Genomic DNA, 288,358 nt, shown 5'->3' with positions numbered 1-288,358 from the left:
GTCCATCCCTGTCATGTGGCATGGCTCTGGTGTACAAAGACTGAGGAAATATTGGGAGAGAGGGAATGGTCCTGGGAATATGTAATGTTTGGGAGTAATCCCGTTACTGTCTCTTTTAAGGCACAGAAACAAGAGCCTTGCAGAGTGGACAGGGCAAGCCACCCCTCTGCCAATTGAGATGAGCTACAGGAAGGGGACCAGGATATATGCTGCCTCCTCCCTCATAGCAAGGTGGGTATCTGCAAGAGAAGACTGGTCTATTGAGCCCTCTGGATAGGGACTAGTTGGGGGGGGGGGCAACTGAAGGAGAAGCTGGTTAAGGCCTACAGTTGGCCCAAGTTAAAAGTTCAGCTCCAAGGAGAAGAGCTGGGTGAATCCTGCCTGAAGGAGAGAGTTAGAGACTGTCTTTGAAATACAACCCTGGCTCCAAAAGGAGGACTGGAGGAGGTGCCTGTCTGGAGGAGGGAGATACTGACAGCTTGAAACCATAAGGATGATTTGACATATAACCCAATGAGTACCAGACAGGCTGAGGAGCCACTGTCGCTAACATTCCTTCCCAGATGTAACTCATTCTTTGCCTTGGCTTTCCTAATTTTGTCCCTACACACTTGTGCTATTCCCATATATATATTGCTTTAATTCTTTTGATACAGTGAAACATACCATCTTTTTTGACTTCATATGATGTTGTGTCAAAATAGCTTAAGCCATATTAAGCTGCATTCACTTTTATGTAACCAACAGAACTTTTCTGTTAAACAGGAAATGTGGTGTTCTTGATCTTGACATCCATCTTCTAATGATGTAGCTGGTGTCACTTCTGGAGCCTCTTATTTACTAGTTTTGGAAGGTACACTGTAGTTCTTGTAGGAACTGGAATGAAAACTAGGTTAAGAGGGAGTTCCACCTCCTAATATTACCCATCTTCTTTCTCAGTTGCCCAATTTTCTCAAATCCCCTTGGGCTGAAATTTTTTTTGGTCTCTGCCCAGTGGTGACTTTGTTCATTTGGTGTGTTTCAACTAAATCCATTCATCCATTTTTGAGTTCTGTATGCATGAAAAAGATATTTTCCCCTTTTATGCTCTGATGAAAACCACACTCCCCCTTCCTCATAGAAAAGGGGAGGCATGAGTGACCTGGCTCTTTTACCCAAGGTTAAGGGTTTGGTTTGGTGATTTTTATGGCAATGCCTATCAGGAGCACATGTTAAAATGGATGGCAGAAAGCCAGTGGCAGCAGCAGCCCATTCAGCAGCAGCTCCTACAACAGATGGTGACCAAACAGCCACGAGGAACTAAACACATAGCTACAAGAACAGCAACAATGGCTGGTCCAGCAAGTGGTGACTCTGATACAGCTTCTGGAGCCTGCTGGTTTTCTGTCTGTGGGCCTGGGACTAGTGACAGCAGCAGTGAGTGAGTCTCATGTGTGCCCCAGAATAGGATGACCAAACAGCAAATGTGAAAAATCCGGACAGGGGGTGGAGGGGGGGGGGAGGGTAATAGATCCCTATATAAGAAAAAGACCCCAAAATCAGGACTGTCCCTATAAAATCGGGACATCTGGTCACCCTACCCCAGAGTCCTGTCTCATGGTGTTTGAGCAGGTGGCAGTGGTGGGAGAATATCCCGTTGGCCCCTTACTTAAAGGAAGCAGCACAGGCTGTGTACTGGGGGCTCAACTCAATGGCTGAACACAACCATGCCCACGTGAAAATGGCCATGCTGGACTGCCTTGATATAATAGAAGAGATCTACTGACAATTCTGTGAGGAGAAATATGCTCAGGGAGCACAGCCCCACATAGTGGCCCAAAAACTGAAATCCCTCTGCTGATGGTGGCTGGAGCCAAAGTCCTGAAACAGGGTTCAAATCACTGAGCTAGCGTTGGTGGAGGAGTTTGCCCAGATACTCATGTCCAGTGGCAGAGACTGGGTGCTAGAACTCCAGGCAGACAGTAGCCAAGATACTCCAGCTAACAGAAGTATAGGGCTGCTGAGATGCCTCAGCAATACTATAAGAGAAGCCACTCAAGGTGATTGTGGGAGGTCTACTCAGACAGAGGGAAGGTCCATCTGGAATGAGAAACTGCTTTTGGGGTCCAATTTTGGGCCTCAAAAGGCCCCATCAAGTTGTGGGGGCCTTGGCCAATTTTGACAGGGAAAACTGGACACCCTAGGCCTGAACACAGACAAGAAACCAAGGCCACCAGCACTCCACTACTCCCCCCTCCCCCCAACAGGGAGAGCCAGAGCGTGGGATTGGCATTGCCTCATGGTGAGGAATCTACCCAAACACTAGGTCCAGGGTCTGATCTTTATGTGGGAAACCAGGGCAAATGTACTGCAAATCCACCTACCTGGAGTGCAGCTATGGATAATTATGGACGCCAGACAGTGGGTCCTGCATGCTAACCCCAATCAAGCTAAGTGTCCCCTTTCAGATCAAATCAAATGGGGGTGCCAGGCCCAGACTAGAGGGACTAAGGCCCTTTGAATTTGATTGGAGTGAGTGAAGAAATTGATATGAGACATTACAAACAGGAGGCTCCATGTAGAAGGATAAGCCACCATTGTGCACCTCCTTGTGGCCAGGTATGGTACTGCAGATACACTGCACCCTACTTTATCCTGACTGGGTGTCAACTGTGCTTGCTCAGATCAGGGCCATGAGAAACCAAATACACTAATTAACATAAGTATGTCTCCCTTTAATGAAGCCCCATTGAAACATGCCCTTACCTTGGGACATAGGTTTAGAACTGCCAAAACTTAAAGTCCAAAGCAAAAGTCTCTGGGTCAGGGAGCTGGCAAGAAATCATCACCCCCTTGCCAGTTGCGCAGCTTTTATTCCCTTTCCCTTTCCCTTTTCCTTTTCCCTTACCTTTCCTTATTCAGTTTCCTCTTCCTGTTTAAATAGGGTAGTCCTAGGACTGAACAGGGAGCCTCCTTGATTATATGCAGGTGGTTCTGAGTGTGGCTCCTGGATGGCCCTTAAAGAGGTAGTATGCTTCCTCACAAACTTCCCCTTCCCGTCCCCCTCACTTGAGTGGGCCTGTTGGTGCAGTCTCTGAATGTCCCAATGTTTTCATCTCTTCTTGAGAAGAAATCCGTATTCTGATAGTCCTTTCCTGGATGTGTTCTACTCGGAACCAAACAGGTTGCAATGCAAAGTACCATTGGGTTATCTGGGCATTTGAGTCCTATGTTGCGGGGAGCCAGAGCAGCACCACATGAGCAGTGACCAGGACAAATGGTGTCCCAAATAGCTAGTACCTCAGCACCTTCATGGACCAGTGTATGGGCTAAACATTCTCTTTTGAGGACTGTATAGATTATACCAATTTTGTACCATGACTTTTTGTCTACACAGAGTGCTCCCAATCTTTCAGCATTGATGGACCAAGTCCTCCAGCCACATGGCCCATATGCCACTGCTTATCTGGACAATGTGATCATCTGTAGCCAGGATTGGTAGACCACTATAGGTAGCTGCAGTCCTTCTCTTCCTAGCAAAGGCTGAACTAACATAGAACCTGGCAAAATGTAAAATCAGGAAGGAGAAAACTACTTACCTAGGGTACATGCTGGGGAAGGACCAGGTCTGGCTGTTCATAGACAAGGTGCAGGCTGACCAAACCCAGGTGTGAGGATTCCTGGGGATTGCAGGATATTGCTACAGGTTTTTAGCCAGGGTTTTCCACTATGGAAGTATCCTTCCTAGAGCTGATTAATGATTGCATCCCTAGGAAAGTGAGTGCCCTAACCCCCAACCTATTAAGTATTTCAATGTGGGTCTCTCTCCATCTCTCCTGTTGAAGCTGTTCTACTTTGGATAAATAATTAAATAGGAAAAGTGGAACGACTTCCAGGAGCAACTGAGAGGCAACAAATGGGGGTTAGGACACCACTCACCTGGGGGGATGTAGGTGACCTGTGTTCAATGTCCTGCTCCAGACTGAATGCCTGAACCTATGGGATATAAGAGGGATATCTCCTCCCTCCTCTGGGGTTGTGTGACTCTAGCCCTTTTATTACAAAACAAAAGTTTAAAATGCCCCAAAACACTTCACTTGACCCTAAAAGATCTTTCTCTGACTTTTCAATTTGTCAAAAAAAAGGGGGTGGGCAGAGGGAGTTGGGTTGACTTGAAACTTTTTTTTTTTTTTTTTATTTCTGGAACTGCCAACAAACTGAAAAATCAGCTATTCTCCCTGTTGTATTCTTCACTCCATAGGCCAATCAATGACTGAGTTGGGCACAAAGACCGTGCCTTTACCCATCACATTTCACAAGGGTACCCATTTTTTGTTTGTTTGTTCACATTTTTAAGGATACTTATTGTTCCTCTCTCCCTTTTCAGCACAGGGAGAATGCCATAATCTTGGTCCTATGCAGGATGATATGGGGACTGAGCTCAAGTAGAGGACTGCTTGGCAGGAGACAGGGAACTATTTGCATGCTCTTGCTCAACCAGGCTGAACTCCAGGGATTTCTTACCACCCAGTCCTGATCTTCCCAGATCTGTGAAGACCCCAGCTAGTTTGGATAAAGTGCTCCTTACTCCTGGATCCCATAGGGTCAGTAATAGGCCCTCAACAGCGCTTTAAACATAAGTGAATGACAAGATTGAAAATTCACCTTTTTTTTTTTTAATTCAACCTTATTTATGTATTTGGAGGAAACAGAACAACCAGCTGTTGGCCCAGAACGGCCACTGACATTTTTTTTGTCCATTGTCTGGTATGATTGGCAGTTGATGGATTCCCTGTTATTAGCTGTGGATGTTTGTGCCAAGCACACACCTTCATTTGGTATTGTTACCATCTCCTGTCCATCTACTTAGGTTCTTGTATGGCGCCACACCCATATTATTACAGAACTGGAGCACCTCCCATGAATAAAAACAACAATCTCTCTCCCTTCTTCGCCCATAAAAACAGAGCTCACTTTCTTGATTTATACTATAAAAGTGAGGGCACTGTTGTGGGAAAGCAGATGAGAAAAGGTGGGGTTTGAATTTAGCTCTGACAGGAACAAGAGAAATATTCATAAAAAATCTATTAGGATTTCTAACAACTTAAAATCATGTCAGCAACAGCTGCTCCTGACAGAAAAAGAAGACAAAATAAATCCCCCCCTTCACTGTTGACATCCATTGCAAGTAATTTAAAAAAGATTAAGGCTTTTTAAAATTACCCAGACACATTAGCCTAAGCTATCTGTCAACAAGGGGAAAACACACAGTACTTTTAACAGGAACAAAAGCCTTCCTTCCTTTCCATAAGTACTGCTACAGTCTGGCAATATTAAATCAACATAAACAGTGTTTTCTTTTGTGATCGTTAAAATGACTTTGATCCTGATGGCTGATATCCTTGTCTGGAAGAACTAACCGCTTGTTTATTGTGCAGAGGATTATGGCATCTATACTGTTGTCTTTCTTGTATAAAATGTATAGGCAACTGTACCTTGTCTCCCACCTCAATAATCCCCTTCATCAGTACTGTTTTTTTAAAGGCTCAAAATGTTTTTGATTCCAAAGTCCAATTTAAAAATGAAGATGGAATGAGCCTGTTCTGTAGAATCTTGTAGCAACAAAATGAACTGCCATGCAGAAGGACAGGGTTTTTTCTAAATATATGTGCTTTTAAAAAAAACTACTTTTCCTCTTTATCTGGACACATAATATCAATGTCTGCCAGCTTTCCTCATAAAGCCCTTTTCATTCTCTTAGGAGTTTGCTTTGTGAGCTGGGTAAAAGGAGGGGCACTCTGTCCTCCACCTGAAACTCCCTTTCCTGCCCAGACTTTTGCAGAACACATCAGACAAAAAGAAGAGTTTTGTCATTTTCCTCTCTGTGGCTGAGCCCAGCTCAGCCCCTGGTATAGGTCCTCCTGATTTTCCAATGGGTAGCATATTCGGTCACAGTGGCCATAAATTTGACTTCAAATTTGCTGTTAAATTATGGCTTAGATCTTCAAGGTGCTAAGCATTCTCATTTCCCATTAAAATCAGCAGGAATTAAGAATGCTCTGCTCTATGCAAGAGCAAAACATAAGCAGATCACTTCATCAGCTCCTTTATATTTGCTAGAGGTGAACAGGACACAGAGCTTAATGAGCTTTTTTTTTTTGTAATGAGTGTGTGAGATTATAGCCCTGGACCAATAGTGCATATTTTTGATTTCTTCTTAAATTACTGTCAAATTCTGTGTTTCTTGGATGCCTTATTAATATACTCACCTTGGTCATCTCATTAGTAATAAGCACATATTATGATAAACCACAACTAGTACTGGTTAAAATCTAGATCAAAGAGCTGATCCAAGCAGTCAGCAATTTGGAAGTGACAAAATTAGCCTATGAGCTATTAGAAAAACAGTTTGAATTCTTGTCTTTCTGATTGAATATGACATCCATTTGCATAATTATCCTCATATTAGCTCACTTGACATATCTTCTGATTGACACATCAGTTGGGATAAACTAAAATAAGAAGTTTGCCCTTGGCATGATTTAGAATACTCTAGAAAACAGCTCAACAGAAGCACAGACCAAAGCCCTGATCCTGCAAACAGTTCCACACAGCAGGCCCCTGCATTGAAGGCAATGTGGCTCTACACAAGTATAAGGGTTTACCCACGCAGAGTAGTATGCAGGAACAGAAACTAAGGGCTAGAGCCATAGAGAGAGTTAGGCCATGTCTACACTACACAGTTTTGTTGACAAAAGTCAGCTTTCATTGACAAAACAGTGGCGGTATACACACTGCAATGCTCCTCCTGCCAATTTAACTCTCCTGCTATGCTGACATAATAAAACCACCTCAATGAGAGGCATAGAGCTTTTTGTGGCATAGTTAGAGTGACGCAGAGTCAATGTAGACACTGCATTGCTTATGTTGCTCTAACAGGCCTCTGGGAGGTGTCTCCACAATGCTCATCATGACTACTCTGGTCACCAGTTTGAACTCTGCTGCTCTGCAGCCAGGCACACTGTCATGTGCCCCTCCCCCTTTAAAAGTCCAGGAATTTTTGAAATTCCACCTCCTCTTTGCTTGACATGGACAGCTCACATCGTGTCATCGCAGCTGACCAGGCCAACTCCCAGCTGACCAGACCAGCTCCCCGCAGCAAATGTGCTCCCGCATGGAGTACATGTTGGATCTGCTGACTCTGTGGGTTTTTGTCTCCTGCCCCTGTCAAACCTAGTTTAAAGCCCACCTCCCTAGGTTTGCTAGTCTGTATCTGAAGATACTTTTCCCCTTCCTTGATTGGTGGATCCCATCTCTGCTCAGCAGTCCTTCATCTTGGAACGGCATCCCATGGTCAAGAAAACTGAAGCCCTCCTGAAAACATCACTCATGGAGCAATGTGTTCACCTCCAGGATGTCTCTACAAATGTGATGTATAAAACCTAAAAAAACTGTCTACCTCTCATAAACAAGGGATATATACATGAGCAAAACTGAGCTCTTAATTTGGAACAGAGTGAAGATGTAACTGCTGAAAGATTCTTCTCCAGAGTGGTAATGTATTGACCATTCTGTATTATGCTGACTTCTACTTTTGATCAATAAATTGATTTGAACCTGTCTTTTTACTTTACACTCCTGAGCTGATTTTTCTGCACAGTGTTACTACTTTTTACTTCTGTTTTTTCTATTTTAGATGTATTAATTTTATTACTGACTTTTTTTCTGGTAATCCTTTTCTGGCAGTATATTGACTAGAGATCCTTTATCAGGTTTAATTACAAGAAGGTATCCATTGACTTCCAAACTGCACTTGCTGTTTTATTTTGCTCACTACTGAGATGGGACAGTGTTCCAGTCAATCGGTGTAGTGTTGCATAAGCCTCAGGTTTCTGTGACATGTATGTATTTTATTTCATTTGCACAATATTGCAAAAGGGTTATTTCTGATACAATTCCTGCAGATTATCCTATATGAAAGATATTTAATTCTCAGATATTCGATACCTCACCTCACTTAGCCTCACTCTTACCGTAGTTTGAAATGCTTCTTTTCTAGGTCCTACTTTTTGTTTTTTAACTACCATTCATTGCAGTGATTCAAAGTGTTTTCTCTCTAGTTTTACTTCTGGAGCTTGGCAAGTATCTACTGCTTTGGTGAATGTTAAGTTTCATATTAGCCATAGTCTTGCCACAATCAACCCTTTCCCAGGCACATGGTTAGCTCTTTGAACTCATACATATTACTTTCATATTTAAACTGTTCTGCATAATCCATTGTTTTTGGAAAAACTAATTCCTTTATGCTGTATACTGCCCGATTAGGCCTGATCCTATGTGAGAAGTGGTATGTGGTAATTTGGCAGCTTTTGAGACTAGCGCAGTAGATTCATTATTTATTATTACAGTAGAACCCACCATGTGCTAGATACTGTACAAGCTTATAGGAAGATACACTGCTCCTGCTCCGGAAAGCTTGCAATCCTATTTAACTGCCATTCTGGAAAGGGCAGGTTGGATGATGCATAGTTTTCCCTTTCTTAAACCAATATAATGACGCTATAGTATTGTGAGTGCTTTGTGTTATAAGATGAGGATTGACTGTTGTTTGGTCTGGGAGAAGGGAGGGCCCAGGTCTTTAAAATAAATTCCAGTAACAGAGGTTTCACCAAAATCCGTCACCTAAATGCCCTGCCCTTTAATGCTGGCTTTATATTTTCGAGCAAACTGTCTTACTTACATCTAGTGTAATCTGAACTGATGCTGATTGTTCTGTCCCTTGACAGTTTTCAGTGCCTTACTTCTATAGCATTTTTGAACTACAATTTTCAACCGTAAAGATTTTTTTTTTTAAATAACACCACCCAGTCTCATTTCCAAATGTTGTTTGATAAATTGTTGAATGTGTAGAAGCAATGTAAAGTTCCTGTCACTGATGTGTAACGTTTGAAAGTGTGACAAGCACTAGAATGTGTTGATAGTGATTTACATACATAACCTGTTATCATTTTGTTCCCACACTGAGCTGCCACATTGAGCTTAGAAATGCAACAACATTAATATTTAAAGGCAGGAGAATCCTCCTTTGATTTTTCTCCTTCCTTGCCTCAGGGAGATGTGGGTTGGTGTCCTCTGCATCCCTTATGAAGTCTCACTAAGCCAACTTCAAACTCTGTCCCCCTCCTTTAGTTCGGAGACTTTCAAGGCCCAGTTTCATGGCCAGCTTCCTTCCATCTGATGACTGGAGGGGACTTACTTCTGTATGCATCATCAGCATTTCTTAAGCAATGGTAAAAACAATGATGAATTAATGCACAGGTCCACTAAGATAAGGTAGCAACTATAAGGGACCAGAGACAGGCAGCAAAAATAAGAACTATAGAAAGATTTCCATCTGAGGAGATTGAAAAGATTAGATTGTTCTACTTTGGAGAAGAGTGTCAGGAATCAGGGCCTTCAGCACAGTCAGTCCCAGGCACCCTGCTGACCACAGCAGGCCTGCAGTAGGTTGCCTAATTGGCTCCACTTCTGATTGGTTGGAAGAGTCAGCAGACCAGCTGTTAAGCCCAGCAGCAGTTCAGTGGCTGCTTAGAGTATTTGCCTGTGGATGTGATAGTGCCTGCTATCACCTCACCTCACTCCAGGTAACCTAGTTCTGACCCTCAGCTCTGATCTCTGGCTTTTGAATCCTGGCTGCTGATGCCTGCCCTTATCACTAGGTGTGACCACCCACATGCCTGACACTAACAATGAGATTAATAAGTGAGGATTTACCTGAATTGTACAAAATAGGTACCTACATGGGAAACAAATATCTGATAATGGACTCTTCAATCTAGCAGGCAAAGGCATAACAAGAACCAGTGGCTGGAAGATGAGGTTAGACAAATTCAGACTGGAAATAAGAAACAAATTTTTAACAATGAGGGTAATTAACTATTGGAACGGCTTACCTGGGGCTGTAGTGGATTCTCTATCAGCAGCAACTTTTAAATCAAGCTCTAGCTCAAGCAGGAATTAAGTTAGGGAAGCTCCGTGGCCTGTGCTAGGCAGGAGCTCAGACTATATGATCACAGCAATCCCTTCAGGCCTTGGAATATATGAAAATAATGATTGGTAAGGAGATAATACATCAGCTACTCCTATTTACCCATTTTTCATAATACAAGACCAAAAAGGCATCCACTGATATTGAAAGGCAACAAACTTAAATTTGATCATGTGCTGTGTATTTCCTTGTATCCATCTGTGGAAGCTGTTGCCACAAAATACCACCAAGGTGAAGAATTCTGCAGGATGCATAAAAGGATTAGACACTTACACTAGACAAGGTAAAACTATAGGGATATAAATTCTCATGAATCAGAGTATGAGCCAATCTCTAACTGATGAGATTTAAAAAGAAACCTCTCCATATAGGCAGGTTATTGCTTAATCTTCCTTAAAGGTTTTTTTGCATCTTCCTTTTGAAGCAGCTGGTACTGGCCTCTATCAGACAAGATACTGGGCACTGGACTGGTCTGACATAGGAATTGCTATGCTGTCCCTCTGTAATGAGGTGCCCATAAAGGTGCACAGTATGCTTGTGTAAACCACACACCTCCTAGGTGTGGTGTTCTGTCCCATCTAGTGGCACTGAGACCACTTAGAGAGCGTTATATGAGTCTGCTCTACAGCCTTAGCTAAGAGGCTCATGCCCCAAGGTCCCAGGTTCAATCTTGCCTGCTGATGACCGGGGTCTGTCAGCATTACACTTGCACAAGAGCTGTATAGACAAGGACTGTTTTTCTGCCTTGATCTGTGATGTGGTGCCTCTCTGTATATACTGCTTCTGATTTCATACACATCATCTTAAAGCTGTTTTTTTGCAATTTCTCTACAAGATCATTACAGTATAAAGCTGGTTATCTATGGTTAACCAGATTTCTAACTGAAAGTCGTGTTACAAGACAATAATGATATTTGATATTCACTATGCCATCAAGTATTCCAAACGCCAGTTTTCCAAACTCTTTTGATGTCTCCAATACCATGTGGATGTTTGAGATGGTACTGTATAGCAAGTCTAACAACTAATAGACTTGATCTTTAGTATTAATGAACGTATATCATTGTGCTGCCATCTTTTGGACATAGTTAAAAGTACAGTATGTGAAAATCGACTAGTACATGAATGCATAGGTAACTTAGCTATGGGCATTGTGTGAAATGTGGAAAAGGTGCTTTATTTTTAAACAATATATTTATTTAAAAGAGAATAGTGTGGGTTTTGAAGATAGTATATATTACCAGTGAATTTTTACGTGAGCATTTCTCTGTGTAGTTGTACACTTATGGTTCTTTATTTATATTTTAGTACTGTAGGACCAAGAGGGATGAGGCCCCGTTGTGCTAGGTGCTGCACATACATAAAGCAGGGAAAAGTCTTGCCATAAAGATATTACAGTACAAAACTAGTGTGCAATGTATGCTATTTAAAGGTTATTCTTTTGTATTTGTAACTGCACGTTCTCGGTATTTAGTCACACATTCCTCATATAAAACCCACTTAGAATATGTAAACACTCCCTTTCTATATGGTGATTTTTGGATGTGTTTGCCATTAGTGCATGTAAGGTAATGACTTGGGTGTAGTCAACCAAAAATCTATTGAGCTCTTCTGGAGAGTGAAAGTTACCTAGGCAAACTGCCTGTGCATCAGGCCAGCCTTACCAAGAGACAAACCAATCAGCTGCACGTACGTGTGTGTGGTGGTGGTGGTGGTGGTGGCGGGGGGAGGGGAGGAAAGGCCCCACAGAAGAGCTTCAGAGGTGTGCATGGAGTGGAACGCTCAATTATGAGTTCCAGTTACTAGTGTACTGCAACTCAACTCTCTCTGTCCTAAGTCCAGCCTTCCCCTGGTTCCAGGATTTGTGCACCACATGGGAATTACTCCATCTTAGGGTATGTCTACATTGCAATTAAAAACCCACAGCTGGCCTGTGCCAACTGACTCCGGCTTAGGGCCTGGTTAATTACAGTGTAGATGTTCAGGCTTGGGCTGGAGCTTAGGGTCCAGGACCCTGCGAGGTGAGAGAGTCCCAGAGCTAGGGCTGCAAATGTCTACACAACAATTAAACAGCCCCTTAGCCTGAGCTCGTGAGCCTGAACCATGGGTTTAGTAGCCATGTAGCCAGCCATACCCTAAGTGTACTCCTCAATATCATTCCTACGAGCCTGGCTCTCCGTCTCTGGGAAGTGAGAAGTTTAGGGATCCTCCCCTTGCAGTGGTTAGTGGCTATTCTGTGAAAGAAAATCAGTGAAGTGTCTTTTGTTTGTTTGTTTGAATTTCATTTAGTTGTCGTGCTACATTAGAAAATATGTTTTGGTTGCAGACTAACTAAAAAATAATAAAAATCCACAATATTTGAATACTACTTTACACAATGTCCAAACACTAACTGATAAGCATTTGACACTAATTTTTATACTGACATTATTTGCAAAACTACAACCACCAATTCCAGCTGATAGGAGCAGCTGCAGAAGCAGCCAATGCTGCACTAAGGGGAAAGGAGTAAACTAGGCCCCAGCTGGGGCCACTCTTGCCCCCACACCCCACTGGATCCAGAATTGTGCAAGGGAGACCACTCTGGTCACAGTTGATGGCTCACCTCCCACCTGCCGTGTGGCCTTGGGCAGGAGGAGGGGAGACTGCTGAGAGGAACAAGCCAGAGACTCCAGCTAGTATCAATATCTGCAGAAGCAGCCAAAGCGGAGACCTTTGGACATCCAGAGAACTTAGATAATTTTTTCACATCTTAGCTCATGGAGCCGAGAAGTTCTGCCCTGTGCTGATTGGCTGTTTGTGCCTCCCTCCTCCATCCCCCTCTCTTGTAGTGTCTTCATCTGAGTTTCACTTCACACTTCCCCCTTACCCTCTTCTCCCCTGCCCTCTCACTCCCATTTTCCCTTCATTATCCCCTCTCCCTTCGCTTTTCTTTCCTAGTCCATCCTCTCCTACCTCCCCCCGCCCTCAAAGAAACAAAAACTGTGGAACTAACATGACGTTTGCTGCTGCCCATAGTTTACTCTGTTTGTGTGTTATCCTCCTTCCCCCACCCTCTTTCTGTCTGGTCTATTTAGCTCCTCCAGGGCAGGGACTGTCTTCATGTCTGGTTGTACAGCTAGCACAATAGGGCCCTATTTTTGATTGGTCCTTAGGCACCACTCTAATAAATGATTGATGATAATTATAACCCAAATCCAGTTCATTTCTAAACCCAGTTTGGTAGGTGGTTAGTCTAACATGTATTTTGAGGAGAGAGTTTTCTACTTTTTGGGACGCTAGTCATTTTCTTTTCCCCAAAGGCAAGACATGTGAAAGTAATCTGACAGTGGCATGAAGAACTGTCTCTGGGAGCATGTGCCTGACTCATTATAGGGTTAGATAGGAGCAGGGGTTCATGGAGTTTGTGCAAAAAAGAAGACACCTGCGAGAGTTAGATCATATCCAGCTCCCTGAAATGACCTCTGGCAACACAAGGACTACCTTCCAGCCTCCACAGGCCTTGTTCTCTCTGTACAGGTTAGTGCCCGGCACATGCCAACCCCTCAGTCCTCTGAGTGTCCCTCTGGAGTGCTCAGCCCCTGTTCCACTCATGGACTTTTAAGGCCAGAAGGGACCATTGTGCTCATCTAGTTTACCTCCTTCACATTGCAAGCCCCAGAACCTCACCCAGCCACTCTTGTAGTAGGCCCATAATCCCTGGTTGTATTACTGAAGTCCTCAAATTAAAAACGTCAAGTTAGAGAGAATCCACCATTTACTCTAGTTCAAACCATCAAGTGACCTGTACCCTGCATTGCAGAAGAAAGTGGAACCCCCACCATGTCCAGGGTCTCTGCCAATATGACCTGGTGGAAAATTCCTTCCTGACCCCAAATATGGTGATCAGTTAGGCCCTGAGCAGGAGGGTGAGACACACCAGACAGATAACCGGGAAAGAATTCTCCTTAGTAACTCAGAGCCCTCCACCTCTAGTGTCCCATCTCCAGTCATTGGAGATCTATGATAATAGCAGTCATGGATGGGTCATATGCCATTGTAGGCAATTTCATCATAGCTTCCCTTCCATAAACTTATCAAGCTCAGTTTTAAAACAAGTTAGGTTTTTTGCCCCAACTATTCCCCTTGGAAGGCTGTTCCAGAACTTCACTCCTCTGATAGTTCCACTGAACACTCCCAGAAGTCTTATATCTGCTTTTCTCAAAGAAATAATACACACCAACTTGTAAAATTCAGCTCAGGATCCCCACTTTGCTTATCACACAGCACATATACACCTCTACCCCGATATAACGCGACCTGATATAACATGAATTCGGATATAACGTGGTAAAGCAGTGCTCTGGGGTGGGGGGCGGGGCTGTGCACTCCAGCGGATCAAAGCAAGTTTGATATAACACGGTTTCACCTATAACGCAGTAAGAGTTTTTGGCTCCTGAGGACAGTGTTATATCGGGGTATAGGTGTATATAGTGGAAACAAAAGAATCCGTTTATTATCAAAACAAATATCCAAGTGACAGTGAGTAAAAATAGTGGAAACAAATGGTTACATATAAAACAAAATCATAACTTTAGTCTCTAGAAAGCATGTTAATTAACAAGGCCTTTCCCCATCTCTTGCAAGATAGCTTATCCCAGGTTTTCTCCCCCCAGTATTTTCAGCCAATTTGATTGAGACCCCTTCTGGTAAAAAAACAAGCCTGCTGGCAGCCTGTCCTCAGAAACTGAAGGAATACTCAAGCTTTATCTGTACCCCAGATACAGTTTCAAAAGTTCATTGTCTCACCTTTAAACAGAGTAACTCCTGCTGATTTTATTTTTTCCTCCAGTCCCTGCAATCTATTGACCAGCATCCTTCTCAGACTGTAAATGGGCATTAATTGTGAATGATACAATACTCAATTTGCATATGACCAGCCAGCATGAGATAAGTGTCTATTTCCCTCCCACCTGCTAGGAGTATGTGGATTACTTTTGAGTGACCTGCCTTAACTCACAGATCTAGATAACATATTTTTAGTATATATACATAACTCCTCACATTTTCTATCCATACATCTTGCAATGACTTTGATGACCAGTGTGACACAGGCTGTTATTAGAGACCTTGCATGATAGTCTTTTGGTGAACCTTTTGGGGATCCCGTATCCCTATGTACCTCTGTGCCCTCTGGCAGTTGCCATAAAGCAATCACAACCATATATACATATATTATCTCCAATATTGCCAACCCAAAATGTTCAAAAATCATAAGTCAAGCCCCCACTCCAAACTATCAGGATTTTTTTTTAAATAAATTTTGGGTTCTTTTTATTTCTCTTCTGGTTTCAGAGCCTTTAGAGTGGCCTCATGGCGGGTTTCCAGGCTTTTTTCTGCACCCATAAAGATTTGAAACCGGTTGTGAGATGAGAGCTCAGATTCTCCTGTAATCACTTGCCTATGGGAGTTGGGGCTTTAAGAAAAACACCAAATAATGTGAGACTCTTGATAAATCATGAGTTGGCAACATTGTAATATCTTTTAGTAAGTATTCAATCCCTGTGGCAGTGCAGTATGACATAGTGTTTTATAGATGCTGAGATGCAAAACTATGGCAGTAGATTATTTGGTTTCAATTAGATTAATAGATTTTTAAAGGATAGAAGGGACAATTATGATCATCTACTCTGACCTCCTGCATGACAGAACTGCCTCTTGATCTTTTCAACTTCTTGCCTTGTTCTGTCTTTTATGTCTTAGAGTATAATAAGGTATTTAAAAAGTCAACTGCTTTCATTTGCCCATGGCAAAAAGAGACAGTTGCCACATCAGGCACATTCCAGCAGTTCATATGGACGTTTTTCCAGTCGTACTCTGTAGATCAAAAAATGTTTTTACAATGTGTTATTTATCCAATGTACGTGTGCTGTAGAGCATTGTATTTGCAGAAGTAAGAGCTCCAGAATTTCACTTTGCAACTTCAGTATGTATGTGATTTGTACAGCCTGTACTGGCAGCATATTGATAAGGGCTGAAGAGGTTGCTGTGGTAACTCGTTTGCACTATACTAAAATAAAATAGCAGATCAGACAGACTGCATGTTAGAGCTTGTCTGAAGGTCATTTTTAGTTTACATGACTTGATTTTTGGGGGAAGAGGATGAGAAGGGGAGATTTGTTTTTTTTTAAAGTGAGGTTTAAGGTTTCATAGTGCATTGACAGTCCTATGTCAAACATGCTATATAAATTGAACAAAAACTGTCATGCATATAAAAAGACTACATATAAAAATAATTACAAAGGTTTCACTATAATGCATACTTCAGTAAGTACAGTATAATTCATGGAAACCCAGTAATAGCTTTTGTAATGCATTTGTCTTTTTTTCCAATTATCCTTTTAAAAATGGACTTTTCAGAACCATATTGGATCACTTAAAGAACAGTTCTGAACAGTAATTGTAAATGTGGTATTGTCAGGTTTCACAGTCATTGCCATGTTGCATTTTAAAGTAAAAAGATTTTTTTTTAAAAATAACTTTTAGCCCTGCAAACCCAATGTGGGATCTGAGAATCGAGCTGGCTTCTTTTGTGGTTGCAAATCAGCACCAGTAATATAAGAACGGCCATACCGGGTCAGACCAAAGGTCCATCTAGCCCCGTATCCTGTCTTCGAACAGTGGCCAAAGTCTCTCATACCAAAGAACTCCCTCAGTTACACCTGTGCCATTCCTACTGAAGAGTTTATGGTTTCAGTGACATCCGTGCAAGCCCATTAGCTTTGCTTTGTTTGTGCAGGCTTAAATTAATGGAATTTAGTAAGCAATTCTTTTGATGATGCAGAAAAAATATAATTATTTTCACTCTTAGATATATTGGATCTGCATTGCCAGCAAGAGTATAAAGCCGATAAAAACGACTTTGTCAATAGTCAGTAGATATTACTCCAAATACACAGAGAGCAAATGAGTAGGAAGATACCATTTTTATAGTCATTAAGACCGGAGCTTTCACAAAAGTGATGATAAGCTAATTCGTAACAATGAAAATTATAGATGCAATATGAACGTCACTGTTCTACTCTCAAACATAGTGAAAATTCCAAACGTCCTCTGAACAAAAACAATAACACAACCCTACAATAATAACTGTTACAGAATCCAAGACAATTAAAAAGGAGAAATGTGTAGGACTGGTAAAACTAGTTCAGATAAAAATAGTCCTCACCCTCTTCAGTCTGAACCTTTGTCCGAAACACAGATAAACTTGTTGCAAACATTTGAGATTTGCAAACATTTATTGGTTACTTTTTCCATATTTCTTTTCATTATTACATGTTTCTGTTCCCCAAAATAGAATGGGGTGGGATCTAGTACACAGGATTGGGATCTTGTAACTCCTGTCGTACATGGATTTGACATCAACTTTCTCTGCATTAGGGAAAATCAGTCTTGCTTGTCTCAGTTTCCTCAGAAGTTCTTCAGCTGCTTAGACACCATGTTGGCAGGGAACATATAAATACCTTCACCGAGATATAGAGGTAACCTCCTACACCCAGTACTTGCCATGTGTGTTGCCAGAGTTCAGCCTATGGCAGAATCTTCATTATTAACTCTCACCTCTCTGTCTACTCAGCTGGTGGGCGCAGTATATATAAGCAGAAATGCTTTTATTTTTATTTTTATTTTTTTTTAAAGAATTTTTATTTAAGGATCTGTCTCCCCTCGTTATAAAATATCAGAAGGGACATTTATAATCTAACTAAAAGTAGACATCTTAATTTAATATATTTAACTTTTGAATGGATTTTGTAATATGAATTTAATTTTTGTGATGTCAGATTGAACATAAGAACAGTCATACTGGGTCAGACCAATGGACCATCTAGCCCAGTATCCTGTCTTCCAACAGTGGCCAATGCCAGGTGCTTCAGAGGGATTGAAAAGAACAGGGCAATTTATCAAGTGGTCAGTCCCACATTGTCCAGTCCCAGTTTCTGACAGTCAGAGGTTTAGGGACACCCAGAGCATGGGGTTGTGTCCCTGACCATCTTGACTAATAGCCATTGTTGGACCTATCCTCCATGAACTTATCTAATTCGTATTTGAACCCAGGTATACTTTTGGCCTTCACACCAGCCCTAGGCAATCAGATCCACAGGTTGACTGTGAGTTGTGTACAGAAGTATTTCCTTATGTTTGTTTTAAACCTGCTGCCTATTAATTTCATCGCATGACCCGTGGTTCTTGTGTTATATGTATGGGTAAACAAGACTTCCTTATTCACTGTCTCCACTCCATTCATGATTTTACAGACCTCTCTCATATTCCCCCCTTAGTCATCTCTTTTCTAAGATGACACCTAAGGTGTCATCCCTCGCTAGTGTACTCAATGGACTAATTACTATTGACTTTAATAGGAGTGGAATCAAGCCCTTAGAGTCCCATAAATATGTTTATTGGGAGATAATTATCTGGGTTGTAATTATCTGGGTTGAAAATCAGATCAGGTCACAGTTTTCAACCATGTCATTTTGTGAATGGGTATGCTATGTAGCCAAAGAACACCTTCCTCCCCCAGTCCCCAGCCTCAGAGGTGGGGAGACTGTCTGGGCCAGCAGGGGAAAGAAAACCTTCGGCCCCTTTAAGGATTGCTCCCTCTCTCCCCTCTTTGCAGGCACTCAGCCTTCTTGTGGGTCAGAGTGGGGCCCTGTAGCTGATTCTTTGGACTAAAGGGTGCAGGATAAACCTGCATACCAAAACAAGATCTTCCCCTACCTGGAGACACCATTCTGCACTGGGAAGAAAAGCTCCACCCCTTCCCACTCCCTTGAGATTTTGGTGGACATCATGCTAGTCACCTTTTTAAGTGTGGCAAGCAATCTTTCCTGCACTGCCAGATAGGTGTGGGCAATGTGGTGTTTTTTTGTTTTTTGTTTTTTTTTTAAATTCCTCTCAGCAGCCCAGGGTCCCAATGGGTAGATTTGACAGTAAAATGCATTTGTTGCATTAGCAGGTGCCCAGTGCAGACATTCATTTGACTGGAGGAAGCTTCCTGATAAAGCACAGTTGGAAACAGATTAGGACGAGGCATCTCCCAGAGAAGAGAAGAGAAGAGAAGAGAAGAGGGTGATGGGGGTCCCAGCAACAGTGATGGCACCTGTTTAATGCTGTGGAGGGGTGGCATAATTCCCAACATTTTCAGCGGCTGAAGTGGGATGGGACCTGTCCCCAAGGGAGTCGGGGACCAAGGTGGGGTTCAAGTACTACCCTCAGTGGGGAAGGGGGTGGGCCAAACCTGAGCAGCACTGTGTTCCCATGCAGCAGGAGCCAGGTCACAATGCCTGGAGGGGAGAGTTGAGCCCAGCCAGCCCCACAGGAGCCACTTCAACTGGGACGGGGGGTTTCAGGGGTCAAAGTAGGACAGTTCCACAAATTTGGGACTGTTGGGAGGTATGGTGTGGTATGGGGCTGATACCAGCCCTCCACCAGGTGTTACAGATTGCAAGGGAAGGATGGCCTGCCCTGGAATAGTTACTGCTGGATAGTTCCCAGATATGTTACTTAATAAAGTTGCAGCCTAGTTAAACCACATTCTTGGTGTCTTGTCTGTCTTCCCTCTGTCTGAGACAATCATTCCCAGATATCTATGTCCTGCAAGACAGAACATTGCCACTAGTTGTAAGTCTAAATAATATATGTGGGCTGATTGTAGTTTGTTGTCTTCCTCTGAGAATAGCAGTCTTGAAAATGGAGCGAATACTGTTACTGAGACATTATAGTCAATTGATTTCTTAGTGATATAATAATTAGAAAGCAGACAATTTTTAGTTTACCTAAAAAACTTTATTAACAATGTAAAATGCCTAATATTTTACAGTCTGAGCTAATTCTGGCATGCCCTATAAGAGTTAACACTAAGTTGATGTGCAGACACCATGCTTCAACTTTTAATGGAAACAAAGTATTTTCTGCTTTATGTTAAAGGGTAATTGTATATTGTACTACACCGTCTTTTAACTCCATTGCCCCTTTCTTCCAAAAGTTGAAACAGACACTACTGATTTAAAAGGAAATGTGCTGTACAGTATGTAGATATTATGATTACTTTGTATTTACAAATATGAATATTTTTCATATGATTTTGAGTATGATAAATTAAGAGATTTTACTGTGAAGTTCTTTGCTAAATTGAGATATAGTGGAAGACTAAATATGAATGAGAGCACAAAAAGCAATAGGAGAGTTTGTGCATGTTCTATTACAATAGTTTGTTTTTAATATTAGAAGTTTAACACGTTTTGATGTTTGAAAGAGTTTTCTATGTTTAAAGATTGTTTACAATGTTTGATCATATTCTATTAATGTGATCCTAGTAAGAGCTATAGTCCTAGTTTTGTACTGTACACAAAATTTCTTTTGTAGTTTGTATAATAAAAAAGCTTTAGGATGAGCTAGTAACCATAATTCCTGCATCTAGTCACTGAATGGTTTAAAGTAGACATGTGGAATGTCATTACAAAATCTTCAAAAAAAAAAAATCACCATAATGTTAAATCTATTCTCTTTCTGGTACTTGAGAGCAACAACTTTGAACTGTAAAACTCCTTTTTGAAAAGGGCGGTAGGAGAAGGAATAGGGCAGTGTAGAAAACGCTATATAATCAAGAGCAGTAAGGCTTATCCTTTCAAAGGTCAAATACTATTGGTTTCATGAAAGTTATGGTTTTCTTGGTGTTTCTGTACTGAATTTTTTTAGCTTGAGACAAGGCAGCACAGTCCAAAGAATCGTCGCTTCGGTCTTCTCACTAATGGATAAGGAGTCAGGTTTAGGAGGCTGCTATCATCTGTAATGAAAGAAGTACAAAATGTAATACAATTAGGCGTATAAAAAAGAAACCGCTTACTTATTTGTATATCAGTAGCACCTGGGAGCCTCAGTAGTGGACCAGGGCCCCATTGTACTAGGCACGGTACAAACTCAGGCTAAAAAGATGGTCTTTTCCCCAAAGAGTTTACAATCTAAATGTATCTAAGTTCAGACCTTTTTCTAAAGAGCATGTCCGTACACTATGAATTATGATTAAGGCTAAGATTATGTCACGATGGTTGCGGAAGTCAAGGAATCTAGGACTTCTAGCGATCTCCATGACATTGGGGGCCCCGGCAGCTGACCAGCTGCTGCCAGCAACAGGGGACCAAGCCGCAGCTCAGCCTCCCCGGAGAAGCAGGGGACCCTCTCACAGCTGCCCAGCAGCTGGGGGTGGCGGGACCCCTGCAACTGACCAGCTGCTGCCACTGGCGGCAACCCCTGAGCTGCCCAGCGGCTCTGCTGCTGCGAGCAGCCGCCCCCGGCTCCCACAGCTCCCAGCTGGCAGCGGCAGAAGGACCCCGGAGCTACTCAGTGGCCACAGGAGGGGGGGCCTCCACTGCTTCCAGCTGCTGGTGGCAGCAGCAAAGGGACCCCAGAGCTGCTCAGTGGCCAGGGGCCCCCCACAACTCCACAGCTGCCACCCCCTCGCAGTTCCCAGCCCCACAGGGTGGTAGGGGGACCCCTCCCAGCCATTTTGTCCCCATTTTGTCAGGGATGTTTTTAGTAAAAAAGTCAAGGACAGATCACGGCTTCCATGATTGTTTATATATTGCCCGTGACCTGTCCATGACTTTTACTAAAAATATCCTTGACAAAATCATAGCTTTAATTATGATGATGCAGCTCTGTAGTAACTCTGTCCTATGCCAATTTTATTCCAATAATGTAGTTTTGTTTTATATATTGAGTCTTAAAATGCAAATTACAGAGTTATGGCCATTGCTCCATAACATATAGTGTTTCAGAATATCAGTTCTGATAACTAAAAAAGGTAGAGGAAGAAAGACAGAAATCCTGGCAGGTGGCATAGTGCTTCAATCACTGAACTTTAGATCAGAGGGGTAGCCTTGTTAGTCTGTATCTATAAAAACAACAAGGAGTCTGGTGGCACCTTAAAGACTAGCAGATTTATTTGGGCGTAAGCTTTTGTGGGTAAAAAACCCACTTCTTAAGATGCAACTTGAAAGGAATTACCCTTTCATCTCTGGAGACAGGACAACATTTTCAAACTTGGTTGCCTAAAGTTAGGCTCCTAAATCCATATTTAGGAACCTAAATGAAAGCTATTTTTATATGGATTCAAGATCCGAACTTTAGGCAACATTCCTTGATAATCCAAGCTTTTCCTTGATAAGATAAAAGACCTATTCCCCCATCCACCCAGCATTTTTATATTTGTTTGTAAAAAATAACAGTTTCACAGCTCCAAGAAAAACATGAATAATAAATGCTTGCTAACTATGAAAAGGGTTTTAAGAAGAGTGTTTCCAAAATTGGAAAAACATAATGCTACATTTAGACACCTGGTTTCAGGACTGACTTTGACCAGAATGATACAGAGTGATGCCCTGAGCCACATAAGGACTTAAGTGTCCAACTCCGATTTCAGTTGCCTAAGTCCAAAATTTAGGTGCCACTGAGATTCTCAAAACTCCTACCACATTGCTGCCTAAACCTGGAGGCATCTTAACATCCCTCAGAGCTTAAATTTCTGCCATTAAAGTGCCCTATGTTTCTACTTCTGGGCCCTTGCACTACCGCGTCAGTCCTGACAGCTGGTGTCGGGCTTGCTCCTAAGCCCTACTCCTCAAACCAGGTGAGATAAGTGGGGGAATGGCTAGTCAATGGCTATTAACCAGGATGGGCAGGGATGGTGTCCCTAGCCTCTGTTTGCCAGAAGCTGGGAATGGGCGACAGGGGATGCATCACTGGATGATTACCTGTTCTGTTCATTCCCTCTGGGGCAACTGGCATTGGCCACTGTCAGAAGACAGGATACTGGGCTAGATGGATCTTTGGTCTGACCCAGTATGGCTCTTCTTATGAATGTCTATCTGCCCTGTGGGGGCTGGTGTGATATGAGCACACCTAACTCCACACAAAATAGTCTGGTGGAATGGAGAGAAGCAGCAGCAGCAGCCTTCCTTATAACCTTTCACCCGTTGGTTAGGGTACTCACTCAGAACATGGGAAACCCCAGTTCAATTCCCCTCTCTGCATGATGTGGAGAAGGGATTTGAACCTGAGTGTCCCACTTCACAGATGAGGGTGCCAGCCACTGCACTATGGGATACCCTGATATGGTGCGCTCCTGTTGAAAGCTGTTCCATGGTGTATAAATAAATACGCATTGGACCAGAGAGAAAGAATGACTCTATGGTCCAGTGTTTAGGGCATTCACCTGTCTTCTCCACATCAGGCACATGGGAGAATTGAACTAGGGCTCCCCACCTCCTGGGTGAATTCCCTAACTACTGGGCTAAAGGTTACAAGAAAGGTCACTCCTGCTGCCCTCTCCTTTCTACCCCCTCTCCTGGCTGTTTTGTGTGGAGCTAGGTGTGTGCCACTGTTCTTGTAAGAGCTCAGGTTTTTTTGCATTTTGTCTACTTTTGCTTTGCTTTTTGCTACTGACAGGGGGTGCCACGTGAAGGCAGTAGACTTGCTCCCCAAGCTGGACAATCAGCACCAGAAGGGAGCTGAAAATGACTATCTTTCCCATTGATGCCTCCACTCTACAAGAGAATCTAACACGTTAAGTAAATTGAGGAGCCTGTTGCTGCATCTGCACCCTTGTCCACTTGATTGTAGATCCTGGACCAGGCTTAACTGGCTACTCTCAGGATCGTACAGAGTTGCTATCATTGGGCACCAGCGGGGCCTGGTTTCCTCTCCAGATTGTGATGGTTGGGCAGTGTTGCAGACAATAACTCATCTATTGAAAGAGTGCCCATCTCGACATCTGGAGGGCTGCTTACCATGCCTCACCTCCCTGGATACAGAGTCTATCCCCTGGTTACCGTACCTGGACATCGAGCTCTGATGTCTGCATATGAGAGGATTCTTGCAGAAACTCCTTAGGCACCTGTCTCCAGGAGAAGTTTCACAGCTTTGAATCCCAAGTGGAGATAGGTGCCTCCCTCCATCACATACTTAGGGGTCTACCTCACTGAATGGGGTGAAGCTTAAGACACAGCTCTTCTTTGGCATCTTCAATTGGCTAGCTTAGGTGGCTCCCCACCTAGCATGCTGGCTTTTATGGCCCCCTCTCTTAGGAGTCTAACTCTCCCCAGGCATTGCATAGGGAGCCTGGTTGCCTACCTCGGGGATTGTGGATTCTCCTGGGTGGCAAGGCACCTAAAAGTTAGGCTAGGTGTTGCAGTGCCTAAGCCCCTATGGGGCCTAAGTGCATAATGGAGGTGTCCTGGCAGGGAAGGGGATAGGTTGCTGTCCAAAATATTTCTGGATCGCCTGGTAGGTGATCCAAAGGGCAGCATTGATATTCACCTCAGACGAGAATGATCATATTACACATGCCAGTTGCAGGGCGAGTGCTGCATATGCAGCTGTAATAACAAGGGTAAGAAACGGACTTTGTCTTGCATGTATGATTCCTTTGAGAGAACACATTCTCTTTCTTCTTAAATTTCACCCACTGCACATGCAGAGTAAATTTGGGTATCTGAACACTTCTTAAATGAGTCTGCAAGCAAAGCTGCAAGTTTAGTAGCCTTATACTAAGCTTGAAAAGACTAGTGATTGTGAGCCCACTCTGATTTCAGTGAATTCAGCGGCAAAACTCTCATTGATTTCACTGAGAGCAGGCTCAGGTCCTGTAAGGATTCATTCATTCAACACTATCAAATAATCTCACAACTGTTTTTTACAACCATGCTCTTAATTTCACATCTAATCATTAAAGTTATTAGCTCGTACCCTGTTAATTAACTAAATCTCCTCCTTTTGGGTCTTCTTCTCTCCCTTATTTTTCCTCTTTGATGAATTCAAAATGCAGTTTTAATTAAAGATCTTAGAATACTTTGAAGATGTAAAGTTCTATATCAGTACTATCGTCCCCTCTTGAAACCTCAGTTCCCAGAAGTGGGCAGTAAGCTCTGAACACAGATGGTGTATATTTGTGGGAGCAGCAAAAGAGCCGTTTGTACCTCCTTGATCTTGGAGCTGGCCCCCAGCATAGTTTAGAGCAGCCTCTGGGCTACTTAAAAGTATGTCTGCCTGATGCACAGCCCTAAAAGCCTCTGGTGCATTTACCAAAGATCTTCAGGCCATCTATGCAGAGTGTAAGGAGAATCTGAATGAGCTCTCCCCTGTGATGAGTTGGGGGAAACGACTTCAGGAGCAGACCATATTTGCAGACATGCCTACTCTGCCTACGTGTGCAGCAGATGGAGCTGCTTTGCCAAAATGATCAATTTGGGTTGGTTTGGGGTTACAAATCACTCGAGGATTTGAATGCAGGGGTAATGAAGAGGAAGTGTTAACCTTATTGTATGAGTAAAAGGCAGCAGAACTGTGCTTAACATGTGACCCCCCCCGATTGAGGGGGTCACCCTAAACTGAACCTCACTTGCTAAGCATGGGGTAGGGATGCCACATCCCCATGAAGATGAGAGAGTGGAGATAGGTGTTTCTATGTAGTAGTGTGGATGCTGCCAAGAATCTAGCATTTAACGATAGAGCTGATTGGTCTCAATTGAGAGTCCTTGTTTCTGGCTGGTAATTCCTAGAGATGATGATGTTGCTGAACAGGTCTAGGGGCTAAGCCCTAGACATTGTTGTGGACAGAGAAAGACAATACAAAGACTGAATTGGCTGTGAGGTTCCCCATTACCTGCTGAAATCATTAAGAGATAGGTTAAGTGGCAGAACCTCAGAACGTGACATTGTGGGTGCAGCAGCGGTGGCCAGTGGCAGAGAGAGCGACAGCTATGAGCCAGTTGCAAGCAGCAGCAGAGACATTGCTCGATGTCTCCTGCCCCCAGGGGTGGGAGATGAACCATGTGAACGTACCGCTGAACTCTGGGTCTTCGCTAACCAAGGACAGCCAACGGTGAGTAGGGTACAGTGGCAGGTGAGGGCAGTGGTGTGTTAAGGGACATTTGTTTGTTGGATTTTCACACCGCAAAGTGAGAAACTGAGGCCAAGGACACTGCCCAACACACTGTGGGTGGATGTTTGCCTATGGTCGCATGCTTTTGATTTGTGGTTCTGATGTTTTCCCAAATTAACGTTGGGTCCCTTTTAATAAAAGTTTTATTTTGTTTTACACATACTCAGTGCTTGCACGTGGGGAAGGACTGACTTTGAGGTGGTGGTGTTGAGTTTTCCCAGATTACTAGGTGGGGACTTGAGACGGTTTTATTTTGTGGTGGTAAGAGAAATCCCTAGACATTGAACCTGGCCCTTGTTGCTCCCGACTCCACCTGTCAGAAGGATTACTAGAGCAATATAAAAGGGCCAGAATGCAGAGGAAGGATTCACCCCCTGGAACTCTGAACTGTCTTCCTCTATTCTGCACTGAGTTCAAGTTTCTCCTCTTCCGCAGCCTAGGTCTTTCCTTTGCCATGTTCCCCTTCTTCTTTCTCTTTGTGCCCCATTCCAGACTTTGTACCTTTTTACCATCTGTCCTGTTTACCTGGAATGACCTTCTATATAATACACAAAGAGATTTCTTCCTCCCCTCCTTCCAAATCCTTTGCAATCCCCTCCATTCCATGAAACTTCAGGAGTGCAATGTATTCTCCCCATTCTGTGTTTCTCTCACAACTGCTGTCCTTTAGACTGTTAGCTCCTTGGGACAAGGACCTGTTATGCTTAGCATATTTTATTTGTGTATGCTGCCATGTACACTGACAGCATTATAGAAATACTAATATAATATATGATAAAGAATACGCCTAGCTTTTAATTTTTTAGGGCAAATTGGAGAGAGTCTAGAGACCATCCCCTGACAGGTATTCGTCCAGCCCATTTTTAAAAACCTCCAAAGATGGGGATTCCACAACCTCTGTTAGAAGCCTATTCCAAAGCTCAACTACCCTTATTGTTATAAAGTTCTTCCTAATATCTAACCTAAATCTCCTTTGCTACAGATTAAGTCCATTACTTCTTGTTCTGTCTTCAGTGGTTATGGCGCAAATGATCACAGTCCTCTTTATAGCAGCCCTTAACATATTTAAAGACTGTTACCAGGTCCCCCCTCAGTCTTTTTTTCCTCAAAACTAATCATGCCCAGTTTTTTTTAACCTTTCCCCACAGGTCAGGTTTTATAAACCTTTTTTCATTTTTGTTGCTCTCCTTTTGGACTCTCTCCGGTTTATCTTCATCTTTCCTGAAGTATCGCTCCCAGAATTGGACACAGAACTCCAGCTGAGGCCTCACCAGTGCTGAGTAGAGCAGGTCAATTACCATGTCTTACATACAACACTCCTGTTAATACACCTAGAATGCTATTAAACTTTTTCATAGCTGCATCACATTGTTGACCAGTATTCAATTTGTGATTCATTATTACCCCAGATCCTTTTTCAGAAGGACTACCAATAGCCATTTACTCCCCATTTTTGTAGCTGTGCATTTTCCTTCCTAAGTGAAGAACTTTGTATTTGTCTATACTGAATTTCATCTTGTTGAATTTAGACCAGTTCTCCAATTTGTCAGTCATTTTGAATTCTAATCCTTCCCTCCTAAGCGCTTGCAACCCCTCTGAGCTTCTTGTCATTTGCAAATTTTATAATAAAATTTTATTATGCCACTTCCCTTCCTCCAGTACAGCTCTGCTCAGCAGAGACATAACTTAGCTTTTAATTCCCAAAATATACTAGCGTTGGAGGATGCTCGACTAACCCTATTGAGTGAAATCCTCCCCCTATGGATGTCATTGGGAGTTCTGTCATTGACATCAGTGGGGCCAGGACTTACCCAGAATATTTTTTTAATAATATCTTGAAAAAATGTAGATTTTTCTGATATAAACTGAGCCAAAACACTTGAATGCCTTAATTTACATTAGATACAGAAAAAGCAAGACTCACCTTGATTTTTCAATGGTAAAGGCATAGTCTCCCTGAGTTTGCTTAAAAGGTTTTTCATTTCTCTCATGTCTCTGTGGAAATTAAAAGTAAAATAGATAGAATGGAGACTTCAAATAACCTATTTTCTGCTTTTGGGGGTTGTAGGAATAGTACAATACACTGAAATAATGAAAGATAATAAACTCAAAATGGGATGAACAAGCTCTTTTGGATTTATCTAATGGACAGGTAGTTGGCTCCAATATAAAAGCCAGTCTAATTCTTTATTTTTGTTACAAGAGGAATATGCCCTTAGATTTAATGAGGAACTGGAGGGTTGATTTGATTGTAATTGGCAGCTTTCTGGTTCAAATTTATCCTAGGATGGTGACATCATTCAACATCCAGGAAGTGGTAATTGTCTTTGAAAAATGAGTTGGTGGGCTCAGTCCAATTCCTAGTGGAGAGATGCACCATATGTAGCACAACTGGCATTTATCAGCACCAGTGTTGGCTGCACTACCCCTTTGCCCCTAGATGGCGAACACTTAGACTGTAAGTTCTTTGGGACAGTGACTGTGTTTTGTATCTTGGACAGTACCAAGCACAAAGGCAGTGTTTAAAAAGTAATAAATAAATGACTGTAGGGACCACGCGTACTGTATCAGTTCCCATTTTGTGGATGAAGAGAACATTTCATCCAGCCTGTCAACCTGACCCCTCTCAAGTGCATGGGATTTGCCCAAAATGTTAAAGGGGAGAAAACAGACTAAATAATTCCCACTGATATTATAATGGGTTTCCTCTCTCCCATAGCAAGGTTACAGGTGTGTGTTTTGAAAGTGGCTCACGGTTTGTAAAGTGAAAGAAAAACTGTGTGAGGGCTCAGGCTGCACTGAAGGGTTTTTGGTTTGAAAGACAGTGTGATCTTGCCTCATTCATTTGGATACCCCTGATACTACAATATGGTTCCTAAACAGAGCAGTGCAACTGTCTTTCCTATTGTTCAGTTTTATTCAGCTCCTCTTTTAATAGAACAGAATTTGGTTATATACAAGGAAATATGGTAGCCCTCAGGCTCTCAGTGGTAACTCACACAAAGCCTTAGAAAATAGATCAGTTTTAGTAAGAATGGAAATGGCCACCAAGGTTATCTCTTACTTTTTTTTTTTTAAAAGGGCCATAAAAGCTTCAACTTGCACCTGCATAGCCAGAGGATTAAAGGAGTTCAGTTTGGTATATACTTGTTTATTTCCACACATTCAGAATTATTGGCAGGCACACAACTGATGTCAATTGGATGTCTAAATACCTGACTTGCAGGTGCAAAAATGGAGACCAGGTAATTTGGAATACAAAAGCAGAGGCCTGGTTAAAATTAGAATGAAAATCAGTCTTATTATCTCTGTTCTGCAAATTTATCTCTGTAGTTTCTTCGTGCTTTGACAGTGGCATCCAGTGGTACTCAGCTAAATCAAATATTTCATTCCTGGCCCACCACTGTACCCACTGATTTAGAAGTTACTGTCATGTATATTGTCCTGAAGAAATGTTAAAATGCCTTTTTAATGTACTGATACAAGTAACAATGTTGATTGCCTATGTGGAAAAGGCTGAATAAAGCATTAGGCCTAAATTCCAGTATTTAGGAATAAAGGCTACACATACCTTTCAGTGTTTTCAATATAGGTGGAAACCTGCCATGAATGCTGTTGAATATCTATTGGTGAAGATGATGTGTCTTCTAAAATAGGTACTTCTGAACTCTCCTCCATTTTATTGTCTAGGATCTTGGGTGTTGCACACGGCTCTTTTCCTTTAAAATGTTAAGACAAAACAAAACATATCCCTGTTATTTAAACACAGCTTATACAAAGACTGAAATGTGGTGTTTTGGACCTGATCATGCACAGCACCAGTGCAGAGAATTATGAACCCAAACTCCACGTGAAAAGCGAGCAGGACAGGGAATGGATGGCAACTTGTCCATCTGCTAATGAGAGCTCTGCTGCTTGGCCACTGCATTACTTATGCCAAGCAGCAACAGCAGGAGTGAGGTCAAAGAGAGGAGTGTGGAGCTAAACATTTTGCTTAATTGTATAAAATCTGTGTCAGGGGCCAAAGGGCAACATGGAACAAAAACCAGTGAACTGTAGTGCATCTACTGAAAATGACTTCAAAAACTCTCACATCAATGGACAGCACAATGCATATATCCTAGTTAGTAGTAGAATGCTGTGCTGAAAAAGTAGGACAAAATGTGAAGTTCTGTGCTTGTCAAGTTTTAATAGCACTACACACCTGCCAACATTCACAACCCAAAATGCAGCAGATTCCAAATCTGCACCACGTTTGTGATTCATACGTACTATAATGAAATAAAAGGAGGTGTTAGAGCTGAGTGGTTGAGGGCTGATAGCCAGGTCCTAAGGGCATTTGTGTGGGAGAGAAGGAGATGTTGGGCCTGGACCATGGTGATGGTGACTGTAAAGGAATTAGAGTTGATGGGATTAGCTGGTGCCCTGACAAGGTTCTAGTCCATGGCCCTTGGGCGATTCTTCTGTGGTAGGGTGACTAGATGTCCCAATTTTATAGGGACAGTCCCGATATTTGGGGCTTTGTTTTATATAGGTGCCTATTCCTCCCCCCCCCCCCCCGTCCTGATTTTTCACACTTACTATCTGGTCACTCTACTCTGTGGTAACCAGTGTAGCCCTGGCACTAGGCATCTGATGGGATGGATTTCTTTTGTGTGTGCCATCTGAACTGAGAAATTTCAGAGTGGGGTTCCAGACACCTTCCTTAGTCTCTAAGGTGCCACAAGTACTCCTGTTCTTTTTGCTTCCTTAGAGGTTCAAGTTTGTTTACCTTTCTAGATGGACCTCATGAATTTGCCCAAACAATCTATGACCAAAAAGCTCTTATTAAGCAAGGTTTATTACAAATAGAGAGAAATTAATATTAAAAACAAAATCTGTGGTCTGAATGCCTATCTAATCTTTAAACTTGGCCAGAAATCACCTAGCTAAACCTGATCTGTGTAATTACAGTATAGAAGAAACTGCTTGTTTATTTCCATCATCCAGCCTCTCAGGTCATCAGAGCTGTTTGCATGTTCTCAGCCTGGCAGTTTGCTAGAGATCCTGGGAATCAAACTTCCATATATATATATATTTTTTTTTTAAAACCTCTCACTCACCTCAGGTATCCTTGACCACAGGGAACAGCTCCACTTTTCATCTCTCATGGAGTCTCCTTTTGAACTCCAGACTAAAGTGCTGCTCCATCTCTGTCTCCCCTCCTCACCCGCCGCTTAACAAAGAGTCAATCAAACCCTCCTCCTGGGTGATCTCCTTCTGTGCTTTAGCTTTAGTATCACCTCCTCCCAATTATACATCACAGTTAGAACATAAGAACGGCCACACTGGTCAGACCAATGGTCCATCTAGCCCAGTATCCTGTCTTTGACAGTGGCCAATGCCAGGTGCTTCAGAGGGAATGACAAGAACAGGGTAGTTATCAAGTGATCCATCTCTTGTCATCCACTCCCAGCTTTTGGCAGTCAGAGGCTTTAGGACACCCAGAGCATGGGGTTGCATCCTTGACCATCTTGGCTAATAGCTGTTGATGGACCTATCCTCCTTGAATTTTTTTAATTCGTTTTTTAAACCCTGTTATAGTTTTAACTTTCACAACATCCCTGGCAACAAGCCCCACAGGTTGGCTGTGTGAAGTACTTCCTTTGGTTTGTTTTTAAACCTGCTGCCTATTAATTTCATTGGGTGACCCATGGTTCTTGTGTTAATGAAGGGGTAAATAAGACTTTCTTATTCACTTTTTCCACACTAGTCATGATTTTATAGACCTCTCTCATATACCCCCTTAGTTGTTTCTTTCCAAGCTGAAAAGTCCCTGTCTTTTTAATCTCTCCTCATATGGAAACTTCCATACCCTAAATCATTTTTGTTGCCCTTCTCTGTACCTTTTCCATTTCTAAATGTATCTTTTTTGAGATGGGGTGGCTAGAACTGCACACAATATTCAAAGTGTGGGCATACCAGGGATTTATATAATGGCATTATGATATTTACTTATCTATCCTTTTCCTATTGGTTCCTAACATTATTAGCCTTTTTTTTTAAACTGCCGCTGCACATTGAGCGGATGTTTTCAGAGAACTGTCCACAATGCCTCCAAGATCTTTCTTGAGTGGTAACAGTTAATTTAGACCCCATTATTTGTATGTATAGTTACCCAATATGCATTACTTTGCATTGATCAGTCTTGAATTTCCTCTGCCATTTTGTTACCCAGTTTTGTGAGATCCTGTTGTAACACTTCACAGTCTGCTTTGGACTTAACTGTCTTGAGTAATTTTATATCATCAGCAAACTTTGCCATCTTGCTGTTTACCCATTTTTCCAGATCATTTGTCATTGTCTTATCAGAGACCTCAGTGTGGAACCTTAATTGCTTATCTGTCTCGTCCTCTTGGCTATTTTACTTGCTGTACTGGAAAGAGCAGTGAGTTATACCAGCTCATTACACAATACACAGCTTTCATGTTACACACTTATCACCTTTCTATGAAATAGGATTGCTCTTGAAAGCGATCCAACTTGTCACTGGTGCTATAGAAATACAAAGTAGTGTAATAATTTGGTGCTGATTAATTTTACCATTACTTTAAAGTGCTATGGTTTTAAAACAGGGATTATTATTTCCTCTTCCAAAGGACAGACGTGCAGTGCCTGTAATTTTTTTTTTTTTTGTCAGCACAAAGGCAGTCTTGTAGAGTTTTGGCAGTATGAATGGTACGTACCAAGCTCTCTTTGGCTGGAAGGATCTGTTCACTAGTAATATTGTTGGATCGTAATTGATTCATGAAGACCTCCTTGAAATTCAGGGTGCCTGCTGAATCACTTGAAAAATAACTGGGAGTCTGTTAATAATAAAGCCTCTGAAAAACGTCTTGGTCATAGGCTTAAACCTGTGAGTTACGCCCTGGGGTCTACCCCCAAATCCAGCATAGCCTTGGAATATGGTGGAGCCTCTGTGCTGGCCTACCACTCCTTCCAAACTCCTGTTCCCTGGTACCATGACACTATGATGCAATGTCAGGGACTCCCTTGGCTGTGGCTGCCCCTGGGATCTCTGAAGAATGAGTGGATGTCTCAATGGAAACAATAATTAGGAAAAAAACAGTAAAAACGGTTGTTTTCTAGGGAATTTCCATAGGGCTAGAGTGGGGATCATATGCTCCCCTTCCAAACTTGCCTTTGACCCGTTCTCTCTTCTTTCCCAAGGAGAGTTCAGTGTATTAAAGTGCTTATTTCTCCTCACATGTATTGTACTTCTCTTTTCTCTCACAGTTTGTCCTTGTTTCTCATACCAGTTTTCAAATAGAGCAGTGGTTTTCAACCTTTTTTCATTTGCGGACCACTAAAAATTTTCAAATAGAGGTGCGGACCCATTTAGAAATCTTAGACATAGTCTGCAGACCCCTCGGGGTCCGTGGACCACAGGTTGAAAACCACTGAAATAGAGTAATGGCAATGAGATCATAGCACATCAGTTAAGTAATCTATTCTTGCAATGCTCCTAAAACTTGAAGTGAAATACAGTTTACACAGAAAGACGCCATGATTTCAGTGAGGTTTTTTTAATCTAAATTATAAGCTATCAAAGGCTTTTATGTACTATTTTAAGATATTTGTTATTAATACAAAATGCATGATGGAAAAACAATTATGCCAGGATTGTTCAATGTGTAAGGCTCTTGTACCGTGCATGGTACACACTTACCTGTAATTTAGAGATGCACATACAATACAGTAACTAGATCACTCTGAATTTACATCACTTTAGCTTTGTGGTGTATTTGCTCCATGATGCATGCACACAATTCTTGCACTAGGTTCAATTCTTTCCTTTTTAATCCAAATATCTATTCTATGGTATTTCTTGAAGTGCCTAGCAGACTAGTATCATAAGACCATGTCTACACCTCTTCAGACCCCTTACCAATATAGCTGGCAGAAGTCTGTAGTACAGACATGGAGTGCTGATTCTACCCTTGCTTTGCCTGTACTATTCCACTGGGACACATTGCAATCTTAATTAGAGAGGTAACTCTGTGAATCTAATTCACTCTTTCCTTAGGTCATGGCAATAGACTTTTGTTAAGGATACATTTTGAAATAATGACAAGCTGTAAAATATTCCCATTTCATTTTAAGAAATTGCAAATTGAATAAAATTTCACTTTGGAAGGGGAAAAAACAAAAATGAAAGACTCCCCTTCGACTCCCAACTTGAATTGAACCCTTTTGTATGTATATGTATTTTGCAAGACAGCATAGTGCACCTTGAAACAGGCCAAATATTAACCTCTGATACTCATACAGAATTCCTATTGAAATCAAGGGGGAGCTGTGTGTGAGTATCTGAGGGCAGAGTTTAACCCTGCATGATTATACTTTTTTTTTGAAAAGTTGGACAAATCCAATGTACAAGTCCCATGCCCAGTCTGACCGTATTAACTGCAGTAACTATTAAAGACAAAGCACTTCATGAAAGAAAACCCGTGAAGGCACATAATGTCTGAGTTAGGATGGCCACAGCCCCTTTACTCAACCTCTTGCACTGTAGTGCATGCGGTATGATGTGTTCTTTTGTCCAGGGGGTCCCACTAACTCTAAGTTTACATGTTACCTAATCTTTACAAATCAAGTGGAATGCTGTAATGGAAGAGATGCACAGAATGTTTACCTGTCAACATGCTGCAGTTTGTCTGATCCACAGCCCACTGACTTCAATGGGCTATGGATATGATATTTTCCTACCATTAACAGTGACATTTTAGTTTAGTTTCAGTATAAATGTATGACAACTGAAAAGGGAGCTTTTAACTCCTTGACACAGTGGCTTTCAATGTAGTGTGTATTAGACTATGGGGAAAAACCCTTCCCTCTGTTTTGCCCTCCAAAACTCCTGCCTCATTTCCTCTTTGATTTCCTGCATGCATCTTTACCCAACACTTGTATAAGAAGAGCTAGCTTGCTCCAGTGATGCACAGTATACAAGCATGACAACATTCTGTGATGTAAAACACATTCCTATCATTCCTCCCATGTGTCCAGAAGCTAATAGTTTACTAATATAAGTAACAAGGTTAGCAAACTGGCTATTAAGATCTGCAGATGGTACCATGGAATTATTTGTTTCTGTGTAGATTATGTATTTGGGCATTTAAACTTTGGTGATCCATCTATAAACTTCCACAGTTCAGAATCTGTCAATTCAATAGTTATAACACTTTTTTCACAGTTGCTTGGTGCAAGAGGATCCTCACTTATTTAGAGCAATTTGATTCTGAACAAGATTAAGCTAAAATACATGGGAAGAACGTTTTATTAGCAGAACATTTATTATTATATGTTCCGGTGGCAAAATGTGAACATCTATGGACAAAGTGATGAAAGAATGAGAGTTTGCTTTCTATGAATTGCCATAAAAAGGGCAAATATTTCTTGTTATAAATGTAGCTGATTTCATAAAATGTCACACCAATCTGAAACTCCAGTGTAAAATAATGACTCTCGTGCTCGGTGACTAAAAATGATCTAATTGAGATTGCAGAGACTAAAAATTATTTCATTCATTAACATGATTTCCAAATAACCCCATCACTGTGCAACTAGTATTTAAATGTAATAAAATCACCTAGCATCCTTACTTGTCATTGGACTTATTACTATGAAAATGTGAGTCAGCAGAGCTATTTTATTTTATCAGTCACTATTATAGTCCCAAATCAAGTTAAAAATTATTTGCTGAAAACCTACAGGATTTCAGTGTATTTGTTCATACTCTGGGATGCTAACAAATATTTGTGAGACAATGTGGGTGAGATCTTTTATTGGACCAACTTCTGTAGGTGAAAGAGACAAGCTTTTAAGCTTACACAGAGCTCTTCTTCAGGTCTGGGAAAGGCACTCAGTGTTACAGCTAAATACAAGATAGAACAGATTGTATAAATCTACTAACCCTCCTTTGTCCTATGACTGCAGGTGTGTTAACTCCCCATTTCACCACAAATGATCTCTTGAAACATGTTTCAACTCCTTATGCTAAGCAATCTGTTCCACCTTGTATTTAGCTGTGACACTCTGGGCAGGTCTACACTTAAGACAGTACAGCAAGCAGCTGTGCCACTGTAGCGCTTCACTGAAGAGGCTATCTATGCAGATGAGAGGGCTTCTCTGTCAGCGTAGCTACCGCCTCTCAAGGAGGTGGAGTACCTACGCCAATGGGAGAATTCTCCCATCAATCTAGGTTGGTTTAACTGCGTTGCTCAGGGGTGTGGATTTTTCACACCACTGAGCGACGTAGTTATACCGATTCAATTTCCTAGTGTAGAACTGGCCTCGGACTACCTTTCCCAGATCTGAAGACTAGCTCAGTGTAGCTCGAAAGCTTGTCTCTCTCATTAACAGAAGTTGGTCCAGTAAAAGATATTACTTCATACACCTTGTCTCTCTAATATCCTGGGAGCAACAACATTGCAAACAACAAATATTTGTGACAGAATTCACTGACATTTGACAAAGTGTTATAATTTAATGATAATGATTGGTTTAATTACTGGTGGATTTGGATACAGTCAATATTCATTTACAAACAGCCATCACTCCAAATGATCTGTCTGGAGTGTCTCAGAAGCAAACTATTTCTACAGCACCTTCAAGTGGTTAATTGACTAACTCGAGGTCTGCTCACACTTGGCAGAAATTATTACAAAGCATCATTTGCGGGGTCAATAAAACATGCAGAGAGATTAGTAAAACGAGGCCTTTTTTGTTTACAGGACGCTGATGTGAATTTTGTAAATGCTGCAGAGCGGTTCCTAACTAGCCCTGAGTATCTCCACATTACTTAGCTTCCCACTAAACTATCATTAAGACATGTTCTCGTGCCTGATGCCTGGGTTTGACAGTATTCCCTGAGGTCTTTAGAGATGATCTTTATAAGAGGCATACAATGTTTGTTCCTGTGTTTCTTACTAAATCAGCTTGCAAAGAAATTTCAGTTCACTGCTTTAGGGTTATTATTTATATCAGAGCAGTAGCTAGAGATTCCGACCGAGAGCAGGCCCTACATTGTGGTATAGTTCTACACGTTTGCCCCAAAGAGCTTGCAGTCTAAATAGACAAAGATATGGTTGATCCAACAGAAATGAAGTGACTTGACCAAAGTTACACAGCAAGTCCATGAGAGAGGTAGGAATAGGACCCAGGACTCTTGACCAGGTCCAGTGCTTTATTTGCTAGATGGTGCTGCCTTCAAAGGCATTAACCTGTTTAACTTAGTGAGTTATGTGGCTAAATTCGTGCACTCTTAAGTGATTTTTTTAAAAATTAATTTTCATAAAGAAATCAAGAATCTAAAATACAAAAAGGTCTTAGAGCTTATATATGTTACCAAAATCCATGCATTTCACAGGATCGCCAATAAAATCATGCATCTTTACGACTTGTCAAAGCTGCAAGACTGGACAATACAAAACCAGACAATATTACACAGACATAACATGTTGGGTTGGGAGCAACAACAATAATAAAAAAAGACAGACACAAGTAGCCTCCCCCCAAAAAAGGGAAGGAGGAGCCTAGGGGAGGGAAGTGGGAGGGGAAAAAGCAGAACGAACAGTTAGAATGGAAGTCTGGCATTATTTGAGCTATCTCAGCATTCCTTATCCAAATGTATCAAGAAACAGAGTTCAAATTTCTTTGAATTCATATAATTTTTCTCTATGTTGATAAGCTATTTTTTCTTTTGCTGCCAACTCAGACAGATCTGAACACCCCTGCTCTATTCTGGGTATAAGCCTACTCTTCCATTTTTGTAAAATCATGTAATCACTGAGGCCCTCAAGAACCAGCATGGTAGATACATAACCTAAGATATCATTTTCAGCTGAGGTTGAGTTGCTGAAGCCAAGCATTGTTTTCATTCATGTTCATCTCTTTCAACAGCTGCCTGTTGAATAGTCCCATAACACGTGTATCAGGGGAGTTTTTTCTTTATTACAGCGGCAACAAACATCAGAGGACAGGACCCCCCTCTTGTACAACCTGTGTGGTGTCCAATATATATTAAATAGAATCTTTTGCTGTATCAGGCATAGCCTCAGATCCACAGAAGCATTTTTAACATTCTGTAACGTGTGCTGCCATTGGGGTTCCTTTAATGGCTGTGTGAAGTCTCCTTTCCACACTTTATGAAGCATTCCCAAGGTTACCAGTAGTTCTAGGGGTATGTTTACACTGTCAGTGGCAGTGAGCCTCCCAGCCAGGTGGACAAACTCAGGGTCACAGGGCTCAGATCACCACGCTAAACCTAGCTGTGTAGCTAACACTTCGGGCTTCAAAGCCTGAGCTGCAACTTCAGTCACTTCCTTAGTCTTCAGAGCCCAAGCTCTAGGCCAAGCCATAACGTCTACCCCCATATGTGTGTAGATGTACTCTGGCAGTCCTACAGCATCTGGACCAAATTGATATATTAGTAAGTGTTTTAGTTGTAAGTACTGCCACTCCGCTGAGATTAGGTCACCATGTTGCTTTAGTGTTAGAAATAAGACAAAGCCCTCATCCTTGACTAATTAGGAAATCCATATGATGCCCTTGCTCAGTCAATTCTTATAAATTACAGTTTCCCCCCTGCCCCCAGTTTGACAGTCTGGGCTACCCTAGAGAGGTCCTTTTGCATGACACTGAGGATGAAATTGGCACCTCTTAGCTATGATAGTCACCACCAAATATTGTTTTGAATTAGTAATAGGAAGGCTGGAATAGTGGTTTCTGGCTTGGATATATACAAAAGGGCCTTGTCTGTTTATAACATCAATTTATACTCCATGGAACCAACTTGAATGCCTCAGATAACTGGATGAGCCCATATACCTACTGCTGGGGCTCAAGAGCCAAATCAAAAAGTAATGGCAACAGTGGGCACCCTTGCTGAGTAACCTGGAAGAGGCTGATGATATCTGAGGTCACGTTGTTGGTTGTGATGTGAGAGGTTGGGTGAGAATATAACCATTGAATCCAGGAAATAAAGATATGCCCAAATACAAATTTTTGTAAGGTATAAAACATACCTCCATCCACTCTACCAAAAGCCTTTTCTGCATCTAAGGCTTATATGGCTTACGGTTCGGGGTCATCATATTTCACTACTATTACATCAATAAGTTGTCAAAGGTTATCAGAGCCATGATAGCTTCTGACAAATCCCACTTGATTTGGTGTACGATAGATTCCCAAACCTTCTCCAATCTCATTGCCAGAACTTTTACCAATATGTTGACATCACTATTAATAAGTGAAATTGGCTTATAATTGGAACAAAGTGTAGTGTCTCTTCCTGGTTTAGTAATAACTGATATTAGGGCTTCCCACAGCGTAGGGGGAAGGGAGCACTCTGGGAGTGACTCATGAAACATCTTAAGCATTTTGTCAGACAGGAGGTCAAGGAAGTGTCTATAGAATTTGGCAGAGAAGCCATCTGGCCTGGGAGCTTTCCTTGCTTTCTTATTCTTAATGGCCTCAGTTAACTCATCCTCTGTTAGTGGTGTGTCAAGGTTTCTACACTGAGCTGCAGTAATGTAGTATTTTAAAATAATTGATCCAAAGCACGTGTGGGGGACTTTGTGTCCAATTTGTACAGATCTTCATAGAAATTAATGATATTAATAAAGAGTTCTTTAGGTGATGTACATAATTTACCATGGTTATCATGGAAGACCATGATTCTACATGCAGAGTTATTTTATCTTGGGTGGTACACCAGCAGCTTGTCAAGTTTTCTACCCAATTCACAGAAGTCCTGCCTGAGTAGAAATAGGGCAAATTGAGCCCGCGCTGAGTACATCTTACTGAGTTCAGATCTACAATTAATCAGGGATTTAAGCAAATCTGGAAATGGGGCTATGGCTTAAGACAAATCAAGCTCTTTTACTTTTTTTTCATATTTTCGGTCTCTTCTTGGTTGATGCAAAACTTATAATTCTACCTCTCAAATAGGCCTTGAGTATCTCCCACATTAACCTGCTAGAAAATGTTGAAGGTTGGTTTGTCTCCAGGAACAGGCCAACTTCCCCTTTTCAATAAATATTTTGAAATGAGGATCTAATGAATGTGAAGAATTAAATCTCCATTTACCTGGCTGTTTCTCACCCGGGTCTGTTGCTATTTGAAGAATTACAGGGGCATGAACAAAGTCAGCAATTGTATTAATGGAGGAGTCAGTTACAGAATTAACCATGTCACTGGAGAGCAAAACAATCTATAGGAGGATAGGACCCATGTATTGGAGAAAAGTATGAATAGTTCCTACTCATTGGAAGTATAAGTCTCCAGACATCACATGGTCCCAGATCTTTAAAGTGCAACTCCAGAGCCATTCTAGTTTTGCTGGCTTATGCCAAGATTTGTCCGTAAAAGGATAATTAAAATCCCCAGCAATCACAGTAGGAATATGGGGTTCTCCATATAACTTAGTAAAAAACCTATGAAAGGTTTCAGGATCATCAAGCTTAGGCCCATTAATATAAGCAATGACTAGGTGACTTTAAGGATTAAAAATCTGCCCTGAACGTCTGAAATTCACTCAGAAATTGTTATTGCTAGTGCTTTATGGAAGAGGTTGGCTCCGCCTCTGGATCTGGATGAGAAAGCACAAGACGCTGCTTTTCCTACCCAGTCATGCTCTAATTTAGCAGCCTCGTTTGTGGTCAAGTGTGTCTCCTTCAAAAGCAGTGTCTTCCTTTGCTTTCATTAAAAATTAGTACACTTTTGTTCTTTTTCATTGGAGTGTTGAGACCCTTCACATTCTAGGAAATAGAATTAAGAATTCAGGGCCATTTGGCTGTGTTAAGAATTGTTTTTGTATAAGTACTCTTACAAATGGAGGTGATGGAATGTTTGTATTATTTGCTCTATTACATCCCATCCTACTCCCCATTCAGAAACCCATGAGGGGGGAAGTCTATGGATGAAATGTCTCAGATGCTTATTCTAGATATTTTGGATTACCTTGCCAGATGCTTGCCACTTGCCAGACTTCCAGGGAATAGGGAGGAGAGGGCTCCGGGAAGGGGGAGGGAAGAGCACAAAAAGACAAGTTAAAGCAAAAACATAAAAACACAAAACATACATATTACCACTATTACTTATTACCAAGCATAATAGAGCACAATGTATTTGCAACAATTATCCAACATACACAGTTGGGCCCCATTGCACAGAGAAATGCACAGTGCTCAGCAATATGAGTAAACCTCTCCACCCCAAAATAAACACTATAAACAAAATGAAACCAATTCAGTAGAGGCGGGCTGGGAAGACGCACCATCCAGGCAAGAGGCTCCACCAATATCCACTACTTAAATTATTATTTTTAACAGGCATCCTATTATTCCCATCCCACAAATTAATACCTATATTATAAGGCATTAGAAAGGGAGCGAACATTTCACAAATGTAATATATTATCCCCTAATTTGTAATCTTTTCAGTTTGCTGAACCAAACACTAGAGTATGAGTAATAGAGCTTGCTGCACTGAATGAGACACAGAATATTTTGAGGATCACTTTCTCATGGCCACATAGCCCTTCCCACTTTTAGTTTACAACCAAACATGCAGTTTCCCTTCCCCACATTAAGTAAACATACAGCTAACAGAGGAGAAATCTAACTACTCCCTCAAACTGTAAAGAACTGCACCAAAGAATACAACAAATACTCCAACTGAACAAGTGACTCATCTATATTAATTTTATACTTTACGTTCATGTACATGGAGTTGAGCTTATAGAAGGTGGGGGAAGTGGCAACAAGGGGAAAGAGACTGGGGAAGTAGGGGGGGTGGAGGGAGGACATCGGGGAGAGAAAGTTAGCAGACTGGGGAAAAGGGGTGAGCAGGGTGAGAGGGAGGAAGTAGCAGGTGATAGGGAGGGCAGAAATCACTGTCCATGTAGCTCAGCAACCTGCAATGGTCTTCTCCTTTGCTCCATTGTTCCATAGGGGGTACAACTACATTGCTCAGCCCTGTGCAGCTTTCCATGACGTCTTGCAGGGAGGAGAGCTGTCTCTCAGATTTCCAGCCCAAGCTGCTGGGCTTTGAGGACCCCCAGCAGTAAGGATACAGCAGGGTCTCCCACTGGCACCAATTTTAAAAAGTGACATTGGCGCCCTCAAATTTGCCCCCTAGTGATCTCTTTGGTGTACATCAGTGCTCAGCTAACACATAGGCCTTGAATGATCAGAAACAAATAGTTCATTCATGTTGATGTTCATTTAGGGATGTTGTCAAATGTTTCATTGATTCCCCAGCACAAATGCAGAAGCAAAGGTAATTAATATTGTTAATACGCAATTTAAATCCACCCTTTCCTCAGTCAGCTCATTCCCATAAGATCAATTTGGGATGAGGTGTTTTAACTCCCCTGTTCCTTAACTCCCCTGCTTCACATTTAGCCATTTGATGAGAATTGTTACACATGTCCCAAAAATTGTTAAAGTATCAGCTTGAAGCAGGAGATAGAACCCAAATAAGTGAATGAGTCATGGTAACTGGATAAGCTCATAAGTGCAGGTAGGGCAGACATAACAACTGGAAAGTAAACTTGGTATAAAACAGAACAGGTACTCAATTCACTGCAGGCTATTTAAGAAACTTTCTGCTGCTCGTGGCTTTTGGAACAGATGTACTTCCTTACTAGCCTTGACATGAAACTGAGCTGGAAACTTTATAAAATATTTGTGCACCCAGTGCTTGGCAAATTCCCTTGCTCTTCTAAAGCTGATCTCTGTTTAACCGTGTCTTTTTGCAAAGTCTTGAATAATCATTCTCATTTTGTGGCATCCCCCAAAATAGTTTTTTTCCACAAGCTAGCAGCATTATGTCTTCTTTTACAGTAAATCTGATAAATTTGACAATCAGTGCACGAGGTTTGGCATCTGAGGCCAACTTAGGAGCCAGGGATCTATGTGCTCTCTCTAAATCAAATTTAAAATAAGATGGCAGACTGAGCACTTCTGAAAGAAGCCAGGAAACAAATTCTAGGGGGTTGCCTTTCTCTGCTCAGTCAGGTACTCCTATAATTCTTAAATTATTGCATTAAGACCCTCCCTCAATATCTGCCACTTTAGATTTAAGAGAAGATAACTTGGTTAGGCTTCTCTGCACCTGGACTGAGCTCCCTTGTACCTGATCTTCCATTTTCTCCCTTCTGCTTCCTTCACCTGTCCTGTCAACACTTGCAGGGAAGAGTTAATTGAGGTGTTGTGACCTGGATATCTATTGTGTCTGCAGCAACTTTCTTCACCACAGCCATCATACACTCAGTGCCCTCAGCAGCAGCTATCCTGTCCAGGGGCTGGGAGACCTGCATTCTCCTTGTTTTTCAGCTACTTATAGAGCTTCCAGTAGACAAATCTTTGCCTGCTGACATTCCAGAGATTTTTCGGGTACCTGTTCTTTTACTGGGGGGGGAGGGGGCAATAGTGGTGCTGTACTCCAGATGGAAATGGATATTAGTGGCTGGCTCTGGAGTTCAAGGAATCTGCTCCCCCACACTACAGAGAACCCTCCGAAGTCATGCATTTTTTTTTCTAATTGATACTTAATAGTTCCAGCTTTGCCTTCCCTCCAGGACAAAGCATTTGCATTGGAAAGGCCTATTGCAGGCAAAAGGGAAGATAACTAGACACTGCTAAGATGGTACAAATGGCACAGACCACCTTAATTCTGGTATTTCCTAATTTCTGAGTTCTTGACTTTGGCACCTTAATAATGGTCTTTTGACATAGCTTTTTGTGTGTACTATAGAAATAAACTGACAAAGAACCCCTTCCCTCAGCATACTTGCTACATAGCAAAACTGGACATATTTTTGGCTGTTAGCCTCGCTGTGACTGTGTGTGTTATAGCTATACAAAGAAGTAATGGATATTGGCGTTTGTCTTTTCTAACAGAGGCTGTATGGCAGCAGTGAAGTTGTCTTGAAGATTGTAAGTGTGCAGGAAATCACTCTACAGGAAGCCTTGTATTCTGTACTGTCAATGTAGGAATGTTTATTCAACAATAGAGAGAGATGGGAAAGTTTGGGGATGGAAGGAAAAAAAGTACTTGAATCCTGGCACTTCAACTTGTGGTCTGATGTTCCATTAATCTCCAGAAAAGCATCTATCTCCTGCTAGGCCCTCTATGAAAGAGCTGGCTGGGGTCCCCTGGGGAAAGAGCATCATAAGAAGCAGACAGCCTCAGCTTTCATGCTCTTGTCAAATCTGCAGCTTGCTTGGCTATGTCTGGTCAATGTACAAGAACCCGGATTATTATTTATTAGCCGCAGGTTGGTGTGAACAGTCTGCATGTTATTCTACTTGAAGCTGCTGGCTCCAAAATAAGAACAGAAATTGTTGAAGTCTCAAGAGAGATTTTTAAAACTTCCCTGACAGGTTAGAGGAACAGAAAATGGAAAATATATTATTGCAATTCAAAAATGAACCACAAGACCTGCCAAGTAATTATATACCTGCTAGCAGTGGGGAAAAGGTCAGACATATACATACATTTTAACAATATTAGTAAATACTGGAATCATTTACTATTTCTATGGGTATTACACCTAGTAGATAAGAAAAATTAATTGGATGTGTATTCTAAACATTACTACTTAGATGTTGTTGAAAAGCTTAAAAAAGCTAGATATAGGAAACAACACAAAGCACTCTGTAATGATCGAAGGGTCTATTTGTCCCCAGATACAAGTATTATAATGCAGGCCCAAGTGTATAAACCTTTTCCTTAAGGAATGAATTTAAAGAAGTGGGCACAAAAGTTTAATTCTGTTAGATGGAAAAGTTGGTATGATGAGAAACAATACGTTTTAGGATTCAACATGCGCTAAAAGATTGTTGGTTAAAATACGGCAGCCACAGTAATGACTCCAGCAAGGCAGACCTCAGTGTCTAAGAGACTAAAATAGAGACATAACAGAAAAATGAACTATTTTCTTTGCCTTTTCTATGAAGAGTGAATACACATATCTTGATTATCTCTTCTGTCCCACAACAGTGTTAAAGTTAAGTCTCTTACTGCGGTCATTCATAATGCTAGTTACACTGCTGGTCTAGTGGTCAGGTATAAATAGATTTTTAAGATGTCAAACAACTGACAAGTTGTGCTAAGCCCCCTGGAAACAAGAAGCTATTTCTGAAAAATAGTGACGAAAATTGTCTGATCCACTTGCACAATGTTAAAGAAGTACTGTGTAGGATGGGTCATCTTAGTTTGTGTTTTTAAGATTTCTGGTAAATTATGGAATCCCTGCTGGCTGCCCAGATCACATTTGGAAACTTTCAGCAGGTGTGACAGGATTTAAACATTTAAGCAAATGAGGGAATAAGGCTGCAATGACAGAAAACTCTCTCCTCTGTGTAGTGTTGTCTACTGGGGAGTGGGAACTGGGAAACTCAGGTTCTATTCTGAGTTCAGCCATTGACTTCATGTGTGATCTTGTGCAAGTTATTAAACCTGTTGTTTCTCTATCTGTAAAACTGAGATGATACTTATCTACCTCTTTATATTGCCTTAGAATCTAGGATGCAAGGTAAGTATTCTCTATATAAGAACAACATATTTTATTGGTTAATACCAAACATCTCACTCTTCACCTCCCCCAGACATAATTATAAGAAACAATTTATTTATTAAAGTTTCTTCCAATACTTGCTCTAGATGCTTGGAGACAAATGATTGTGGTCACTGTTAAGTCAGTACATGACAAAACTTACGGCCTATGGCAATGACACTTGAAATATTATTTTCCCTATGCTTAGATTAGGACATAACTGCACTAACTCAAATACTACTATGTAGTAACTTGGTAAATGCTGACTTTAAAATGATAACCACTACAGTGAAAAAAATGGCTGAATTCAACAGCTGACTATCTCTCTAGGCTGGTAAGTCCCCTGAATAAACTATTAATGACCGCTATTGGGAAGTACAGTGCAATCTGTCAGGTAGCTTTAAGAAAAACATGTTTTAGTAGCTATCGTACACTATGACTCTATTAATCCTGTAACTCGGACTGTTCATGCTGCTTCTTTTGGGGTGGGAATAGGTATCTTTCAGTTTGAGAAGCTCCCCCATTGCTTACTCCTAAATATCAGTGGTGCAAAAGTACAGTAACTCCTCACTTAACATTGCAGTTATGTTCCTGAAAAATGCAACTTTAAGTAAAACGATGATAAACAAATCCAATTTTCCCATAAGATTTAATGTAAATGCGGGAGGTTAGGTTCCAAGGAAATTTTTTGGGGGCAGACAAAAGGCATTATATACTGTACTGAACTGTGGTGGGGAGGTGCCCCTGGCTTACCCCTGGGGCTCATGGCTAGGGGTGCAGGGTCTGGGAGGGAGTTAGGGTGCAGGAGGGTGCTCAGGGTGGGGGTGCGGGGTCTGTGAGGGTGCTCAGAGTGGGGGTGCGGGGTCTGGGAGGGAGTTAGGGTGCAGGAGGGTGCTCAGAGTGAAGGTGCGGGGTCTGGGAGGGAGTTAGGGTGCAGGAGGGTGCTCAGGGTGAGGGTGCGGGAGGAGGCTCAGGGCTGGGGCAGGCAGGAGGTGCAGAGCACTTACCTGGGACAGCTCCTGTTTGGTGCAGGGGGTGTGCAGGTGGCTCTGCGCAGCACAGCACCGCCCCCATGGCCGCGATTCTGGGAGCTGCCCCCTGCCCCGGCAGGCAGGGCCACCTGGAATGCAGGGGCTTTAGGGGCTGCAGGGCCCTGGGCTAAGAGGGCCCCGGGGCCCTGGCCTGCAGCTCTAAAGCCCCGTTCGGAATGCGGCCCTGTGAGCACAGGCCGGAGGACTCAGGAGGAGCAGGGGCAGCCGTGCAGCAGCCAGCGGCCGGAGAGAAGTGGCGCTTTCCCCTTCAAAGTGGGGTCCCCTTAGCCCTGGGCCTTCCCCGCTCCCTCCCTCCCTCCCTCTGTCCCTCCCAGAAAGTCCTAAGCGCTGCCAAACCGCTGTTTGGTGCTGGGGGGGGGGAGTGCTGGGAGGGAGGGAGGAAGGGAGGGGGAGGAGGCGGAGAAGAGGAACTTGTGCAATACTCCCTTGTAAAGTTAGCCAAACGACGTTATAAGGGAGCATTGCACAACTTTAAACGAGTATGTTTCCTAATGGAGCAGCGATGTAACTTTGAAACAACGTTAAGCAGGAGGACATTAAGTGAGGAGTTACTGTATGTACAAACTACAGAAGAGGCTTTAGTTATTTCTAGACTGCAATATTTTATGAATATCCATATATCTAAAAATAAGCTATTCACCAATCACAAATCTTACTCTGATTGTGAGTGAATAAAAAGGATTTCCACTTTAGCTACCTCCTGTAATTAGACATGGACAAATCCTTTTGATGCAAATATCTAGCATTAAAATGCCAATAATGATGGAATTTCTATCTTGCCTTGAAAAGAATGTTAGTATATTTTGAGGAGAGGTTGTGGCTTCTTTTTTTCCAGGATAGCTAGCACAAATATGGTCCAAACCAACCAGCCGCCTGTGACCATCGAGCAAATCTGAACATATACATGAACATATAAAGTATTATTTATAGTTACATTACATTCAGTGGATGGTTAAACAAATATGAAATTATTCAGGAAATCAGACCTAACTTTTACAGGAAAGATGAACTTTCACTAGAAGAACAACATCTCTGAGGGGTATAAGAACCTTCATTCCTGGAAAAATCTCAGCCTGTAGTTTAAAAAGCTTAATAAACCCATCCAGGAGCACTTACTATAACAATCTTAGCTACAAAGCATGTGGCTTAATATAAACAGGGATAGTGAAAAATCAATGTATTACTAAACTTTGTCAGTTTGCACAACCCACATTGGGCAAAACCAACAAATCCCTTGATGTGGTCTTTGCGATCAGGGTGATAAGTTCGTATTTACTTTGGTGGGTCTCTCGTAGGTAAAAACTTTCCGATACCAGCGGATCCAGCTATCAAAGTAGTCAAAATTTAAATTAAATTAATGGAGATATCCTATTTCCTAGAACTGATCTTGAAAGGTCATCAAGTCCAGCCCTCTGCCTTCACTAGCAGGACCAAGTACTGATTTTTGCCTCAGATCCCCAAGTGGCTCCCTCAAGGATTGAACTCACAACCCTGGGTTTAGCAGGCCAATGCTCAAACCACTGAGCTGTCCCTCCCCCAATTAACACTTGTACTAAAGGAGTAACTGGGGTATCTCAATACATTGTTATACTCTGTGGCTCAACAGAAACATAGGGACAGAATGCATGTGCTTTGCCAGTGGTTTACACAACTGTTTTCATAGATTCCAAGGCCAAAAGTGACCACTGTGATCACCCAGCCTGACACAACTTCCCAAAATAATTCCTGAAGCATAGTTTTAGAAAAAATCCAGTCTTGGTCAGTGATGGAAAATCCACCTTGACCCTGGGTAAATTTGTCCTAATAGTAAATCACCCTCACTGTTAAAAAACAATGCCCTATTTTCATTCTGAATTTGTCTAGCTTCAACTTCCAGACATTTACTAGACAGCAGTAGAAAGGCGAGAATCAGGATTACTGGCTTCTATTCCTGGGTCTGGAGGGGGGTGGCATTTAGTAATTAAAGACAGCACAGCCAAGCATCTAGATCTTCTACGTGCAGCCTGAGGGGTGGTTTAGCTTACGTGGATGATATGTGGATCTGCCATAGTGGAGACAGGTTGCCACAGCTATCTCTGCCAGCAATCACCTTGTACAAACTGCCAGCCCATTTGTGAGACTGGGCAATGACTCTTGACTGTCTCCTGTAGTAAGAGATGTAAGGCCTTGCTCAGTAATAAGGGCTGTGAAGTAAACCTTATTAACACTAGGCAGTGGAAGGTCTTCTGCTGGCTTCCAGCCTAGCACACCCTCCTTAGGACAAAGTGGACGGGGTACTGCTGTGTCTGGAGCTATAGGTCTGTACTTCTTGTGAAGGAGTTTGAATGAGACTTTGGAACATGCTCAATGTTGTTGGCATGTCGGAGTTGTGTGGGGCTGGAGTATGTTCGGTGCAGATGGAATGTGTGGTGATTCGAGCAGAAAGCCTCTTACAAAGTTCTGCTGAGTACGTGCAAATAATGATTTTCAGAGGCTTATAACTTGGCCATATTTGCGTGGATTTTCCTGGTGAAAGTAAAAGGCTCTGATCTGATCCCAGCACAGTCCCCCTACCAAAGTCATATCAGTGCTCCAAAGCAATGGAGGGACTAGAGCTCTTCAAAGAAACGTCTGGGAAAATATTTAACGTAGGAAAAATTAGCTTTCTTGGAAATGACAAAACTGATTTTATTGAAACTTTTTTTTTAAAACAAATCAAAGAGCAAACATGGAAAATTAGCTTGAATGATGGATGTTTGACAAAGTTATAAGTGCCTGAAAATAGGGACTGGTAATGGGAAGTGTTAGGTGTTAACTATAGGTCTTAGAGATTTAAAGTTCTCCTTTAGTTTTGTGACTGTGCAACTATTGTTCACAACTGTGAACATTCATTCATGCCTTTCAAGTTAATAGGCCTATTTGCATGAGTAAGTGCTCATCAGTGTGTAGGAAATACACAGTTGGGCCCCATTGCACAGAGAAATGCAGTGCTCAGCAATATGAGTAAACCTCTCCACCCCAAAATAAATCAGCACTCTGGTTGAACAGCTGTGGTGCATCATGGGAGTCTCATGACCATGATGGGAGATGAAGTCCAGCCTATGGAGGCGACTGGGGGAATAAAGCACCTGAACTACAACTCCCACGAGGCATCATGGCAGCTCAGGCTGTCGCAATTTAATGTCAAGGTAGCCTGAAATGAAATGTTTTGATACTTTTGAATCAAAAATTTTCAGAACCCAACATTCTGCCTTATTTATTCCAGCAAATGTACAGCATATCTTGTTCAGTGGAATCTGAATAACTGGTACTGGAAGCTAAAACTTCCCATTTTGGGTCAAACATTATTCCAATTCCAGGCTCTTAAATCACAATAATACATTAGATAGGCACACCTGATGTGACACACTTTTATAAGCATGGTGACATCATCGTAGAACCACCGCTTATGTGAATCCTTCTACTGTACAGACCATTCAGGAATTTATTGCTATACATACTATATGTCTACTCAAGAAAAACTAAAAAAAGGTCAATTTTGAAGGTTAGTGTCTGTGATGTGTTTGTGTAATTCAATACCTTTCCGATGAAACTGGAGGGATCCTAGCAGACATATGGATTTGAGCATCTCTGTTGTGTACATTTCTAAGCAACATTGCAACTGAATGTATAGTCTACAGATTTCAGGATGAATCTCTCCATCTTCTGGGCTGCAACAAAAGAGAGGAAGACTGTACTTAAAATATACTTGTTTAATACAGCCGTCAACTAACTGTCTGTAAAACATATGGAAAACTTGTTATTTCTAGAGAATGTTATTTAAAATAAGTCTTTAGTCATATAAACGTTAGACATATTATACAAAACATTCAATTTAACTTCTCCCCCTCCTGTCATTCATGAAGTGTTTAAATATTTAAAACAATTTAAGTGATAACAAATTCTGTATTTCCCTCTAATATCAAGATCCAGGAGGTGTTTTATTCTTTATTACTTTGTAAGTTTTACTCATTCTCTCACAAGCTTTCTCTGAACTGTGGGAAGTCTCTTCTAGCGTGTATTGTCCTTACTTCCCCCTGCACATTTTTTTTTGACAAAAGCAGAAAAATTAATTTGTAACCTGCAAAGTCTGAGCATTTGTTCCTTCTCCATGTGCGCTGGGGGAGTATAACTTTGGTGGCGGTGGTAGACTCATGTAGTCCTAGTGTAATTGTACTATGTAGAGGCATAAATTCAGGGTCAGGCACACGATTTCTGTAATCTAGTAGGGTCTTTGGTTATAACTTCTTGTTTTGTATTGCTTAGATGTTATTGTTACAGCATTAATACATGAAACCTAATAATGAATATGATCCACCAGTGTGTTAAGTACTTCACAGAAAAGTAGGAAGACAAAGTCCCTGCCCTAACAATATACAATCTAAAAACACAGCACTCAAACCAAGCCTGGGGATAGGATAGGCTGGAGTGGTTGAATGATGAAGTTGAGGGTACAATTTTTTAGTTTCATGACTTCTGTATGAATTTCTTTATCAATTGTTATTCTCTGTGTTTAAAATGTTAGTCATCTGATTAGCCAACACTACAGTGTGGGGAAGTCTGGGGCTTATAGGACTTTTGGAAGAGGTTCTTTTTGAGCAGCATCTTTGTCATAATAATTGTAGAAAGAAGGACAAGGACTAAAAAAATCCATTCACTAATTTTCAGACTGAGCGTAATCTCTAATTGACTGTTTAGAACACAGATAAAATAATTTTGCCACATACAGGGTCCATTTTTCAAACCTGGGTGCCAAATTGGACATCTAAATCCCACATTTGTAGGCTCAAAATAGCACTTAGGCATAAAAATGTTTATTTTACAAGCCTAGCTGTTCATTTGAGTATCCAAAGAAAAGATTTGTCCAGCCAAGTTTAAAAGGTGGGCTCACAATTACCTTTGCCAGTAACATTTTTAATTATACAGTTGTTCAATTCAAGGATTTAGGATTTCAGCAAAAGAAAGACAAATAAAATAGAAAACTGGATTATAAAACAGATATAAACACTTGCTTTACTGAATAAATGTTGAACCTAAAGGCATCTTGAGCAGCAGCAATATGGGGCTGGATAAATTTCATAGCATGTCTCTAGATTTCTAGAGCAGGGATATTATAAATGAAGTTTTACCAACAAAAAGATTTGCCAGCATTGTTTAAAGATGTGTGATTTCCTGCAGCTAAATTGATAATTCTACAGAGCCTCTTATGTTGAAATAAAATTAGACTTGTGGGCTTTCTCAAGGGAACTGAAGCAACTAACTTGATAAATGATTTGCAACAACTCTACTCTGTTACTTCTGGTATTAGGCTCAAATAATTTCTTAACATCAATCAAGATTGAAGTGTTTTGAGACCTACAGCAAACAACGCTCATTTAACCCAGTCAAATGGGTACTCTATGGCAAGAGGCTAAGCTGTCACTGATGCTTGTCTAACTGTGGGATGGGTGAAAGGTTAACTTCATTTTTTTGCTGTCAGCAGAAAGGCTTAAAACTTCTAAGCAAAATCCCAGCAGTTTGCACTGATTTCGTACCAACAAGTTCAGTTCAAATTAACATTGATTTATAGATTAGTAGACAAGATCATCTAGTCTGACCTGCTGTATAACACAGGCCATAAGAATTCTTTGAATTAATTACTGCTTGAACTAGAGCATGACTTTTAGAATAACATCCATTCTTGATTTAATAATTGCCAATGATGGAAAATCCACCACCGCCCTAAGTAAGTTGTTACAATGGCTAATTATTCTCACTGTTTAAAAAAATCACCTTATTTCCAGTCTGAATTTGTCTAGCCTCAACTTTCAGACACTGGATCTTGTTATACCTTTGTACGCTACAATGAAGAGCCCATTATCAAAGTTTTGTTCCCCATAGAGGTACTTGTAGACTACAACCAAGTCATCCCTTAACCTTTTCTTTGTTAACCTAAATAGACAGACTCAAGGAGTTCAGTCACCAAGGCATGTTTCCCAATCCTTTAATCATTCTCATAACTCTTCTCTGAATAGTCTCCAATTTATCAACCTCCTTCCTGAAGGGGGAAAAATAACCTTTCACTCTCTTAGCCAGAGTTTCTGTGAGATTTGAACCTTGAAATCCTCTAGCGCTACGAGTAACAGCCATTCCCCCAGGCCACTGTACATGCATGTTACAGCTTTTCAGTGAACTCCCTAATTGCAATTTGGGATTTCCTGTCAGTTCTAACAAGTCAAAAGCAAATTCCATGTGCTTTTCTCCCATTGACTTCATTGATGTCAATGGGACTTATGCACACATGCATTCTGGGCCAAAGATAGAGGGCCAGACTGTGACTGGCCATGATCCGTACGCATATATTCATTGGAGGAATGTCTCAAGGGAATACCCTGTGCAAGGACGAGGCAACTGGAGTTCCTGCCCTGAGGAAGCACAGGGAATGCTCTCTCCATGGCCCATCAAAACTTCATATCACAACCCTGGAGCACCCAGAGTCTGCACCTATGATTATAAGGCAATCCAGCTCCCAAAGCAGGCTTGTGAATACATAATGCACGTTGTTGTGTTTAGTCTTAATATTTTCATTCCTCCTTCAAAATTTCTTTTAGAAATGGAAGTTTGAAATATCTTGCACTGAGTACTGCTTGAGTCAAGTGTTTTCCCGCCTGGTGGACAGGCCTGGCTATAGAGGCCTCAAACTAGTTTAGGGGAGGCACAGGCAAAGGAAAAGAACAAAGGGGGAAGACACTGCATGGCTCTGGATCTGTCCCAGTTCCACAGGAAGGGTACACTTGATGCTGTGGGGAAAATAGCAAGTGACTTCTTGAAAGACATGCACCATCCATTCTTGCTCCTATAGTTGATACATACAGGGCTGCAGGCTTAGGCCCCGGCTGCCAGCTGAATCCTCTCCTCTCTGCTCCGACAGCACTCAGTTCAATTGCAACAGCACATGTGTCCCAGGCCCATGGAACCACCAATTGATGCTCCTGCCTCAAGGAGCATTAGCCGTCTGGTGAGTGTGGAACAAGGAGTAGGAGCCACAACACAACAGAACAAAGAAGGGGGGATGGGAGAACCCACAAAGGAAACAGGACAAAGGAAGAAAAATGTAAAAAAGGACCTAAGTATTGGACAGAGAACCTGTCCTGAAATATGGAGAAAGAGGACACAGGAAGATGCCTCCCATTTGCCAGTCCATTGCAAGGCAGGGCCCATCAGAAAATTTCTGGGAACTGCTGGCATAATTAATAAAATTATTGTGGTTTGTCCTCTTCTCAGGACCAATTTCATCTCATATTCAGGGAAATAGTCTTGATTATTCCAGGTACCTTCTTATCCCTCTGGTACAGTACAGTATCTGCATTTCTGCTCACTCACTTCTGCCTTTTATATGTTATGGTTTCTGCTTTCAATGTGAAGGGTACATTTCCTCAGAAATCATGTTATATACGTACTGTATTTACTGCATCTTGGCATTGACTCTGAGTAAGGCTATGCTGACACAATCGTCTCCCACTTCCCCATCCTCAGTATCTTAAAGACCAAATATCTTTTCTTTTCAGTCACTGGCCATAACTTCTAAATTACTATGCATTCTGAAAGTATTTATGAAGGGCTTAAATCCACATGCTTCCCAAACAATTCACTGTTTGACCTCAGATTCAATTCTTAGTCAATTCCCTTAAAAAAATTCTGTGACTATGAATGACAACATATATTTGTTCTTGTTCTAGCTTCGCTGTCTTTTCAAACAATAGGGCCTTGTGCAGAAGGTTTAAGTAATTCTCAGTCAGGAGGATAGCTTAATACCGAGCGCTAATTAGAGCTGAAGGCACGGCTTAGAAGTAGTCTCACAGCACTATGGGAACATAAACGAAAAAATATGGTGCAAGAACCACTAAGTTTTAATTTTAAAAAATGCACTTAATAATGGCTCTTCTGGCAATGTTTGAGTCTACTACATATATTACAGTCTTTTATAATCTATCTAATGCACTCATCACAATAGTATCCAGCACTGCATTATCCTAAGAACATCTAAGCCTAAAGTCCTTGGCAGTTATGCATGTTCACAATTTCTTCCATTTTTAAACAATCTAAATATTAGTGACCTGCAACCATATGTCCCATGAACCCTTAGTAATCTGAAATGTACTCTTCTCTTTCCCCAGTATAACAATTGCCATACTGTTGTTAAATTTAACAATATTACCCTTTTTAGTTGGCAGATGCTGGGAAGGATTACTGATGTAATCATACTTGAGTTGCCCAAAGTAGACTTGATAAAACATAGAGGCCAGATGCTGATCTTCATTACTCTGGTGCAAATGAGGAACAGCTCCACTGAAGTAAATGGTTACTCCTGATTTATACCAGTGGAAATGAGATCAGCATCAACTGTAAATTTGTAGCTGCTCTGAATGTAAAACTCTCAGCGATTTAAAAGTTGTGTGCAAGGTGCAGTTACAGGAGTGGATTCAAAGTGACAATGGGGAACTAAGTATGATCCAAGAGCAGCATTTGATTCTTATATGCTTTACTGAAGAATACAGTCTAGGTAGGCTGAATGGAAAGGACCTCCTGGGTCATTTAATCCAATTTACTTAATTCTGAAATGTAGCACTGCAGAGTTTCTGACTTTGCAACATTTTTTTTATTCCTGTACCTTGGGTCATTCTCACACAATTGTTTTTTCCCTTTGATAAATATGTTTAATAATAGTCAATTGGTATTTGTTTAGATTTTCCATAGGCCTTCACTGTCCTAATTTGTTCCGACTTTTAGTTTAGACATTAGTGCTCTCATTTTCTTTTATGCCATCTACATTCTCATGTGTAATACTGCATGGAATGTTGATGATGCAACACTGTGGGAAGGACTGTGCCTAGCCTTTGCATGAATTTGCAAAGATAGGATGGAGAAGAGGGGTGCTGGAACAATTTTTATAGTGGTGGTGCTGATGATGGAAATCATGTATTTGGTGTTTATTATTGCTACTTCAAGACAGGGGGTTCGGCAGCACCCCCAGTTCCAGCACCACTGGATGGGGCACTAGGCGATTTTCCCTCATTTCACCTCCCACAATTGCAGTCCCTGTACTTTCCTGACTGCACACAGGCTGCTCCCTGTTAATATCCTTTGAGCCACCTTGTGATAGGATTAATATACCCCACAGAGATGAGGAAGGTGCCAGAGACACAGGCGCCAACTTTCCAAAGTGCTGGGGGGTGCTCGACCCCGAGCTCTGCCCTAGGCCCCACCCCCACTCCACCCCTTCCCCCATGGCCCCACCCCTGCTCTGCCTCTTCCTGCCCCCTCTCCACCCCTGCCCCTCTTCCCACCCCTCTCCCAAGTGCACCGCGTCCTCGCTCCTCTCCCCTCCCTTCCAGCTTCCTGCACGCCACGAAACAGCTGATTGCGGTGGGCAGAAGGCGTGGGAAGGGAGAGGAAGGTGCTGATCGGTGGGGCCCGCCAGTGGAGGGAGGCGCTGGGGGGGAGCTGACAGGGGGGCTTCCCCGTGGGTGCTCCAGCTCCGGAGCACCCACGGAGTTGGTGCCTATGGCCAGAGAGGCTCTGTGTGTGGGGCTAGCCCCACCTCTCCAGCCCTGTCAATCATGTATAGTGTGGAGGAGGCCTTTAAAAAGGAGGAAACTACAGTCAGCTAGGGGGAGAAATCACCCTGTGCAGAAAAGGGCTGGAGTGACACCTGAAGCCACAAGGGGAACTGCCATCCAGGAGACCTCCACACTCAATCCTATGGGGAGTGCAGGGAACTCCCAGGGTAAGCCTGACAGAGCGAGCCTGATTCAGCTACCCAGCCAGAAGGACTCCTAGAAAACCACTATGGAGACAGCCCCGAAGTAAGCAGGTACTGCTGGTCTTGCCTTTTTCCCCCTTGAGTTGGCTGCATGAAGAAGTTATTCCTGGGTGCGTTGGAATATTTGTTTTCCTTTTGATTCCCCACTGGAAGAGACCTAAAAAGGCCTGCAAAGGATGGGGTCCCTCTTGCAAGGACTGAGAAGCTCGGGCTTGAACATAAGCCAGCCAGTGTAGATAACTGGGCTTGGTCAGGGTCTCCCACTGTCCGGGAGAAAAACCTAAGGGGACTCTTTTACACACCCCACAAGAGACCAGTCCATGGCCCTATGCGTCTGGAAGAGATCAGGTTGTATTCTCCTTAGGTGTGGTGCAGCTTGCAAGCTCCTCCAGCTGTCCATGTGGAAGAAAAATGTCATGGTGCCTCAAAGCCCATTGAAATCAACTGAAAGACTCATATCAACTTCAATGGGTTTTGGGTCGAGTCCCCAATGTCAGCATATGCCTTAATAGCACAATTTATCCATATATGTTGTTGCAAAGTCACATCTGCACTCTGCAGGGTCAGTGATGACTTTCCAAACTGAACAAAATCATAAGATGGCAGGAGTACCAGAATAATCACTCTTGAGAGATGATCATCTATTTTATCTAAAATCGCTGCAATAAAAATGATTACCATCCAGTGCATCTGTTTCTTTCAAGTGTTAGAGAGTGTAAATGAGAAAGAGGAGTACTGTACCTAACTTTTTTTGGGTCATAGTTGCTATGGAAACTATACTTACAATAATCAGTGTCTCTCACTTTCTTCATGGCTGTCACTAAAAAAAAAAAAGTGAGGAACTGAAGATTGGATGAGAAAATGGTACATTTCTCATAGAGTGTCTGGTTTCTGATCTTACTTACTTACAATTCTGATAAGGGTAGAAGTTTAAAATTGTGCATATTACAATTTAAATAATTATTGACAAGAAAGGACACTTTTCAGCTAACTGAAGTACCACATCTAAATGGCTTTCTGTACATCCACAAGCTACAACAGAAATAAGAAAAAGCAGTTACAGAAGTCTTAACTGACACTTTTTGCTCTTATAAATGCTTAAGTGCCTGAGGAGTGCAAAAAAATATTATTTCGAAAAGAGCCACCGTATATAGAAAAATGATTGAATGGTCCTTTCTGACCGAAAACTGTCCTTTGAACAATATTATTCATGTATTGTTAGATCAAAGGCCAAATTCTGCTCTTATTTACACCCATACAAGTCCAGAGTACTAGCAGTGACATCCAAGACCATAATTTGGCCCCGTTTCTACAGTAACATCTAATTATCTCCACACTATGACCCCTGTTGACTCAGTCTTACACTGTTCTGTTGATCAATTACTGTAATGCTCTATTATACAGTGTCTCTGAAAGGATTCCACTTATTTTCAGCCACAATCTGCTCTCAAATGCATGTATGTAGCTCCCATTTACTTCAATGGAAGCCACAGACCCAAGGGCCGAATTTGACCCTCAGATTCCAACTTGTAAAAAAGGTTCTTTGCTATCCCTGATTGTTTCACTGTAATCCAGCTTCATGATTCATCCTTTGTATTGTACTTAAAAACCCTCTTCATTGTAGTCAGCTCAGTTTGGTTTCTCACAGCAATCTTCTTTGGCATTGCCATGAGGTCAAGGGACACAAGCCTTTGGTTTTCCCCTTACACTCACTATAAAAGCGTATGCTGTAAGAGAAGATCAGTGCATAGTGTAACTTACACATACTGATCATTTAAGAGATGTTTAACAACTAAGAATAGCTGTAAAATCCATTATTCAATTGTATCAATGAATAAATATATAGTAATCTGGTCTTTGTTTAAATGGTAGTAATAATCTTATTAATTTAAACTATCACCACATAAATGTTAGCCACCAACTTTTCAGCTTCCCGTTTGGCTATTTTCTCCTTGAAGGCCATTTTAATAACCAAGGGAGCTCTCTTATAATTCAATGGATATTACTATCAGAAAGCTTGTTGTTAGTGGAGTTACGCGGTAAGAGAAGCCAACCTTAGTATCTTTTTGCTGTAGGAACACTGGCAGGATTTCTTTCCCAATGAGACAAAAAAACAGCTCCTCTTTGCTCCTTGCTGTGATCTACTGCAACACAGGTGGGAGCCAGGAATAGTTATTAACTCCTGCCCCCATGGGCAGTGGCAATTTCTTTACTCACCCAAAGCAGATGAGGAGAGGGTACAGATAATCTCATGGGAACACAGCACTTAAAAACATATCTGGTAGGTGATCATTGCTCCAGTCCAAGGGACTAGTGCTGTGCAATGTACACCTAGAGGACTGGAGGGAGTAATTTGTGGAATTCCCTTAGTCTGTTGATGTTCAGGACAAACTCGAGGCCTATCTGTTCTCTCAGGTTTTTGAGAAGGGATGAGTTGAGAGGGTAAATATGCTAGAGGAGATGGTAAAGGTCAGTCCAAACCGGGAGGTGAAATTCACCAAGAGGATCAGCACAAGGCATGTGCACAACTTAATACCTGTTTAGACTTATTTAGAATACTTAATTGTGGTTTAAGTAATATACAGGCCTTGTGCTGGCCCTCTGCACAGGGGAGAGCTTTGTCTGAGCCTCGTCTTCATGAGGAAATTTAAACTTGGATTTTCAAAGGAGCTTAAGGGAATTGAACCTAAATTGTATTGAATTTCAATTGGAGTCGGGCACCATCTTTCTTAGATTTCCTTTGAAAAATCCCAGCCTTAATCATGTTTAAGCCTTATTTTAACAATTCAGTTAGCTGCCATGTTGGTGACTCGGCAATATAGTCAAGGACAAGTCATGTCAGCAAGGACTGGGCCCAGGATTTACCCATGATTAACAGACCTGATGCTGAGCATGACTTGTTTCTTGACTATACTGACTAGACAGTCATGGTCAAACTGCCACCTAACTTGATTTTTTAATATGTTTAAATGCAATTCAAATTCCTTAAGAGGATCATCCCCCAAGATAAATTGGTGGGCGAGTTTATAACTTATATTGATTTAGGTATCTCTGATATCTTCAGATTAAAAAAAAAATAAATATCTCATTTTTGTCTAGTTTTGTACATATGTCTAAAAATAGGTGCAAGCATTTATGTATGTATCTATATAATATGTAGAGTGAAATTCCATTTGAGACACAAGGAAAAAATTCAGGACTTTAACTCTGCTCTGACTCCACTGTGAATGGAGTTTCACTATACCTGTGGTAACCGTTAGTGGCTTCAACTATACTAAGGCTTATTGCACGATAAATAATAGAGCAGTATGAACTCTTGCTGGTGATCCTTGGAGCTGGTCATGTAGCTTTACATTTCCTCATGTTCCCTCTGCTAAATCACATTGAAAGTTAGCAAAAAATGCGTTAAACACTTTCATAATTTCCCCTGCACACCGATGCTGTGCTTGTCATAGGGATGTTATATAGTCATGAACAGGAAGAGAGTTGGTCCATAGACACTTTTAAGATGTGGTATGCCCTATGCAGAGTTTGAGAACCCCAACATTTAGGAGTGCTAAAATGTGGTTGCAAAAGAGGAAAAAAATCTGACATGCTACATTTCACAATTCTTGTGTTAAAAACTTGAATTAATTGCAAAAGTTTCATGCTTCTGTCCATATGGAGATCTCTTTGTCTTACTGTTTATTTACTATCTCAGAAACTAATACTTTGACATGTTAGCAGACAAATTTAGTGTGTTTTTGATATTGCCTATTAAGAACAATTTCACAGTAAAGTTAAACATTCTGTAGTTTACGCTACATAAAACATATTTCTATCAGTGTTTTATTCATATGATACCAGTAGTTCAAATTCTGTATTTTTCAGGTTATTCTTTGAATCATATTTATAATTTTAAGAGTAATCAGCAACACTGTGTAGCTTTTATACTTTGGGCACTGAGTACTTCAGTAATTTTCTTTTCTTAGGGCTTCTTTAAAAAAATACACCTGTTAACATTAGTTGAACTAAATAGATTTATGGAGCACTGATAATACATAGAATATGCCTGTCTTTGTGAATAACTGACTGCTAAGACATTTAATATATTGCCCATAGAGGGAGCTCTTATACCATTATCTTTTCTGTACAGCAGAAACGAGAACTCTGTGTCCAGCATCCAGATAATCAGTTTAAAACCGAGAAGAATATGCCGGGATCCTTAGAAATCAAAAATAATATTAGATATGAAAATGGCTATTGCTTTTTAACTCAAAACAAACTTCTTAAGCTGCAAATATTTCATAATAGTTTATGGATAATTAATTTTATTATGTTCTCTTTACAAATCTTTAGGATGATTATTCAAATTGGAAAACACTGTACAGGCTATTCCAAAACTCACCCTGGTGTCAAACAGGAGTAGCTCCATTGAAATCAATGTAAATTTCACCAGTGTAGTTCTGGTAAAAGCGAGAGGAGAATCAGGCCTAATTTTCTTATTTCAACCAGAAAATTGTAGCCAGGCATTAACAATGGATAGTGCAGTTCTAGGCTGTACACTGTATCAACAATGTTTAAAAATACATAGTGATGTATTATATGTAGTTATAAGGATAGGAAAGGCAAGTCATTTAGGGAGCTTGATATGAGCTTTTATTTTTAAAGTTTCTTTTTGATGAAGCCTGGGGTTAATTGTAGGGAAAGTATTTTGTGAACAATATGAACAGTTTTAAAACAGTACAATCTAAGCCAATATGGCACACTTGCAAATATCAATGTATTTAATGATGCAAATATATATATTTAAGATGTACAATAATAAAGGGAAACTAAAATATTGGTAATACACAAGTAAAAAGTGAATGAGAGTTACAAATATGTATTGCACTCCTGATTATGGCCTACTGTTGTTAGATATTTACATATGCAGGTTGAGATTTTCAAAGCAGTCTAGGGGTTTTAGACAGTCTTCCATTAAAATTAATCTACTTTGAAAATCTCAACCATACTCCACAGGAGTTAAAGATAAGTGAGCAATTATACTTACAGAAGTTGGTTTAAAAAGCAGGAGTGAATTGAAGCAATATAAACAAAGGAAATGGGTATTTCTGAACATTAGTTGTAAATTGGCTTGATAGACTAAGGAAAAATCACTTTGCACTGTATTTTACTCTATAGCTCACATTCTACCCTGCAACTTAGAAAACCCTCTAGCAAGGTACAGGAGCTGTAAAATAAAATGCCATGGGAATGAGTTGGATGTAGATGTTAGCTCAGAATTTATGACCTTTCCCAGAGGCTGAGAAATGCTAGACTTATTGCACAGGAAATTTGTTTATTCCCTGTAGATGCTAAGGACCTGATTTTCTTCTCACTGACATCAGTATGCCACTGCTCTAGTTCCATTGACTTCAGTGGCATTACTCCTGATTTAAACTGATGCAAGAGGAGAATCAGGTCCACCAAGTGCAAAATTTCTATAACTTTCACCCAGTTCTTGGATTCAGAAGCGGCAGCATATCACAAATTTAGGAGCTTGAAGTGTAGTGTCAAATGCAGGGAAAAGGTGCAAGAAAACCCAACAAGAACTATGCCATGATAGAATATTCAGATTGGTACTTCTCTCTTCACTAAACACAAACACCTCCTACCGTACTTAACCTATGACTTCTTATACTTTTTCTGCACCTTACCATGTTAGTCACACTATTTAGATTCCCCTATACATTGGCAGAATGGATGTAAGTAGGTCTAAAGGAGTCTAACATTTTAAGTGTCTAACTTAAGCCACTTTACACATCATTTCAGAATCTGACCCATCACCAGCTACTGCAGGAGAACCAAGAAATACTGAATTCCGAACTTATAAAGATGGTAAGTGAAAGAAGAACTTCAAAAAAGTGTTTTATTTTGAAATGTATTTATCTGAAATTTTCAAGTGTAAGAAAACATTCTGATTTTGTACCGATACCTTAAACACGTTGTTTGCTTCTTTCACAGCTTTACAGTTCATCTTTTAAAATTATAATGAGGGATATGGTGAACTATTTTGAATATAACTATAAAAGTGATCAAACTGCAATGTTCTCTTCTAAGTGGATACTGAGAAAACATACTTGTTTGTTCTGTTCCCATCTGCTACAGACATTTCAGATTGGATACTGACAAAGGGTACTCATTTCTAAAATACATGCCTTTTCCTAGAAATTGTTATCATGTTTCCATATATCGTGTTGTTTTTAATTCTATGCTAATGCAATGTAATGAATCTTTAGTGATGTTAGATGTGATACAACAGAACAGTGCTGCATCCTAGACAATAGCAAGAGAACAGACTAAGCTCCTTCCGGTAGACAGATAACATACTAAAAAGCAGGGATAATTTAAAGGACTTGTGTTTATGTGGCTGGAAAACTCATTTCTTAAATCATATCTCTGTTTTAAAGGTGTTATGCTGGTAAACTGTATCAGCTCTGCAGTGCTTACTAAATAACAAAAAACATGTTCAGTTTCACTGGCATGTACAGGAAAAAAAAAAAGCAAGTTTTTTTGAACCTCAGTTTTGAGAATTAAGATTTTCACTCTTGCTTCCTGAAATTAAATAGCAATCCTTGTTGTTAGAAATTAGAGGAACATGGAACCAGCTCTCAGTAAAATAAGAATGGCCATACTGGGTCAGACCAAAGGTCCATCTAGCCCAGTATCCTGTCTTCTGACAGTGGCTGGTGCCAGATGCTTCATAAGGAATGAATAGAACAGGGCAATTTATTGAGTGATCTGTCCCTTACTCTCCAATCCCAGCTTCTGACAGTCAGAGGTTAGAGACACCCAGAGCATGGGGCTAAGACCCTGACCATCTTGGCTAATAGCTCTTGATGGACCTATCCTCCATGAACTTATCTCGTTCTTTTTTGAACCCAGTTATACTTCTGGCCTTCACAACATTCTCAGGCAATCAGTTCTACAGGTTGACTGTGTGCTGTGTACAGAAGTATTTCCTTATGTTTGTTTTAAATCTGTGGCCTATTAATTTCATTGCGTGACCCCTGGTTCTTGTGTTTATGTGTGTTATGTGAAGAGGTAAATGACACTTCCTTATTCACATTGTCCACAACATTTATGATTTTATAGACTTCTATCATGTTGCCCTTCTCTGTACTTTTTCCAATTCTAATATCTTTTCTATGATGGGGTGACCAGAACTGCATGCAGTATTCAAGGTGTGAGTGTACTCCGGATATGTAACTCCTTACAATCAGCTTTGTACTCTGGATATGTAACTTCTTACAATTAGCTATTTTGAGTAATTTTGTATCGCCTGCAAACTTTGCCACCTCACTGTTTATCCCCCTTTCCACATCATTTATGAATATGTTGAACAGTACAGGTCCCAGTACAGATCCTTGGGGGACCCCACTATTTACCTCTTTCCATTCTGAAAACTGACCATCTATTTCTACCCTTTTTTCCTATCTTTTAACTATCTCTTGATCTATGAGAACAACTTTCCTCTTATCCCGTCTGTTTACTTTGCATAAGAGCCCTTTGGTGTGGGACTTTGTCAAAGGCTTTCTGAAAGTCCAAGTTCACTATATCTTCTGGATTGCCCTTGTCCACATGTTTGTTGACACCCTCAGAGAATTCTAATAGATTGGTGAGGTATGATTTTCCTTTACAAAAGCTGTGTTGACTCTTCCCCAACATATCATGTTCATAATATATCATGTTCATCTATGTGTTTTATAATTCTGTGCTTTACTATACTTTCAGCCGATTTGCCTGGTATTAAAGTTAAAGAAAAAGGCCTCTGGAGCCTTTTTTAAAAAATCGGCGTTACATTAGCCATCTTCCAGTCACCTGGTACAGAGGCTGATTTAAGCGATAGGTTATGTATCACAGTTAGTAGTTCTGCAGTTTTGTATCTGAGTTCATTCAGAACTCTTGGGTGAATACCATCTGGTCCTGGTGACTTATTACTGTTTAACTTATCAATTTATTCCAAAACTTCTCTATCAACACCTCAATCTGGAACGGTTCCTTAGATCTGTCACCTAAAAAGAATGGCTCAGGTGTGGGAATTTTCCTCACATCCGCTGCAGTGAAGACCAATGCAAAGAATTCATTTAGCTTCTCTGCAATGATCATGTCTTTCTTGAGTGCTCTTTTACTAAATCTGTAGTTACTCTGTTGAAGCCAATGGAGTGATTCAGGATTTACACTGCTGCAATAGAGAGCAGAATCTGGCCTCATGGCATTTGCTTTTATTATAGAGATACTGTATCTATAATGACGGATTTAGTGGAATTTTAGCTCTTCCAATGCTAAACAGTTCAAGGTAGCTACGGTTTCGCCTAACAGGTTATCTGCTTTCCTTGATCCACTCCCATTGATTTCAGTAGAAGCTCACTTGTAAGTCACGAGCATTATACGGTCCTTAAATTGTAGGCTGACTTTGACGATATCAGTCTTTCAAAATTCAGTTTTCTAGCTTCACTCCTCCAGAACTACCCTCCAATGAAAAAAAATACAGTATCACTTATTTTATTCTAGTCATCTAAGTTTTCTGTAGAGGTTTTAAAGTTCTTTAGGAAGCTCATTATATGAGACAGTTGCTGCAGAAATGGTAACCTTGCCTTTAAAATGCCTTTAAAAAAACTCTTGCTGTGGTCGGTACAGACTTAGGTTTAAATAATTCTTTCACACCTGTGACCTTTATTACTGAGGCAGCAAGTCAGTATTAACCAGTATAGTTAAGGTTGCATAAGTGTTAACACTTTACGCCTCTCTCTGCTGGGCATTTTCAGATGCTTTTCAGATAACTTTCTGACGTTCTGAAAATTTCTGGCTGGAATTTTCCAAGCTTGGTTTCTCCCCAAAGCTGAATTTTATTGACTAAGTTAACTCATTCACTGTGCATCTTATAAGGTAAAAGTTGCACAGCTCCTGGAATAACTAGATGGGATGCTCTCCAGCAGACCTCCTAAGGGCTTGTCTATACAGGGAAATTGACTGGAATAGCTCCCTGTGTGGACCCTCTTATCATAGAATATCATAAAATATCAGGGTTGGAAGGGACCTCAGGAGGTCATCTAGTCCAACCCCCTGCTCAAAGCAGGACCAATCCCCAACTCTTATTCCAGAATGAGTGTGTGCACATGGGAATTATTCAGGAATATCACTAACTCTTTCAATTCACACCCTACCTTACGTCAGAATAACTTCCCCATGTAGAAAAGCCTTAAGTTGCATAAGGGAGGTTCCCTTCTGCAGACCTCATAAGGTGCATGGGATAAGGAGTCTGAGCCATATCCAGCCAAATAGCATTACATTGTGAGGTTATCTTTTTTTCTTAAAAGCAAATGAAATAAAATAAAAGCCCCCTGGGGAAATTAATTAAAAAAAACCCCAACAACCCTATATCGAAAGGATGTTAAAGTGGCACTTCTAACCACTCAAAAGTCAAAGTAAATGTGTACATTGTACCTTAGCTCTGCTCCCTAGGATATCAAAAGTTAAAAACAATAAACACAGGGTCTAAGTCCCAGCTGTGGAGAGTTGGGACTGGGCATGAAGGTAACTCTTAGCCACCTTTCTCTTCCTCTGATCTTGGATTGGCTGGGGTCTAAAACAGCCTTGGTCATAATTTAAACCAACCCATATGGTCCTCTGCACTGGCCCAGGATCAGCAGAGCACTGTGCACTCCTTCCTGCCCCTGACACACACCCTACATGGTAGGGTGGTGTCAAGTTAGTCAGGGGGAATCTTTGGATGTGTTTCAGATCAGCATTGCTAAAATAGCTTGGTCAGGCCAAGACTCTTCTCTTTAATAACATGATTACACACTGTTAAATAATATGTAAGCACAGATCTTGGCACAGGCCTCCCATTAAGGAAAGTCAGTTGATGAGAGTTAGCAGGGGAAATGAAGTGGTCAGATTGGGTAGTGGATACAAATATTCTGAAACCTGCCCCATCAGCAGTCGTGGATTAGCCATTGGGTTGATGGGGCCCATGCCCATGGGCCCCAGCCAATTGGGGGCCCTGGAAAAAATCTGCCGCCAGGCAATGGAAGCCTGAAGCGCCGAGTGGGCAGGGCGGGACAGGGGAAGCCCCCGACCTCGAGGCCACTCCCCGACAGAAATGCCGGACGGGCAGGGTGGGGGAAGCCCCAGTGCCCTGATCCCACTCCCCAGCAGAAGCGCCTAGCTGTGGCCCTGGGACTGGAGGAGCTCTCGCTTCCTGCCATGGCCTCAGGGCTGGGGGAACTCTTACTCCGCACTGCAGCCCTGGGGCCATGGCGGGGGGGGACACAGCTTCTTTGGTCTTGGAGGAGCAGATAGGAGCAAATGGGTTGCGGGCCGCAGTGGGGAGGTGGAATGGGGCAGGACCATCGGTGGAACAGGGGTGGGGCCATGGGAGGAAGGGGCAGAACGGGGTCCATGGGCGGGGCCACATGTGGAATGGGCAGAATGGGGGCAGGACCGCAGGCGGAAAGGGAGGGGAGGGGCCCCCCACTTGCTCTGGTCAAGGGCCCCAAGAAACCTTAATCCGCCTCTGCCCATCAGTAATGGAAAGCTGCTCCTCCGAGTAGATAACCTTGAGGAAGGGAACATTATGGTCGTGAGGGTGTACAGTGAGGGCCATTAAATGGGACTGGTCACATGAATAAGGATTACTCACATGAGTAAGGGTTGCAGGCTCAGACCCAATATTCATCCTGGTTCACTGGGATAAGTATCTATAGTGTATAGCAGGGGTTCTCAAACTGGGGGTTGGGACCCCTCAGGGGGTCATGAGGTTATTACATGGGGGGGGGTTACAAGCTGTCAGCCTCCACCCCAAACCCTGCTTTGCCTCCAGCATTTATAATGGTGTTAAATATATTTTAAAAGTGTTTTTAATTTATGAGGGTGGGGGGGTCGCACTCAGAGGCTTGATATATGAAAGGGGTCACCAGTACAAAAGTTTGAGAACCACTGATGTATAGTTATAGTTATAGTAACTCTTTTGTTCCTATATTTTCCCCTCTGTGCTTTACAGTGGTTCCCAAACTGTAGCCTGTGCACTACTAATGATCCATAAAGCACTAATGACTGGTAGTCTGTGGACAGCTAGCTAGTCGTGTGTCACTGACATGTCTTGTTTCAAGCTGAGAAATCACATAGATGTGAAGAAAAGATTAAATGAAGAGCAACAGCAGACAGTTTGATTACCTACTTATAAACAGGATGAAATGCTTGAGGTCTGATCCAAATACCATTGAAGTCAATGGAAAACCTCCGATTAACTGCACCGGATTTTGGATCAGACCCACATTGCATTAAAAGACAGCTTAAAATATATGAACATTTTCCCAATCTTAGTTTTCCATATAAACAAATGTTGTGTTTGCATAATTCCAAATGGGAAGGGAGGATGTCGTAAAACAGTATCTTTATTAACAGGTGGGTCACAGTGAGGAAAAGTTTGGGAACTCAGATGTATAAAATGCTGTTTGCAATTATATTCTTATGTAACCAGTGAGCTCTGGAATTTTCTTTTTCAATGAAAAAAATTCAGTAACTGCCCATATTAGTCTTCAGAAGGATAAAGAAATATGTACTCAGTATCAGCCCTTGGAAGCCTCAGATAGCACTAGCAGATGTTTCACTGAAGAAATCTCTATTGGCAGCTAAGTTAAAAATCAGAACTGAGAGACTGTGAAGAAACTTGAACACGTATCAAAAAGAAAAAGATTAGTTACATGGAACCTTGAAACCCATATATAGAGATTTAGACCCTTAAAACAAGACGTTGATAAAATAAGTGCCCAGGCAGCAATATTTTACCCCATGTAATTTAGAATCATTTATGATAAATGTTTGCTCCAAAATAAATTTAAAAGAAGATTGATCTTAATGACAATTAATGAAAATCCTAATTTCTTGGAGCATAAATCCTGGGATTTAATTAGATTGTTTTGATTTTTTTCCCTTTGTGGGAAATAATCTGAGACGGATTATGCTACATCACATACTTTTAGCACCGTGATTTAGTTTTGTTTTTATTTAGCTAGATATGGGAAATGTATATACATTTCCCCCTTAATTTGATGTGGTTGAGTTTTCTCTCCTTTTTATTCTCTGGTAGACTGCCACAGGTATAAGTCACTATAAATGTCTTGACATAATATTTTAATAATTAAAAGTTATCTCTTTTCTGCAGAAAGAATTACTGGGCTAGTTTGAGCCACCAGGCTCAGCCCTGACTACTGGATGGCACATAGCGGTGTCACTTGGGAGTATCAGTAAGCCTGAGAAGGAATAGTGATTCTGACAGTAATCTGCAACCTTTAAAAGAATGCAGTTTACTTTCCTCCTAGCTGGAGCTTAACTGCACTGGCTGGAGTGTTGGTGGACAGAGCTCCGCTCACTCCCCATCTATTTCTGCCCACACCCAACCCACCTGTTCATGTGGGAAGTATCAGGTCAACAGACCCTGCTCTCATCCTGAAACCTGGAACCATCATGGGGGAGCCCTAATGTGGCTCTGCAGGGGGTTTCTCCCCTGTATTCCCCTGCACAATGGCATTAGGGCAAGTCACAATCTGGCCCTCAGAGGAGGATATCATGGATTTATGCACTTAAAATCTTACAACACCACAATCAAATGTGAGGGGGGGAAACAACTGTAGATGAGAGAGAGAGAGTGATAATGAAGCTAAAGAAACGGAGTAGTAAGAGGAGGTACATTTTGTTGAGTATAAAGTGTGGATCGTCAGCCATGCTTTACTACAGGAAATGGTTCATACTAACCTGTATCTACTGTATGGGTGCCAAAACTATAGCAATACATTGCTTAGAGCCTTTAAATCCTGCCTTGCTCTCCATTGGCACTGAGGGATCTGTTTTTAGTGGAACTACTGTAGCTCCTGCTCACTGCACTGCCTAGTGTTGCTGGAAGCAGAGCAGGGGCAGAGAAGAATCTATCTAGGATCTTATATGGGCCCAACCTCTGAGCATAGGACCTGGATGCATAGATTTCAAAGCCAGAAGGCATCACTGTGATCATCTAGTCTGACCTCCTTTATACCACAGGCCATAGAACTTCCCCAAAATAATTCCTAGTGTATAGCTTTTGGGAAAACATCCAATCTTGATTTAAGACATAAGAACATTTAAAAGTTGTCAGTGATTGAGAATCCACCATGGCCTGTGATAAGCTGTTCCAATGGTGAAAACTCTTACTGTTAAAAATGTATGCCTCATTTCCAGTCTGAATTTCTCCATCGAATTAACATCTGCATGGATGCACCAGACTCCTGGGCTTGGGCTGAAGCCCGGGGTCAAGGACCCTGTGGGTTTTTATTTGCTGTGTAGACATACCCTATCTTCCAGTCCTTACTGGGGAGCAAGTGAGTGGAGTTGTATTTCACATCTGTATTGGCAGTGGTAAGTGTAGAGACTTAAGTATTTTTACCACTGTGTTGTCTAATCTTGTTCAGAGCAGGGTTGCATTGTGGTATAAATGCCAACTCTCTTTACACAACACGCTCCACTATTTCAAACACCAGTGGACCAGCAACCATCCTGAATTATAGTCTGAATCTTGCCAAGGGAAGCAGTTGTGAAGTGTCAGCTTTTCTGTGCTCACCCAATAAATACAAACTCATTTTCCTTTGCTAAGGGGAAGGCACTTTCTTCAACAACTTTGAACACATCATTTAATATAAAATGACAGCACTGGGACTGTCGTACATAAATCTGCTGGCATGAAAATGTTGTTAATGCAGAAAGTATTCAAAATAAGGAAGATAAGAATAGCATGCAGAAAAATGGAACAAAGCTGGGGGCGGGGGGAGAGGGCTACTGAGAATAAGATGTTCCTGTACAAATAGCTGTGTGTATTATTTCTGAGTTCAAATAACACACAAAATCTAACTGCAGCTCTACAAATGCACAGTTAAAGAGAAATATGATACAGTTATAGGCATCAATTCAGCAAAGCACTTAAACTTGTGTATAACTTTAAGCATATGACTTGTCTCATTGCCTTCACTGGAATGCCTCATGCTTAACTTTAAGCACATGCTTAAGTGCTTTGCTGAATTGAGACTATACTAGCTGGAAAACTGAGAACTGATTATTAGGAAATAAACTCTAGGATTGCTTCTGCAGACCTTAAGGAGAACTTTAATTCAGTGGGAGTTTTGTCTGAGTAAGGCTGGTAGGATTGGGCTCTTGTTCAGCTGGAACCGGATCTTACAAGTTGCTGATCTTGCAGCTGGGGACACAGCAATAGAAATAAGAAGCCTTTGCTTAGATTACTGTACAGAAGCCTACCAAGGCAAAGGGTATGGCAGTACATGAATCAAGAAGAATATAATCTGAGCCTTACCCTGTAGATCTTACTGAGGCACCACTCCTTCTGACTTCAATGAAAATACTGCCTGAGTTGGGGGGCAGGATCAGACCTAATTTCTTTCAGCCAGAGATTGCTGCCAACCCCGCTAATCAGAAGCAATCTGTTTCAGAAAACAGCACAAGAGCTCCCAAGAATGAACAGAAATGTTTGGGATAACAGGAGGAGTTGGGTACATTATTTAAAAATTAAATAAATAAAGTGAGAGCCAGTATAAACATGGAATTAAAGAGCCAAAGATTGACTCACTTATTCTAACTCATGCACAGCTCTCATATCTCAGACTATATGCTGGCCTCCGGACAGGCAGAACCAGTAGAAGGAAGAACAGTTTGACTCACCTAGTCCAAGTTTTTCCAGATTAAAATAACGTGGAGCATTGACACAATTATACCAGCTTGAAAGGTCAGATTTTCATAAATACCCCTAACTGCTGGGCCACCTTAGTTCCAGTTCTGAGTAGGAAAATGCATCAGTTGCTTTCTAAATTTGAAACTGAATTGAGAAGGTTTAGCCAACTGGGAAGAATTAAAGGACTAATAGTCAGATTTTAAGCAGCCTTAAATGGCACAGTAAGAGACAAATCATTGCATCTAAAAGAAAGGTGGGGATTAGAACTGTAAAATCCCATAGAAAAAGATATTTGCACAGGTATCCTTGCAGTGGCTCATGCCACCACCTCCTCGCGATCTTGGAATATATCCCAATGGAAAACAGCCACATTTCATCTACACACTAATTATCATTAACTCAACTGTGTGAACAGCTGCCATTAACATCCTGGTCCAAAGCCCACTGAAGTCAACGGGAGTCTTTCCAGGGATTTCAATGCCTTTGCATCAGGCAAAGTGAACTCAAACAGGTTCTGCCTGAGAGGTTGCAGGCAGGTAGGTCCCCTCACACACATGTTGTGATCAGATCCAAAACTTCTGATCGGCCTGCAAAAATCCTCAAATTAAAAAAATCTCATCAATTATGTATTGGGGAAATATCCATTTCATTTCTCAAAGCAATGCACAACCAAACACATTACAAGAAATATGGTACCCTGCTGTAGCTTAAAAAGGATGGTTTCACAACTAAGATGTGGGCCAGACTAGATACAAGAACTATGACATAGGGAACAAACTACAGCCTGAATTTGATAATCCCAGAACCAGTTGGAGGAGAAATGGAACCTAGCAGACCTACTGATATCATATAAAAGAACAAAGCAACAACAGACACACAATTTTAATCTGAACTAAAAAAATTCTGCTCCACCTGGGAAATATGACATAATCACAATATCATCCCAAGTGCCTACTCCTTTATACAGACACCACACAAAGCCATTTTTAGGTAGACTGGCCCACCTTTGTGTCTGATTGCTACTTATTTACAGACATATTTATTGCATCAAACAACTGAATATGTGTGTAACAATTGAATCTTAGGCTCGAATCCTGTAAGGATCTTTTCATGCATATTTAACTTTACTCAGCATGAGTGTGGTGCATGAGTTTAAACATTTGCATAATTTTTTTGCAGGAGGAGATAGATAAATAAAACCAAAGTAGTGGCACTGACTCTGAAGTGCAATGAGTGTTGTGGAAACTCAGCATCTCTGATTATCAGGCATAAGATATTTCAAGTCAGTTATCCAAAAAATGAGGAACACAAAATCAGTGACCACTTCCGAAAATGTCAGCCTTAGTTTTTAATCTGTATTTACAAATAAAGAGGGCCAAGCTGAGAAATCATATTAATGGAAGAGAACTTATTGGTGTCAATGAATGAGTAACACTCAATGTAGTTACAGAAGGATCAATAAAATACCAGATGCCAGGATCAGATAACATCCTGTATACCCAAGAGTGCTTAAAATGGAGAAACCTTTAGTTGAATTTTTAAAAAAGGTCAATCTTAAAAAACAAAATAAACCTCCCCCCCCCCGCCCACTGCAAGTATGATATTATTTGAGAAAGATCAATGAGACATCCGACTGTATATCTCAGTTAGCCAACTATCAGCCGAGGGGGAAAAGGCTTTGCAAATAGTGCTACTTTAAAAAATACAGTCTGATAAAATTAGCCAGCACTCTTGCAGAAGAGGAAGGTCATGCTTCACTGAATTCTGGGAATTCTTTGAGGATATTAATGGCAAAGTAGAAAAAGTAAAGAGGCTAACAAATACTTTGATTTTCAGCAGCATTTGACAAAGTTTTACATCAAAAGTTAATAATGTCCAAGGCTCACAGGTAAGCAGATAAAAAGAAAGTTAGCTCCCTGGCTTAAAATAAGCTTGAGGAAATGTGATAAGGGTAGACATATAGGCATTCTTTTCTGGAGAAAGGGGTTCCAAGTGTGGTACTGCAGGGATCTGAGAGAGAATGCCAACTTCTCATTCAGATGGCCCCAAATCCTGCCCGCTCCTCAGTGGGCACAGATAGCTAAGCTTCCACTGGACAGAATAAATTATGAACGACCCTATTGAACAATATTACTGAACAAACTATAAAAGTCATACAATGACCTTAGATGTTCATCAGTAGTTGCTGCAAAAGGTGATTATCTAAATTTATTATTTTAAAATAAAACAAAATGGTGAGTGGTTTTCATTTGTATTTGTATCAAATGATGAAGTTTGGTAATAATAAGTCAGTTTAATGCTGTTCATTATTCGGAAAGAATCTGAAATTCTTTTTTTTAAAAAGCTTATTTTAATCCATTTGCAAACTGATCTCTTTTCCTCTCGCTCTCTCCAGCTATCTGTTAATCACTCTCACTAATTCTCTCACTTTCTGCTAATTCTGTGTATTGTCTCTGTCCCATCCACTTTCAAATTCAAAAAATATTTACAACAGCGTAGATAAGATAAAAGGAATAATTCTATTGAAGTCAATGGAATGAAAGCAACACAGAACCAATATAAGTGGAACTTCTAACGCTTGAAGTTCTAGTAACATGGAATTTCTAAATTTAAGCAAAGTTTCAGAAAGTGACCTTCTGCAAAGAGGAACTAAAAATACTGGGCTGGAGTCTAAGCTATGCCCAAGGCTGTATTTCAGTGGAGCGGTATGACATGACATTAGAATAATACACTGGTGAATCAGGCCCATAAAGCACTGGGAATAGACGGCACAAAGATGCTGTTTGTGCCCATCTGGTCCTGGCCCAGCCCACCCTCTCAGGCTGCTCTAAATCCAGTAGACTCCACAGAATTTGGAATCAAGTTCAAGGTTTTGGTCCTTATTGTCAAAGTGCTCCATAGCCTGGGCTCAGGATACCTACCACCTAAAGCTCCAGGATGAAGACTGTGGTTGACAACTTCTTCCTCGGGCACAATGAAATTCTCAGCAATAAAAGTAAAGCTCATTTGTACAGGAGACAAAAGCTCCTCAGGTGCCAGTCAACCACTGTGGAATGAACTCCCCCAGGAACTAAGGACTACCACAAATCTCACCACTTTCTGCTTAAAGTGCAGGGCACATTTCTTTGATCCGGCCTTCTCTGATCTAAACATATAGCAACAGGAATATTTAACAAACAAGCACCATCACTACCCTAGCAAAACAAGATCATCCCCTCCACATGTGTCTCACTCTGAAGAGAGGATAAGAATACAAACAATATGTGACAGAGGTGTAGTCACATTGCTTATGCACTTCTGGAAGGCACTCAGATACTGCAGCAATAAATGTGATGTAAAAACCTATATATAACAGAAAACTGGTTAGGCGGTGTCAGTCCAAATGTGTTTGGGTTTTTTTTTTCTGACAGAGGATGTAGTTTCTGTAAAATCAACATTTTGCCATTTAAAAATAAATCCATCTGAAATTTTGAAATGAAATGTTTTTTTTCAGGTTGCATTAATCTGTATCTGCCTATGCTGCCGTGGTGTCTCATGGGAGTTGTAGTTTGAGTTTCATGTTCCATTATCCTCTATGGACTGGGCCCTTTGGCTGGACCACCTCTCCCATGATGCAACTTGGCAGCTAACCCAGTGGGAGATACTGCAGATTATCATGGGAAATGTAGTCAGCCAGGGAGCCTGGCCCATATGGGTACAAATGTAGTCAGCCAGGGAGCCTGGCCCATATGGGTATAAACTACAACTCCCAAGAGACCACAAGGCAACGTAGGCAGATACAGATTACTTTCAAGAAATGAAATGTTTCAGTTCAGGGAATGTTGAAACTTAATTTTTTTTAAATGTTGAAAAATGTTTAGACATTTCATAATTGAAATTTTTTTGCAAAAAGTGTTCCTATTTTGAAATATTGGCATGTCCAACAGGTTGGGAATTCAATTTTTTCAATGGGCTGCAAATGAACCCCAGGTCATGATATAAGACTCTTCTAGTAAATTAAATTATTCTGATTGGGAAAGTACTCCTAACTTCAAAAAGTTATTTAAAAAACCTTGCCATCAATAAGAAATCAAAGCAAAAACAACAAAACCCACTAGCTTCTATTTTTGCAGAATTCAAAAAACCATATTGGGGTAAACTTTAGACAATATGTGTATGGATTTTGCCATGCAAATATTAGCATTAATGAATCATGCAACTCTTTGGTGCATCACACTAAAAATTTACCTACATATTTTGTGCTCCCTCTGCTGGCCAAGCAACATTAGTCACATTATCTAGCAATTATTATTCCTGGAACTGTAATGACACTGCAGAGGAAAATGTTCTGGCATGATAAAACACTATATAAATTGAAGTTGTTTATAAAAAACAGGGTAGGGAAGCTAACCAATCTGATTGGCTTGCCATTATGCTAACCTATGACTGTAAGCAGAGCTTTCCTTTGAGAACTGTATCTTGTTCTGGCCTGACAAAGCAGAAATGCCAGAAATATACAGTGTCCTAAGTTATGGTTTAAAGGAGACAATGTTGTTTAGAGAGCAGTTTACTATACCTGCAGTCATTCTGCTTCCTGTTACGTTCTATAGGTATTCAGGCAGCTACCTTTGCGTATCTTTCGGTGCCTCAAGACCTTTAAAAATCTGGTCCTCTTCCCATTTAAAAGTATTATTTATTTAAATCTATATCAATAAAGGGTTTGTATGGGAATATATTACTCAGAAAGGGCTTCATCCTGTGACATACTAAGAACTTAATGGGAGGTGCTCAGCTCTTCAAGCACTTGGCCCTAAACTTGCAGTAATTGTTTTACAGGGGAAAAAACCCCACTAAACTGATACATCCAAATTGCCACTTCAGGAAAAAGGTTATTATAAAAATGTCATCTTTACTTGCCCTATTTAGGAAGTGATATAACAGCAAAATGGAAGTACTTAGCATTGCTATTAAGACTTTCCTCAAAGGATTGAGATGTGATTTAAAAGTATTAAATAATTTTCACAATGCCCCTGGGAGGTAGGTATGTATTATTACACACCTAGCAGATGATTAACCTAAGGCACTGAGAGAGGTTAAACCCAACATTTTAAAACTGTGTGTGTGTGTGTGTGTGTGTGTGTGTGTGTGTGTGTGTGTGTGTGTGTGTGTGTGTGTCTAATCAATTTTTAGGCATCTAAATAGAAGCTATGGTTGCTCAGCACGATAAAAATCAGCCCCTTTTATTTAAGTGCTTAAACAGGGATTTAGGTGCCAACAATTGAAAACTTTGGACTACAACCAAGGTTTTTCAGAGATGACTAGTGATTATGGGTGCTTCAATTTTTGAGAGCCAAACCTGAGACATCTTAAAAGGGACTGATTTTTCACAGGGCAAGTGCTAAGCATTTTCTCAAAGTCTAATCTCTTTAAGGCTGTGGTTCCCAATTTTTGTAGTACTGAGGCTTCCTTACAGGTATTTTAAGACTTGGTGTCTCCCCACAACCAAATGCCATTATTTTTTAACCAACTCAGAACACTATGTTCCATAGGTACACTAGAGTTCGGAGGATTTTGCAACTTTTCTCATGCTGCAACCCCACTGTTGTTTCTGGTCATTGCTGCTGCTCTACCAGTGCACAGACGCAGTTAAGACCATTTATCGAGGATCTTGACTATTTCCTCATCAATTGTTCAGGTTGGGATTGCTTTGCAAAATAAAAATTCTTCAGCTATTGAACCTGCTTTGTCAAGTCTTACATGACACAGAAGCTGAGCCACACTAGCTATTCATCAAGATGCAGTGCAAAATATTGACTTTTCTTAACTTGTTCTACCACCTGGCCCTGGATGTTTTCTACAAGTCATCAGTGAGGCGGCAGATGGTATTATTTGACACAGGAATGGTTTTCAGTGCCATGGCTGCTTGCTCCCCAGTCATAATTCTCCATGCCTCTGGTGGCTAGAAGTAGGAGCATCTCACCAATGGTATGTGCTTGTTTATTGGGGTATGGTTGTTTGTATTTTGCAAGTCCGTGGCCACAACAATAGATGCTTCTAAGCTTTTTGAAGAACAGTTACTTCTCTAGAAGGGACTTTTTTGTTGTTGTTTTAATTCTTCTTGTTTCAGAAGGAAAAAAAATTCATCTCTTGTTTACAAATTCTGGAGTTACTACATGTCTCTGTACTTCCCCATGCCTCACACTGTCATTTACTTACACTCAAAAACAAATGACACGTTGTGGCTGTGGACTTTCTGCAGTAATACTGAGACATGAAAATACAAATTAATGTAACCTATCATTGTATTGTCTACTTTTCTGTTTAACTTAATTAAAATAATCATTTTCTGCAGCCGAGCGTTTGCTCATGTATGCATAGCACTTGGTAAAAATTGTTCCATTAGAAAGACAAGCCACATCTGTCTCTCTCTCAGCCACCTTCCCTTATCTGCTAGTGCTGGTGCTGCCGCTGTTGGCTGTTGGAGCCTCTCTTTGCCCTCCACTCCGCCAGATATGTGGATAATACACAGTTGATTTTTAAGGCTAGTTTAATAGTTTCTCATTTAGAAAGAAAAAAACAATGGGCATATTGATGAAATCCCCCCCCCCCCCCCCAAACCTGATGGCTCTCCCATGAATGCTTTTGGCTCCCTGTTTGGGAAACACTGCTTTAAGGTGTCTACAGTTGGGCACCTGAAACGTGCGGCACCCAAAATCATTAGCCCACCTTTGAAAATCATGGCCTAAGCGACTAGTAGCAGAGCCAGGCAGAAAACACAGATGTTCCAGCTCAAGGTGCTGAGTTCTAACTACTGAACACACTTTTGCTGTTAAACAAGCTGAAAACACATTATTTTATCGTGCTTGGTTTCTACCACCTAAACCATCTCTTCTGGAGGCTCTTTTCTGAAGCTCAGTGAAATTTCAAAAACTGGTAGGTTGTGAACCAGAGCATACAGGGAGCATGACAGAGGTTGCAACCATGTTGTATTGTCTAACTCTATCAGTGTATTCTGACACTACACCATCGTTAAAGGGACACTGACAACCTAATTGAAACCCCAAATTTGGTTGTGGGTTTAAAAATATATTTGTTTCCATATCCCATCAGTAAGTAAGTCACCTTTTCCCCTCCAAACTTGTGATTTAAAAGGGTTTTGTTTAGCTAGAAATAGCTTAAAACCAAATGGCTATTTCAACCCTATACTCAGCGTTGCTGCTGTAATGATACAGCTACATTTATTTACCCATAACTGGAGTACCCATAACATATTGCCGACACACCTCCACATTCTGGGTGTCAAACACATTCAGAGCCGTGAAAAAAGGCAGAGTGTAAGTGAATGGAATGCCTGGACACATGCGCACTAAGGGCATATTTACACTACAATCTTGGGGCGTCACTGCAGCTTGTGTAGACATAAATGAGCTTGCTTTAAGCTTGGGTGTCAGAGAAGTGGAGCCATGGCAGCTTGGGCTAGCAGTGCAACTAATTACCCAGGGTTCTGGGTGGGCTTGTACAGCCAGTGCTGAAGCACAAACTGCTGCAGCTTCACTACACAGTACCTGAGCTTGGTAGATTAAAGCTAGCATGAGCATGTCTACGCAAGCTGCAATCATATCCCGTGACTGCAGTGGAGATGTACCTTAAGTCAGGGGTAGTCAATAGTGGACTGGGGGCCAAATCTGGAATACCAGATGCTTTTGAATGGACTGTGAAATCTTTTTATTTACTTATTATTAGCGTTATTGTTATTACGGTGTGAAAAATGTTTCTCTGGAATCTGGACCTTGACTATACCTGGCCCAAGAAATTTGGACCTTGACAAAAAATAATTGACTACCCCTGCCTTAAGTTGTTAAGAACAAATCTATAGAGGGAGGCATTTATGCTTTGCATCTTCAATATCCAGCAGCCTACCCAGAGCAACTCTCCAAAGGCAAGTAGGGACAAAGGAAACGGTAAATCTGTGGAGGCAAGATATTTTGAGAATGCCAGTTTTAGTAAATAACCTTGTTTTCTCCTCCATTAATTGCTTCCCTCGATTCCACTCTTGGAGATTAGCCATTACAAGTGTCTGGAATCTCAAATGATTATTTTTGTTTGTTTTTTTCCCTGTGACTTTAAACTGACTAAACTGATTTCATTCACAATTTCTATTTTAAAAGGGATTAAATGAGTGTCTGCAAATCATGTTTTAGTCCAGAGCAAATTTTCAAGACTGAATCATAAACCCATCTAAGTAAGGGTTTATAATATAAATGGTGACACCACGAGGCAGCAGAAATACAGTGCTATTGATGCAATCTGAAATCAGCTGTCTCTTTCTTTAACACACAGACTTTGGAGTCAGGAAATTAGAGTATTACAGAGGGAGGCCAAAATGTTCAGTTAGGCACTAAATCCAGAATTTGGGCATCTAAATAAGTGGCCTAACTTTCAGTGACTTGGAGCACCCACAACTTCCACTTAATACACTGTCATAATGTGAAGTACTGTTTGTTGTAGCAACTGCATATTAAACTCCATTTCCCCTATGTGATAGCAAATCATGATTTTATCGTGAGTTGTGCAATATTCGGTGTTTTTTCTTAAACCCCAGTTCCTGGGTCTTGTGATTAATGAGACACATCTTTCTTTCATTAAACAAACAAAGTAAATTTCTAGCCCTCCTGGTTGTGGAGGAAACCTTGAAAACATGAACCCTACAGATTCAAAAAGCAGAAGGCAGATGAAAAGAACCCCACAATTTTATCTCATTATTCTGGGGAACCTGATTTATAATTTTTAAATGCTTGGGGTGGACAATATAGAGTAAGGGCCCTATCCTGCAAGGTGGTAATTGAGTTCAACTCTTGTTAATGTTAATAGGATTTGAGGATGCTTAGCACCTCAGAACTTCACAGAATTTGGCTTTAAAACTTTTAAAACCAAATTAAGGGCTGGCTCCTGCCACCCTTATTCACGTGAAGTAATCCCTAATCATGGGTAGTATCATTGAAGTCAATGGGACTACTCCCTTGGGTAGGCATTGCAGGATTAAACATTATGACTGAAATTCACCCCTGTGCAGAGGTCCAGCATAAGGCATGTGCACAATGAAAGCCCTACTCAAGCCCTTAAATATGGGTTTAATTGGTTTATAACCTTTATAATCCAGGCCCTTTGTACAAGGGTGTATTTCATCTGTATGAGTTGCCTATGAACCCAAGGTCAACATACTCTAAAATAAAGTGAACAAGGGCTTGCACTGTTCTGCGTACATACATGCTGACAAAATGCAGTCGCCCGAATGTCATACAATTTGCTCTGACATTATTGGCAAATTGGATATTTGTCATTACTCTGCTTTTCCTGTACAATATATCAAACTGTAATAATAAAAAAAAGACATCTTTCCAAATAATTTAACTTATTGATACAAATAAATAACACCCTTCCATGGAAGCGTATCCAAAGAAATATCACTGTCAGTCTAAGGATAGTTCAGAATATAATTTAAATGTATTAAAATTAATTAGTTTTCCATAATTAAGTCAATCTTCTTTTTAAACTCCATAAAAACAAAAAGGAATCAGTGCATGTTTGCAGCATAGCAATTATTGGCATGTTTCACATCATTCCCATTTGACAGTAGCAGGTGATTTAGAAATCTGGAAGAACACAAAGAACAGGTACAAATTTAAGGCCCATTCTTGCTTTCAGAGCCCAATCCTACTCCCATTGCTGCCACTGGGAATTTTGCTACTGACTTCAATGAAGATGAATCAAAACACAGGTGTTCCTTGCATATACTAAATTCCCACTGAAATCAGTGGGATTTTGGGGTCTTACTGTGGGCCTCATGTTTCTCCATTTAGAGGGAGTTTTTCAAAAGCCCCCATGGGATTTAAGTTGCATTCTATGGAACTTGAGCTCCTAAATCCCTCACAAGGTTTTGAAAACCTGCCCTTACTAGATTTCTAACGGAAGCAGCAGTTTCCCTGCTTGAATAGTAAATATAATTCTCCTGTACAGATTGTGCCTAAACAAATGAGCCACATGAACTAGTTCTATTTAATTCTACAGTAAATACATCCATTAAGAAGGCACAGTATTAAAATTCCTCTGCAATGTAGCAATTTGTGGAATAAATGGACTAAAAGGATGTTTGGTTCTGAGGGTGGTTTATTGTACATACCAGGGGTTCTCAAACTTCATTGCACCATGACCCCCTTCTGACAACAAAAATTACTACATGACCCCAGGAGGGGGTATTGAACCTGAGCCTGCCTGAACCCCACCAGCCTGGGTGGGGAGGAAGGCAAAGCCCAAGGGCTTCAGCCCCAGGCAAGGGGCCTGTAATCTGAGCCCCGACACCAAGGGCTGAAACCCTTCGGCTTTGGCTTCAGCCCCGGGCTTCAGCTTTTGCCTCGGACAGTGGGGTTCAAGCTTTGGCTTCAGCGATAGGCCCCAGCAAGTCTAAGCCAGCCCTGATGACCCCACTTTGGGGTCCCGACCCACAGTTTGAGAACCGCTGGTATATACTGATTCCTTGGAAAATAGGGTTTTGCATCTTTGAATCCAGTATACATATTGCTGTAAAGTATTTTGTCATTCTGTGTTCTCTGATAATCAGAGAGGTCACAGTATTAGCATACCATAAACAAGACCCAAACAGATGGACTAAGTGAGATGCAATCTTCTCGTATTTTAATAAATTCAAGGCCTGATTATTCCATCAGTTGACATGGACAACTTCCATTGAAACCAAGGGGAGTGATGTACTACTGGCAGGATAACCGGGCTCCCCCTACTGTCTTTGGACTGATATTGCATTCCTTGAACACCCCAAACTTCCAAAGTTGGGGGCACATGAGGTGTACGGAATATAGGATCAAACCTGCTCGGGTGTGGGGGGGAGAGGATACAGCAATAGGGTTACTAGTGTGTTCAAAAATTGTTTTCTTCTACAGTTCTAGGTAGGCTTGAGTATGCCTCCTTTATCTGAGGGTGCAGTCACAGGTTAAACTCACTGTTATATATTCTGCTGCTGTTTTTACTTTTCTTCTGAATGGGTCTGCATATGCTTTGATACAACAGATGCCTTTATTTCAAAATAATCTTGCACATGAGAAGCTATATAAAGTAATCAATAAAAGGCACCTTAGAAACTAGTGCTCCACCCAGTACTTCCATAATACATAATTGTGGGTCAAATTCTGGCACCTTTATTCATTCTGACTAGTACCTCACTCCACAAGAAATCCCATTGAAATCAGTGGAACTATTCATGAAGTAAGGCAGATTCTGATTGATGGTTTTTAAGAATCCAGCTTCCTAAGGATTTAAATTTTAGGATTTCAATGTTCTTATCTAAAACAAATCAATAATATGCTATAACAACATCAAGCAATTAGTTAAGGTTTTTATTTGCTGCAACCCAGCATATGCAACCCTGTGCGGAGAGGCAGCAAAGGCTAATGATCCACTTAAGTGCTCAAAACAGGGCTTACATGGTACCTGGGTCATGTGCTGGTTTTCTGCCTGGGGATAAATTTGATCTTTTGTGCATTTGCCAGCACACCAGGCCAAATTCGTCCCTGGTGAAACTCCACTGACCTCCACATAGTTGCACCGGGGATGAAATTGGTTCATTGAGTTATAATGAAATCCTTTTGGGGCAGGGACTGTCTCTTTACTATATTTTTGTACAGTGCCTAACACAGTGGCACATGGTCTTGATTGGATTTCTAGGAACTAGGGTATTGCAAAAAATAAATGGTAATAACTCTTATGAGCCATGTAAGTCCTTTTTTGAGGGCTCAACTAGTACTTAATTGGTGCATAGACTGAGGCTGGCTCTCTTCACAAGGGTGAGCTTCAACCTTTGTTATGTTTTTCTGTTCTTTGTATGGATCTATCACACAGCAACAGGGGAGAGAAAAACATTTTATGAAATAGAAAAACCTGATTGTCACACAGCAAAAGTCAGGAAAGGGACACGAGAATATGTGTAATTACTGAAACTATTTTTAAGTCTTTTTTTTTAAATTGACTAGCTTTCACATTGGCAGTGTCCCTTTATGTCATTTTTAAATATATAGTGGTCAAGCACAGTGTATTTTGGTTCAGTTGCTGTGGGCCAAGTTTTGATCTCTGCTACAGCAGTATAAATCTGGAATAATTCCATAAGTGAGAAATCAATGAACCTCCACATTTAAAATTGTGCAAATGAAATTAGAATGTGACTCCATAATGTTACGTACTCCCACTAAATAACAGATTTTTTGTAAGCATTTAAAGGGGCTATAGTAAATGTTAACAGAAGCTGCGCTTGCGCACACACACACATGCTGTATATCACGCCTTATTTATAATGGAATGGGAATGTTTATAACGAACATGGTCTGGATCTTGCAAGCACTTGTTCAGTTGGAGCTGGATTTTGCTACCTTCACTCATGTTTAATAGTACCTTATTCAGTGATTAGTCCTTATAAAATAAATAGGACTTCTTGCCAAGTAAGGTATTACTCCACATAATTTAGGGTAGCAGAAGCTGCACTGCAAAGCCAGACATTTGTTGTTGTTGTTTTTACTGAATGGAGTCAGATCCACCATAAAACATCCACCCTTCGGCCATTCTAAAAACCTTTGCAATACTTGGGCAATAGCAGATTAATGTAGGAATAGCTGAGTCCTTAGATATACCATTTTACTATAATAAAACACTGCATTGAAAATGCATTTAAAGCCTTTTCTCTGACCACTTTTTTTCTATTTAAGTAAAATTATACATACATGATGGACCAAATTCTGCTACAGCAAGGTGAAGGGAGGGATAGCTCAGTGGTTTGAGCATTGGCCTGCTAGAGTTGTGAGTTCAATCTTTGAGGGGGCCATTTAGGGATCTGGGGCAAAAATCTGTCTGGGCATTGGTCCTGCTTTGAGCAGGGGGTTGGACTAGATGACCTCCTGAGGTCCCTTCCAACCCTGATATTCTATTCTATGATTCAATATTTATATTATCTCTGATCCCAAACATTTCCTATGTGAAAAAGCTAACTTAGCAAAAGGCAAGTTTGACCATAAAAATACCCCCAGCCATAAACCATGGCAGGATACAGAGGCACCACTTGGTCCCCAAGACTCAAGGAATTAAGGCCAACATCACTCTCCCCTTGCGCGAGTGCTCTGGGAAAGGACTGAAATGGCAGCTGCAGTGAAACTAGTCAGGGAGGGTAGAGTTCCATGTTCTGCGTGGTGAGAGCTCTGGTTTGTTGTTCTTTTGTTTACATTACCTCACTTTGATTCATGATTATAAAAATTCTCTCCTACTGACCAGCCCTGACTGACTGGTGCCATGTTATGTTTCCCCTGAGCCATCCTTATTCTTGCAGTGCCTTCTTTAATTTCACAAGGGCAATGGTTAAAACTTTTTCTATGATGTCTGTCTTAATATAGCTCTCACATGGCTACAAGTCTGAATTGTCCTTTTTTTTAACTTGGCTTTTTCAACATGTGTAATATTTGGACCAAGATACAATTTATTTATTTATTTTGTTTGCTTAGAAAACTTTGATTTGGGAGAAGTTCATAGAAATTTTAATAAAAACACAACCATAAATGGGTTTGAATTCAGCTTTTTGTTACAACCATGGCAATTTCTGGGTATTAATAAGCCAGAGAGGAGTGATCCTCTGTTGGTCCAGAAAATAATATAAATGTATTGAAAACCACAAGGAAAAAACAACAATAAAATTAAATAAATATTACATAGTTCAAGCAAGACCATATTCAATGTTTCTGTGTGATGTCAGGAGTGGAATGCAATGTGGTCAAAGTAAAGTTGCTGTGGGAGCCTTAACTTTTGTTCTTCCTAAGTGTTTGTTTATGATTTTTTTTAAACTATGCTGCCTTAGTATTTGCATTGACTTTATTATAAAAATAATATATACCATAGTGCAATGTAAGGAAACTTCATCTTGGAATTCTCATGACAAGATTCACTACTATAGATTATAATGTCACCATAAACACTTGATGGGAACTTTTCCTTGTTCTGTTACAGAATCACTTAACTATTACTGGCTCTCTATCAAGAGAGACACTAGGATACTCAATTATATTATCAAGGTTTCGAGAAGCAAACCTGGAGTAATTTTACAGGTTACTAAAAATATAGTATCAAGCAAGAAATAGCCAAAGGTTCTGCACAGTTCTGTAAAGTCTGGATAATCCCTCAAAAATACAGCTCTCTGTCTGAACAATAAGGCCAGGTTTTCAAAGTTAGATGCACACAACTGCATGCGCGCGCACACGTTTGCATGACCAAGTTCCATGCAAAAAGAGCCAATATTCACATGTAAACCAGCCACTAGCACATAGACATGGCCAGTTAGATGTTTAGTTGGCTATGTGCACACACAGCATATGAACTATACATGCATATCAGGTATCTGAGTAATAAATTAGGCATTTTCAAAAGTGTGCGTGCAGTGGTGCATATGTGTGTTTGAAATTCCAGCCCTGAGTTCTTTCTGTCCTTGTTTATGCCCCAAAATAATAATGTACTTTGCCCACAAACCCAGCTCTTCACTCTTTGCTCCCTTGCCAATCACTGCACCTGCCCAGTCCCTTACCTTCCTATAGACCAGATCCTCTTCCAAAAAAGAATTGTACCTCCTCAGTACTTTTTCCTTCATCCTCACCCAGATGCCTTTCCCATTTTTAAATCTTCCTCTGAACTCTATCTTTGAAGAAAATCCTGCTGACTCATTTTCTATTGCTGCTGTAGTCTCTGCTGCTTTGACCATAACCTGTGATCCTACACATGCATATAATATGAAGTAGAATTCCATTAACATTTCTAGCTTCTGAAACCATAATCAACTGCAATAATTCAGCTCAAGAGTCAAATCCTATTCACCTTATTCTTGAAAATAATCTCTTTAAGTTAATGTGATTCTTGAGGGAGTAAGGTGAGCAGGATTTGACCTCATGTGGTAAGGCACAAGCACCATTAGAAACTATTTCCTTGTATTTCCATTGCTGCTAAATGAAGATATAAAGTTGGAAAGTTTCTACTTCAAATGTTTTTATTTATATTTGTTATTCCCCAAAAGTCATAACAGGGTTGGTTTGAGGCAATATCAATATATTACTTTATACACTAGCTACTATGGAGTTCCTCCCACATCTTCATGTTATGGGGCGGTGCCTCCATGCGATAGCCCAGAGGGCTCCATCCAGAAAAATGGAGAATTCCCATAGTCCAGCTCCGGCTCTGCACTAGCTCTGGCCCTGCTTCTGTATGCTCGCTCCTCACCCCTGACCTGACCAGTCTCTGCCCTCTCTCTTGTGTGAACCCCTAAACCAGGTCCATAAGAGAAGGCAAGAGAGTTGGGGAGGTGGCTTTGCCCAGCTGACAATACATCACACCAGGACTACTGTAACTTTGGATGCTGTATCAGAATTTTCAGGGACTATACGTGCAGGACACAGAGACTCCCGTGGTATTCAGTGTATGAACAGAACATGCAGTTTTGATTAAACATGTTTATAGCTACTTAATATTTTCAGCTGTTTCTTATTCCTTTAACTTGGGTACAATATATTTTAAGTGGTGCTAACTACCACAGAGGCAATGTTAGACATTCTTCTTGGTCTTGATTTTAACCAATAATTGTAGTTTAATTAAAAAAAACCACTGATATTTTAAACTTTTCTCTTCATTGTCTATATTTAGCAGGGCCACCCAGGGCTGTGTCCCCACAACAAACTCAGTGCCAAAGCAACACTTTTCCTGCTGTCTTGTTTTTTGTCTTTCTTCTTATGTCTCTCTCGCTCTCATTTATTTTTAAAGGCTACAGAAAACACCCATCCCTCCCTTTCCTTTGCTAACTGCCCTCCTCCTCAGGTGCACCTTTTCCCTCCCTCCACAACGGGTGCCTTCTCTTCCTGTTCCCCACTCATTTCTGTCCATTTATTTCCTGCTCTAACTTTTTATCCTCCCATGTTTCCTTCCAATTCTGCCTCTCCTTGTGCTGCTGCCTCCTTACCAGTGCATTCTAGTCCTCAAAAATCTCTACTCCTGCTTCTTTCCTTTCTATTATGTTACCATCCCTAATGCAACAGAGGGTCCTGTGGCACCTTTGAGACTAACAGAAGTATTGGGAGCATAAGCTTTCGTGGGTAAGAACCTCACTTCTTCAGATGCAAGTAATGGAAATCTCTAGAGGCAGGTATATATCAGTGTGGAGATAACGAGGTTAGTTCAATCAGGGAGGGTGAGGTGCTCTGCTAGCAGTTGAGGTGTGAACACCAAGGGAGGAGAAACTGTTTCTGTAGTTGGACAGCCATTCACAGTCTTTGTTTAATCCTGATCTGATGGTGTCAAATTTGCAAATGAACTGGAGCTCAGCAGTTTCTCTTTGGAGTCTGGTCCTGAAGTTTTTTTGCTGTAAGATGGCAACCTTTACATCTGCTATTGTGTGGCCAGGGAGGTTGAAGTGTTCTCCTACAGGTTTTTGTATATTGCCATTCCTGATATCTGACTTGTGTCCATTTATCCTCTTGCGTAGTGACTGTCCAGTTTGGCCAATGTACATAGCAGAGGGGCATTGCTGGCATATGATGGCATATATAACATTAGTGGACATGCAGGTGAATGAGCCGGTGATGTTGTAGCTGATCTGGTTAGGTCCAGTGATGGTGTTGCTGGTGTAGATATGTGGGCAGAGTTGGCATCGAGGTTTGTTGCATGGGTTGGTTCCTGAGTTAGAGTTGTTATGGTGCGGTGCGTGGTTGCTGGTGAGAATATGCTTAAGGTTGGCAGGTTGTCTGTGGGCGAGGACTGGCCTGCCTCCCAAGGTCTGTGAAAGTGAGGGATCATTGTCCAGGATGGGTTGTAGATCACTGATGATGCGTTGGAGAGGTTTAAGCTGAGGACTGTAGGTGATGGCCAGTGGAGTTCTGTTGGTTTCTCTTCTGGGCCTGTCTTGTAGCAGGAGGCTTCTGGGTACACGTCTGGCTCTGTTGATTTGTTTCTTTATTTCCTTGTGTGGGTATCGTAGTTTTGAGAATGCTTGGTGAAGATCTTGCAGGTGTTGGTCTCTGTCTGAGGGGTTGGAGCAGATGCGATTGTACCTCAGTGCTTGGCTATAGACGATGGATCGTGTGGTGTGACCGGGGTGGAAGCTGGAGGCATGAAGGTAGGCGTAGCGGTCGGTGGGTTTTCGGTATAGGGTGGTGTTAATGTGGCCATCGCTTATTTGTACGGTGGTGTCCAGGAAGTGGACCTCCCGTGTAGATTGGTCCAGGCTGAGGTTGATGGTGGGGTGGAAGCTGTTGAAAGCATGGTGGAATTCTTCCAGGGCCTCCTTCCCATGGGTCCAGATGATGAAGATGTCATCAATATAGCGTAGTGATCTACAACCACCAGCAACCACGCACCGCACCATAACAACTCTAACTCAGGAACCAACCCATGCAACAAACCTCGATGCCAACTCTGCCCACATATCTACACCAGCAACACCATCACTGGACCTAACCAGATCAGCTACAACATCACCGGCTCATTCACCTGCATGTCCACTAATGTTATATATGCCATCATATGCCAGCAATGCCCCTCTGCTATGTACATTGGCCAAACTGGACAGTCACTACGCAAGAGGATAAATGGACACAAGTCAGATATCAGGAATGGCAATATACAAAAACCTGTAGGAGAACACTTCAACCTCCCTGGCCACACAATAGCAGATGTAAAGGTTGCCATCTTACAGCAAAAAAACTTCAGGACCAGACTCCAAAGAGAAACTGCTGAGCTCCAGTTCATTTGCAAATTTGACACCATCAGATCAGGATTAAACAAAGACTGTGAATGGCTATCCAACTACAGAAACAGTTTCTCCTCCCTTGGTGTTCACACCTCAACTGCTAGCAGAGCACCTCACCCTCCCTGATTGAACTAACCTCGTTATCTCCACACTGATATATACCTGCCTCTAGAGATTTCCATTACTTGCATCTGAAGAAGTGAGGTTCTTACCCACGAAAGCTTATGCTCCCAATACTTCTGTTAGTCTCAAAGGTGCCACAGGACCCTCTGTTGCTTTTTACAGATTCAGACTAACACGGCTACCCCTCTGATACTTGACATCCCTAATGCGTTTCCCCCTCCAGTCTGTCTTATCCTATCTCAGTCCAGACCCAAACCCCTGTGCAATACATCATTCTTCTTACAGAATTAGGGACCGATACTCCATGTCTGTTGCCATCTCTATTTCTTTTCCACTCTGAATCCTCATTGTATCCCCAACCTTCCCTGACCTGGCCGGCTTAATCCAGTCCTCAAACACTGCATGAAACAAGTTAATTAGGCTCTCACTGTTGCTCTCATTATTCAGGTGAAGGAGGTTAAACATGCGACGCACATCTTGTGAAATGCCTACTGGACAAAATAAGCAATTTATAGTGAACTGTTGGGTTTTTAATACTTACCAGTTGTTATGGATATCACATTATTTACAATTGTTTAATACAGTCTTAGATGAGTTACAATGTCAATTTCATAGCACCTGCAGGACATCTCTGTGAGTGCATCAGATTTCTATCTGAGACATGAACATGTTAAAATCATATCTTTTGAAACAAGCATATTTCCTTACCTTTGATATGACACCTAAACGGAATGAATTTTAAAAATAACAGCTATTTTTTGGGGGGTATTTTTAGTGCTGTCAGACCTAAGTTTTGTAAGAGCTTGTTTTTTGCTTGGGGAACAAGTCAGAGTGAACAGTGTCTATTTAAAAGAGAATTTTGCACAAAATCAAATCTGAAGAAAATTATACCAAAAGCACTGTGCTTGGGCAGTGTTTTGGTTTTGGAGTGAGATTCACCAGTGGTACGGAAGGCCAATATATGGCTCTCCATCTCACTTAAGCCCGGTAGGGGCTGGCTTGGGGAAATCATGGGCAGAGCAGCCACACAGGAATCTCAGTGCATCATCTGTGTGTGACACAGAAAGCATCTCCATGTTGGATCTTCAAAGGCAGGCACAGAAGGCTATGACGAGCTAAGGGAGATATACATTTATGTTGATGCAGTGGCCCTAACACCCTGCATGGCCGATGTTGAAGTACTGGGGGCCACTACTACAGTTTATAGGCTGAAGCAGCAGAAGCAGGAGTGCTATGCAGCAACCACTAATTGGCAAGTGGATTTCACCTCTCAATACCTGTGCACTTCACCTGCACAGAACCCAAATACTCAGGCTTTATGAAGGTGGGGGGGATTTTACCCTTATTTGAGAGATCAGCTTTTTCTCTTCATTTATCCTGCAATAGCCATAATCCTGAGTTTGTGATGACACATTCTGTTACCATGACAAGGATGTGGTGTCACAAATTTAGTAATATGGCTTTACTGCAGACTCAAATAGGCAAAGATGGTCTGGGAGGCTGTAGCCCACATTTCAATACAAATAGATGAGAGAGTTAGCAGACATAAGAAAGATGATTTAATATAGGCAAATGTGATAGGTGAATACAGATGTAAATTATGGAAATGATTTATGTTTAAGCTCTATGTATTTTAAAGTATGTCCCACTTCAAGGGCTTGATCCTGCAAGATGCTGAGTTAGTTCAAGTCCCATTGAAGTTTAGTGGACAACAAGGCGGTTCTTTAAATCACAGGAGGCACTAGGCAACTTGCAGGATCCAAACTTAAAATATCTAAGGCAATAGCTCCTAAAATTGTGGTCTGTGGACCACTTATGGTCTGAGGAGCACTTGCTGGTGGTCCGTAGAGAGCTTGTTTTTTCTCATCCTTGTTTTCAGCTGAGAGAAACAGAACAGATGAGAAGGGAAGACGAAATGAAGAGATGTGATTAACTTTTTTTTCAAAAAGGACAAAATACTCATTACATTAAAGAGAAATGAAAATACATAAATATTTCCCCTCTATGTCTTTTTGTTGTAAGCAACAGCTGTTGTTCCGACAGGGATGTCACACATAAGCAAATGAGAAAGGAGATGGTCCACAAGACAATATTTCCTTTAAGATGTGATCCATGCTAGGGTAAACTTTGGGAACTGCTGATCTAGAGGTAAATAGCCATAAGGACAGAAGTTTAGTCTCCCTATTTTGTACATGCAAAATCAACTGTAGTGTAAAGCAGAGTATTAGCAGATGCAGGTGTAAATTTTACAAATGTAAATTGCAACTGCTTAGTGATCAAATTGGTGATTTCTCTCCCTGCACAGGCTATTTAGCTATTTATAAAACCATATTATCTTAAGGCCCATTCCTGCAGTCTTTAGTCATGTAATATTCCCACTGATGGGGCATTGTGTTAGAACTGCAGGATCAGGCCCATGGAATTTCACCCTGGAAGCTCAACCACAGATTATATTCTTTTGAACATTTTGCATTGTGACTGCCAATTAAAGGCCATACCCTTCTCACTTTACAGAAAAGTCTCAATGAAATGAATAGGATACTATCATCAGTGCCAAATTCCTATCAGCAGCATGATTTAGCCCAAAATGATGCTGTGATAAGTGTTTGTATATTCCGTAAAATCCAAGACCATACATCTCTTAGTTTAAATCCTAACACTGATTTCTGCATAGACTGGTAGTATAATAGTTTGGTGCCTTTGCCCAAAGCTCCCTTGAAATACTGTTTAGCAACCAGAAACTTGAATATTATGAAGGTACTTGCTTGAATGGAAGAAATACAAGAAGACTCTTACCCAGAGATTGCTGCTAGTTTTTGGTGCGCCTGATAGGCCATCTCACATCCTTTGGTTCTAGTCTTTTGCATTTCAGCATGTAGAGACGGACAATTGACGGAGACGTCCCCAATGGAAATGACTAACTCCCGGTATAGAGCCACCAGGGTATTGAACTCCTGAACAAGCTGAAAAACAGATTGTTTACTTACATGAAACATTTAAGTACACTGATAAAATAATGGGGCATTTATAAAAACATTCCTACTTCAAGGCCTGCTCCTATTGACTTCACAGAGAATGGGATCAAGTCCTTAACATTTAGTAAATACGTAGGGCCTTCATGTGAGCTACCTTATATGTACCATAAATATTCTCTTGCAGGAAAGTAATATTCCAACTAAATCTCTGAATGTGTTTGGGTAGTTAATCTTAAATATTATGCAGACATAAATAACGGCTTTTCTTCTCCTGGTAGCACAAGATTATTTTTTATCATAATGAAAGACGAAAATGTCTCCAGAGATGATTCCCTTCACTCCCTCTGGTTTCTGATTAGCAACACATTTAGGGAGTGGAAAGTACCATTCATTTATGCACTGGAGCCTTTGCTAATTTATTTTGTAATGATTTCCTTCCTGTCACTGGCTTCTAACCCAGGTTTCAGACTTGAAATTGATCTGAAGTTGTTGGCTGATAAGATGTACTAGAAAGGCACTTTCCACTTAGTATTCCAGAAAGCCTTTGGCCAGTGTGAAATAAACAGACAAAGAAATAGATAAACCTCTCAGCCTTGCCACAGAATACTCCAACCCGGCATCACACTACCAGATACATTTGGACACTATTGGATAAATCTTTATATTCACAACATTGGAAAGATTATTATTTTGTTCCATTAATCTACAATGTGCATTCTTTTTATTTTAAAGAAACAAAATGTATGTTGACTTTCAATGCAATCATGATCTGCTAGAGATAAAAGCATGAATAAAGGCCACTTGTAGTTGGGAAGAAGGAGATAAAAATCTGGATTTACCTGGATCCTATCAGATCCAGCCAAATTTTGGAGACAACCCTCAAATTCTAATGCCTAAATAGAGAGCAAGAGTAGCTGCTCATATTGCACCAAGAAATTTTGGGTCGGGCCCCAATGCATCTCTGTGCAAGGGTGGTGTAAAAACCCAGCTCCTGTACCTGGATCCTGCCAATTTTGTCCCTTCCTCCCCAAATTCCCTAGCATTAATAAGAGAACTGGTTTAGCTGCTTCTAGTGCCCCAAAACAATCCAGACCCTAATGCATCCTTATACATCTGCTAAAAAACAGATGCAGCACATGGATCCTGCTAAATTTGGCCTCAAGCCCCCAAGTCCCATGGCCTAAAAGGAGAACAAGTATAGATGCTGGTGCACAAAATAATAATAAGAAGAATACAAAAAATCTGGACCTCAGTCCATTGGAGTGCAAAGTTCCATAAAAATCTCAAATCTGGCACCCGGATTCTGGTGAAGACAGCCAAATGTTGGCAGTTATCACCCCAAAGCCACTGCCTAAATAGAATACAATGGTAGTGCTACTGTGCCACCAAAACATCTGGACCCTTGTGCATCTGGGAACAGCAATAGCACAAAAAGCTGGATTCAGCACCTGAATGCTGCTGGGTCTTGGCAATTTTTGGTCCCAAACTTTTGTTTTTTTAATCTCAAATCTAAACATTTTACCAGCTAAATAGTGCAGCTTCTCCAGTTCCACTTCTTCTCTATTAAGCTGTTCAAATTTGGGGGATTAGAATGAAAAAATGTTGCTAGATATATGTATTTATAGTGCCGCCGTGACAACTTGCAACAGGGTCTGGACTTTTTTGGTGTACTCGGAGCTGCTACATTTCTCCCTCTATTTAGACAGTTGAATTTGGAGTAGTAGGGCCAAAAATTGCCAGGATCTGGCAGGATGCAGGTACCCCAGTGTATGTTCCAATGATAGAGGGCTGATATTCAGGGTTCAGATTTTTAATGAAAAATAGCATCAGCTCCACCTATTTTCTAGTTAGAGTTTCTAATTTGCAAAGTTGGGGCCCAATATTGCTGAGGTCCAACTGGATTCTGGTGCCAGGGACAGGGATTTTGTGCTGTTGTTTTGTTGGAACATGCTGGGGTCCAAATATTTAGGGCATACTAACTGACTACCTTAGTGAAGAAATTGTGTGCTGTTACATTTGGGGGGCCAAAAATTAGATGGATCCAGTAAGATCCTGGTGCTTTAATCTAGTATTTTGCACTGCCAAGGTGTGTTGAAGTCCAGACATTTCTGGCATACTAAAAGCACCTCTACTTGTTATCTATTTAAATGGTGGATTTTAAGGGGTTGGGGCCAAAATTGACAGAATTCAGCAGAATCTAGGTGCCAGGTCCTGGGTTTTGCAGCATTGCTAGGTTGAGATGAATCAGGATACAGATTTTATTAGTGCAGTTGGAGTAGCTACAGTTGTGATCTTTCTAGGCAAGGCATTAGAATTTGGGCGGGTTGGGACCAAAATTGGGCTGGATCTTGTGGGTGGGGGGGAGAGAGAGAGTGCCGGAGCCGGGTTTTTGCAATGGGCTGCAATGGATCTGGATTATTTTGGTGCACTAGCCGCTGCTACCCTTGTTTTCGATTTTGCTAATACAATTTGGGGGGTTGAGGGTCAAAAATCTGCAGGCTCTATCAGGAGTGTTCTCCCTCTCGCGGCACATGGTCTGTCTTTAGCCATTACGACCCGGGCGAAAGGGTGTCAACTTAACCGGGGGCCGCAGTTTTAAAAATAGTGCAGCTGCACGTGATCGGAATAGACAAGCTGGAGGGGGAGCGGCACGACCGCAAACTACAAAAATACATTTGGGGGGAAAAAAAGCCCTTTGTTTTACCCACCATCTTGCAGTCCTCCAGGGCTCTCTGGGTTTTGTAGGAGCTCTCAGAGCCGCTGCCCCGGCGTTCCCCGTCCCTGCCGGGCAGGGGCGGCTTGCTGATCTGGAAGATAGAGCCAGCGGTCCTGGGGCGCTTCTTGCGCCCATTCGGTGCAGAACTCATGCACACGCATCCACCAAGCACAAGCAGCTGCACTGGTTCCAGCAGGGGCGGGCAAATGTTTCCCCCACCACCAGCGGCAGCAGCTCGGCGACGATGAGTCCGAGGAGGGATCCAGAGTCACTTTTCTCTCCCCACACCTCTCCAGTCACAGGCTACGATGCTGCAGCGGCGGCTGGTCACCTTCAGCGTGCTGGAGGGCTGGGGTAGCGAGCGCGGGGCCCGGCAGCATCCTTCCTACTACAGCCAGACAGGGGAGCGGGCTCGTCAACTTCTCTCGCTCAGCAGCATGTCAGCCCCTGCAGAAAGAGCCCCGTGCTGGCGCGCTGAGCCCTCCTCCCTTCGGCATCGATTTGCAGGTCGGGCAGAGGCAGCCGGGGCTGGCAGCTGGCAGCTGCCATTCAGGAGGGAATTCAGCCTTCAAAACCTGCGCTGCTGCCGGGGCTGGCTCGCCTGGTGTCTTCCCAGAGCAGCGCCCGCTTCTTCATCCCCCGGGAGAGAAGGGCCGCGTGTGTGCGTGCGGACCTGCGCCTCCCTGGGCTCTAAGCGTTCGCCTAGATCCGGTCTCCAAGGGCTCGTCTCGCTGAAGATCCCATCTGAACCCTTTGGTGGGACTGGTTAGACGTAGGGAATCGGGCAGACTGACGTGGTGAGCAACATAGCACATTGATAGGGCGGGAATACTAATGTGATCCATCCATGCAACTCCCCCTACAGTGTATACATTAACCCAATCCCATCCGCAAAGAGCAGCGCTTGCAGTATTACTTCATCGGCTCTATTATTAGAAAGCAGAAGCGTCAGAGTGAACCCCTTACCCCCGGCCCATATTTCAAGCAAAGTGTTTATGGCCTGAATTGTGTAGGTGTCCAGGTCAGAGGCAAAAATTTGATAGCTTTAATAGCTACTCCCTTAAACTTGTAAGAGTCACAGCTTACAAACGCTGAGCAATTTGCCCCGTGAGCAATCTTACACAAAAAGTTATCCCTTTCCCTTTGATATAAATGTAGTAAGTGCATAGCTCCTTGGAGCTAACTGACGCCAATTACAGTACTATACAGAGTATCCTTGACCCTAATTAGCACAGTTCCACATCTGATTTTCTGCAAAGCTCCTGAGCTAATCAACAATCACGTTACTTATTTGGAGGAAGGGTTTGTCTTTTTAAACAATCATTGATTCCTTGATCAAAAATGGGGCCCTAGAATACAAAAACAAATATTCTTGTTATGGAATTTTGCATATCAGAGAAAATGCTCTTATCTGAGGTTAGGGAGGGGAGATTCTGCAGTGCACAACACAAAGACTCAACCCTCAAACAACAGTCACAACAGACCTTCTTCCTGGAGGGTAGAAAGCATTATATAAACATTTCTTCTCGTTTCCTCTACACTCCTTGAATCCCATAATATTCCTGTACAATGGGGTGAAGCATGAAACACCCCAGGGAGCGAATGCACTTTCCTTCTCAGAAGGAGAACGCTGCTATGCTGTGGTAAGATTGGCTCAAGTCATCAGCCACTTTCTCCAAGTCTAGTCAGACATAGCACATCCCTGATTCATCAGGCTTCTGCTCTAACCCAATACCTCAGGTGCTGGGCCTGACTACAAATCTATGCTCCACCATCCCTGTTAGTAGTAATGCAGTAATGGTCACTTCTGAATTTGCCTCACTTGAGGTATTGCACAATAGCTTTCTCTACAGCATGAAACAGAATTTTTCATAGTACAATGTGGGATATTTTACATATATAGCATCTTTAAGACCAAAGGCGCACGTTACAAACTCTGAGCTCAATCTGCCTCTGAAGATACACATGGAGATTCAAGCACTCTAAGGGACAAGACTGCAGACCTGTTTCCAGGATACACAGAATGGAATGCAGACACCTTTATAGCCTTGTCTACATTCAAATTGTTTTCTTAAAACTTCCCACCAGTGCTCCTGTCAGTGGGAGCAACAATGGAAGTGTTAGTATAGACTGGGTATCAGTGGTCCCCATTGTTGTAACCACTGCTCTGAGCAGGGTTTGATGACATTGTGATTATAATGCTGGTGGCGTCTATTTTGGCACACTACCAATGTTACTATCACTGGTGGAGCTGCAGTGGTTGCAGCAGTGGTGGAAAATTTTTAGGGGGGAAAAAAACACTCTAAAGTAGATACGGTCTAGGATGGAGGGCGGCAGCGAACCACTGGCCAAGGACACCGGGCCAAAACCTTACTTTCTTTTTTACAAGAATTGCCGTGGGATCTTCAACAGCCAGACAGAGCTGAGAGGATATCTATTTACAAGTGCCATTTGAAAGACAGCCCATTTCCCTTTTCACAGTAAACTGCATAATATACTGCTAGGGATACAGGGCTGAGTCAGCGTTGCAAGCCTATGAATTTATGTTTCAAAGGAGTTTAAGTACCATAGCTCAACCCCTATGTAGTAGTAGTAATAATAATACAGTAGTTGGTACTTAGAGTGCTTTTCATTGGTATATCTCAGTGCTTTACAGAAGTGGGCAAATATCCTTATCACCATTTTACAGATGGGAAGAGTGAAGCCTAGAAAGATGTGAATGATTTGCTCAAGACCACACATTGATTCATTGGGCAGAGCCAGAAAAAACATAAACGTCCAGGCTTCTGTGCCTTTAGCCATGGGACTACACTTCTTCTCTAGACAGCAAAGATATGAAGGCAATTTCTCCTCACACTGTCATTGTTTGTTTATTTATTTATTTGTTATACTTTCATAGTACAAAGCACCATTAAATCACATCACAATGAACAGTAAACACACCACCTGGGAGTCACTGGCCAGCAGCCTTCCTACACAATTTACAGTCTTCACGCAGCTTTGAGAAGTGCAGCATACCGCATCCTGTCCAGTCAGCCCCATCATCTAATCACACTTGCTGAGAGTACCCCTTGCCCCAGCACCAGAGCCTGCAAAACGCTTTGTCACTCTTCCTCTGCTCATCTGACTCACTTGTCCCACAAGCTCAAGTTTTCTTCCTCTTGTCGTCTAGATCAGGGGTTCTCAAACTGTGGGTCGGGACCCCTCAGGGGGTCGTGAGATTACTACATGGGGGGTCATGAGCAGTCAGACCCAACCCCAGACCCCGGTTTGCATCCAGCATTTATAATGGTGTTAAATACACCTCTACCCCAATATAATGCTGTCCTCGGGAGCCAAAAAATCTTACTGCGTTATAAGTGAAACCGCGTTATATCGAACTTGCTTTGATCCGCTGGAGTGCACAGCCCTGCCCACCCCGGAGCGCTGCTTTACCGCATTATATCCGAATTCATGTTATATTGGGTCATGTTATATCGGGGTAGAGGTGTATATTAAAAAAGTGTTTTTAATTTATAAGGGGGGGTCACACTCAGAGGCTTGCTATGTGAAAGGGGTCACCAGTACAAAAGTTTGAGAATCACTGGTCTAGATGATATCAGGTATCATCCCGGTTATGTTGTAAGTTTGTGCACTTTTCTCTTCATTATTTGCATGCAAAGTATAGCTAAAGCACAATAATTGCCTGTGGCATTTCAGTTCGAAGACAGAAAGCCTCTTAATGTCCTATTTCCTTAGCATCCACACCTCACATGCATATAGCAAGAGACTGCCATACTTTCATTTTACATGTCATAGTAATATCTTTACTACTCCAAATGTGGCTCAGTGTTGCTAGAGCAGTATTTGCAAATCCAGTTCTATTTCAGATCTCTAAGTGATGTTTAGCATCCCTTGTAGTCATGCTACCCAGCTATTTGAAGTGCTCAGTGCACTCCAATGCCTCCTCAGATTTGGGTAGGAATATCTTTTCAACAGACTAAGATGTCAACGTAATCTTTGGACCTAACTTCTCTGCTTCCACCACTACTCTTTCTAGCAATTTTTGCACTTATTCTTGCAATGTTTCAATCGGATCAATATCACTGGCAAAGCACACATGACTAATTTTTCACTCACCAATGGGTACACCGTCCTACATTGCCCTTGCAGAACAAAAAATAGTTATCTTTTCTAAGGAACTGAGTTTCAGCTATTGGAGTTGCGTGTCTGAAGAGCTGGTATATCCAGTGTAAATAAATCAATAGAAATTAATGAGTTCTACTTACTGGACCCTAGTGTAAACCAACGGATGTCATCGGGACTACATCAAGGATGAATTTGAACCACTGAATTGATGCAAAATGACATTCTAGATAGTGGCTAGATAAATGGCCAGGGACTTCTGATATTTATCTTATTTGTTATAATTTAAAAAAAATATTTCCCAGTTTATAACCATCTAGGCATGCACGTATTTGGCTTATGCAAACACATGTTTTTATTGCTCTTTCTCACATCCTCCCTCTATTGTTTCTTCCTATTTTTTGTTGCACCCAATAATTGGCATCTTGTTTTAAATTATATTTTAACTTTTTGAGACAGGGACTGTTTTTTACTCTTAGTTCATACATCACCAAGCACAAAGTACTCTAGTCCTGTTTGGAGTGTCTAGAAGCTGCCATAACACAAATAACAAAATAATGATAATAACAGCAAATCCAAGAAAGAGTGCATTTTTGTTTGATTGTATATTTCGTATATAGGGTGAAATCCTAGGGTAAAACTCCCATTGACTTCAATAGGCTCAGGATTTCACTCATGGAAATTTTCACCATATGAAAATGAAGTAATAAATCAAATGAGACTTTACATTTTAATGTATATTTGGCACAACCTTCAACTCCCCACAATCTATGAGGCATTCGTACCTGATGGCTTATATTTTCAAAATGTCCCCATTGTGGAATGTATATGAATTCTGTTGTTTTCTGTCCATGTATAAAAACGCTGATTTTGCAATTGTCAGTTTTTCTTGGTTTATCCTTGCAGCAGACTTTTGAGATCATCATGGAAAGTTAAGGATTTCATGACATCAGAAAGGTTACTTAGGAGTAGCAGGAAAGACAGAGAACAAGTAATTCTGAAATGAAGAAAAAACAGTCAGTTCTGTACAGCTTCTTGATTCTCAAAGTCTTTGGGGAAGAATTCCAAAATACACTATCAAAGACTGCCTCTGAATAAAAGAAAATGAGGATCTACTTGAAATTCCTACCAAAAGGAAACAAAATCGTCTCCTGAGTAAAGGAGGTATATTTGCAGCAACATGTTTTTTCTGAAATTATACAGAAACAAATGTTTCCCTGTTATGGGAAGAGGAGGAAATGAGAGGTGTACAGAACCCCATTAAGGGACTTATATGGAGTCCTGAAATAGATGAAAGAATGCAAGAAGACCCTGGTGTGTACAATGAGCTCAAACTTCAGAAGTTACAAAGTGTCAGCCTCCTAGTTTATTATTTGTATTACCATAGTGCTTAGGAGGAGGAGTTAAACATTCAACTATCTGGCAGGGCAAAGGAGGGCAGAATCCATTCCATTGCTAGTAAGCCTCTGCATCCTAGTTCAGAATCCTGTTAATGTTCACCCTAATTTTCATCCACTCCTGGCAAGTGCTGCTTGACAATTTTTCATGCAGCAGGACCTCTATTTATTTGGTCAGATTTCTGGGCAGGGAAAACTTGCTAGCACCACCCTGGTAACTTACTAATTTTCTCCACTCACTGATGTGCTGTTCAGTTACCAGACACCAAAAAAAATTCTCCTTTGCATGGATAGATGGAATTACACCACTGGCCTAGGAAACTACTTCCTTTTCCCATCTGGTACTTCCAAGAGATTTATATCTTCTAGGGCTTTCCCCGCCTGAAATAATGGTAACGCTGCCCTTGTTAAGACTTCTCTTCACCCTCCCTCTGCTAGATCCAAATTGTTAATTTTTTTAAATGAAATGAATATATAGTTCTTACCACAATATGTCTGTGGAGTGCCAACGTTAGCAGGAGATTCTGAACAGAACAATTCATAAAGGAGTAATGAAAGCATTCCAGAAAGATTAAAAAAAATCAAACTATGTCCTTGTGTTGATGCAGAATGTAGAGTGGGGGAATTTTTTTCCTTTTTCTCCCCAGGACAAAAAAAAATACGTGCTTTCATTGTCTTGGAGCATTTCCATCTTAGATGGACCTATCCCCCCATCCAAGACTCCTACGGTCAGGATTATCCATCAATGGAGGAAATGGATGAGAGCCAAGGTTGAGATATTTGGCAATATGAAATGATGACCCTCTGAAGTACTGCAGGCACTGGAAAATGCTGGGGTTGGCTGGGCAGTGGACATCTCCATGAACTGGAGTGGACAGGTGTGCTCTGTGTACTCCACCCCAGTACAACCTGCACACACTGTACAGAGCAACCTGTTCTGCAGGGGAAAGGAGAACAGGAGGAGCACTTCAGATATCGTTTTCCACTACCATTGAGACAGACAGACAGAAGCTTGGAGTTTGGGGTTCATATAGTTTCACTATTCTGCACTGGTTTTCAATGTTTTACACACACACACACACACACACACACTTTAGTTCACGCTACACACTAGTTAATTCTTATTTGTGAATAAGCAGCTGGTATGCCTGTAATGGCTTTGTAACATTTTTTTCCCTTTTAGTTCTGTTGGTGTTGTTAACAGATTGGTTTGGTTGTACAATAGGTTGTTGTGTGGGAGTTTGCAAAGGAATGAAGAGCCAGGAAGTTGTGTCCTAAGCTTTTAATAATGTTGCAAAATCTCACAATCACATAAATCCTAAAAATCACATTAAACCTACAGTCACATTTAAAACCTATAACAAACTGACAGTTGTATAGTAGTATAACACAGTCTTGTCACAGGGTGGCTGGTCTTTGAAGGAGAGATGGGTCTGAGCCCCGCCTGTGACACAGCCAACTCTCTTACCCAGATGGGGAAAATGAAGGTCATGTGACCCAATCAGGCCTCTGGAATAGATAAGGAAGAAAGGCCTGGGAGAGACTTAGGGTGGAGCAGAGGTCTGAGCCAGAGGAGCTCCAGGGAGCAAAAAGGCTCCTGCAGGAAACCCTAAGACACCAGAGGAGACAGTCTAGTGGAAAAAAGGACTGAGGTGATGTGATGTGACCTGGCCTCCAGATAGGGAAGGCTGGAAGACTGCAGCCTAGTAGAGATGCCCTGGAGGAAGGGCTACTGTTATGAAGGTTTTGTTTTAAGTTCTGTGTCTTGAAAGACTTTGTTTCCTGCCTGTCTGGACCCAGCAGAGGGCAATTTAAAGGATTAGGCAGAAGCACAACACAAGTTGTGGAAAGGGGGTTCTGTGTGATCCCTTAGCCAAGAGGGAAGGATTTGGTCCTGGAGGGCCACTGGAAATCAACTAAAGATTCAGCAAATTAGACCCCAGAAGGGGAATCATGTTTTAAATATTTGGACTGTGGAAAATTACAGGAAGACTCAGGACAGAACTGAAGAGTATGTGTGCGCCTACAGCATCATCCCATGTTATATGGGGTTGCTTTGGAAGTGGGGGTCTTGCTACAATCAGTACAAAATGATTAAAAAAGTTCAAACCATTACTGCATTACAGGCTGCTATTGCAGCATCACATCTCCTCATGCATGTCACCCAGAATGCAGAGAATGCAGGCACACAAGTCATCCCTTATTTCCCATGCCCACCTGGACCCAGCCCCAGTGATACTAGAAGCAGTTTATGGTTGCTTGTACCAGGCCTGCAAATCACAGCATCTTGAGACCACTCCATGTGAGAATACTCACTTTTAGCTTTGCACATGTTATGCAGGATGCAGCAGGCCACAATCATATGGAAATTGTAACAAACTTTGGCCAAGCCTCATTGTTTGGGTATAAAGATATTAGATGGGGGTACTGGAGAAGCTACAGGAGCAACATAGAATCATAGGACTGGAAGGGACCTTGAGAGGTCATCTAGTCCAGTTCCCTGCACTCATGGCAGGACTAAGTATGATTTAGAGTATTCCTGATAGGTGTTTGTCTAACCTGATCTTAAAAATCTCCAATGATGGAGATCCCACAACCTCCCTAGGTAATTTATTCCAGTGCTTAACCACCCTGATAATTAGGAAGTTTTTCCTAATGTCCAACCTAAACCTCCCTTGCTGCAATTTAAGCCCATTGCTTCTTTTTCTATCCTCAGAGGTTAACATCAGTAAGAGTATTCAGCAAAGCTAATGCCCATGTGATGGAGCAAAGAGGTAAAAGGATAGAAAGTACAGATGGAAGATAGAAAGCTTGTTGTAGGAAAAGCTGCAATAGTGGAAATTCATGCACCACTGTAGTCACCTGATATTTTCAAAATGTGGTCATTACTGAGGCTGGCTAACCTGTCATATTAGCATATGCAAATTGATAGTGACTATGGAAATCATCCCAGTACAGATCATGATAGTTTGCAGCATCATACTTAGGCTGGCAAAAATGTCATCTTTCTCTTTCCAAGCTATGTAAATGTCTCTCAAGAGACTGTTAAAGACACCTCAGTCATGTCTTGAGGATGCCAAAGACTCTTTCTGGTACTTACCTTGTTGCACTACTTCTCTGCTAGAGTCAGAGAATGGGTTACAGAGGTCATGAGCCAGATGTGCCTGGGTAAGCTATAAATTAAAGGATTTACCCTTGTTACACATTGTGGTATTGTATCAATATATATAGATTTATGTATAACATGCCTTTGGCAGCCCTCAACGAGCAGCCAACCTACCAGGACCGTACCATCAACAAAGAGCCCTGGAAAGTTCTGAGTGTCCTAGGATTAAGGCGTTAGGACAGAAACCTGGGAATAGGTCCACATAGCAGCAAAAACCTTTCTGGCAGTGCAACCAGTCACCATACTCATAAAATGAGTGGATTTCCTATTTTCTTGCAGGCCACATTATGCATCCTGGGTGCTCACAGCAAAACATGCATACTAATCACTGGATCCAGAACAGATGGGAACAGTAACACACAATAGATTCCTGCATTATCCACTATCTCACCTTTTTTGCTTGTTCCTTGACTTCCTCCCTGGCAGCTGCTACTACTTTTGTATAGGAGCCATGAGAGGACTGAATGAAGACCATATTGTCTTGTACCTCCAAGTTAATTGAACCACAATTAATCTGCATATACCAAAGATGGCTTGGCTAAATCCCACATGATTCTGAAGATAGGCTGTGGAAGTCTATTTTAGTGACCCACCCTCAAGCCAGCCTGTATGTGCACACCCATCCCTTTGGTGGTCACAGGCTGTGGGTACACCCAGCCTCCAAAATCCTCCCATTTCTCCCTTGTGTCCCAAAATAAACACCCATATGTAGAGTTGTATGCAGGTCTGCGAGCTTCTGAAAATTTGGCCATCAACATATAGAACTCAATAATATCAGTGAAATCCCAGAAAATGGCAATAAAACCACATATTCTCTACTTTCAAACTGTGTAAATGTAATTTGACCATTTCATTTATCAAAAATCGGCACCATCATCAAAACTTACTGATTATGGTGCACTGAGAGGTCAAAAGAAGGAAAAATCCAGAAGGTTCTAGAGTTGGGGAAAAAAAAGTTCCAGCATTACAAATCTTTAAAAAGTAGAAATTGAAAATGATTTCTGACAAGTTCAAGATCAGTTTATTATGAAATAATCAGCAGGGAGGAAAGTAGACCATAGGAGACCAGTTTAGTTTTTCATGTACCTCATTTTCAGTTTAAGGACTTAGACGCATTTTAACAGCTAACAATTAATTGGTTAGTTTTAGGTTCTGTCAGATCCTGATGACTGATATATCTAGTGACATATTTCATTTAAGCAATCATGGGTAGTTGTCAATAAAATATGAAAAGAAATACGGCAGTGCAATAAATCTGTACATTGCTTACAGAGCAGCGATGATTAAACTTTCAGAGGGGCAATAACAGAATCAACAAGAGCAGTGTAAGAATCTGAATAGAATAGAACAAATAATGAAATAAGTATGAAAAGTGGTGGTTTTGTGATGCAGCAGTTGGACAGAAGTGTGGGCGAATACAGCTCTGGCCAAAAAAATGTTTGTTAAATTAATATTTTTTAAACATACTGATGGAAGCCTACTCAGAGAATGCAGTGTTTTGGCTGTGTTGTACTGGCAGATTGTCTGGTGGCCATCTAGAGTAAATAGTTTTATGTATTACAGGTATGAATTGCACCCTCTGTACAGTTCAGGGTACATGTACTTAATTTAGTAAAAACACATGCAAGCCTGCCACTTTTCAGAAGCAAAACTATAATGTCTAAATCCCAAACCAATCTTTCTCCCACCTACTCTTTTCAGAAAAATGTCTGGGGTAAGATGTGGGCTTTGCACTATACCCTAAAGGAAAATAAGGTTATGCTCTGAACCGGCTAAGAAACCAATTCCAGAGACAAAGGCCTTTTACTGAGAACACCCAAGTACCAATAGATTGATGTTACAATCCAGGAACTGCTAGTTTAAGTGCTCCAAATGTCTTCTATTGAAGTGGCTACTCATGGAGAGGGGTGGTCTCTCAAGTAACCAGGATTCAAGACATATTAGCTTTGACCTAGACAACAATGGAACAGTGCTGCTGAGATCTGCAGACCAGAGATGCCAAGTAGGAGCCACTGCTAAATGAAGCCATGAAAATCCCATAGCACTTGTAAATGGACTGGGAAAAGACGCAATCCAAAGCTGTTGAATGAGTGCTGTTGACACAAAGTCTATTCAGATGCCCAAGGATCTATAAGGAGCTCTGTGAACATACCCTTCGACAGTGAACTTGTAAAGAAAGAAAACATTTAGAAATTTTTTTAAAAACGGGGGTTTAATTCCCCCCCCTCAAGTTTAATCTTAAAGGAGAAGTCTAACAGGCAGCAAGATACATCAGCATGTGCAGGAGCCATTCAGGGCTCTTCTGGTATTTACCCACCCTGTCGACAGAAGTAGAACTCTGCACAAAATTGCTGAGTAAATTCTGGTCACTGATTGTGGCAAGTGTGGCTTCTTAACTTGCCAAGGATATGAGAGGAGGGCATTAGGGAACTACAAAAAGAGAAAAGGGAATCCTTCAGAAATCCCTCAGAAGAGCCAGGCTTGTGGAAAAGCTTAAGCTGAAATTTGTGTTTGGCTAATATATGAATTACCAATGCAGCCAAAATCCAGGAAAGGCTAAGGCTACGTCTACACTACCCGCCTGAATCGGCGGGTAGAAATCGATCTCTCGGGGATTGAATTATCGCGTCTCGTTGGGATGCGACAATTGATCCCCGCATCAATGCTTGTACTCCACCAGCGCAGGTAGGAGTAAGCGCCGTTGACGGGGGAGCCGCGGAGGTCGATTTGCCGCCGTCCTCACAGCGGGGTAAGTCGGCTCGGATACGTCGAATTCAGCTACACTATTCGCGTAGCTGAATTTGCGTATCTTAAATCGACCCCCCCCCCTGTAGTGAGGACGTAGCCTAAGTGTGATCTTATATAGCATTAAAGACTGGTTACAGCAAGGTGGGAACGTAACCTCCTCACATGAGGAAAACGGACTTAGGCTCAGAACCACAAAGGGAATGAGGCATGGCAACAATCAGCATTGCAAGCCTGACTTGTATGTTCCTAGAAAATCACAGGAAAAACTATAGGAGCCACAAAGCCTGAGTTAGGCACCTAGATTCCCTATACAATGCATGGGGAGAGATAGGTGCCTAAGAATGGGATTCCCAAAAGCCAGCAACTAGGCAGAGGGTGCCTGAACTAGCCAATGGGAGATGCCCATGAAAGGGCTGTGTCCTGAGCTCTGCCCCTCTCAAAGTTGGGTGCATATGTCTCTTCTTCTGAGCCACAGCTGGGAACCCTCTCCTAGAATCAGGCAGTCTAGACACCTAAGTAGTTTCTTGGGAGAATGAGCTCGCCCCACACCCCCTTCACACAAAACGAGTGGAGGAGGAGGTGCTGGTGCCTTCCTTAGAGGTTTTAGGCCAGTGATTAGAGCACTCGCCTAGGTTCCATTCCCCGCTCAGGAAAAGGGAAAGAAAAAAGTTGCACAGGGGTCTTTCACCTCTCAGGAGAGGTGTTCTGCCCACTGAGCTATGGGATATTCTTATGTGAGCCTCTCTCCATCTCTCCTGTTGAAACTGCTCCACAGTGTATAAATAATTAAAGAGTTGGACCTGGGAGAATGTACTCTGAGGCCTTGACTACACTACAGGGGAAATTTGATCAAGGCTACACAATTTGAGTTACATGACTAGTGTAACTCAAATCGATGTAGCTTAGATCTACTTACCACGGGGTCCACACTACGTGATATCGACAGGAGATGCTCTCCTGTCGAGTCCCCCTACTCTTTTTGATCCAGGAGTCAATGGAAGAGCGATATATGGTCAATTTAGCAGGTCTTCACTAGACCCACTAAATAGACCACTGATGCATTGATTGCCGCTCGTCGGTCCCCCAGTAAGTGTAGACAAGCCCCGAGTCTCCTACCTCCCAGATGCTGGCCTAACCACAAAGTCACTCATTTTCTTTCTGGCCCAATGACTCTTATTTATACACAGTGGAACAGCTTCAACAGGAGCAATTGAGCACAACTACCAGGTCAGACCCCATAGGTGAGATAGGTGTTCCTCCACCTACCTTTCCCTGGCTTGTGTATTGTGCTCAGGTTTATGTGGGAGACAGGGCTTAGAGTGAGGAAGCATTGTGCCTTGGTAACTTTTACAGCAACAATTTAGGCTCTTACAGTGTTAGGAAGCAGCCAAGAGAGGATTTTGTGGGTTGCAGTGGTGCCAAAAACTGGGATTTAGGTGCATAATTCCTTGTATGGATATGGACCTTACTAACAGTTTAATACAAGGTATTCAGCTTAAGTGAGCTAATAGACTAAAAAAAGTAATTAAACTTTGTTATACAAAATAGACAAATGTTTTAAAGTTCCTACTGCTGATTCCTGCTAACAAATTGTTTTCCTAAGAATTTTATATTGCAAAGATAAAAACGTCTCTCCGTGAATTGCCATTCACACCATTGATGCATATATGAATGTTATATAATAATTTAGAGAGGGAATGTATGTAATATTTCAGTTGTACATTTGTCTCTTAAATAAATGAAGCTACAGTAAACCTTGCCAAAGTTTACTAAAGGATAAGGCAGGCTCAAAAGTAAATCAAGGACATTGAAATGTGACAGAGTGTGTTTAGTGTAGTTAAGCAAATATGATTTTGCTATTGTAAAGAAGACTTAAAAGAAAACTGAAAGGTAGTGACCAGGAGGTAACCTGGAAAATAACTCAAGAAAGAGGATGCAAAGGCTTTGACAAAATGTTACATTCTCCTGATAAGGAGATGAATGAACATCTCAAAATTAATTAAGTCACCATGTATCCAGGGATGAAAGTAAAATTGAGCTGGTACGGGGCCGACTCTGCCCCTCCCCCCCCCCCCGGAAGGGGTGGAACCTTGGGTGGAAGGGGCAGGGCTTAGGGTCAGCGTCCCCCAGCCAGCCCATCTGTGCTGCCTGGCCTGCGCCGCCTGCAACTCCAATGGCACTTTAAAGGGTCCACGGCTCCGGCTGCTGCTGCTGCTACCGCAGCCCAGGTCATTGCTGGGGGGACCTGGCAGGGCCATCGATAAGGGGGCGCAAAAGGGGCAGCGACTTTAAAGTCAGTGGTACTGGCTGGTACTAGCGGCCACTTTTTTACCGGTACGCTGGCCCATACCGCCTTACTTTCACCCCTGCATGTATCATCAAGGCTTTGGAAACCATTCTGAACCCTCCTCTGCCTGCCAAGTGAGTTTGGCTTTTGTGGATCTGTCTGTCAAGGCTTTATCAAATTTGTGCTCTCCTGCATATAGTCATTGAAAAACACTAGCTAGCTACACACTGGGGGAGAGGAGTGGTACTGTAGACAAGCTTTACCCACAATACAATGTATATTTCTGTTAAAATGATCAGATAAGACAGAGTTAATGTTTACATATAAATTGTTATTATGCTTCTGAGTTAATACTCCATTGAGATGAATAGAACAGATCATATCCCTCTTAGAGTTATTGTTTTGGGCTGTTAGTCTGATCACTCAATTATTTTTCACATTTAGAAGTTTATTTTCTTAACGATGAAGACTAAAGAATTTTATTTTTGAAATAAAAACTTAAATCCTGCAGAAACTGATGTGGCCTCCATAAAAGTGTCGCTACAGCACACCACAAATACCAGCCCAATCTGTCTTTTGTACATGGGAAAGGCAACATTGCTGATTACTACATTGAGACTGTCTTGTGGGCTGAGTCAAGTGTTCCGTGAACTTCTTATAAAGAGGCTTGGGCTCCCATCTGCAAACACTTACACACATGCTAAACTTTACCGCCATGAGTAGTTCTACTGAAAGCATACAACTCTTAACGTCAAAATTGGGAAATCATGCACTGCTGGTGTCTGTGCTGTATCTTTTCTTAGGACGGTTGGCATCTTCATCTGTGAGAGACGGTGAGAATCGCAGCCTATGATGTAGATGGTTTCCAATGTCTCATGTGACTGAATAGTCCAATCTGAGATTTGCATGATCTTTGGCAGTTATTGCAAATGTATGTAGCTTGGTTGGGAGCTGCTTGCTTCCTACAGCCTCTTTTCTCTTCAAGCTGTAGGAGCCAGCTCCTGTCATGGACTTTGATGCCCCGATGGAGATGATGGCGCCACTTGTTACGATCACTTGCCAAGATTTCCCATTGCTCAGGATCAATTCCAAATTCCTTTTCTTAGGACAAATTGAGGAATTTATGCTTCGGGCTATCAACTCTCTCATTTTCACAAACACTAAAAATTCACACTTTTAAAATGCAAGAGAGAAAATTTGCTCAAGTCCTATAAGTTTTGATCAAGGGGGAAACAATTTATGTAAATTTTACTTAAATATTCTGTATTTCTTTGTGTCCTATAATCTGCTTATAGTTGTATCCAGATTGTGAAAATGAATGAGATATCCCGTGATTTTTCTGATTTCTAGAGATTAACAATCTACAATTTAACCTTTTTTTTGCCTTTGTTCTAACATGTATGCAATAACTAGTAAAATATGTCAAACATGCTGCAACAGCTCACTCCAACCTGTCTTTTTTTACACTCCCAGATGGCTACAAGTGTCATGATAAATGTTACTGCAAAATGAAGCCATAAAACTGGTACTACAAATTCATATTTATTCAAATTATTTTTGGACCAAAGTGTTCTATGCCTGGTCTCTGCTGTAAGATTAATTTTCTGGAGAAAATCAGTGCCATTTGTGTTCAGCCATTTTTCAGTTGTATGTGTGTGTAATGCACTTATTATACTACCTTTTTTTTTTTAATTAAGATAGCTCAAAACAAAGGTAGTCCTCAGTTAGGTATAGAAATTTAAAAGAAAAAATAAAGCATTTATTTTCACTACTTTAATTACATTTATTGTCAAAGGTATTTATGAAATGCTTGCGAGTATTATCTTATTATTTTGATGAATTTGCAATTTTGATAGTTAAACAACTTCTGGTTTTAGTTGTAAACTGAGCAAATTTGATATTCATATCATTGGGGAACAATACATATGAATTATCAAAAAGTCATTTTAACAGCCGTTTCCATACTATCACTGCCATTTAATGAAGGCTTAAATATTCTTTTAATCGGCTCTGTCTAACCCTTTGTTCTACAATCATAAACACAGAGCGGTAGTGAAATTATTTAGATTCACGCCACAAAAGAAAGTGAATGCAATCATTGCGGGATTCTGCTGTAGGATATGCTGTAGAGTGCCATGGTGAAAGTCATGTAACTGTTCTTTTGTTAAGCTAGTTGGCAGGGACTGGTTGTGGGGGAGGGGAGAGGAGAGGACAGAAATCCTCCCATGCTTCTAGATAGTAAGACCTTTGAAATAGGAGGCCTATCAAAATAGGTCACTGTAACAGCCTGTTATTTTACCTTTAGGGTGCACCCTCCTGCCCAGACGTAGCATTGCAGGGGACTTCACTGCTCTCATCTCCCTCTGGTGGCCACTTTCTTGGCCATGATAACCAGTTCCAGCCAGCGTCTTCCCCCAACTCCTCCCTGGGAGTGAGTCTTCTATGGCTCAGCCCTCCAGGTAAGTCACCTAACAGTTCAGTCCCCTTTTGGGGTAGCAGAGTCCCAGTTGGCATAAACAAAAAGATCTCTCATCGCACTGAGGCCCAACTCTGAACCAAAGGTCCTTCACCTCTCTGGGGCTCAACTTCAATACCTCATCATGTCAGGGTGCTGACCCCCCGGCTTTTCCTGACGAGAGTCCACTCAAACTGGCCTTTGGCCCCTTGTGGGCTTCAATCTCATTCCCTGAGCCTCACAGACCTAGCCCAGGGCTCCCCTCCTCTCTAGGGCCCTGCCACAGGAGTTAACCCTACTCCTGCAGCAATGCTTTCTGGCCACAGACAATCCTAAAATACTGGCCCTTCCTCTAGGCCCTTTGCAAGGGAGTTCCCTCTCCCTAGCTCACCTCTCCTCCTCAACTTTGTCTCTATCTTTGTTTTTTTGGTGCAGCAGCCTCACCATACGAAGCTATGACTGCCACTTTGTTCATTCATTTTTGGCAAGTCCCTTCCCCCCCCCCCCCCCCCGCCCCCAATCTAGTATCCTTAAGGAAATGCAGCAAGAAAGACCTTAGGGAAAATAAAAGTTACTTGTCAAATGCCTAAATTCCTGATGGAAGTAAGCGGGGTTATGTGTGGAGTCCGACTAGGATTGTCGGAGGATGATATCAAAAAGAATACAGGTGACTATAAAGTATTGTTTGTTGAATGGCTACTTAGTAAGAGAGAGGAGAAAAGCGGCCATTATGTGTACATTCTATCAGTAGATCTCCACCTTGCATTGTTTTAGCTGTTTGTATGTCACCATCACGTTGCTTTATCCATTCTGTCATTTTTGGCAGTTAACATCTCCTATTTTCACAGCTTCTGTCACTGACTAGACAATTATAAAATTTTGACTTTAATCCTATTTTCATTCTTCATTTCTACACATTCCTTCTTCAAATCCTGATATCGAGTCTTTTTTTCTTTTTGCTGACCTGAGACCATTCCTCATCCCCTGCTTCTCTTTCATAGTCCAAGGCAACTTCCCTTACCCGTCCGTTTCCATGGTCAGCCTCCTTTCAGCTGGGGACCAGCTGCAGTCAGCCTAGTCGCCAGCAGCCTCCAGCATAGTCCAGCCAACTCAGCCAGTTTCTCCCAGCCAGGACTCAGCCACTCAATCTTCCAGCCAGCCTCCTTAACTGAGCTCCCTCAGCTCATTATAAAGTCTAGCTCTGCCTTTGGCCAGGTGGCAATTAGTTCAGTCACCTTCCAGGTGTGGAGCATGACTATTCAGGGTTCTTTCTCTTGCCTTGCAGGTGATGGGGGATTACCCCAATCACAGTCACATTTAATATATCTTATTTTAATGGGATATTTTTAAGTGGTTCCATGTATTCATGCCTAATTCTTAATACCTCCTGAGAGGTAAAATTAACCTGATCTAACTTGCATCCATGAGTAATAAATAATCTGTGCCACCTTCGCTGTTAGTACTAACAGCAGTCTGCAGAGGCAACAAGTTTCATTGTGTAAAATGTCATTGAGATCTCAGCAATCTGGTAACATAGGGGCTGACTAAAGCTGCACATTTTTTTGGATGAATAGTTTATTCAATGAAAAATGCAGTTTTTGGGTCAACCGAAACTAGTCGTGAGTTTGGATCAAATTCAACTAAAAATTTGGGCTGGGGAAAAAAGGAATAAATAAATTTGAAAAGGTCAAAGTATTTTGTTTCGCCATTTCTGAGACTTTTTGTTTAGAAATGATGTTTCATTTGGCAAGTTAGCTAAATTTATTTAAAAAACAAAAGAGGGTTAAAAACACCCCAAAAACTAAACAAAAAAACCCAACTTGTCCTGGGGTGAATGAAATGTTTTATTTAACTCAAACCTAAATCTTTTCAGTTTTGGTTTCAGTGGAGAAAAATTGAAAAATTTCCATTCTGGGTTGACCTGAAATGTAATGTTGGAGGGTTTTTTTTGGTTGTTGTTCAACCTCTGAATTGAAAAATCAACTCTTCACTCTGCTTTAGTGCTGACACTAGTGTTTCAGAGAGGACACCGCTCTAGTTCATGGTAGATGGGTAGGGCTTCCTGTCAAGCTGCCATGGCTTGGGAGAGGATTGCCTACTTTCTCTGGTCAGCATTGTGAAGGGCCCTTCAATTCTGGGCCCCTATTATTGTCTGTGAAGCAGGGCGGGGATAATAGTGTCCATGTGAGATGCTACACATAGGCACCTGGCTGAGTGTGGGAGTGGGGGGGAACCATGAGGGCAGCACCCTGAGATGTTCATGGACCTCCAGCTAAAACACCAGGGGTTCCGTGACAGCCACAGCAGCTTCTCTTCCCCCTCTAGTGGGCTTGGCCTGCCCCCTCCTCCGCTCCTGAGGGAGTGGGTGTTCAGGCACCATCTTGCCCTGCTGGGGATGTGGGGATGGAGCCTTTGTTACTTCAGGAGCAGGGCGGCTCCCCCTTTTCCGCTGCAGCTGGGCCTGGGGACAAGGACAGCCCCAGTCCCTGCTCAGAGCTCCTAGACGAGAGCCAGAGTGACCTAGTCATCCTCCACTTCAACGACGTGTATGAGGTGGAGTCCAGGCAGAAGGAGCCGGTAGGAGGCGCTGCCAGGTAGGAGCCACACCTGGCCCAGCCCGGATACTGAGATGTGTGGGTGGGAGGGAATCACACTCCCCACTCTCCTCCCAGGGAGGGAGGGGAAGAAACACCCTGTCCCTCCTGGGGTGCATGAGGGCAGGCATGACTGCCCCGTCTCACAGGTCACGAGCATGTTTGACAGCCCCGTGCATTCCCGCTCCCTGGCTGGCGCCTCGATCACATTGCAGGGCTGAAGGAAGGCAGCCGCCATAAGGCTGTAGTTCCACCTCTCTGCCACACAGGGCTCCTGTGGGGCCTGATGAGCTGGTCTACAAGTGGCCTCTTTGCCTTTCCTGTTGCTGCTTCTTCCGCTGGATCCCAGCAGGGTAAGAGCAGGTGGGAGAAGCAGGCAGTAACTACAGGGGCCAGCTGGCTTAGTACAGGCACTGGGCTGCCCCTACTAGTTCCCAACAAGACTGCCGTCCCACACACAGATCCTAGTAACCCTCCCGGCAGCACACCACTAGCACTCAGGATCCCCCAAAGCCCCCACTCATCCTTCTATCCCACCCACTCCCAACGTAACCCCATGTACCCTCCAGACCCCAAACACCCTAGATCCCTACCCTCAGCCCAGATACTCCAGCACCTATGCACTACAGCAATCTCAGCACCCTTCAGACACTCCAAAACAACACCCTCAAGTACCCACTGATCCAGGCACTCCCAGACACCTTCCTGCACCCACCCACCTACCACGCACCCCAAGGCACCCTCGTCTTCCCACACATCCAGAAACCCACCCAGCCACAACTGCCTAGTTTTGTGCTACTTCATGTGTGACTTCTGGTCAGAGTGTGGATCCTAAACTGAAGCTTATGGTTATTTGCAAATAATTTCATTAAATAATTTGCACAAGATGTTACACACAGAACTACGCAAAGTTTGGCAGCTGTTAGGGGTGGATAAAAGCCAGGAAATATCCTTTCCCTCCCCCCCTCCCTTTCTGGGATATGAGATGCAAAGAATATCCATTCCCTTCACCCCTCCCCCCCCGTTATACCAGGAAAGATGGGGAACTAAGGAAATAACTCTCCCTGCACCCTCCCATGCTGACATAAAATGTTTGTGGGAGAGGTGGACTGTAAGAGAAAGTAACTTCATCCCTACCCCCTCTCACAGTTCAGGGCAACTGCACCTGTACTCCCCGCTCTGTGGTCCACCAACAGCACCCAGCCTAAGCAACCAGCTCATCAGCCATCACCTCTCTTGCGTAGAGACCCCAGTCTCCCTTCCTCTGGACTGGCGTTTCTCCAGGCTGCACAGTTCCCTGCCTAAATAAGATATTCCCAGCAAGTCAGACTGCTTAAACAGCCCAGTGTCTGCACTTTGCATTCTCTTTGAAGACTATGAACAGCCTAATGGCCTACAGTTATAAGTTATAAAATAACTCTTTATAAGCAAACGTTTATTTTTCAGATGAAAGCATTACAGAGAAAACATCTTAAAAAAAAATAAAAGAACCTACACATATGCTAAACATCTTCCCAGAGGTCACCCCCCTCTCTGCAACTCCAACCTTGGGCTCTGGTAGGTGTCAGTTGTTCAAAACTCACAACTGGGTTTTCTCTGTGGTTACAAGTTCATAATTTTGTCAGATTCAGAACCAGAACCTCCAAGAATGTTCAGTCTTTTCCTTTATATAGCTTGGGCCTTTGATCTTGGCCTCCTGTAACAGGTGATCAGCAGACAATGGCTCACTCCTCAGGGCAAAGCTTCAAAAGGCTGGGTATTTGCATAATCAAAGGTGGGGAATTTGCATTCACTTTCCCCTAGATATTCCCCAGGAAAACTACTTAACACATTTTGTCCTGAGTCCATTCTTTTCTGGCACATTGTTCAGTGTAGTCCTTTGAACCCCCAGGTATCACATCTGTCACATCTACCCCCTTGAGAGGTTATATAGAATCCAGGCCCGCAATAATACATAAACCCTTCATTTAATACAATGGACCCTGAAGATACTTAAGCCTAATTCAATAGGATTTCCCAGGTATATTGAAGGAAATTGCTATATCTGTACGTAACAGGGTGTGCTGACTCCAGAGCTAACTCAGCATCCTGCCACTCAAATCCCCACCTGTGTACATTACTTGAACTTTGATTGAAAAACAGGCAGAAGGCAGAAATAGGTAGGACTGGCTGCTGCTACAGTACCCTTCCCCTGAAGCAAAAGAGGAAGGTAGTGACTCACTATAAATATAAAATACAATAAAATATGGTAGTGGGCTCTGGTTAAGGACCAAAGGGAATCAGGGGACCACCTCATGATATTGTCACACACACTATTCTTGGATACTGAGAAAGGGAGGCGCCAGGCACCATTCCTTTCAGGCTATTTTGTGACATCAGGAAAAGGAGTGCTCTGAGGAAATTCTCCACCTTTTAATTCCCACCTAGGATACCACCAGGAAAAGTATGAGAACAGGGAAGCGCCCCCTCCTTTTATCCCTCCAATCCCATTGTAATAATGGAAGAGGATGGAACCAACGAATCTGGCCTTATACCACTGTCTCCATTATATTAGGAAAGGGATAGGGAGGCAGGATTTGGCCCATGGTTCCCAGGTTGGGCAAACAGATGCAGAAATCAGCAACAACCACCACAAGCCTGTATAGTATTTGAGAAAGCTTACACTTATAGTGTATAATATTACTCACTATGGTGGCACCTGGTTGTGAACCATAGTTGTTTGTATTCTGAAAAGGGACATAAATTCTTGTTTTGCTCTAAAAGCAGGTGGCTGATTATGTGAAATTAGTTTTTATGTACTTTTGAGTTTTCTCAGTAGTTTTTGTTTGGTATTTCTTTATACATTTTTCCATTAGTAGTCCTTGAAATTGGGTTTTGTCTGAAATTTGTCCTTGGCAATCCAACCTTTCATTGTTGACTGATATCTTTTGAAAAGTATTGTCTAGCTAGCCTAAATTTGGTGCAGAGGTAAATTCTGAGTAGATGTGGTACAATGTGTAGTTGTTTGGGTGTTTTAAAATTTGTACTTAGGGTCATTTTTATTGTTATTCATTATAGCTGAATGTTAATGTGCCAGCACAGATGCATAAACTTTTTGTGTGTGCTGGTATATAAACTGGCACATAAACACCTGTGTGCCAGTGCATACACGAAACTTTCTCTGTCAGATAAAACCTTCTCCATCAGGAGCTATACTTTTTTGTTCAGATTTTTATGCTACAGTGTGGAAGGGTTTTATGTGCCACTGGGCATAACAGAGGAAGGGTTTTGTGTGCTGTGGCTGGCAAATTAAACTTTTCTCTGTGAGCAGCTGCACTGCTTCCCTGAGCCAGGTTCACCCCCACCCTGTCTCAACCAAGTCCCAAACCCCACTTAAATGTTATAAAATCTTAGGAATTAATACACAGAAAATTCATTGTGAAGCAGTTATGATTACTGCACACATAACACAGCTGACATGCTCACACAAAAGCAAGAATATGAAAAAGTAAGCCATCTAACAGTTTATACCTTCTTCTCTTCCATCCACAGGCACATTACTGTTACCACTCCCACAACCACAATACACTAGAGACCATGCACCAGAACCTTAATACAATCCCCTATAGACACTGGCCTTCCATCAACCTTTTCACCAGAGGATCACACCCCCACTTTAAGAAAACAGCTTAAATTTTTTATGATTACTGGATTCAGAAATTGAAGACAGCTGGTGGGGAGATCCTGCAGAGATTCAAAAAGATGTAGCACGTCCTTATATTAAAACAAGCTTTTAAAATTCACAAGTATTGTGTTGCTGTCAATAGCTGCTGTTACTATTCCCTGTCTAGGTTGAGTTAAAAATTGTGATTTTTTTTCTTCAGAATATAGGATTTTCTCTTTTAAAATGTAGATTTGAATTATAGTTTAAAAGCAAAGAAAAGATGGTTAATTTCAAATGTTTTGTTCATTTGCATATTCTTCCTCATTTTTCCTTCTTCATCTTCTTTGTTCTTCTGTCACCTGTTCTTTCCTTTTATTTCCTCATTGTTTGCTTCCTATACTTCCTACTGTTCCTCTATTTTTATATTTCACTTGTCTTCCTGTTCTAATTTTACTATTTTCATCTTTCTTTTTGTCCTGCCCTTTTCCCATCTCCTTTCTCATTATTCACTTTTTCACACACATTCTGATCTATATTTCCTGTATTTTTCCAGACCAAGTGGACGTGTTCATTGCTTTGTTTTCTTGTGTATCCAAGTGAGAATTAGAATGATAGTTTTGGAGCTAGGATGTTTGATGTGCAAATAAGATAGAATTCAATCATCTTTTCCTTGCTTTGGGGCTAAAGCTGGTAAGATTATGAAACACCATCCTGAAGAATTCATGATGAGCTGATTTTGACCAAAATACTATCTGTACTTATAAATGGAAAAAAAAAAGTTAGAGACAACTTGATCACAAGATGTAGAATCTATTCTGTTGGTAAATATAAAGGGCCAGATTCTTAGCTATGCCCCGGCCCCTTTGTGCTGAAGAGGTGATGCAAAGAGCTGTCCTATTGTGGGGGATTCCAAGATTGCATATAGTATGCATAGCTGTAGCTATTGCCACATGCTCTAGGATAGGGGACTGTGGGGGCTAGGTGGGGCATTGCTAGAGAAAGTTGCAGGACTGATTTTGTGCTGGCAGATGTTTGATCTTGCACCAGGATTGAGGCAGGAGAAATCTCATTAGAAATATGGGAGAAAGTCACCTATGTGCCCCCGAAGGTGCATTGAGCAGAACTCAGGTGCCTGATGCCCCTGAAGATCTAACCCAAAGTAGGAAGAGAAAGAATTAAAGCACTGCCAGTCTATAATGACTGACACAAACTGGAATACACACTCTTGTATAGGTAACACTGAAATTTAAGCAGGATTGATTAAATTAAATGTTATGTCTAATGTAAACAAATCTCCTAACTTTAGTAAGAAAGGCATGGTACTGATAAGTGTTAATGTGTGTGTCAGGGTATTATATTCATTAACTAGAAGTATTTTAGATGGCTTGAACATATTAAGCAGACATCTGTTTAACATTACCCAGGCCCCATGGGAAAGTACTGTACTTTGTTAGATTCTATTAAATAAAGTATTTAGTCTGAATGTTTAAATGGACAGGATAAAAAAAAAGGTGATCCAGACATGAAGTATCCATGCCCTTCTGAGTGCCTCCATATGTAAATCTGAAAAATCAGCTGTCAAGGAAGTACAAAGAATGTTGGACAGCTAGTTGAAAAGACATAAGATTGAAACTTGAAGCTAGGAGACAGTGCTTTGTAAGACAGTAGTAGGATGTGCTGGTGTTATCAAATCTGATGCCTATTTAAAGGACAGCAAAAAGAGTCAGACCAATTCTGTTTTCTCCAGGAACAAACAATGAGTTACACAAACATATGACCTTTGTTTTTGGGCCCAAATCAGTTCTTCGCATGCAAACTATGACTAATGTGCACCTCCATGTGGGTCATAGACTTCAGTGTAATGAAGGGAAAAGGAACAGAAAAGCTCAGGAGTCCATTAAAATATCTTTAATTTAAGATACCATAGGAAGTAAGAATTCAAATCGCTAAAGTTCCCATGACAGCTTCATAAGAAACACCCCTTTATAAATTTTTCCCATAAAAGATCTCTAATTGCATCCTTTCACAAAGCCTCCCGCTCTCCTTAAACATGAGCCAACTTCCAACCAGATTAAGACCCACAGGCTTCTACCTAGACTAAGCTTTCAAACTGGAACAACACCTTTAGGATTTGAGATCACCTAAAATGGATTAGCACACTAGAGTGAGCCCCTTTGCACTGAAGCAGGCTTTATAGTTCCCGAGCTCCACCTCTAATAAATTCTGGCCAATCATACACCCTCTCCTGACTTAAGATGGCCTCTTACTGCTACAGGAGAATTCTATCGATAAATTTTCCTACATTAAAAAAACATTTTAGTTCAGGACAAAGGCAACTAACCAAAGGAAAGGAGAAACTGACTCTGTAAAACATACTCTTCAGTTGGTTTCTGCTTTCCGGTTTCTCCTTGTGACATAGGACTCGTCTACACACAGATTTGCACAGGTTTTTTTTTTACATTCTTTTGTATTTTAATGTAATGACTATGAAATTGTCACACAATATAGTCACTATGGAATGAACACTCACAATATAAAAAATATTGTTATCTAGTTTAGCATCCAAGAAGCTTAAAATCAACCTTAGATTTAAGGGTAACACCACTTCAATTATGACTAGTCATGTAACTCTTGGATACTGAGCCTTTTCTCCCACTGCATTTGCCATTCCTGCCACACTTTTTTCACTTTGCAGAATCAATATTGCTGAAAGCAACCTTTATTGTCAGTCTGCTTCAGGAAGTGCTGTTCTCAGAAGGATTGACACAGAGCACTGGTAAAGTGATTTAATGGCAGCAACATCAGCATTGATGAAATATTCCAGTAATTTGTACATGTTTTAAATATGAGGAGGATAGAGTAATATGGAAGAAAGAAAGGAAAGGGCTAGAAATGTGTGTTTAAAACCAAGACAGGGGAGAAGGCTGAAAGATAAGAGACCATATCTGGAAAAGAAGAAAACAGATAAGATGGAAATAGAAGAGGAAGGGCACAGGGGAGTGAAAGTTGAAATGAAGAAATGGAAAAGACAGGAGGGATATTGTTGTTGTTATTTATTATTTGTGTTAACATAGTGCCAAGGGGAAAATGCTGTTGCTATTTTCTGCCTCCAACTTCTCCCTGTTTCTTTTCCTCCCTTTCTGTTCAGAGATTCTCTTCTATAAAAACCTCAAAGAATGGAGTGAACACTCCCTCACTTTTCTTTTGTGTCAAAGCATGTTTTCCTAGTTTGAAGCAGTTGACAAACTCTAAAACAGAATTAATTCCACCCAGAAAAGAAAGCTATAAAGATGGTCCAACAGTTCTAACCATCTAATAAAGCAAGCTGAAAGTTGTGTTTTTTCTTGTAGATTTGCTGCAGCTATAAAAAAGTTCAGTTCCCTGAATCCACTTATAATATTTAGTGGAGACTGTTTAAATCCATCAGCTTTAAGTTCAATAACAAAAGGAAAACATATGATTCCTATATTAAATGCAGTGGGAGTACACTTCGCAGTCTTTGGTAAGTAAATGTTATTTACAGATGAAGTTCATAATATCTGTTAGTTTATTTACAGCTACCTTTTACAGGCGCACGCACAGTTAGATTGTAAGCTCTATAGTGACAAAAAGACTTAGATTGTGTGTCTCTAGTGTTGTTATGTCTTGTAAAACACCATTTATGTTGCTGCATGATGGATCAAATCCTCAACCCAGCAACTAGTCTGAAAGCTAGGGGGGCCTTGATGGATGAGCAGAGTGTGTGGGAGAGAAATTGTCCCCTCCCTCAGGAAGGTGGGGAGCCTTTCAGCAGAAGATACCTGAGCCTGAGAGCTGAAAAGTGCTCTGCAGACACAATGTGTCTTTTCTTCCATTGGAGCAAGCACCACAGGATCTGTATAATGGCAGCTCCTTTGGCCTTGCCCCTGCAGGTTACTGCACAAGGGAGTTTCTGTGGAGCAAGGCTTCACAATGCACAGGGGAGTGGGTCCACCCTGCAGAACCCTCCAAAACCCACCCTTTTTTGTGTGCAACATAACTTCACTGCCCCCCTTTGCAGGATGCCCTCTGCAGCTATAGAGGAGGTGGCAGGATTTGCCATTATAAATAGGGGACCAAAGAGGAAAGCAAATACTAGAGGCAAGGGCTCATAACAAAGAATGCCCTGCCAGCAGCCACCTCTTCTTCTTTATATACCAATCAGGCTCTAATTCAGATGCTTCTGATATTCATGAGTATGATGACATATGTCACAGGAGAGAGGAGGCCTCTTAGAGTCCCTGGCTATTTAGGGCTTTATAAAATTTTGGTTTTTGTCTTATAATCAACCTGCAAACCAATAGGCAGCCTGTGCGAAAGATAGAGCACATGTTTAATGTGTTTGTGAAAAGGAACAGCACTTAGCAAACAGATTAATATAATCTCCACATGAAACCAACTTTCTTTTTGATCCTGGGAGCAAGTGCCCACCCCTCTGAATAACCTCGGCCCAATAATGTCAGCACCAGTAGACCAGCTAAGCTAACTGATCTTTTCAGGTAGAAGAATATGTTCCTATGAACCATAACAAATCAAACAAACACAAACTCTAGCTGGGTCTAGAGTTCTCTTAGGTAAATATATTGTGACGTTGTGCAGTCTATATGGTTTTATAAAAACATGATAATAAGTGAATATAATCTAACTGGGATAGTTTTAGAAAAATATGGTAAAAAGTGAATAAAACGTAACTGGGATGTGCTTCATGCAAAAGGTCTCTTGTAAGGTATCATTACAAAGCTTATAATCTACTGCGTGTGATCATCCAATTTGTATACCACTCTTGTATCTAAATCTAGAAATATAAACTATAACTCTGAGGGCCTATTGTAATTATGTAAAGTGTGGGCCATTAATGATGGTTTGGAATCTTGATGACTCCCATTGTCTGCAGATGGCTGTGTTTACCTGTGAGTCTTCCTGTATATGTGTGTGCTGGCAAGTGAGTAATGAAGTCTTGCAGTGATATGTGATCATGTCACCTGAACTGGAATCCATCTTTAACCTGGTGCTTTTCCAGTGAGGGGGGGTGGAAACCCAGAGGGACAAAGGGTTCCCGCCTTATGCAAAATATATATAAAGGGGTGGAAGAGAACAAAGGGGAGAGAGGAGCCATCATGAAGAATCCCCTAGCTATCACCTGAGCTGCAACAAGAGCTCTACCAGGGGAAGAATTGTGCCCAGGCCTGGAAAGTGTCCAGTCTGAGAAAAAACTTACTGAAGCATCTCTGAGGGTGAGATTATCTGTATTCAGTTTGATTAGGCATAGATTTGCGCATTTTATTTTATTTTACTTGGTGACTTATTTTGTTCTGTCTGTTACTACTTGGAACCACTTAAATCCTATTTTCTGTATTTAATAAAATCACTTTTTATTTAGTAATTTACTCAGAGTATGTATTAATACCTGGGGGAGCAAACACCTGTGCATATCTCTCTATCAGTGTTATAGAGGGCGAACAATTTATGAGTTTGCCCTGCATAAGCTTTATGCAGGGTAAAACGAATTTATCTGGATTTAGACCCCATTGGGAGTTGGGCATCTGAGTGCTAAAGACAAGCACACTTCTGTGAGGTGTTTTCAGGTAAACTTGCAGCTTTGGGGCAAGTGATTCAGACCCTGGGTCTGTGTTGGGGCAGATGGGAGTGTCTGGCTCAGCAAGACAGGGTGCTGGAGTCCTGAGCTGGCAGGGAAAACAGGAGCAGAGGTAGTCTTGGCACATCGGGTGGCAGCTCCCAAGCGGGTTTCTGTGATCCAACCCATCACATATATAATCAGACATATATGTATAGCTAAGGCGAGAGTAGCACTCGAGGTGCCATTCTGCCCAGTGCCAGGGCTTCTTCCTGGGCAAAAAAGGGGGAAGAGAAATGTATAAAGCAGCTACTTATTCTTCATTATATTGGGTTTTTCAAATGTCTTTTCCGATGCAAACTTATTTGAGTGGACGAGCAAGGTCAGCTAGTCTTTTATTTTCCTTTCTACTTTTTGGTCACTGCTTTGCAAAGCAAAAAAGCCATTCAGTAGACAGTAAAAAAAAAAAAAAAAAAAAGAAACCAACACTTCTGTATCACCAACTTTGTGTTTTCCTAGTCTTCCTATTTTAAATATACAGTGTACATTTGTATAGCACTATATAGACCGTAGCACTAGATAAAGGACCATATTTTCAGAGACGTGTATGTTTATAAAAACCTGTATTTGTGCATATTAACAGACACTTATGCATGAAATTGTCCCCTTTTGCATGTTAATAGAGTTTGTTCCAGGCCTGTGGGTTTTTGTACATTAACGTTTGGACCGTCCTCTCAAGCAGTTTGGCGTACAGAATTGTTTGGCATAATGCACAGTAGATATAGGGTTCCTGAAAGTCAGATACAATACTACAAATAATAGCTCCAAGACTTGATCCACTTACCTGTTTTATCCTGGCTGTACCAAAAGTCTCTCTTAAATAGGCCTAATTATTTACGCACACCTTTGTAATCTCTGGTAGCTTTTGGCATGGTATCAGAAAGCTTTTGGCATGGTACCAGAAAGCACCTTTTTCTTTCCCCCATTACATTTCAAAGGCCAACCAAAGCCATGATATGATAAACTGAGAGATGTATCTTAATTTTTCTCTCAAGAATCTTGCCCTGGGTATTACATATGTTTTTTTTTCTAGCCATAAATATTGGGCTTGCTAAAACTTAGATAATCTATGTACAAAAAGAAGTAGATGCATAAAAATGGATATTTTGGGCAAAGCATTGTTGTCCTTTACTACAGTATAAAGCTGGGGTAACTACAGAAGTAAATGGAATGACTAACGGTTTTCACTGTTGTAAAAAAGAGGAATTTGGTCCTTTAGTTTGAAGAAAAAATTTCATATCTCTAATGCTATTCTAAATGAAATATCAAAACTAAAATGATCTCATATGACCACCTTTTGTTGTTAACCTTAACAAGCTAGCTTCTGGACTTTTGTATTTTTAGGAAACGATGAATTTGATTTTGGTGTTGATGTTCTGGAAGATTATATACAACAAATGAAATTTCCATGGTTCCTCAGCAATGCATATGACAGATTTACCTCTAAACCACTAGGCCATGGCTCAGTAAAAAAAGTAGTTAAATGGAATAATACGAAAATTGGTTTAATGGGATTAGTAGAAGAAGACTGGCTGGATACCTTGCCTACCATTAACAAATCAAACCTAAACTACATAGATTATGTCAAAGTAGGTAATAAAATATCTGCAGAACTTAAAGCAGAGGGAGCAGGACTTATAATTGCTATGACACACATGAAATGGATTAATGACATCAGACTTGCCCAGAACACCCAAGGAATAGATCTGGTTCTGGGGGGCCATGACCATGATTATGGAATCAAAAAGGTGAATGGAACTTGGATTGTCAAAAGTGGGTCTGATTTCAGGAATTTCTCAAAAATAAATATAAGAAACTTTGGTGCATCATTTCAGTATACATTTCAGAGGATTGACATTTTGAGGAACCTAGAAGAAGATTCTTTTATAAAATCAGTGGTGGATGATTGTACTCAAAACCTGCAGGTAGGTACAACTTCCTTAAATATTTTGTTCTAGGAAAAGAAGATAATAATTGTTGTTTTAAGTGATCAGACTGATAACAGTGGGCCAAATTCTGATCTCAATTATGACATAAATCTGGATTAACGCCACTCTATTCTATTCAACTATATAGAATACAGACCCTTCACTGATGTCAGTGAAATTACTCTGCTTGTACAAATACACATTAAATTGATTTTACAAACAGATATAAAAGAAGTCGTTTCATTTCAAGCCTACCAAAATTGACAGGCCCATTAAGGTGAAACTGAGGGCAAAATTCCTTCTTGATGTAACTCCACTGACTTCAGTGGAAGTATACCGAGAAAAAATTTGGCCCATTACATTTTAATGGCTTCAGTTTTTTTTTTTTTTAATGGAAAGTTAACCTTTAAGTAGTGAATCCATGAGTGATTGCTATTAAGAGACACCACCTTATCAAATTTAGTTTTGAGATCAAGTATAAGGACAGAAGCCTCAGAACAATAGACAATTTTATCCATTTTGTATCTACAGTAAATATAGTCCCTACAATATATAATAAACCTCTCCTGGCAAAAAAGAACACCATTAAAGTCCCTCTGTCAGTGAATCTGAAGAATTGCAGTGCCTATATACATGTGAATTAACAAAGTAGTGTTAGAATCCTTCATTCTATGAGTGCTGAGGTCATTTCAATGGAAAGCCACTGGCCTTAATTAAGAACTTTCCTTCTTTTATTATTACAGCTATTGTCTATTATTTGTATTACTGTTGCACCTGGGAACCTAGAGCTTTATATTTAAGTACATTTCATTTATGTCTGTTGACATTTCCACTGAGAATAAAATATTTCTGACAAAATGTTAAAATGCCAAATAAGCTAGTTCCTCTGACATGCAATATTGATACCATTTATAGTCCTTGGCAGCTTCCTGCACAGCAGTCTTTAGTCTGTGTAGGAGCGTGCATCTATGAACTACTGTATTCTACAATCCTAAAGGGACTAAAACTCACAAGGACATTTTAATTGGATGGTCTGTATCCACAGGGGTACTAAAAACTAGCACACATTATAGGGGGACTTTGAAACTGTTAAACTCAGCTTGACTCTAACGTTGTTTGTAATCCCAGGATGACTGAATCTATCTTTAGATTCTCTATGCTAGGAAAAGTATCCATTTCTGACAATGAGCGTCAACCAGTACTCTTGAACTTGTGCTGAATACGGCTAGCTGAAAGAGTAGCCAAGAACAAACTGTTTTTCAGAAAGTTGTTTCAAAAATGGTGATTAAAACCTCAGAACAGGTTTCTTGATCTCAGCTGTTGTTTGCTGATTACTATTATCTGCACTCTGTATACAATATAACAGCAAGAAATGACAGAATGGGATTTCCCCTACCTAGTCAAACTCAAGAGAAATGTATTTTTGTAGGTCTGTATGGAATGTTAAGTTCTCATCAGTGCAGGTATATAATGGAAGCCAGCTGGACTTGGAATTGTTGCTATTTGTCCATTGCCAGAATAAATCACCTTCTGTGCATCTATTCAGATTCACAGGGGATTGAGAAGAGACTATATTTTTCCATGGCTTGGCTTTCTTTTTTTTTCTTCTGCTCAAAATTTTAAACGTTTTTACAGTGTAATCCTTTAGTTTTCATGACATAGTTGTTTCAAATAAATAGAGTCTGCTATAAACCCGTCTCTTTTTTAGCCTCTTTTAGAGGAAGTTCTTTGTCCCATTGACACAGAATTAGACGGTCGTGTTTCTACTGTAAGAAGATCAGAGAGTAACCTGGGAAACCTGATAACTAATGCAATGTTAGAAGCTACTCATGCTGATGTAGCATTAGTCAATTCAGGTTGTCCTTTTAAAAAACATTTATTGTAATCCAAAATGTTTGGAATGTTTTAACATTAATTTACTTGTTAAAGACGGTAGCAATGTTTGGAATATTATTTAATTACTTAATTAGGAGTGGTCCCAGCCACTCATCTGAGTCAGAGTACATCAAGAAGTCAAGGGATTTGAAAAGGTCAAATGAGTTACCTTTCACTGATCAAAGCCCCTGAAGAAATCAGGAACTAGAGAATTTTTAGTGGAAAACAAATTAAGGTAAATTTGATTGGCTCATAGACAATGTGACAATTATAACATGTGTCCAAAATATTAGGATGTCATAAAAGTAAACAAGTAAACTGGCTGATTTTGGTAAGGTTTTGGAGTACATGCTAAGTTTATATACCATACCAAAACAAATGGAAATGGTATTAAAGCATTATATTATCAGGATGTCACCCGTTACCACCTTATTTGAAAACTGTACTCTTTTCTACCTTCCATCTTTGTCTAGTTCCTTTACCTCTTAAAGCATATGCTCTCCAAGGTAGGAACCATGCCTATTGTGTTTGTACTGTTGCTGGAAACAAACTAATGATAGTAATAGTAGTAAATGAGACTCAAAGGGGTTATAGTACAACAGTATCGCAATGAGACTAAATATCTAAGGTGAAATCTTGGCCTCATTTTGTAATTCTTCCCCCTCTCCTTCCCAAATAATAAAAAAAAAATAAGAATAATAATGCATTTTAAAAACCCTTTCATTTCCACATGTAAACACTTCACATTGGTACAAAGAACCATTTGCTTCCCTTTATTACCTATTCCAAAATTTGTTTAAAAAACACCTTCCACAAGTCTTCATGGACAAAGTTAGTTTGGTTGGATTAAAATCCTCCTTACTCTGCTACTCTTTTCCTAAGTAAGCAATTATTCTTTTATAAATAGTTTCCCTTTAAAACAAGAAATTTTGCTTGGTGCATGGTCTTATTTTTAAATTGGACAATTATTTGTTGTTACAAGCATGGTTTTTCAGTTTAAAAATGAAGACTGATCCTCCAGACACATGTTGTGCATTCTTGTGCAGAATTTACATATGTGAGTAGTCCCATATGTGTAAGTATTTGCACAATCAGGGTCTAAAGATATGTCTACTTCTATTCTGATTTTTGTCATCTTCTGGATTTTGTTTTTTTTTAAAGAGAATGTTGCCAGCATAGTAGTTCTTCAGTGTAGAATTAGGCTTTTGATTGGTTCTTGCTGAATGTTTGTTTTAAAGGGAAAATGTTGAATGTACCTTTTTTTAATTCTAAAAGGGAGTTGTTGCTTGCATGTCTTAAAATTGAAAACATGATGGTGCTAGCTGGAGTCTTTTTGTCGGTTTTGTTTTGTTTTTAAGAAGGAAATGATTTGTCATGGTTTTTCATTTTTAAAATGGCAAAATTTGTTGTCAGAAAGGTTTTTGTTAATTTAAAATTGAAATTATTGTTCCAGGAAAACTCACCTTTTTGGCAGAGAATTAAATTAAAACTTTCAGGCCAAAAGATTTTGGAAAGTTAAAAATATGTATAAACAGGGAATTTTCGTGGAAACTGTTCGGTAAGCTTAACTATAGTAGGTGCTATTCAGCATCCACTCTAATATAGCTGCAAAGCACTTTGTGTTTCCCTGAGAAATAAGTCTACAATCTGTAAAGACTTCCACATATGCTTAATTTTATGCAGTGTGAATAGTCCCATTGAAGTCTCTAAAATTAGCATACTTTCTTATTTTTTTAAATCAATAGGACTATTTACAGCACATAAAGTTAGACATGTATATAAATCTTTGCAGTACCAGGGCCCATGACATCATTTAAATAATCATTAACGACAATATAAATTCTTTCTCATCAAGAAAACAAACCTTACAACTTGTATCATTTTATTAGATAATCATGTTGTTTTCCCACAGTAGAAAAAGGACCAGGGAGTATCTTGATTTTCTTTTATGATGATTGTAGGTACCCTTCGTTCAAACCATATACATCCTGCAGGAGATATTACTATGCACGATCTTTTAACTATCCTTCCCATTGTGGACCCACTTCTAGTAGTCAGAATTACAGGAGGACAACTGTTGGAAGCTCTCGAAAATGGAGTCTACAGATATCCAGCTCTTGATGGAAGGTACATAGACTATTTATCCAACCCCTTTTTATATGAAAATGCCAATTGTTCTGAACATTTGTGGAAATTCTCCACACTGTCCCTATGAGTAGCCACTTTAATGCTAACATTCAAATGCTCCAGGTAATGATAATGATGAATTCACAAGCCTATGTGATAACAGTATTGGGCATATTAATACACCACTCTAAGCAAGACAAATGACTAATATAAGTACAAACATAAAACCTATGGATACAGATAAATCTTTGTCACACACAATGTATGAAAACCTATACAAAATAAATGTGGTTTTTATTTGGAGCTTACTTTTTATAGTGAAAATAACAAAAATGAGGAAACCTCTATATGGCTGGCTAATAGGTATTAAATTCTGGAACTAACTTGATTCCACACATATTAGATTGATTAATTGAATGTTCAGGTTATATGAATTAATTGGGTCAGTATGACAGGTTGGGATTTAGCAATTGGTCCAAAAGTTCAGTTTGGCTCTTAAAAATGAAACCTGGAAACCATTGTGACAATGGTGCAAGAATTGGAGAATTCAGACCTTTCACTCTGCTATCTGGTAGCCAAGATGTTTAACCCTGGGACCAATGGCCACTGGTAAGAAGAGTAAAAGCTGCCTTTTCAGTGAGGTATTTCATAGAGTAATCAATGAAAGTCCTGTCTTTGGAAACATAATATTACAAACATACCTTAAACACTGAATGAATTATTGTGAGTTGATGTAGCAGTTTACTGAAGTGTACCTGTTCAGAATTCTGGAAGGGTCAGTACTTTGGTTGGTTCTTTCTTCATACCAAAAAAAAATTTTTTTTAACTACCAGGTTTCCTCAAGTAGCAGGAATGGAATTTGGATTTGATCCAAATGCAGAACCAGGGCACCAAATTATAAGAGACTCTGTAAAGATTCAAGGACAATATCTCAAGAAGAACAAAGTCTATCAACTTGCCATTAAGGAGTACTTAGCTAATGCAAGCTCTAATGTATTTAAATATTTTGAATGCTTTTCATGCTTCAAGAGTGTTGTTTTTATGAAATACTGACTTACGTTGATTGCTTAATTATGACACTGTAAGGGATTGCAATTTGACTCCATCGTAGATGTTGTTCATTCCGTCCACCCTGTCGGAGAATAACAGAGTTCTCACTTTTTGTTTGGGTACAGCAAATCAGATACTTTATTTTCTCTCTATCAATTGCATAGAGGGAGAGAGCTAAACAGGTCTCTCTCAACAGGTAAACAATTACAGCAAGCATGTATACCTTTTGTTACAGACAATAATGAGCAACAGCTGCATTTTGTTTATACATAGGTCATTCTGATATCTTGTTTTGCTCACTAATGTAGACTCTTAGTCTACATTCCATATTATCTACACATTATCTACACAAGGTCGCAACAACTTCTCACACAGTTCTTTCCCACTCGCCTCACACATTCCTCGCTTCTACAAATCTCGCGTTATTAGGGTTACAGTTAGCCTGACTCTTGCTAACAAACTGTCATGCATTGCAATCCCCTTCCTGTCAGTTCTTTCTCTGCTTCCACAACCCCCAGAGTTTCTGTCTTTATTTCTTATACAAATTTCTATAATTCTCCACCCCTCTTCTCATTCCTAGCAAAATATTAGACCTGATTTCTGAGTGTGCTTTAACTTTCAGACCACACACTAAAATTCTGCTGGTGAATTTTGCACACGCAAATATTGTTTCTGCATATTTAAATCAAGTGGTAGGTCACCCAGTAGACCCAATTACTGTACTTACATGCAAAATGTATGTGTGTTCAATTTGGAAGTTGTTTGAAAGTCTGTCTCCTAACATTCAATCTTACTCTGTTACTGAATACAATATTTTTAATCAAATCAGCCATAGCTACTATTCTAACAAATTTGTATACTTATTTATAATGGTTTAGAAATAGACAATTAAGTGCTCATATTTTAAAGATATTCTTCATTAAATATAATTATTACTTTTCAGGGAAAGGATGGCTATGTAATGTTTCAGAATTGTCCTAGGATGTATGATACAGAAACTGCACAGCTACTTTCCACAGTTGTTGTTAATCACTTTGAATCTATCAAGATTGTGCATGGTATCAAAAAGTGCACCTCCGGTCACTGAATGAGTTTAATTACCAAGTCCAAATCAGCATCACTAACAGGTAATTTAAAATATATCATATGAGGCACAATGGGCTACAATCCTTACTGTGGACTTCGGGCACCATTGCAATTACAAATAATTTAAGTGCATTTGTTCCTAACTTTCTAAATTTGTTGTGCAGCATTTAGTGATTTACCAAAGAATAATCTCTTTATCCACTAACGGTAGCAATCAGGGCATATGGTCCATTGTGTGGGAATGGGACTGACCACTTTCTCCCAGAAGGTTGTCTTCTGCAGAGGGAGGGGTGGCAGGCTGCACAGGGAAGTTGAGGGAGGGAGATTTTTGAAGGGATGGAAGGATGGAGGAGGAACATAATAGACTTCAAAAGCTTAAACCCCTAAATTAGCATGAAATTCTGGTCTCCTTTGTCAGTCTTCAGTAAGAGGACTTAACATGAAGGAACAACTAAACAAGCTAATGGACCTGTGTTTAACCACAGGGATTTGTACTCCTAATTTAGCTAGGTAATTCTGAAAATCTCACCCAGTATTTTGTTCTTTAAAGTCCTTTACCACAATCCCCAGTTTTTTAGTGTCAGTCTCTTCCAAATGAATATTAGGCAAAAGCTGCCTTCTTTAAGAATATTAATTACTTGTCTGAAGGAGAGGGTATTGTTTTTGAGACATCCTCAATTGAGTCCACTCCAACTTGTAGACCTTATCTGCCAGACACTTGTGCATCCATTCAGCAACTTCAATAAGATGAAATATTAAATTCTTCTTACCTCCATAACAGTAAAAAAGACTTAAAGTTGAAGTATAGAAGAGAAACCTAAAAGGTATAATTCCCTTCTGGCAATTTCGCCCAGTCAGTAAAATCCTGTCAGTAATCCAGGGAGCTCTGCATTAAAATAGACTTTTCCTTTAGCCAGGGACATGCAGACTCCAGAAAGAATGGCATTATCCATAGTACATTTCATCCGTGCACAGAAAAAGTCTCTACCCATAACGGAGTAAGTTAAGGAATCCTCTAACAATCTCTATTTAAGTCTTTTTCAGTTTTCCCTATTTCCAAGAAACCAGAATCTGCCTTATTTACACATCATAATTCGCCTCACGATATTTCAGAGCAGATTTTCATTCAGAACCTTCAGCGTTCCATAGACAGGACATTCAGAGCATTTTTGTGAAGCAGGATATGCGTTAGCTAGATCTCTTTGCAGTAGGTACAATGTCAAGTATGCTTTAATCTCTTCCAGAAGATGGTCTTGACATTCTGTGGTTAAGCAGTCTGCTGTATGTTTTTTTGTCCAGTCCATCTAATCCTGGGAACTTTGTGGAATGTGAAGATAACTGGACATTAAAATATCCACATAGCTCTAAATTGGACAGGACAGACTGTCATATGTGCCTGTGAGTTATATGCCAAAAAATATAAACAATTTTCTAAAAAGTCTGACTCAAAACTCCATGCATAATTAGCCCTATTTGTAAGGCTGCGAAACTAATTTCTAAGCTCAAATCTCACAAAGCATCTGTAAACTCTATAATGGGAATATTGTCTCTGGATTTGACCTGGCTTCTCCTGTATTACCTTAGCAATCAACAATTTAGGTATCAAGATAACACTACTTTGAACAGAAACCTGCATTTTGACAAAAGCATTTGTTCATGTCTCCTCCTGGATGCCCAGTTACCATTTCAGATTCACCTTCCAAAATGTGACCTCTTATCTTTTCTTCTAATCTCTTTCCTCCCCTTCCATCCCTCTTCTCCATTGCCTGTCTTTCCTTGCCTCCTGGACTCAAAGGGCCTACTTTTTCCTTTGCACCATTTTGGTGGCACAAAGGGGAGAAAACCTGGCCTTATCTCCCTGTTGGGACTACCTCCTGCATGGGGTCCTCGCTGTGGGCATTAAGGTGGCATAGCTGGCTCCCTAATCCCCTTTCCCCACCATCCCTGTCACAATAGCTGCATTGGGTGCAGAGAAGAGGCATGACTTCAGCATGCTGTACTCAGGCTATCCAAAACTGGGAGGTATTATCAGCTGGTGCATGTAGAGCAGACCCCACATTGTTCTACTTGGGTCCAGGACAGAGAATCAGGAAGCCAGAACCTGATAGGCTCCCTTCTGCTGTAGCAAGCAGAATCTCAATGCATCAGAAATTCGGGCCATTTTTCTTTTTCTTTTTTCTTCCCACATATCCAGTCTCTCATTAAACCACATTTCTGTTTAATATTGTCAAAATCCACTCTCTTTACTAAATCCATGGCTAAACACAGGTCCATTAGCTGCTCGGCTGCTTACCTTGTGTGGCCTTGCAGCCAATCAACTCTCTTTTGTGTCCAAAATGCAGTGCTGAAGTCATCTTCCTCACCTTCACCTCAAACCACGTTATTTGCCCTCTTTGAATTCCATGTTGGCTTCCTATCTCTTATCACATCACATTCAAACTGTTCTTCCTTATCTACAGGCTCCTACATACACATATCCTTTTTCTCTCTACTCTTTCTAATCCTGCTCCTATACTGATTCCCTTTTCACACTTTTAGCTTTGTCTTCTATCAGAATGGTAGTGTGTGATGTCCCTTTTGCACAACATATGCTAGCCTTAATTTGAGTGATGGATACATTCAAAATATCTAAAATAGCTAAATAGTTCCAGCATTCAATCTCCACGAGTCTGGGTAAAATTTGAACTAGGAAACTAAAAGTGAAAGGCAGTAGGTCATCCCATTATTAATCCCTTGAACAGTCATTAACCTCAGATTTATATATTTTAAACCTAGAGAGCTATAATGACAGATTGGCCCACATTCTGCAAAAATTATTTCCTGGATTCTGACATACAGTATTTTCAACAAGTAAGAGAATGGTGCTTACCTTATTTGTTGATGTCTGAGCTAACACTATTAAAATATAGCTCTCTGGGTCTGCAAAGGGAGTACTCATGGTGAGCTTTGTTGAGCGTGTATTTATGAAGGTCCAATCAGAAAATTCCAGTTACTCATAAATAAGGCAGGTTTTTAGTATGTTAATTATTTTAATAGCTTATTCGCAGTATAGTCAGATGCGCATTTAGGTTGTTTACATGAAGAGAATTTAGTTTAATTAGCACTAACATTTCATGAATTTACCACAAGCCTTTGAAACAAGAACAGATACAAGCACATCAGTAGTTGCAGTGCCTGGCATAGAAGGAAGAATCTGTCACATTTCCAAGGAAATGAAGGAACACTTGCGACAACTAAGAATGGCAAGGAAAGAAGGGCTAAACACATTTCCCCCACTTAGCAAAGACTGAGAATTCTGACTCTGACTGACTGAAAGTGATAAATAATGTCCCCAGTGATATAGTACCTGAAACCATATGAGCTGCTACTTCATTTGTTATATGTATTTTGCATATTTATTATAATTATTTAGCTTTTCCTTTCCACTGTATTTAAAATGTTCCCTTGGTTTGAGTGTTTATTCATTTGAAACAATTTAAAATAGTTCTTGCATTCATCAAATCTCTCTCTAAGAAAAATGTAATACAACCATTTTCTTGTATTTAAAATAATATACAACTAATGTTTGTTCATTTTGGAAATAACTTCTGGTTGCCTTTGTTAAACTGATGTTTTTCATATTGTTGCCATTTTACATATAGCTCTATTTGTAATTATAATGTCCACTACCCATAAGTAATAGCTTATAGTGAAGCTATATAATATTTACAGTATTAAATCTGAAAGTTATTTTTGTCTACTGACATAAGCCTAACTAATACATTCATAGAGAAAATGCTTCCACCGCATCACAGTAAAACTCAGATTATAGTAATGGTCAAAGGATGATGATAGACTGTGCTTGGCTGACTATTGCATGCCACTAAAATGTCACAAAATGGGAAAGTGTCATGTCAAATATTCATTGTTCCCTGTACGATCACCACTTAGTACCAATAAAGAAGAATCTGTACCCTCCTTAATGTACTAATGTTTCTAACTTGTCTGATATTTTACTATGATTATCCATGCTACCTGTAAAGCCTGTGAAACGAAGAAAAACTTATACAAAGGGGTGATGAACATATTGAGATGTTTCTCTAATGCATTAATTGTTTTTAATTATAAAAAGAGACTTTTTTATTCAGATGCATTTAACGACATTTCCCGTTTAGCAGGTTCTGAGACGTCTGTCACACATGCTCAATGTAGAGCACATTCTCTTAGAAATCAAGGGGGAGCTTTTCAAAGGCACAAATGGAAGTTAAGGCCTAACTCCCAATGACTTTCATGGACAATTACGTGTCTAACTGCCATTTGTGCCTCTGTTTCTCCCCATGATAATGGGTCACAGCCTGAACTAACGATGTCAATCAGCTATGGTGATTTACACCAGCTGAGGATCATACAACATTGGTGAGATATAACTTTTACTCGAATGTTGCAATTTTACCCTTTTCTTAATATCAAATGTAGTCATCCAAAACCAATGCCATAGTCTCAGCCCACTTCTGCCTTCCATCTGTGGCCATTCCCACAGAGCCAAAGGAACAGAAAGTTAGCTTAAAAAAGCCAGCTGTGATTTCCCTAAACAAGGGGTATCCTTGGCTGGTATAAAGCCAGCAAAAGGTGGTATAAAGCCAGCATAGCGGAACTGACCCTTGCTAGTCCCAAGATGGCAAGAATTCAGCTTTTCTGGACCTACTTCTCTGGTGCACTGAGCACTGCTCCAGTGCATCCAATGATCTGGCCTTCTATGTTGTCAACTCATAAAGCTCATATGAATTTCAGGAGTAGTGTGTTCATAAACCAGGGGTTGAAAGGGACCACAAGGGTCATCTAACCCCCTGCCAAGATGCAGGATTTGTTATGTCTAATCTGTAAAATCTAATTTGTTGGTCTGTACAAAACCATAATTCCCCAAATTAACTTTAGACTGGGCTTGTGTACTAGCTGGTCACACTTGAAATGATCTGGCTTTGGATTTGAGCATCTTCTGTATCTGGAACTTTAAAGCCTTGCTGCCTAGTGGCATTCACAACCACACGTGAGGTGCCTAGGGTGGGATTCACAAAAGGATTTAGGTGCCTAATTCTGATTGACTTCAATGGGATTTAGGTGCCTAAATACCTTTGTGAATCCTAAGCATCCAAGTTCCCCATATAATGCAGAAGAACAGTTAAGCGCCTAAAAATGGGATTCACTAAAACCAGGAAGTTGAACTGGGGAGCCAGCTAAGTTATCCAAATAGGAAATGCAAAGGTGGAGAGGGTATGACCTAAGCTCCAGCTATCAAAGTGAGGAGATAGGCACCTACTGCTCGGCTGGAAGGAGGAAGGATGGCACCTCTCTTTCCACTTAGGATTCACAACCACAAACCCTTCCCTGAAGTTAGGCGCTTAAGTCCAGGTAGTGGTTTTTCACAAATAAACAGGGAGGAGGAGTCCCATGTATAATCTTTAGCCTATTGGAGCAAGGGCCCTGGAACCTGTCTCTCCCATTTCTTAGGGCAGTGCCCTAACCACTAGGTTATACAGTCATTCTCATTCTTTCTGCCCAAATGTACCTATTGATACAGTTGAGCAGTGCCAGCAATGGTTAGGGCACTGTCCTGGGAGGTGGGAGAGCTAAATTCAATGCTCTACTTGACAGCATGCAGAGGGGGGAATTGAGCCTTGCCGCCTACATCCTGGATGAGCACTCTAACCAGCCAGCTAAAAGTGGAAAGCATGCGACCACCTACTTGGACTGTTTTAGAGGGGCTCTGACCACACCTACCAGATTGGACCCCAAAAGATGGGGGAAGCCGTCATTTGTGAATCCTACTGCTGGATGATGTCAAGGCGGAGGTGGCTGGGAACATCCCCACCTGCTGAAATTTAGGTATCTTAGGGTCTTTAAAGGCAGAACCATAGGCACCAAGGCCTGAATCCACAAAGGGAACTTTTACCCTGAAATCATAGGCCCCACGTGAATTTAGGCACCTACAGGGTGAGGTAGGCATTTTGTGAATTGCAGTGGAGATGGAGACTGACACCTAAATACCTTTGTAGTTCTGTGCCCTATGCACTTTAGCACAGGTGCCGACTTTTCAAACTGCCGAGGTGTGTGTGACCCCCAGCTCTGCTCCAGGCCCTGCCTCCACTCCACCCCTTCCCCCAAAACCCCACTCCTGCCCCGCCTCTTCCCACCCCTACCCCACCCCCCCGCCCCAACTCTTCCAGCCCAGTTCCGCCCCCTCCCCTCGAGGGCACCGTGTCCTCATCCCCCACTCCCAGCCTCTCTGAACGCCGCAATACAGTTCGCAGTGGGCGGGAGGCAAGGGGACGGAGCGGGGAGGCACTGATCCGCTGGGCCGCCAGAGGGCGGGAGCTGGTGGGGGGGCTGCCGGCATTTTTTCAACGTGGGTGCTCCAGCTCTGGAGCACTCACGGAGTCGGCGCCTATGCGCTTTAGGGTTAGGCAGCAACTGAGCAGGGTTTGGTGAATGCCAGTGGAGTCTAAACATTGGTCTTAGCCAGGGGCACCCCAGAAATTCTTCACATGGTAGACAGCATGCACAGCCCCTGTGGCTGTTGCAGCTCAAAGTTTCTTTTCCAGCAAAACTCCCGCTTGGAGCAAGGAAACAAAACAGAGTCCCCCACCAAAGCATGGCAGCTGCCAAGCCCAGTGCAGGGGGCGCTAGCGCGATCCTAGGTGTTATCACCAAAACCTGTGGCATCATACCCACTGCAGCCGCTGGCCCCAGCGCCTCACCCACTATGCTACGCTCAGCCTTCACCTTCCAGCCCAGCCCACCCAGGTGCAGCGTTATTCTCCATCTCTGTGCTGTCCTGCAGCCACTGAGCATGCCCCAGGGGGTGAGCATGCCGAGGAACAGCTGAACTGCTGCCCTTCCTAGCTCTGCCCCTGCCAGTTGTATGCACCACGTGTAACCTATGTACAGCGGCAGGCCCCATTGGACCTAGAGTGGCAGTCAGGTGCCTAAGTCCCGTTGTGAATCTACCCCTATTTCACAAAGCACGTTAAGCACCCCCCCACGTTCTTTTGCAGTCAAGGAGTGTAAGCATGTGCCTTGATTTCCTAAACTTTAGCCAATGTACTGCCTGTCTGTGAAGAATACGGGTAGCTGCAGCTGTTCCGAAACAAGCTAAGGCCTGTTCAAGAAGCAATTGCATACAGTGGAAGATTTTGAGCAATGCAAGCAGAAACTTCTCCCCCAGAGAGAAATTTTAATTCAGTGCCTTAGTGATCATCTAGTAACGCTCTAAAAGCTACTGTGAGTGTCTCAGTTTGTTCCTTACTAAGATACCATGCTTTGATGAGTGTGGGTTTTCTTGTGGAACACACCACTGCAGTGTATCTAACGGTCATTAGTCTACTGGGTCTGCCGAGAAGGATGGGGAATAGCCTGCCTGCACGATATGGGGATATCTACACCGCAATTAAACACCAGTGACTCAGGGTCAGATTGCAGGGCTGTAAAACTGTGGGGTAGTTATTTGGGTTTGGGTTGGAGCCTAAGCTCTGGGACCCTCTCTCCTCGTAGGGCCCCGGAGTGTGGGCTCCAGCCCATATCCAACGGTCCAAACTGCAATTTTACAGCCCTGCAGCACAAACCCTGCCAGCCCAAGGTGCTTAATTGCAGTAAAGATATACCTTAGGTGAGCACACTTCATGCTGTGCAAACTTGCTAGAATAAATGTATTAAAGTATTAGGTTGCTTTTACTTTTGTTTGAATTGAAATGAAATGTGGATGGTTTCAGATAGCTGTAAATGATGTCTGACATATAAAATGGAACTAGGCGTTTGTGAAAGCCTGAGCTCCCCCCCAGCCCGCGCCTCATGCTTGATATATTCAAATATTTAAGAGCTGCTCCTGGACAAGAAAGGAACATTTTGTTTCTGAGAGTTGTTGCAGTATAGACTTGTGAGAGAGGATTTTAATCCTCAGTCAGTTTTCTCAGATAGCAATAGTCAGACGTTACAGCGAGCTCTAGGATTGTTTGCAGATCCTATTTTAAGGTAAAGTCTAATAAACATTATAAACAAAATTTGAAAGTAGTAGGGGTTGAACTTTACAAGACAATAAACCAGAAGCACTTGAATACTATGATGATGCACTCTACAGGAATGTTTATAAATAAACGATTAGACATGCTTTAGCTTACAACGCAGGGAGATGGACTATATAGCCAAGGTCCAGACTCCAGAGAAAATAATACAAAAATAGTAACAATAATGACAATAAGTAAATAAAAAGTTTTTGTGGTTCGTTCAAAAGCGGCTGGTGATCCAGATTTGGCTCCCAGTTCCCCTGTTGGCTACCCCTGAACTAGATAATGCAAAAAGGCCCTTTCAACTCTATTAGGAATAAATTTTAGCCGACATGTACGTCCAGTCCAACTCCCATTTAAGTCAATGGGACCCTTTATCCTGTCTTTAATGGGAGCTGGATCAGATGCTGGAGGAAATAAATTCCTATCATGTCATATCTTTTGGCTGTCCTATACCTTGCACTACTTAATTGTGATTTTCTCTCGCTCTCTGTGTTACTGCCTACATCTTGCTAGTGCTGTTGCACTTTAATTAGATTACTGACATGGCCATCTAAAGCACAGGTAATTTAATTTGGAACATCTGATTGTAGCTTTAAAAGGAGCTGGTGATTCCAGGTAGCAGAAGGTAATGGTCACAAATCAGTAAAACATCCATTAAGTTCTAATGTCTGAGCCTTTCCTCCTGCCTTAGGCATTCCAAGGGCCAGATCCTGGCTTAGGCTCAGACCTCTCTATGCCACTGCAGCAGCCAAAGTGGATTTAAAAGTGCTGTAAGCTTCTTCCTCTAGTCCAGGAATCCTCAGATGGCTTAGAGCCAGTGTCGCTGGCTTTGTACCTGGTGTTAGCGGGGAGGGGAGTGTGCAGTCAGAGCACACTGTGCTCTGGGAACGTAACAGCCCTTAAAGGGTGTAACTCAGCAGCTACAAGGCTCTAAGGGCTAGATTCACAAGGGGAACTTAAGCACCAAAAGGGTCAGGTAAGCACTGAAGTCCAACATTTAGGCACTGCTGGCATTCACAAACTACCTCTGCCTAACGCTAGAGGTACTTAAAAGACCAGGAGGCTAGAGCCACAAAGGGATTTAGGTGCCTAACTGCTGCATTAAGCACCTAAATCCAAATTTTAAACCCTCAACCCCCTATTCAGCAGTCTCCTACCCCATAGGTGCTTCAATTCCCTGTGGTAAAGACTCCTCAGTTGCAAATTTCTGCTGGTGGGCATATGCAATGCCCTCTCAGTGCTGATGCCCAGTGACTAACTCATGTCTCAATCACAGGGTATGTCTACACTATGGGATTAATCCGAATTTAGATAATTCGGATTTGAGAAACAGGTTGTATAAAGTCGAAATGAGTGCGGCCACACTAGCACATTAATTCGGTGGTGTGCGTCCAAGTACCGGGGCTAGCGTCGATTTCTGCACCGTTGCACTGTGGGTAGCAATTCCATAGCTATCCCATAGTTCCCGCAGTCTCCCGCGCCCATTGGGATTGTGGGTTAAGATCCCAGTGCCTGATGGGACAAAAAACATCGTCGCAGGTGGTTCTGGGTACAGCCTCACTTCCTCCCTCCCTCCCTCCCTGCATGAAAGCAACGGACGGCAGACAACCATTTTCGCGCCTTTTTTCCTGGGTGGGTGAACACTGCAGACTCCATACCACGGCAAGCATGGAGCCCGCTGAGGTCAAGACAGCACTCATGAATATTGTAAACACCTCGCGCGTTCTCGTGGAGTTTATGCTCAGCCAGGACCAGAAAAACGAGGAGAGGAGGCAGCGGCGGCGGCAGCGCAGCGACAAGCATGATGAGGACATGGACACGGACACGGACACAGAATTCAGTGAAACCACAGGCCCCGGTGCTTTGGAGATCATGTTGTTAATGGGGCAGATTCTATCCATGGAACGCTGATTCTGGGCAAGGGAAACAAGCACAGACTGGTGGGACCGCATAGTGTTGCAGGTCTGGGACGATTCCCAGTGGCTGCGGAACTTTCGCATGCGTAAGGGCACTTTCATGGAACTTTGTGACTTGCTGTCCCCTGCCCTGAAACGCCAGAATACCAAGATGAGAGCAGCCCTCACAGTTGAGAAGCGCGTGGCGATAGCCCTGTGGAAGCTTGCAACGCCAGACAGCTACCGGTCAGTCGGGAATCAATTTGGAGTGGGCAAATCTACTGTGGGGGCTGCTGTGATGCAAGTAGCCAAAGCAATCACTCAGGTGCTGCTACGAAAGTTAGTGACTCTGGGAAATGTGCAGGCTATAGTGGATGGTTTTGCTGCAATGGGATTCCCTAACTGTGGTGGGGCAATAGACGGAACCCATATCCCTATCTTGGCACCGGAGCACCAAGCCACCGAGTACATAAACCGCAAGGGGTACTTTTCAATGGTGCTTCAAGCACTTGTGGATCACAAGGGACGTTTCACCAACATCAACGCGGGCTGGGCGGGAAGGGTTCATGACGCTCGCGTCTTCAGGAACACTACTCTGTTTAAAGGGCTGCAGCAAGGGACTTACTTTCCGGACCAGAAAATAACCGTTGGGGATGTTGAAATGCCCATAGTTATTCTTGGGGACCCAGCCTACCCCTTAATGCCATGGCTCATGAAGCCATACACAGGCAGCCTGGACAGGAGTCAGGAGCTGTTTAACTACAGGCTAAGCAAGTGCAGAATGGTGGTAGAATGTGCATTTGGCCGTTTAAAAGGCCGCTGGAGATCATTATTGACTCACTCTGACCTCAGCCAAAGAAATCTCCCCATTGTTATTTCTGCTTGCTGTGTGCTCCACAATCTCTGTGAAAGTAAGGGGGAGACCTTTATGGCAGGGTGGGAGGCTGAGGCAAATCGCCTGGCTGCTGATTACGCGCAGCCAGACACCAGGGCGATTAGAAGAGCACACCAGGAAGCGGTGTGCATCAGAGAAGCTTTAAAAACCAGTTTCATGACTGGCCAGGCTACAGTGTGAAATATCTGTTTGTTTCTCCTTCATGAAAACCCGCCCCCTTTATTGACTGATTTTCTGTAAGGAACCCACCCTGCCCCTTCCCCCAGCTTTCTTTCAAACCAAATAAAGTCACTATCATTTAAAAATCATTTATTCTTTATTAATAGATTAGAAAAAGAGGGAGGGAACCCGGGTGGTATTTGGGAGGAGGATTGCTGGGAAGGAAAAAGCCACAAAGAAAAGGTTAAAAAAATGACAGCCTTTTGCTTGGGCTGTCTACTGGGGTGGAATGGGAAGGTGTACGGAGCCTCCCCCCCCGCGTTCTTACACGTCTGGGTGAGGAGGATACGGAACATGGGGAGGGGGGAGGGTGGAACAGGGGCTGAAGCGGCAGTCTGTTTTCCAGCAGCCGTTCCTGAACCTCCACCAGACGCCGGAGCAGCCCCAGCGTTGCATCCTTCATCCTCTGGTCTTCCTGCCGCCATCTCTCATCTCGATCGTCTCTCCTCTCCTCACGTTGGTCCCTCCTGTCCTCACGTTCACTGACTTCTTTCCTATACTTTGAAACTGTTTCCTTCCACTCATTCAGATGAGCTCTGTCACTCCTGCTGGATTGCATAATTTCCGAAAACATCTCGTCTCGCGTCTTCTTCTTACGACGCCTTATCTGTGATAACCTTCGGGATGGAGGAGGGAGGCTTGAGGAATTTGCAGCTGCTGTAGGGAGGGGAAAAAAGAGAGAATTGTTTTAAAAGCTACATTTTGCAGAACAATGCTTATACTCTTTCACGGTGACCAACACTGTTCACATTACATAGCACATGTGATTTCTGTGCAAGGTCGCATTTTGCCTCTTAATGCTGAGTGCCTGTGGCTTTGCTGCTAGAGATCACAGGTCTGGGCAACAGAATTCGGCTTGCATGCGGCCATGGTAAGCTTCTGCGCCCTCCTTTCCCACATACCAAGCATAGCTTGTAGAGTGCTGCAGAAGCCTGGCCAATCTCAGCCAGTTGGGGGGGGGGCACTGTGGTGGGGCTTGTCTGGGCCCCTTCAGGCAAGTAGAGTGCTGCGGTTTTTCTGTTAACATTCAGCAGCACCAGAAAACAAACTAACCCCCCCCCTCTCGCCATGAATTCTCTGGGATGATCGCTGTACCCCTCCCCCCCACCGCGTGGCTGGTATCAGGGAAGATCCCTGCAGGCACCAAACTAACCCCCCCCCGCCGCCGACCCCCCCCCTCTCGCCATGAATTCTCTGGGATGATCACGGTACCCCTCCCCCCACCGCGTGGCTGGTATCAGGGAAGATCCCTGCAGGCACCAAACTAACTACCCCCCCCCCCCGCCGCCACCGCCGCCCCCCCCCCCCCGCCATGAATTCTCTGGGATGATCACGGTACCCTCCCCCCACCGCGTGGCTGGTAACAGGGAAGATCCCTGCTAGCCAAACGCGAAAAACTCAGGGCCAATTTCCCATCTGCGCTTGGCTAACTGCAGGGAAGGATTTATTTTCCGCCACAGGCAAACAGCCCAGTAGGAACGGCCACCTCTGTCCCCTTAATTAAGTTCCCGTATTTCAACCAGGTTACCAGGAGTGATATCACTCTCCTGAGGATTACACAACAAGATAAAGAACGGATGTTGCTTGAATGCCAGCAAACACCGGGACCATACGCTGCCAGGCTTTGTCAGGCAATGATACCAGATTACTTGCTGCAAGCATGGCGTGGTCAAGTGTCCTACCATGGAGGAGGGAATAAAGATGCACTGCCCAGAAACCTTCTGGCAAGGCTTTTGGAGTACCTCCAGGAGAGCTTCATTGAGATGTCCCTGGAGGATTTCCGCTCCATCCCCAGACACGTTAACAGACTTTTCCAGTAGCTACAGACTTTTCCAGTAGCTGAACTGACCGCGAATGCAAAGTCAGGCAAAGTAATCATTAAAAACCGTTTGCTTTTAAAACAAGTTTTAAGTAATCATTAAAAACCGTTTGCTTTTAAAACAAGTTTTATATTTTAAAAGGTAAACTCACCTGAGGTCCCTTCCATGGGGTCAGAGTCTTGGGTACTGGCTTGGGAGGGTACTTCAGTCGGGGTGATAAAAAGATCCTGGCTGTTGGGGAGAAGGGAGTGCTGTGTGCTCTCTGCAAGCTCATCCTCCTCCTCCTCCTCCTCCTCTACCCCATCAGCAGAATCCTCAGGCGTCGAGACTATCCCCGACCCAGAATCCACGAACAAAGGTGGGGTAGTGGTGGCAGCCCCCCCTAGAATTGCATGCAGCTCGGCGTAGTAGCGGCATGTCCGCGGCTCTGACCCGGAGCGACCGTTTGCCTCCTTTGTTTTCTGATAGGCTTGTCTGAGCTCCTTGACTTTCACGCGGCACTGCTCAGAGTCCCTATTGTGGCCTCTCTCCATCATGCCCTTGGAGATTTTTTCAAAAGTTTTTGCATTTCGTCTTTTAGAACGAAGTTCTGCAAGCACTGAATCCTCTCCCCATACAGCGATCAGATCCAGTACCTCCCTCACGGTCCATGCTGGTGCTCTTTTTCGATTATCAGCCTGCATGGTTACCTGTGCTGATGAGGTATCTGTGGTCACCTGTGCTCTCCACGCTGGGCAAACAGGAAATGAAGTTCAAATGTTCGCGGGGCTTTTCCTGTCTACCTGGCCAGTGCATCCGAGTTCAGATTGCTGTCCAGAGCGGTCACAATGATGCACTGTGGGATAGCTCCCGGAGGCCAATACCATCGAATTGCGGCCACACTAACCCTAATTCGAATTGCTAAAATCGATTTTGGCACTACTCCGCTCGTTGGGGTGGAGTACAGAAATCGATTTAAAGGGCCCTTTACATCGAATTAAATAGCGTCGTTGTGTGGACGGTTACAGGGTTAATTCGAATTAAAGCTGATAAATCCGAATTAAAGTCGTAGTGTAGACCAGGCCTCAGTCACTCCTGCTGAAGCTGTTCTACTTTGTATGGAATACTGGAGTATTCATTATAGCAGGGACTACAGGAATGACCAGTGAATCACCAGGGAACAGCCAGCAATGGAACGCAAATTTCCTGACTTGGTTCTTGTGTTTTAACCATTACACCACATTGCTTTCTTAAACAGCTTTAAGTAACATTACAAACAAAAACAGTAAACTTGGGGACATGGTAGACTAGTGCCTTTCACTTCTATAGTCCTGAATGCCAATCACTGGCCAGATCGCCAATCAACATGAGTTGATGATGTTATTTTAATTTTAATTCCTAGTTGTGTAACTTACATAATTGTCACCCAGTTTGTCATGGCTGGCTGTCTGCTCAAGAAACACTCCACTGGCAGAGCTGTATGCAGAAGCTTTCACGGAGGAAGCCTAGGCTGTTTAAGTCAGTTATACTAATCACTCACTTTTATGTACACTACATTCATTCAGCAATCTTTTAAAAAGAGAAAGAGCAAGATTACCAGAAAACCATGCTACATCCTTCATGAAAGAAAACCAGGCAGGGCTGTAGAGTGCCTATAACATTAATTCATTGCAGACACTATCCAGATATCTCTTCTTGGAAGGATATAATATAAAGTTACCATATTCTTCCCTCCTCCAGTTTTATTCAAATCATTCCAGAACCAAATTAACTTTTGCAAGATTAAATGCATGGAGATAAAGCCATGGGCAAGGTAACCAGAATCTTAAGGCGGGTCTTCACTACAGGCGGGGGCGGGCGGGGGGGTCGATTTAAGATACGCAAATTCAGCTACGCGAATAGCGTAGCTGAATTCGACGTATCGGAGCTGACTTATCCCGCTCTGAGGACGGCAGCAAAATCGACCTCCGCGGCTCCCCGTTGACGGCGCTTACTCCTACCTCTGCTGGTGGAGTAAGCGCATCGATTCAGGGATCGATTGTCGCGGCCCGACGAGACGTGATAATTCGATCCCTGAGAAATCGATTTCTACCCGCCGATTCAGGCGGGTAGTGTAGACCTAGCCTTAGTATGTGTTTCTAATTAGAATATGTCTTTAAGACACGGGCAGATGCCATACAATGACTGGTAATAAGTCATTAAACTCAAACAACTAAAAGTATCTACAGCCCCTTGGATTTAAAGGTTTTGTGTCTCACATTTTGATTGTAGGTTTAAAGAATGTTTCTTTAGTGGTAACTAAATTATATGAAGACTTGATATCCCTAGAAAGAGATCATTCTAGGATTTTGCAAAAGTTTTCCATTTTGCACTTCCTCAGTAAATGAAGACAGTAATATAGACTATTTTATGTCAGAAAGTACCCAACCTCATTCATTTTACAGTAATTCGCTTATGTATATATCTTCCCTTTACTAATTCTGAGTTCCAGCCTCTAGTTCAGAAATTTTACAGTATGCTGCAAAATTACAAATTTTAAAACTCCAAATTTTTATGACACAGTAAGTGGGATTTCATGCCATTAACTCAATAGGAAAACAGAATGAGTTGGTCCAGCTTTTATTGGCTGCATTTACAAATTCCTCTTCCGCCTTGTGGTAGAGGAAAATAAGGACATGTGCAGCACATTTAAATGATTGCCTGATTTACATTTTAACTTCCAGTAAGGCATGCAGAGATCCTCCTGCTGGAAACAAAATAGTTTGATTGGAAATAGAACAGATTACCGTGACGCACTCTCCCTAGAGCAAAATCTCAGCCTTAAGTATAATGTAACTAGTGTGATTGCTACTGTTTAAAAATGGAACAGTTTTATCAGCTCACTATAAACAATCCATTTGTATTGTTCTTTTTATCTAGCAATAACATCAATGCTAAGGACTAAATTACAGCTGCTTGAACAGGGACGTGTTGGAGGCAATGAAGATGCAGGAGGCCTTTCCCCATTCCAATGTACTCATGCAAGGGGCAAACGTGTAAGCATTACGAGTGCAAGTTGTGGTAAGGAGTTTAGTACTGCTGGTGGCTCTGGGGAAGGAGTGGTATTTGGTTTAGAAAAGGCCACCGTTCCCATCAAGTAGCCTGTGTAGGAAGAAGGGTGGTGGTTGGCTGCCCATTCTGAAAAGATGTTCTCATTGCATCAGCATTCCTTGAGATTGCGCAGGTGGTGGTGCACCTCTGACTACACCCTAGCTCAGCTCAGACCCCTAAGAGGCAGAATTGAGCCCTAAAAGTTATCGCCCCCATCCCTTTTTGCCCACCCCTGCACACTCTCAAAAGACATTTTTAAAGTGCAAACCTAGGACCTGGATATGGGGTATTTACTGTCTGCAATTGCAGCTTTTAGCTTTTTATTTTCCATTAACAAAAAGAAAAATGGCAGTTTGGGTTCCCCTGGCTCTACTAACTGTTTGGGAATAGTTTCCACCCAATTAAAGAATGATTTGGGGAACCTATAAAGAGATCTGTCTGGCATTTTCCCTGCCCAGGCTACCTCTGAGGTATCTCCACAGGCGAAGGTGAAGCAGTCAGTTATATAAGAATCCCCAAATAACAGAAGAATAGATGAAATCTATGGTAGAATTGCCTCAAGTAAGTGCGATACACATCACACAAGATAAACATCTTGAAGAAATCTGGAACTCCTGCCATCCCTGACAAATCTAGAGAGACAAGGGTGGTGCTTTCAAGCTAACACAGAGCTCTTTTTCAGGTCTCACTACCAGAAGTTGGTCCACTAAACGCTATTACCTCACCCACCTTGTCTCTCTAATATCCTGGCACCGACCTGGTTACACCATCATCGCATACTGAAAAATCTAGGTTGTTTTCAGAAATAAAGAAATAAGTTGTGGGACCAGACTTAATACATGATTTTGTATTAACAACACACTGACCACTGCTGTAATAGAGATTAGATTAGTCAGTCCCCCATATTTCTTCTGGTCATACAGTTTGACCTCATTTCAAAGCATCATATGTGTATTTTTAAACAGTAACATTTTACATTTATTACCAACAACATGCTGAAAACAGTTTTTCCACTGACAGTATCATCATCATGCAGATACTTAGACTTGGGTGGCAAGTGCGTGCCTGGGACGGAAGCCGTGGGGGGGGGCGGTGTGTGAGGGCGGCAGTCAGGCAGCCTTCGGCGGCATGCCTGTGGGAGGTCTGCCGGTCTCGCGGCTTCGGTGGCTATTCCGGGACCAGCAGATCACCCACAGAAATGCCGCCGAATCTGCGTGACTGCTGTGCTTGGGGTGGCAAAAAACATAGAGCTGCCCCTACCAATGCCTTAGCACAAATCAGGCAGACTCACCCAGAATCTCAAGGTTCTTGGTCCCTAAGCATTGTAAGCAATAGGATCACAAGCCACATACCCATTGACACTGGTGGCTTCACACCATCTCAGAGCTTATTTGCTGCCTTGGAAACATTCCACTCATTTTCTTTTTGACAGCAGTCAGCAAAAGAGCTCCTTGCCGTCACTAACTCTTCTCTGTCCTTTCCAGCTTCAGCGGCATGGGGGATCCTTTACTTTCTGCTCTCCAGGCAGGCCCTGCTCTCTTTTTCTCTTGTTAATTTGCTATTTTCACAGTTCCTTCATCATTGCTGTCCTGAGAGTGCCAACAAGACTTGGGAAGGAAACTGCTGTAGCCTGACCACTACTTTGATTGCTAACAGGGTTGCCAGGTGTCTGGTTTTCAACCGGAATGCCTGGTCGAAAAGCGATCCTGGCTGCTCCGGTCAGCACTGCTGCCCAGGCCGTTAAAAGTCCAGTCAGCAGTGCTGTGGGGCTAAGGCAAGCTCCCTGCCTGCCATGGCTTCGTGTGGCTCCCGGAAGCAGCAGCATGTCCCCCCTCTGGCTCCTACACATAGGGGCAGCCAGGGGGCTCCGCACGCTGCCCCCGCCCCAAGCTCCGGTTTTGTAGCTCCCTTTGGCTGGGAAACATGGCCAATGGGAGCCAGTGCCTGTGGATGGGGCAGTGCTCAGACCCGTCTGGCCGCATCTCCGCATAGGAGCTGGAGGGGGGAAACATGCCCTTTCTTCTGGGAGCTGCTTGAGGTAAGCGCTGCCCAGAGCCTGCACCCCTGACCCCCCTCCTGGCCTCCAACCCCCTGACCCAGCTCTGATCCCCCTCAAGCCCTCCGAACATCTTGGTCCCAGCCCAAAACACCCTCCTGCACCCCAAACCCCTCATCCCCAGCCCCATCCCTCACACCCCAACTCTCTCCTACACCCCAAATCCCTCATCCCCGGCCCCACACTAGAGCCCACATTCCCAACCAGTGCCTCCCCCCCACCCCACCCCACCCCAACCCGCTGCCTCAGCCTGGAGCTTCCTCCCATACGCCGAACCCCTTGGCTCCACCCCCCAGCCCAGAGCATCCTCCTACACCTCCAAGCCCCTCATCCTCAGCCTCAGCCCCACCTGAGTCTACAGCCCCGCACCCCAACTGCCTTCCCCAGCCTGGAGCTCCCCTCCCACACTCTGAAACCCTCAGCCCCAGCCTGGAGCCCCCTCCTGCACCCCAAATCCCTCATCCCTGGCCCCACCCCAGAGCCCGCAGCCCCAGCTGGAGCTCTCACCACCCACCCGCACCCCAACCACCTGGCCCAGCCTGCAGTCCCCTCCCACACTCTGAACCCCTCAGCCCCAGTCTGGAGCCCCCTCTTGCACCCCAAATCCCCCACCCCTGGCCCCACCCCAGAGTCCACAGCCCCAGCCAGAGCCCTCACCCCTCCTGCATCCCAAGCCACTGCCTCAGCCCGCCACACCCTGAACTCATTTCTGGCCCCACCCTGGAGCCTGCACCCCAAGCCTGAGCCCTCTCCCCCTCTCCCACATCCCAACCCCCTGAGCCATCCTGGTGAAAATGAGTGAATGTGGGTAGGGCGAGCCAGCCACAGCGGGAGGGGGGAATGGAGTGAGTGGTGGGCGTGGCCTCAGAGAAGGCATGGTGTGAGGGGGGGGCCTCAGAGAAGGGGCGGGGTAGTAACAAAAATTAAATTTCCCTCTGTTGATACGCACACCTTCTTGTCAACTGTCTCATCCACCCTGACTGAATTGGCCTCATTAGCACTGACCCACCCACTTGGTAAGGCAACTCCCATCTTTTCATGGGCTATATAGTTATACCTGCCTCTGTATTTTTCACTCCATGTATCTGATGAAGTGGGTTATAGCCCACGAAAGCTTATGCCCAAATAAATTTGTTAGTCTCTAAGGTGCCACACGGACTCCTTGTTGGTTTTGCTGATACAGACTAACAGGGCTACAACTATGAAACCTGTTTTATAAATGTATACATGGAACGCCATGGTGCCACCCTACAGATGACTGTAAGTGGTATGTGCCTAAGGCATGCCACTAAAGACATCTTAGCCCTCTAGTGAAATGTGTCCTAATTCCTTCAGCAACAGGGACTGAAGCTAAAGTGTAAGCCTCGTGAATGCACATCCTATCCCATTTTGATAGTGAGATGTGATTGCTTGACCCTTTTGCTTGTCAGCATAGGACCTCCTAAATTGGTTAGTCCTATTAGGAAAATAAGATAAAGACCTTTTGCATCTGAAGAATGAAGCCTGTTTTCTCCTGCATGTACATGTGGCCTTGGAAAAAACACTGGCAGGTTACCTGACTGGTTAATGCAATATTCAGATATCACCTTAAGCAGGAACTTCAGATGAAGGCTTAGCACCACCTTGCCCTTATGAAAAACAGTAAAATGGGAGGGGGGTGGGAGATGCTGAGGGTGTGTAGTTCACTCACTCTTCTAGCAGGTGTTACTGATATAGCGAAAACAGTTTTAACTTGAGATATGAAATAAAGAACATTCTGTCATTGGTTTAAATGGAGGATTCATTAGCTGACCATACTGAGGTCTCATACTGCAGAAGGGACTTGGGTAGATGTTACTCATCCCTTTCATAAATCACTTAGACTCATATGTGAATACAGATTTCTTATCACTAAGAGTGTAGTACAGCACCATGGTTGCCAAATGCACCTTAACTGATGATAGAGAGACCTAAAAGTTTCAGCTGTAGCAGATCTGGAATGGTGGTTGGGATAATATTATTACTTTTTGCCCAGGTGTTCCATTTCAGGTTATAACTTACATGTTGATTCTCTCCTCCAGATAAATAGGGCATGTACCTCTAGAGAGGTAGGTTGCTCTCAGTCTATCCCAGTCCATCAGGTGTAGCAAATATAGCTCTGGGTGATAAGACGTCCATTCTGTTGAATCAACAGATCTAGAATAAAAGGGACAGATTGACAAAACTCCTGTCCATAGATAAAGGAGGTCTGGGAACTATTGTCCTGGCCATGCCAGAGCCTCCAGAATTACTTTGGCTCTGTTCTGTTTTGTCTTTCTTATCACCTTCTGGATGAGGTGAAATGGGGGAAAGAGAAGACCCTCTCTCCAGCTTTTCAGGAATGCATCCAAGATGAATTAGTTTCAGAGTAGCAGCCATGTTAGTCTGTATCCGCAAAAAGAACAGGAGTACTTGTGGCACCTTAGAGACTAACAAATTTATTTGAGCATAAGCTTTCGTGGGCTACAGCCCACTTCTTCGGATGCATATAGAATGGAACATATATTGAGGAGACATATATACACACATACAGAGAGCATAAACAGGTGGGAGTTGTCTTACCAATTCTGAGAGACCAATTAAGTAAGGGAAAAAAAACTTTTGAAGTGATAATCAAGATAGCCCAGTACAGACAGTTTGATAAGAAGTGTGAGAATACTTACATGGGGAGATAGATTCAATGTTTGTAATGGCTCAGCCATTCCCAGTCTCTATTTAAGCCTAAATTAATCTATCTAATTTGCATATCAATTCAAGCTCAGGACTTTCTCGTTGGAGTCTGTTTTTGAAGCTTTTTTGTTGCAAAATTGCCACCTGCAGGTCTGTCATTGAATGACCAGACAGGTTAAAGTGTTCTCCTACTGGTTTTTGAATGTTATGATTCCTGATGTCAGATTTGTGTCCATTAATTCTTTTGCATAGAGACTGTCCGGTTTGGCCAGTGTACATGGCAGAGGAGCATTGCTGGCACATGATGGCATATATCACATTGGTAGATGTGCAGGTGAACGAGCCCCTGATGGTGTGGCTGATGTGATTAGGTCCTATGATGATGTCGCTTGAATAGATATGTGGGCAGAGTTGGCATTGGGCTTTGTTGCAAGGATAGGTTCCTGGGTCAGTGGTTTTGTTCAGTGATGTGTGGTTGCTGGTGAGTATTTGCTTCAGGTTGGGGGATTGTCTTTAAGCGAGGACAGGTCTGTCTCCCAAGACCTGTGAGAGTGAGGGATCATCTTTCAGGATAGGTTGTAGATCTTTGATGATGCGTTGGAGAGGTTTAGTTGGGGGCTGAAGGTGACAGCTTGTGGTGTTCTGTTATTTTCTTTGTTGGGCTTGTCTTGTAGGAGGTGACTTCTGGGTACTCGTCTGGGTCTGTCAATCTGTTTTTTCACTTCAGCAGGTGGGTACTGTAGTTTTAAGAATGCTTGATAGAGATCTTGTAGGTGCTTGTCTCTGTCTGAGGGATTGGAGCAAATGCGGTTGTATCTTAGAGCTTGGCTGTAGACAATGGATCGTGTGGTGTGTCCTGGATGGAATCCGGAGGCATGTAGGTAAGTATAGCGGTCAGTAGGTTTCCGGTATAGGGTGGTATTTATGTGACCATCGCTTATTAGCACAGTAGTGTCCAGGAAATGGACCGCTTGTGTGGATTGATCTAGGCTGAGGTTGATGGTGGGATGGAAATTATTGAAATCATGGTGGAATTCCTCAAGGGCTTTTTTTCCATGCGTCCAGATGATGAAGATGTCATCAATGTAGCGCAAGTAGAGTAGGGACGTTAGGGGTCGAGAGCTAAGGAAGCGTTGTTCTAAGTCAGCCATGAAAATGTTGGCATACTGTGGGGCCATGCGGGTACCCATAGCAGTGCCGCTGACTTGAAGGTATATATTGTCCCCAAATGTGAAATAGTTGTGGGTGAGGACAAAGTCACAAATTTCAGCCACCAGGTTAGCTGTGACATTATCGGGGATACTGTTTCTGATAGCTTGTAGTCCATCTTTGTGTGGAATATTGGTGTAGAGGGCTTCTACATCCATAGTGGCCAGGATGGTGTTTTCTGGAAGATCACCGATGAATTGTAGTTTCCTCAGGAAGTCAGTGGTGTCTCGAAGATAGTTGGGAGTGCTGGTAGCATAGGGCCTGAGGAGAGAGTCCACATAGCCAGACAATCCTGATGTTAGGGTGCCAATGCCTGAGATGATGGGGCATCCAGGATTTCCAGGTTTATGGATCTTGGGTAGCAAATAGAATACCCCTGGTCGGGGTTCTAGGCATGTGTCTGTACAGATTTGTTCCTGTGCTTTCTCAGGGAGTTTTTTTTAGCAGATGGTGTAGTTTCTTTAGGTAATCCTCAGTGGGATCAGAGGATAATGGCCTGTAGAATGTGGTGTTAGAGAGCTGTCTAGCAGCCTCTTGGTCATATTCCAATTTATTCATGATGACGACAGCACCTCCTTTGTCAGCCTTTTTGATTATGATGTCAGAGTTGTTTCTGAGGCTGTAGATGGCGTTGTGTTCTGCATGGCTGAGGTTATGGGGCAAATGATGTTGCTTTTCCACAATTTCAGCCTTTACACGTTGACGGAAGCACTCTATGTCGAAATCCAGTCTGTTGTTTCGACCGTCCGGAGGAGTCCACGCAGAATCCTTTTTTTTGTTATGCTGGTAGGGAGGATTCTGTGGGTTAGTATGCTGTTCAGAGGTAAGTTGGAAATATTCTTTGAGTCGGAGACATTGAAAGTAGGATTCTAGGTCACCGCAGAACCGTATCATGTTCGTGGATTTGGAGGGACAAAAGGAGAGACCCCGAGATAGGACAGACTCTTCTGCTGGGCTAAGAGTATAGCTGGAAAGATTAACAATATTGTTGGGTGGGTTAAGGGAACTACTGTAGTTGCTCCTTGTGGCATGTAGCAGTTTAGATAGTTTAGTGTCTTTTTTCCTTTGTAGAGAGGCAAAGTTTGTGCTGTAAATGGCTTGTCTAGTTTTTGTAAAGTCTATCCATGAGGAAGTTTATGCGGAAGATTGGTTTCTTATGAGAGTATCCAGTTTTGAGAGCTCATTCTTAATCTTTCCCTGTTTGCTGTATAGGATGCTGATCAGGTGGTTTCGCAGTTTCTTTGAGCGTGTGTGACAGTCTCTCAGTATAGTCTGTGTGATATGTAGATTGTAATGGATTTTTTACCTTTAGTCCTTTTGGTATGATGTCCATCTGTTTGCATTTGGAAAGGAAGATGATGTCTGTCTGTATCTATACGAGTTTTTTCATGAAGTTGATGGATTTCCACTCCATATGGCTAAAGATTGGGTTAGAAGTCTCGACTGTCACAGAGGGGATCTTCAATGCATTTGCCATCCTGTCAACTAATCTGTGAAATAGTACTGCATCCTCAGAGCTAGGCACTACTGGAGTCATCTCCACATTTCCACCTGGAAAACTCGGATCCTTCTGTTCAGGATCCATTTGCTGCTATTCCTCAGGCTTCTCTGGCTCCCCCTCTTCTGAGAGTATGTCTGGTATGATGATAGGTAATTGCTCTTTCTTTATATATTCCAGACAAATCCAAGAGTGTCAGATCTGATGATGGAAATCTTGCCTGCACTCTTGGAGAGGGAAGATTTCTAGTAGAATAGCCATTTTCTGAGGAATGTCTGGGAGAGGGCCATCTAGCCCAGGGGGTACATGCTAATTGCTAATCCACCCAGAAATCTATGCTTCGTTCCATTCCACAGCATCTGTCATGGTATGGATCCTCTGCATGTTTGTTTTGCAGAATATCTGTCCTTATGAAAAGCCTTATCTGGCTGACTAGGGTGTTCAGCCGCCACTTCTGATTGAGGATTCAACCTTGGATTCAACTCCAATAGTAGATGAGAGATCAGTGATCTCGGGGACAGAATAGAAAAGGTCTATAGCATCTTACCAGGAGACCCATGGAAGCATAAGGTGATTATTCATGAAGCTTCTCCACCCTTCTTTTCTTCTCTGGAGGAGAATCAATAGTATGGGGAACTAAAGTTCTTCTCTAAATTATGTTTGTGTTGCGGATCTGGATGGATAGGAGCAACAAATATCATGGCCAGTTGTTGAGGCGGCTTGGAATGGAGAGCTGGATTAAGAATATCCAAAATGTTCATTGTCTGCTTCATTATAAGATCAGAATCCTTCTGTTTTGATATAGAAGATCTGATGGTCTAGGATCCGTAGATAATGGCTCTGTAACATCCACTGAGTGCACTTTTTGGCTCTGCAGACAGATTCTATCTTGTGCACTGTCTTTTCACAGAGCCAAAGTGACTGGATCCAATCATGTCCCTCCCATATATTGACTTGGCTCACAGAGGCTCTCACCTGTGTGGTTTCTCTGCTTTTCAATTTTGGATCCAATTGTTTAGGATCATTCTTGGGTACTACAGATTTCTTGGAATTTTGAAACCTTCTGCAAAGTTTTGTCCAGCTTCTTCTCCCTAGAAGCATCAGGAGATGATGCTGGTCTATGCTCGCTCATGGATCCAAGAGATATGCCAGATCTGGAAGGCCTGGCTGCCAGAGCCTCCTGCAGATGCACTGCTTGAAGTCTATTCTGACATTCATTCCAAGCCCTCGGGGTGAAAATACTGCAGACTAAGCTTCTGGAGGGAGTCTGTCTCTCCCCAAGGCAGGTTAGGCATCATGTGTGAGCATACAATGCCAGAGAAAACAAGGGACATGAGGCACGCCTCTTGAATCCTGGCCTCTTAATCTTCAGATCCACAATCAGATCCTAATAGCAGAACCGAAGTTCTAACCACAAACTATTAAAACTACAGTTTAAAATACCTTTTTTCTTTTTAAAGGAAATAAAACTGATCATTAACACTAAAAATCTAACTATACTAAAATCTAATCTAATGAGAATGATAAAGGTGTAGAAGGCACCACCTAAGGATAAGAATTCAGGCCAAGGACCTAGAATGCTTCCTGATCTGCCAGCTGGATTTTGAAAGGAACTGAAGCAGTCAGAGCATCCACCTCTCTTATATAGCCTCACCCTCAGAATGTTCGCGAACAGTGAGGAAAGGGGCAGGAGGGGGTGTGAGCTAGGGTTACCATACGTCCGGATTTTCCCGGACATGTCCGGCTTTTGGGGGCTCAAATCCCCGTCCGGGGGGAAATCCCCAAAAGCCGGACATGTCCGGGCAAATCGGGAGGGAGGGCTGGGCCGGGGTCGCGGGGCCGGGCGCGCGGTGCCGGGCCGGGGCCGCGGGGTCGGGCCGCCGAGGGGGTGCGCTGGGCCGCGGGGCCGGGAGCCGGGGGGTCGGGCCGGGAGCCGGGCCGCCGGGGGGGTGCGCTGGGCCGCGGGGCCGGGGGGTCGGGCCGGGAGCCGGGCCGCCGGGGGAGTGCGCTGGGCCGCGGGGCCAGGAGCCGGGCCGCCGGGGGGGTGCGCGGGGCCGAGGGGGTTCGCTGGGCCGGGGGGTCGGGCCGGGAGCCGGGCCGCTGGGGGGGTGCGCGGGGCCGGGGGGTCGGGCCGGGAGCCGGGCCGCCGGGGGGGTGCGCGGGGCCGGGAGGTCGGGCCGGGAGCCGGGCCGCCGGGGGGGTGCGCGGGGCCGGGAGGTCGGGCCGGGAGCCGGGCCGCCGGGGGGGGTGCGCGGGGCCGGGAGGTCGGGCCGGGAGCCGGGCTGCCGGGGGGGGTGAGCGGGGCCGCGGGGCAGGGAGCCGGGGGGTCAGGCCGGGAGCCGGGCCGCCGGGGGGGTGCGCGGGGCCGGGGGGCCGAGGGGGTTCGCTGGGTCGGGCCGGGAGCCGGGCCGGGGGGTCGGGCCGGGCTGCCGGGGGGGGTGCGCTGGGCCGCGGGGCCGGGAGCCGGGCCGCCGGGGGGGTGCGCTGGGCCGTGGGGTCGGGCCGCCGTGGGGGTGCGCTGGGCCGCCGGGGGCCGGCAGTGCTGGGCGGCCGGGGGTGGTCGGCCGGGGGCCAGGGCCGGCACCCCAGGGCCCGAGCCGACCCAGGCTGGAGCCGCCGGGGGGGCCAGCCTGGGCCGCACCTCCTCCCCCCTTACCTGCCCAGGCTTCCCGCGAATTAAATGTTCGCGGGAAGCAGGGGAGGGGGCGGAGACTTTGGGGAGGGGGTGGAGTTGGGGCGGGGCTGGGGGCGGGGCTGGGGGCGGGACCAGGGCCCAGTGGAGTGTCCTCCTTTTGGAGGCACAAAATATGGTAACCCTATGTGAGCACGCTCCAGCAGCACTGCTATTGAAGGGTCCATTGTCAGAGCTGCACCAGATGTGCAGCCCATGAATGGCAGTCTGCAGAGGGCACTCGACGCACTGACAGTGTTCAGGAATTTTTGCATAAGGAACTTCAAAGGAATAAATTCTGCCTTCAAATGCCCTGACTCAACTCCCAGCGACTTGAATGGGAATTACATGAATGCATCAGATGGCACAATCTGATCCTAATAAAAAGCGGTTTTGAATTCCAATTTAATTCTCTCCTGCTGATAGGATTTCTGTGAGAAGCAAGCCCTGGACTTTTTGTTACTAAGTACATATCTACTAACAAGTCCAGGATCATTCTTCGGATCATATTTGTTGGCCTGTTCAGCATTTTTTCTCCAGAATATATCAGAAATGAAGCTGTTTGTCCCATAAGATTTGACTGTTAATTTTTAATTAAAGAAGCTTAATGAAATCCCATCATCAGCCCAGATACCCCTGCAACCCAATTTTAGGAACAATTTCCCCTCTGATAATAATTTAAATATAAAAATACAATCAAGTAAAAAGTATAGTGTCCTAGATTAAAGATTATAGTTTACAGCTAAGCTTTCACTGCATAATGCAGGAAAGTAATTCCCAAGAGCACTGTTTACTTTATTGTTGGATGTTAATGTACGCTTACCAGAATTAAATTACTAAAGTTAGATAAATGCTAAAGAAACCTGCATGTTTCTAATCCAGTGGATCTTCAGATTTTTCCCTTTTTAAATCATTGGGATTACACAAGTATAACTATAGGCAGAATTTGGCCATATGTGCACTACAGGAAATATGAGCAAATTAATTTCAGAAGATGTTGAAACCCCTCCTCCATTAGAGCATCCTATACGGTAATGGCTAAAGTTTGCAAAGGCAGAGGTCCAATTGTTCCACTCCTTAATCAGAGGATTGTGTGTGAACAATCGGCGGGAAAGCACCTTGGCCTTGCATGCCAAGCGTGACAGCCCCCAGAATGTCTCCCCCCATCCGAAGTATTTCCCCTCACTCCCCCGACACAAACCTCAGAAAAAAGTGGGTGGGAGGTGGGAGTGTGAAAAACTCAGACTTCTGCAGTCCACACTTGACAGTGACCCGCACCCCTTTCCACCTATACAGTTAGAACTTCAGAAGGGTTTCTACAGGGTTGAGGGAGCATACCATGAAGGAGACAATCCCTGCTCCCCTACGCCCACAAGCGAGGTATGAAGTCTCCATGTTGTCTAGGGAAGTGCTGGGGACCATGTGGATGTGGAGTAGAAACTTTCTTTCAGATTCCTGCTCTTGTTGCCAATGCTCTTTTGATGCCTCAAACAGGTTAGCCTTTTACTCCGAAGATGAATTAATTGTTCACAGCGGGCTTTTTATGACAAGCCATTTCAGCTCTGAGTTGCTTTTTTATTTTTAGCTCTTTTGCAGGCTTGAAAAAACAATTAAGTGAAACATAGAAGGTGCTGATGGCACTGGAAACTCAGTTTTTCCATTTAGCCAGAGAAGAGGCACCTGCTAGGGAGTGGTAATGTGAGCTTCCTCATACTCGCTAATATTACAAGAGAAACCAAAGCAACCGATTTAGCTTGAAGACAGGAGCAGGAGCCAAACACATCACAATGCTAATACTGGTGCTGACAATTACTCCCTCTGTGGCACTGGGAGAATCAAACTCTCAGCTCCATTTCCCCAAGTGTAAAGGGGGGTCCTGTTGTGAGGATTCATTCTAATACAGAAAAAGCTTTATTGTGAAGCAGTTAGGATTGCCACATCCCCACCCACAAAAGAGACTGAAATGTTTAAGTAAGCTCCTTAACTGTCCATACTCAATTCTCCTCTTCCCTGCCCCCCGAGTAAACACCTGGCCATTAGCACAACTACCTTTTACCACAGACCACACAACATAGCCTAACCTCTGCTCCTCTTTCACCCTTTTACACACCTCTTACCCAGATTACTTTTCCCCGGCACTAGTACGTATGGTGTAGGAGTTGGTTGTGTTGGGCAAGAGTAGTTTGTTAAAAAGAGATGAGTGCATGCAGAGAGTAAGGGCCTGTGATGCTTCAGGGGTTCATCCAGACCAGGAAAGGGTTGTGTCATGGTCTGCCCTGTAACGCAGGGTGCTTGTGGCTGTGTAGCTTTGGCTGAGAGCCCTGCCGCCAGTAGCATGCTCACAGCACAGTGGTATCACCCTGGCTTCCATCAACCTGGTTACTCCTTTCAGGGTGACCCCCACAGCCCTTCCTATCCTGGGTCTCCCCAAAACCATCTCCCCTGCAGCATCCAGTCCCTCTCACTGCACCCTCACAGGAGTTAAACTTGCTACCTCCAAAGAGACAGAATACACACAAGCCTGCTAGATAAGCTGAGGGTTTTACTCTTTAATACACAGCACTGAGGTGATTTTGTAAACGTAAAACAAGTTTATTAACAACAGAACCTAGATTTAAGTGATACCAAATAGAAGGAGTAGGGATAGAAATGGTTACAAATGAAAGTAAAAACTAAAACTAAAACTGAATTTAAACTAGAGTCTTTTGTTCAAAATAGTTTTCTCACTACAGTCATTCTTCCAGCTCGGCTGGCCCATCTTTAGCCAGGATCCAACATGGAGCCCAAAGCACTTTTCTTTGTCTCCTTAGGTGAAGGATGACAGAATGGCTTCTTGCCTTCTGTTATATCTTCCAAAGTTCATTGTCCCTATTTCAAGAGGCAGGAAGGTTTCCTAGGGTGCTGTCTCCATCCCTTGTCAAGACTGTTAACTGGTTATCTTCCCTCCCCATTCGCTTGCCTGATGGCATTGTTTACCTTGCATATAAATGTGTTTTTCATTGTCTTAGGTCACATCTTGCTTAATTTACATTGGAGATACGGCAAAGCCTGCAAAACAACATTCCTTTGTAGGACAGGTTGTGCTTCGGCACTGTCCACGAAACACATTTGCGGAACATATTTTCAGCAAACATCTAGAATTCTGTATATATCACCCATACATACAAACACTAATGTTACCAGTTTGCATATGACACCTTACATGACAACTTTTAGATATAGATTATGACGGCGAGTTGGGGCAATGAGTGTGTAAGGCCAGATGAGAGTTATGATATGGTGTACCCTCTGCCAGTTGACACTGAGGGGCTCCCTGGGTCACAGGGGGCTGATGGAAATCTGGCATCTCTGGGGCTAGAGTGGAGTTAAGATTGTGGAGTATGGTCTGGGCCCCCTGATAGTTGTGGTAATGGTAAGGTGTGATCCTTTCATATTCTTCCTTTTGTGGTTTGTCAGTTACATTACAGGTATATGCCTGTGTGCTTCACAAAGACATTTTTGTGTATTAATTTCCTAGTTTTTAAAAATGTTTAATGGTGGGGGGGAGGGGTGAGAGGTAGGGGACTATGGGGGTGCAGGGGAGAACTTGTGGCGGGTAAAAGTGCAATTGATAATCAAAAGTTTGTCAGCAGCTGAGCATGAAACCTCATGTATGAGCAATTGTGCACCAGCTGCTAAAATCTCATTAGGTCTCTCGCATTATGCTGTTGTTTAATGTAGTTATCTGTTTGGAAGAATAACATGGGCATTTAGTACTAAATCATCCACAGAATGTATTCAGATCCAGAATAAAGAGTTGATGTGCCACTGTGGGTTATGACAAACTGGATAGTTCAATGCTTCTAGTCCATTTGGGTTTCCACACAAAGTACAAAAACAATTAAGAATGTTAGCATGAAAAAAAGATAATCGTGTTAATTATAACTCCCCTCCCCCCAAAATCTCTACTGCTTCCCAAAAACAGAATTAAAAGAGAAACATAAAATTGGTTGAAAAAAATATTCAAATTTAATTCCACCCAATATCTATTGACACAGCTGCAAAATATTATAAACAACTTCAGATTTTATTGAAAACACTGTAATATGAGGTTAGATAAGAATACATTCCAGAACAAGACCAAGTGCTTAAGAATAAAACTGCTCACAAAAGGACCTACTCCAGTTCCCACTGAAGTCAATAGGATTTTTGTGACAAAATTTCAATGGAAGCACATTTGAGACAGTAATAATGAACTAACTTTTTCAAAGGAAAGAGGCAATAGAGAAAAGCAACTACAACTATTCTACCCCTTCTGGGTCTTTTTGAAGGAGAAACAGCTTTATATAAAAATCTGAAACAGTAAGTCCATCTCCTTTATTATCGGATTAATTCATTACTCTTTGCAATTAATAGCATTAACCGAAGCAACACTATAGCCAAAATATATAGCTTGACTAATATGTATATGCACCTTAGAAATGTTATATAAAATAATTTTAACACTAAATTTAGAAGAGTGTATCCATCCACCCACAATTATAGACTCTTGTCTATAGAAGGCAATACTACATTTGACTGTCTCCCTTCCTGTTTCATCTTTCAGAATAAACCCATGATAAAATGCTACTAGAAATTTTCTATGTAAATTTACTTTCATTTAATTGGAGTTGTCTGGAATAGATTTCTTATGTATGAGTACATTTTGAAATATTAGCTAATTGATATATTCATCTGAGAAACATCCTACTTAAATTCCTAAATCTGATTTTTCCCCCCAAAAATCGTGTTTCACATTTTAAACTAGCACCAAGTTAGTTAAATTAGCTAAAGTAATTATTTCATGATACATCCTTTCAGTCTAATGCTTTTTGACCTCAGGAAGTGCAAATACATTTTGGCTGAAAAGGTGCTTCACATCCCTTCTCTTCGCTGAGCCAGGAACAGTTGATTTGCAAGTTTAAAAAACCAAAAGCTGTAACTTGAGTTCTGGCACAGCTGAGAAACATGTTTTAAGTTTGCTGAGAGTTTTATTGTGCCATGAGTTTTAATAAAACCTCTGAAGTTTTAATGGTGGGGTCCCGTTATGCCTAATCATCTATCAATAGTACAAGACAAGCTATTGTAATTAGAGGTAAAGTAATTGCATACACTAATTTTTCTTTTGCCCACAACTACATTGATGGTGAATTTCAGTTACTACACTTCCCACTACCCTTTAGAGCAATATTAAAAGAAAGTGACCAAATCCATTCAGTCAACATAGTTTTAGCTGTACAGGTATTTTAACTGCAAAAAAATCCTCAAAGGAATGTCTAATCTTAAAAAGTTATTTTATGCAGCTTGAGGAAAACTAAATGCTAGGAGCCAATGTGCTGCTGGAGGTGCCATCTTTCAGATGAGATACAAGTCTGAGGCCTTGCTCATTTCTGGCCTTGAGCCAGCAAAATACTTAAGCACATGCTTAACTTTAAATGGGCAGTCCCATTATAATTATTCAATTCCAACTCATCTCCTAGCAATCTAATGGAATGGTATTAGCTAAATTGGAAGAGTGCTACATACTGAATAACCACCAGCAGCTCCTGAGGTTACCAATGCAAATGCTGAAGTTAATGGGACTACTCATGCTTAAGTGCTTTCCTGGATCAGGGCGAGAGTTCTCAGTAGCTTACAGGACTGAGTCCCTTGAAATTAAATGTTCCCCTGTACTTCTCAAACATAGAAGGTTTAGCCACTGTGTCCTATCTTTGTGTACTGACATTTTACTATAGTAGCAGAAATCCCTCCAGCGGCATCAGCTGGAGAACTTCTTCCATTGCCCCACCTTCAAAAATGTTTTGTAGTGGCTAGCATTAAAGGGTGGTTGCATCCCACCTCAAAAAGTGGCTGCATTTCAATACTGAGTGATTGATCCCTATATATATAGACCTTAAAGTGCTTTGGGATCCTTCCACATGAAAGGTGCTAGTGATAACTTTGAGACACACACACACTGCCTGTGTTGGAGGATCCTCCCTCCATCATCCCTCTTTTACACGTGAGGAAATTGAGGCACCAGTAGATCTGATTTGCTTAAGGTTGCAAAGTATAGAGCCAAAAACGGAACTCCTCAAAACAAATCTTGATGGTTCATTTCTATATACTGGTGATTTTACAAATTATGGGTGGAAACCCTGGCCCCACTGAAATCAATGGCAAAACTCCCACTGACTTCAATGTGGCCAGGATTTCACTTTATGTTTTCAGTAAAGCTCAAGTCTTTGATGCCTATGTCAGAAGCATCCAGTAATTAGATCATTAGCCCCATGTCATGTTTGGTGTAGGCTAATACAATTCTGAATCATAAAAACTCCAGACCACACAAAGAAAGATCTGCATTCATTACTTCAAACCATTTCTATTTACATTGTCTTTGTTTGCATGATTCTTCAGTTTTACTAAACAAACAATGCAGTTCCCTAAAAAGGAAAGAAAAAATAACAAAGAAAACAGAAAACAATGAATCCTATGACCCAGTTGACAGAATAAATGTAGATTATCACCATGTCCATGTCAAACCACCATCCACGGCTATCATCCTCAAAATCCATATAGTCCATCCTGTGAGCAGCATGTGGGAAGTGCCTTCTTGCTACAGGATCTGTATGCCTTTGGAAACCTGCTGGAAAATAGATCATGTCACTTCAGTCCACTTATTCTTAAAAAAAAATATTTTAAGTGAATACAATGCTTATGAAAGGCGCTGGATTGAGAGCATCAGAAATGGATAGCCCCTATCTGAAGAGCTAATGCAGAATAGAAGCAGCACATCTCACCACCAGTGTACATCCCTCTTCCTGGAGAGGACTTTGATGGATCTCAGGGCATCCAAGACTCTGAGTCACTTTTTTACCCACTGTCGCTAATGAGAGGCGTCTTAGGGTAGCTGGGCATTCCTGACGCTGCCAGCCCTTCAGCCACTTAAGCATTCTCCTGTGGGCTTATGCCAGCCCTGTCTTTGCCTTGCAGGTTAACAAATAGGTGCATCCCCAATCCCCGAATCCCTTTGAATCATTCCCCTATGATATCCAGCCCCAGAGATTGGCTACCCACAGCAATTCCAAATCCTCTATCCCCAAAGGTGCAGTGTATCTCAGTTTAGCAGTTTTATCTTAACCCACTACTCCTGTAAACCACATAGCCCTTATGAGCATTTATAATAAAATAGAAGATTTTTTTAAGTAAGAATAAAAAATGTACTATAAATAGAGTGGTGGAAGCAAGTGGTTACAATACAAAAAAAATCATAAAACACAAATCTGAATCTAAGCTTATCATAATTACTTTTCCTACCCAATAAAGTAGATTTACCCCCCAAAAGTATAGTCCATTGTGGTCTCAGGAGCCAAACATTTATGAAAGCACTCCCCTCTGCCAGGGGTTTTCCCCTCATTAAATGGATGTAGAATGTCTTTCCCTAAACTCTGTTACACTGTAACAGTTTTGTCTTTATTCACAGGCAGGACAAAATTTGACCGTTTATTCTTATTCTTTCCCCCCTGATTCTTAGCCAGAGTTTGATCCATGAGAATACTTTGCTTCTCAAACCAAAACTACTCAGTTTGTTCAGTAATATCTTGTAAGGGACTTTCTGAAAGCCCCTTTGAAAGTCCATATAAATTAAATCAACTGATTTTCCTATATCCACTGTTTACTGATTCATTCAAAAAGTGCTAGTCTACTAGTGATGCACAAATTTCCTTTGTAGAATCTGTTCTGGTTAGACCTTATATAATAATCATCTAAATAGAATTATAAAACATTTAGAAGTATAACTGACTAATTAGATAAGGCTTACTAGTCTGTAAACCCCCCTAACAGTTTAACCCCATGCATTTTAAGAGATAATGGGTGAAATTCTGACTCCAATGCAGTGAATGTCAAAACTCCAATTGACTTCATAAAGGATACGGTTGCAACCCATAGTTTAAAAAAATGCCAAGCTACTGTGGAAGAGAAAAAATTATTCTATGGATTTGTACTGGGAGGCTATCTTAGGCCCCAGTCCTACAAAGACTTACATATATCCATTTAAGAAAGTAAGTAGCCCTATTGAAAAACATGAGGTTACTCACATGTTTAAAGGTAAGCAGAGGCTTAAGTTTTTTAGGATATGGGCCTTGCTTATGTTTACATTTGGAAAACATTACCTTTACTTATTGAAAAATAGTGGAGTCTTGTTTACAACTTTTCCTGATGCTACAAAGATGTGATTTACATAAAAACCACATCTTGATTCAAAACCTGTATTTCAAATCTAGTTTTGATATTTAGAAGCATATTGTTATCTGCTTCTCTTTGATAACACTTGTTAAACATCATTTCCAAATATAAATCCGGATTTATTTGATCTGATTTCCATTTTTTGGAATGAATTTGCAATTGACATTAAGTTCTATCACCACTGTTATAACTATGTGCTTTTATACATAAATTCTCAGTGTATATTATCCTCTCCAGAGGGTCCTAATCAAGATTGCTATGTGTGATTTGCTTTTATTTATTTCCACTCTTATAGTAAATACAACACAAAATGCCAGAAGGCTATTTTTGCCTCAACAATTTTGAATCATCTTGTAATCAAAGTATAATTATGCAAACATTTAGTGACATTAGTTATGACTGGGTAGTTGCTAGAGCCTAAAAGATTTAGAGAAATATAATCCTTGATTTGTATCTCTATGTGATTTACTTTAAGCAAACCTGCATTAAATTTATCCTGGATTAGACTTTATAATGTAATCATTCTACATTCAAGAACAGGAAACTACTGCTAGTCTATAATTGTTCTTCCTGTAGAAATCCACAGAAATGCTTCTGATACTGCATTAAGAATATATACGACCCGATCCTGCTCACTTTATCCACATGAGTAATCCCACTGATTTCCATGAGCAAAGCAATCAGGATTTGACACTCAACATATGGAATAGATTTTAATTCCCTATTATTTGGATGTGTCTCCAAGCTAGTGCACTAAAAATAGCAGTGTGGACTTTGCAACTTGGGCAGTAGCTCTGGCTCTCAAACCCATTCTATCCTCTGAGTCTAATCTGGGGCATCTAGCCTGAGTCTATGCCAGAGGCACAATGTCCACACTGCTATTTTTAGCACATCCACTAGCTATTCTGAGCCACACTAGCACAATTTGTCTACCTCCACTGTGAGACTCACTCCCAGCTGCAGTGTAGACATACCTTAACTTACCATCTGTTAATCGATTAAGATTCAGTTGAAAGTGGCAATAGTACAACTAGGCTAAAAACTAAATCCTTGCTCTCAACACACGCTAGTAAAGAAAAAAAATGTTCCTTTGCCCTGAAATACATCGAAAACCTACTTGGATACGTTTAATTTATAGAAATTGGGGGTATATTTTTCCACACTAAATCATTATGAAAAAATGTTACTGCACAATCATTTAATCCACACTGTGTTTGTGGTCTCCTTTAGAAGAGTGATTCTAGGTGAGTAATTTCTGATAAGAAAAGGCCATTTGGACCATTTTACAAAAATTAGTGTGTTGACAATCACTGCATAATTAGGGTTGCAAATGAGTTTTGAGTACAAGTCTCTGATTCTGGTAATCCCTCTAAACTATGTAAAAAAGTAATTTGTCTCAAAACTTGCAGACTCTTCTACTAAATTTTCATGACATGAACAAGGGTTCCTGAATTATATCACCCTAAAAATAGGGGAATTTACTGGTGTTCAAAACCACTTAACAGATTTTGCTTCTTTAGAACAAGCACCCCTCCCAAAACCATCCCATCCAAAAAGCCGCCCCCCCACTCCCCAAAAAAGAAGAAAACTAGAGAGGTGAAAAGACTATAAAGTCTAGTTTACTAGACTCATCCAGCTAAGATCTAGGGTATAATATTCAAAAGTGATTCAGGCACTTAGGAGCCTACATCCCTTTGACCTTCAATCAGAATTAGGCTCCCAGGTGCCTGAGTCATTTTGAAAATGGGATGGAACCACTAAGTACTTGTGAAAATTTCTCTTTTGGTGCCCAGGCCCAAAATTTAGTTGACTGAAATCTAATTTCAAAAGTTCATAACTTTGGATTATTTGAACATAGCTCAGCAATTTCAGCTTGACAAGCTCAGTTTAAAATGTCACATTACTGGTGGAGATGTAAACCTGAAAGAAAAAATACATTGAAGTCCCTTGTTTCCTTGCACAGATAGAGAAGGTGATCAGGGTGGCCTTCCCCTCTGTCTAAATGTGGACCTATCAAGGTGTGAATGAGAGAAGACTTCAGTTACCTTTAGGAAGCTCATTTGGGGCCACTCCTAATGCCCATAAGCCTTAAGAGGGTTATAGGAGCCACCTTCAACCCTCCTGGCCTTTGTAGGGTCGCAAGTCTCTACTGAAACCACATCAATTCATTTGGGGCTGAAGGGACTGTGCTGTATGTTGGCATGTGGGAGTCCAAAGAACCATACTACGGCTGAGACCTGTTCCCCATCCCTCCCCATCTAACTCCTCCTAAAGCTCATGAAGGTGCATTGTGGGGCATCAGTGACCTTCCTAATCTAAATATACACATTTGAAGAAAACATAGTACAGCACTCTAAATTAGAAAATATCAAAGTTAAGATTGTCTGTGAAATCTTAACTCTGCTCCCTTGTATGTATGCATTTTGATACAGTCTTTGACAAGGGGACATACTATTTTAGCCACAGGACCCCTGCCTCATTCACTGTGAAGGCTGAACAGTCTTTAGTGAATGATGCTGCTGTTCGATATTTAGGCTAAGATTCTTAAAATCAAGTTGATATCCATATTTAGATACCTAAGTAGGTGGAACGGATTTTCAAGTGCTGATATTTAAAACAAAAAATTAAACAAAGAAAGATTTCTATCATGTGTTCTTAGTAGCATACCACAGCAACTGTTATTTGTTAGACAGCGGTAGAACTTTCTGTCCTGCATATTATGCATATTCTGAGGAGACCTTGCAAGAAGAGCTTGTGTGGAGACATGCTTCACTGAGTGCCCTGTTTTATGAACGGAGTGAAGCAGATTTGTGATCCTGATCTTATTCAACGGTCGTTTTCCATGTTCAATGGAACGAGGCAGGGAATGCAGCAGAAAGTTGGAGGGCACCAAAAGGAGCCTTGTCTCATTCCATAAACATCCTCACAAATCAAGGCACCTGTACATTAAAACAAGTTTTACTCAACACTTCATAAACATGCCAGCACAATCAGACATTGAATGAGACTTTCCACCCAAATCACAAGAATAAGCATGCAGAGTGCCACAGTAAAAACCTGTTCCTGTGTAACGGAAACAAGTCCATGTGCAAAGTAGGCTTTTTAGCCCTTATAAGTCACAGAAATCAAAAAGGATTTTCACAAAGCACAGAAAAAAGGCACATCTGTTACATATATCCCTGCCAAATTTCAAGTTTCTACAACCTCATTCTGAAGATCTAGTGGTATTCAAAATAGAGTTGCAAACAATAATAAATTTTTTTCTTAATTTTTTAATTTGTCTGAACCCATTTTGCTCCAGCTTAAAAGAAATAAGTCACTCTGAGCTGAGGAAAATTTCAGTTAAAAAGAAGTCTGAGAATAATATGCAATTGAAAAAGAATACTTATATTCGACATGCTGGTGCAACATTGGAATAATGAAGTTAACATGGAAGCATGTGGTGATTCTCCCAATTAAAACTACACCTACCAGTAGTGTGAAATGCAAGGCACTGATGTGGTGATATTAGGTAATACCATCACTCTTTGGTTTACTGCTATTTTATAATTGCTCTTTTAAAAAAATGTTTTAAGTGGAGAAATTCCTCAGAATAGTCTGTTGGTTTCACTAATTTCACTATGAAATTACATTTATAATAAACATCATTAAGAGATTTACAGAATGATTGTAAAAGCATTTACTTTTTATATCACTTGCTATTTTTCTGACTGTAAAATATCACCCATTTTGTTTTGTTACATTACATTTGTAACTTGTATGAACAAAAACACACACTCACTCTTAGCAATGGAGAATTTGTAAGCTAAACCCATCGTTTAAAAAATGAATAATTTATTTTAATTAATGTATTTATTGAAATACACAGTATCAGGAGTACAGAGTAAGGTTTGATATACAGAAATTGAGAGGGAGCTGCTGGCAGAGCATGTTCTGAAGGCTCGAAGATTTTGAAATTCAATTCCCCCCTTGAATCTGAAAAAACCTGAATCAGAGAACCATCAGGGATCATTGTAAGACTGATCTTTCCCAGGCATCTAAAAATGGAATTGGTGTGGAGCGGGGCAGGGGTGGCGGGGGTGGGGTGGGGTGGGGGGGGGGAATTGTAATTGTAATTGTAATTGTCAGGGCAGTGAATTGCCTCTGGCGGGTTATCTTAAATTGTCAGAGTTACTATATTTTTTAGGTTATGACAATGGCACCTACACTATAGGGATGTGTACCCCTTTTAGCATTTCTATAAATCAAAATCAGTCAAATAAAATTCTGACAATTCTTTTGCACATCAATTAATTATTGTATCATAAAGTCAATATTAACAGTATTGGCCCATCCATACCCCTTTGAAACTGATGCGTGTTTTGCCATTGTTTACACTGACAGCAGTATCAAGTCCTGTCCACAGTTGATCTGACTCAGTCCAGAGCCCAGTACCTGACCCTACTAGCTGGACAGATGCCTGGGGGCATGAAGATCTGGAACCTTCCTCCCAGTCTGGCAGGCTAGAGATCAGCTGAAGAGCCACTTCATGGAGGCTACTCGAAGCAAATGGGTAGAGCAGCCTTCTTGGGGATTTATGTAGTCCCCAAATGAGTGGGAGGATGGGTGGATCTGTGCAGTGGTGGATTCACTGCCCCTCCTACAATCTGCCCATGCCCAGTCCCTGTTTGGTCACCCACCTATCTAGCCCACCCCCTTCTATAGCAGAATTACACCAGTTCGGCCACAAGGAGTCTGGCATAGTCATAGAGAATATGCTGGATGTCCATCTTCTATTATTTTATTAACTTTCATATGGGCAGAAAAAGTTATTCTCTTTGCCATATATATATTACTATTACTCATTTGCAAATTCAGTTGAGCTCCATTAACATGCAGGTTGCCACACATCCTTAAATAATCTCCAAATTGACTTCTGACAGTCATGTGTTTCGTCAGGATTTGAGCAGTAGTGATACCAAATGATGGACATTCTGTTGGGCTTATATCATTTATACCTGCTTTTCCAATCATTCTGATTCTGTAGGAGTGCCAAATATCCATTATGTTCTACACAGTTATAGCTCATTCATTGAGACCCTGTCATAAGGCAACTAACATAACAATGGAAAGAAAATCATATTAGAGTCAATATTGTGGTATAACCTTTAATTTATCATCAAGCTATTGTTAAAATGATTAACATAGATTTGATTCTTTGGACATTACAAGAAAAGAAGTAATTAGGCAACGTAGAGAAATTTAGTCCCCAGATATCAGTTGATAGGAAAAACATTAGTTCTTATCAAGTAACATCATAACTATTGGTACCTCCATAAGCAATCTTGTATTCTCTCGCTGTTTTATACAGCCCACAGAACTGGGCAATTAGAATCTACATAATTATATTGGAAAATGCTCAATGTTTAAAAATAAAAAAGTAAAGTATCGGATTACGGTGGCAGGATCCCAACAAAGGCAGTCAGCAGCAAGGGTCAGAGCAGGGGCAAACCTGAGACTGGGACTAGCAGAGGAGTTCATAGTCAGGTTCAAGGCCTGCGTCAATATCCAGGGTCAGAGTCCAAGTCTGGAAGCAAAGTCCAAATCAAGCTGAGGTCAAGCCAGGAATTGAGGAGCAGGAAGGGTCATGGTAACCAAGATATCCACACTGTTGCCTGAACACTTCCTGGGTGCTCTTTGGGTTTACATAGGGCAGGGAGCCAATCAGGAGCCATGAGGCTGTTGTCTGTCAAACCCTTGAACTTTCCATGGTCTGTGTCCACAGCAGGTCATGGGAATGGAGCACAAACAGGTTACAGTTACTGTTGGATGACAGCCTGATGATACAAGTTGCCTGGTAGTGCTGCAGTCCTGGGCTCTGGACCCTAAGGGCCTTATGTATTATTTACATACAAATCTTATTAAGTTCTTGCTTCAATAAAGTTATTTCCTATACATACAGTAGTTATTTCACATACATACAGTAGTTATTTCACATTGTAACTTCCAATACTTTTCCTTGAGGTTTTATAAAGGATCACCAATACTTCTTTTGTACTGGTTCCTACAGTACTTAACATATATAAAATTACACTGAGTTCCAGCATAGGTTTCCAAGTTTTAAATCCTAAAAGCCAAAACATATTTAAAAAAAAAAACCGCTTCTTTGAGTTCAGCATCCTTTTTGGCCTTTCACTGTTAAGTGCACAGCCAAACTCTTAGACAATTTACGCCTCTCATAAGTAATATACGGGCCTTCAAAAAAGCCTTGCACCATTGTTCATCTGAAGTCTTTTGCTCTTTGAAATATTGCAAGATTAATTTAATGTAATTTAATTCAAAATTACAAACTTTTACAGCTGCCACAGAAAACTGGCAGCCTTAGTTTGGACAGGAAATGAAGGTGAGATTTTCAGTGTAAATAAGATGAACTGCCATTCAATGAAGTTTATTCTCCTATTTATAAGTTCGGTATTTGAACACTAACTCTTGCTATCATTAATTTGAGTTTATAGACTTAAATTCCATGGACCTCAATAGAATGCTTTTGTCTGTTTTGTTGTATTCCATACAAAGCAGCAATAATATTCTGAACATTAAATAGATAACCAAATACAAATACGTGACAGCAATAACCACATGCTGTTTTATGGAGTAATAATTTGGTTCTCACTGATTAAAATACAAAACAGAAAGCTGAATAATATCTCTTAATGAGGGATCAGATTGGTAAAGAATATAGTGAAAGACAGAGATACTGTAGAGCATGACCTTACAGAACCTTCTGTAGTGCATGAATTTACAAAACCATGTAAAACTCATGCAGGCGGTTTGCAGGTACACTCTTACTTCCATAATCTAGCATTATTAATGTCAACAAAAAGTTGTTTGCTATTTTTCAGTGCACCACATTGACCAGTTTCATTAAAAATATTTAGCCCATACTGGAAAGTGGCTGTGCACAGTCCCTCCCCACATTCAGAATGTAAAGCTAGCAACAATGTGTTTTCCTGTCTCAGACTTTCTTCTCTTGGACATAAGCACACGAAAGAAGAACTGAGGGTTGTGGAGGGAGGGATGAGCCTAGAATTGCTAGAATACCCATACTTTCTCCATCCGGACATCTGTGCTAATTCTATAATTAATACTTTGAGAGACATGAGCTTAATGGCTTCTCTGCATCTTGGAATGCATGCTAAAATAGGAGTAACTGAATTTTACACTTCAGGATGTAACAGTTATTGCAGGAGTCAGAATGGAATACTGACACCCACTTGCCAGGCACATGATTGTCCAACTAGCAACAGGTGCATTATGTGGTGGGTTTGGATTTTTCTCCCCCTTCTTCTGAAGCATACGGTATTGACTGCCCTAAAGGCAGCATACCAGATGTTAATTGTATGGCAAATCCTATTTTCCTCTTCTAAAACCACAAAACTTTACCAGTTAAGGTTGCTAAGTAACAATAATATAAATTATGTATCACAGTTTACAAAATCCAAATACTTAAAACCAGTAAATGAACAAGTAAGGATGTTATACAATAGGTTGCTCTGCACACATAGGGCTAGATAGAACTTTTAGTCTTAGGCCTGTTTAGGGGGCATAGAGCTGCACCATACCAGGGGCACCTCCAAAAGTTACAGTTCCTCCCCTGCTCCCCTCACTCTGAGAGGGAAATAAGTTGCCTCACCCCTTTTCAAGGTGCAGCTTATATTCCCCTGTGGAGAGGATCATGAAGGCCTGGCTCCTCTTACTCCCTGCCCATCTGCAGCCCCTGCTGTTGCTCCTGCACCTAGGAAAATCCAAGCAGCTCAGAGAGAAGCTACTTATTCCCCCTGTAGCACCATGTACTCCCCCTGTAGCACAGGTCTAATATGATGGGGCACAATCTAACCCAGGATAAACACATTCTTAACATTCTGCATTTTAAAGAAACACGTTTCACCACAACTTTATTAGATGTATAATATGTATTATACTTATCTGAATTTTCATAGGTAAATAGTTTCATTCTAGGCAGTGGTTCTCAAACATTTCTATGGGGTGGACCCCATCCTGATAATGACACTGTCTTGTGGAAACCTTCCCTCCATTTGTGATTGTACAGATCATCTCCTCTATAACTAACAATCACACAGGACACTTCCCTTACATTTCACAACCACTTTGCTTTCCTGTGGTAACACATCAATGTGTTACATGGAAAAGTAATGCTAGGAAAATATTTAACATATTCGGACTTCCATGACTTCTCTAGTCTCAATCCCTTCTTCACACACTCTGCTCCTCCTCTTCCATTGACTCAGTCACTGACTTTCTTCCTTGAACTTCCACTACCCTCTATTCTTTTGTCCCTCTCTCCTACCTCAAGGTCAGTTACTCAAACACAGATTACTCCTAACATACACTTCATCTGCTCCAGCTCACCTCAGTGACTTCTTCTGAAAGGACCCACCATCATGCGGACGTCTTCCATTACAAAGTCATTCCCTTCTTCAGTTTGCCATCTTCCTGATCGAACTACACTATTTCTCTACCCTCCTTGATTCCCATGTTCATCATTCTAGAAGCCCATTCACCTTCTGACTAAGCCCTTTGCCATTCTTGTCCATCCTCTCTTTCCATGAAAGATTGCTGATTTTTCCAAAGAGAAGAACAACAAGATTCCTCACACCTTCTCTTTCAACATCCTCTCCTCTTCCCATCATCAACACTGAGATTTCTCACCAGTTTTCCTTCTCTAACCCCTCCAGCTACCCAGTGGCCCATACCCTTCCCATCACTATTGTTTCCTTTCTCACCCTCCGCAACTTTTCTCCCTCGGTCTAGTTTCTTCTCTACAGAATAGAAGAATGCTCTGATTCCCTCATCCTTAAAATAAATTCACTCTTGACCCAACCTTCCCCTCCAGCAATGAATTAATCTCTCATTTTCCCTTTCTTTTCCACAATCAGTGAAGTCACCATCACCTTAAATTCCTAAATTCCTCTCCTTCATGCCACCCTTAATCTCCTCCAAACCAGCTTCTAACCTATTCACTTTACTGACACTGCTCTCAGCAAAGTCTCTAATGACCTATTGCTAGCCAAATCTTAGGGCCTCTACTGCATCTTCATCTTCTTTAACCTCTTGGCTACTTTTGACCCTGTTAAATATACCCTCCTCCGTGAAATCCTGTCCTCACTTGGCTTTTGTGATTCCATCCTCTCTGGGTTCTCCTCTTACTGTTCTCGTTGTTCTTTCAATGTCTTCTTGGCTAGTTCTCCTCCTCTCCCTTTCACTTTCCATGAGGCTTCATTTATGAAATACTCCTCTTTTCCCTCAGCACCCTTTCTTTGGGTTATTTCATCCCCTCTCAAGGCTTCTTCTACCACCATCTTTACACTGAACACTCACAAATCTATCCTTTCACTCTTGTTTGTCTCCGTCCAATTCTATCTCTGGGCCTTTCTCGCTAACATTTCTTCTTGGAAGTCTTGTTGTCAATTTAAATTTAATATAGCACAAATGGAATTCATCTTCCTTCCTAAACTCTCCCCAGTCTCCTCTTTCTCTATCATTGGTGAGAACCAAAGGCTAACTGGGAGAGATGGTCAGGCTTTTAGGTTGACTGGCTTGTCTCTATCCAGGTCCTTAGAAGTTCTGGAGCCACATCATTTACTGAAAGAATATGACTCAGTATCAGTTTTATAAATGTTATTAAAACTTTGAAACAAACACACAAAATCAAAAACAAAATCACTAAAGCTAAGCTTCTATTAATACTAAACTAAGAATAAAGCAATACAACTATCAAATAAAAATCAAATCAGCAGAGATATTCCAATACAGGCCATAAAACAACACTGATAAGTGGAAGTTTGACAATGCTGGTTTAGCAGTTTACAGCTGACAACTTTAAAGTTCTTAGGACATTTAAAGGAACAATACAAATCACACTTTCAGGAGTATCTTTATGAGACTATCTTTTAAGGCTTTTTACAGTTGGGGAAGTTTCTTTCTGGCACTTTCTTCATGTACACTTTACCGGTGCTCATGCACACATACATACAATCACACTTTCACACTCAAAAATTAAAAAATAAAAAGCCTGAGCCATCTCCCAGCTAATAAAAACAAAAGACAAACATAAAAGGAAAAACAGGATATTTAAGATATAACAGTGGAACTCTTCAGCTCTCAGTGTTCTGGATTCTCATGTAATTGGAACTGTAACTTCAGTCAATGAGCCAGATAGTGTTGCTGCTAGAACAGCACTAGTCATCAGCGGGCTCTCTTTAAGTGCTGAGAGAGACTGTTGAAAGGCTGCAGAAGCCTATTCATTGATGTCATAACTTCTTGTCCCTGAAGTGATCGGTCTTGGGAAAGGGTGCTAGAACAATTTGTATAGTGGGGGTGCTGAGAGCCATTGAACCAAACTATAAACCCTGTATATGATGGAAACCACTTCAAGCCTGGGGTGCGACAGCACAGCCCCCTCAGCACCCTTTTCCAGCACCTATGGTCTTGGGGTTCTGGAACTTCAGTCTTCCCTTGGATGACTTGCTGACCCAATAGGCGAGGCTGCTTGCCTTATCCTTGATTCTTATGATTTGTGAGCTTTGCTCACTCCATTTAGCAGTGCTGCCCTCTAAAGACTTTAGAGAAATGAGGTGCAAAGTCTACCTTGGAGGCATGTAACTTGGTCTAAACATCCTTGAATTAGGTCATCCTTACCCAATGTCAACCTAGGAAAGTCCTGCTTAAGCCAGTATCTTTAAAAATATTTGTTGTTTAAATACCAGAGACAAGGATGGGATCCCCCGAAAATATCAAAAACACAAAATACAAGACCACTTTTTGAATAAGCTGATAGGGTCTTGTCTGAGTAAAAAGGTCTTGAAAGGACATAATATCACCAGTTTATGGAAAGTTTGACCAAAATCCTATAAATATAAATTGAAAAGATTTGGCAAGAGCCAGGCACTCAGCATTCATTCATCAGCAAAATTAAAATTAAATTTGAACATTTTATACCAGATGTTACCATTCTTGCAAACAAGACAATGTAGTAATCTTTATATATTTAGGAGCAAGGCCATAAAGCAAACAGCTTATCTTGCAAAACGTTCATTTTGATAGAAAAAAATTATTGTAAAGCTTATCAAGATAGAACTCATTTAAAAACGAAAATAATTAAAAATTTAAAATGTCTGTATCACCATATACCCTATTTCCCTCTCACATTGTTGACAAGCCTTAATCCCTGTCCCACCAGGCCTGTAACCTGATTGTCACCTTTGACTCTCCCAACCTCTGTTTTGCAAATCCAGATCATGTCCAATGTTGTCACTTTTTCCTCTAAACATATCTAAGATTCAGACTTTTCTCTCCATCCACACAGCTAAAATGCTAACCTAAATACTCATTATGTCTTGACTTGACTTGTAGTCTCAGCATTTCTGGCTTCCATGAATGACATACATATTCCTGCTCCAGTTTGTTCAAAATACAATTGTTAAATTCAGCTTCCTTGCTCATCATTGTAATCACGTCACCCCATTCTCCGAATGTCTCCACCAGTTTCTCCTTTCCTACTGCATCAAATTCAAGCTTTTTGTTCTCATTTTCTCCAATGTAATTGTTCTCCAATCAATTACACTACTGTTAAAAATTCACACCTTATTTACAGTCTGAATTTGTCAAGTTCCATCTTTCAACCACCGGATCAGGTTATACCCTTCTCTGCTAGATCAAACAGCCCATTATTAAATATTTCTTTCCCCATGTTGATATTTATAATCAAGTCACTCCTTAACCTTCTCTTTGTTAAACTGAATAGATTGAGCTCTTTGAAACTATCACTATCAGGGATGTTTTTAAATCCTCTCATGACTCTTCTCTCAACCCTCTCTAATTTATCAACATCTGTCTTGTGGACACCAGAACTGGACCTAGTATTCCAACTGCAGTCACACCAGTGCTAAATATAGAAGTAATATAATCTACCTACTCCTACTCGAGGTTCTCCTGTTTATGCACCCAACAACTGGATTAGCCCTTTTGGTCACAGCATCGTACTGGGAGCTCATGTTCAACTGATTATCTTCCACAACTCCCAAATCTTTTTTAGAGTCACTGCTTTCCATCCTATAAGTATGGCCTACATTCTTTGTTTCTAGATGTGTACTTTTAAAATGTATATTGTTTGTTTGTACCCAAGCAATCCAGATTACTCTGAATCAGTGACCTGTCATCATTATTTACCACTGCCCCAATTTTTGTGTTATCTGCAAACTAATGACAATTTTCTGTTTTCTTCCAGGTCACTGATAAAAATGTTAAGTAGAATAGGGCTAAGAACTGATCCCTGTGGGACCCTACTGGAAACACATCCACTCAATGATGATTCCACATTTAAAATTACATTGAGACCTATTAGTTAGCCAGTTTTTAATCCATTTAATGCGCCATGTTAATTTTATATCATTCTAGTTTTTTAATCAAAATGTTGTACCAAGTCAAAAGTCTTAGGGAGTTCTAAGTATATTACATCAACATTACTTTCATCAACCAAACCTGTCATCTTCTCAAACAAAGATATCAAGTTAGTTTGAAAGGACCTATTTTCTATAAACCCATGCTTATTTGCATTAATTATATTACCCTCATTTAATTCTTTATTGATCAAGTCCCGTATTAGCTACTCCATTATCTTGCCAGGGATTGATGTCAGGCTGCCAGGAGTCATCCTGGGCCATTCCATTCATTGAGCCTTTCTAAAAATTGACATAACATTAGCTTTTATCTTCTGTCCCCTATACCTATGAAGTTGAAAGGTTCTGTCCTGAAACTAAACTTGAGGGTCTGCAGTGCTCAGGAATGCCTGTTATTAAGTGTTGCACTGTACTTGATTATCCCCTGCACGGCTATATCTGTGAGAATCCAGATGTCCAGGAAAAAGAACCCCTCCAAGCAAATCAAAGATGCCTATAGAAGTATGCTATAATAAACAACACTGGGTAATTTATAAAGGGTACTTACGATCCAGTTATGCTCTGTCACTGTAGGAAGCGTCTACACTATGGTGCTACAATGGTATAGCTACAGCACTGTAACTGTGCTGCTGTAGTGTCTGGAGCATAGACATGCCCTAAGTGAACTGCTGAATGTGCATGGGTTGAGGTGCACTGGCAGAGCTGTGGGGTGCCATGTGTCCCTTACCTGAGCCCCTAACCTTTCTCCCTTCCCCTACCTCCCATCCCCATTTATTCTGTGACTCATAACACCCCTCACCTTGCTGCAGCCCCAAACCCCAGTTCCCCCTTTCCCATCCACTAGTGCCATTCACTCTTCTAAGAAGCATTCACATGTCTGATTTTTCCCCCCGAAGACTTTGATTATATTCCCCTCAAAAGAAAACTGTCAAAGAAACTCACAAATTGTAGCAAATTCCAGCCACTCTGTCCAAAACTTCCTTTGTCTTAGGTGAGGGCTTGTGATTAACTTATCCTTAGACAAGTCAAACTGAATGGTGAGTTCACAGCCAGCAATCTCAACGACATCTGTGATTCATCCAGTCATTAGTATGTCTCAGACGACATCTACACAGCCCTGAAGTTTGGACTACAGAGCATGAACTGCAGAGTGCATTATGGTGCTGTCCAGGTAAATAGTTTGCATTAATGTTGCCTTTTTAAACAGGATTAAGTTAATGAAAACTAGGTTCTTTTTAGTTCGTACCTGCAACATCCACAGCGCAGCGTGATAGTGTGTGCTGCAATTCACAACTCTGTAGTCCAAATTGCAGAGATGTGTAGACAAGCCCTCAGTTTAACAGTGAAAGCAGAAGATGTAAACCATTTTTTGGAGTGGGGGGGAAAGGATGTAATCCAGGAATCCCCAATCAAAAGACTCCAAATTTGGATCAGTAGTCCTACCCTGAGCTCCCTTAAGGCTCAGCAAATTTAAAAACAATCCAATTAACTGTTTAGATTTTAGAGGACATATAAGAGTAAAACTTTAAGGCATATAAAATAGCAGGAATGGAAACTCTATCTGTTTTTCTATACTGGCACATGCGCACTGTAAAGTGTACATTTTCTTAATACTGATCTCAGTTTGGGCCACCCAAAGATTAAGTGGTGCCTTGGATAAAATTCAACAGATTGAGACCATGTTGATCCACAGCACAACACTAGTTTGAGCTCTAGCTCTGCACAAAAAAAGAAAAATCTAGAAACTTTTTGAAAAATGGCTATTTTTTCCAGGGCTTATATCTCCACAAACCCTAGCCCATGTTGGGGTCATTAGAGTCACTAATCCTACCCTGCACCTCCTGAGGCACATCATATTACAAAGGAATCTGACTAAGCAAGCTGATTTTAGAAGACTTGCCTATAGGGGCGCTGCCACACCAGCATGATTATCTTGTAGACAGAAAGTACATTAATTTTTTATAACAAAATGTAATGCTCTAATTCAGCAGCTCTCAAACTGTGGGACAGGACCCCAAAGTGGGTCGCGACCCCATTTTAATGGGGTCGCCAGGGCTGGCATTAGACTTGCTGGGGCCCAGGGCTGAAGCCCAAGCCCAAGCCCCACCACCCTGGGTGGCAGGGCTCCGATTCCAGGTCCCCCTGCTTGGGACTGAAACGCTTGGGCTTTGGCTCCCCCCGTCTGGGGCAGCAGGGCTCAGGCTTCAGTCCCCCATCCTGGGGTCATGTAGTAATTTTTGTTGTCAGAAGAGGGTTATGATACAATGAAGTTTGAGAACCCCCGCTCTAATTGAATATTCGTATACTATATTAACTGGTATTCAAGTGGATCTGGCTTTGATAAGTGTTTTATATAGCGTGAGTTCAACTGTCTTCTTGACTACATCTGTGAAGTCTCATTTAATTTAAGGGGCTTATATAAATATAAATGAATGCAAAATTTGCCTTATGATGTCCAATGTATAAAAGTCTATCTAGGCATGTATTTACTTAATTACACTTACCACAATTTAAAAAAATTAATCCAGTCCCTTCTTTAAATATCTTTTTAAGCTCTGGTTTTGCAGAGGCTCTTCAATTCCAGAAAGAGTTACTTTACAATTTCATCTTCAAAAATAAAGCAAAAATGAATGCTAGAATATAATATAATCTCTTGGTTTAGCTCTTACATAACACAAGTGATCTTTCAGCAAAACATTTCTGATGAGTTTATTTTTCGGTAATTGTATACTTATAGTACAGTTTTATGCACTCTTGTGAAATATTTCAGCACATTTTGAAGTCCCTCTTTTGTATGTGCAGTTAGCACATCTGCAAATACAAATGGGCATTTGCATATGCAAACTGAATATCAGGGCATCTCATTACTGATTAAGACATGCAAATGAGTTATACATTCAAAAGAATTATGTATAAAAGGGAGGCCCTTAATTTTTGTCCCTAAGCTCTAACTAGGATCCTACCAGTTAAAATTTATATCACACAGCATGACAAATTGGCAAAATCAAAGCATCTGCCAAAATTATGGGGTGTACTCATTGTTTCCCTTCCTGTTTTCTCCCAGGATAATGATCTCTCTAAACAAGACGGGTTAAGCAAATGCAATCACGTTTGGTGGAGTGGACTTTGTATGAATAGCTTCCTTTGCCTGAACCCTTCTTACTATTTCCATGACCCTGTAGATTTTAATGTTCTATGTACTTAACAACCTTCAAAAAGATAAGACTTAAACAAAATATTTTCTTTCATACAGATTAGGTGTTTTATTATGAAAATTCACACTCCATCTATAACAATACATCATTTCTTGAACACTGAATGTTTTGAAAGCCCAGACATCTGGGCACCCATATATACAATGCACTCCATTTAAAATATGGTTCATACAGCAATTGGTTGCATTTGACAAAAAGGTTTTCAAAATAAAGAGTATAATAAATATTTTATCTGTTCTAAGAAAAACAACCACAGTGGAGATGTGCTATACTGATGCTTGGAAAAGAAAAGCTAGCAAGGAGTTCAGGACTAGAAATAGAAAAGCTACAGTACTGAGTATTTTTGTGTAAAGAAAATAAGAATCTGTGAACATGTTCTTTGCTATTTAGATTCTGAAAGACAAGAATTTTACATTTTTCAGGACAATTCTCACAGCAATTACGATATGTACAGTGCCTAGGGATCATTTTAGATCAGTGAATAAATTCAGAAAATAAAATTGCTGGTCCAGACCTCAAGCCTATAATAATCCTGCACTTTATACAAGTTTGGATCAGTTCAGATAAAATAAATCTTCCTACATAATCTAATCTAAAGTCTGTTCAGCTGTCAAAAGCCTCCTTCTGCTGACATCTAGCCAAATCCATTGTGGACTTACACTCTCATCAGATCTGGCATTCTCTGATGGGAGGCTATTATCTTCAAGGTTCATTTATTCTGACTTCCACACTATTAAAGCTGAACACAACATTTTGGGGTGCTTTTGTCCTGTGGGAAGCCTGTCTTGCATTAAATTAGAAGACAACAACCAGCTCTGCACTAACTACTACAGCTGCTGGGTATGTACAGGGACGGCTCCAGGGTTTTGGCCGCCCCAAGCAGCCAAAACAAAAAAACAAAAACAAAAACAAAAAACAAAAAGCTGCGATCGCGATCTGCGGCGGCAATTCGGTGGGAGGTCCTTCGCTCCCAGGTGGAGTGAGGGACCATCCGCCGAATACCTGGACGTGCCGTCCCTCTCCGGAGCGGCCGCCCCAAGCACCTGCTTGACAAGCTGGTGCCTGGAGCTGGCCCTGGGTATGTAATAACATCAGTTCTCTGTACACTTCCTTCACAGCCACTAAATGTGTTCTTAAGCAATGCAGTAAAGTACTGTACTGTAAAAAGGAAGGAACCCTCACCTTCAAAGGTCTGGACATTCCAGTCCCTGCCTACATCACTGCTACTTTCTAATCATATCCACCAGTAATACCAACCTCACTGCATCTTTTGTTTCCTTCTCCTCTAATTTCACCTCCTGCCTGAAATCCTTATCCCAGAAACTCAGACTCTCTTCATTCAAATCCTTCCTTAAAATCCATTTCTTCCACAAAGTCGACGAACTCTGACCTATTTCAGTATTACGCTGTTACTACCCCAATTAATAAAAATATAGTCTAAGCAATAACCATTCTCCAGAGCTTATGGTGTGCTTGTTTGATCATTGCCTTTTACAGCTTGATCTTGCAAACAGCAATTCTGATCGGTGCCAAGAGTGCCCAACTCCCTCTATGCCCAGCATCTTGCCCAGTGGCATCTTAGACTGTAGTCCCCTAAGGCAGTGACCGTGTCCTTATTTATTTATGTTCTGTCTGAGCTGAGCATGCAATTGGCACTTAATAAATGAGTGAAATAACATTACCAACTATATGCCCATGTTTGCTCTTTACTGTGTTACCACAATAACACAATAAGCCCACCATAAATATAATATAAAAATAAAAATGGCTGAAAGAGAAAAAGAAAAGAAAGTCATGTGCTTGCTATTCCTTGGTTGCTGTCAGGAGCTTTTTGCCTGTGAGCAATACCAAAGAAGTCCTGCCAAACCATTAAACTTCACAAGTCTATGTGCACAATATTGATGCCCTGGAGCATTTCTTGTTGTTTTCAGTGTCAAAATGATGACCTTGGCTGACCCAGTTTTATAAGTAGTAACCTAGAATTCACCTTATTTGACCTGCGAACAGGACTGGATAGAGTCACCAAGAAAGTTAAAAATAGGTGACATATTTTTGACACGTTTTTAGAATCAAAGAGCCTTCATCTTAAAAACAGGAAAAATTATTGTAATAATATTGTTGGCAAGACAGTATTCTGGAGAAGTATTCTCACAACTAGAATATTCTGATCACCTGGTGTTATAGCACACTACCAGCTATATAGATGGAGCCCAAGAAAAGAAGAGACCTTGGACTGAAATAAAGGGATACACTGGGGAAGAGGGGAAAAAAAAAAAATCAGACATTTCAATACTCTAGTCGACACTAAATTTTTAGTTAACAGCCAATATTTTGGTGGGTTAAATTAGTTACAAGAGGACTATTGTTTCCTGCATAAATAGATACAATATTGCAAAGTGAAAAAACAACAAAGGACATAAAATGACGGTTAAGCATTTCTTATTCTGTTTCATGTGCAGAAAGCCAGCAGTATTCGGCCCTATTTAATAGATTTCTAAACTGGCATTTTACACTTTTACAAGAGTGTGATTCTGTGGTTTCTTTCTAATGACCACACCTGGGACGGAAATTTTTCACAAAGAAAAAAACAAATACGTCTCTATGTTTATAAAAGATTTTCCAAAATGTGTGTACAATTGTATATACAATTACTGTAACTGTGCATGCACACTGGACATTTAGATTTATAACTAAACATTTGCACATGAAAATTAAGACCTAACTGCACATGAACATGCTTGAAAACTAGGCTCTGCGTGTCTACAGTGTTACATTGTCCAAGCAGTAATGTTTTTTGCAACGATTTTCTTACCTTCACAAACTCTGAATGGTTTCCTGCAGCTGGGCAGGGGCCATTTTGCAGAACTTGATTTTTGAAAGCTTTCTTTTAATTTTAAATATTCTGTTGGGAAGGAAGATTTCGTGGAGTTGTTCAGTTCTGTAATTAATGGAAAAGAAGATATAATTATAAAATGAATACATTCAGAAAAGGTATTTGGACAAATGCATAGTACAAAAAATAAAAAGGTCTCATCTATTGTATAACATCTCTGTAATTACTACATGTCTTTAGATCTTTTCAAGTTGATGAAGATCAAGAGAATGAGATTTTGCAGATACAGAAAGCATAATTCTTAAATTTATTCTTCAACCTCCTTATCTCCAAGCTTCCTACCGGCAAATGAAATTAAGACCAAGAAAAAATACTTTGCGGAATTACAAATATTCCACTTTTAAAATTAAGCAGGAAAACACATTAAAAATAAATGCAGACAAGCTATAAGTGACCACAGGCAGCATACATCACACACTTACTCAAACAATCCCTATTACAAAGTAGTGATGACCCAATGTACAGACATACACAATTAGAGCCAATGTACAGCATGTACAATTAGATAATCTTGGTAAACATTAGTAAATATAAAAGCATTTTCATGAACATAGAGTCTATACATCTGATTGTGATTCCATTACTCAGGTTACATTCTGGTATTTCCTTTAAACACAGTGATACAATACCAGTTATCAAACCTAGTAGACAGGACTGGGGATAGAAAAATTGTCTAGAACATTTATTTACAGCAGATGTGGACAAACTTTTTGGCCCGAGGGCCACATCTGGGACAGTGTATGGTAAGCCATGAATACTCACAAAATTGGTGTTGGGGTGCGGGGGTGCAGGCTCTGGGGTGGGGCTGGGGATGAGAGGTTTGCGGTGCAGGAGGGAGCTCCAGGCTGGGGCAGGGGATTGGGGTGCAGGTAGGTGAGGGCTTCAGCTGGGTGTGCAGGTTCTGGAGTGGGGCTGGGGATGAAAGGTTTGGGGTGCAGGAGGGTGCTCTGGGCTGGGATCAAGGGGTTCGGAGGGTGGGAAGGGGATCAGGGCTGGGGCAGAGGGTTGGGGCACAGGGGGGAGACTCAGGAGTGCAGGCTCTAGGTAGTGCTTACCTGAAGCGGCTCCTGGAAGCAGCGGCATGTCCCTTCTCCAGCTCCTACACGGAAGCGTGGTTAGGTGGCTCTGCACGCTGCCCCGTCTGCAGGCACCGCCCCTGCAGCTCCCATTGGCTGCAGTTTCCAACCAATGGGAGCTGCAGGGGTGGCACTTGGGGCAGTGGCAGCATGTGGAGTGGAGCCCCCTGGCTGTCCCTACACATAGGAGCTGGAGAGGGGCTATGCCGCTGCTTCCAGGAGCTATGTGGAGCAGCACCCGACCCTGCTCCCCGGCTGGAACGTGACAAGCCCTAGACCCCCTTTCCCCAGCGGGAGCTCGAGGGCGGGATTAAAATGGCTGGTGGGCCGAATTTGGCCCGCAGGCCGTAGTTTGCCCACCCCTGATTTACATACCCATATTGTGGGTTAACAGGAATTATTATTTAATGAATGCTGATTGGAACCAAAGACACTTTCTTGGGGGATGGGATTAATAACCCTCTTGGATAAAGAGTTATTAGTCCCAAGCAGCCATTAATTATTTAAGAAATATTTGGAGGGCAATTTTATTATTCTAAAATGTTCTGAAAATAGGAACACAACCCAGCATGGGCAGGACCTTGCTGGCCACATTAACCTGCCCATAGCAATACACCCAAAGAAACCAACAGTGAGGAAAAAAAAAATCTTTAAAATGTTTTCCCTACCATAGCAAGGAACAGGACTGCAGATTCAAGAGATAGATTTGCAGAATCAGTGGGTAAGAGGAAAGGCTTTTAAAATCCAAGCATTGGCTACCAGAACTATGGGATTCCCTTCCAGGGCCAAGTCAATGTGGCTTCCATTGACTACTAATAGCTGTGCTCACAATTTCAAATTGTGCCTTTAAAAGACAGAGGCCACATAAGGCTCAGATGAAAATCAAGCCCCAGATACACACAGTCATTGGGTTCAGTTTATTACTTTAAAAACGTTGATACAGTTTTATGTACAGCCCTAAATGCCTTGTCAGTGATGGATGCTTTCTGAAACTTTTAAAGGCCAAATCTTTTCCTCTGTGCTGAAGCACAGAAAGCTGAGCTTGGTGTAGGCAGTTTTCAAAAAGACTAGGGAGGAAGGCTAGGGCTGCAGTAGCCCTTGCTATTGAAGATAAAGGTCAGTGGATTTGCATAATCAGAAGATTCATTGGCCTTGTTCCCACTCATCCCCAAGCTTGCTACTATAAATTCTACTGTGCAAGGATGCAGTGTCCCCTAGAGTTAACTATCATGGCACCCACAGGGTACAGAAATCCCCAAATCCTTTCACCATCCCTAGAAACCTCCACTAACGAGGAGGAAGGGGCCAGATTTGGCCCTATATAAATTATTGACAATTTATAGCATGAACAACCCACATATGTCTTCACTAATGATTTTCAATGTATGCAAAAGTTTTACATACTAACTGAATACATTTTCCTCCTACTAGACAATACACATTATACTCCTGGGGGAATTCTGCACCAAAAAATTAAAAATTCTGCACACAATATTTTAAATTCTGCATTTTTTTTGTCAAAAAAATGCAATCTAATCCAGCTAGTTTAAATTATTTTGGCAATTTATTTAAACTACAATACAGTGGATGGAGAATGTGTGTGGGGAGCACTGGAGGAAATTACCAACCCCCCCCCTGTCTAATAGTAATGTAGCTAGTACTGACCCTTTACTTCTAATCATTAGTCAACAAATATATGCAGCCATATGCTTAGTGTTACATCATAAGCAACTGAAGAGCAAGTGAGGGCTGGGGACTCAAACTCACAATTTATACTGGCTACTGACCATCTCCAAAAAGGTCAGTAGCAAAAAGTTCATGGAGCACATTTTGATAGGAAATTTTCAAAAATTTAGACCAGTTCTAATCACTAAAGTACCATAAGCATTTATAAGGCCGCACTGTCCTTTACAATAAGGCTCATTTACACCACTCTCGCAATGTAAAGGAGCCTTACAATTTTATACCTGTTTTATACTCTGGGGGAATTCACTAAGAACAATGGGAACAATTCACTAAGTAGGCAGGCTGCTACATTCTCCTCTGCCTGAGGGAACAGAGCCTGCCCCAAGCCTACCTCTTGAGAAATACCCTAAAGCCCTGCTCCTCCGCGCCAAGGGTGCTGCAATAGTGAGAGGGACAGAGTGTCTCTCTCTCTCTCTCTCTCACACGACTACCCAGCCCCGCCCCCCAAGGCAGTGATTTATGTCTCTACTGGCTACTCTGGGTGCTCAAACCGACCTGTCTGCACTGCCAGGGAGTGGGTGCATGACCGCTCTTGCTGCTTCCCTTCGACAGAACAAGGAGTAATGGTCTCAAGTTGCAGTGGGGGAGGTTTAGGTTGGATACTAGAAAAAACCTTTTTCAGTAGTAGGGTGGAGAAGCACTGGAATGGGTTACCTAGGGAGGTGGTGAAATCTCCTTCCTTAGATTTTTAAGGTCAGGCTTGATGAAGCCCTGGCTGGGATGATTTAGTTGGGGATTGGTCCTGCTTTGAGCAGCGGGTTGGACTAGATGACCTCCCGAGGTCCCTTCCAACCCTGATATTCTGTGATTCCATGATTCCCCATCAGAAATAATTTTTCTTCAGGTAAGCAAAGAAATCTTCAGGGCCATGAATTCTGCACACGCGCAGTGATACAGAATTCCCTCAGGAGTAACATTAGCCAAAACATTTCAACTTTGTTACTCAAAATTAGGCATCTAAATCCATATTTAGGGATATCTAAAAGTTGCTTGATTTTCAGAGGAGATTAGCACCAACAACTCCCATTGGCTCCAGCTGCAGGAACTCTGCACCTCTAAAAATCACTTTTATTTAGGTGCCTAGATATGGAACACTGAGTAATGTAGCAAGGTGGATTTGAACATTTACCTACACCTCTCTTGCCTTGTGACATGCAACTTTCAGTTATGGTTAGTATTTAAAACTGCACAGGAAAAAAGTGAATTTCTGAGCACCTCCCTAGCTGTTTCTGAAGAGGGCTTTTTAAAACAAAATGAATTATACTAAAAGACACTTGCAGAAAGTACTATTCAGAATACATAATACTGTAGTAGGGGAAATCAGGTTTCCAGTCAGTAGTATTAGCGTAAAATATAAAAAATGGCAAATTCTTCAGTAGTCTGCATAGATTTATAGCAGCAATAACTTTTTAACATAGCTTTTAAAAGTCTTAAGGAATCTCCCATGAGATGTATCCTTCAGATTAGTCTGGCACCACTCATTTCCCCATATGTATTGATTTATTAATTCCCCTATGGATATTGTAACATCAATATTTCTTTGTTGATTTAACACTTACTCAACATATAATGAACTGGCAACTATAATACATGTTCCTTAGTACTTTTATACTATAACAAGGCAAACTAGATTTTTGTGTTTTCAAGTGAGCCGGTAAGTGATATCACACTAACAGTATATGAATTACACAGACTACAAAATTCCTCCATTAAAATTATTCATACTAATCCCATCTCATAAGCTTGTTGTGCCTTCCTGTTCTTGAGGTTGTATTACAGTGTGGCCACACATATGAAGTCAAATTTTTTACTTTTATAAAACCACATATTGAAATAAGACACAATTACAAAAATAAAATGTTGCAAGTATTTCACTTGTAAGAAATTACATACATACTGTACCTCAAAAAGTTTTAACATTTTGGCAACTACATTTTAGCATTTATTCAGGTTTTCTCCATGATACTTTATTATAGCATACTTTGGGGAAGAGCTTCTCCTCTCTACACAGATAACTTCTTATGCCAACACCCTTATGCACCATGGATGAAATCCACTCCATCTTTGTAAAGCCAAAAGATTATCAAGCTTTATACATGTTGAGTGTGGAGGGATTGCAGCCTTTATGCACCGTACGCAAAGGGTGTTAGAGGCACTCATTCTGCATAAGCATTGAATCTCTGTCCTGATGCCATTACACCCCTACCAGCCTATGTGGGGTTGGTGCAGAGACCCTTTCTGCATCATGCAAGGAATATACAGGCACGCCTGTATGATCTCTCTGGCTGCACTGATCTGTGCATCCTCTATGCAGGGCTTAAGTGGTCCAGAGGGCCTTGCCCCCATATCACAAGTGAATTTTACCTACTAATATAATATAATATAGGGAAATATACCTATCTCATAGAACTGGAAGGGACCCTGAAAGGTCATTGAGTCCAGCCCCCTGCCTTCACTAGCAGGACCAAGATCCCTAAATGGCCCCCTCAAGGATTGAACTCATAACCCTGGGTTTAGCAGGCCAATGCTCAAACCACTGAGCTATTCCTCCTCGTTTGAGTGCGCCTTTTAAAATATCTGAATTTGCAATTTTGCCCCACCTTCCCCCCCCGCCAAAGACCTCACTCATTTCACATAGTACTACTCACCCCTTACTTTCCCCATATCCCTGTTCACCTTGAACAACTACAATTCACCTTCCCTCCCAAGCTCTATAGAGTCAGAAGAGCAGAGCTCAGGAGTCTGGGGGGCAGGCTGGCCAGTGTCTAAGGCTCAGATCCTCCAAGGTGCAAAATGGGAGTTAGGCATCTATATGCAAAATAGGAGTTAGGCATCTAACTACCTTTGAGTATCTGGGTCTAAGAACAGAATTAGATGGTGGACCTTGACAGTTCTGTCAGGTTTTATTTTAGTCTATGATGAAATTAGTTTAAGATGAATAGAGAAATAATTATTTTTGTGATTAAGTGTAAAATTTGAAATGTTGCCTTTTAGGGACATATTCTGACAATGCGTGCAAGTATAAAGTTTGGAGTTTGTGGTTGTTAAGTTACACTGAGCCAAAGAAACAAGAGACGTCAAGGGTAAATTTCAAAAAGGAAACATTTTAAAAGTGTTTCCTCTGCAAAAGCTAATAAATATTTAAGAAGGAATGTACAGGAAGAGTTATTGCACCAAACCTGGAAATTTAATGCACCCACTAAAGTCTGAAATAGAGGGATTTTAGTCACACTTCAAATGCAAACAAATCTCAATGCACTCTTAACTATGGAGTCATATGTGTGTCAGTGGGCCAAATTCTGCTCTGAATATACTTATTCTGGATTTATCGAAATGTACATTATTATTTATACATGACAACAGAATTTAGCTGACTGTATATTGTTAGCAGGGCTCTTGCTATATTTTTAAATGCATATTTATTCAGACCAAAACTGGGAAAAGGAAAAGTTACAAGTGTTTTCTATATTTAAAAAAGTTTCATTTTTATACCTGTTTGGAAAAAGACTCTGGCAATTATAGTACGGCACAGTGGACACGGAGTGTTGGTTGGGTTGTCTTTGGCAAGCATCCGCAAGCAAGGTTCACAAAAGATGTGGTGGCATGGATAGCACATATACGGATTGAAATAAACATCCAAGCACACTGCACAGAGGTAGCTTTCTTTATCTCCTCTTTGTTCATGCTCGTCATCTGTATTCAGGTTATCATTCAGAGTCTGCAAGGAAAAAGAAAAGAAAAATCTCTTCACAGCTCAGTTTAAAACTTTCAGACCAGTCAAGTAGGAGGGAAGGTGGTCTTCTATTATATCTAAGGAATAAAGGTATGATTCCCAATGGTTAATACATAATTCTTTCAAAGAGATAATGAACCATCCTCAAGTGACAGAAATGCCTCTTACAACAAGCATATTGAGGGAAACAATTATGGACATCAGACCTGGGAGCCTAAAAGTAAAGAGAAACATGGAACCAAAAAACTGGATAAAAATATAGCAATTTACAGATTCCTGCCTTTCCTATAAATCTTAATATTTTCTCGGTAATTTTATAACAATAAAGAGCTGCTAAGTTTAACACAAAAATTTAGAAACCATAAAAAACATAACACTATATGCATTTCTTCTGCCTTTGAAAAAACATTGTCCATTTGTGGAAGGCATGCTCCAGCAAGGATAATGACTCAAAATTTTTGGCAAGTGCATGGTTTTGCCAAAACCAGTTGCTCTGTATTTTCATAAGCTAATCTACTTGTAGGAGGACCAACCTGGTCCTTCCATATGGTTTGCAGATTGCATGAGCACTAAAGCGTTACACCCTTATGCCAAGTACTAGCCTCAGACAACCTTTCATTCTTGCTCAGAAATGGGACCTGTGCCTCAGCCCCCCCAGTAATGGGGGCCTATCCATTAGCATTTCCCTTGTCTCTGAACTACTGTGGAAATTTAACAATTAAGGAGCCCTCACTATAGGGCTGCCCCTTTACAAAGTCTGAAGACAAGCTGGACAAGAGAAGCAATGAAGTAGCACTGGTGTTTAGTAGAAGACAGAAATGGCTCAGCTTTAGCAGCACTGTGGCAGTGAGGAAAACCACAAGTCAGCCATGTGACAACCCATGAACAAAATCTACTATGAAGCCCAGAGAACTGGAAAAAAGTCAACCCTCTGCTGTCCCAGCAGGGCCAGCTCTAGGCACCAGCAAAACAAGCTGGTGCTTGGGGGCGGCACATTTTTAGGGCCGGCATGGCCGGCGCCAGAATGCCGCCCCTGCCGCCCCTAAAAATGTGCCCCGGCCGCCCTAGCTCACCTCTGCTGTAGCCGCCGCTCGCACACTGCTGCTCGCCCTCCCTCCCAGGCTCTCAAACCTGGAAGGGAGGGGGAGATCCCGAGTGGCCGCAGCGCTCGAAACAGCTGATTCTTGCGCCGCTGCTCCCCCTCCCTCCCAGGCTTGAGAGCCTGGGGGGAGGAGGCAGGGCTGGGGATTTGGGGAAGGGGCGGAGTTGAGGCGGGGCCGGGGGGTGGGGTAAGAAAAAAAACGGTGTTTGGGGGGGGCGGCCAAAATTGATTTTGCTTGGGGTGGCAAAAATCCTAGAGCCGGCCCTGTGTCCCAGGAGCGGATATGAGTTTTGGGAGAAAAGGAGAGATATTGGGGGAGAAGGGTAGAGATTGTCTGACTACCTGCAAGTTAGAAATGTTGTGTGGATCAATTAAGGAGTTCAGCAAACTGAAGGCAAAATGACTTGGAAGACCCCAGAGTAATGGGAGGTTCCCAGGAAGGTTTGGAATCTTTATAACATGTGCATGCAGGGAAATCCCAGAGCCCACTGCAACTAGTAAGATGGAAGTATCGCTAATGTGCAGTGAGACCCTATTTAGGAGTAATTTAATTTAGTGGATCAGGACAGTAAGTTCACTTTTTTACAGCCTTATACACCCTTTGTAAAAGACCTACAAACCCTGCCTACTTACCTACACACACCCTGCACAAGATGGAAGTACAAAGTCAAAAGCACAGGGAATTGCCAACATACAGTAAAGAAATTGGTGCAACATAATTTGAATGAGAGCTAAGTAGAAGTTTACAGTTGAACTGTTGAACTATTATAACCGAAGTCTCAAGCTGAACTATTATTATTGTTCATTATTTGTAATTACGGCAATACCCAGATGCTCCAATCAAGATCAGCACTGCACAGAGTGCTTTACAAGTGTAAATCAGATGACTGTCCCAGCTTTAAAGAGTTTACAATATGCATGAAATATGACAGCTGCTTGTAGAACACTATGGATGTAAAAGAGGGGCAAGGTAAGAATGCCAATGATAGGAACATGTCACCACTAGTGCACCCTTCTCATGCCTGGATACAGCATTGCAGGGGATTTTGCTCCAGCACTCCTTGGTGGTCACTGCCATAGCCCAGAAATAGCGCATCTCTACCCAAGTCTTCCATGGCCTGGCGCTCTGGCCAGGCATGGGCAACAGGGGCAGAGAGGTAAGGGCCATTGCCACCCCACTTTTTAAAGAGGGGGGCCATACCTCTCACTTTTGAGCACTGAACTCAGCAGGGGAGCAATGGGGGGGCAGAACCCCGTTGACTCCTGACTGGAGCTGAGTGGCATAATGGCAGAGTTCCTTCCCTTCTGGCATGACAGAGGGGTGTCCAGGCCAAACTCAGTGAATGGCACTGGGGCCCTTTGCACCAAGTCACAAGGCTTAAACTAATGCAGATTTGGCCTTGCCACCCTTCCATCCTTACAAATGAGATGCCGGGACAAATCTGAGTGATTGGCATTGCAACCTGCCACATAAGGTCACACCACCACTCAAATTTGGACCATTTTGGTTGCTTACCTGGGTCCTCACTTTTGCAGTCCTCCCAGTGCCCTTGCAAATTCAAAGTTCAATTCCCTTCCTGGGTAACAAAAGATCCAACTGTAAGTCCAAATAAATAGCTAAACTAATAGTTCTTCTTCCCCTCTTGTACTACTCTAAAGTCTTCTGTTTTTGCCCCTTACTCCTGGGCCTTAACGATTTCCTCCTACACTGCTTCTTCCCCAGCAGGATTCCCCCACTGCTGCCCTTCCCCAGGGACTCCAGCAGTTTGCCCCAGGGGTCTCCCTGCTCCTTACAGGCCTCATCTCAAGTCCTTCCCTGTATCTCTTCCAACCTGACTTTCCCAGGCCCTTCCCAGAGATATCCCTCCCCTTGCTCCTCTCTCCTGAGTCTCTTATCCCCTAGACTGAGTTCACAGTTCAGTTTCTTGCTCTCTAGTCCCCACCGGTAGGGGTAGTCATTATAATTAGGTCTCCATCACCCTCAGTTGTTTGGTCATAGGCAAGGCTGAACCTGACTTGACTTAAAGGGCCAGCCAGCCTGTGACAGTATCCAAAGCATTAATAATATTCAAGCCTTATATAGCACTTTTGATCCCGAGATCTCAAAACATTTTATAAACAGAAGTAAGTAGCATTAGTCCCATTTTACAGATGGGGAAACTTAGACACAGAAAAAAGTGACTTTTCCAAGATCATCCAAAAGGTGAGTAGCAGAGCTGGTAAGAGAACTCAGGATTCCTGAGTCCCAGTCCAGTGCTCTATCCACTACGTCCCCCAGAAACAGAAATGGAGATGAAAGGATACATTTAAATGCAGATGGAGAAACCAGGAGGTTAAGCATGGGAGAGAGGAGTCTAGAATGAGATTGTAAAGCTGGGTAACTGGAAGGATGGTACCAAGATAGATAGAGTGACAGAGAAGGGAGTGGGGACAGCTGGATGGTGGAGGAGTTTTGTGTACACCATGTTCAGCCTGAATTGGCAGCTGGACATCCAGGTAGAAATGATAGAAAGACCACTGAAAATGAGGGGCTGAATGAAGGAGGAGAGGTCTGAGGTGGAGTACCAGATTTAGGAAATACTGGTAGAGGGATAATACTTACAACCAAGTAATTGAAACCAAAGAGGTAAACTATACAATAAGTCCCACAAAAACATTTATCCCAAAATAGCAAAATCACTCCCTCTTAAGTGACTTATTTAAAAAAATACATTTGACCAGCTTAGAATGTACTGAGTAAATTCAAAAAATGTCCATGTTCAGCGGGAAATAAAAAAGGGAAGACAAAAATCAGTACTAAACTTTTAAAATCATCTTGCAAAAATACATGTTCCAAATTAAAACTGCAGAAAACATGCAAAATTTATTTGGAAAAAATACTAACCTAGCAAAAATTAATGATCAAAGTTAGAATATTTTAAATGGCCTTGGAGTAAAATAGACATTAGAGAATGTGTTCCACATAAGTCACTTTTGAAACAGAGGCACAAATGCCTAAAGATACCTGCATATGTTTTGGGCAACGCAAGCACCGCTCCAAGCCTGACTGGTAGCTAATTTACTATTTCATGATATTTATGTCAATAAATTGTCCTGAAATGGTGAGTGACTGATAACACAAGGAGGAGAAAGTCAGTACCGTTTATTTATTTCTAGGCTCCTATCCTGTAGGCTTTGTATTTACCAAAAGCTGATACAACAGAGTGCACCCACCCTCCCATCTAATTAATGTAAGATTAGCATTTTGGAATTGGATTTTTAATTGTGCAAGTAAAAAGGCTGTCTCACTTTAAATTAACAACAAAAGGGATAGCTCAACATGTAAGCATTCAAACCCTTAAATATAAAACACACATTTTATCAGAACAACAAAGTGGGTGAGGTAATATCTTTTATTGGACCAACTTCTGTTGGTGAGAGAGACAAGCTTTTGAGCTACACAGAGCTCGTCTTCAAGTTCTTCCAAATTAGGCCAAGAGGCCCTTTGAGGTTTGTGTACCTTCAGGCACTGTTTTGGTTGACAAGTATATTCAGTGCAGACCTTCTTTTTCGCAGGCTTCTGGCAAACTTAAGCTTAAAACCTATAGATCAGAGATGAGCAGAGAGGCCAATGCCTCTGGCCTACATATCTATATTATAAGTTAATTCACTCTATGCTACTTGCACTCTAAATTTCTCCCTATACGGCCACTCTCACTAAAATCCAAAAACAAGTTACAAACTTCAGAGCAGAGCAAAGTAGCTTAAGCAGCTCTCAGGAGTTACCGATTGCCAGGAGCCATGTCCTCCTTTCAGGCTTTTCTGCTTCAGCTTGTGCTGGATAAATTGCTCATGGGAAAAAACCAACTAAAATGCTACCTTCTTCTACAGATAACTATTGTTTAAAGCAGATGCCATATCTTCTTTTTTCTTGTTTTCATATTTAGAAGAAGCTATAGGCAATGGGATTGGTCATCTAAAATGATGAAATACTTCAGACCACAGTTTCTGAGCCAATGATTAATTATGTGTAGTGTGCACAAACTTTTGATTAATCTCTTATAGGGAAGAAAAAAGGCAACAATAAATACGTTGGGTAAACACTCAAACTGAAACTCGTAAAATGCTTAACAACTAAAATAAGATCATATCAATATAAAACGTGTCGACATTTAAAAGAGCTCGGTCAGGATACCAGGAAGTCAGGGTCAAGCACCTGGTTACGGACAGGAAGCAAGTAGTAGCAGACTCTGGGACAAACCGGGGACAGGAGCTGGAGTCTAAGGTTCACAGAAAGGCAAGGTTTGGAGCAGAAGCAAGCAGATGATTTGCATCATTTCTCAGACAGCTCCCTGTAATGACTTCCTGTTTTTTTACTGGCATGGGCCAATTAGTGTGCTGCAGGGGGCCACCACTCAAACCTCACAGTGCACTACTTCCTGCAATATCTAGCTTCACAGAGTCCCCCAACAGAAATATAGCCTGAGCTCCTGATGATCATGCGGAAGCATTGGCTGCCTCAGATCTCTGTAGTCCCACATTCTAGTCCTGCAAGTGCTTCCACAATGATCACCCCATAGGATTTCATACTGGATTATCATAATGGGACCTTTGGGCTTTAAACATCTATGAATGTCTTACACTAAAACTGCATTTAAAGATCATTTCTCTCAGCTAGAGAAGAACCTGCCTTGTTATAGGACATCAAAGACATAATGAGCATGTTGTCAGTTCTGTGTTAAAGTAATTGACCTGATATAGACATGCTTGGGCAACTACATCATCAGGCCACAATAGCATTATATGAATAAATTTGAGGTGGAAGTCCTGCCTTAAAAGAGGGATCAGCATACATACTGTGCAGCCCAGAAGGTTCACAGAGCCTCTACATGGCAGTGTTGGGGTTACTATGCCTGCCTGAGCCAGAGTTCTTCCATGTTTAACTCTAATCGGCCTCAACAACCAAGGACAGGAATTGGAATGTGTAAACAGCTAGTTAGCAATTACGACCTTGTTCATTTCAGGTACCAAACAATAATGATGAGGTTGGCATGTTTCTAGCTCGGGAAGGGGTAATAAACTAAGGGCAAACAGAACCAAATAACTGTTTACAGAGAAGTTACTAACAAGCTAGATTTATAGCCCTAGAATGATTTAGTTGCTTAAATGTATAAACATGCCTTCGGTAGAGAGGGGAGGGGGAGTAGGGGGGGTGGTAGGAAGGGGGAGAGAGGAGGGGCTTAGTTGTAAAATGTATAAAGAAGAGAGAAACTGTTTTTGCTGGTGTGCTCGATTTGAGACTTGCCTGTCTCCTTGCACCACTTTGAGATCTCAAATAAACTTTGATTGTTTCTCCACCCCGGTATGTTTATTGGCGCGAAGCACTCCGGGCAATGAACCTCACTGTTGCTGTCCTCGGGCCCCTGTGCCGGCAACAGCAGTAGCAGTAGATGCACATTGGGATGGATTACAGTCAGTATCTTATTCTAGCTCTCTTATTCCCCAAACAGCTATCTAAAACTGTTGCAAGGAAGTGAGATACTTCACACTGAAAAAGCATTTGGTAAGTGCAGGTCTGTTTTCTGATTGTTTAGGGAACGGTGTCATTTTTACATTCTCAGTGAAGTTCTAACTCTTCCCATCAAAATAATTAATTATAATCATTTGGGAAAAAAACATTTCAAAATTTTTAATTTAAAGCTTCATTAGAGCTGCAGGAAATGTGATAACCCCAATGATCTGTTACTGCCATATACTATTTAAAGTATCAGTTAAGTGAGTCTATCATTAACAATCTATTTTCAGTGAAAATAGTATCTGAAGACATGACTGGATTACTTCAAGAAAATTTAAACCCATTATTACGGTTTGATACAAGAAAAAAAATCAATTTCATTCAGTCTAATATTATTTTAAAGAATAAAGCACTGTTTTGTGGAACAAATGAAACACAACATCCATGAAGACTAATAAAGGAGTAGACAACATATTTACCTATTTCTTGCCCTCCTTTATGCACACCTGGCATTGATTAAAAAAATTACTGTAAGCCCAATCACATAATGTATTTATTTTTATTAGAGAGCTACAAGGTGGGTGAGGCAATATATTTTAACGGCCAAGCTTCAAGATTATCAGAGTGTCACAACTAGATAGAATAGATTGTTTAGCATAAGTAGTTAACACATATTTCAAGGGAGCATTCAAAGTAAAGTGGCCCATTAACATCCAAGGTAAAGTAGCCCATTAACATCCCTCCAGTCATAGGTAAGAAAGGGGAAAAAGGCTGGGGAAGGGGCCTGTTTAAATGGGGTATAGATTGTTGTTATAAACTATAAATCCAGTGTCTCTATTCAGCCCATGATTTTTAGTATCTTGGAAAGTTATGAATTTAAACTCGTAGGTTCGTCTTTTAAGATGTTGTGCAGGTTTCCTTTGACGATGAGGACTGAAAATTCAGATATAGAGTGACTGCTTTGTAAAAAGTGTTCAACTACAGGTGATATGGTATTTTCCCTCTTTTATCATTTTTCTGTGTGAGTTCAGTTGAGAGCATAGTGATTGTCTTGTTTCACCCACATAGTTGTTATTGGGCCATTGAGTGCACCACATGTTGTAATAGGCATGTATAGTACACATGGATCTCGAAAGGTGTGTTGTGGGGAATGTTGATCATAGTTTTTCCCTTTCCCCCCTATGACTGGACTGGAGAGGTGTCATCTTGAATGGTCCTTTGAAATATGTGTTAACTACTAAGGCTAAACAATCTATTCCACCTTTTATTTAATGGTGACAGTCTTGAGTACATTTCCAGGACTTGAAGAAGAGCTCCGAGTAACCTCCAAAGCTGGTTTCTCTCACCAACAGAAGCTGGGGCCGTATCTCTCTAATATACTGGGACAAACAGGGCTACAACACTACTGTATATATTTATATTATGGTAGTGCCCAGAATTCCCAATCAGTATTGGCTTGCATTGTGATGGATGCTGTACTCATATAAAGATGCAGCCCCTGCCAAAGAGATTATGTGTTTTATTTTTTTAAGAAGTTATGATGACATTCAGCTTAATCCAAGTAATTAAATATGGAGTTATTTAGGCACTCTTTGTTATGTTGCTTGATTAATCCCTCTGGATCTTTCCATGTACTAATTGAGCTGTCGCCTCTTAGAATACACATCTAAACTGGCAACTCAAGATATTATTACTTTCCTGAAAATTGCTGTTAGAAGAATTATATTTATCACGATAAAAACTCTTGGGAAAACAGCTCTTCCTGAAGCTAGTGGCAACTGTTTCACTGAATAAATAAATTAAAATTGTATTATTTCTATTAAAAGAATTAAATTATCAAGATTAATATAGAGAAGGGCCATAAAAATACTCTGCGTATTTAGAATCAAATCCTTATTAATGTGTGAGAATTTATGCCTACTACATATAGCAAGAAAATAGGAAGTGTCTATCATTCTATGAGCCTCATCATTTTGACTTTGATTTTGAAACTAATAAAATAAATATTAATTTGCACTTAAAATGAGTTACGGTAACCATTAAAGTTATTTCTGATGTTGGCAACTAAAACATTTCAGTGAATGTACCTGTAGCAGTGAGTCTCAGAGCCCAGGTCTACATGCGTGGGCTTGAGTGGCTCTCGCTACAGCGCTAAAAATAGCTGTGTAGATGATCCTGCTTGGACTGGAGCTCAGGCTCTGAGACCCGGGGGAGGTGAGTGAGAACGAGACTGCAGTGAGTGAGAAAGGCTCTTGCAGGGAAGACCTTAAGACCAGAGGAGGTGCCCCAGCTAGGAAGGTCTGAGAGTAGTTTGCTAAAGCAGAAAAGCACTGAGAGATCGGGGAGTTTGGGGCTGTACCCAGTTTAAGATGGAGAGAAGATTTTTGTGTTTAAATTTGAACTTTAAGTTAATAAAACAGAGCCTAACGAGGACTGTTGCTACTGGACTTGTAAAAGCCTTTTTTTAAAGTTTATTGAGGAACGAAGAGGGAAACTGAGGTGAGGGGCTGCTTGCACGGCTACCCTGAGGCCACAGGGGGAACCCGAGAGAAGGCCACTTGTTGACATTGGAGAAGTTGACAGGATTTGCAAGACCCCCCTATGGTCAACGAGGAAAGGGAATGCATAATTAGTACATAGAAACATCTAAGGGTGGCAGGACAGGCCTGCTGGGTGCGAAAAGGACATCAATACCATGCTCTTGGGAAGGGACATTAATGGGCTGCTCTTCTTGATGGAGAGATATCAGAAGGAACAAGCGGCTTTTAAAGAAGCCAGGCAGCTGCCCTGAAGGAAAGGACGAGTTAGCCATGGATAAGAAGGGCTGTGAGTGGCAAATTGATATGCTGGTGGTGGTGGACAAAACAGGCTTCATCTTTAGGAAAAGATGGTGGTGGACAAAACAGGCAGAGATGTAGGCACCTTTGGAGAGAGGGCAGTTTCTGTCTGAAAGCAGTCAGATGAAAGGAGAGAGGCAGAGGCTGCAGAGTGAGACCAACAGAGGCCAATGAAATAAATAAATCATTCCCTTGGGTAGAACTTGCCGTAGGGTGGGCAAGGTTCAAAGGGTTGTTTGTGTCACAGAGTGGCTCAGATCTTAATGGCTGGAAGGCCTGGGGCTAGCCAACCCTAATTACTAGAGGCACACCTGGGTTGGATCAGGTGATACCATTATATGAGCAATAGGAAGCTGCAACTGTGGGGAGGAGAGGGGATCTATGGAGAGTCTGCAGTGAGTGAGAGGCTCCTCCAGGGAAGATCCTAAGAGCAAGATGCTAAGGCCCAGCTAGGAAGGGCTGGGAGAAGACTGCTAATGTAGAAAAACCCTGAGACGCCAGGGCAGTTTGGGGCTGTGTCCAGCTTAAGGCTGGAGGGAAGTTTTTTGTGTTTAAATCTGGAAGTTAAGTTAAGAAACCAGAGCCTAAGGAGGGCTGCTGCTACTGAACTTGTAAAAAAGCCTTTTTTGAGTTAACTGAGGAACCAAAAGGGGAAAATGAGGCACCGTGCCGCTTAGAGGTCTGCCATGAAGCCAGGAGAGGGTGCCCAAGAGGAGGCCACTCATTGACAGTGTCATTGCATCTAGGAGTAAAGCAAATACTTAATACCAATAATTTAATTTAATTTAATCTCAATCAGTGTTTCACACAGAGGGTGAAATTAATCCCAGAACAGAATCCTGAACAAGCTCCTATCTTCCACTTAAAGCTTTGATACAGCATTTAAATAGTGCATAAAACCTTGCATGGACTCTCTCTGTGAGAATTTCACCCAAAGAGAACACACAGGGTTTTTTGTTTTTTTTTTTGCAGAAGCTGCAGTATGAAGCAGTGTACTGCTCCTCATCATTAAATATCTCCTTTTCATTTCACAAATTGATGTGATGCTGTGCTGGGAGCTACATATGTACTAAACATACTGATGGGATTTGCAGATGTATTTAAATAGGAAGATTAAATGATAGACGAAGTAATATTCACTCTGCAAACAGGACTATGGTCTAGTACAGTGGTTCTCAAACTTTTTTTTTTCGTGGACCACTTGAAAATTGCTGAGGGTCTTTGTGGACCACTTACTGATCTTTCCAAATGTTGTTTGTACCATTAGCTAACTATTGTAAAGCGCTTTGGATAAAAGCGCTATATAAAAAAAAAAACCTTAATAATAAACATTTTTTTGTTCTACAAATAAAAGCACACAACTCATATTTTAACAACAGTAGTCTTACCTTTTTAATGCGATGGATGTGCCCCCAGTCTCTAAGTTGGGGCTGGAAAGGAGTGGGGTCTCTCCCTCTCTCCCCTGCCGTGGCAGCCCCTGAGCTGAGCTGGGAAGGGGTGGTGTCTCTCCCTCTCTCTCCCACTGCAGCAGCCCCTGAGTGGGGCTGGGTAGGAGAGGGGATCTCTCCCCCGCCACGGCAGCCCCCAAGCTGGGGCTGGGAAGGAGGGGGGTGGGTCTCTCCCCAGCAGCCGCAGCCCTGGAGCTGGGGAAAGTTGCCTTTTTCTCTGGCTGCTGCAGACCCGCACATCCTAAATTCCTTGACTTTAGCAAAGCTTTTGATACGGTCTCCCACAGTATTCTTGCCAGCAAGTTAAAGAAGTATCGGCTGGATGAATGGACTATAAGGTGGATAGAAACCTGGCTAGATCATCGGGCTCAACGGGTAGTGAGCAATGGCTCCATGTCTAGTTGGCAGCCGGTATCAAGCAGAGTACCCCAAGGGTTGGTCCTGGGGCCGGTTTTGTTCAATACCTTCATTAATGATCTGGAGGATGGCATGGACTGCACCCTCAGCAAGTTTGCAGATGACACTAAACTGGGAGGAATGGTAGAGACGTTGGAGGTTAGGGATAGGATACAGAGGAACCTAGACAAATTAGAGGATTGGGCCAAAAGAAATCTGATGAGTTTCAACAAGGACAAGTGCAGAGTCCTGCACTTAGGATGGAAGAATCCCATGCACTGCTACAGACTAGGGACCGAGTGGCTAGTCGGCAGTTCTACAGAAAAGGACCTAGAGCTTACAGTGGACGAGAAGCTGGATATGAGTCAACAGTGTGCCCTTGTTGCCAAGAAGGCTAACGACATTTTGGGCTGTATAAGTAGGGGAATTGCCAGCAGATCGAGGGATGTGATCATTCCCCTCTATTTGGCATTGGTGAGGCCTCATCTGGAGTACTGTGTCCAGTTTTGGGCCCCACACTACAAGAAGGATGTGGAAAAATTGGAAAGAGTCCAGCGGAGGGCAACAAAAATAATTAGGGGGCTGGAGCACATGATTTATGAGGAGAGGCTGAGGGAACTGGGATTGTTTAGTCTGCAGAAGAGAAGAATGAGGGGAGATTTGATAGCTGCTTTCAACTACCTGAAAGGGGGTTCCAAAGAGGATGGATCTAGACTGTTCTCAGTGGTAGCAGATGACAGAACAAGGAGTAATGGTCTCAAATTGCAGTGGGGGAGGTTTAGGTTGGATATTGGGAAAAACTTGTTCACTGGGAGGGTGGTGAAGCACTGGAATGGGTTACCTAGGGAGGTAGTGGAATCTCCTTCCTTAGAGGTTTTTAAGGTCAAGCTTGACGAAGCCCAGGCTGGGATGATTTAGTTGGTCCTGCTTTGAGCAGAGGGTTGGACTAGATGACCTCCTGAGGTCCCTTCCAACCCTGATATTCTATGATTCTATGAAATTCCTCCCACCCCATCGTCTCACCCCACTGCCCCCTCCCACATACCTCCTATTCCCCCCAAGGCCACCACCTCACCTTACATGTGCATCTTCTCCAGGGTCCAAGCAACATCTAATTAGTGGAACCACATCTGCGTGGCTCCACTAATTAGATGGGAGGCCCTTCATTCTCTTGTGTGCGGCCAGGTGTGCACCTTAGAGGGAACTATCCGTAGACCACTGAATGGAGCTTGTGAACCACAGTTTGAGAACCTCTGGTTTAATAGATAGACAGTGATTGCTCAGATGTATCTGTCTAAAATATATATTTTCCTCTACTAGTAGAAGTACTGCTACATGATAAAAAAAAAGGCTTTTCTATTCATTTCACTTATATGAAGAACTATAAAACTAATACAATCTATTTGTGCTGAAATGTTAATTCTGTACTCATGAAAATAGCCTGTATATTAATCTTAAGGTCATGACACAGGATGTTTTTCAAATAGATATCCTCTAAGAATTATTTTTGAAAAGTACTATGGCCTGTATTATATGTGAGATTAGATCACAGTGGTACCTCCTGGCCTCAGAATCTGCAAGTCTATCAGTTGACCTGCTGCACTGAAATCATAGCTGAGCATTTGCATTTATTCTGGCATTCTCTCAGTATGCTGGATCTCTATGTATATATCATTCTGTCAGGAAAAAATATAACAAAATGGTGCAAAATGATGTCTGGAACAGTTTTGGCAGATCTGTATAAATATAATCACAGCATTCTAAACAATGCATCTGATCTTCTTATTGTCATCCACCAGAATATCAACCGTCATTTACACAGCATGGATGAAATAATCTCAGTTAATAGACAGCATATGAAGATTATTTTTATGCAGAATACCAACTCCTCTTATCATTACAACCATATCCAGATAGCAGACTGAGAGAGAAGGGGGGCAGAGTTCCCATCCTGTGCTGAACAGAATCTACACAAATACTCATCAATGCAGTCCAAATGTATCCCTTTTTCTGGGGTTTAGCTTTATAAGTAACAACAACATAAACTTTAGTCTTCTGCCCAAGCTTCATTGTTCCTAGGGTTTCTTTATTCTAGATCCCAGTTACCTCTTTTCAGATGACTGCATTCTGGATATAAGGGAGGATAGACTACCAAGCACAAGAAAAGAGTCAGCAACTCCCAGCAGGGGTCTAATATCTGAAAACACAATGGGTCAACAGAAGAACTCAGCAACCCTGTTACAGAGCTAAAGAATCCACACTTATGTAGGGGCTGTGATTGCTGGCTATGCATAACTGCCACTATTCTAGCCAAAAGGCTGTAATAACAGCCACAGAGAGGATGTGTTGCAGCACCGTACTGTGTCCATAGTTTAAGGTTAGCACGGATTCCATTACTTTCCCTAATGTTTTTAATTTCCCTACCCAAAGCCTGATCACAGGCTTTATCTGGGGAGCTGTGAGAGAGGAAAGGGGTAAATTTCAACCTAAATTAATTATTTAATATTATATGGCTACAGCTAATAAACATACAGTCTTGACCATAGTCACTAGTAGTAGTGGTTAACCTATAGCTATTCATCCACATTACTAGCACGACAAGATTCAGACAAAGTTTTCCAACAAGACGGGAAAAAAATAAAATGAAACGTTTCTTGTAGACCTCATTTTGTTCTTTACAGAGTACAACCTATGTAAAGATTGCTGGGGCTATTGTAGGAAACTTCATCCAAACAGGTTCACAGGAGATAGATCTACCAACACTATTTGTATGAGATCAAGATTTTCAAAAATAGTTCTATAAAGTTAGGTTCCTAAACCAATATTTAGACACCTAAATAAGTGTCCTGATTTTCAGAAGTTCTGAGTACCTAGTGGGAGCTATTGAGTGATCCTCACTTTTGAAATCTCAGGCCACCTATTCGTAGGCCCGGTTTGGCATGAGTAATTAAACATAGGGGAGGCCTCATTTCTTGGAAGACAGGATTAGGGAGGAAACAAAATCAGAAGGCTGAAAATGAAATGTTTCTGCTAAAATAAATAAATGGGTTAGTAAGCTAAAAGACAGAATGTCTGAGCTAGCTAAGGTAAGAGGGGGAATGCCTAGGAAACCTAAGAACAAGATAACGGGCAAGAGAATTTGGGAACATAAAGATAAGATAAAGTGTAAATGCGAATATGGACAGCACATGGACAGAGAATTTTGTACAGAGACCAGTTCCTGCAAAGTCACCAAACCAATCCCAAAATATGTGATACAATGAATGGTGAATGTAATGTCATCTGTAAATATATATAAAGGAAGGGAGTTTCTGTGTAACTTTAGATGAGCAGTAAGCCCTGTACCCAGACACTATACAACTGAGCCTGATCGACTCAAGTGTAGTTTGATTGTATGCTAATAAAGAAATCTCAGTGATGAATTCAGAATTGAGCTGAGTTCTCGGGAACCGAGTGGATAAAGTCTTGGAGGCTAATGAGTGGATAAGGTCTCAGAAGCTGTCCCACTGTACTCTTGTGTAGGGGAATCCTCCAGTGGCATGAAGCTGGATAGCTGGCTCTACTTCACACCCCACTGCTGCGCTACACAGTCACTCATTGCAGCCATCCTCCTGGCAGAAAGGCATGGTCAAGGAAAAGGGGCATTGCTGGTGTTCTCTTCCCAGAGCAACTCCTTAGTGGTTGTTGCATCCAGGACAATTTAGAGAACCCTGGGATTGTTCTAAGTTGCTGTTTGTAATCAGACTGGAAGCCAGCTGGCTGAAGATCACAGAGTCCTTTGTGGCTCCTCCCTGAGTGAGGCCAGCTACCAAGCAGCCAGTCTCAATGGATCATCTGACCAAACGTTTTAAAGCGTCTGAGCCTGAATTTCCTCACTTCCATTGGGGGTAAAGGAGAAGTAACTTCAGTGAAGTCAGTGGAGATAACTGACAATAGTCAGGCCTAATATATTTTAACCTCTACTTCCAGAATATCCTACCAAATCAACCTAGTCATCTATATTTTGTTCCAAAAAAGTTATTTTAATTTTTTTTCATATTTCTTATTCAATTAGAATTTTTTTTTAAATACCATATGAAGAATAATATACTAAAAGGAAATAAAAAGTAAGCCACTGCATTTTTAGTAATGACGAAGGAAACACCTGCACACATGTATGTTTTTATAGTATATGGAGCAACTTTGTACATCTTTTCTCTCATACAAGCTATATTTGATATATGATTATTAATATTATGAGACACAGACATATTGCATCTTACCTTAAACAAGATGTAATATATTTTTGGCTTATAATTAGCACATTGCATCTTATTTCATGCTATGCCTTTTGGATTTAGGTTGGCAAAGCTTCCCTTTTTTGAGAGTCTTCTTGCAAAATCCTCTAAGGGACTGAATAATGAGCCCTAATGATTTCAAGCCTTCTGCCCAGTTATAGTTTAATATCGCAGAATTTTATCCTGTGAGCTTTCTTGCAATACTGCTCAAAAATTAAATAGGCGATTCCAGCCAAATTCAGAGGATTTAAGACTTTTTTTGAGTGGCAGGGCAAGAAAATGGGAAATGCAGTTTAACATCTGCTATTTTACACTTGTCTGCCTGGACTCAGGAAAAAAAAAAGGGAATAAATATTACATTTAACCTTGGTGCAGTATACTGACCAACACAAGGATTTAATGATTAATGTATCAAAGTCCTTGTAAACATAAGCATAGTTTACTTAAAAATGTAAAAAAGATGAACGTGGTTAATTTTTTAAAAAGAATGCAAAACAAAAAATACTGTATTGCTATACAAAATGCGGGTTGGAACCTGTCTAGAATACTCACTGTGGCATTACACCCCATATTTTTCATAGTAATATCATTATAGATAACCCATAATCACATCATAATGTATTTTATGCAACATAAGTCATGTAAGATATCATTGAAAAGGTTTGATTTACTGAATATGTTTATCATATTTGTATGCATGTATCATTTTGGTATCTGAAATTAGGAATTTTGTCTATGCATCTATTACAAATGTGTTTACACCTGGGGAATGCCCACTAGGCAAAATGCAATCAGTCTAGATTGCTGGCTGGGAAGGGCCATTAGGGAGAACAATAGGTCTTAGAAGAAGCTAATCTCCCTCCAGGGAGCCTTCCTGGGGTTGCTACAAACAGCCTCTGACTCATGGCTGCTATGACACTATGGGGTCATGTGACCAAGTCACCTGGTACTGGGCTCCATCTTGGAATACCAGTGTTTTTCCACTGACAGGCGTGGGAACCAAACTTGGAGACAAACGGTTCCCACCATATGCAAAAACTATTTAACGCAGGGGAGTGACTTCATCATGGTTCTTCACTGACTCCCCGCCCAAGAAAACTGCTGGAAACACCTGAGGAAAAAGGACTGGACTGCGTGAGAAGTTTTGGACCCAGGGTAGAGGGATTTCTAGCCGGCAAAAGGAATACCTGGAGTATTTAAGCTACAAGCAAGTTCAGCTTGCCCTCAAGAATCTCTGCAAACTGCCTAAATCAACAATTAGGATGAGAATTTGCTACTCATATCCAATCTCATTAGTATATTAATCTTAGAATGCATTTTGTTTATTTGCAAGGTAATCTGCTTTGATCTGTTTGCTATCCCTTATAATCACTTAAAATCTATCTTTTGTAGTTAATACACTTGTTTTTATTTTGTCTAAAACCAATGTGTGGAAATCATAACTTGGAGCAGAAAGCTGTTGCATATCTTCCTCCACATTGAGGGAGGGGGTGAATTTCATGAGCTTACGCTGTGCAGTTTCCTGTGAAGCGCAAGACTATCATTTTGGGCTTACCCTCTAGAGGGGGTGTGCGCCTAAGAAGCTGGTAAGTGCCCTAGCTGTATAGCCTTCCCATGTAGGGACTGGTCAGAAAGTCTGTCTGAATGTTACTACAGCTGTGTGTGTGTGTGTCCCTACCTGTGTGCTGGTGAAAGTGAGAGACTGGGAGCGTGTCTGTAGCTTGTCACAGCATTAGAGGGTGACTGGTGGGCCAGGGGGGCTCAGTGCTACCCTAGTTTCAGGTGGCACCCCGGGGGGAACCCATCACACTCAGTATTGTTGATCACGTTATAAAGAGGATATTTCCATACCGGGATTGTGGATACAGTAATCAGAATGATTCTCAATTTTTAATTTTTTTTTTGGTCATGGACTCTTTTTGATGCTTGGCCCTGTAGCCAATGATTTTAGTTTGATTAATCATAGCAGCACACAATAAATGAATAATCTGTTATATCATCTATATTCATTGTCTGTTAATTAGAGTTAATTTGGAGGATTATAGGTGTATAAGATTGATCAGTATTTAAAGGAAACGTATTAGATATAAGTAAGACAAGCTGAAATACAAGAATCTGTAGGCTGAAGCCTGCAAGATTTTAGCTTAACTATTTTAGGCCTTGTAGACAAGAAATGCTGACATAAGAAAATAACCAAGAAATAACCCAATACTCTAAGATTATGGGAAAAGAGGTACCAAGTGGTAATATTGCAGAAGTCTAGCAGGAAGATTAAATTTTAAATTATAAAATGCTGTAAAAGCAAATATTGTCTCCAACATGTGTCTTAACCACAGGATACAGGTGGTACGTCAACGTTAATGAGAACCTGCACAGCCTATAGAATTTGGGATCCCTTGTGTTTCTAGGGGACACAGACCAATAAGAAAGAGAGGGTTGACACTTTCATGTACATGCACAGAATGTAGGTATAGACAGAATCACATTACAGTACAGACACATTTACATGCGGATGTCGGGAGTCAAGCTGTCATGACCACGTGTTAACGAACTGCGGGTTAAGAGGGCCATGCTGAAATATCTTAAGATATCTATATACACACACACACACACACACGTATAATTATCTAGGATTACATACATATTCACAGCGTCTCAAATACTGCAGGCCTATCTGCTAACGGCGCTTTGCAAGAATATAAATTCAAATGTGTAACCTAATTAAAACATTGTTACTACTACATAGGGGTGAAAGTAACTCAGGACAATTACCGGTATGGGGCGGGGTGGCTCTGGCCCCAGGAAGGGACGGGGCCTTGGGCGGAAGGGGCAGGGCTAGGGGTCAGCATCCCCCAGCCAGCCTTTCCAGGCCGCCTGGTCCATGCTGCCCAGGGTTCCCATGGCAATTTAAAGGGCCCAGGGCTCCAAATGCTGCTGCTGCTGCAGTAGCGGTGTCCGGAGCCCCGGACCCTTTTAAATCGCCAGCCCTGGGGCAGCTGCTCCCTTTGCCCCCTCTCTGTCAGCAGCTGAGGGGAGGCAAAAGGGGTAGGGACCTTAAAGTTGCTGTGCCTGCCTCCCCCCGGCACCCTTTGGCAGCCCAGCTGCTCTTTTTGTCTCCCCCGTCGGCGGCCCTGCTGGTAGGATCCCTACTGGCAGGGCTGCCGATGGGGGAAGGGGCAGCAACGTTAAAGCGCTGCCGTGGCAGTGCTTTAAGGATGGTCCTTTGCTGTGGCAGCGCTTTGAGGATCCACAGCAGCGCTTTGACATCGCTGCCCCTCCTCCGCATCAGCGTTAAAGACGTACAACACGTTTCCGCTCCGCATTTCCTGTTGATTTCTATGTCAGTGAGTTAGTAGCAAATCTGTAGCACTACATAGCAAGTTCCTGTACCGCGTGTTAATGAGTCTCATGTGTTAAATAGGTAGCACTGGGAGGCATGCCACTACTACGCGTTAAGCGGATTCACGCGTAAACCGGTCTGTACTGTATTAAAAAAGGGTGCCCAGAGCGGGAAAATAGAGTTTCCTATGGGAAACTCTCAGCAGGAACCATCCCCGTATTAAGTATCGGGGGTAGCCATGTTAGCCTGTATCCAAGGAGTCCAGTGACACCTTAAAGACTAACACTTATTAGGGCATAAGCTTTCACGGGTAAAAAACCTCACTTCTTCAGATGCAGAAGTTTTTTACCCATGAAAGCTTATGCTCAAATAAATCTGTTAGTCTTTAAGATGCATCCCCATATTGATGATCAATCCATGAAAGGGCCATCAGACTCTAATACCATCTAGGAGGATGTGAATATGTCTATAGTTATAACTAGTACATGGATATATTTAGGAATTCTATATGCTGTGACATTTATAACTTTGTTGGCAACCTTAATAAAACTGCTAAAAGATAGTGGACCTTGTTGTTGTTGTTGTATGTATTACTTGCCTATGGTTCCTATGGGCTCTGGATCCAGAACAAAGAGAGACAACTCTGTTGAACTTGAAACTGTAGCCGCCAGAGCCGAACCCACTGTAGTATAATTAACATTAAATAAAATAAAAGGCTACAGCCCCGATTTGAAGGTCAGTCTAGCAGAGTTTGTAGCTTTCCTGTACTCATTCATTTTGGGGTTTGCATGCATTGGCACTGACTTCCTCTGGGCCCGGGGGGTGCTCAATCCACCGCTCCACCCTGGAGCACCCATGGAGTCGGCTTATATTTGCATCCATCAGTGGGCTTTCAACCATTGCTTCTCTTGGATGTCTTGCATTGCAGTGATTTCTGTCTGAGAAAGATACAGACACCAAGTTGCTTTGTGAATCAATTACCAGACGGTACTAACAGAATGAATAATTGCTGCTTCTTTCTCCAAGCCCAGGCATTCATTACACAAAGACACTTCCTATATAGTCTCACATCACAGAGTGGGATTCTTGTTCTTGTCTTTAAACTCAGAATATCTCTGTGATGGACGACGTCTAGAAAGCAGTAATGTCAAACCTGACATCTGGGTGATAGATGGCAGCAAACTAGATATAATCTTGAATAGCGAAATGGAAAGAAAGACACAAGACAATTTTGAATTGTCTCATAAAACAGAGCTGCATGTCCCTCTCTGCATTACATTGGTGAGACCAAACCTGGAACACTGCCTTCAGTCCTGGGCATTTCGGTACCAGAAAACAGAGAAAATGGAAGAAGTGTAAAGAAAAGCAACAAAAGTGATTCGGAGTCTAGGGATTGGTTTGTAATGAATAAATAAACAAACAAACAGACAAATTCAGGTTACTATAAAAGGGCTACTATGTATAGTTTAGCTACATGACAATTAATGGGACATGATAACAGTGTAAAAGCATTTGAAGAGCATAAACAGACTGGGCATATAACTAGAAATAACAGGATGAAATTAAAAAAAAGAGAACATTTAGGCTAAATGGCTGAAAAGCTTTTCTTATAATGAGAGCCAACCAATTGTGGAATAATCTAATAGAAGTAATGGAAGCATCATCTCTTGGGACTTAAGACAAACTGGACAAAGCACTAGAAAACTTATTGTAGAGAATAAATCTGCATTGGCAAAGAGATGGATCTGATGACCAAATACATTGAAGTTCTATGAATCTATTATTCATGTGATGTGGCACTTTGCTGCATTGGCACCAAAAAATTTGTTCTGAGCAAAGTTTAAGGAGAATGGTCTAAGAAAATTGATGGCATCTGGGTGGCATACAAAAAGTATTCAAAATTATTAAAGCATATGCCAAAGCTGAACCACACAATGCATTCATGCTAGTGAGTGGTTCAAAGAGAAAAATACGTAAATGAGTTCCACAGGAAAACTAATACTTTCAATTTTTATGACGATCCAGTTATTATAATATCCTCTTAAAATAGTGACAGAATTCATATTCCTCTGCTCATTCCCAGAGAATGGATAAAGGAACATTTCCCATGCAAGCATGATGGAAGAAGTTGTTGGTTTTTAAGAATGAATTTGCTCTCCTGGGTATTTCCGCAGCAGTTTTATTCCCTGTAAATCTTGCTTGTATAAAGAAAGGAAAATGTAGTTCTGCTTGGGTGTTTTTGGATTCCCAGAGGTCAAACCAGGAAGTTCTTTCATAGAATGGTTCCACATTAGAACTTTAAAAATCCTTGTTACTAAGTTTTTACATTGCTGTATCCTTGCATTTATTTTTGCAGTTTTTGAGGGTCAACGTTACATCTGATGTGCAGTGTAAATTGGGTGAGGCAACAGTGAATATGGATGGATTATTTAGGTATAAGGAACAGGACAGATCCTTTAATGGTTCATTGCCAGAGCTTAAAAAAAAATGCAGGATTCTTGTAGATTAGGTTTTGGGAGTTTTAGCTGGACTTCACTGAGGCCTGGGTCTACACACACAGAAGTTTCATCAGTTTAACCCAGGTGTGATTTTATACCTGTACATCCTTGTGTGTAGATACTCTTAAGTAGGTTTAAACTTGGCTTGTATTAGTTTAGCTTGCACCTATAAATTACAGGAGCAACCTGTGTAAACTGCATTTAACCTGTTGGAAGAGTGTCCACACACAAAGTTGCATGAGTTTAATGGCACACCTTTAGTTAGAACCAGTGCAACATCTGTATGTAGACCAGACCTGAAACACACTTTCAGCTTGTGATAAATGAAGTGTGGGGGGAGCTCCTTTTTATGGACACTCAGCCAGCCAGTTAGCTATAAAGTCCCTCTTGGTCGCTGTTCTCTGCTTGCTTTACCTGTAAAGGATTAAGAAGTCTCCCTGGCTAGGTAAAGGAAAGGAGTGGGCACCTGACCAAAAGAGCCAATGGGATGGGTAGAACTTTTTAAAATCAGAAAAAACTTCCCCTTTGTCTTTTGTTGTTCTCCAGGAAAGAGGGGAACAGGGCAGCAGTTATGCTATCAGAAGCTTTAAGCCAGGTATGAAAAATCATCAGATCATACCTAGAACTACTTATTGGAAACCCCCAGATGTGTAAGTAGATGAGGAATATCTAGAAAGACGTGATTAGGTTTATTTATTTTATTTTGTAAGGCTTGTGGACTCCTCTGTGCTAACCCCACATGCTTTTGTTTTACTTGTAACCTTTAAGCTGGATTTCAAGAAGCTATCTTGATGCTTAATCCTTGTATTGTTTTAATAAAATTTACCTTTTTTAAGAACAGGATTGAATTTTTGTGTCCCTAAGAGGTTTGTGCATATGTTGTTTAATTAGCTGGTGGCAACAGCCAGTTTTCTTTGTTTTCCTTCTCAGCTATTCCCTGGAGGGGGAGTGAAAAGGCTTGAGGGTACCCCATAGGAAGGAATTCCCAAGTGCGCCTTCCTGGGCTTCAAAAAGGGGGTGTTTGCACTTGAGTGGTGGCAGTATCTAACCATCCAAGGTCAGAGAGAAGCTGTAACCTTGGGAGTTTAATACAAGCCTGGAGTGGCCAATATTAATTTTTAAAATCCTTGCAGGCCCCTACCTTCTGCATTTCAGCCTTACCATTTTTTACAATAAAATGTGCTTGCTAATTGAATACACTGTTAACTCAGAAGTACTATTCCAAAAGGAATAATTTGTTTTCCTTTCACAAACAATGGCAATAGCAAACCATGCATGATATTCAGAGGACATTATATTATTTACATGATCTATACAGTGAAGTCATATAGTTAATTTGTTCAGCTCCAAGAAATAAACATGTCAAAACAGTTACATTGTTTATTTCCTTACAAATGAAATGTAGATGTGATTGGAGATGTTATGCTTTTGGTTTATGAGCTATATTTTCATAATCAAAACATCAAAATAAATCTGTATAATTATTGAAATATGTATTATTTGAGCTACTTGAAAGCAGACCAGCTGAAAACATTATTTAAGCATGACAAACAAATTTAGAGTATCTTTTAAACATCAATTGTATTGTTTCATATTTAGGATTATTTAACTTCAGAAATTATCCCCATACAGTGAGCACTATAGAAAGGAATTTACAGTTATGTTAGAAATCTCTATGAAGTAAACATGCAAACCCTAAGTGCTGAGAAGATGCATAATTGAATATTCCCACTAAACATCTTTGATTAACCAATACTCAGGTGTTCAGGAAGTACATAGTTGCAAAACTGGTTATTCAAATTTGTGTTACTTGGCACTCAAATCTTCAGGCATCATTTCATAATCTTTGCATCTTGAAATTAATTCAGTTTTCAGATATCTATCCTAGGTTACATTTACATAGTATCTTTGTGCCAAAGGATCATAAAATTCTTTAAAAACAACATATTTGGCACAGTGGCTAAGGTATCAGACTACAGCTCAGGAGACATCAGTTCTATTCCTAGCTCTGCCCAAGATGTGCTGTATGAGCTTGGGCAAGTCCCCTCAGCTCCTTGGTTTAACCATTTGTAAAATGGGGATTTCATGTTTATTTTCTTTATAAAGCATTTTGAGATCCTTAGATGAAAAGCTGCATATTTCTGTTTCTAAATAAAAAAATATAGTTTTAAAAAACCATAAGTCTCTCTCCCTCTAGGTGCCCCTGAAAATTAACTAAAATCACAATTAATATAAACAAAAGAGAACCAGCAGCAACCCCACAAGTTATACAAACAACTAAATAAATTATACATCATAGCTCTAATAAAAGAAATACCACACCATCGCTAACTATCAGCTCCGCTCTCATACAGCATCTCATTCCACAAAAACCCCTTTAAAAGATTTGTCCTTATGGCCAAGTGATTCAGGCTATTTTATAAGTAAGAGGAGCACATTCTCAAGAGAAGGGGCTCTAACAAAGACCCGGCAGGCAGCCCCATCTTTTATACAGAATATATGCCCACCACTAAAATGAAGCCACTGCAGCGTTAATCATGGCATCTGTTTAACAATGCACAGCAACATTATAAACTAGTATAAAACAGTTGGACACAGCTGCATGTAGGATACATATACTAGTTTGCTAGAATTACTTTTCTGTGCTTTTGTGCCCTACATTTTAATTTAAACAATATTTGCAATAAGAGTTTGCATTTACTACCAGTTAAAATAAAATAAAAACAGCAATGGGAACAGATTTTTATTTTTATTTTATTTCTGCTGGCACTGAAAATGCAATTTTATTCACATCCATTTTTTCAATGACTCCAGTCCCTAACTTTTAGCCACTTTATGAGCACTAATAGCTACAATTTGCAAAAGAGGCCTGTTTGTATAATAGATTGAATGATCTCTATCTGTGTCAAATGGCACACATAAGAGTCAAAGGTCAGAGAGGTTAGAGATGAGATAATCAAAGAGGTTCTGGTCACAATGACAAAGTCTGGTAAATACTAAGTAGGATGCTGTGATGCCAGCCTATTGTCATTACAGGAAATATATACTCATATCACAAGGCGCAAGTAATTGATTCAAAATTACTCTTGCCCTTTTTGTAGGGAGAACTGGTTCGTAGGGATGGAGCACAGTTCTCTTGTATTTTGGAGTTCTCTCCTTAGTGTGTTCTTTTGTTGTAACACTTAGTCATATCGCATGCCAATCTGTAATTTCTCCTAATTATTCCATTGTTAGCAGAGTTTAAAACAGCAACATATTTCACTAATGAAAGGACCTATATAGATGCTCCTATTGTTCTCATTATTTTCAGCTACAATTATTTGTTTGAAAAACTGTAATAACTTTGTAGGGGGAAGCTGTACAGTGAACATTTTATACTAACTGCATTGTAATGGCAACTTTATTACAGTGTTTTTTAATCAGATAGTCTCTCAAGAAATTGAAATTACCATATCGGTCAGTCTGTTGCAGTTGTAAAATTACAAGGATGGCTTGTGAAATTACCAAAGTTTTAACATCTCAGTGATGTGATGAATGCCATGTATATATGTAAACCTCCTATAAGTTATCTGATTAATTTCCTGTATTTTCTTGCTCAAATAATTGAAATGATAAAGCTCCCTTCTTAGGCCCTCCCCCACCAAGAGCATTGCACAAGCAAAAACAAATAATGTAATAAAAATGAAAACATTGTAAGAAACCACATACAGTAAGCAAAAAAAAAAAAGAAGACTTGAAAGTGAGATGGGGAGGCCTTTAAAGACAAAATTCAGCTTTAATATACAATTTCCGTATCTAGATAGGCAGGTGTATACATAAACGCCTTTTGAAAATGTTGTAAGCACCCAGCTGCTTGCATTGATTTCAGAGCTCAGATCAGTAGGTACCTAAATAGTTCTGTTCAAAGGGAGGTGCTGAGTGATAGGCACCTCTGAAACCCAGGCCACTTACTGAGATCCCTAAATTTAGGGCCTCATTTTTAGAAAATCTTGACCAATCAGAACATAAATTGAACACTGTCTCCTGGATCAAGGAAAATAGAAGACAGCAAACCACTGAATCCAGAAAAGATTCTCAGAAGAAAATATCAAACATTTTTGGTATTCCAAGGAAATACAGCTGATGTGCAGAAGAATGAGCAGAATTTGACACAAGTGCCCATATTGTAGGCTGCAACCAGACACACAGATTACTGATGCCAGAGCATCAAAGAAAAAATGAGGCTACTTATTCAACAAACTCATGTGAGTCAGTTAAAAATAGATATAGAAAAATCACAAGTTATATAAAATCAATGGTCCTATAAAAATAGTTAAGTCAACTCTACAGTGGAATAAAAATCAAGAACAAATGTTTGTACAAAGTACTTAAAGCCAAACTTAACAAAAAACAAAACCCAAACAAAAAAATATTTTATTGAAAGTGGCTCTATTCATTCTTTTCAAGATCTCGGCAAGGGGTTGTTCCTGCACATTAAGGATAATCAGTGCTGAAGTGAGTGAACAGGGGTTTGGCACTCAAAAACAGGTACTCCTGCTGGATCAGAAGTTACAGAAAAAAATCAAGTGTAGACAGGCTCACTTGCCACACTGTATATTAAGACCTTCCCCACCCAGAACACTACTCAACATTGGCCTGTCTACACTACAGAAATTTTGCAAAGTTTCCCCATCATTGCTAACACCAATACAGCTTCACTGGAGTTACAAACTGTTGGAGTCCCAGGACTCCCAGTGTTGAGGGGTCACCAATAATTTAAGCACTACTTCGATTAAACATGCCTTGAATAGGTTTAGAAGACACTTGCTCAAAATGCTGATGACTGCTATTACCTTGTGTACACTGGGACCCCAAATGTGGCTAACACAAGTGAAATTGCACTGGTATTAACAACAATGGGAATGTTTTGCTGAATTTCCACAGAGTAGAAAAGGGTCATGAGAAAAGTATGAAAAAGGGGACACATTTGAGGAAGTATGTCTGTATTTTGGAGGAAATGGATTTACAATAAAAGATAAACTGCTGTTTTTAACAAAACAAAAAATTACTTGGACTCTCAGGTAGAAATGAAACCTGTACTTACCTTATGGTATTGCAGTTAATGAGCAGAAGTAGGAAATGTGGCATTCAAAAGGGATACCATACATGCATGCACTGCCCTGTTCCCTACCACCTTCCCCTCACTTCACAATGCTTTGTTAATACTGCAGAATTATGGCTATATTCTTTTAACCAATGAGTACTGTGACAAAGTTCCTCCTCTACCTTGGTGGGTCCTGTGCATATTGGCGGATTTGCTCGCTTCACAGATTCACCCTGTGGGTCAGGAAACAGTCCAGAGACCTTCCCCTCTGGAAGAAGCTATAGTCCAGGTCAGTTCCTCCTGTGTTTGATCAGGAGTTGGGAGGTATGGGGGGAACCCGGGCCCACCCTCTACTCCGGGTTCCAGCCGAGGGCCCTGTGGACTGCAGCTGTTTAGAGTGCCTCCTGGTACAGCTGCACAACACCTACAATTCCCTGGGCTACTTCCCCATGGCCTCCTCCCAACACCTTCTTTGTCCTCATCACTGGACCTTCCTCCTGATGTCTGATAATGCTTGTACTTCTCAGTCCTTCTCAGTCCTCCAGCAGTACGCCTACTCACTCTCAGCTTCTTGCACACCTCTTGCTCCCAGGTTTTTTTTTTTTTTTTTTTTCTTCTTTCTCTCTCACTTCCCCCCAGCTTGACTGGAGTGAGCCCTTTTATAGCATCAGAGGGGCCTTAATTAGAGTCAGGTGCTTAACTGCCTCACCTGACTCTTAGCAGGTTAATTGGAGTTAGGTGGTCTATTAGCCTGGAGCAGCCCCTGTTCTGGTCACTCAGGGAACAGAAAACTACTTATCCAGTGGCCAGTATATCTCCCTTCTGCTACTCTGCTGTTCCCAACTTGTCTGGGTCTATCACAGTGCTCACTGTGCACATTCCACAAGAATACTGCTTAGTTATTCAGAGGCATAAATTGGAAGCCAGTCCCAGATTTCAGGCGAATGAAGAGCACTAAAAATGCCACATGCAGGGGAGGACTGATCACCCTTTCTCTCTTTTTTTTTTCCTGGTTCACCGCCCCAGCCTACAGCTAGATGCTCAACTTAAATATTGGGGGCTATGTCTACACTGCATAGTAAGCCTGGGCCTGTGGGACCCGCACCTGCAAACTTGGTGTTTCAAAGCTTGTGCTTGGGATCCACACTGCATTGTAAATCCAGGCCACCCAACCATGCTGATGCTAGGGTGACCAGACAGCAAGTATGAAAAATCGGGATGGGGGTGGGGGGGGTTAATAGGATTCTATATAAGAAAAAGACCCAAAAAGCGGGACTGTCCCTATAAAATCAGGACATCTGGTCACCCTAGCTGATGCATCCATACTGCTTTATGCAGACCCGAGTAAGATCTTCTGCTTCTGGGGAGGCATCAAGATATCCCAGGGGTCCTAGCACCCTCACCAGCTGCAGCTGCCTCTAGGGTTTGGTTCATAGGGGATTGTGGTCAGTCCATCCTGCCTGACTTGATCAGAGGTGGTTTGAGCCCACCAACACATCCAGCCAAGCCATTTTTGAATCTGCATGCTCCCAGTTGATCCCATCAACATGATCTCAACTCAGTGGAAGAACTTCTCCAACTCATGCTGTCAGTCCTATTTTGGGAATCATGCAGAGCATCTGTGAGATGCTGGTGGACATTTTAGCGGCAATATCTGACCTGCCAAAGCACCTCTCCCCTGATGCTGCTCATGCCTGTTGCCACAGCCACATATTCCTGGTATTTAAGAGCATGGCCACAAACACAGACTGGTGGGATCGCCTTGTCATGTGGACCTAGGATGACCAGCAATGGCTCCAGAACTTTTGCATGATGAAGCAGACATTACTGGAGGTTTGTTATCAGCTTGCCCTGACCCTTTAGTGCCAGGAAACACAAATGAGGAAGGCTAGGCTGGTCCAGAAGCAGGGTGCTACAACTGTCTGAAAATTGGCTACCACTGATTGCTACAGGTCTGCTACTAACCAGTTTGGAAGTCAATTGTGGGGGTATTGTGGCAGAGGTTTGTGAGGCAACCAGGACGGTGGTTCACCTACAGGTGGTGGGCATTACAAATGTTCCTGAAATAATTGCTGGCTTTGAGAGAATGGGTTTTCCAAACTGTGCTGGGGCCATTGATGAGACTCATGCCATAGTTTGCCCTTCACAAGGAACACAAGTACATAAACTGCAAGAGGTATTACTCCATCGCTATGCAGGCTCTGATAGACCACAGAGGCAGATTAATGGATGCTAATGTGGGATGCACTGGCAAGGGACATGACGTCAGGATTTTCTGGAAACTGGGACTTTACCTTCCTGGACAAGCTGGGACATTATTCCCACTGAATGATATTGTTATAAATGGAGTCACTGGCCCCACTGTTATTCTAGGGCCCCCCACTTACCGCCTTTTGCCATGGGTTACAAAACCAAATCCTGATTTCAGAGGAGCAGGTAAAAGAACATTCAGCTACACACTCAGTAGCTGTAGGATGGTGGCTGACTATGCATTTGGCAGCTTGAACTCTGCTGCTACTGCCTTCAGAACCATTTGGATGCCAGTATCGTCAGTGCTGACTGCATTATTGTGGCCTGCTGTGTTCTGCACAATGTCTGAGAGGATAAGAGAGAATCTTTTTGCCAAGAGTGGATTTAAGGCACTGCTAGATTGCTGAACTGGTACACACAGCCAGAAAGTGCACATGTCATTACTGGAGCTGGATCCACATGTGCAACAGAAATCAGGGATGCTTTGTGCGCCCACATAATGGGCATACATGGTCCCATGCATGAGGGAAAGTGAAATGGTATTTGTAATTGTGCTGTTTCTGGGTGTGGGGCAACTGAGGGAGTATTTTTTAAATGTATTTTATTATGAATTTTGCTAACACTTTTAATGTACCTTTACACAAAGTGAGCTGAAATGTATGGAGATTTTTTTATGCTTATGGATTACTGTGATGACTTTTCTTGCATTTTTTGTAATTTTACTGAGACTGGCCATGTACTTAAACCCACAATTTATGGAGCACCGTGATGAAGTTCCACCTCGTTACATATATTAAAAATTGCTAATGCAGCCTGGTGTGCAAATTCAACACTTTACTTTAAACATGTATTTAAACATAAAATACCAATTTAAAAACCTGTCATGCAAACCAGCTGCCATCCAAACATACAACACAGTAACCAAACACAGTACAAAAACAGAGAAAGGTGTGTTTTGCACGTGTGGGCCACAACTGTTCCATATACTAGCCTGTGACATGGAACAGCCAAGCCCTGATTTGCCCAAAGGCTGAATAGTCTGCAGGATACAATAGTGTGGAGGGGATTCAGGGAGTAGGGCTGGTTCAGGAAGTGCAGGTGGCAGTGCAGCTGGCCCGGGAGCCTGCACTTGGGTGGCCAGGAATGCAAGTAACTGCTCAAACAGCTCCTTCTGCTGTGCTCTGTCTTCCTTCCTCAAACTGCAGTCACACCCCAAGAACTATGCCTCCAACCTTTCCTCATGCTGTGCATTCTCTCTTTCACCCTTCTTGCATCCTTATCTTTCTAGTACTCAGTCTGATCTTTCTGCTGACTGGTTTTATCGAGAATCTCTCCCATCAACACATTTAAAACTTTCTTTCTCCTTGCCCATAGCTGGAGGGTTTGCTCTTCCAAGCTCCTGGTGCTATATATTTGCCCTGTGGAGGTGAAGGGGCCTTGAAAGAAAAGACCACATTATTGTCTGACCATGATAAAAAAAAATTACATTTTCTACTCTTTAAAGGAGCTGCTTTTCTTCAAGGTCAAAAGATGATACTTTTTATCAATGGGCTCATAGGTGCCAACTCCATGGATGCTCCAGGGCTGGAGCACCCATGTTAAAAAAAATAATGGGTGCTCAGCACCCACCAGACACAGCTCCTTCGGCGGCTGCCGCCAAACAGCTGATTGGCAGCCACCATCCTCCAAATACTAACTCCACAGGAATAGCCTTCCCGACCTCAGCATGAGAGTCACTTCTTGCCCTTCATCTATCAGCTGTCTCTCCTCTGGTGCCATCTCTGCTCAGCAGATTGTCATGCACCTTGACTTTGTGGTAGGCTGCCTTGAGCTGCTGGGTTTGTTCTCTGGACTGATCGATCCCCCAAAGCCACCAGTTGCTCCAATATAGCTTTGTAGACTTGATAATTTCTTGTGCTTTTGCTGAAGTCAACCATCTTGCTTGCCTCACACTAGAGATTAACCAGAATCTGGCTGCGTTCCTCTGAAGCTAGCAATGCATTTGATGCAGGTCTTCTTGTTAGTGCTGGCCACAGTTCACACACAGGAAGGCTAACTGTGTTTCCAGTTGAACAATCCATGTGGAAATGAAGGGTTAAATGCTGAGCACCTGTATTTGACCCAGGGGCTTGCTTTTGATTCCTGGGAATCAAGTGGGAAGTTTTGGGATGGAAGGTCTTTGAAACGCTGGCTCAGTCAATTGTGGGGATAAAGTTGGTGAGTCTGGCAACCTGGACTTGATCTGCATTCACCCTGCTAAATGCCTGGGCTTGGACTCGTATTATAGTGGGATTCAGGCTCGGACAGATATCCCTGGCTGAGGCCATGGACCCAGTCCTGAGGACTCTCTGACCTGAGTCAGACTGAGTTGTGCCTGGGTGATAGAGGGGGTTGGGCTTAAACCTGAGTCAGAGCCCAGGTTTACTATGCAGCGTAGGCAGAGACTGCAACCCAGATGCAGACTTAGGCCATGACTAAGCTCCTATATTGATGTCAGCAGGCATTGGATCATGCCCCAACAGATTAAAAAAAACCAGCAACAGGTAATTCACACAGATTGCTTGAATAGGTTTGAATGACAGGTAGTAAAATAATTCAATTCCATAACCTGACACCAGATTCGGACTATAAGTTTACAAAATCTATAAAATCTCCTGTAATATGTAATTCTCATTATAACAAGTAAATTACAGGCCAAACTACTCTTTTGACATTTTAATGGACATTGTGGGTAAAATCCGGGCCTCACTGAAGTCAGTAAAAATTTTGCCATTTATTTCAACGAGGTCAGGATTTCATCCTAGAACATGAGGATAGGGAATTCACCAAGTTGGAAATGAGTTTGCATAAAGCAGTTCAACTTGTATCTAATTACTGCTTCAGTTACTTTATTAATTACTAATTATTATTATCACTATTTATGCAGGTACAGGTTGTGACTCCATAGTTTAGGCTGTAACCAGGAGTGCATTATCAATCTTGCTTTGACAACCCTCTAACTTTTAACAGGGACAATATATTCCTATAAAATGATTTTTATGATCGTTTTAGGCATAAACAAGATTTTTTCTAAGGTTCCAGTAGTTGTTTTGAAAGGGCAAATTCTTAAAATGACCTTTTTGTAATTTGTAACGGGTGTCATGAAGTTTTGGCCCTCCACTCCTCCAAACAGTTCACACTGTCTAAAATGACAGCCTTGAGACAGTAAGAAAAATATATATTCATGATAAAGCTCCACTTATTTGGATTTATACAAATGTTAAATGGGATTTATCCATAAAGTCTAGGCACCCTTGACATTACTTAAATATATAACAAAATAAATACCCAAACATAACTAAAACGCAACAGTATAATGCAATGCAACTCACTACCAGCAGACAAGACACCTCAAAAGTTTTAATTCCCTTCCTATTTCCAAATGCTGGGGGTTGGAGATAATCCTAGCAGCATGCCAAGGTTTGGGGTATTACACAGAACTGGGAGAGCAAATTCCAAAAGTGGGGCCCTTACAGAAAATGCCCAGCCCTCCTCATTAACATTGGGCTTCAGCTTGAAGACCTTTGCTGATTTCAGCTGTGGGAATCTGGTGATCTCTCAGTGAGTTAGGCTTTCGGCAACTTAAGGATTTACAGATTTATACAAAGTCCTTAACCATCATTAAAAATCCACTGGAGACCAATTCAAATTATGGAGCACTGGTTGAACATGCTCACATCAAGGCATTCAATTTAAGAAGTGGGCTATTATATTCTCCCCTGGCTTCACTTTCTGGATGATTTTAAGACGTAGCCCCAGAACATCTCTCTCCATGGTAAAATGCTTTTAGATATAGATTATCATTATTATTATTTGTTTCCAGTAGTTTGCTTTCAATGTTCTACTTTCTAAACATAAAAGAAAGGCCAGTCTGTGCCCTGGAGACTAAACTATCTAAAAGAGGGACTGACAAACAAATAGACAATGGGTAAGGAAAAAGAGTAAAACATACCAAATTGGTAATAAAATATTTTAATGACAAAACAATTTTGTTTTGTAAGCTATATAGATGATCCTCAAGAAACTCCATCCTAGTCATAATCAGCCATTTAGTTTATTGAACATTTTGTAGTAGAAGCAAATCTTCTGGAAGGCTGGGATACGAATGCTGGGATACAAATTGGTTCACGTCTTTCCTAAAGACACACATTTATTGTGAAGCATACAAAAAACTAACTGGCTGATTATGGCTAGAGAGTGGGTGCTTGAGGATAACCAATACATCTTACAAAAAATAATGTGTTATTAAAACATTGTGTTACAGACACTATTATTGTAATTCTAAATAATAATATTGGTAACATCAATAAGTATTTTCACTAGAGAGGAAACAGTTCGAAATACTTTCAGTGACTGTCAAAACTGTCTCACATTAGTGACTTGTATGGTAGGATATTTACCATACTTCATATAAACCTATTATGACTATCGTTTCCACTTAGCAGAAATATTTATCAATTTTTGCAGTCTCAGCCATGAAAGGCTACCGAAGAATAGAAATTTCACTGCTGCCAGCCTGAAAGCCCTTTCAAAAGTGACACTAAGAAGATACAAGCAAGTCTGAAAACTTGTAGAATTAATGGGAGATAGTTTAACTGCAATGCACAACTGTTATATAACATTTTAATGTGAATGTATAGTTATTTAAAATCTGCTCCATGATGAGAGGAACTTAATAAAAAGGAGATAACCATTTCTCTAAATAGATTCCCTGCAAAATAACTCTATTAAATTACTTCTTGTGTCAAAGCTCTATATTCCAATCTGATACAAAAAATATGTATTCAGATTACCAGAATTTAATGGATTTCAGATTTGTATAAATGTGAAAAGATATGGCGTTTCCACTAACATGTGAACATGCATGACACCAAAGTGTATGTTCATTTTTAATTAATCTGTTTATACATACAGTACAAATTTACACCTAGAAAAAAGCAGAAAAAATAACCTTTCCTGAAAATCCAAAATAACCTTATTAAAACTCTGCAGAAGAGAGGTCTCCCAGGAGAACATCCCACATTATTCACGTCTCCCAAGTGAGATCCTGTAAACTTTCCAAAATTAGATATATAGAATGCTGAACGGTGTCCTGGGATAAACATTAATATCAAAACTGTCTAGACCTCTCAGATGTGACTACTGTGAGGCAGGAGTTTGGGACCGAGCTACTTCTTTCCTCCCCATGAAATACCACGGCACTTGCAACCTCGGATAGCTCTTTAATAGCCTCTTTTTAAAAGCCTGAACTTTAAAATTGGCCCTCTCCTTTAGTCCACCGGAGTTCTGATGTGTGATCTTGAGTCTTGAGGAATGCTGTAAAACTCACATTTTTTCTCTTGGACTTTTGGTGAGTGGATGTGCTAAGAGTCTTAGGTGGCTGAATGAGGGAAGGCTCTCTTTTGCTGGGTAAATTATATTTTGACAGTTGAGGTTAATAGGTAAGAGTGTTCTTTAGTTTTGTAGATTTTAAACAGCTGCACAAACACCTAAAGGTGTTAAAATAGATGATCTAAAGATATTTGCAGAATAAATTTCATTTTTATTTCTTTCCAGAGTTCACATAGTGCAGCAACCCAAGTTCCACTCCTCCACAGAGAGAACAAAAAACTGTTATGAAAAAGAACTATAACTTCCAGGAAGACAATTAACCCAATTCCATAAAGCATGCAAAGTACCATCATTAGTGTGCCAGTTTTTGATTGGCTGCCGGCCTGCCACATAATGATTTCTTTAATAATAATAAGTATCAGATATGTGATTTATGTCAGTTCCTTAATGAAAAACAGCATGTTTGTAGCAATGAAGTTTACTTTTACATTTTAATCACAGACTTGTTTATATTTCTGTTGGATTCAAGGAATAAAATGCACTAAGCTTCACTCTTTTCATCTTGTGGTTTCAATGGAAATGTCTTTTGCCACTTTACTGAATACTACCTAACAGAACAAGTGCAATCTTAGAGTACATCTATACTGCATACCACTGGTGGCGGCATGTATGTAGCTATACATCACAGAGAAAAGCAGGCTGCATCCACACTAGAGTGTGTAGCTACATGTGTCAGTGAAAGGCTCTGGGGGGCGTAGGGGGAGAGGAAGCAGAGAAAGGTTCTTCCCCAATTCCCTGTGGCGGGAAAAGGCTCCAGCAACAGGGAAGCAGTGGGACACTACCCTGCTAAAAGTAGCAGTGTGGATGGAGTAGACACTGCTTTGGCATTTAGAGAGCTCTGTAGGATACATACCCACAGGGTTCAGGCATGTCTTTACTCAATTAAGCAGGCCTCACTATCTACACTGCTATTTATACCTGTGCTAGGGGTGTGTATAGTGTATGTACTCTACAGCCTGCTGTAAGGGATGTGCAGTGTAAACATACCCTTAAGGGGTGTGTGGGTGTGTGTGGCCTTCCATCCAGGGACAAAATGCCAGTTCTTGTGTGAGCTTTGAGGATAGATCCATTCGTGACAATGGGAGTGGGGCCATGCCAACTTCCAGCCAGCAGAGCTACTCATCATGCATCCCCATGCTGTGTAGAGTTCTGAAAGAAACATCTCTGCACCAACACCAACACAGCCCTGATTCTTCAAGGCACATCCAAGCTTTAAGTGTCTAACACAAAATCCACGAAAGCAAAGAAATTCAAAGTTAAGGATGAAAGAACATCTCTAACAAGCCATGACCCTATTACCCCATTTCTTAGCTCTTGTGATTTTTATGCCTTTGTCACCCATGGGCTGGACTACAGCTATTCAACATACCTGGGTATGAAGGCTTCAGTTCTTAGTAAAGTCCAGCTAATAATGGATGCTGCGGCATGTCTCTTCAGCAACACAGGCTACCATGAGTACATCATGCCTGTCCACTGCTCTCTCCGTTGGCTTCCCACAGAATTTCGAATCATGTTAAAGGTCTCAGTCTTTATCTTCAAAGCTTTCCATGGCCTGGGCCTAGGATATCTAGAAGACCATTTAAAACAAGGACGGAGACCGTTGTCGACAACTACACTCCTCTGGCACAATGGAACTCTCAATAATAAGAGTAAAGCTTGTCTATGCAGGAGCTAGAACTTTCTCAGGGCTAGTAAGAGATGGTGGAATGAACTCTCCCAGGAACTAGGAACCATCACAAACCTCACCACTTTCTGTTCCAAGTCCAAGCCATATTTATTTGACCTGGCCTTCTTTAATAAATACGTAGCAACAGGTACATTCATTTTTTTTAAAAATAAAAATTCCCAACATTACCAAAACAAGACACTCTCCTCCTCCCCCCCCCCACAAGTCTCCCCTTGGGGAGAGGATGAGAGAACAAACAACATGTGACAGATTTGTAGTCATGTGCCAGGCCCCAGGGATCTCGAATGCAGGTCTTGGGAGACATCAGACTCCAATCCTCCAACCAGCAGCTCACAGATAGGAGCTGTGATTGGGATCCATGAAGCCCAACTGGGGCACAAGCCCAGCCCCTACACTCTGGGAGAGTTCCACGGCTCCTGATTCGGTTGCAGCCCCTATTTAAGCCAGAGAACGAAATAGAAAGTTGTCTGCACAACTGAGCTTCATCTTGCCATTGACCACTGGTCTGGTGTTTTCCTGTTCCTGACTTCTCATCCTGGCCTCCTAGTATCCGGATATGACCTGACTCTTGGTACTGCTTCCTGGTTCCTGCCATCTGGTTCTGTAGCCTGAACCTGATCTCTTCGTATCCTGACTTGGCCTGACTTTTGGTAACTACCTCCTGGTTCCTGCCCTCTGGCTCCATTGCCCAAACCTGACCTCCTCGTACCCTGACTTGGCTTGACTCGCGGTAACTGACTCTTAAACCCTGCCCTCCGGGTTGTCTCTCGATTCTGATCTCCTGGCATTCCAACCCAGCCTGATTCCTGGTAACTGGCTCCTGGCAGCTCGACCTGTGCCTGACACTAATCCCTAGGCCAGGCTGCCCATGCCCCATCCCGGACATCATGTTTAATAGGCTACTGGAAGGCACTCAAACACTATGATGAGCATGGTATCCATATAGAATCAAATAGAAACCCATATAGAATCAAATAGAAAATGTTATTTGAAATCATTTTTGTGGTTTAATTTCCCTGGGAGTCTTTTCACAGTTCTATGAAAAGAAATTTCAAACCTCTACAGTTTATTGTGTAAGTATACCTAGGCCAATGTTAAAAGTGTGTGATAATTATTCCCTAAGGGACAGAACTTGTATTACTTGCACACCAACTCTCTTAGTAGTTTTAGAGTGTGCTTTGGGTCCTCATAGATTTCAAGCTAAGGCCCTAGTTCAGGAAACAAAATCCATGGGTGGGATCTAGGATACATGAATATTAACGTGGCTCACATGACACATTCAGATTCTCCACAATCCAAGCTGTAATTACAAAAAGAAGTAAGTTTCTTGCCCTCATAGCGGCTGAGACAACATTTTGAATGTGAATCAAATGTAACCGATGCAGTAACCTGAGTGTGCAGACAGCCTGAAACAATCATTCAGAGGTGTGAACATCTCTTCTCCATTAACTTGATTGGAGTATTAACTTTAAAGCCCAGATCACAATTAAATGCCAGCATTAACTATTTTGGATGGAATGGGCATAGGATGGGAGTGAAGCAGACTGGGGCCTGATCTACACTACAGACTTATATTGGTATAACTATGTCACTCAGTGGTGTGAAAAATCCACACCCTGTAATGTAGTTATATTGAGCTAACCCTCCCTCCTCCCCCCCTCCCCGTGTAGACAGTGCTATGTCAATGAGAGAGTTTCTCCCGTCGACATAGCTACCACCTCTCACCAAGGTGGATTAACTACACCAACAGGAGAAGCTCTTCTGTCAACATAGGAGCATCTTCACTAAAGAGCTACAAAAAGAAGAACAGGAGTACTTGTGGCACCTTAGAGACTAACAAATTTATTAGAGCATAAGCTTTCGTGGACTACAGCCCACTTCTTCGGATGCATATAGAATGGAACATATATTGAGGAGATATATATACACACATACAGAGAGCATAAACAGGTGGGAGTTGTCTTACCAACTCTGAGAGGCCAATTAATTAAGAGAAAAAAAACTTTTGAAGTGATAATCAAGCTAGCCGAGTACAGACAGTTTGATAATAAGTGTGAGAGTACTTACAAGGGGAGATAGTCAATGTCTGTAATGGCTCAGCCATTCCCAGTCCTTATTCAAACCGGAGTTGATTGTGTCTAGTTTGCATATCAATTCTAGCTCACCAGTCTCTCTTTGGAGTCTGTTTTTGAAGTTTTTCTGTTGTAATATAGCCACCCGCAGGTCTGTCACTGAATGACCAGACAGGTTAAAGTGTTCTCCCACTGGTTTTTGAGTATTTTGATTCCTGATGTCAGATTTGTGTCCATTAATTCTTTTGCGTAGAGACTGTCCGGTTTGGCCAATGTACATGGCAGAGGGGCATTGCTGGCACATGATGGCATATATCACATTGGTAGATGTGCAGGTGAACGAGCCCCTGATGGTATGGCTGATGTGATTAGGTCCTATGATGATGTCACTTGAATAGATATGTGGACAGAGTTGGCATCGGGGTTTGTTACAAGGATAGGTTCCTGGGTTAGTGGTTTTGTTCAGTGATGTGTGGTTGCTACCCCGATGCCAACTCTGTCCACATATCTATTCAAGTGACATCATCATAGGACCTAATCACATCAGCCATTCCATCAGGGGCTCGTTCACCTGCACATCTACCAATGTGATATATGCCATCATGTGCCAGCAATGCCCCTCTGCCATGTACATTGGCCAAACCGGACAGTCTCTACGCAAAAGAATTAATGGACACAAATCTGACATCAGGAATCAAAATACTCAAAAACCAGTGGGAGAACACTTTAACCTGTCTGGTCATTCAGTGACAGACCTGCGGGTGGCTATATTACAACAGAAAAACTTCAAAAACAGACTCCAAAGAGAGACTGGTGAGCTAGAATTGATATGCAAACTAGACACAATCAACTCCGGTTTGAATAAGGACTGGGAATGGCTGAGCCATTACAGACATTGACTATCTCCCCTTGTAAGTACTCTCACACTTATTATCAAACTGTCTGTACTCGGCTAGCTTGATTATCACTTCAAAAGTTTTTTTTCTCTTAATTAATTGGCCTCTCAGAGTTGGTAAGACAACTCCCACCTGTTTATGCTCTCTGTATGTGTGTATATATATCTCCTCAATATATGTTCCATTCTATATGCATCCGAAGAAGTGGGCTGTAGTCCACGAAAGCTTATGCTCTAATAAATTTGTTAGTCTCTAAGGTGCCACAAGTACTCCTGTTCTTCTTTTTGCGGATACAGACTAACACGGCTGTTACTCTGAAACCTGTCATTAAAGAGCTACAGTGGTGCAATATTGTCCTGCCCTCAGTTGGGAACTGGGAGTTGTTGCAGGGTAAAAAAAGCAGAGAAGAGAACAGAGAAGTGTCGCAAAACCAGGAAAGAGGGAGAGGTAAACAAAGAAAGGAGAATGAGGAAGGAACAGAAACAAAAGCAGAAATAGCAATGTGGCTAAAGGAAAAAAATATATTCTTACTGATAAATGTGATATTAAGGTGCTGAACAAATATTAAATAACTAAATGTTCATTTACTATTACTAAGCATTGTGTATTATGGGGAATACCATGTTTTGAATGTATACCCCAGCCCATGGATCATAATTAAAAATAAAATTTGGCCCTCTACCCCAAATGACCTCCAAAGGAATTCTGGCGGGCAATGGGGAAGCGGGCATGGCCATGATCAGTGACACTGCAACAGCCCAAGCATCACAGAATTGTGGGAGGTGCTGGGCTGCAGAAGGTGGGTAGATAGTGTGAATATGCAGTCAGCAACAGATGTTGATGGCAAATAACCTTTCTTTCTTACTTTAGATGGCTTCTGCATATTTCCTCCTATGGGAATACAACTTAAAAATACAGACTTGAGATTCATATTTAAACAAGGACTGCAGAACCACCCTCCTAAAACAAACATCTGATTTAGATTCCACATAAAAAAATAGCAGTGTTTAACTATGTAAAAAACACTACAGAAGCAGGCCATCAACACCTTATCTCTTGATTTACAAGTAGTGTCACCCTACTTAAGGCATAACATATCTCAGTGCACAATCTAATCCACATGGAGTGGAAATGAGTAAGTCTTTACACTGATCCAGAAAAGTTACAAAGTCTTGCTGACCTCCTAAAAACCTTAGCTCTTCTAAGGAAAACTTTCAGAACAAAAAGTGAATATCCCCATGCGCACAGAGAAAAGAAGGAAAAGGGGTACATGGCCTCTTATAACCTCAACTGCAAATATTCAGAGACATAAGGGGGCTGTTATCCAGTACCAACTGCCATTACTTTTCTGGACATCTACTAAAGTTGAGCAGCACCAGAAGGTGCATTTCATAAGTGAGAATCTGCATAGACCACCTTGAAGAAGATTTTCTTATTTTTAATTTAAATAAAGTTTGAAGTGAAAACATATTCTGAATAGTGCAGAATGGTCAGCTGGCAAAAAACTTAACTGTTTAACTTTGAAGGCCATCATCTCAAGAAGAACATCTTAGGCACTTGGCAATTTAATGAAAGATTTGCTTTTCATGGAGCTGCACTTTTGTCATGTAGGCATTTTTAGACTGAGATCATACTTTGTTTTCGACCACAGTTACTTATTTATGCAGACATTACATAAAATATTCATTAATACTATTATATCTTAAAAATGAAGATAACAGCTCTTGAAAAAAGCACATAGTCTTTCATAAGATCATTGATTGAAAACTCTTTTACCTACCAAATGAAGCTAAATTAATAATTTAGACTGCTCCAAAACACCACAATCAATACAACTTCTTTTAACTCAACTGGAGAAAAATACCTTATTAAAAAAATACCTTATAAATTGTGGAGTTAATTCCTGCTTTGCACCAGACACACATCAAATATAGTTCTCATATATTAGAGGACAAAATGGTTGCAGCTGCTAGCAAGTAGAAGAAAATAAAATAAGGAGAAATTACCAGCCTCAGTGAATACTCTGCAGCATTAAGTAGCTCATATACTACCGGTAGTTAAGTCAGCCACATGATTTTAGTGAACTTTTATAATGCACAATGCCTGTTGGAAAAGTTTTCCTATTTCTAATCAGTGAAAATCACTAAATGCATTCTGCCACACCTCTCCCCTGCCTCCAATGTGCCTAATTCTGCATTCCATATTCAACATGCTCACAATGGCAGTTTTTGCCTAAAAAAAGAACACTTGTTTTTCCTTTTTCACCAGATCAAGTTTAAATGTGAAGGCCTGTTATAATTCTTCTTTCACAGTGTTTCTGATTCTGGGTACATGGTGGATAAAAATTGATGATTCATTAAAAAAGTTTTTATTTACATTGAATTAAAAAAAATAAACCTCTTATTTAAAATAAAATTTCAAAATGAAACCTACCTTAAGACCTAAGCTTATTATATTTTAATTTTATTTAAATTGTAAACAAAAAATAACATCAACCAGTAAATGTTTAAAACTTGGCAGCAAAGTAAGTCAAACCACTAAACTGATGGAAGTCAGAGGCTAACCACCTCGAACCAGAGTTTGTTGAAATGCAAAACCAACTTTTGACAGCAGTAGCCTCTTCTTCAGGTGCAAAGGTACTGTCTTCATTTCAGTTTATTAAACTAGTTCAGTTCAATGACTTGTTCATTTGAAGTTAAGAAACCAATTGGAAGGTGAAAAAGCAGGAAAGCTTATTTTCTTCTTCCTATCTATGAATAAAAGCTAGGTGTGAGAGGAGGAGATTTACTAGTTCTAAAATACTGAAGGACATGATGAACAGAAACAATCAGTTTAATTCACTAACTTCAGATAATACTTCCTTTGTTTAATAAGTCATTTTTAAATGCAACACATTTTTTTCTTCTATATCCAGCACATTTAAGGTAGTTTTATTTAATAAAAAAATTAAAATGCTGTTTTGGGGATTATTGTTTGAATTTTCATCCAAGCAGAGCTTGACACAAATCACATGTAAATCATCATCTAGTAGATAAAAGTGCATCATTTTCTAGCATAATAAAAATGCAAAAATTAAGAATCTAAATAAATGTAAGTTACACATTAAATGTAAGTTAAATGTGAGTTACACATTTATTTCAGCAATTATATTTTTATAGATCTAGTGTATTCTCCTGGTTAGCAAAAAGAAGCACCAAATTCAGTGTAAAGACTATATTTAGTTTGCTAATCAACATGTTTCAATGGTTACCAACCAATAAGAATCAACCTTTCTTTAGGAAAATCACTACAAAGTACAAATGTAAAACATGATTAATATCAAAGATGTTAATCAAACTTTCCTGATTGTTGATAGGGTTGCCAACCCTCCAGGATTGTCCTGGAATTGCCAGGAATTAAAGATTAATCTTTAATTAAAGATGATGATGTGTGATGAAACCGCTGGGAATACATCCTACCAAAACTGGCAACCCTAATTGTTGATTTAAATCACTTCACCCTGACTATGTCTCTTATCACATGCCGCCTACTCTACACTGTTTGTTTGCTTCTCAAACAACTGTACAAGAATATTTTCCTCCCATTTGTACACACTAAATATTCCTTCCTGACATGGTATGGTCAGCTATTACCCTCTCCTTAACTCCAACTTCTGTCACAATGACTACAAGAAACAAGAATTTATTTTATTTGGGGAGATTTGGGGTTTATTTTTTATTTTTTGTTTGTTTGTTTTTTGCTGCCCCATGCAACTGTACAAGCCTTTGTTGAGTAACTGCTTAATTCTATTGCTCCAACTCATGTCCCTCTCCTACTATCTCCTCCCTGCAGTTTTGTTACTTCCTTCCACTGAGTCATTACTGAAAGTAGATTGTATGCCCCTGAAGTAGACTGTCCTTGAAGCAGACGCCATGTATTTTAGCTATATTATGAAGTACATTATTGGGTTTTATCAAAGAATAATGAAGGCTGTAGAATACTGGAACTCTTCAAGACTTAAAATAAGCGGCTATAAATAATTCCTAAGGAAAAGCTACATAGCTAAATAAATGTTGGCTATAAATAGAACTTTTTGGACTTGAACTTTAGTGAAAAACTATTACTATTCATACAGGGACACTATATAATTACATGTGCTCGTGAGATCCTAAGCACACAGCCAATGATTTTGTTGTAGCACTTCCATGCTGCTCTGCTCTTTTTCCTGAATAAGTCAACCTAGAATGTATCTAGGTTATGCAGCTTTGTGGTGCTTACGCACTTCAGAAGGCAATGTAAATTCTGGTCTAGATAAGATCCATGAAGAGGACTACAGTTCAGACGTAGCACAACCTTTTGACTCTTTACTTCTCTAGCTGGAGAAAGAGTACAAAACGATTTTCTTATGTTTAGGAGAGGAATTTCTAATCTTGCACAGCGAAGCTAAGCCAAGCTTCAAGTAAAAGAGTAAAACAGGGCATAGTGTTGCAAGAATTAGATCTGATTTTCTGCCAATTTTTTTTTTACTTCAGTTGTGTGAGTTTTTTGTAACTGCATATTATGGCAGCATTTTAAATTACTTACAAAAGCAGCACCCACTATCACAGTTATGCAGTGGTGAAATGTATCCACTATGCCAATCCCTTGCCAATTTTTCAAGAGACTGCAATGAGCCAGATGTTTCTAAAAGCCATTATTTTGAAGAAAAACAATGGCAAAAGAAAAATGTACCCACTGAGATGAAATAAGAGAACGGTACTATTATGCAATATAATTTTTATTAATGGGTCAATGCTGTAGTTAAGGTTGTGTCAGCATTCCCAAAACTCACTCTTATTTTCAGACGTTTCTGACTTTGGTGTTAAAAATTTGCCAGTGAGAGAACTTCAATCAGTGATTTTTTAATTTTATTCAAAACCGTTTGGACATTTTTATGTTACAATAGGATAAAAATATAACGTTTGCAATTTCAGATTATTTTTGTAAATCTGTTATCACTAATCTTTCCTAGATTGCTGGTTTGTAATGTTTATTATATTCTTATGGTTAGTTCTCCACTTCTACTCAGGCTACACTTGGCAGAGGACCTAGGATTTGAGGGAAGGGACAGAAGAAAGGGTGCCTTAATATGCCTTTCAGGTCCCTGATTCTGGGACCAATTGAGGATTAAATCTCATCTCAGGGTCTGTCTTCACTGAACAGTTAGCCCAGGTGATTGGCACATGGGTGTGCACACCCAGGTTAGCTTAGTTCAAGTGAGAGCGTTCCCACAGCAAAGTCCTAACCACATTACTGTGTCCTCATTTTTTCTACACTTGACCATATGTCTGTGGTCATATCCCATGGTTCTTGTGCTGAGACAGTCTAAGATTCTTTCCTAATCAGTTGTGTCAATAGCAGGAGAACTTGTCTGTCCTTCAAGAGGGAATTGTGGGAAGACATTGAAGGACTATCAGCTCTTAAGTGGTTTTGCCTGTGAACTCACTGCAAAGTGGGTGGGCTCCAGCCCAAGTTAAAGTGGATCTCAGGCTCTAACCCTTCCCACCCAGCCATGTAAGTTAGGCCAGGCTTAAAGCCCTCTAACCAGGGTAAGAGGTTTTTCCTATATGAATAGTAGAGGAGGAGGAGGTTGGGTTAAAACCTGGGTAAGAGCCCAGGTTAACTGCGCAGTGAAGACATATCCTCAGTTGTGCTAGTTATACCAGTTCCTTAAGAAATGTTCCATTGGCTGTGGATTTCTGATGTGCAACCCGCCCTGGTCACAACCGTTTTGCCTCCTGCCACACCCCTATGCCTGCGGGGAGAGAATGGCATAGTTGTTGAGGTTTTACACTTGCTGGGGAGTCCCCTATATTAAGACAACTGCCATCAGCTTTGAGATTGCAGAGTGGCATACAGGGAATGGAACTGGGAGCTAGAATCCATCCCATCAGATATAAAAAAATTCAACATTTTACACTAATATCTATCACACATTCATTGAATTAAACATACTCAGACCTAATCAAGGACTTATTTATTATTATTTATTATTAAAAGAATTCTACATATTTTTCTTGTAAAAGTAGTCTCTCTTTTTTCTCCCTCTACAGAATATTGTCAGATTCCATATATTATATATGAGGGCATTTATTTCTGAACAATTAAAAAAAAAAGATTTCTAATGCGGCTACTGATCACTGTTTTCCTTTAAAAATATAACTGATATTTACAGTAGTACAGAGATACTGCACATGGCTAGAGCCATAAAATAAAGATTCCCTCAGTATGCTCCAATACAACATATCCTGAGGATACACAATGTACTAATAATCCATGGATTAACGGTTCATTAAGTACATGTGAGCATGTAAGAATATAGCAGCTCCAAAGACATACAAGTCCATTTTAGCAAACTGTAGACAATGGATCAATAAACTACATTTCTGTATCTATGTTGCAAAATATCAATAAACTGATTGTACAACAAGCTTCGACATAATTCCATTCACAGGAAATCACTGGTATAATATCTTATAAATTTCCACCAAGAACAATTATGATTCATATAGACGGAAGTAACAAAATGATTCAATTGAAGATATACATCAGTGAGAGACTATAATGGCAAATGACCAAGTCTCTTTTACTGATACTCTTATGGTTACAATGATGCTCCTGCAATCCAAAGAGATTTAAACACACACACACACACACACACACACACACACACACACACACAAAACTAGTAGTCAGGACAAATAACAAATGTAAGTTTTGTATTATACTATAAACTAAATGGGTTAAAAATATTCAGAGGTAGATCCTGGGATGTGTTGCACCTGTTTTCCACCACAATTCTATGTATTTTGGTTACAAAAGCTGTATAAGTGGCCTAGACAGCATCAACCATGTGCAAGGCTGATGCTACAGTGGCATGCTGCTCACAGGGATTCATACACTACATTCCCTCCTTACTGTTGATATTGAGGGGAAAGGGAAGTATGATTACTGAAAACAAGTTGTGGCTAGGTCACAACTCTGCTATGCCAATCCTGAGGTAGGTGGTCAGTCTATGGCTCTTAGAGGCTCCCTTTCTTCAAAGTAGCCCTAATGCAGTTCATAGCAGGGACATGCACAAAGTGGCACATGGCGCACAGCAGTGCCCATAGCACAGTTTTTGCTCTGTGCTGAATTACGTGAAGACTTCAGGATATAGCCCTTGCAATTAAGTTTGGTACCAAAGGCTCAATCTTGTAAGGTGCTGCATACCCTCAGTTCCTATTGCTCAGTCCTTAAATGGGGCTAACTCAGTTTAAATCCTAAGATTTTGGGAAGCACCGTACATTGTATGATTTTATATCACATACAGTATATGTTGTGTGGAGCTGCAAAATATTTTCAATAAGAACTTATTAGGAATTACTTTGGTTCAGCTGTGCTCTCACCCTTCTTCTATTTGCTTTTAATGAAAAATCATTTGTGCAGTTAAAAGATTAAAAATGTTTTTGAAGTTAAAACTGTTTGAAAGGTTTTTTGTTAACTGTATAAGTTTACAGTGTTTAGAAAGTTCAATATACATGAAAATATTCCAAAGGCATATATTTTTGGATAAGGGGCAAAAGGGAGGGAATACTTCTTAATGGCTAATGATTCTTTTATTTTAAAATAAAGATACAGATATAGTCAATTTATTGATGAGGAATGAGTGTTGTTTTCACCAGTGTGAAGCAACTCCAAAATCAGGCCTAACACTGCACTTCACTGTGTGCAAGTGGGCCCCTGAGCTTCAATGCAGCTCTGTGCTGGCACAAGGTCTGAAGGATCAGGGCCTAAATTATTTCATAGTGCAAGCACAACTGAGAAGTAGAACAACATTTTGTTTGCTTCATTTACTATTCAGGAACACAGGGTCTATTATTAAAAACATTTTTTAAAGTCCAACTTTTTATTGAATTGGTTTTTACAAGATCAGTAAATGTTTATAATAATATTTATTAAAAACAACTCAGTTAAATGATTATATTAATATTCCAGAGTACCAGCCACCATCTCATAGCAATGTCCCTATTTAAAGCTGTTTATAGTTATTGGCACTATACAAACAAGATTCCGGGCCTGATTCAAAGTCCACTGAAGTCAGTGATAGTCTTTCCATTGACTTTATTGGGTTTTGACGAAGAACCTCAATGAATAAAATCTCCTGGTTTTTTTTGGGGGGGGGGGGGGGGGGGATACACTGTGTATTTTGGCAGTCATTCCCAGATAATAACAGTGTGTTCAAGATCAGACTAGATAATTACAATGGACCTTCCTTGTCTAGGAATACCTCTATGTGGAATACATTCATCTTGAGAATGACACTGGCATAATCATCTAGATGCCTTCACTATATTTCTTCACTCTAAAAATATATAGACTCACCTAATTTAAGGAAAATGCGGCATTGGCAAGTGTGCCATAACTATTAACATAGTCACTAGCATAGAATGAGCTAAAGTAATTTCTAAAGAAGATTTGCAGAAAAGTACAATAATTAGACATTCAAGCTCTCCTGAATTCTCATGGATGTACTGTTTATATCCTGCAAAAAAATCTTACTGTTATAAACCAGAAGGGTCTTCTGTTGTGTTGCAGCTGAAAACAATAATATATCACCACAGTAACTATGAAGATGGTGTATTTGTTTTTCGGCTCAGTAATTGTCTGTTTAAGGAATGTGACCATCCAAGACAAATCTATATCTGCCAAGAATAGTTCTCCTATATGATGCTTTTTCTTCTAATGCATATAATCAATTTCCACTTCACTACTATGAATGATGAAATCTGTCTTCATCTTTACTGTATCCTAATCAGCACTCCCTTTCATGTCGGTCAGTCCAGGCTAGGATTTAGACCCATCCTGCATGGGGTGACCTTAACTAGAACAAGCTCTATTTACTAAAATCTGGCGGCTAGATAGCCTGGAAGAACTGCAGGGTGTGTCTGTATTTAGTGGACCAAACAAATATCTAAACAATATGCATCTAGTGATCTAAACAAAATAACTCCTTATATATAATCTATTTCATCCAAAAAGGATTAAACCCCAAACTGTTTAATAGCTAATAAAATCTCAAACATTTTACACATTAATTCAAGTGGTCTAAAACAGAAAAAAATATAGACAACAGCTACGAAGGCAGTGAAAGATGACATCTCCTTCCTCAATGTCTTATAAAAACTGGGGGACATCATTTGTGGAATCCCCTTATTTAACTCTTCCAGAAGCCACTGTGCTAAATCAGTCACCCAAAAGAAATGTTCTTTACCTGAATATCTGACCCAATTGCTGCTTCAGCAATAGCTTTTTAAAGATTTTCCTAAACAGGAAAATGCTCTCCATTTTGCCTTTGTTTCTGGGTTTAACTTTGTAAAGAATAAAACTTTATAAGAATGTTTATATATAGTAGTATGTTTTGCTTCCCTAGTAGGTTCTGGAATTTTCACTTTGTCACAAATGTCTGTAAGAGTACAAAAAAAGGACTGCTCCTATCTCCTACCCAGGATTCTTAAACACAATGCTGCTTCTAATCCTGTTTGCTCTTTCAGTATATATTGGATCTTCTGCTATATCGGGTTGCAAGATAATAGGGACCAATCATTCCTGCTCCAAGTTCATTTTCTCCAACCAATTCAGGGAACCTGATGTGTCTAACATTCTAGCCAAGCTGATTCTCCACTCTGTTTAAGGTTTTATTTTCTTTCTTTCATGATGGCTGCGTGATGACTAACTCACACCCCTTTTCATGTTTTAATCAGAGATTTCTGCTTTTTTTCTTACTGGCATTAAACAGCTCTCCAAGTCTGTTATTTGTGTTACCAGTGAATCAGATTTTGTATCTAAAATATCAACTATGATATGGACACTGCCAAAGTTTGCTTTTCTAGTAGTGTATTTCAAAGGACATGCTGTACCCCATCTCTCCCACTTCTAGGGCTGAGACATGTTGCTCTCCAGATGAAGATAAAAGAGTCTGTTGTCTTTTTACTTGGTGATTTTGGATGTAAAATGTCCTTTGGACTGCCGCCGCACCACCCTTTTTGTTTTTGCTACACATTCCTTTTTTATAATGCTTTACTCAAATTATAAACTAAAATGTTTATACTTATGCAGAATTAAAAGTCTGGGTTTCAGCAGTGTTTTGAGAAAAGGTTGGGATTTTTTAGGGATGAAGGAGAAGGAGAAGCACTATTGTTTAATATAATTTATCTTGCTCATCCCTAATTAGCTGTAATTTCTGAACATGTAAGATTACTACTAAATCGGTATTTTTTCCTTTCTTAAACCATTCAGTACATTCAAGTGTTGTCTTGCTGGTATAATTCTTATGACATTCTGGATACCACATATTTGGCCCAAATTTTGCTAACCAAGATTTCTAAATTCCCATTCACCTGCTGGAACATGAAAGAATTTAGGCCCAGATCCACATTAATACTTAGGTGCCTAAATGTGGTGTTTAGGCACCTAAGCCCCACTTTTAGCTGAGACTGAGCTCAACAAATCCCCATTTGGCTACCACCAAATCATGTAGATTCCTAAACTGACTCAGGGCCTCAATTTTTAGGGTAAAAGTTTCTAAGCATCTATGTTTCTGCCTCTGCATGTGTGCTGTTACCTCACTCTAGGTATGCAGATGCCTATCTCTTGCCTAAGGCCCAGAGGGTGAGCGCATGAGACTGACTCTGTAGCCTTGTGGTTAGGACACCCACTTGGGAGATTGGAGACTCAAAGATCCTGATCCAATGATTCTTGAAAAGCAGAACAGCTGCAACAAGAGAGACTGAAGGAAACCCACCACATCAGAATATCGCATACTTCAGTAGATAGAGCACTCTCCTGAGAGGTGGAAAACCCAGGTTCAATTCTGCCTGAGGGGGAGAAAGGATTTGAACAAATGTCTCCTACCTCTTTTGTCCCTCTCAGGCAGAACTGAACCTGGGTTTCCTATCTCCTAGGTAAGCGCTCTAAAGACTGAGCTAAAAGTTACGAGGTAGGCATCACCACCACCACCTCCTCCGGCAATATTGTGTGGAACGAAGCAGGTGTCTAACTCATTCTCACAAGAAATGACGTACGCCTCTAAGCCTCCTGACTCCAGGAGAGGTTTTTCAGGCTGTGAACTGCAAGCAGAGATAAGCACTTCCTTGAAGTCTGGACATAGGCGCCTATCTCCATGAAAAGGCTGGGGCTTAAGATACACCCGTCATCAGCATCTCCTATTGGCTAACTTAGATATTTCCCTATCAAGTGTGCTGACTTTTGTAGATCACACTTTCAAGGCCCTATCGCTCCTCATTCAAAGTACAGGGAGTCTCAGCATCTAAGTGACGTTTTGTGGATTACATTGTTGTTACTGTGATTTTCTGGGCAACTAAAAGTTAGATGTTGCAACTACAAGTACCTTTGAGGATCCAGGCCTTAGTACCTTACAATTAGGTGCTTAATTTTAGTACCTGGACTGTATATTTGTTTGACTTACCCTTAGCAGCTCAGTGTCATTTGGCAGGTACTTACATACCTCTGACTGAATTTTACCTATTTCCCAGAGGAAACAGATACTATCTTGTAAGTAGTTTTAAAGTATTTCACAAGCGGTTGAGAGACTTGGAACTTAACATGAATGTGAAAATCTGTTACTAACCAAGACTTTTCACTGGAAGGTTTTGCAAATGAAAACTTTCCCTGATGTTGTATAGCTTTTGAATCTTAGTAAGTACTGAAGTCCTTCCTTGTTTTGAGCTCTGATTTCTCTACACTTCATAAATCTAAAAGAAAATAAACATATCAAATAGCAAATAAACTGACTATGGCACACTCAGAAGTGCATATACCTTTATGAAAAGTCAAAAACACAAATAAAGGCATACACAGAAAAAAAACCTCATGAAAAAAATGCAGTTATTGCATGCATATTTAGAACATATTTTGATTAGTTTTGCACAAAAGCAGCTAGACGATTACTAAAAAACCATGTATAAATAATTATTTTTGACAACTGAATTCAAACAAATCACCACGCCAAAATGTATCTTGTAATCACTGCTTCAATTAAAAGTACCAAATTTTTTATGGGAAAGGGGAAAAGGGTTGCAGTTATCTTATAGTCAAAGGCCTAATTTGAAAATGTCTCCTCTGCTACTATGGATAAATTGCTAAGCAATAACCTTTTTCATTTGTTTAATGCCAGATGTGTAAGATAAATGTATTATTGTGCTGTACAAGATCACTAGATTAATCATATCCAGACTCCATTTAATTAGTTCAGCTTATTGACAGCACATTTAATTGTGAGATGTAGACTACCATGCAACATAACTTTAGTCTTTTCCAGTGGCATATGCAACAATTCCTCTCCAGTAATTTGCTATTTTAAATTATTTCACTATAGGAACCTCTGCTATATTATCAAATTTACAGTTGCTATTAATTTTTACATGATTTTTCTGTTTTATTGTCTGGTATCTTATTGATGTTGCAGTTTCTTACAATTCCCAGTGATTATTCACAGTTTGCACAAAGTGGTAATTTTTAAGGAAATGTAAAAATTAATATTATCCGTTTGTAAAAAGACTGTTTCCCATTCAGTGTAATTGTGGAATGCTCAGGTCTGGACGTTTGTTAGTGTAGATTCCAAGGAAAGTGACTGAGTCTAAATAAAATTCACAGGTAGTTTAGTTACTACAAAACTCTTTATCATCTGGCTATAATAGGAGGAGGACAGGAGATACTGGATGTGCTTTAATTAGGCTGCAAGTTTATTATTAATTGTTTGGGAGTACCTGGCAGATAAAAGTATACAGTGCAGATAACTCCACGACCATTTTAAAATCTACCCAGGGGGCTTCCTCAGCATCCCCCTTTCCATCCTGTTCCCCAGCCAGCCCACTGCTGCGACCTGAGCACCACCACCCTTGCATGAGGGTTAAAGGTGGGCTATAAAGGAAGGGGGAGTTGACTCCCTGCTGTGCCAGTCATATAAGCCACAAACCCCCATTTCCATTTCTTTAACAAACAACTCTAAATCCTTTACCAAGCTATTTATCTGATCACTGTATCCCTTCCCTGTGGAGTACCTTCACTGGACAGCCGCCACAAGGAGGTGCCAGCAATTAGCTTGGCTGCCTCCCCCCACACCTAGCTGGGTTCCCAGACATCTCCTAATGTCCCCTTTAATATCAGCAAAACACATCAGCCCCAAGTCTGACAGGTGAACCCCATTCTCCCTGAATAATTATGGTGCCCCTTATGCTATGTCAGGATGTGAAATTACTAACACACTATGACTCCCATGAATTTGGCCACCTCCCTATTCACACACCTCCTAGCCTTGTAGTCCCGAGGGGGCTTCACAGCTCCCAGTCACACCCTGCATTGCAGCATGTCCAACCAATTTTTACTCCCAGGAAACGTTCCAACGTCTGCCCCAAGTCCCTCTTAGCATTAAGCATTAAGGCTACCCCTTTACATGTTCCCAGATCATTTTCTCCTAGGGGCATCACAATTATATCTGTTGCCCACTCATGGGCTCCCACAGTATAAAGAAGAGGCATCAGCTGGTCCCATAACATGCCCCTCCTTCCACGCCAGCTCAGAACTGCTTCATCACTGAGCCCCACCTGCAAACCCTCTGACAACCTGGAAGCCCACCTGTGGGCTCAGTAATACTGTGTCTGCAGAACCACACCACTGCCTGCCTGGCCCGTCTTCCTGCCTCTGGAATGAAAACACAACAGAAAATTAACCCTGATTTCCCACCTCGGCTCTCACGTACATTCTGTATGCTTCTGAATGCCAAGGCCCAATTGCCTGAATTGCTCTAACCCCCATACTCAGCTGAGCTACTGCTATTTCTGCCCCAATCCTGAATGGGTGGGAACCAAATTCTTGGGTTGGGAGCCACAACCCATAACAAACTGGTATGTGAGGGCCCTCCTGTCACAGTGCATAAAGAGGGGCCCATCCCTTCCCAGTCTTATCGCCACGTATGCCCTCAAAGTCTCCACAGGGCTCACCACCCTGCCTGTAAGATAATGGATTCACCCTGGCCTCCTTGATCTGTATTTGACTTCTGCAAGTTTAATATAACCGTTTGCCCCTCCCAGTGTCTCTCTCTCCTTCCAAGGCCCTTCCAGAAGAATCCCTATAGGACCCAGGTACTAACTCGTTGATCCTAAAAGCTCTAAAACATGCTAGTCCAGAAATGCTACCCTGAACAGCACCACCTCCTGTCCACAACAACGTACGTTCTCCAGGATCAACACAGAACCCTAAGCATATCAACTATGATGGGACGACATGTATCCTCCCTGGTGCCAGTGCTTTGTGACCACCCCACTAGAAACCTTCAAACTAAGAAACCGCTGCAAGGAACTTGGTAACTGTTCAGTCTGCTGACAAACATAAGGGTTGATAGGCAACTGGAGATGGTGTCGTTAGCAACCCAAAGACTGGCATTCTTAACTATGTACTGGAGCACATGTTCCTCTGTAACGGGCCACACAGAGGCCACATAGGTGACCAGGCTTCCAGATCCTGAAATTGCACAAAATTATTAAAACTTCTCTCATAGTGCTGCAAGACTTGCAGAGTCACCAACCTCTGCACTAACACTGCTACACTGATGATGATCATACGCCAAGGTTACATAGTGCTAGCAGCATCCACTCAGATTCCTTGCTGGCTCCTGGTACCACCTCCCGAAATCTGTCCATCTGCAAACGAATCAATGCGTCTGCTATGCTCTTATCAACCTCAAGCACATCCTTGGAAGAGGAACAGATATTAAGGCTGAAACACTGTAGCCCTTACCAACCTCATGCCCCTGTGTGATCTAGAGGACTGACGATTAACAACATACCACCACCATGTTGTCACACCAGAAACACACTCTTTATTAGCAAACTCTGTTCCCCCAAGTAACCACTGCAACCAAAATGGGAAAAAAATCCAGAAACATCATGCCCTGCACTATCTCTTTTTGCATTCAGGTGGAGGGTCATTGCTGGGTACACCAACTGCCTTGGTAAAATACCCCAAAACGCATAGCTCCCAAAGCACCCAAGCTGATTTTAAATCAACCTCCAATAACCATTCCTCTCTCCATAACAACACACCATTAAAATGGCTCAGAAACTGTTTTCACACCTCCAAATCCTCTTTCCTCTCTCTAGTAATTCTCATAAAACGGTGAGGTCTTGCTATGCCTGTAGTGGCCACTGCCAGCCAGGCACAGAATGTCTGCTCTGGGCCACCACCCGGCAGGCAAAGTTAAGGTGCACATTAATAGATTGCAGCTCACCAAGTGTAACTTTCTGGGCCCCCTATACCTCTCCTAAGCAAGCTCAGTAGCTCTTGAAGCTTATCCTGAGGGAGCCGCAATATGGCAGCCTTTATCTAACTCGTTTCACAGGTAGGTCAGTGTAGTGGAAGGTCACTCTGGTTTTAACTCTGATAGGAATAACCCCCAATTTTTTAGCAAAGGCCTGAAAGGTGTCCAACAGATTAACATACTTGTCCAACTTCGCCCTGCTTGTGAACAAAATATAGTCTAAAAAATGTACAGCAAATAGTACACTTTAGACCATTTTTTGTTCAGTGTAGCAATGTACTATATTTTTCTAATGCCAAACAGGATATTGCACATCCCATGGGGGGCATAGCTTTAGGAAAATAAAAATTGTTCCTTAAAAGAGAAACCCAAAAGATTGAAGTCTGATGGATGCACTGGCAGCAGTTAAAAAGCATAATTGATATCACACACAGCCATCATTGCCCCTGGGCCTCAAGACCTAACCATGTGCACGACCTCATCAATAGAGGTATAGCCCATAGAACACAAAGCTGGATCTATTCCACTGTTAACTGAGCTACCCTGTGGGTATGACGGGCAATGAATGAATCGATATTCACCTGGAGTCTTCTTAGGGACCAACCCTAGGGGGACAAATCCATAAGTTCTGTATACATAATTAATTGAATGGCCTTGCTACACTAACAACAAGGAGTCTGGCGGCACCTTAAAGACTAACAGATTTATTTGGGCATAAGCTTTCGTGAGTAAAAACCTCACTTCTTCGGATGCAGGTTTTTACCCATGAAAGCTTATGCCCAAATAAATCTGTTAGTCTTTAAGATGCCACCAGACTCCTTGTTGTTTTTGTAGATGCAGACTAACACGGCTACCCCCTGATACTTGCTACACTATTCTCATTTAATTCCTGTGTAATCTTTTTCTTTACAATATGGCACATCCCCACCAAGGACTTCAAATTTTTAGACATCACATGACTTCCTTTTCCCCATATAGAGGATGTTAAATCACACAATAAACCCATCCCACAAATATGCCCCACCTACTTTGTTAGGGTAATTCCAAAGGAGCACCCTTAACATCTCCGTCTTAACTGTGGATGGTGCCCTTGTTGAACTCACTGCTTTCAGCTCACCCCCCACGCCTCCCTATGTTTTGTCCCCCATACTCTGCTAATGCCCCCATGGGCCTGTGGGTAGCACCTGACCTATCCCCCAGCCCATTCCCCCACTACGATCTTCCCTTATTGCTCTGTCAAAAACAGGCTATATGAGCCCCAAAGCACGTTTTGCAAACATGCCTGAATTTGCAGATGCTATGAAAACAACCATGCCTAGCAAATGTCATTACATGCCTCAGGCCTCTGCTGGGCTTGCTATGGTGTTATCCATTCCATTCCAACCCCAGAGTATGATGTGGTATGTCCCACCGGATCCCAGTTTGTGTTGTCGCCCTCAGTCTAAACTGTTAATCATAATTAAACCAAGACATGCCCCAACCATCTGATTATAACCATATATTTAAACAATGCTGGGCTTCTGTCTGGGTAAGCCTCTGCAATAACTCCTGTATAGATCAGGAAGGCAGCCTCTCAATTTTCCCATGCTCTAGCTACCCTTGGCTGCTTGGATTTTTCATTGCCCTGCTTGCTCTGTCCTGGCTTACTGTCTGTCAGCACTTCCCTGTGCAACAAAGACAATATGTCTACATAGTCACCTCTCAAAATTCTATCCCTAGTGCTACTGGCCAGGTGAACTCCCATTAGGTCAGCAACCCTATCATCCTCACAACTGACTGTTAGAGCACCCTCAGGGCCTTTTTGTCGCCGTCCCCCTCCCCCGCAACCCTTGGGGCAGCAATTCTATCGCACAAATTTACAGTCTCTGTTAATGTGTGATTCGAAAGATGCCCAGAAAACTCCCACCATTAGGGGCTCCCATCCCCTGGCAAGGGGTCAACGCCACCTATCGCCTATTTCCCAAACTCAGGACCATGCTGGGCTTCCATTACTACCCCTTCCCGATCCCACACCCATGTGTGCTCCCAGCTGCTGAAATAACTGCAGGTTAGCTTGCAGCAGCTGTGTAATACCATTAGGATCTACAAAAGGTGTGTGTACCCCAGACATCTCTGATACAGCACCAAAGATTCCCGATCCTCCCCCAAGTCTATTTATTTCCCTACTAGGTCCAACCTCCCCTTCCCCATGTAAGTCCCCCAAGGGGAAAAGTGAGCCAGATCCCTGAACCCCACCGAGGTCCCCCCTACAGACACCCATTGCCGCATTGGGTGGCAAGGGCTCACCTGCACACCCTGCCCCAGCAAGCTCTATCTGGTGCTGATCACACTTGCCTCTGCCAGCCGTAGCACCCTCCTCTCCTGCAATTTGTTGAACCAAATGTCCTGGCTCTTGAACAACCCACTACACCCTGCAAGCCCTGCAGTGCTGTGGAAACAATCTGAAAAGCAACTGCCTGGACCACCTGAATCAATTCTCTGGTGCCTGTCCCACCTGCAAACACAGTCAGCTCACCCACAGGGGTGTTTGTTTCTCCTGAAGGAGACTCCCTTTGATAAACCGACAGACCAGCCTGAGATCCTCCAACCCCAGTCCAGCCCAAGTGGTGAGGATCCCACCACTTGGTCCCCCCATGGCCTCTCTAGCCCCACTCCGGTCATCCTGTGCTGGGTTTGAAAATCCCTCCCCTCCCTATTCTAGCACTCCTGCTATGCCTAGCTGGAAGGGGGAAGTCATCGTACCCCTCGCTCTTGCCTACCTGCTCTGGCTTGAAGCAAAGCCTGAAACCCAATCCCGCTCACCTACTCCCACAGCCTGCCTGCTACAGCAGCCATGGGTGGGTTGGGGTCCTTTCCCCCTCCCCGCTGATTTGATACAGCTCCGAGCTCTTTCACTAACTGACTCATCTTCCCCTGCTGTTCCCACCCGCTTCGCCCTCTGTGGTCTGGAGGGGGGAATTCCATCCCCTTTCCCCACTCTCAATGTCCTATTCCCACGCGGCACCATGCACACTGCAGAGCCAGAGTGCTTGCTACTCCATAGAATCCTAGAATATCAGGGTTGGAAGGGACCTCAGGAGGTCATCTAGTCCAACCCCCTGCTCAAAGCAGGACCAATCCATACTGCTGCTCCGCTTGGTCTGGGTGAAAGAGGGCTTCTCCCGCCCAGCTTGCACCTATATAATCTCCCCTCTTTTCTGGTCACCTGGGGGATGAGTGAGCATCCCCACACTGACTCGCAGTGTGTGCAGCAACCTCTGTGCTTCTCTACCCCTTTAGGAGGTATACCCATTTCCCTGGCAAGCCAGATAACGTTCCCCACCCCACTGAATGTGCGGTGTGGGCATTCTAAGCTCAACTTGGCTCTCTCAAACATAAAACAAAATTGTTTTTCACTAGGGAGAAAGGTATCTCTTGGCCACTCCAACAATTAAAGATCTCAACAAATTTTCTAAGGACTTCCTTCATGTTCATGCAGTATTGCTACTGAGTTCCTGCTCTCTATTACACTTCTATGCAGTCCAGATTTTAGCTCTGAAGGCCTCCATTACATTTATTCAGTACCTACCATGTTACTAAAAAGTATTAAAACTCTAAAATACATTAGTTGCTTATTTGCTGCTTAAAAACATAAAATACCCAGGGGGTACATCAACTCATCTAGATGTTTGCCTAGTTTTACAACAGGCTATATAAAAAGCACTAGCAAAGTCAGTACAACCTAAAATTTCATACAATGACTTGTTTATACTGCTCTATAAACGATACACTGATGTGTAAGTATAATATTTATATTCCAATTGATTTATTTTATAATTACACCTCTACCCCTATATAACGCTGTCCTCGGGAGCCAAAAAATCTTACCGCGTTATAGGTGAAACTGCGTTATACTGAACTTGCTTTGATCCGCCAGAGCGCGCAGCCCCGTCCCCCTGGAACCGCTGCTTTACTGCGTTATATCCGAATTCGTGTTATATCGGGTCGCATTATATCGGGGTAGAGGTTTATATGGTAAAAATGAGAAAGTAAGCAATTTGTCAGTAATAGTGTGCTGTGACACTTTGTATTTTTATGTCTAAGTTTGTAAGCAAGTAGTTTTTAAATGAGGTGAAACCTGGGGTACACAAGACAAATCAGACTCCTGAAAGGGGTACAGTAGTCTGGAAATGTTGAGAGCCACTATCCTAAACTCTTCATCAACACTATTTTGGACACACAGCGATGGGTCAGCAAATATGTCACTCATAAACTGCCTGACTTCAAAGCTGACTGCCATCAATGAAATATATGCTAATATCAAAGAACTTTGGTCAGGCCCCAAAAAATCTTAATTTCTTCCTTGCCTCATTTATGTCCAGCAAGCTCTCAGGCTCTGCAATGATGGGAAAGGTGGCAGATAATGGAGTCTTCCACCCAACCTGTGCAGTGCTGAGCACAACTGCAGTATTTCTGCTATTCTGATGACAAGAGCAGCAGCGAGTTAGCAATGCTAAACTATCCCAGAAAGGGGCAGCAAGGAAACAGGGCCATTGCGACAGCAAATGTGGCCTGCCACAAAGAGGAGCACACAATGCAACCCCCCCAAAAGGTGAGCATACACTACACAAAATACCTCTCAGAGCTCCTGCTCTAATGGCGAGACACCTGCACAACTACTAAAAATATATACATAAGAAATAAAACAAAGCCTATCATTGGAATTACACCAGGGGTTCATTTGGCCCAGTATTTGAAACAGTAACTCTGGAGAATAATGCAGTTTAACTTCAAAATCATCACATCAAAAAAACAAAAAAACAAAAAAGCAAGAGATACAAAGAAGCTACACATGTATTTATTCAAAGACACATTATCTCAGTATTGATATGTTCCCGTTACCTCATGGATTTCAAGCCATGCCTCCATTTTTGTGGATGGAATTTTGTTATGCACGCACACTTGTGCATCTGCAGTGACTTGCTTGGAGAAAGTATGCATGAATTGAGTGTACAAAATTATGCCAACAAAAACAGAGCCCAGATCTGAAAACCAAGCCTCAAAACAATGAAAAATTATTCAAAATGATTTCTCATAAATTATATACTACTGAGAACAGTCACATTCATTTGTTGGCACACAATCAAATTATAAGGCCTTCTGCAAAAACTCTTTCTACAAAATTCATTTAGTATTGCAGATTTTCTTTTTACCATCTGTTGAGCGCTTTTCTCCACTTATAACAACTCTGTTCTATATGCAAGAAGCATGCAGTGCCTCCTAAATTAAAAAGGGTCACAGAAAAAAGAACTACTCCCAGAGCCAAAAAGAAAACTATTACTGATCAAAAATGTGTGCTCTTAAAGTTTAGCAAGTCCTTGTTTAAAATCAAGCTGTTTCTTTTGAAGCCCACTCCTATGAAATGCCAAGTGCCCAACTCCTATTTACTTCAATAGGAGTTGAGGATGCTCAGCCCCTCATAAGATTAGAAGTGTGGTATGTAAACATTTTGCCAAATTTTATATCATGACCTAATTCCAAACAATGTTTGAAAAAAGGAATTTTCCCGGGTCCATGTTTGACTTTTAAACAAGAGTGTATAAAATATACCAAAATGCTACCCTCTAACTCTATATGTGAAAGAGACGAACTGTCTGGGGGAGGCCCTAAAAGGTTGCGTCCTTTCTAAATAAAAGGCTAAAACTCTTCTGACATCTAGGGTATGACAAGCAGCTTCCTCTCTAATTTGGAGATGTTTCTGGTACAAACTGGAAGCTTAGTGACCTGGTTAATGTGGAAGTCTGAGGTGACCGTAGGTAAAAAGCGGGGCTATGTCCAGAAAGATACCTTTTCATTATAAAAGGTGGTGTAGGGAGGGTCAGCCATTAAAGCTCCTGATTCTCCAAGTCTCCTAGCTGAGGTAATAGGCTCTAAGAATGCAATTTTCATGGAGAGATGTAGAAGGGGATACACTTAGCCAGTGGTTTGAAGGGAGGCCTCATCAGGGAATTAAGGACCAAATTTAAATCCCATGCCAGACTAAGGCTGTCTAGCATGGGGGAAAGGGTTTGATAATCCTTTAATAAATTGAGAGGTGGTAGGGTGCACGAAGACTGAGAGCCCTTTGACTATGGAGTAGAAAGCTGTAATTGCTGCTGGATGAACCCTAACAGAACTCAGAGACAGCCCAGAGTTCTTCAAATTCAGAAGGTGCTGTTCAAAACACCAGTGATGGAACCTCTTCCACTTTTGCGGGTACATCTTTCCAGTTGATTATTTTCTAATATTGAGCAAAAAACTGATCTTGCTCTTCCCTGGCAATTTATATAGTATATGGGGGCTCTGTTGTCTGTCAATATTCTTACAGATCAGCCTTTGATCACAGGTAGGAAGTGTTTGCAAACCTATCTGACTGCTCTGAGTTCCAGTAAATTGATGTGAGGAATGGATTATTGATTGGACAATTTGACTGTGATGATAAGCTCCCCATCCAACAAGAGACACATCGGTCATTTGTCACAGAGGGAGATGGGGGAGTGAAGGGAAGTCTGGAACATACTTTGACTGGGTTCTTTCACCAATTGAGGGAACCTAGATCCTTCTGAAGAATCAATACTAATTTGCCATGACGGTATTTACTGGGGGTGTAAACAGTCCTCAGCCAAACCTGCAAGAGATGAAGGTGTAGCCTGGTGTGTAATGTCAAAGTGCCAGATGGCCCAGGAGTGGCAAATACATTCTGGCTGTTGTCTGAGGACTCATTTCAACCTGAGAAATGAGGTCTGTTAGTGTTATAAACCAGTCCATTGGTAAGTAAGCCCTGAATATTGTGGAGTCTGTGACAGCTCCGATAAACTATACATTGGACTGGTGCAAAGTGGACTTTTTTCTGTTAAGTTGAAGTCCCAGCATGTCAAATAGAGTTATGGCCTTTCTCACTGCAATGTGAACTTTGCTGTAAAAGGGGGCCTTGAGAAATCAATCATCAAGACAGGGGAAGACAACTATTCTCCACTGACGTTGTTGAACAGCTAAACTGCTAAAACTTTTGTTGCTGGGGGTGGTGGGGAGTCCAAAGGGGGAGCACTTGATTTTGAAAGTGCTCCTGGCTAACTCCCTTTATTCTTGCATCTGATTATCTATGCGGATGGTAAGGTCCACAAAGGTGTCTAGGCCTGTAGGACTCTCTATGCAGGCCAGTTCATCTTTGATTTCTTCCTGAAAGTCCCATCCGAACAGGTACACCTGCACTTCTTGGTTCCACTCTGTATCTGCTGTGAGGCAGCAGAGGCATGCGGCAGGAGGCCACTGTGGCTTGCCCCTGCTGGAGTCCCCTTAGGGCAGCCTTGGCCATTCAAGCTCGGTGCGGGTCATCGAAGATGGCTGACTTTGACTGAAGAAAGGCATCACAGTTCAACAGTGCTGAGCTACGGCCTTCCAGCAAGAAGGAGGCCCAGTTGAATGCATCTCCTGTAGTCAGGCTGAGTACCAAGGCCACTTTGGGGACACATGAGAAACAGAAAGTGACATTGGTTCATGAAACCCAGAACTGCTCGCAGTTTCCTTTGAACTATTTGGGCAAGATGCTGCAGGCTGTGTTTGCAGCACAGTATTCTCAACACCGAACTGCCTCATTTTCTCCTCCAGCTGCTGGTTGTCCGAGGTCAGCTGCATAACTTGGGCTTGCAGTGCTTGATTATCCACCTGGAGGCGGAGGGCCCATTTGGGAGTCTGAAGTTTCTGATGGCCACAGTGGTGCTGCTGGGTCCGTCCTTCTTACACCAGGCTCAGCCCTGCAGAGTTACTGTGGTCCTAAAAAGCTGTCACTGGGTTGCAGTCGCGGGTGGCCAGACCTAGTAGTCATAGCCAGAGTCCAGAATCATGAGACGGCAGTCAAGAACCGGCTTGATCAGGATACCGGGAGGTCTGAAGTAGGAGAAAGTGGAGATCAGAACCACAAGTCATATGCCAGGATTCATGCTTAGTCGGGATGCCAGGAAATCAAGCTGCAGGAGCTGGATGCACAAAGCACAGTCCAGAGCAGGGTGGATCCCAGTTGTCTGGACAGCTTCCTGTTTTTGCTGCTGGCTTAAGTATAGCCAGCAGCCAATCTGCTGCTCTGGGACTCTGTCAATTGGATATCAAGGGCAGACCTCACCCTGGGGCTGGGCTTTGTAGGTCCCAGGTAAGCAATTGTCAATAGGCTGCCAGGTGGAGGGCTGGAGTGTGGCTGCTCCCATGAATCCTATGGGCCCAGGCCCAAGACATGTTGGTCATGGCAACTGGGAAGTGAATGGGGTGAGACATCTGTGCTGTTTGTCACTTGCTAAATTTAGTCTTATTTGCAGGCATGCAAATTCCAAGAGATTGGAGAGAAGTCCTGGAATCTTTTTTAAGAGTGCAAGGACTCATCAGTGGATTCATTGAATAGTTTGGATTTGTCAAAGGAGAGATCCCCAACAGTATTGTGGACTCTCTCAGGATCCGCAGTGACTGATGTCAAGAAACAGCACATAACAATTGCTGTTGATACTGAGCATGCTGCAATGTAAGCTGCTTCCAGGGATGCTGGAAGAGATGTCCTCACTAACAACTGGCCTGCATTGATGATAGCCTGAAATTGCTCTCGTTGTTCTTGTGGCAGATGGGTCAATAAAGGCACTGAACTTCCCATAGTTGGTGTAGTTGTATTTTGTCATCAGGAGTTGTTACTTGGTGGTTCTAAATTGTAGTGAAACAGAATAATTACTTTTATGGCCAAACAAATCTAACCTCTTTTGGTCCTTATCATGAGAGGTGAATCTTAAAGTGGTGTTGCTCATTACATTCATTGACTGCATTAACTACCTAAGAGCATGAGGTTAAATACAGGGACTCTGATCCGTTAAGGGGAACACAGTAGTTTTTATCAGCTCTCTTGCAGTAGAGGGTATGGTAGTTGGACTCTGTCAAACTGTCTTTGCAAGTTCAAGCAGAACCTTGTTTGTAGGCAGAGTTATCTTACCAATGGAGGCAGTACGAAGGATGTTAATCAGTTTATGCTGAAACTTATTAATCTCTTCCAACAGGATCTGGAGAGAATCTGCAATATCATGAGATCCCAAGATTGCTTAAAATCATGCATGTCTGAGTGGGATGGTGGCATCACCGCATCATCAGGTGAGGAGAAAGAGACATTAGTGGCAGGGGCTGATAAAAAGCTACATCTATCCACTGATCCTCAAAAGACTCCTTTTGAGGAGATGACCAATGGGAGAGATCTGGATGGGAGAGATCTGTTGCCTCTGATGCTCTTTATGAGTGTAGCTAGGAGCTCAGGAGAACTGTTCCCTACAGATAGCCTATGCGACCCAGAATGATCAGTGGGGAGGTTCACATGGGAAGGCAGGGGGCACCCATGAATGCTCAGACCAGGAGGAGCAAGGGGTGGCCTGTGCCTTGAGGATTCCTTTATGGAGAAGGTGTTGGGAGAGGCAGCTCTGGATTGGTAATTGAGTGAATCCTGAACAGAAATCTGGCAGTCAGAGAAGCTCTCTCATCATAGGGAGAGATAGGGCAGATGATCATGAATTTGGGACAGGGAGTCTACCCATTTGAGTGGGCACCAGAAAGCATGTCTGTGTCAGGGAATGGTTCAATACCAGCAAGAAACGGGAGTCCGATACCAAGACTCTTTCAATACCCATCAGAAGAGGTGATTCTGGTTCATCCAAAATGACCAAATTTTTAGATTGTCATCCTGAGTCCCAGTCCAGCATCTTAATCACAAAACCATCTTGCCAAGGTTTGCATTTTAAAAGCTGTCATAATTTCTTATCTACCTGTTTAATCTGAGTTTAAATTAACATTAGTAGCATAATAAAAACTAACCTTTTAAAAATTGATCAACATGTATCTTTGTAAGACAGACACTTTTTAGCTTCAATATATTATTGAAGAGATACAAAAACACATATCAGTTGTCAAGTTATAAATTAAAGCCAAGAGCCCAACACATTTCCTTGACCTGAGTTTCAATGACCCTTTCCAATGAGATGCTGTAAATTCTAAACAAACCACATATTCTTTCTGTAACTAAACAATTGTAAAACCAAATAAAATCAAATTTAAAGAAAGGCAAAAAGACAGTTCCCTGGATGAGCTCTTTTAGACATTTTATCATAAGTTTCAGGCCGGGGCACACTTTCGGTATAAGTACATATATAACAAGATCCTTAATAAAGACATCTTATAATAGAAATGCTGGCAGATTATTGGCTATAGTAACAGTAAGAAGCACCACTGTTATTCTTAAAATGTAGGATTGTTAGAAATAAACACTGTAACTGTTGTACTCTTATTACCTTTCTAACAATATACAGTACTGTACCAAACCTGTTTCCTGAACTATACTGTATGCTGTTCTTTGATGGAAGTTAACAGTTTTCCATCATCTTGTAGTTAGAGGAAGTTTGGTGCCCCCTGCTGTTAAAAAACACAATTTAGCCATTACATCTCATTCTATGCAGTCCTCATTCTATGCAGTCCTCTATAGAACTCTCTATACAGACTACTCATGATTTAAGGCTGATGAGTTTTAACACAATTATAAACACTGTAACATATACCTCATTCTAACACACCAAATGTATTGATATAGTCTGGCTTACCACAATAGCTGGCAGTGGTAACTACAAGCTGTATGCACATTACGTACCACTCAGGTTTGGCCCTGCAGTCCCTCTGTCATAAGACCAAAACTGAGTGAGTGGCATTGTCATCCCTGTATTCAGGGTGGGGTAGGGGGAAGAAGGGTGTCAGCACCGTTCAGGTCTGACCCTGCAGCCACAGGGTTAAACCTGAGCGGGCACACTGAGCAGTAGGGCAGCCAGCACTGCTGCTTCTCACAACAGCTGTGGGGCTGGCTCCTGCACCAGGGCTCTCTCCTGGAGGCCTACCCAGCCTTGCCCCACTTTCAGCAACCCGTGTCCCCCTCCGGAATGAGGAGTGACACTGCACCTGGGCAGGATGGACTGGAAGGTGGGGGCTGAGTGTGGCGCAGATCAGACGGGCGAGGTGCTGGGGCCAGCGGCTGCAGTGGGGATGGCTCCACAGGGACTGACACAGTGTACCACAGGAAAAATTCACTTGCCTTCAATGGGCTAAACCCAGAGAATAAATCTCTGCATTTACAGATGAATTTGTCCAAAGTCTGAAAATATATCCCCCCTCTCTCTCTCAAGCTGATAGTGGGAGGAAAAGGTTTAATTAAAAATAAATAAAAATGAAATACACAATACACTTGTATAGAGAAGGATTAGGATAAATTCACCTCACATCAGGAAAAAGTCCTACACAGAAACTCCCACAATGAGCACTGCAGTGAGATGTTCCTGATCTAACCTCTTTCAATCAACCCCCTATAAGCTTATGCACTTTCATTTTTGTGAATTTTTATCATCTGATTGCTAAGTATGTGGTGACAAGCAAGCTGAAAATCATGGCACTGAGACACCACAGAACAATTCATTGTTCAAAACACAAGTCCACTTGTGGCACTACCCACATCCTCTGGTCCTAAGTAGGATGGTGCAAAGTGGGGTGACATGGTAGGGTCAGTGAAGGAAGCCTAGGAAGAAGGGTCGGGTTCGCAGATTAACTGGAGGAGTGTGTGTGTGTGTGTGGCGGGGGGGCTTGGAAAGAGGTCTGGTGGTAAGGAGGAAGGATTTTCTTCTTTTGTGACACGTCGGACTAGGTCATGTATTTCTGTAAGTATGGTTTGCACTTCTGAGTCCATACTCTTATGGGGGTGTGATGACTGCACACCTTGCCACGTGTGCTTAGAGAGCCTGAAAAGCACATTTTATAAATGATCATTTAAATATTCCATACATAAGACTAGCCTTAATGCAACTTTAAGGTTGAGAAATCAAGTACTCTGAAGTCAGAAAATACAGAACTAAGATTGAACTCTAATTTTTAGTTTTCCCACTCAGCAGATATACCTTAAAATCTCTCTATGTTATTATAGCCAGAGCTGTGCAGATATTTTTGGTTCGGTGGCCATTCCAAAAGTCTAAAATATTTCATTTGGGGTTGAATGAAACATTGTTTACAATTTGAAATGAAACATTTCTTTTTATCTGAGTTATTTTAATGAGTTACTTTAATGAAATCAAAGTCAATTTAGAAAAGTCAAGTCATTTCAAATTAAAATGTTTCATTTGGAAAATGTCAAAAAAAATTTTGTTTCAGCCAAAAAATATCATCCATTCTAATGATAAATGAATGAAAAAATAGACTTATGGATAGATAATAGCTTCTCCAATTAAAGAACCAGATTTGCATTCCTTTTTTAGCCCAATCTTGTCCCCTTCTAAAATCTCTAAAAAAATAGCAATTTCCATTTCAAGTTTTGATTGTTTAACCGGTGGCAGTAGAAGATTCTTGCCCAAATGTGAGGGTGTTCAAGTGAGGCATTTTTGAGATAAGAGATTTCAGTGGAATAACAGTATCTACAGACAAGCTACTGAAAAGAAATATCCTCAGCAATGTTAGTGATCAGATTTCAATAATAATTCCCACTCTTTTTGAAACAAAATGATTCCATCACTCTTCTTTCATATTCACATCAAAGATATGAAGACCCAGCTGGTAAACTCTATTATTATAAGTTAAAAACTAAAACTAGGCATCACTTTCGCAAAACTGTTATGTTAAAACACAGAAGTGAATATTGCTTGTATCTGTCGAGAAAACTAGAGTACTCAGGTTAAAATCCTGGCTCCACTGAAGTCAACTGGAGTTTTGCCATTGACTTCAATGGGGCCAGAATTTCATCCTGAGTATCTAGAGTATTCATTTTAAATGCCCTCTCCTTCTAAACTCACATAAAAGGTGCTTCAGCTTAAATAAGAAAATTAGCCTTATAGTACATATAAAACTAAACAATTTGTTTTCTGGTGTTATTCTTGTATCTCTGTGTAGCTCCTGTGCTATTCCTGGAGCTCCAGTGTTATCCGCATTAGCACAGCTTGCAGCTTCAGCAGACTTTGATGTTAATCATACAGAAAGACCACAGGCTCGGTTCAGTGGCGAAGACTCGGACAAGTTTATTGTCAACAAAGCACGGTATCAGTACCACGGTTCACTGGTTATAAGCACACTAATGCATGTAGTGTGACAAGGTATCAGCTCATTCAACGTAATGTCCCCTAACCAATACAAAGATGCCTCTTCTTCTACTCTCCTTTTATACATTGATACAAACAAGTTACATATTACATTCCATATTAGTTACCATCCTTATACCATGTATCTATAATTTGACCAAAACATCCTCATCCATTATCCTGACATCCCAGCCTTATCTTTACGAGAGGTCTGTGTATTCTTGCGACATCCTCTCAGAAATATGTTTGCTTGGTCAGCTACTGTTACTACTCTAACCTCTCCAGCGCATCATCAAAGATCTACAACCTATCCTGAAAGATGATCCCTCACTCTCACAGATCTTGGGAGACAGACCTGTCCTCGCTTACAGACAACCCCCCAATCTGAAGCAAATACTCACCAGCAACCACACATCACTGAACAAAAACACTGACCCAGGAACCTATTCTTGCAACAAAGCCCAATGCCAACTCTGCCCACATATCTATTCAAGTGACATCATCATAGGACCTAATCACATCAGCCATGCCATCAGGGGCTTGTTCACCTGCACATCTACCAATGTGATATATGCCATCATGTGCCAGCAATGCCCCTCTGCCATGTACATTGGCCAAACCGGACAGTCTCTACGCAAAAGAATTAATGGACACAAATCTGACATCAGGAATCATAACATTCAAAAACCAGTAGGAGAACACTTTAACCTGTCTGGTCATTCAATGACAGACCTGCGGGTGGCAATTTTGCAACAAAAAAGCTTCAAAAGCAGACTCCAACGAGAAACTGCTGAGCTTGAATTGATATGCAAATTAGATACAATCAATTTAGGCTTAAATAGAGACTGGGAATGGCTGAGCCATTACAAACATTGAATCTATCTCCCCATGTAAGTATTCTCACACTTCTTAGCCCAGTACAGACAGTTTGATATCTTGATTATCACTTCAAAAGTTTTTTTTTCCTCTTACTTAATTGGCTTCTCAGAGTTGGCAAGACAACTCCCACCTTTTCATGCTCTCTGTATGTGTGTATATATATATCTCCTCAATATATGTTCCATTCTATGCATCCAAAGAAGTTGGCTGTAGCCCACGAAAGCTTATGCTCAAATAAAGTTGTTAGTCTCTAAGGTGCCACAAGTACTACTGTTCTTTTTGCGGATACAGACTAACACGGCTGCTACTCTGAAAACTACTCTAACTAGGCCTACTTTGGTTTACAGTCTACTTTTGTTCATACTTGTAGCCATGTCAGTGGCTTCAGCAAGGCCTACATCTGGTAACTAACAAATAATTTATTCAAGGACATTACAAAATTAGTTTTTTCCCAGATTATACTGAACATAGCCTCCCAATTAATATTTATCCTGCTGCTTACTGAATCTGCTTCCATTTTTGTGGCTACTATCACACCATGAGATGCAGAGACACAGACTTTCTGGTGTCCCCAGGGATGCTCGATCCCTGCTCCGCCCCAGGCCTCACCCCCACTCCACCCCTTCCCCCAAGGCTCCAACCCCACCTGCCTCTTCCCACCCCCGCTCTGCCCCACCCCTTCCTGCCCCTATTCTGCCCCCGCTCCGGCTCTTCCTGCCCTGTTCTATCCCCTCCCCCAAGCACACCCCACCCTTGCTCAGCCTCTTCCTGCCCCTGCTCCTCCCCCTTTCCCTCCAGCAGGGCCAGCTTAATGACCTGCGGGGCTCGATTCCAATACCCGGCGGCAGTCTGGGGCTTCAGCAGCACTTCGCGGCGGGGGGTCCGCTCTGGGGCTTCCGCGGCACTGAAGGACCCCCAGCCGCCAAAATGCCGCCGAAGACCCCCGGAGCGGACCCCCTGCCACCGACATGCCGCCGAAGATCCCCGGAGCGGGGCCCCCTTAGGCGCGGGGCCCGATTCCGGGGAATCGGGTGAATCGACTTAAAGCCGGCCCTGCCCTCCAGCCGCTCCTGCACATTGCTGAATAGCTGATCACTGGTGGGCGGGAGGCGCTGGGGAGGGGCTGATCGGCGGGGCTGCCAGTGAGTGCTGAGCACCCACTATTTTTTTCCCATGGGTGCTCCGGCCCCAGAGTCGGCACCTATGATGAGAGGTGTGATAACCTAGGTTTCAGTCAGGCTTCCATAATACAGATAATCCTTTAAAAATAAAAACTGGTGTTTTCATTGTATTACACTGTAAAATGTTAAAATATTAAGATTAAATTTAAAATACTAAATCAAGTTTTGGCTATCATTGAGAACCAATGCCATGTAAAAAACAAACATAACAACATATGACCAATACCTGCTCAGTTAAAGTAAACATGTTGTTTACACATATCACTAAATACTTTCTTCTGAATTTGAACATTCAATAAGTAGGTTTATCATGTGTAACAACATCCTCTGATGCATCAAATATATAAATAGAGAGGAACTGGGGAGGTGAGGGTTAAAAAAGGAAAGATAATTTTGTAAATGTATTTCTCGTTCTTCAAGCCCTCAAAGTGCGGGAGGTGGGGGAGACATTACAGAGAGAAACTTAACATACATTACTTTTAAAAAGTGTGGTGGCTGTGTAGGTCTTATGTGGTTTTGCACTCTGGAACCCGTGAAATTCCACACATAAAATGTCCTTGTAGCTGCCATTTTGGACTCCTTCCACAATAGCAATTAAGGCTGAGATTTTCAAAGCTACCTCAGGGATTTGGATACCTAACCTACATTTAAATTAATAGAAAATGGGCATCCAAATTCCCTCAGTTAGCTTTTAAAATCCCAAAGTTTTAAAAGCTTTTTTTTTTCCTTCTTCATTTCAGAGAGGTATTTTAAAGCCAAAACAAAAATTTTAAAATGTCACAAAATGGCAATGAGAATTCTCTCCTTGAAAGAAATATAAAATTGCAGCTGCACTATGATTGGTTTCATGGGACAGTGCAAAATCTTGTGATTTGTCTGAAGGCCAATCAGAGATACAAGTTGGAACACTGTATTTAACTTAGAAATACAGCAGCTGCACCTGCATAGTCATTTATCCAGACTGATTTTTTCCACTGTACCAATTCTGAAATCAATTCATTGATTTTAATATGAGTTTTTGGGGTATTCTAGTGGCTCCATTTACAGTGTATTGTAATGGGTCTAAATGACTCATGGACCTAATCCAATGAAATTATGCCTATACAATAGTATATATATTAAGGGTGAAATACACTTTGTGCAGAGGATTAATGCAAGGTCTATATACCATGTAAGTCCTCACGAGTACGGCCTGAGTGGTGCTTTGGCCCTGTGCTCGCCCTCTGGCAAACAGGTGAATTTCACTCCAGAGTATAGTATTGTCTTAAAAGAAAATCAACACAAAAAAATCTGAAACTACTAAAATTAACATTACATTTTGATATCTACTACTAAAAGAGTACAGCCTATTCAAATAGTTTGTTTTGAGTGTAAAATTATGGTGTATGTATAGTGTACCGAATTTAAGCACTATGAAGTTTAAACCAATTATTAACTCCTGAAATACTGGGTTTACAGTGGCTTTACATTCCATAGCTGAAATATAGTAGCATGGTGTCACTACCTAGTATTGTTAAAATTACATATCCCCATAAAAACAGCAGTGATTTCTTGAGTAGATACTATATCTCTGACCTGAATAATACCTATTTTTACCTCTTACCAGGCATGTGCTATTTTACTGCTGGAAGTTTTAGAATCCTTCCTGAAATTTATACTGAGGACATTCTATTAATATTTATATTACACAGTAGATTATAATTAATCTCATTCCTTCATTTTCTCTGACCTAGCAATAACTTTGTTGTTTGTTATAATACCTGTTCCTGGTCATTTTGTAAAACCTCTCATGACCATCCCTGGTAAAACAAAAATAGTTTCACCTTTTAATTCTGTTCTTTCCTTTTATGGTTTCAGTAAATAGAAAACTATAATTACAGTCACACTCCTATTACATAATTAAAAAAAATAATCAGAAAGAGTTTAGTGTAGCTGGATACTTTATTCATCAGTGAGATATTTTCAATGGAAAAATAGTTAGAATGTAAAGATTATATAGGAAAACAAACTTCTTGGGGCTAATTCTCTACTGACTTTCACATTGTGACTTTCACTCACACCTGTGCAAAGCAAATGTAAAATGTTATCAGATCTCAATGGTAGGATTTTACTCCCCGTTTGCACATGGGTAAATATCACAAAAGCTGCAAGGGAGCAGAGAATCAGACCCCTTCAATTTTTAAAAATTCTTAAAGGCTGTTATCTCTTATATTGAAAATAATCTGTTACTATTGTTATACATAATCATTTTATAAGTAATAGTTAAATGTAAGTCTTCTGACACAGCTTTTACAAATTTTACCTGTCTGGTCATTACTTTTGTGAAAAGTGTGTCACGCTAACTTTGTAGTCAGGAAATCCTGAGAGTCAGTGCTTGCAATTTATAAGAACTGGGTTCAAGTTTGCTTTGGTCACATCAAGTAAGTTTTGTGGTATTAGAATACTACTGCAGATTTGTTTCTACATCATAAAACTACAAGAAATGTGACAGAAACTGACTAGACTAGCAATCTCCATTCATGAAAATGTGATTCTGTAGTCAAAAAGCAGTATTGCTGCAGTAGAGAAAAAACTGAACTGGAAAAACCAAGTATGTAGGAAGGTTCCACAACTTTTATTTTCATGATGCCTGGCTGTGGACAGTACTATTAATCTTTCACATGCACTAAAAGGCAACATTTAAAATAAAAAACTCTCTTAAAGCTCCTCTCTTACTGACACACCAAATTGTACAAGCAAAGCTGTGGGTCATTTTTCACACACTCACCTGCTTCTGAAGCCACCTTTCTCGCTTTCTTTGTTTTTTCCTCAAATTCTTCAACTTGTTTCTTTCTCTTTTGCTTAGCTTTTGATTGACAGCAACCAAGGAAAAATTGGCAGGCTGCAGAAGATCAACAGATGTGATGTGTTGCTGTCCAATGTCCTCTTCTACAGCACTAGCAGATGAAGAGAGGTCCATCATGAAAGGCAGTTGGTCAGCAGTGGCATCCCCAGAACATTGATCAGAAGCTTCAAAACTGCAGTCACATTCTGTCTCTCTACAGGTTAATGTATTGCAGGAAGTAACTGAAAACTTTTTTGGTAGCTCATCAGTATCAGAATTATACAGGCCCTGAAAGGAATTATTATATCTACTGGACTCTAACTGCAAGCTACCTCTTGGGTAAATGGGTTGTGTTTCATTTTGCCTGTGGTAAATAGGCCCCTTACTGGAAACTCCATACAAACTAGGCAACAAGGCATGTCTCTCTCTGATATTCAAATCCAAACTGTGTGTTTTTCTATGACAAGTTTTTACAGTGCATCTCTCATTCACAGGCCATGAAGCTGAAGGACTTTTTTTTTTATTAAACACTTTGAAGTGCAGTTTTTTATTGTTCATCTCAAAGCTGGTTGATCTCACCTCTAGGCAAAGTGCTTCTGTTAATCTTCCAGTACCATTTGTGTTTTTGGCATTGTATGAAAGCCCTTGATTTCTGGGTCCCAAAATTCCACCTGTCACGCTGTGCTGTATTTTGTTATTAGAACCAGATGGAACTTTGCAAAGTGACGTGTGTTTTACTGATGATCTTGCTAATCTAAATGAACAAGCTGGCTGATAATCAATCCGACTCTTGCAGAGATGTATATTTGCAAACAGGCCACAAGAACATTTTGTATTGCTGACAAAGTTAAAGCCTCCCAAACGGGCCCCACAGAATGGGCAGTTCAGTTTTCCAATCATCCACTCTGCCTATAGATGAGAGAAAAAACAATCAATTCATTGTAAATAAAAAAGAAAGTAACCACTAGATTATTTTTTCCTCCAACAAAGGGGTCCACTTTTTGTTTTGTGAGACAAAAAACAGACTGCACAGTAAAAACAAAACCAAACATAAATCAAACTAGACCTTTGAAAACTGTCCTTTATAAATGGGGGGACGGGACCAAAACCTCTAGAAAGACAACACATTTCAAAATATAGCTGCTTAAAAATATTCTTAAATATTCCTAGAAAATGTTGTGGATAGAGTGAGGATGGTACTGAATCACTAATAAAACATTAGACCAGGGGTCGGCAACGTTTGGAACACGGCTCTCCAGGGTAAGCACCCTGGTGGGCCGGGCCAGTTTATTTACCTGTTGACGTGGCAGGTTCGGCCGATCGCAGCCCCCACTGGCCGCGGTTCGCCGTCCCGGGCCAATGGGGGCGGCGGGAAGCCGCGGCCAGCACATCGCTCGCCCGCGCCGCTTCTTGCTGCCCCCATTGGCCCGGGACGGCGAACGGCGGCCAGTGGGGGCCGCGATCAGCCAAACCTGCCGCGTCAGCAGGTAAATAAACTGGCCCGGCCTGCCAGGGTGCTTACCCTGGCGAGCCACATGCCAAACGTTGCCGACCCCTGCCTTAGACTCTTTAAAATGATTAGATCAGTCCACAAACTAATTGTGACTTAGCCGGTGTAATTTCACACTTAAGTTTTCTGAGTGCTGATACACCTTTTGTGTACCAAACACAGAGGGAAGAGATTTCCCACAAAAAATGAATAAAGCTCCACTTATCAGACAAATTCAAAAGAGTTATTTTGTACTTTAAGTAACAATGTAAGGTACAAGCAAATACACTAAAAATGAAAAATCCATAGCAGAACTGGCATCAGTAAAGGTAAGCTGAACATTGTAGGTACTAAAACACATTCTCTAAGCAGCGAATTTTAAAATGGAGTTATTAAGTGAAATTATCAACAATATTTTTTCATTATTATGTCACTGCTTCTTTTTTAAGGGAAATACATACCAAAGCTCCAATACTGCAAACACTCATGCACATTCATTACTTATGAATGGAGTAGTTCAAATTAATATATTAATTTATTCAATGGAGCTATTTGTATGAGTAAAGTAACATACGTTTTAGTGTTTGCAGGATTAAGGCCCAATTGATTAGACAACATTATAGATGTAGGCTAGATATTTCTAACTCAGGAACCTAAAGTTATATTATAGGAGGAGCTGGTAGCACTGCCTATTATTAAGGTTGCCTGACACTTCCCATTATTCAGCTTGCGTCTGACGAAGTGGGCATTCACCCACGAAAGCTTATGCTCCAATACTTCTGTTAGTCTTAAAGGTGCCACAGGACCCTCTGTTGCTTTTTACATTATTCAGCTTGTTACTTAGAACTCTGACAAACTTTGGGCAAAAAGTTTCCATAACTAGTGTCTGCCTCAGGCTGAATTTTTTTGGGAAGTTTCAGCCAAAATGGCATAGCCATTTCAGGGAACGAGGTTAAGGAAAAATAAATTGTTTTGTAATGTTAAAAAATTTTCTGGAGACCTTTACTTTAACAAGCTCTAGTACCCCTATGCTTTAGAGTAGGGGGAGCGGAGAGATTAGGACTGAGAATTGGGGAGCGGGTGAAAGGAGAGACAGATTTTGATAAGGAGCTAGGTTGCAGAGGGACAACTGGAACTAGCTGGATAAAAAAAAAACTAAGAAAAGAAGTCAGGGAGGGAGAAAACAATTGGAGTCCAGGAGGGAGAGGAGAGAGATTGGACGCGGAACCAGGAGTGGAGGAAAGGCTACAGACTGGGAGAGTGGGGGTAGACTGGAACTCAGATGGAACTCAAGGGAAGACTGGGACTGCCTGAGCAAAGAGACTGGAACAGTGTTGAGAAGCCTGAGGAATGGAGACTGAGACTGGTTAGGCAAAGGAGCATGGGATTGAGATCAGGGCTGAGAAAGACAGGGGACTGGGACAGAAACAGTTTGGTGGTGACCAGGCAAGAGCGGTCAAGCTTAGGGAGCACACAGAAGGTCTGTGTCCTCTAGAGTACACTTCTCTGTAGAGTCTGGAAAGGAACCCAAGATGCCCGAGTTCACCATTTCTCTGCTGTCATCAAATATCTGTGAAACGCAGTGACAAAGTGTTTGACTCAACCCCTCTAGTGCCAGTCCATGCAGATGATGACAACCTACTGCTGATGTGAGTTATCAATTAGCTGAAGTGACAGATGTCTGTGCAATAGATAAAACAGTTACCTATCTTTTGTAACTGTTGTTCTTCAAGAGGTGTTGCTCATGTCCATTCCATTCTAGGTGTGTGCACGCACACATGCACAGTTGTCAGAGACTTTTGCCTTAGCGGTATCTGTAGGGTCAGCTGTGGTGCCCCCTTGAGTGCCGCGCTCATGCGTCGGTATATTAGGTGCCACTGACCCTACACCCTCTCAGTTTCTTCTTGCCAGCAACTCCAACAGAGGAGTAGGAGGGCGGGTAATGCAATGGACATGAGCAACGCATCTCAAAGAACAACCATTACAAAAGGTAGGTAACCATTTTTTCTTCAGGTGCTTGCTCATGTCAATTCCATTCTAGTGACTCACAAGCAGTATCCTCGGAGGTGGGCTAGCTTAGTGGCTTGTAGTACTGCCCTACTGAAGCCAGCATTGTCACGGGCCTGCTGGGTAAGTGCGTAATGGGACATGAATGTGTGGACGAATGACCAGGTAGCCACCCTACAGATGTCCTGGATAGGCACTTGAGCCAGAAAAGCTGCCGAAGAGGCCTGTGCCCTGGTCAAGTGGGTGGTTACAATCGCCGGGGGTGGCACCTTCACCTGATCGTAGCAGTAGCGAATGCTGACGGTGATCCAAGAAGAAATTCTTTGAGTGGACACTGGGCGACCTTTCATCCTGTCAGCCACCACGCCGAACAATTGTGTCAACTTGCAGAATGGCTTGGTTCTTTCCATGTAGAAGACTAACATCCTCCTGACGTCTAAGGAATGCAGCCTACGCGCCTCCTCCTCCTCCTCCTCCTCTGACTTATGCAGCTTTAGAAAAAAGACAGGTAAGAAAATGTTCTGGCTTGTATGAAACTGAGAGACCACCTTGGGCAGGAAAACCAGGTGTGGCCTCAGCTGGACCGTGTCTTTGTAAAAGACCATATAGGGCGGTTCCAAGGTGAACGCCCTAATCTCAGAGTCCCGGTGGGCAGATGTTATTGTAACCAAGAACACGACCTTCCAGAGGGACGGGGAGGGAGGTGAGACGGAGGGTCGGCTACGAACTGCAGGGTGTAACCCAACGGTCCGAGGTTAGCCGAGACCAGACCTATCAGAAGGGGCAGAGGCGGTTGAGGAAAAGAGAGGGAGGATGGATCCAGTGAAGTGACTGGGGTGTAGTCCTGACCGCACCCTCAAAACGACTTCTTCTGGCCTTCCTGGTTTCTGGGAGGGTCAGGCTGAGCAGACGGGTGGGAAGATGATGGGTGTCACTGCTTAGACCCCTTGCCTCGGTCCTTTCTCTTGTAGAAACCCAATCGGGGAGTTCTCCAGGACCTAGACTATGGGAGCAGAGGAGACGGAGGATGGAATGGCTTCCTGGCCTGCTGAGGAGTGTGAAGGCCCAAGGAGCAGAGGGAGGCCAGGGAGTCTTTAAGGCCATGGAGCCTTGAGAATGTGAGCTCGGAGAAGAGCTCTGCCCCCTCAAACGGGAGGTCCTGAATAGTGGCCTGCATCTCCTGGGACAACCCGAAGGACTGCAACCAGGACCTGCGCCTCATGGCCACCATGGAGGCGACCACCCTGGCCGCTGAGCCAGTAGCATCCCAAGCCATTTAGAGGGCTCCCCTCGCCACTGCTGTGCCCTTGTCCATCAAAGCGGCGAACTCCTGAGCTCGATCTTGTGGGAGGGCCTCTTTGAACTTGTTAAAGGAGTCCCACAATTTAAAATTGTATCTGCCTAACAAGGCCTGGTGGTTAGACACCCTTAATTATAGGCTAGCCGTTGAATAAATCTTTCTGACAAATAAATCAAGTCTCTTGGCATCTTTGTTCTTTGGTGTGCCACTAACATAGCCCTGGCTGTCCCTTTCATTCACAGCAGACACAACCAGTGACGCCGCTGGAGGGTGCATGTAGAGGTATTCGAACCCTTTTGCAGGGATGTAATACTTCTTTTCCATCTTCTTAGAAGTCGGCAGAAGGGGGTTTTACACAGCAATTTGGCAATTTTAAGGACCCCTGAGTGGACGGGCAGAGCGACCCGGGCCGCGGTGGAGGAGGATATAACGTTAAAGAGGTGGTCGGACTCCTCCGCGATCTCCTCAATCTGTAGGTTCAAGTTAGCAGCCACCCTTTTAAGGAGGGTCCGGTGCCACTTGAAGTCATCAGGGAGACTACCTGTTTGGGAGTGACCCGCCACTGCTTCGTCCGGGTATGACGATGACGACTGCACCACCTGTGAAGGAACAGGTTCCTCCTCCCTCTCCGAAGCAGCTGGGAGGGCTGGTGGGAACACGGGACCGGCATTACTGGCACGCCCCACGGGTTCCAATAGGGCCATTGAGCGGGCCACAGTTCCTGCTGCCATGTTGTTGCTGAGGGTGACGCACTGGTCTCACGAGTCGGTGGCGAATCACCTCTTTTTGGTGAAGAGCTGAACTCCCAGTCCGACTTGGACCACTGCCCTTCCAGCAACCAGGGCAGAGCCATCGAGGCCTGAGTATGCTGACTGAATATGGTCTGCAACCAGTGAGGCGAGGGCCAGGAATAGTGCCTGCCCAATGAATGGTACCAGGGGAAGGGGACCAGTGCTGCGACAAGGAGCGGCCCCACCCAGGCAGGGACCAAAGTCTGGGAGACTGTCTGGGAGAAGGTGACTTGGGCCACGGCAATCTCTGATAGGAAGCTCGCCAGTACCGGTGGTATGGGGACTGGCAGTACGGGGACCGGCGCAACCCCTGCCAGTGGTGCGCTCCGCACTGATGCTGAAGTGCTCAGCGTGGGGTCCGAGTGGGAGTGCTCCGATGCAGGATGAAGTGCAACCTCCAGGAGGATGGCCCTCAAGCAGATATTCCACTCCTTTTGGGTTATAGGTCGAAAGTTTTTACGGATTCGACACTTGTCCTTTCTATGGGATTTCCCTGAACACTTCAAGCAGCTGTCATGGGGGGCACTGATAGGCATCAGCCTGTTGAATGACAAGCATGGTTTGAAGCCGGGAGAGTGGGGCATGCCCTGCTCCGGGGCAAAGTCCCAGCCCGGACTCTAACTACCAAATAACTTAACTTAATGGCTAACTAAGTACCTACAAACTATATACAAAGAAGATAACAAAGGCTGTAAAGAATCACAAATGCTCTTGTGATCTACAAGACAAGGAGCTCAAACTAACCATCACAGGTGGTAAGAAGGAACTGAGAGGATTTAGGGTTGGCGGTGCAGCACTCAAGGGGGTGCCACAGCCAACCCTACTGATACTGCTAAGGCAAAAGTCTCTGACAACTGTGCACATGGACACGCACACACCTAGAATGGAATTGACATGAGCAAGCACTCGAAGAAGAACTAAAGGTTCCAACCTTGTTGATTAATCTTGTGCATTTCAGTGTGATGCCACATGATGGAATTACTGTTTTTTCAGTCTACTTACACACACAAAAACTGTTAAAAGATCATCATTAAGGTTACAAAGTCAAGCACTCAAAATTAGGAAATGACTGTGCAACCTTAATTTGTTCCCCTTATGCACGCATATTATGATACAATCTTTAATTACATGATCACATACTATTTTTGTTCATAAGACCCATGTCTCATTCAGTGCACAGACTGGACGGTACTCACCTAATGAGCAGCTATTTAATATTTTGTTTCCTCCTCATTGTTCAATGTGTGGCCTCACGCCTTATTTACTGAACACTATCCAAACCCTGCTCTGAAGACAGAATTATTAATTTCCTCATAGGCTTCCTTATGCTATGCAACACTATGGTATCAGAATGCTTCACAAACTTTAATGAATTTAATGAACAAGATCCTGTTTCTATATATTAGTATATATGCAAATAAATAAATACAATAACAAATACTATATGTCAATGCCACCTTAATGCAATGGCTCTCAATCTTTCCAGACTACTGTACCGCTTAGGAGTCTGATTTGTCTTGCGTACCCCCAAGTTTCACCTCACTTAAAAACTACTTGCTTACAAAATCAGACATAAAAATACAAAAGTGTCACAGCACATTACTACTGAAAAATTGCTTACTTTCTCATTTTTATCATTTAATTATAAAATAAATCAATTGAAATAAGAATATTATACTTTCATTTCAGTGTATAGTAAATAGGGCAGGATAAACAAGTCATTGTCTGTATGAAATTTTAGTTTGTACTGACTTTGCTAGTGCTTTTTATGCAGCCTGTTGTAAAACTAGGCAAATATCTAGATGAGTTGATTACCCTGGAAGACCTCTGCGTATCCCCAGGGATACACGTACCCCTGGTTGAGAACCACTGCCTTAATACATGTTATTAACTCAAGAAACAGTCCCCCTTATACAAGATACCAGAAGTATATCCATCTGATACATCAGAAATGATGCCCTGACTAATGCCTGCTGCCCCTCTTTATTCTCCAAATAAAATATCAAATGCTATGTTTATAAATCCAGGAACCTACCTTTTCTATTGCACATTTTACCCAGTCTGGAAGAGCTTCCAAGTTCATGTGCCATACATTGCAAGTATACTGAGAAGCATCTGAATAACGTGATTTCTGTTAAATAAAGTCACATTACATTGTTAATCAACATTCATGTATGTATTTGTTTCTTAGAATAGAGCTTTTAGAATCAAATACAAAGGAAATTATTAGAAAATTAGGTAGGGGAGATAACAACTATTTAAAAAAATAAAGCACTTCATGGACCGATTAATTTAGTTACTAACTGCTAAATCCATAGATCCCGGGGCACCCACTAAACCGGTAATCGGGTAACTGCTTTAAGTAACAGTGTGTTTCTGGTTCTGCAGACAGCAGACAGATTCTCTGACACGTATTCCTTTGTACCATAGAGAAAATATAAAGTTAGTTTTGCCTTTTTTTGATCTGGCAGAACAATGTTTTGACCTTGTCTACACTACAACCAAGTGTACTAGTACATTGATTTCAAAAATAGTTTCTCTGCCAGGGCAACATCTGTCATATATATTTATAATTCTTTCTTTCTGTCTTTCTTTCTTTCATCTGTTCCAGAATAGGCCACTGCATAATCTTAAAAATAGTTTTAAAATTGTTTTTCTAAAATGCTGGTTATTGTAGTATAGACAAGTGTATTACCAAGGTATATTACTGTGTTACAATGGCAATAATGTGAACAACCAAAAAGAAGAAACAAAATTGCGATGAACAAGTATTTGTAACTAAAAATATTTCTAGACAGCAGTTGAGCCTTAAAATTGTTAACATTTTACTAACTGCACTTTAAGTAATTACAACCATCCACCATCCTTTCATTCTGAAGTTACTGGACATAGAACTAAGTCACTGCAGCATGTATAAGGTATGAAACTCAGCAGGACACGTAGAGTTCTATTGTGCTGGAAATAGGGGAAGAGAGGAGGTATCACAGACATGGCAAATGGATTCCTTACACATAGATCCTCGGTCCATTAGTGGAGGAGCTCCGGAAACTACAAAAATTGCTTTGCTAATGCACTGCTGTCTGGGAAAGACTAGATTCTGTCTTCTTCCTGAGGTCCATTGAGAAGACCTGCACAAAGTCAATTTACTCCAGTTTTGCACAAGAGTCAGGATTTCTATCTAAATGTTTATATCATGTTCATCACCTTGGTATCTGGTCCTAAGATTTGTTCCTAAAGTTTCCACCTCTCCAAGTCTTCTTTATTTATTATTCAGCTGCCATTATGTCTTCCACCATGAGTTTGAAGTGAATGCTTTCTCTCAGTCTAGGTACTTAAAGAACAGTTTGGCTGACAACCTGTAGATAATGAACTTATCATTTCAGCGCAATACTCGCTTTTCAATGTCCCAGAAAAAGTATTTACCTTTAATTGTTATCCTCTGTTGACATGTCACAGCAGAGCACTAGTTTCAATTCCACATTCCTATGAATGATGAAAATGGGAGTTCCCTAAGCACTAATTTCTAAAGCATCCAGCATGCACCAATGGAATACTGATGCCCCCCAGTGCTCTGACCACAAGTTCATTTCCCAGAAGGAGGTGAAACTACTCCCACAATATTAAAAATACTTGAATGATAAAGTAACAAAATATTTCAAAACCTCAAACTCAGTAGAGGCGGGAGAGAGGTAATCTCTTATAACGTGCAGTAACTTAAAGGACAGCAATAGACAATTAAGTCTCTCTTTTCTGAAGATATATAACCCTAGTCTTTGGAAACTAAAAAGCTCCAAGGATGTCTCTATAAAACAAGGCAGCAATGTAAGAAAAACATGCAACAGGAAGTAAGAACTGCAAACAAGGTTAATGTACTTAACAGTAGACAGAGAGTAGATTTTTGAGTGAAGGAATACATTCAATAAATGTTGATGTTTTTGAAAAAGAAAGAACACATCTCTTAAAACATACACCAGAAGGAAAGATATTCCAAAAATAAGATCGTTATATGGTGGGAAAGTTTGGATTCCCTTGCTCCAAACAAACTTTCTATAGCACACTAAGGCCTGGTCTACCCTAGGGGGAAGATCGACCTAAGATACGCAACTTCAGCTATGAGAATAGCATAGCTGAAGTCGACGTATCTTAGTTCGACTTACCTCGCGTCCTCATGGCGCGGGGTCAATTGCCGCAGCTCCCCCGTCGACTTTGCTTTTGCCTCTTGCCGAGCTTGAGTTCAGCAGTCAATGGAAGAGCAATCGGGGATCGATTTATCGCATCTACACTACACGTGATAAATCGAGCCCCAATAGATCGATCGCTACCCGCCGATCCGGTGGGTAGTGTAGACGTACCCTAAGTGTAAACAGGAGCTATGTCTACCTCAGACAGGTAAGGCCTCAGAGATGGGATGCTGACCAGACTGAAGTCTAACAAGATTGAGGGTTTTTTTATTAAATTTTCTGGTCTTCATGTTGGTGATAATCGAGCCTTCCAATTTCAGTTACAACTGTGCATATCCAGAATAACTCCACTGCCCTCAAAGGAGTACTTCTGAATTTACACTACTGAAAGCAGAATTTGGCCCTAACTGTTCTGAGAAAAGATCGGTATAAAGAAAGATTATTCCTAAATGACTATCAAAAATGTGCATAGCAAAAAGGTTCATACAGGAATGTATTATGGCATATTTGAACAAGTTATGTGCATTATGTCTCTAACATACAAATTCACTCAAAACAGTTCTGATTATTTTGGGGGGAGATTTTAGCGCACCATCCAGAGAAGATTACTATGTAATTTCAGTAACTCTTGAAAAGTTATTTACGTTGTTTAACTGACCAATTAATGTTAACTAATTACAATTTATATACACACATTCCTTTTTAACACCAGTAACAGGATACACTACTAGATAGTCATTTGCCTTTTGGTTGTGTCAAGTTTTTGTTTGCGCCAGAAAGATGTCAATGGATAAAAGAAATCTATAGCTAATACATTTTTTTTAAAATAGCAGTTTAATTGTTGATTTTTAAAAATAACAATAATGCTTTCTTTTTAGATGAGCTGTTTTATCAACTGTGCAGTCTGCAGAGTAACTTTTCTGGTGGAATTTTTATACAGAGAAAATAAAAAGTACATCTGCTGTACATAACTGTAGTACATTTTCTCTCTGTTAGCATTTTATTTTGCTTTCTAAGATGACAAGAATAGAAAATATTCATATTTCATTTATTTTATTCCTTTATTATTAAAATATTAGGAACCAAATAGCTTTCATAATCTCCTAAATTACTGCAAAGATTTATATTGTAGAGATAATTGACAGAATGCTGGTGCTATAGCATTTCAGAACAAATTCAAACAATTGCCGATCCCTGCTTTACAATCTTTAGGGATCATAGATCCTCACCAAATCATTAGAAAGGACTTTAAAAATAATTAACTAAAGAATTAAAGAACACAGAATATACAAAGGCAACACAAAAAATGTCTTCAGAACATGAGAAATAACAAAAGTGGCATTCTGAGATGCAGTAGTTAATGTACTGTGAAAGAGATTTTCGAATTGGGAAAACTTGGAAGATATCGTTTTATCATAAATTGAAGTGTAGTCCCAATGATAAAGTATAGGACAGAATAAATTCTTAATGTAATCACTTACCATAACTCCCATTCTCCTCAATGAGAGTTACATGGATTTGTTGAAGAAATAATATATTCTTATCTATTCTTCTTGTGAAACAGTGAATGGGTTTATTCACATACTACATTTCTAACATAATAACTAAGCACGCTTCAAAAGCTATTAAAAATCCTACAGCAAAAAAAAAGGATTCTAACTGCTGTTTTGTACTTAATAATCCCTTTAGTGCAACAGTAGTTTTAAACTATTTCTTTTGAAAAAATCTTGTATCCTACTCTGACAAGTTTCTATTTTAAAGTCCTTCCAACAATCCATTTTAATCTAATCCTAAATCAGAGAGATCCCCTTTTGTTTGAAAGCCAACAAACAGAAAACATTAACAAACACCCCCTCCCTCCCCAGACCCTGAACATCTGTAACAACACGGTCAGGGTGAATTTCATTTACACTAAGGCCACTTTACACAGCTCTGGCCATGTCAAGCGGCCTTAAAGAGGGAGTACATTATATTCACACACACATTAGGGCCCCCTCACATGATTAGAAGGGTGTAAATGGCATTATCATAAATGAAAAATCAGGCTCTCAGCCTTCCCACTACCACAGGGATAGTTGGTAAGTTCTTGGCCCTGCTGTGCCACCGACAGGACTTTTAATGGCCCAGTCAGTGGTGCTGACCGGAGCCGCCAGTGTCCCTTTTCGACTGAGCGTTCCTGTCAAAAAACGGATACCTAGCAACCCTACCCCTTCTCAGCATTCATATTTGATTCTGTGGCTGCAGACGGGTTTGGGCTCCATTTTACAGATATGCCTCAGGCCAGAACTTGGGCCTAACAACTGAGATATAAATAATGTTGTGAAAAAATCAATACATTGAGACAGCCATATTTTTATGGACATATGAATGATGAGTTCTGAGAACAATAGCCTATGAGACTCTAGGGTTTTAAATTGTGTAGTTATGGAAACCAATATGCCTTTGTGAGTTTGTAACTGTATAAAATCTCTGATCACTGACTGGCTGTAAAGCAATATTTAATGCTATCTTGTTTATATTATTCTCTTAAAAGAATGAAAATTAATTTCAATCCCTAGTCATTACATCCTTCTCCACTGGCAAGCATGGCATTTTGGAGTGTTTCTGGTGCATCAGAAAATCAATATAGTGTATTCTGTTTACTTTTCTCTTTGATCCAACATCATAAAAGATGTCAGTGGGGTGGTGAATATCTTGGGAAAGACAGCTTGATAATTAACTGCTGTTGCAAAGCAGCAGGAGGTGCTCATCCATTGTTTTCTGTATGATTATTTTTAATTAAGATGTTGTGAATTAAAAAAATAGTATTTTAAATGTGTAGGCCATTCTGTTGAAGGGGCGTCAGCTCTGGTGAGTTATGATATTTTTTATCACATTTCCTATGCCCCACCTTTTTAAGTAAACAGCAGCAGTCAATCTGACACATAGAAATATCTGGCATATATAAAATTAACTTTACTAAAAATGCTTGTCAGTATGAAACCCATAGAACTCACTGCTACAAGATATTAAGGCAACAAGTTTATTGGAATTCAAAAAAAGGTTTGGACTTTTACATGAATAATAAAAATATTTACATTTACACAAGCTAGCATACAAATGTATAAGGCATATCAACCCTCATCATGCTGCAGAACATAAAGGTAATAACTAAGGTCTAGATTCACAAAGGGGACTTATGCACTGAAGCACCTATCTCCTAGGTTCCCTGCTGCCCAATACAATTCACAGTCCCAAGTTAGGTGCCCAGACTCCCCATGCATTGTATGGGGAGAGTTAGGAGGCTAAGAAAGGGATTCTCAGAAGCCAGAAAAAAGCTCTGAATGGAGAGCTGCCTAAGCTAGCCAGGAGTGAAATGTGGAGGAAATGGGCTGGGCTTAGGGCCCAGAGCCACAAAAGTTATGTCTACACTGCCTGCAGGAGCGAGCCTCCCAGCGCAGGTTGACAGATAATTGTGTGGATTTGTGTAGGTTGCAAATGAGGGGTGTGTGCTGTGGTGAGGGACTATATGTATTTGGGGTTACTGTGTGTGCTGACTGTGATGTTGTGTTTGGGTTGTGTTCCTGTGTCTGGGGGAATGGGGGGTTGTGCTGGGAGATTTGTGTTGATTTATGCAGGTGGGAGTTGGGTCAAGTAATCTACCACCTGTGCAGTCTCCCTCATATTACCAATGAAACGGATGTATGCAAATTAGCTGTAGAGTAAGGGTGGTGATTATGCTACCTCTGACATCGCATTGGTCTAAGACTCTTGGCATGGCATAGATACATGCCTTACTGTAGCTGTACACCACACAGGAGTAATTTGTTAAATTAAAATGGCTAAGAACATAAAATCTGGATGGTAACAGACAACAAAACCCAGTGATGATTCAACCTGGTGATATTCCGAACAGAAAGAGCCCTGAACCATGCTTGTTGCTGTTTTCATTGCTTCACACTGACTGTACAGACATTTTGGCTGCAGAGTGACACACAGCGACATTCCTGGAATCTTATTATATATAGGTAGTAAAATCAATGGCAATGGGAAAATAAAGAAGCTATACTTACTTCAAATAGTTGTTTTCCATTACATTTTATGAGGCAATCAGAATTTGCTATGTATTTTCTACACTTCCAGCAACGAAGCATGTCAACTTCTAGGCTATTCATTTTAACGTCTGGTTCTTCAACTGTTTATCTGTTAGAGCTACAAAGACAATAAAAAGGTATAATTCATTTAAGCACCTATAATCTGTTCAAATTACAGAGGGTGTCAGCCTGCGATTCTGAGTCACATGAACAGTCCCTACTCACACTAGCAACATATACTATTACAACTTTGATTTTATATAGTACTTTTCATCCGGCTAATTACTCTTAGGGGAATTCTGTGCCAAACAATTAAAAATTCTGCACACAATATTTTAAAATTCTGCAAATTTTATTTGTCAAAATAATACTACATAATCATGCCAGTTTCAATTATTTTGAAAATTTATTTCAAAATACCTGTCAGCAAGTATGTCTGTAACAATACAGACACTCATAAAAATTCCACCAGGAGACGAGTTAAAGAAACCCCTACGACAGCCCAGTTCCTGTATCCTTGTCTCCTCCCTCCCCTAGAGCTCAGCCGGAGTGCCAGACACCCACAACCCCTCCCTCCCAGAACCCAGCCATGGGACCCCCACAGCCAATACACCCAAACCCCAGCCATTGGGTCCCCCAGCCCAGACACCTATCCCTCTACCCCTCAGAGCCCAGGGATCCAGAGGGAGAAATAGCTTGATGCTCAGTCCCAGGCTTGTGTGGAGTTTCCTGCATGCCGCTGTCTCCTTCCCTCAGGGCATGCGAGGAACTGCAGCTGTCGGGAACCCTTTAGCTCCTTTCTCCTCCCCTCAGCAGTGTCTTCTATATGCGAGCTGGGCTCTGCTGGGTCCAGCGGCCCCTAGTGGCAGCCCACAGCACTGTAGCCCATTTCTGTGAGGGAAAGGAAATTCAGCTTGCACAATGTTAATTTCTGCAAGATTCTGCATTGCACAGTAGCAAAGATTTCCCCCAGGAGTAAATAGTTATATAGCACCATATATCTGCATAGTTCTTTAGAATACCAAAAAGACAAGGTCCCTTCCCCATTGAGTTTGCTATCTAAAACTCTGATCTGGCAAGTTACTCTGTGTGAGAGGAACCCTACCATTACAGTCAACAGGGACATCACTCTGGCCCAAGGGTCAACCCACTTGCAAGACAGAGACTTAAATTAAGACACCACCAACCAGAAAGAGATGACATTTGATATTCTGTCTTTGCTCATCACTGTATTCCATAATTTTCTTCGGTCTTCCCTATGGCTCTTCCCTGAAGACTCTTCCCCATCCCAATTTCTCTTTCAAACTTTCTGTCAGGGACCTCATAAAACTCTCCCTTGCCCCTTCCCTCCCAGAAATCCATCTCCTGTTCCAGTCCCCTGCTTTTTCTGATTTCCTTGGCCCAGCTACTTGAAAATTAAACCAAAGATTTATGTTTAAAGGTCTCCTGGATCATGGTACTCTGGCCATCCCTATTCTAAGCCTTGAAAGATTACATTGAAATTAAAATCAGCATTTGAAATTAGTGGCAAAAGATCACAGAAAGGATTCTGTGTGTGCCTGCAATCAATTTGCAACTGAGTCAAAAATTTCACGCTTATTTCTATTGACTTTTCATTAATAATACACTGAGAGATATCTAACAAATTGTTTGTACAGCCTATTGCCTTCCTTTGCATTTCTCTCTAACAAGCAATAGCCTAGGATGCATGTAATCTATCTGCTCGGGTTCGGAAGAAAGATCATCTGATTAAAGGAAACGCGATGAAATGATGCAAGTATTTATGTCAAAAACTGAGTACTTGTTTCAGCAGGAAGTACTTGCTCTTCATTCTGCTTTTTCCTCCACAATAAACTCGGCTTCTGCTCTCTTACCAAAGCTTTAGTTGTAACAATATTCTGTTTACTTAAATGGTAACTATGATTATAACATACAACCAGACTATTAAAAAAAACAACCCATGCTCAGACACTGAAATAAGACAGATCGCTTCAGTGCATTTCATATTTTTCTGCAGCTTTCAATCCGCAGGTAAAGTATGAACTTATGTTAAAACTCCAGTATTCTTTTATTTCTAGACAAACTAATAGAATAGTATTAGTAATAAGTAGGAGCTTCAGATCAATATTAGTTGAACGAAAGATCATGGTAGGTGCATTTAAGTAAAAACAGAATATTCACATTCAAGACCTTGTCTTACACATGGCAAAAATTTAATAAAATGCAAATGCTTTGAACCACACCGGACATCCCTGTATCTTGAGTTTTGCCTACACAGTTACTGTCAACACAGTTATTTTAATAGCCCATCAGCATATGACATATTTGAAAGCAGCAGTCAAAGGGTATGCAAATGTTAAATGTCTCTCTCAAGAAAGTATTCAATTCAAATTCAGGTTTTGAAATGTAATGAATACGACCACTCAGGGAATGCTGCTGCAAATATAATTTTGAACACACCTTAAATGCACTGTGAAAATGTAATTCCAAATTATGCATTTATAAATATACAAAATTAGCTTTGATCTATTTGACTGATGGTAGGTCTTTCTTGTCTATCTTATAATATACATTAATAATTATGTATTTAGTCCAACAATGCACCAATGAGGATCTCAAGAGTACAACCAATCTATAAGGTCTGCTAGGGGTGTTTCTTTGTATACAGTTTTGAGTTTCTTTGACTAGCTCAAATTTGTATTTCAGAAGTTTCCAAATAAAGCTCTCGTCCTTGACATTTACCTGTATTCAAACAAGGCCTGTTTATCTATATATTACATTATGCTCCATTTCATTTTTCATACCATTAAAAGAATCCATCTTATTATAACAACATCGGGCACGCACTCAATCATTTATTTTGCTAAATAGATGATCACTTGCTTTTTGTTGCTTCACAATATGAGCATTTTCAAAACAGATTTTTCTTATCTGCCCCATGTCCATATGCAAAGACAGTTTAGTTAATTTTATGCATTCATAATAAGAATTTTACAGTAACTGTCTCATTTCTTTCTACCTTTTCTGTCAGAACATGCCTTTAGTGTACAGCTATGTCAAACCATAGTTTAAAAAATGGAAATAAATAACTTGGAGGAACAAATTACAGCAGTTTGCAGTATTATTCTACCCTAGCAGTTGTTTTTAATGAGAAAATTCCTGAAGGTCTATTAAAGTTCTGCACACCTGTGCTTTTCTTCAGTTCTCACTATGGAGGAAACAGACAACCTATAGCCCAATTTGTTGCAAATAAAGATCTGTGTAACAAAAGGATTTTTTAAAGTAAATGCTTGCATATAATCTCCCATAATGAACTCTGCTTCTTTAGTGCTAGACTTGGCACAAATGTGTCTGTGGGGTTTGTATTTTGCAGAAGCAGAATACGAATTCTTACTGAAGTGGATGATAAGGGGGAAAACAGTACAGTCTTAACAATAGATTACTTTGTTATTTTGCAAAGTCTATACTAAAATGAGTAGTGTTTAGGGGGACTGCTTCTTTGTTAAGTACTTCAACAGTAGTACCATAGCAATTTTAATTGTACAGTGCTGTACTATAATAGCTGACTTAAATTAATAATAGAATGGAGAACTTCACATTTAAATCACTGTCTCATATGTTCAGAAACCTTTAGCTGAAGAGCACTGTGAACTTAAAAGGCTAATCATAGCCAGAATATGAGTGGAACCTGAAGTTCAAGCCACCCCTATATGCAGAGAGGTTAGTAGTCAGGTACCCCAAGAATCATTGAAGCACAATTGTTCAACATAGGTAACTAACAACCTAGAAGGTGGAGTGAATAGTGAAGAGAAAACATTTGCCAATAACATTCTATAGATTAGTCAAGACTTGTAATGACCATGAGGACCTTCAAAAGGACCAGAGAAGACTAGGTAACTGGGCAATACAACGCAAGATAAAATTCAGCATAGACAAGTGCAAAATAATTCAAATTGGAAAGCATAACTCTAACAACTAATATACACCAGAGTGCATTCTGAATTAGTTTAAGTTCTCAGAAACGAGATGTAAGCATTGTGGACAGCTTAGTGAAGACATCTCTGAAAATATTATAATGCTGTTACATAGGTGGAATTAGGGTGACCAGATGTCCCGATTTTATAGGGACAGTCCCGATTTTTGGGTCTTTTTCTTATATAGGCTCCTATTACCCCCCCCCCCCTCCCGCCGTCCTGATTTTTCACACTTGCTGTCTGGTCACCCTAGGTGGAATGGAGAAACTCACAGCCTCCTCTCCCCAAACACTGATCAGCTCCAGTAGCTCACCATTGCTCCGAGCAGGAGATCCATTGCTCCCTGGAGCAGGCATCGTCACCTGGCCAGATGATAAGTGAGCACTTGCCAAGAAAACAGGAAGGAGAGTTTCAAAGCTCCCGGGGCTTTACAGGGGGAGGTGGATGTCTGTTTACCTGGCAGCAGAGCTGCTGGCCAGAGTGGTCACTTAGACACTATGGGATATCCTCCAGAGGCTAGAAGTTCTGTAAACTGGAAGAACATGTCTTCACTTGCACACTACCACAAAAGTATCACCAGTAAGAGCTGTATGCCTCTCATGGAGGTGGTTTTCTGAGTTTCATCGCAAAAAGTCATTGGCAAGTGTAGATGCTCCCATGGTTTTTGCGCAAAAGAGGGATTTTTTCCACTTTAAATGGCAAATGTAGACATGCCCTTAAGCACTACAGTGGTGCAGCTGTAGCGCTAGACAAGCCCCAACTCACTGGTCTTTACCACCCTTCATCTTGACAGCAGGAAGGCACAAACCATTTGAATTGCATTTTGTCAGAAGGAACCCCACGTCCATAGAGCTTGTCAAGCCTGCTGATATCAGCAGTGCAGGCCAGGGATCACGGGGTAACTCACGCTGGCCTCGGGGACCCACTGACAGCTGAGCTATTTCTTCATTGCACAAAGCGGAGAGATCACGAACTCCAACCAGCTCCCTGGAGGCACAGCCCCCGTGGTAGGGTGACCAGACAGCAAATGTGAAAAACCAGGACAGTGGGTCAGGGTGGGGGGTAAGTGGAGCGAGCCACAGGCGGGTTTTCCCCTCCCCAAGCACACAAGCAACCTGCGGCTCGTCTCCCCAGGGGAGGCGCCTGGGGAGGGGACCCAGTAGCGGCCTCGGGAAACTCGGCCGGTTTGACAGCGACCCCGCAGCCAAACCCGCCCCGGCCCGTCGCTGGCCACGGAGCGCCGCAGCCAGTCACGGACCCCACGCACCCCCCAGGAGGGGCCGCCCAGCCCCACTCGGAGGCCGGGCCTGCCCCGCAGGGCTGGGGATGGCTGTGTCCCGGGCTGGCGCCTGGCGCGGCCGCCCCGGCTTAGGGGCAGCAGGCCAGGCGGAGCTAGCAGCGCCCCACGCTTACCGGACGGGGGTGTCCGTCAGTCAGGCCGCGGCGCCGGCCGCTAGAGCAGGCGCGGGGCCGGGTACTGGCGGAGACTCCGGGTTGAGTGCAACAGCTGCCGACGGGAAGAGACAGGAGACAAACAGCAGCGAAAAGCGCTCCGGCCGGGGTATGGGGCAGGCTGGGGCGGTGGGAAGCAGCTGCTGCACCGGGGCCTGCGGGAGCTGGGAGACGGGGTGCGGGCTCCAGTGTGGGACACAGTTAGCGTCTGGAACTGCTGATCCCCCTCCCCGCGCCGCCGCTTCCGCCTCCTGGGGTGAGGGAGAGACAACAGGGCAGCGCACGGTGCCTCTTCACTCAGCCCGGCCCGACTGGGGATGGGTGTTAGGGAAGGGATCTAGACCAGGGGTAGGCAAAGGCGGCACGCGAGCTGATTTTCAGTGGCACTCACACTGCCCAGGTCCTGGCCACCGGCCCCGGGGGCTCTGCATTTTAATTTAATTTTAAATGATGCTTCTTAAACATTTTAAAAACCTTATTTACTTGACATACAACAATAGTTTAGTTATACACCTCTACTCCGATATAACGCTGTCCGCGGGAGCCAAAAAATCTTACCGCATTATAGGTGAAACTGCGTTATATCGAACTTGCTTTGATCTGCCAGAGCGCGCAGCCTCGCCCCCATGGAGCGCTGCTTTACTGCATTATATCTGAATTCATGTTATATCAGGTCATGTTATATCGGGGTAGAGGTGTATATTATAGACTTATAGAATGAGACCTTCTAAAAACATTAAAATGTATTACTGGCACGCGAAACCTTAAATTAGAGTGAATAAATGAAAACTTGGCACACCACTTCTGAAAAGTTGTCGACCCCTGGTCTAGATCCTTTCCCAGGGGTCAGCTGCAAGTTTAATGGCCGTTCGGATGAAGGAGCAGATGAAGACACTCTAGTGTTGGTATCCCGGAGCCCCTTTCAGGGACCAGACCACATTGGGCTAGGTGCTGTACAAACACAGAGTCCTTACACATCTTACAAACTATACCACAGGAGACAACAGATGGCTAGCCGCAGACGGGTGTACAAGAAAACAATGAGACACTTATCAGTGACGGGCAGGAATCACAGCACAACAGCAGTCTAACTGTCAGTCAAGTTTTTTGTAGGAATCATCCCATATGAGCATCCCCTATTAGAAACTGGCTCTGAGCTGTGTTGCCAATCCCCCTTGTTCAGGTATCATGAGGCAAACTCCAAAAAAATCATGATTGGCTTAAAACATATTAGATTTGTAATAGTAATAACTTTTAGGTTCATTTTACTTACCTTCAGGTTTTTGAGCCATCAGGGTGCCCCAGTCACATTTCCAAGCTTTTCTCCAAAACCACAAGAGCTAGATACTTTTTTAATGAACGCGGAGTCTCATGTAATCAAAAGGATTACAGGAGCTGGGGTTTTAAGTACAACACCAAATATCTCAATAATTCACAATAAACTTACAGCAAAAATACTGCTGTTTCAATGGGACATTTAAACTTTCCCATCAGGCTTTTTAAACAAATCTTCCTCATTCAGCTTGTCCAAGTCTCACATCCATTTAGAATATAACATAAGAATGGCTCTACTAGTCAGATCAATGGTTCAGCTAGCCCAGTATCCTATCTTCTCACAGTGTCCGATGCCAGATGCTTCAGAAGGAATGAACAGAACAGGACAATTAGCAAGTGATCCATTCCCTGTCATCGAATCCTGCTTTCTGGCAGTCAGAGTTTAGGGACACCCAGACAATGGGGTTACATCTCTGACCATCTTGGCTAGTAGCCATTGATGGCCCTATCCTCATGAACTTATCTAATTCTTTTGAACCCAGTTATACTTTTGGCCTTCACAACCTGCCTTGGCAATAAGTTCCACAGGTTGTCTGTGTGTTATGTAAAGAAGTATTTCCTTATGTTCGTTTTAAACCTGCTGCCTAATAATTTCATTGGGTGATCCTTGGTTTCCATGTTAAGGGATAAATAACATTTCATTATTCACTTTTTCCACATCATTCATGATTTTATAGACATCTATGCCATCCTTAGTTGAGTCGTCTCTTTTCTAAACTAAACAGTCCCAGTCTTTTTAATTTCTCCTTGTATGGAAACTGTTCCGTACCCCTAATCATTTCTGTCTGCCCTTTTACACTTGACTTGCCAGAGTTTATGCTCCTTTCTATTTTCCTCAGTAGGATTTGACTTCCAATCATGGGCAGTGGGTATAATAGGCCAGGGGAGACTCTGCCTCCCCGGCACTGCCGCGTCCACTGGACTCCTGGTTGTGGGGTTTGGCAGGGGAAGATTTTGTTTTATTATGCCCCATGCAGGTTCTGGCTGAGGAGGTGGTATGTGCTATTCAGTTTCCTGGGCTCATCAGTCATCTCCCTGGACTCCAGAGAGATTACGGATGAACCCAGGAAGCTGCGTAGCAAATACTGCCTCCTCAGCTGCCCTGGAACCTGCCTGGGGCATAGCAAAACTTTCTTCCGAGGAGAGTCCGAGATGCTTTTCCCCGTGGCAGCTTAGGGTCTGGGGAGGCGCAGCGCAGCTGGCTCAGGACACCTCGGACGAGGGAGGGGGCGGGGCAGTAGGGGCAGAGCTGGGGGCTAATCTTCCCAAAGGGAAGGCTCCACACACTGCCCCTGCTTCCAATTTTTAAAATATGTCATTTTGTTTCTTACCGCCTCTTTTACTCTGTTGTTAACCATGGTGGCATTTTTTGGTCCTCTCACTGTTTTTTTAATTTGGGGCATACATATAGTTTGAACCTCTATTATGGTGTTTTTAAAAAGTTTCCATGCAGTTTACAGGCATTTCATTCTTGTGACTCTTCCTTTTTAATTTCTGTTTAACTAGCATCCTCATTTCTGTGTAGTTCCCCCTTTTGAAATTAAATGCTACTGTGGTAGGTTTCTTTGGCATTTTCTCCCCTACAAGGATGTTACATTTAATTTCATTATGATTTCTATTACCAAGCACTTCTGCTACATTCGCCTCTTGGACCAGATCCTGTGGACCACTTAGGACTAAATCAAGAATTGCCTCTCCCCTTGTGGGTTCCTGGACTAGCTGCTCCAAAAATCAGTCAATAACGGTGTCTAGAAATTTTATCTCTGCCTTTCATCCTCAGGTGTCATGTTCCCATTCAATATGAGATAGTTGAGATCCCCCATTATTATTGAATTTTCTATTTTTGTAGCCTCTCTAAACTCCCTGGGCATTTCACAGTCACTGTCACCATCCTGGCAAAGTGATCAGTAGTACATTCCTGCTGCCTGTATTTCTTTCCTCAGTCTACATAAACTCAATGTATACCAAATTTGCCTTTATCTTGCACCTAAACTTACTGTTATCATCTGTTGTTCAAAAAATATTTACACCTTTAATACTAAATCATGAACCTGAGTTTATAATAGTCCTTACTCCATCCCTGTCTCAATTATTTTAATCTCCCTGAGTTTGCATTCATATCGGACTATACATTCAGTGTCTGTACAGATATTTTGCATGCTACTTCTATTTTTTCATCTTTAAAAACTTGTTACTGATCAAACATGGCATCTTTTTATAGTGCTATAAGATAAAGCCACCTCCCACACAAGTGTTTATGTAAAAAAATCCTCTTTTAAAGATGAAGTCATCTGTTTCCCATTTTAGGACAGAGTGGTCTGTTGGTAAATATTTTAATATACAGTGACCTATCATTTTTCCCTGATGCAAGGAACAGTAGTCAGAGTAGGACCCGAGGCTGGAAAGTTCTGAGTTTTAAAGAATACCCAGTTTTCAACTCCTTCTGCCAGTCTTGCTTCTTGCACTCCAGATAGGCTTCATCCCCAGGAAGAACAGGTGGTTTCCATCACTGCATTGCCCTCCTTTCGAGATTGTGGCTGTATGACTCCCTGGAGCCTAGGAACCTCACTGATGGATTGTCATGCAGATCCAGTCATCCAGCATATTCATCAGCTGCCCTTGCTACATCCTTCATCCTTGGAAAATTCTACTAATGTTTTGGGGTTGTACTAATGCTCATAGACCCCTCCAGTGAAGGAGAGGGTGCATCTACTTTCCGATGCTGCAAACTCCCATCATAGATATTCTATGGCTGGTTAATGAGTTATAAAAAGGTGCCAATGTATTCTAGAGTTGTAAAATTGCCATGGAATCCTCTCATCACTGTAGAAGACTGATTTTGAAGCTAAGCTTCTAGTCTTTTATAACATTCCTAGCCCTTCTGACTGTGAAGAAAATCTTGAAAACATGAACATGAAAAATTGATGCATTGTTGTTTTCCTGTAATCTCACAAACACTGAAACTATAGTTCAGTGGTGTGCGCTATCCCCATTCATCACAATAGGTCACAAACTCTGTAAGCTAAAAACACTTTAAATCTCAACACTTAACTATTTCACTACTCATCGTTTTAGCAGAAATATCTAGCTTGTGCTTTTCCCAATGGCAAACTGCCTCCCACCTCTACCCTCTTGGGGAATTTGAGATTTAAGGCCATGTCTGCGCTACCACTTTTGTCAGTATAACTTATGTCGCTCAGGGGTATGAAAAAACACACCCCTGAGCAACATAAGTTACACCAACAGAAGTACAGGTATGGACAGTACTATGTTGGTGGGACAGCTTCTCCCACCGACGTAGCTACTGCCGCTCATAGAAGTAGTTTTATTATATCGACAGGAGAGCTCTCTCCCATTGGCATAGAGCGGCTACAAGAGCAATCTTACAGTGGCATAGCTGCATCACTACAGTTGTGTCGCTGAAAGCTCGCTAGTGTAGACATGGCCTAAATAAGTAAAACAGGAGATAGTGTACTAATTGTATTGTTGTGGGTTCAGTGAAGCATCTTTGAGGCTGGTGGGCATAGCAGCTGCCCTTCATTTAAGATAACTGTGTGAGAGAGTTACACAGCCACCTAAAACAATGGCATATATGAGACCACCCACAAATTTGAACCATGTAGGCAGAGGGCATTGGCTGGGCATTGTTTGGGTAAGCGTGTGTGTTGGGGCTGTAAGCAAAGAAATGATCTCCCTTTATTTTGGTTCCAGCTGTGCTCAGGAAAACAGGACTTTATACATTCTTTGTAAACAAACAAGATTGCATCAAAGGTACCAGATTCCACCCTCTCTCCTTCAAACTGGAAAAAAACTACAAGAATCTGAATTTGGCAAGTCATGAAGGTCAAAAAAGACTATTATTCATTTTCACAATCCCACACTGCCACAGAATCCTATGCACAACTGCAGTAGTCACGCTGGAACTTGGCAAACTCAAGCAGGTGATTAAGACATTTTTTTAGCTTGCTTTTCTGGTCATAGCAGTAGTGCAGAGGAGAATTGTCCAGACTGCCTAAGCCAAGCTTTTATATGGACATTAGGAAAAAGTTCCTAACTGTCAGGGTGGTTAAACACTGGAATAAATTGCCTCGGGAGGTTGTGGAATCTCCATCTCTGGAAATATTTAAGAGTAGGTTAGATAAATATCTATCAGGGATGGTCTAGACAGTATTTGGTCCTGCCATGCGGGCAGGGGACTGGACTCGATGACCTCTCGAGGTCCCTTCCAGTCCTAGAATCTATGAATCTATGAATCAGCCAGAAGCCAAAGATAGGAGAGAGGCATCAGAAGAAAGAGCCTTATGAGAGAGAAAATAATATGATTATTGTATAGTATTTGTACTATTGTAGCATCTAGGAGCACTAATTATATACAAGGACTCCATTATGTTAGGTGCTGTATAAACAAAAAAAAAGATAGATTGTAAGCTCTTTGGGGGCAGGGACTAAGTATAAGCCAAGAGACAACTGATGGACAGACAGACAGACAGATGGGGGAGTACAAGGAAACAGTATTTATCAGCATGATAGGCATTCATCTCAGCACACCAGCAGCCTAAACATTTCTGAGGGTTTTTTATAGGCATCACAGCAAAGGAGAGTTTTAACAAGGGATTTGGAAGAGGAAAATGAGGGACAGCCTGGGAGAAAGCATGAAGGTGCTTGTTTGAAAAATTGACAAGTGAGAGATGGAGGCTGATATAATGGGTCTATTGGAGGCAGGAGCTGCTATCCTGATAGTGAATGAGCAATGATAGGCATGATGGGGATAGGCTGTGATGAGCCTTAAAAATGAATATAAGTAGCTTATGTTTGATGCGGGGAGGGAGGGGGAGCCAGACGAGGGGTGACAGGGTCAAAGTGACTGGCTGGGAAAATGATCTTTGCAGCAGCATTCTAAATGAGGGGCAAGACTGATTTGTCAAGGCCAGAGAAAAGATGTTCTAGTCATTGAGATGTAAGATGATGAAAGCCTGGGCAAGAGTTTTAGCTATGCAGATGGATAAGAAAGGCCATATTTAGAGGTGTTATACAAAAAAAATTGGCAAAATTTAGCCTGGATTTGAAGTCCTAGAGAAAGGTCTGAGTTGAAGGTGACATCCATATTACTGGGGTAAGTAACAGGCAGGAGGGTAGTGTTATCCTCAGTGAGTGAGGAAAGAGATAGCAGGGAGGGCTTGGGCAAAGGAAAGTTTAAGAGCT

The 288,358-nt window shown here is 41.7% G+C and overlaps 4 protein-coding genes across 10 annotated transcripts; 1 reads left to right on the top strand and 3 right to left on the bottom strand.

The window, feature by feature from the left end:
- Positions 1 to 19,830: 19,830 nt before the first annotated feature.
- On the bottom strand, positions 19,831 to 95,681 carry RGS7BP (regulator of G protein signaling 7 binding protein). 2 transcript variants are annotated; one of them, XM_005300980.5, is made up of 6 exons: positions 94,831 to 95,681; positions 91,944 to 92,110; positions 50,220 to 50,350; positions 29,578 to 29,725; positions 27,931 to 28,001; positions 19,831 to 20,852 (listed from the first exon to the last, which is right to left on the bottom strand). In XM_005300980.5, exons 1-6 carry the CDS (start codon positions 94,987 to 94,989, stop codon positions 20,761 to 20,763), a joined length of 768 nt encoding a protein of 255 aa, XP_005301037.2. In that variant the 5' UTR covers positions 94,990 to 95,681; the 3' UTR covers positions 19,831 to 20,760. The 2 variants fall into 2 exon arrangements, with proteins under 2 accessions (XP_005301037.2, XP_005301038.2); XM_005300981.5 differs by lacking the exon at positions 19,831 to 20,852 and having other exon boundaries at positions 27,927 to 27,999; positions 94,831 to 95,632.
- A 28,787-nt stretch (positions 95,682 to 124,468) lies between these two features.
- LOC101931885 (trifunctional nucleotide phosphoesterase protein YfkN-like) lies at positions 124,469 to 134,478 on the top strand. Of its 2 annotated transcripts, XM_065599044.1 has the most exons (5): positions 124,469 to 124,831; positions 128,671 to 128,836; positions 129,670 to 129,817; positions 130,830 to 131,013; positions 134,102 to 134,478. In XM_065599044.1, exons 2-4 carry the CDS (start codon positions 128,715 to 128,717, stop codon positions 130,971 to 130,973), a joined length of 414 nt encoding a protein of 137 aa, XP_065455116.1. In that variant the 5' UTR covers positions 124,469 to 124,831; positions 128,671 to 128,714; the 3' UTR covers positions 130,974 to 131,013; positions 134,102 to 134,478. The 2 variants fall into 2 exon arrangements, with proteins under 2 accessions (XP_065455116.1, XP_065455115.1); XM_065599043.1 differs by lacking the exon at positions 124,469 to 124,831 and having other exon boundaries at positions 128,626 to 128,836.
- Positions 134,479 to 141,406: 6,928 nt separating this feature from the next.
- Positions 141,407 to 144,663, bottom strand: LOC135984260 (uncharacterized). Its single transcript, XM_065599040.1, has 2 exons — positions 143,992 to 144,663; positions 141,407 to 142,677 (listed from the first exon to the last, which is right to left on the bottom strand). The coding sequence occupies exons 1-2, from the start codon at positions 144,521 to 144,523 to the stop codon at positions 142,205 to 142,207; spliced, it is 1,005 nt and encodes a 334-aa protein (XP_065455112.1). The 5' UTR covers positions 144,524 to 144,663; the 3' UTR covers positions 141,407 to 142,204.
- A 16,353-nt stretch (positions 144,664 to 161,016) lies between these two features.
- On the bottom strand, positions 161,017 to 281,999 carry RNF180 (ring finger protein 180). Of its 5 annotated transcripts, none has more exons than XM_005300976.4 (7): positions 281,783 to 281,999; positions 276,375 to 276,513; positions 270,177 to 270,272; positions 262,498 to 263,463; positions 190,156 to 190,381; positions 183,761 to 183,886; positions 161,017 to 163,674 (listed from the first exon to the last, which is right to left on the bottom strand). In XM_005300976.4, exons 2-7 carry the CDS (start codon positions 276,474 to 276,476, stop codon positions 163,472 to 163,474), a joined length of 1,719 nt encoding a protein of 572 aa, XP_005301033.2. In that variant the 5' UTR covers positions 276,477 to 276,513; positions 281,783 to 281,999; the 3' UTR covers positions 161,017 to 163,471. The 5 variants fall into 5 exon arrangements, with proteins under 5 accessions (XP_005301033.2, XP_005301035.2, XP_065455105.1 ...); XM_005300978.4 differs by having other exon boundaries at positions 161,017 to 163,671; XM_065599033.1 differs by lacking the exon at positions 281,783 to 281,999 and adding an exon at positions 281,277 to 281,387.
- Positions 282,000 to 288,358: the final 6,359 nt, after the last annotated feature.

The sequence above is a fragment of the Chrysemys picta genome, chromosome 6, assembly GCF_011386835.1.
Source record: "Chrysemys picta bellii isolate R12L10 chromosome 6, ASM1138683v2, whole genome shotgun sequence".
Lineage (NCBI taxonomy): Eukaryota > Metazoa > Chordata > Testudines > Emydidae > Chrysemys > Chrysemys picta.
This window is presented reverse-complemented; position numbering and strand designations above follow the sequence as displayed.

Excerpts from the sequence above, each read along its gene's own strand:
- RGS7BP (XM_005300980.5), bottom strand. The coding sequence starts at position 94,989 with ATGAGTTCTGCACCGAATGGGCGCAAGAAGCGCCCCAGGACCGCTGGC. Across the intron at positions 28,002-29,577 it reads TATATTGAAAACACTGAAAG|AGACATGAGAGAAATGAAAA; the intron begins GTATGTGTAGCC and ends TAATTTCCACAG. Across the intron at positions 20,853-27,930 it reads TTTACCATTGAAAAATCAAG|ATGATAGCAGCCTCCTAAAC; the intron begins GTGAGTCTTGCT and ends CTTTCATTACAG.
- LOC101931885 (XM_065599043.1), top strand. The coding sequence starts at position 128,658 with ATGATGATTGTAGGTACCCTTCGTTCAAACCATATACATCCTGCAGGA. Across the intron at positions 128,837-129,669 it reads TATCCAGCTCTTGATGGAAG|GTTTCCTCAAGTAGCAGGAA; the intron begins GTACATAGACTA and ends TTTAACTACCAG. Across the intron at positions 129,818-130,829 it reads TTAAGGAGTACTTAGCTAAT|GGAAAGGATGGCTATGTAAT; the intron begins GCAAGCTCTAAT and ends ATTACTTTTCAG.
- LOC135984260 (XM_065599040.1), bottom strand. The coding sequence starts at position 144,523 with ATGCAGGCTGATAATCGAAAAAGAGCACCAGCATGGACCGTGAGGGAG. Across the intron at positions 142,678-143,991 it reads CCCCATGGAAGGGACCTCAG|CAGCTGCAAATTCCTCAAGC; the intron begins GTGAGTTTACCT and ends CCCTCCCTACAG.
- RNF180 (XM_005300976.4), bottom strand. The coding sequence starts at position 276,476 with ATGAATAGCCTAGAAGTTGACATGCTTCGTTGCTGGAAGTGTAGAAAA. Across the intron at positions 183,887-190,155 it reads CAGAGTCTTTTTCCAAACAG|AACTGAACAACTCCACGAAA; the intron begins GTATAAAAATGA and ends CATTAATTACAG. Across the intron at positions 163,675-183,760 it reads ACCATTCAGAGTTTGTGAAG|CAGGTTTCCAAAGGCATACA; the intron begins GTAAGAAAATCG and ends TCTATTTTCCAG.